Genomic DNA, 288,358 nt, shown 5'->3' on the forward strand with positions numbered 1-288,358 from the left:
TGATTCACATTTTTAAATCAGAAGATTGTTTTACATCCTGCAGTTGGCTGTGAATAACAGAAAACACAAAATCACAGCATCTTCAACAAAATAGAGGTACAGGTGGTTCCTAGTGAGCAGAAACCCAGCTCTTCTTTTCTTTCTGCACTGTTGTTCTCATACTTGGTTTTTAACCTCAAAGGTCCAACAAGCTGCTGGAGCTCCATCAATCACCTCCATCTTCCAGTTAGCTAGAAGTAGGAGGGGCAAGGTAACTTACTGCTGAACCAGCTTTCTTTAAATAATTGACTTATTCATGTTTGCTAGAATTTTGTTAAATGGCCACACATAGCTGTAAGGTGGCTGAAAGTAGTCACTGATTGGGTGCATTCCAACCCCAGTGAAAGTTGATTTCTGTTACTTGGGAGATGAGACCAGCCTTTGGCTGGCAATCAGTTATTCTTTGCTAAAATTAAGAGAGACAAGAGACTAAATAGAAATTCAGGAATTCCTTCTTTAGGTCCTTCAGAAAAACATTTGTCTTCAGAAATCAGTCTGGTATCATTGACCACCTTTTTGCTTCAGACATGAGTATAGTGCCTTTCACTGACTACAGAAGTATATAAACATCTTCCATCTTGAAATTTAGCCTTCTTAACATGCTTTTGTGTTTGTTTTTGTTGATGTTTCTGTGTACCCATTCTGGGTTCTTCGGCTTCCTCCTCCCACTAGCCCTCTTTTGCGGTTTGCAGTTACTCAGAGCAGCATTTTTTTCTGCCTTTCCAACCATGTTGAGTCACATTCATGTCCAGATGCTTAGGTCATGGAGTTATGAGCCTTTTTCCTCTTTAGTTTTGAAGAGGTGTCTTCCGTAAGGTTTCAAAAGAATGCGTCTAACTGGTAAGTGCTGGTCTTTTCCTGCCGGCCTCTTGCCCGATTTCCCACCAATGGGATTTGACTGGGGCTCCCCTTGCCTTCTGTGAGGGCCAGGCCCGCCCTGCCCGCCCAGCCCCCGGTCTGGTCAGCGTGTTCTCTCTTCCTGTTCACAGTGATGGCTTCATGAGTGGGCTGGTGATCCAACGTATGTCTTTTTAGTGAATCTGATGCAGGGAGTCCTGCCTCTCTTTTTGAGGTCATTAAGAGCCACCTTTAACTCCACATGGAGAGAAAGCCTGTCTGGGAATGGAGCCAACACGGAGGAAACCACAGCAGATAGAGGGATGGCGTGAGCTATTTGAGGACAGAGCCTGAATCTACCCTGCCTAATTCCAGTACCACTCCTGACTTTGGTGTTATATAAGTCAGTAAAAATCCTTTCCCTTTTGAGCCAAATTAAGTTAATTTATGCAACTTATGTACCTAAGTGAGTCCTCATCAGGTCAGTTGGTAATCTCTTCTGGGCTGTTGTTCATTCCACTACTACTCCTAAGTCACTTCAGTTGTGTCCGACTCTGTGCGACCCCATAGATGGCAGCCCACCAGGCTCCCCGTTCCTGGGATTCTCCAGGCAAGAACACTGGAGTGGGTTGCCCTTTCCTTCTCCAATGCATGAAAGTGAAAAGTGAAAGTGATGTCGCTAAGTTGTATCCGGCTCTTAGCGACCCCATGGACTGCAGCCTACCAGGCTCCTCGATCCATGGGATTTTCCAGGCAAGAGTACTGTGGGGTGCCATTGCCTTCTCCAGTTCATTCCACTAAGCAGCCACTTTTTTCTTATTTGTTAAAATGGGCCAGTTTTATATCATGCAGATGACCCTGCATGTATTAGTTGTGTTACATAAAGTGGATATGAAATAATTATACATTACAACCTCCAATCTTTCAGTGTCTGTTTAATGATGCTACTGAGAAATGTCAGCTTCCGAGTTTATATGAAATAAAGGGATCGGTTTCAACTTGGACTCAATCTCACCAGGTTCTCTGCTGAACTCTCTTTATCTCAGCACTTAAAAGAACACAGAGGCAACCAACCAGAACATGGGGCTGTGGAGAAAGTAGAAAGAGGCACAAATTAAGTGCATTCCAGAGACCAGTTGGGAGCCGACAGCGTTCAGAGTGTTTTGAAGGAAACTAAAACCTCTTAAGAAATCAGTTAATGACGTCTCAGTTCCCTAGGCTTGAACTTTGAGCAACTACGAATTTTCCAAGGTAAATAAAGACCCGGATATGATTAAGCCACCATTTCAACCTAGAATGGCAAGGGACACGGGGAAAGGGAAGCAAAACTAGCGTTTGTTGAGGATCAGTGATGTGCAAGGCATGGCCCACACTCCTTTTATGCAGAACTTGATACCAAGAAGAAAGAAGGCAGAGGCATTTTCAAAGTCATAACTGTCTAAAGAAATTGGGAAGACAGTGCCTGGTACCTAGGAAATATTGAGTAACTTATAGCAACTGTGGTGATGGTGGCGATATATAGATGTCTGGGTAAGGTAAGCCATCCCACGGCACTGAGGTTGGGTTTTTGGCACTCTGAATGAGATACCAAGTCCACAGTGTCCCTTGGGTTTGTAATTGAGCAAGATAAAATACCTATCATCTTCTGGGTGTAAATATTAAAATGCTGATTCCTAAGGCCACAGAGCTAGTAAATCAAAATCCTTAAAGGTAGAGCCTGGTCAGATGTATTTTTGATAAGCTCACTAGGAGGCTCTTGATGCCCATTAAGATGTGAGAATCTTGGCTTCAGGGGTGACATGGGGGGTAGGGTGGGATAATATTAATTTTGAATAATAACTAGTATTAGGTTAGTTGGTAATTCACTAAGTTTCAAATTGATTTGGAAGATTTTCGAATTTAGCATCACCAGACACTAATTTCAGAATGGTTTCAATAACAGTAACTTAAAAAAAATTTTTCAAGTATGACAAAAATTTTCTGCAAGAGAAATAGTCTCTGTCTACTAAATAGCCATAACTGTGAGGCAAACATACTTTATTTCTAATGTATGCCAAAGCTTCGGTTAAAGACTATATAATGCAACTATATTTAACTTCTTTCCTTCTTTTTGCATTTCCTTTTTTAAAACGTTCCTTTTCCCTTTCTTCCCCTACTCGCCCTCCCCTTTCTTTCCTCCCTTCCCTTCACCTTTTCGTGTTACCGATTTTTCTCATGATGTAATGCTTCAGCAAGACCAGCAGAGGGCGCTGTTCCGCAGCAAGACTGGAATCAAATATCTGAAAGATAATTTGCTGATTTTATTCAAGAAGTCAGGTTAAAGCAGGCTCATAAATGTTGTTACATACATGAATGCTTACTAGATTTTAATTACGGTGGTTTACATGGAACCATCACGATCACATGGCTCATATAACAAAATTTGTTTTAATAGTTGTGTTTAATGATGTACACTTTCTTTTGTGAGAATTTAATTCTCTCCTTTCAACCTTCAAACTCTTGAATACGATACTCTTTTTAATACGACAAATTCAACTCAAACCAATGGCCGGCAGTGTTGTGGCTCCTCCCGGAACCCCTGTTTTATTGGTCTGTTCTGCTGTGTAGTTGTTTAGTTGAATTCAATAAACATGTCAGTTTTCCCAGGATAATTAGGTGGATAAACAGAATGTTCAAAGAGAAATGGAGCCAATTAGACTCTTTATCAGAGCCTTACACACACACCAAAACGTCCATACAGAAGAGCAGACTTTTCCTTAGAGATATGATCCCAAATTAGAGTTCCTGGAATTTACAAGGGACAAAGGAACTTTCCTAAATAGTAATGAAGTCTGTTATCTGGAGAAGAGAGCAGATGAAAGAGACAAACTCCTGCATGCTTCAGAATTCACACTGGTTTGGAAATGCAGAAGGGGATGTCTTCAGTCGGAGCAAAATCCTGTCCCCACCTAACCGCAATCGCTTTGAAACAGGTTGGGCAACAGGAAGAGATGACCCTGTGGCTGCGGGTGATTTTTTTGGATCTAGCGCAGAGGAGACAGTTACCCAACATTTGCTTATGCTGTAGGAATACCTCTGTGTGGTGGTGACTGAGCATCCCACAGTTATTTGTTCTGACAAGAACGGTACAGGTGAGGTGCTCTTTTATGGAACTTAGAGAAATGAGGAGTAAATAATATCATATCATTTTATACTAGCTTTTTGAACAGAAATTTAAAAAGCAGGAAGATATTAACAAATTAAGTAAAAAGCACCCCATATAACAAAACCAAAGAAAACCCCAAAGCCTTTTTAGGATACATTGAAAAGCTTAAAGATATATATATATTTTAAAGTTCTACTGCCTTGAAATAAACCGTCATTAACCCTAGGTGAAACTATTCCGCACATTTCTGTGTGTCTATCTATGTCTGTATACTGATATCTGCACAGTTAGGTGATGGATAGAAATAAATTATAAAAATATGACCATACTATAATGCTCTTTTGAAATAGTTAAGTTTACATTTACTGTTACTACAGTTTAATAGAAGAAAAAAGCATGAAATGAAATTGAAGAAAACTCCTCACTTCAGATGAGAATGTCTTCCGCATCAAAGATACTAGGCTTAAGGAATCTTCAGGATATTTAAAAAAAAAATTCTTTTCAAGAATTCTGTGGAAGAGACTCAAATCAAGATGGTAACTTAGTTTCAATTCTGCAGTCGATTAATTGTTCCTGCATTTTTCTCTTCCCTGGTGCCCTTGGAAAGAATTTCTAATTACAAGTGGATTTTACTACGAACCTCTCCTTTTGCAAGAGAGAGCCCCAGTTGCATCATATGGAGAAAGGAAGACAGACTTTCTCAGTGCTATCAATAAGTGCCTAAGAGAGCATAACATTGCAGACCATATTGGATTGGAGTGATCGGGCTCTGATTTGTTCTTCCCTCTCACAGTTGGCAGTAAGGGCTGGGTTGAATTAAAGCCAGAGAGGAGGAGTATCTGAGTTGTTTTTATTTTTTTCACTCCCTATATGACTTACACTCAGGCTTTATAACATTTTCTGGTCTCTGGCGAAATCCAGGAAGGACCTAAGAAGATACGGTTTCCCACACAGGACAATGGTAATCGGACTACCTGTTGACATTTCATCAGATGCTTGTATATCAACAAAGAGAAATGTGGTTCCCTCCCAAGGCTTGTTCTCAGCTTGTACACACCCTCAGAGAGGGGTAAATAATTACCAGCAGTGAAGGGACGGCAGAGGAGCATCCAGAGTCGTGTGTGATCCAGGCAGCTCCTGAAATCTTGCAGGCACCTGTCTCCCAGACAGCGCCTCAAAATGGAATATACGGAGGGAGAGGTTAGCCGGGGCCCTCTGGCCATCGAGGCTGTGCTCAGAAATCAAAGGACACCCGCCATGCTGCCACAGGACCCTGTATCATGCCATGCTTGTTTGGGATGGCAAGCATTACCAGCTTAGCGTGGTGTCCCAGGGCTTTTCTGAGGAACATAACATTTTTTATCACAACAACTGAGAAACTGTGTGGGAAATCACCACTTCTTCTTCTTTTTTTTTTTTTTTTTACTTTCCAAGTAAGTCTATGGAAGACTCCCTTTCAAAGCAAAGAAATCTTTTTTAAGCAAAATGCTTCTGAGACCAACCTGGGAAGACGGACTGACAATTCCAATAGCAGTATTACTAATTTTTATCAAATTCTCGATTTAATGAACAGCGAAATTGAGCTGGGAGTACATGTCGTGGGGGGCGATCAAGAGCATGGTCTCTGAGAGGTGCACTGCCTGGATGGTATCGTGTGGACTATTGCATAACAACGATGCGGTAATGCTGCAGAACAATAGGTGCATTGTCTGTTCAAAATGAGGAAGTAAACAGTTTCCACTGTTGCCATCCCAGATTCACTAAACAGTTACTGAACTTACGGGGGCATGAGGTTTTATAACTGTATTCAGAGTTGGATTCATCTGCGGCTAAATAGAAAACAGGCAAGGCAGAGGAGAAAGCAGAGATGGAACGAGAGGATTTGTTCCACGTATGGTCTCACCTGCGTCCTCCGTTGCACTTGCGTATTGAGGGAGTCAGATTCTGAGATCTGGACAAAGTCAAAATCTCTGTTCAACCTTTACAGTCATTTAATGAACATTTATTGAAGGGCCAGATGGAAAGAAAACCATCCTCAAAGATGGGAAATATCAATAAATTATTTTAACCAGGTAGATTTTAAATTCTGTTAGGGGAATTAGAATAGCCTTTAGGGTAAGACTAATCTTTCCCCATTATTGAGGTGATACCCTTTTGAATCTTCAATTTGATGTCCCATGAATTACCAAGTTTTTCCGCTTTGACTAGGGGAGTAAAATCCATTTGTGTCCTGTGTGAGCTTGAAAGGTTGTTCCCTGGGTGATTTTTTCCCCCCAAACTCATATAGTTTGTCATCCATGTGCCGGTCATGATCAGCTGATGACTCAGGAGGGACCCTCTGCTGACCTCCTGAGCTCTCTCTCTCTTTGTACAACTTGCTGCTTTTTTCTTTAAGTATTTTTTAATTGAAATGTAGTTGATTTACAGTATTGTATTAATTTCAGGTATACAGCGAAGTATATCAGTTATTTGTATATGTATATCCACTCTTTTATATCTTTTTCCCATGTAGGTCATGGCAAAGTATTCAGTAGAGTTTCCTGTACTACGCAGTAGGTCCTTATTAGTTATCTATTATTATCTTATTAATTATATGTAGTAGTATGTATGTGTCCCACTCTCTTCTTTGGGACTCTGCCTGTGACTTTCTGGCCGCCCCATCCTCCTAGTCCATTTCTCCATTTCAGGGACTCTACAAGGCTGCCCTGAGTTCCAGCTCCCTGAGCTTTGGCCTAGAAACTCTCTCCAGGTAGGAAGCTGGTTAGCTACAAGAACCTTCTTTGAATCCTGTCTCTAAGGCCACTGTCCTATGCTGCCTGATGTCCAATGTCTGAAAAATCATTGTTGCATGTATTTTGTCCATTTTTAGTTGCTTTATTCAGTTCAATTGCTCAGTGGTGTCTGACTCTTTGCGACCTCGTGAACCGCAGCATGCCAGGCCCCCCACCCTTCACCTGGAGTCCACCCACACCCATGTCGATTGAGTCGGCAATGCCATTCAACCATCTCATCCTCTGTCGTCCCCTTCTCCTCCTGCACTCAATCTTTCCCAGCATCAGGGTCTTTTCAAATGAGTCAGCTCTTCACATCAGGTAGCCAAAGTATTGGAGTTTCAGCCTCAGCATCAGTCCCTCCACTGGACACCCAGGACTGATCTCCTTTAGAATGGACTGGTTCAATCTCCTTGCAGTCCGAGGGACTCTCAAGAGTCTTCTCCACTACCACAGTTCAAAAGCATCAATTCTTTGGTGCTCAGCTTTCATTATAGTCCAACTCTCACATCCATACATGACTACTGGAAAAACCATAACCTTGACTAGATGGACCTTTGTTGACAAAGTAATGTCTCTGCTTTTTAATATGTTGTCTAGGTTGGTCATAACTTTCCTTCCAAGGAGTGTCTTTTAATTTCATGGCTGCAATCACCATCTGCAATGATTTTGGAGCCCAGAAAAATAGTCAGCCACTGTTTCCACTGTTTCCCCACCTATTTGCCATGAAGTGATGAGGGAGGGCAAATCCAGTCCTTGTTATTTTATCTTGACTAGAAACATTCAAGATGCTGTTGTTCAGTTGCTCAGTCTTGTCTGATTCTCTTTGACCCCATGGACTGTAGCATGCCTGGCTTCCCTGTCCTTCACCATCTTTGGAAACAGCCACGTAGATCTTTAAATTAGAAACCTTTTTTATGGCCGTCTCCATAAAAATTTCTCCTATCTTTTATACTGAGGAGTTGTTTCACTGTCTTCAGCATTAGGTGAGGTCATTGTCAATATAGGTGTCACATGACAAGTCTCCTTAATGCTTTACAGGTGTCTCTGTAGAATTAACTAGCAAGGTTGATCACTGTGATGAATAACTCTGGTCTTGAATTTGACTTCTCATGAGTGAAATCTAATTTGCAGAAGGGAATTATATGCTCTGTTTATGAGATCTTTTTTCTCTGTTTTAAAGCTGCATCTCTGCATGCATGTAATGGGGTGACCTTTGGGATATATAATCGTTAGCAGATCTGTGAATGTAAATGCAGGTACTTTATTGTAGTCTTGTGTTTTGCCTTATAAGGTTTTTAAAAAATATGAAACAATGATTTTTAGACATTGGACATAAGGCAGCATAGGACAATGGCCTTAGAGTCAGGAGTCAAAGAAGGTTCTTATAGCTAACCAGCTTCCTACCTGGAGAGAGTTTCTAGGCCAAAGCTTAGATACAAGTAGCTTGAATATATATTACAAAAGCTTCCAGTGGAAGTCAAATTTAATTTAAAAGCATAAAGGACATTCAACTTTGTTGTTGACTGCATTGCCTCAATCTCTATTTTTATTGATATTTTTCTAATTTTGTCTAGACCCGTGGTATAGGAACCAGGATTTGTGTGTTTTCTTGTGCATGTGTTTGTTATGATGAAAATGAGAACGTGGGTCAGATAATGTGAATGGCAGCACTGCGCATATGACAAACTCCTAACAGTTGTGGAAGAAAAGGACTTTTCACAAGCCACAAAGCTGTACAAAGTGAGGCTGTGTGTTGGTTTCTAAGAAGGTTATAAGACAATAGGAGAAATGTTGTTGCTACATTTTTCATGTAAAGGTACTTTCAGTGACCTTTGTTGTTGGATGAATTATGAATGTACACATGGTCAAGTTCAGTTTTTATTCCCCTTAACATGGGCTGCCATTTGGTAAACATAAGACAGAAATATGAAGGAACAATAGGTAAAAAACACTTCTGGGTGACATTAGGAGTCTGGGGACCAGATGCAATGACTCAGTGTCCTAAAAGTCATTTATCATGTGGTAATGCTGCTGTAATCTCACTGGGAGTTCAGCAAATTATGTCTTAGTAAGTGTTTTTAATTTAATAAGTCCCTGAATCACTAAGGAGAATCGGATCATACTTTGGCAAACCTTGATGTTCACCATGATAAAGATATTTGGAACTTATTTTAGGTCAGGTGTTTAACCTGAAGTCTCTTCTGTATCAGGAAGAATCTCACTAGTAATGATGTATTCTTTGTCAAATTCTTACAGTATTTATAATGTTAATCAGTTAACATATTTGACTGGATACTGCCTTGCTAATTCTTATGTCTACCTTAAGTACTTATGTTTTATCATGTCATTTGCTTTAGGAATTTCTTGAAAGCAGGGGTCCTGTATTTTTCTTCTTTTATATTTTTCCTCTTAGCCCACTGCTAAGTCGAGAGTAGACGCTTGAGAGTCTTGTTGTCTTGGGATCAACTGGAAGTATTTAAAGCTGTGTGCCTATCTTCTCTCCTCCCCACAGCCATCATCATAGCTCCTTTAATTGTTCAGAAAAATAAGACAGGAAATAATTGCTCGTGAAGGCCCACACAAGACGTTAGGTGTGGAACTCCAACTGGACCTCAGAGTTTCAGACTCATAATCCTAAACTCAAAACAAAAGGCCACCCATCCTTCATCAGTGTAATTAGATTAAGAAAGGCATTCAGAAAAGTGAAGCTGCTCTTGTTCTGAAGGAGTTTGTGATTGTGTATTCTCTATAAAATGTGGAGACTATGGATTGCATTAGAATGTGCCCATCCCCAGCATGCTGGAGACCACAGCAGTAAAAACATCCTTGAAAAGAAGCATATACTTCTGGTCTGGGAGAGAAAGCCCGGTCTATCTTGAGTGTAATGCTGTGGTGGTCGGTTGTTGTGTGTGGACAGCTGAGAGTCATTTCCTCGTCTTTATTCAAAATGAAGCTGGACACTCCCTTTTCATTTGTGAAAAAGCTATCTGTGTGAGAAGGGAGTGAGCATGTTTACCCAGTGGGCTCGGAGCCAGGCCAGTGCCGCCTGCTTCTCTTGGTCCTTGCCCTTCTCATTTCCCATCCTCCTGTGCTCTGAGATGGGCAGATAGGAAAAGTTGCCAGTCCGGATGCCAGAGCTTCAAAGGGCCCCATCGAGAGGGCACACAAAGGCTCGTTTGTTCAGCACTTAGATGGGGGAGATGCCAGCAGCTTCCAGGCAGAGAATTGGGGGTTTGTCTTCACTTGACTTCTCCTCGCCACCAGCGGGCTGATGCTGAAGTCTTTTCAACCTGTGTCTTCACCAAAGTGAGGATGACTGCAGTCAGAAGTGCCTTTTGCCCTTCACTTGCCTCCATTTTTAAAGGGACAAATAAGGTCATTTCTGCTCCTAGAGTTAATTGAATGACAGGGTTAATCAAAAAGATTCTTTTTGTGATCGAAAATCCTAATATGTTGGACTGTAGACTTGAGGGGTAAACGTAGCAAGTAGCTGGCAATAAGGAGTGTCTGAGTTTTACGTCATGAAGGTTTTTTTTATCAGTGCTTCTAGGAAGTAGGAATCCTCCCTCCAATATTTCATATGAAGGGTAAAATTCTAGTTAGAACCCTGGAGACTCTACTGTCAGTCTTCAATCCTGGAGAGTGTTAAGTGTTAAGAGAGTGTTAAGCTGGTACCAGTTACTTGATGTGGTTGTGAATTTATTTCAGATCTGGTTCAGAGTATAGGTTTTGTATGACAATTTTGGTGTAATCAGAAAGAGTAAGGTTCACATGTTGATGAGAAGAAAATGAACCTGAACTCAGAGAACAAAAGTGCTGTATTTGGAGACCTGTAAGTGAGACCCGCTTTCAGGTGAGGCAAGTGAGGCTCAAATTATGTTACATATTTTTCAAATAAAACCGATGTATTTCAACCCCAACTTGATGGGGAAATGCCTGGTACAGGTTCTAGGACTCTAGGATGTTAACTTTGGGGGAAGAAAAGGATTTGGAATCATAAATTGGTATATGTAAACACAAATGGTTTAAATTTTCATTAAAACCACTTCAGATTTCTCTAAATGTGTATTTGGCAGAAAGATGAAGTGTTGGCCAGTACATAATAAATAGATCAATTGTTTGCATTCCCATATATTGAAAATACAAAACAGAAAAGTCAAAAAGAAAATCTGTTCTAAAAGGAGATGTAATTAAATGAGTCTTAGACTTTGGTTCCTGAAAATCAAGATCCTATTTCAGTTACTACTTGGCTTTGGAAGGGGAAAGTCTGAACCATTCATTCCAAACAGAATAATTTTGTTTTCCTTTTTGCATATGTCTGTGCAAGTGATATTTTTTTCTTGAGAGCTGAAAAATTATTAGTTATCATTTGTGATCCAAGTTCTAGCACTGGCCATCCTTTCAGTTCAGTTCAGTTCAGTTGCTCAGTCGTATCCGACTCCTTGTGACCCCATGAATTGCAGCACACCAGGTCTCCCTGTCCATCACCAACTCCCGGAGTTCACTCAGACTCACGTCCATCGAGTTGGTGATGCCATGCAGCCATCTCATCCTGGGTCATCCCTTTCTCCTCCTGCCCCCAATCTCTCCCAGCATCACAGTCTTTTCCAATGAGTCAACTCTTCGCATGAGGTGTCCAAAGTACTGGAGCTTCAGCTTTAGCATCATTCCTTCGAAAGAAATCCCCAGGTTGATCTCCTTTAGAATGGACTGGTTGGATCTCCTTGCAGTCCAAGGGACTCTCAAGAGTCTTCTCCAACACCACCGTTCAAAAGCATCAATTCTTCGGCGCTCAGTCTTCTTCACAGTCCAACTCTCACATCCATGCATGACCACTGGAAAAACCATAGCCTTGACAAGGTGGACCTTAGTCGGCAAAGTAATGTCTCTGCTTTTGAATATACTATCTAGGTTGGTCATAACTTTTCTTCCAAGGAGTAAGCGTTTTTTAATTTCATGGCTGCAGTCACCATCTGCAGTGATTTTGGAGCCCCCCAAAATAAAGTCTGACACTGTTTCTACTGTTTCTCCATCTATTTCCCATGACGTGATGGGATCAGATGCCATGATCTTCGTTTTTTGAATGTTGAGCTTGAAGCCAACTTTTTCACTCTCCTCTTTCACTTTCATCAAGAGGCTTTTTAGTTCCTCTTCACTTTCTGCCATAAGGGTGGTGTTATCTGCATATCTGAGGTTATTGATATTTCTCCCGGCAATCTTGACTCCAGCTTGTGTTTCTTCCAGTCCAGCATTTCTCATGATGTACTCTGCATGTAAGTTAAATAAGCAGGGTGACAATATACAGCCTTGACGTACTCCTTTTCCTATTTGGAACCAGTCTGTTGATCCATGTCCAGTTCTAACTGTTGCTTCCTGACCTGCATACAGATTTCTCAAGAGACAGGTTAGGTGGTCTGGTATTCCCATCTCTTGAAGAATTTTCCACAGTTTATTGTGATCCACACAGCCAAAGGCTTTGGCATAGTCAATAAAGCAGAAATGATGTTTTTCTGGAACTCTCTTGCTTTTTCTATGATCCAGCGGATGTTGGCAATTTGATCTCTGGTTCCTCTGCCTTTTCTAAAACCAGCTTAAACATCAGGGAGTTCCTTTAAATAATATATATGTATATGAAACACTTAACATGATATCAAACCTCTTACATTTTTCTACAGTTTGATGTAGTTAACTGTAGGCTTGGTGTTATACCGCAGGTCTCTAGAACTTACCCACCTGTATAACTGAACCGTTATACCCAGTTCAGTTATAGAAGAGCAATTCTGTATTTCCCTCTCTTCCTGGCCCCTGACAACCACTGTTCTCCTCTCTGCTTCTATGAATGTTTTAGATCTTTGGATAACTGGAAGCCTGGGTATTTGTCCTTCTGTGCCTGGCCTATTTCACCCAGCACCAGGACATGGTACTTAAGGAGGCACTGACTCTCAGGCTCACGCAGAGGCAGGCATGGCCCCTCAGAGTGAGCGCCACCTTAAATTTTCCATCCCTTGTGGCCACACTTGCACTGTCCTAATCCAGACCCTCCTTTGAGGACAAACAGCCATTTTCCACCACTTTCTCCAACACCATTTCTGGTTCTTAAGGAGCAGCAGAAGTGGAATCTTCTTGTGTGATTTGAGGTGACTGATTTACCTTTTTGAGTGTCATTTTCATCATGGAAACAGAACTAATATTTAATGTCTCTTTTCTCTGTCAGGAACTGTGCAAGGTCTGAGAGTTTGCCCTAAATGCAAGCTAACATGTTGGCCGGCCACAGTTCCATGGTTACTGGTAGAAGACAGGTGACTCTTGGGTCAGAGATAGGAAACTTCGTTACTCACAGGAACAGCAGTCATCAAATCATGAGCATTTATATTGGTTCCTTGAACTGCAGTGCCATAGGGCGGGATGAGGAGGGCCAGATGATACAGGCTCCTACAGTGGGTTGCATTCAGTTCAATTCAGTTCAGTTGCTCAGTCGTGTCTGACTTTTTGCGACCCCATGAACTGCAGCACGCCAGGCCTCCCTGTCTATCACCAACTCCCGGAATTCACCCAAATCCATGTCCATTGAGTTGGTGATGCCGTCCAACCATCTCATTCTCTGTCATCTGCTTCTTCTCCCACCCTTAATCTTTCCCAGCATCAGGGTCTTTTCAAATGAGTCAGCTCTTCACATCAGGTGGCCTAAGTATTGGAGTTTCAGCTTCAACGTCAGTCCTTTCAATGAACACCCAGGACTAATCTCCTTTAGGATGGACTGGTTGGATCTCCTTACAGTCCAAGGAACTCTCAAGGGTCTTCTCTAACACCACAGTTCAAAAGCATCAATTCTTTAGTGCTCAACTTTCTTCATAGTCCAACTCTCACATCCATACGTGACTACTGGAAAAACCATAGCCTTGACTAGATGGACCTTTGTTGACAAAGTAATGTCTCTTCTTTTTAATATGCTGTCTAGATTGGTCATAATTTTCCTTCCAAGGAGTAAGCGTCTTTTAATTTCATGGCTGCAGTCACCATCTGCAGTGACTTTGGAGCCCAAAAAAATAAAGTCAGCCACTGTTTCCATCTATTTCCCCATCTATTTCCCATGCAGTGATGGGACTGGATGCCATGATCTTAGTTTTCTGAATGTTGAGCTTTAAGCCAACTTTTTCACTCTCCTCTTTCACTTTCATCAAGAGGCTTTTTAGTTCTTCTTCACTTTCTGCCATAAGGATGGTGTCGCCTGCATATCTGAGGTTATTGATATTTCTCCCGGCAATCTTGATTCCACCTTGTGCTTCTTCCAGCCCCTCATTTCTCATGGTATATTCTGCATATAAGTTAAATAAGCAGGGTTGTATTACAGGGGATGAACCCTGGAGTTAAGGAACCAAGATATTTTATAATGGACAGTAGAGTGCCTGAGCTTTGCCCTGGTCAGAGCTGTCATCTTTCAGCATACTGGACAGTAAGCGTGTGTGCCCTCTGTTCCAGCATAATCTGTATCATATTTGCCTTTGGAATTTTTCTGAGAGAAGAAAAACAAAAAACACTATGGTAAAGAACCCGCTTGCCAATGCTGGAGACATAAGAGACATAGGTTCAACCCCTGGGTTGAAATGATCCCCTGGAGGAGGGCATGGTAACCCACTCCAGTATTCTTGCCTGGAAAATCCTATGGACAGAGGATCCTAGTGGCCTAAGTGCACAGGGTTGCAAAGAGTCAGACATGACTGAGTGACTTAGCATGCATGCGTGCATATTGTTTTAATTTTTGTTGTATAGTTGATTTTCAATGTGCTATTTTCTGCTGTACAGCAAAGTGAACCAGTTATGCATATACATATATCCACTCTGTTTTTAGATTCTTTTCCCATATAGATCATTTGCTGTTCAGTTGCTAAGTTGTATCTGACTCTGTGACCCCATGGACTGTAGCACAAGCTACCATGTCCTTCACTATCTCCTGGAGTTTTCTCAAACTCATGCCCATTGAGTTGATGATGCCATCCAACCATCTCATCATCTTTTGTCCCCTTCTCCTCCTGCCCTCAATCTTTCGTAGCATCAGGGTCTTTTCCAGTGAGTCAGCTCTTTGCATCAGGTGGCCAAACTATTGGAGCTTCCACTTCACCATTAGTCCTTCGAATGAATATTCTGGGTTGATTTCTTTTAGGACTGACTGGGTTTGAACTCCTTGCAGTCCAGTATAGATCATTACAGAGTATTAAGTAGAGTTCCCTGGGCTACACAGTAGGTACTGATTTGTTATATATTTTACAGATAGTATTGTGTTTTAGTTTTTTTTTTTTTAATTCATTCAGACCTAAACTAAATTCTACCTAATACAAAATTTGGCATCTGGAGGTAGGGTGTGATAACAACTTGAAAACAGGACTTGGCTTGGGAATGAGGAAGCATTTAGATAATGGGGACTGTGAGACTCCAGAGAGGACGACTAATGACTCTTACGGTGTGGGAAACTGTTACGTTGTTTTCTGTTGTCCTTTGGAAGAAAAACCACATATGAATGGGAGCTAAGCTAATGCTCTAGCAGGAAGAATTCAGCATATTGGTGTGTGTGTATTGGGAACTTTTTGCCATGTTAGTGGAGTCTTTCTTAAAATTTATTTCCATTGATTTATTTCTTTTGGCTGTGCTAGGTTTTGTTGCTGTGTGTGGGCTCTCTCTCGTTGCAGTGAGCAGGTGCTTCTCTTGTTGCAGAGCACAGGCTCTAGGGTTCATTGGCTTTAGTAGTTGTGGTGCCTGGGTTTAGCTGCTTCCTGACGTGTGGAATCTTCCTGGACAAGGGATTGAACTTTGTGTTTCCTGCATTGACAGGTGGACTCTCAACCACTGGACCATGAGGGAAGTCCAACAAAGTCTTTTAAAGTGAGAATTGAGTTCAGAGTAGGCTAGACTTCATCCTGAGAAGGAAATACCCCTTCTCTTAGAGAGGTTCTGTGAGCAGCTTATAGCACAAATTGCCTATGAATCCTAAGTCATGCCTGATGCTTGCAACCCCATGGACTGTAGTAGCCCACCGGGCTCCTCTGTCCTTGGGATTTCCCAGGCAAGAATACTGAAGTGGGTTGCCAGTTCCTTCTCCAGGGACTTCCCGATTCAGGGATGAAACCTTCATCTTTCGCCTTGGCAGGTGGCTTCTGTACCACTGAGCCACCAGGGTATCCCCTATAATTTAGTGTTTTGAAGTTCTGAGAAAGCCCCTTCTGTAGCTCAAATTAAAGCTGTTGTAAGTGGTGGTTGCAAAGGGCCACTGTTAGTAAGAGATAGCTGTGCTGGCAAACCTTATAGCAAGAGCTCTCTACAGACAGTGGGAACTAGATTAAGGTTTCCATCTTCTCATCCAAGCTTTTATTTTCCAAATGGTGTTTAAGTGGCCACCACTCATTTGAGAGAGTAGGTGAGAGAAGACAATAAATAAAAGAGTTGCCGGGTTGAGAAACAAGTATAATAATAATAAGTATGCTTATTTTCATGACATGTGCTAAGTTGCTTCAGTCGTGTCTGACTATTTGTGATCCCATGGACTGTAGCCCACCAAGCTTCTCTGTCCATGGCATTCTCCAGGTAAGAATACTGGAGTGGGTTGTCATTTCCTCCTCCAGGGGATCTTCCTGACTCGGGGATCAAACCCACATCCCTTACGTCTCCTGCATTGGCAGGCAGGTTCTTTACCACTGGTGCCACCTGGGAAGCCCAATGTGGAACTAACCAGAAACAAACTCACAAGAGGCCTACTAAGATTTAAGGGAATATTATTGCTAAACAGACCCCAAGCTTGGTCTACAGCACCTGTGACAATGAAACCCTCAAGTGAACCTTGGGTCCCAGTTGGAAGTGGGCTGGGAAGGCTGGCCGGGCTATAGGAAAGTTATACTCCCTAAGACCTACTTCAGTATGTCCAGAGGTGTTAGTGGACATGGGTGACTCTCAGGGGAAAAAGCCAAGAGTCTCAGAAGATGGATTGGAGTGTTTGCCCAGAAAGAAGAACCAGAGCCTTCCAGAGAGGCCACATAAGCAACTTACTTTACTGCCGGACAGGGTAACTTTTCAGTTTTGCCCAACTGGATTGTTTAGACCCGCGAGTGTGGGAGTTTTTGTGTTTATTGTTCCATTTCTTCCAGAGTGTTTAGACTCTGTATAGCACAGTAACTGGGGAAGACTTGGGGCTGTTTTCACTGGAAAGAGAGTATATTCTTTTTGTTGGGAAGGAGTTCACATGGATGTCCTTGAATATCCAAAAATGTAGACTGTAACAAAGACCACTGGTTATCTCCCAAACTTCCGTTTTTTCTTTCTTAGTTATCTAACATCAAATTCATTGTGAGGATATATTCACTCAGCTGAAGGATTATATTTCTCAGCCTCCCTTGCAGCCTTGTGCAGTAATGTGACATGGTTCTGGCAGATGAGATGTAAGAGCTAGTACTGTGTTATGCTTCTTTACAAGAGTGTTCCTTTTTTCTTCATTCTACTTCCTAGAACATGGATGTAATGGCTAGCACTCTAGTTGCCAGTTTGTTTGATGAGGATGAGGCTCCTCACTCTACAGATACTGGAATAAAAAATCATAGAAGGTAAGGCACTGATGAATTCATGGAACTAGCAATCATCCTTGAATTGCTGGTCTCCATACTTATTTCCTGGTGGCTTAGATGGTAAGAATCTGCCTGCAATGTGGGAGACTTGGGTTTGATCCCTGGGTTTGGAAGATCCCCTGGACGAGGAAATGGCAGCCCACTCTAGTATTCTTGCCTGGAGAATTCCATGGATAGAGTAGCCTGGTGGCTACAGTCCATGGAGTCTCAAAGAATCGGACATACCTGAGCAACTAACAAGAGATACTTCTTCCGTGTGATGGAATGACACCTTTTTTGCTTAAACCACTGCCAATTTGGGTTATTTTTCATAGGTAGGTAAATCTAATTTTCATAATTGTAAAAATTGTATACAAATATGAGGATATTGTGAACATTATGAGTCAGGAAATCTGTAAGCAAGAGTGGGTATATAAGTTTTCTTTCCTAACTGAAACAAAGTAAAATTATTAATTTTTTAAAATTAATCTTGACAGTGGGGTTAGATGGTATTTTTATTCTGTTGTAAACTGTACCATCATAGCCTTGGCCATCGGTACAATTCTAAAATCTTACGTCCTTGGGGCACGCACGGTAGCTTGCCATATTCACAGGGACCTATAATGGAATTCCTACATTAAAGACCATGCTTAAGGGGCAGTAGGCTGAATTATTTGTACTATATGGTTTCACCTATTACAATACAACTGATTAGACCAAAAGTGGGAAATTAATCAATGCAGCCGATACATAGACTAAGGTTATTGACCTATGATTGACATGTTCTGGTATGAAACAAGGATCTGGGTCAATCAACATTTCTTTGGCAGGAATTTGAATTAGGAACACAAACTAGATATCAGTTAGCAGTGGAAGCTGAAGCTAAAGTCAGCAGAAATGGTCAGAGTCAGTCTATGACAGTCATGTGTAAGCCAAGATACGGTCTGGCAGAAACCATAAGGAGCTGAAGCTTAGGTAGATGAAGGACAGGGTAGAAGATGAGGATGTTACTGAAAATAATATAAGAAAAGGAGACATGTGAAAAGAAGAGATGGAGACAGTAACTGAGAGTCTTGCCATTGGCGGTGATATTTGACCTTCTGTTGCTGGGGTCTCTGCGGCTGTTGAACATCTGGTTCATGTTCCTATATGGCAAGATAGGACTGAGTTCTTGCATTTCCCACCTTCTGTATCTCTCATCCCTCCAAAATAAATGTCTTTCCCCTATCTGAAAGAGCCTAATTAGAAAAACTCGGATATAGAAAAATATGCAGGTGTTTAATTGCCCAAACCATCATGTTTTTCTACTACTTGGAACTAGTGTACCCATTTAAAATTATTTCAATCCTATTTAATTTTAAAAGGGTTAATTTGAGGCCGTTTATCATATTAAAGGCAACATAGCCCAAAACAGTTAAAGTTAGGTGAAGAGAAAGATAATTGTATCAAGAAACTGAAGGGAAATAAGAATTTTAATGATGAGCATAGTAGTCTTTGGTGATCACTTTCATGCTAATGGTAAGCACTTCTTGTGTGTCATCATCACTATCATCTTTATTATTATTTACATACTTACAACTGCCTTGTTAGGTAGATGTTCTTATTATCCCTACTTTACAGATAAGAATGGTGAGGAAAAGAGGGTTAAGTATTTGCCACAGGTATTGAATGGCAGAGCCTGGCTTAATTGCCCGACTCTAAGTCTGTATTCTTAATTACTATGCTATAGTGAGTCTCTGTTTAGCATGGAGTTTTCTAGTTACCATCCCCAACTGATAAGTTGTTCCAAGCTGTTGGCAAAGTGAAAATGGACAGCATGTACATGGCTGCGGTTATGAAGCCAAAAGCCCAAGGCCCATATCACAGGGGACCCCGGAAAATGCGTTGAGGAGGTCCGTTGAGCGGGTTCTTAGAATATTTGGCAGAGAAGAGGCAATGGACCTCTTCAGGGAAATTACGAGAAAGTTCTCATTGAACATTTTCTTAGCACCTAGAAATTTAAGATAGAATTGAAACCATTGTTAACACAAGAGGTGATAGTGTTGTGGTTTTGGTTAGGGATGTGAACTCTCAAACTGGGCTTTGCCACTGAAGATGGCACTGAGTGGGTCCCATGGATATTATTCCTTCAAAAGGCAGGAAAAATTAGAGATGTTTTACAGTGAGAGAATCGAAAAGGACAGGCATTTAGTCAGTTAGTGTGGACCAGACACTACATTATTTGGACAGATGCAGCGTGCCCAAATTGCTATGCAACCTTTCAAGATGCTTCATCTTTTTTATTTTTGAGCTGGCAGTACAGATTGGTGCCACGCCACCAGCATATCACAAAATGAAAAGTTGAATGGAAGTTCATGCATTGAAACACATCACCGAATTTGCATGATAACACTGGTATTTACTGGAAGTATAATGACTGGATTAACATACACCATTGCTTCCTTCCTCCCTGTTGGCTGCTTCATTTGGGTCTTCATTTAACTACTCAACCACAAAAGTGAACTCAGCTTGGGAGAGAAATTCATAGAAGTGAATGTGACTGAAACTGGCAATGCAAATGCGTCAGGCATTTCCACTGTTCACAACTTACTCCAGATGAAGTAGACCAGTCATCATTCTTACATTACACATCTTTCTGAGTTGAAGATTGTGATTACAGTATTCTTTAGATGCTGAACAAGTCATCTCTTACTACAATTATGCTGCATGACTGATGGTCCACAAATTCAGCAGCTTACAATAATAAGCAGTGATGTCGTTCTAGTCTGTGGGGAGTCAATTTGAGTCTAGTTTTGACTGTGCTCACATACATTGCTGGAGATTGACTGGCTGTCAGCTGATCTGGGCTGACTTTTGCTGGGACAACTGGGAAGACTTGGTGCTGCTATTTGCTTCCCTGACACTCTAGCACACCAGTCTGAGCTTATTCTTCAGCTGTGGCAGAGGTGCAAGGGAGAGGGCAAACCCAGACATGCCAGTACATTTCAAGACACTGCTTTTGTAACATTGCATTGGTCAAAGTAAGTCGTATGGCCAGCCTATATTCAAAGGGCTGGGAAATAGATTAGATTCTAGTTCTTGAGAGAGATGCCCTGGACACAGAAAAGGGTGATGAATTAAAATTATAATTGTAATCTGGACAAGTGTTTTTTTTCTTAAGAGAAAACTAAACTCTCAAAAACATTTTAAAATTGAGCTTTGATATTAACTACAAGTATATGTAAGTATGTACATGAAAGGGTCAAATGGTTCTATATGACTTACAAGGCTGCTAATGATATCAGATTTTTTAGCTGGTTCTTTGATTATTGACCCCCTTAGGTTTTAAAAATGCATTGCTCCTTCTTGCCTTCAACTTTGGGCATGGCCTATCAACTTCTTCCTTAGGAAGATAAAAATCTACCTCCTGTTCACTGACCTCCCTTACCATTCACCAGACGCATGCACATTTCCTATGCTCCTAACTTTTCATTGCTGTTTTACAACTTGGTTTATATTATTTCTCAGTATTTAGATTTCTCAATATTAGATTATTTAGTGCTTCCCAGATGGCACTGGTGGTAAAGAATCTGCCAGCCAATGCAAGAGATGCAGGTTCAACCCCTAGGTCAGGGAGATCCCCTAAGAAAGAAATGGCAGCCCACTCCAGTGTGCTTGCCTGGAAAATTCCATGGACAGAGGAGCCTGGCAGCAGTATAGCCCATGGGGTTGCAAAGAGTTGGATATGACCGAGTGACTGAACACACATGTAGATGATTAAGACTATTAACACTCTTCATAGTTGATTCATAAAGTAAACTACAGTTGTTTTTCCATTGCTGCATACTTTATAGTGTCTCTGAAGTTAATTATTGTCCTCTTTTGTTTGTTTCTGTATTATCATTAATGCAGCCGCAGTTTCATTTTTTATTTTCCAGTTGTTTAAATTGTCTCTCGGTATGTTCAAAAGCCCTGGACAGTCCCTCTGGGTTTCATGTAGGTACAGGTCTCTCTCTGGAGCTGTTGACTTTAAGCTGTAGGATTCTATGGCCTGTAAAATTCTAATAGGTTCTTTCACCACCATTCTAGAGATCAGTACTTCCTAGACTTATGTCTTCCTCATGTCTGGATTATTTCCTCAATTGATGGAATGCATCTTCCTATAGATTTCTATAAAACAGTAGTTAGGAAGTACATTTTACACTGAATATGTTATTACATACTACCGTCAGTGTATAAAACAAATTAATCTTGTCATATAAGCACAAATACAGAGAGCTTGGTGTTGAAGATTAACAAAAGTAGAAATTTACAAAATGTTTTTTCGTTTTATAGTTAAGCTTTTGTACATATTCAGAATGAGCTCTCCTTTGACTCTTTAGTGATACATTTTTCTTCTCAGCATTTTATTATAAAATTGTTCGAATACAAAAAAAAATTGGGAACGAAAGCAAAATGAATAGCTGTGTGCATGATCAAGGTTTTATATATATATATATGAAAATGAATATATATAATACCGCTATTAATTTTTTTCTATTATTTGAATGTAAGTGTTTCACACTGTCAAATTCACATGTAAATAAATCAGCACATATATTTGGGCTTCTCTGGTGGCTCAGATGGTAAAGAATCTGCCTGCAGTGTGGGAGACCTGGGTTTGATCCCTGAGTTGAGAAGATCCCCTGGAGAAGGACACGGCTACTCACTTCAGTATTCTGGCCTAGAGAATTCCAATGGGCATTATAGTCCATGGGGTCACAAAGAGACGGACACGACTGAGTGACTTTCATTCACTCACATATCAGCACATGTCTTAAGAAAGAGAACACTTACAACTAAGCCAAAATACCTTTGAGATACCTGGGAAAATCTGTGTCAGTTTCAAATTCAAATTTTCCCAATTATCGTAAGAATGCCTCTTATAGTGACTTCGTTAAAAAAAGACAGCAGCCTGTCAAATCTAGGTTCATACACTGCTTCTGTTGTGTATTTCTAGGTACTTTCAATCTAGGACAATTTCCCTATTAAAAATTATTTTTCATTTACTGTGGCCAAGTTAACTTTTTTGGCGGACAGTTCTGTGAGTTTTAGCATGTTGATTCATGTAATCACTCCTGGACTTAGGATATGGAGCCGTTTCATTATCTCAAAACATTTCCTCAAATTGTCCCTTTGTAATTGATCCCTCCTGCAGCCTATAACCCCTGGTAACCATTGAGCCTAGCAGCTCTGTTACCTAGGTCACCGTCCTGTTGTTTAGTTGCTGAGTCATTTCTGACTCTTTGGCGCCCCCATGGACTGTATGTAGCCTGCCAGGCTCCTCTGTCCATGGACTTTCCCAGGCAAAAATACACCGTGGCTGTCCTACCATTTGCTTTTTTCCAGAATGTCATTAAATAGACAGAATCATACAGCATGTAACCTTTTGAAATTGACTTCTTCCACTTAGCATAGTGCATTTATACTTTATTTCATGTTTTTGTATCATTCATGAATTTGCTATATATTATTCCTTTTTATTATTGAGTTATATTCCATGATATACATGCTCTAAAATTTTCTTAACCCACATACTCATTGAAGAACATTTGAGTTATTTCATTTTTCTGATGATTATGAATAATGCCACTCTGAATGTCACATATGGATTTTTGTGTCTATGTGTGAAAATAAGTTTTCATTTTTCTGGGGTAGATACCTAGATGTAGTTTGTTGGGTCATATGGTAAGGGTATGTTTAATTTTTTTTTTTTAATCCGTGAATATTGTTTCCATTTGATTCAGGGCTTGGGAGAGGACTCCATGGTTGTTAAAATGCTGCCTACTAGCTCATGGAAAGGCTGAGACAGAAGCCCTGACCCACTGTGGGGTGAGAGTAGAGGGGATACAGAGAGGCCCCTCAAAAGCTGGTGGGCTCTGGAGGTCCCTAGTCATGCTTGAGGGTAACCCTTTGGAACAGTTACTCACCCAGTCCCAACCAGCCTGGAGCTGGCCAGCCTATGGAGTTAGTCAGGTGGTCGTCCATCTTTGGATGAGTATTACTTTCTCAGCTAGGACAAGGCTCTGCAGGAAGTGACAGAGATGGAAGTCTGTGTCCAGACTACCATGCAGGTCCCAGAGCATGCAGATCCCAAAGGGCTTGGTTCAGGTTCTTCTCCAGGCAGGGCCTTGGCAGCTTCCCTGGTATCTGGAGTTTACCCTGTTCATTTTGGGATGGCTTCTGCATATCCTGGCAGAGAGCAAGGCTGTAGTGCCAGTTTTTATCTTCCAAAGAGGCTTGGTGCCCTCACAATCAAGGTGGTCATGCCTTCCAGAGTCCCGTGGTTGTGGCTAAACTAGAAGCCCATAGAGAGGTAGGTGCAGGAATGCTACAGATGTAGGTAGAAGGCAGTCTCCACTTCAGGGGAATGATGCTTATGAGTCTGGGAACTCATGGTTGGTTTGCAATACAGAGCTGTCTGCATAAAATGGTGTTAGCTCATCTTGGAGGCACGGAACGGCTAAGAACATGGTCCTGGAGGTTGTGACTGGAAAGGAGGTTGGAAGGTGGCCTGAGGCTGGAAGAAGCAGGTCCCCAGGGCTGTTCCATCTAAACACTGTTGAAGTAAGAGACAGATCTTTAAGACTGTGGGCCCACTGCCTGTGTATGTTTAATACAGAAACTTCCAAACCATTTGCCAACATGGATGTACAATTATGGACTCTCCACTAGAAATATATATATATATTGTCTTTAACTGTAGTTTGTTTAATTGCATATTTTGTCAGCTACAAATGGGGAAATTTTATCATTAGTAAACATCACTTTATTTTTGCCTGAATTTTCACTTGCAATTATAATTAGAGCTTATGCATAGAGAGACTTTAAAAATGGTAAATGATGCCTGAATTTTTTTAATGCTACTTTTGTTTTACAGCTAAGTTTTTTTTAAATTAATTATTTATTTTACTTTACAATATTGTATTGGTTTTGCCATACATTGACATGAATCCACCACAGGTGTACATGTGTTCCCCATCCTGAACCCTCCTCCCACCTCCCTCCCCATCCCATCTCTCTGGTCATCCCAGTGCACCAGCTCCGAGCACCCTGTATCCTGCATCAAACCTGGACTGGCGATTCATTTCACATGTGATATTTTACATGTTTCAATGCCATTCTCCCATATCATCCTGCCCTCGCCCTCTCCCACAGAGTCCAAAAGACTGTTCTATACATCTGTGTGTCTTCTGCTGTCTTGCATACGGGGTTATCATTACCTTCTTTCTAAATTCCATATATATGTGTTAGTATACTGTATTGGTGTTTTCCTTTCTGGCTTGCTTCACTCTGTATAATAGGCTCCAGTTTCATCCACCTCATTAGAACTGATTCAAATGCATTCTTTTTAATGGCTGAGTAATACTCCATTGTGTATATGTTCCACAGCTTTCTTATCCATTCATCTGCTGATGGACATCTAGGTTGCTTCCATGTCCTGGCTATTATAAACAGTGCTGCAATGAACATTGGGGTACACGTGTCTCTTTCTATTCTGGTTTCCTCAGTGTGTATGCCCAGGAGTGGGATTGCTGGGTCATAAGGCAGTTCTATTTCCAGTTTTTAAAGGAATCTCCACACTATTCTCCATAGTGTCTGTGCTAGTTTGCATTCCCACCAACAGTGTAGGAGGGTTCCCTTTTCTCCACACCCTCTCCAGCATTTATTGCTTGTAGACTTGTGGATAGCAGCCATTCTGACTGGCGTGAAATGGTACCTCATTGTGGTTTTGATTTGCATTTCTCTGATAATGAGTGATGTTGAGCATCTTTTCATATGTTTTTTGGCCATCTGTATGTCTTCTTTGGAGAAATGTCTATTTAGTTCTTTGGCCCACTTTTTGATTGGGTCATTTATTTTTCTGGAATTGAGCTGCATGAGCTGCTTGTATATTTTGAGATTAATTCTTTGTCCGTTGCTTCATTTGCTATTATTTTCTCCCATTCAGAAGGCTGTCTTTTCACCTTGCTATAGTTTCCTTTGTTGTGCAGAAGCTTTTAATTTTAATTAGATCCCATTTGTTAATTTTTGCTTTTAGTTCCAATATGCTGGGAGGTGGGTCATAGAGGATCCTGCTGTGGTTTATGTCGGAGAGTGTTTTGCCTATAAGACCAGAAACTTAAACTCCTAGAACTATTTGAAAGTTCCAGTTGTTCAGTACTTGATTTTAATTTTAATTTCCATAATAACTAATGCCATGGGACTTCTTTTCCTATGCTTGTTTGCCATCTGTATTGACTCTTTGGTTAAGTATCTATTCTGGTCTTTTGCCTTTTATTTAAACTGGGTTATTTCTTTTCATATTGTTGAGTGTTGAGAGTTCTCTCTGTACTCCAGTTAAAAGTCATTTTTGAGATATATGATTTATAAATATGTTCTGTCTATTGCTTATCTTTTCAGTGTGTTACTAGGGTCTTCCAGAGGGCTAATGTTTAAATTTTGATGAAATACAATTTATCAGTTATTTATTTTTGAATTGTGATTTTGGTGTCTAAAACCACTTTGTCTAACCCAAGTTCATGAGTGTTTTTCTTTTGTATTTCTTTGTATTTAATGTCTTACTGCCTGGTTTATTAGTTTTAAGTGGCATTCTTTGGCATCCTCTTTCCCCTATACTTGTATAATAACCCATAATTATATTCTGCTTTCCTCTTTCTACTTTTCCTGAATGCTTTTTAGATGCACTCTATCTACTTTGCCATGGCATATACTGTTTATATACTATTCTTCTCCTATATCCCCCCCGCCCCCGCCACTGATCTAGTCATAGATTTCCAACTCAGTATATTAAATGTTCATTTTCAGTATTTTTTTCTTGATGTTTCTTCTGTTATTTGGTTGCATTTAGTTCACTCTCTAGAGTCCTTGATTCCTTTTAAAAGGCTTTTAGGTGCACTCTTTTCTGAGGTCTTGTACATTTGAAACTATTTTACTATAGTTCTGATACTTGAAATGTAGCTAGACTGAATATAAAATCCTCGATTTTCACTTTCTTTGGGTTTCTTATAAATGCTTTTCCACTATTGTCTTTCTTTGTATGTTTTTCTTGAAAATCATGGAAGCCTGTTTCACTCTTGTAACTAATTTGGTTTTTTGCCTTGAGGTGCTCTAGATTTTCTTTTTATTTTAAAAAATCTGACATCTGGCAAGACTGTGTTTCAAATTTGACCATGCTGAATAAACCTTTTCTAGTGCACAGTAGGCCTTTTAAACATATATATTGAGGTTTTCTTGAATTACAGGCTTAAATATTAGCTCTGTTGTTTTATTTTTCTTTTCAGGGACTCCAGTTATACATATATGTTGGCTATTTGTCTATCATGGCTTTCAGTCACTTTCTCTCTGACTCGTTAGTTCTTTCTTTATCTCACTTTCATTTCCTTGACTTCTTTCCTGCACTTATTTAATGTTCTTTATTTATTTATTTTTTTTTTACATTTTAAAATCTTTAATTCTTACATGCATTCCCAAACATGAACCCCCCCTCCCACCTCCCTCCCCATAACATCTTTCTGGGTCATCCCCATGCACCAGCCCCAAGCATGCTGCATCCTGCGTCAGACATAGACTGGCGATTCAATTCACATGATAGTATACATGTTAGAATGTCATTCTCCCAAATCATCCCACCCTCTCCCTCTCCCTCTGAGTCCAAAAGTCCGTTATACACATCTGTGTCTCTTTCCCTGTCTTGCATACAGGGTCGTCATTGCCATCTTCCTAAATTCCATATATATGTGTTAGTATACTGTATTGGTGTTTTTCTTTCTGGCTTACTTCACTCTGTATAATCGGCTCCAGTTTCATCCATCTCATCAGAACTGATTCAAATGAATTCTTTTTAACGGCTGAGTAATACTCCATTGTGTATATGTACCACAGCTTGCTTATCCATTCATCTGCTGATGGACATCTAGGTTGTTTCCATGTCCTGGCTATTATAAACAGTGCTGTGATGAACATTGGGGTACATGTGTCTCTTTCAATTCTGGTTTCCTCGGTGTGTATGCCCAGCAGTGGGATTGCTGGGTCATAAGGGAGTTCTATTTGCAATTTTTTAAGGAATCTCCACACTGTTCTCCATAGTGGCTGTACTAGTTTGCATTCCCACCAACAGTGTAGGAGGGTTCCCTTTTCTCCACACCCTCTCCAGCATTTATTGCTTGCAGATTTTTGGATCGCAGCCATTCTGACTGGTGTGAAGTGGTACCTCATTGTGGTTTTGATTTGCATTTCTCTAATAATGAGTGATGTTGAGCATCTTTTCATGTGTTTGTTAGCCATCCGTATGTCTTCTTTGGAGAAATGTCTATTTAGTTCTTTGGCCCATTTTTTGATAGGGTCGTTTATTTTTCTGGAGTTGAGCTGCATAAGTTGCTTGTATATTTTTGAGATTAGTTGTTTGTCAGTTGCTTCATTAGCTATTATTTTCTCCCATTCAGAAGGCTGTCTTTTCACCTTGCTTATATTTTCCTTTGTTGTGCAGAAGCTTTTAATTTTAATTAGATCCCATTTGTTTATTTTTGCTTTTATTTCCATTACTCTGGGAGGTGGATCATAGAGGATCCTGCTGTGATTTATGTCTGAGAGTGTTTTGCCTATGTTCTCCTCTAGGAGTTTTATAGTTTCTGATCTTACATTTAGATCTTTAATCCATTTTGAGTTTATTTTTGTGTGCGGTGTTAGAAATTATTTAATGTTCTTTAATAGCACTTCATTTGAATCCACTTTCCTTTGGATACCTTATAACTTATTCTTCATTTGGAAATATTTTGTCTAGGTACTTTCTTTCCTGAGTTGTATCAACGAATGAGTTGTTTCCTCTTTTGTATGTATTTATGTATGTAGTTTTTGCATTTTTCCTTATAAATTGTATATTTTCATCTTAATGTTTGTTTGAACATCTGTAGTTTAGCTTTGAGAGTTATGTGACAGTTTCTTCTGCCTTGTTGCTGTTTGTGTATGAGAATTTTCATCATGTGTAGTATTTTGATTTCCATTTTTTTTTTTTTGTTTACAGTAACTTTGAATCAAGTTGGTCCTGTTTTCTCTCTTTTTTTAAATCCATTTTTTGGATGAATTGTTTAGTTCTCTTCAATGACCAAGGTTGCTGCTGCTAAGTCCCTTCAGTCGTGTCTGACTCTGTGTGACCCTATGGACAGTGCCCACCAGGCTCCTCTGTCCATGGGATTCTCCAGGCAAGAATACTGGAGTGGGTTGCCATTTCCTTCTCCAATGACCAAGGTTACATATCTTTTATAGATGATTTCGTGGGTGGGGATTTGTGGTGGTGGATGAAGGAGAGGAAGAGTTTGCTTGTTCTGTAGTGGTTTTTATTTCTGCATGCTCCTTAATTTGTCCCTCTTGCTTCCTGCTTTCCCTTCACTGTGACTTCTCCAAGGGGTGATCTCCTCTTCTCTATTTACGTACTTTTCCACTAGAAGCAATGTGTCTTCAAAGTTACCAGTTTCCAACTCATTCAGTTTTAAAACCCCTTCCCTGTAGCTTTTTATTGCAGATTATCTAGTCCCAGGCCTGTGTTTTGGGCTTCCCTGGTGGCACAGTGGTAAAGAATTTGCCTGCAATGCAGGAGGCCTGGGATCGATCCCTGTGGGAAGGTCTCTTGGAGAAGGGCATGGCAACCCACTCCAGTATTCTTGTGAAGAAAATCCCATGGACAGAGGAGCTTGGTGGGCTGCAGTCCATAGGGTCGTACAAGTTGGACATGACTGAAGTGACTAAGCAGCAGCAGGCCTGTGTGTAGTATTTTAGCTCTAGCGTTGGACTTTTTCCTTTCTCGGGATGATTATTCCCGTGCTTCATTTAAGTTCTCTTATTTCTTTGTTCTTTTCCATGGAGAGTTTAAAGGTTATTTTTCTCTACTTTCTCCTCTAGCAGTGTTGAAACTGAGGTGTGCAATCTGCTGTAATGTTGCATCTTTATATGAAAGGAACTAGGTTCACAGTATTCTCTGTGTCCTCTTAATGCTGAGTATGTGGATCAAGTGGGAGTTGATTTGCGCTCCTCCCCTTCCCTCTCCTCACCCTACCAGTCCTCCTCACCCTCATACTTCTTTTTGGAAGTTGTTTGATGATTCAGATTTAGACAGCCCCCCTTGTGGCCAGCTGGAACTTTTACTTTCACATGTAAGCTGTAGATCTTACCATGAGCCACTTTGAATATGAGCTGCTCAGTATGAGGGTATGCGTTGGTTACGTTTATTAGGGAAACACGTCTTATCGTAATCATCAAGTCTTTTTAATCCTCAGGGTGGTCAGATTCCTCAGAGAAAAAATCTGCAATTCCATGTTGTGCAGCCATAATAAAGTAGACAACTACACTCAACAATATGGGTGAATTTCACAAACAGTACTGACTGAAAGACACCAGACACGATGGAACTCTTACTATGCAGTTCTTTTCTTTTTTTTTTTCTAAGTTCAAACTTGTACAAAGTTAGATGTGCTGGTTAAGGCTGTGTATTAAGTGGAAAAGGTCTTGGGGCAGAAAAGCTGAAAGACACAAGCAAGCACTTTGGGTGCAGCCATGTCAGCATAAATGTGAGGTTACCTAACTGGCCAACAGAACTGAGGTTGCAGTCAAACTCAGCTGAGGAATTGTGACATAAGGCATCAAAAGTGTCTTCCACAAAAGGCAAGATCACAATCAGTGAGAAGGTAGTATAGCAGCTGCCTCTAGAAAGAAGGGAAGAACTGTAAGGGAGGAGATGTCAACTGAGGATGTGGGGAGACTTGGGGTGCTTTAATATCTCATTATTTTATCTTGTGGTTATACTGCTGTTGCTTTGTAACATTCTGAATGGATATATATTTATGACACAGTCTTCTATATTGATACAGACTATAACAAAAAGAGAGAACTAGATTGATAGTAGTAGCTTTGAATGTCAGGCATTTATTCCTATCTCTATAGTCAAATTATGTTTAAGGGGGCTGGGGACCTTGAACAAAAAGTATTAATGATGCAAGAGTACAAACTTGTAGTTATAGTCAAGATGGATTGAAAGAAAGATGCATAGTGTGGCAACCACTTAGATGACATCACTAAGTATAATATCGGGGTGAGTGTGGAGAAAGGAATAATGTAAAACCTATTCAAAGCAGATCAGTCTGACTTGATGGGGAAATCAGCAGATATCCATCTCAGATTTTAAATCTCATCCCTTTTGTCAACCATGCAGCACTGATCACATCATTTTTGGCATGCCACTACCGTCCTTCGTGCCTCACATACTCTCTAATTCGAGTTCTTAAGCTCACTGAATTTTAAACACTAGTGTACAGGTTTGCTTCAGGTTTGTGTTCAGGATGAACACAGAGGAGAGAAATGGTGAGTCCGTATATGTTAGTTGTCTGATGTTTAGTGAGTTAATGAATGAATAAGTGAATTGATGCATTAGAAATACCTGGCCTAATAGAAAGTAAACCCATTCTGGGTATTTGCTTCATCAGTGAGAGCTTTTTGCTAATGCTAATACTTAGCTGTTCAGGGAACAGGAGAACAGAAAGACTGATTGGTAGCAGAGGTGAGATTAATATATGTCTATTGCATATGGTATACATATTATATAAATAGTATATATATGTAAATTATATATATTACAATTGTGTATATATATGTAAATTGCTTCTCCTACGTAATAGCAAAAGTGTGCTCTTCCTTGGCTCATTCTGTGAGGTAGTTGTATAAGTGAGATCATTATTCTTGGTTGCTTTTGTGACTTTGGCTCAGTGGGACAGCAGGAATGGACTCTGTCAGACTTTAACTCTCCATTGTGAAACTGAGCCTGCCTGTGGATTTGTCTCCCCTCACTCCCTGCTTGAAGCCAACCCTCCCCATCGGGGGAGCTAAGGGATTGAGTACAGTAGATGTAATAAGTTCACTGTTAGTTGACCATAGCGTCGTCACTTTCATGTTGCTAACATCACACACCATCAATAAATGTTTGTTGAACAGATTTATGAACGACTGGGGCATTTTGTGGTCACCTCCTTTAAATGACTGAGTGTATTAAGAAGTAGCTGCCAGATAGAATCAGTGAGAATGGGCATTGGGACCACTTCAGAGACAACCAAAATCATTCGGATCAACTGCTACATCTGGGAGCCTGGTCTCACAGAAGTTGCCCAAGACTGAGGTCCGGAAACTAAAAAAAGGGAAAAAATACTTCTCAGAAACGATGCCCAAGAAACTTATTTCATAATCCATTCTTTTTGCAGATGTCAGAGTGAATGGGGTAAGCAAACAAGGATAGAAGCAGCATGTGCTTTGTTCTTGCATTTTCAAAATTAGATCAGAGTCTGGGATAAGATCATTAGCAACAGACATCGGTTTCTCACGTGATAATGATTTTGTGAGCTTAAAAAGGGGACATAAAACTTGCTTTTGTTGTTCATCAACATTGTCTGGACCTTCTTTCTCTTCTCTCCTTAGTGACCCACTTCTCTTAATGACACCCTGACCATTTGAAAAGAGCAGGATAGTTAGAAAAACAAAATGGAATAGAAAGTGGGGGGAAGTAGCTTGGAAAATTATACTTGTAACAGCAGTCTTATTTATACTAAACTCATGACAGTATTTTAGTCAATGCAACAGAAGGGAATTTGAGTCAAATCTATTAAAACCACCTTCACTTTACTAAAGTAAATATTCTACCAAGAGCAAGTTACTAAATTTTTCAATAGCTTCATTTTTTCACAACAGAGATAATGCTGAAACACCTTAGTGGCATCGTGTCATAAAACTACTTGTGATTTACTTCATTTTATTTTAAACTCTTCTCATAAAATTTTCATTCGTTTTCTTTAAAGTTGTTACTTGGCCAGGAGAATAATCAGTAACGTTGAGACCAGAGGCAGAAAATGGATTGCACCTTGCACTGTATTTTCCTTTGCAGGCAACAAAAAGCCAGTTTTTCCTCCTTTGAATAAGGGAAGTGAGTTAGGCCAAGGATGCGAAAGATTTGTAGGTGGGCGGGAGCAGCAGGAAGGGCACGAGGAACAATTTTTATTTTGTTTTTGGCGATGGAGACAGAGCAGCTGCACCAGCATGAACAGGAAAATATACTTTGAGGACTGAGATGATGACTATCTCTGGAGGCCCACACGACGGAGAGCTGTCAGCACAGCATGCTCCCTGGTCTCCTCCTTTACCCTTGTGCCAGGAAGGTCGAAGTAACTGAAGTTTTTCCTCTCTAGTGGCTTGCTGCTTCCACCACAATTTCATCTCCTCTGCCTCTTCATCCGCCTGCTTCAAGGAAAGGGCCACAGATTGCTTTGAAGGCTAAGTAGGGTTTCACCATATGCACACAAATGGAAAGATGAATGATGGGTGGACATGCAAGGGTGAAACACCATGCTTGCACGTGGAGGTCACTGATGGCTCAGGCTTGGTAAAATGAGATTTGCAAGCAAATAAAGGATGAGAGCTTCCCTGGTGGCTCAGTGATCAAGAATCTGCCCGCCAATGCAGGAAACAGGGGTTAGCGCCCTGATCCGGGAAGGTCCCATATGCCGCAGAGCAGCTAAGCCTGTGCACCACAGCTACGGAGCCTGTGCTCTAGAGTGCATGAGCTGCAGCTACTGAGCGAGCCCACGTGCCCCAGAACCCACGCTCCATAGCGAGAGGAGCCACCACAGTGAGAAGCCTGGGCCCCGCAACTCACAGCTAGAGAAAAGCCAGTTGTAGCAATGAAGACCCATCTCAGTCAAAAATTAAGAAATAAAATTATATTTTTTTAAAAAGGAAGAAAACAAAGGATGGATTGTGATTATCAACTGAAATAGTAGTAAAGATTTTGTAAGTTGCAATCATTTTTAGGAAAAGAAAGTGAAAGTGAAGTCACTCAGTCGTGTCCGACTCTTTGTGATCCCATGGGCTGTAGCCTACCAGGCTCCTCTGTCCACGGGATTTTCCAGGCAATAGTCCTGGAGTGGATTGCCATTTCCTTCTTTAGGGGATCTTCCCAGCCCAGGGATCGAACCCGAGTCTCCCACATTGTAGACAGACACTTTACCGTCTGAGCCACCAGGGAAGTCATTTTTTAGGAAATTTTAGTGTCAAAAATCTCTCAGCATTGTTCTAGGGAATCATTTCTACATGCAGTGTATTTTTAGTTGCTTCATCTAGTGTGAAAGCTTTGTACAAAAATTGCTTATTTCTCTCGGTCTGATTTGTACTGTTTATAAACTAAAAAACCAGATTTATTTACTTTTTAAATCCTCTTTTTAGATTTCTAGTTTGTAATCCATTTTAGAATCTATAAAAATATAGCAACTGTGCTTACTGTTCGTTAGTTACTGTTCAAAGTACATGTTAAAATCAGTGGAGTTTTGCCTACTCATCTTTGCTACCCAGCAATTTTTAAAAATCTAACATTTTCTTAAGCTAGTTCTCTTTCTGTCCATATTTTTTTAGGCAGTCGTCTATTTCATGCATCACTGCATTGCACTGAAACCACTACAGTGGTTCTTTGGCTCTTCTAATTTTAGCATTTTGTTTTCAAATCCATGCATCTCAAAACTGCTTGAAAAGTTCAATACTCTTTTAGAGAAAAAAAATTTTAAATTAATTTATTTTAACTGAATGATAATTGCTTTACAATATTGTGATGATTTTGACTTCAGTTCAGTTCAGTCGCTCAGTCGTGTCCGACTCTCTGCAACCCCATGAACCGCAGCACACCAGGCCTCCCTGTCCATCATCAACTCCTAGAGTTCACTCAGACTCACGTCCGTTGAGTCAGTGATGCCATTCAGCCATCTCATCCTCTGTCGTCCCCTTCTCCTCCTGCCCCCAATCTCTCCCAGCATCAGAGTCTTTTCCAAAGAGTCAACTCTTTGCATGATGTGGCCAAAGTACTGGAATTTTAGCTTTAGCATCAGTCCTTCCAAAGAAATCCCAGGGCTGATCTCCTTCAGAATGGACTGGTTGGATCTCCTTGCAGTCCAAGGGACTCTCAAGAGTCTTCTCCAACACCACAGTTCAAAAGTATCAATTCTTTGGTGCTCAGCCTTCTTCAGAGTCCAACTCTCACATCCATACATGACCACAGGAAAAACCATAGCCTTGACTAGATGGACCTTAGTCGGCAAAGTAATGTCTCCGGCTTTGAATATGCTATCTAGGTTGATCATAGCTTTCCTTCCAAGAAGTAAGCGTCTTTTAATTTCATGGCTGTAGTCACCGTCTGCAGTGATTTTGGAGCCCCCCAAAATAAAGTCAGCCACTGTTTCCACTGTTTCCACTGTTTCCCCATCTATTTCCCATGAAGTGATGGGATCAGATGCCATGATCTTCGTTTTCTGAATGTTGAGCTTGAAGCCAACTTTTTCACTCTCCTCTTTCAGTTTCATCAAGAGGCTTTTTAGTTCCTCTTCACTTTCTGCCATAAGGGTGGTGTCATCTGCATATCTGAGGTTATTGATATTTCTCCCGGCAATCTTGACTCCAGCTTGTGTTTCTTCCAGTCCAGCATTTCTCATGATGGACTCTGCATAGAAGTTAAATAAGCAGGATGACAATATACAGCCTTGATGTACTCCTTTTCCTATTTGGAACCAGTCTGTTGTTCCATGTCCAGTTCTAACTGTTGCTTCCTGACCTGCATACAGATTTCTCAAGAGGCAGGTCAGGTGGTCTGGTATTCCCATCTCTCTCAGAATTTTCCACAGTTTATTGTGATCCACACAGTCAAAGGCTTTGACATAGTCAATAAAGCAGAAATAGATGTTTTTCTGGAACTCTCTTGCTTTTTCAATGATCCAACAGATGTTGGCAATTTGATCTCTGGTTTCCTCTGCCTTCTCTAAAACCAGCTTGAACATCAGGAAGTTCATGGTTCACATATTGTTGAAGCCTGGCTTGGAGAATTTTGAGCATTACTTTACTAGCATGTGAGATGAGTGCAATTGTGTGGTAGTTTGAGCATTCTTTGGCATTGCATTTCTTTGGGATTGGAATGAAAACTGACCTTTCCAGTCCTGTGGCCACTGCTGAGTTTTCCAAATTTGCTGGCATATTGAGTAGAGCACTTTCACAGCATCATCTTTCAGGATTTGAAATAGCTCCACTGGAATTCCATCACCTCCACTAGCTTTGTTCGTAGTGATGCTTTCTAAGGCCCACTTGACTTCACATTCCAGGATGTCTGGCTCTAGATGAGTGATCACACCATCGTGATTATCCAGGTCATGAAGCTCTGTTTTGTACAGTTCTTCTGTGTATTCTTGCTACCTCTTCTTAATATCTTCTGCTTCTGTTAGGTCCATACCATTTCTGTCCTTTATCAAGCCCATCATTGCATGAAATGTTCCCTTGTATTTTTTATTTTCTTGAAGAGATCTCTAGTCTTTCCCATTCTGTTCTTTTCCTCTATTTTTTTGCATTGATCACTGAAGAAGGCTTTCTTATCTCTTCTTGCTATTGTTTGGAACTCTGCATTCAGATGCTTATATCTTTCCTTTTCTCCTTTGCTTTTTGCTTTTCTTCTTTTCACAGCTATTTGTAAGGCCTCCCCAGACAGCCATTTTGCTTTTTTGCATTGCTTTTCCATGGGGATGGTCTTGATCCCTGTCTCCTGTACAATGTCACGAACCTCATTCCATAGTTCATCAGGCACTCTATCTATCAGATCTAGGCCCTTAAATCTATTTCTCACTTCCACTGTATAATCATAAGGGATTTGATTTAGGTCATACCTGAATGGTCTAGCGGTTTTCCCTACTTTCTTCAATTTTAGTCTGAATTTGGCAATAAGGAGTTCATAATGTGAGCCGCAGTCACCTCCCGGTCTTGTTTTTTCTGACTGTATAGAGCTTCTCCATCTTTGGCTGCAAAGAATATAATCAATCTGATTTCGGTGTTGACCATCTGGTGATGTCCATGTGTATGAATCAGTCACATGTGTGACTGATTACATGTGTCCCCCCATCCCATATCCCCCTCCCACCTCCCTCTCCCCTCTCTCTGGGTTGTCCCAGAACATGGCTTTGAGTGCTCTGCTTCATGCATCAAACTTGTATTGGTCATCTATTTTACGTATGGTAATATACATGTTTCAGTGCTCAAATCATCCCACCCTTGGCTTCTCCCACTGGGTCCAAAAGTTTGTTCTTTACATCTGTGTCTTTTTTGTTGTCCTGCTTGTAGGATCATTGTTACCATCTTTCTGAACTCCATATATATATATGTTACTATACACTGTTTGTCTTTCTCTTTTTGACTTACTTCACTCTGTATAATAGGCTTCAGCTTCATCCACCCCATTAGAACTGACTCAAATGTGTTCCTTTTCATAGCTGAGTAATATTCCATTGTGTATATCTGCCAAAACTTCCTTCTCTATTCACTTGCTGATGTACGTCTAGGTTGCTTCCATGTCCTAGCTGTTGTAAATAGTGGTATGATGAATATTGAGGTACATATGTCTCTTTCAATTCTGGTTTCCTTGATGTGTATGCCCAGCGGTGGGATTGCTGGGTCATATTGCAATTCTATTCCCGTAGAATTTTTTAAGGAATCTAATCTCCAAACTGTTCTCCATAATGACTGTGCCAGTTTGCATTTCCAACAGTGTAAGAGGGTTCCCTTTCTTCACACCCTCTCCAGCATTTATCATTTGTAGACTTTTTGATAACAATTCTGACTGGTGTGAAATGATACCTCATTGTGGTTTTGATTTGCATTTCTCTAATAATAAGTGATGTTGAGCATCTTTTCACGTATTTATTAGCCATCTATATGTCTTCTTTGGAGAAATGTCTGTTTAGGTCTTTTGCCCACTTTTTGATTGGATTGTTCCTTTTTCTGGTATTGAGCTGCATGAGCTGCTTGTATATTTTGGAGATTAATTCTTTTTTAGTTGTTTTGTTTGCTGTTATTTTCTCCCATTCTGAAGAAGTTAAACTTTTACTGTTTGCAGATGACATGATCCTCTACGCAGAAGACCCTAAAGATGCCACCAGAAAATTACTAGAGCTAATTGATGAATATAGTAAAGATGCAGGATATAAAATTAATACACAGAAATCTCCTGCATTCCTATACTCTAACAATGTAGAATCGGAAAGAGAAATTAAAGAAATAATCCCATTCACCAACCATTGCAACGAAAGAATAAAATACTTAGGAATAAATTTACCTAAAGAAGCAAAAGACCTATATATAGAAAAATTATAAAACACTGATGAAAGAAATCAGAGACAAATAGATGGACAAATACACCATGTTCTTAGATTGGAAGAATCAATATAGAGAAAGTGAGTATATTACCCGAAACAGGGATTCAATGCAATCCCTATCAAACTACCAATGGTGTTTTTCACAGAACTAGAACAAATAATTTCACAGTACTATTTTCATTCTTCAAACCAAATGTAACCCGCTTTGCAGCTGAAGTAATTTCAAAAGAAGGAGGCAACATTATTCTTAAATGGAGATAATATGATTGCATACTACTATAAAATGTAACTGAATTATTAGACTTATTAAGAATTTGTTAAAGTAGTCAAATATAAACAAATATGCCAAAATCCATGATTTCCTTGTCCTATAGGCCCAGAGATTGAATTGTGCTCATGTATCAGAGGAAAATGGTTTCATTCCTTCATAAATTTCACCAGCTCTCCATGGAATCATGACCAAGAGATTGTATATTTTGTTTCCATATGCCTGACAGATGGGGGAAATGTTTTCTCTACCCTGGAGGGAGGTTGATTCTTCCCTTGTTAGTTACCTTATAAGGAACCCTCTAGGTCCTGGTGGGTCTGGTTTAAGTGTGCAGGACCCTTGGGCTGAAAAATCATGAAGGAGCAGAATCAATTCTGAGGCCCAAGAGGCTAATGTAATCTGGTTGCCTGAAACTCATTCAGGATCAATGATTAAAGATGGAAAGAGTGTAAAAGAAAGGCAATTACTATAATAGTCATTTCAAGTGCTTTCTTAATGTCCTTTAAGACAAACCAAGTCTTCTAAGTTGAGTTTATGTTTTTCAAGAGCACATTTAAAAATGTAAAGTTCTGATCATGTCACTTAAGTCTGACCATTGAACAAATGCCTTTAGAAAAGACTTTTTCCAAAGACTATTTTTCTTGCCTCCAAAGACTATTTTTCTTGCCTCCGTATCTTTGGGAAAGATGGGAGCAATCCAGTGTTCTGTCAAACAACCTCCTAGCTGCATCTGGAAGTATTAGCTGAATACTGAGGAGAAGGCAATGGCACCCCACTCCAGTACTCTTGCCTGGAAAATCACATGGACGGAGGAGTCTGGTGGGCTGCAGTCCATGGGGTCGCTGGGAGTTAGACATGGCTGAGCGACTTCACTTTCACTTTTCACTTTCATGCATTGGAGAAGGAAATGGCAGCCCACTCCAGTGTTCTTGCCTAGAGAATCCCAGGGACGGGGGAGCCTGGTGGGCTGCTGTCTATGGGGTCGCACAGAGTCAGAAACGACTGAAGTGACTTAGCGGCAGCAGAGAGAATAATGAACAACTTCAAGATGTAAAAAATTACACCATTAGGATTCACATGTCATATATCTGATTCACATGTCATATATCTACTATTCTTTGAAAGTAATACTGGTTATGTGATGTCCCTTTTTTCAACACTTTCTTTTGGAAAATTATTATACTTTGACACAGAGATAACTATATCAAGTAAATTCTTTATTACATAGTATAGTAAATAAAATTACTAGAGTTAAAAGTTAAAGCAAGAGAATTCTAGGAAAACATCCACATCTTCATTGACTATGCTAAAGCCTTTGACTGTGTGGATCACAACAAACTGTGGAAAACTCTTAAAGAGATGGAAATATAAGATCACTTTACCTACCTCCTGAGAAATCTGTATGTAGGTCAAGAGGCAACAGTTAGAACTGGACATGGAACAACAGACTGGTTCCAAATTGGGAAAGTAGTACCTCAAGGCTGTATATTGTCACCCTGCTTACTTAAATTATATACAGAGTGCATCATGCAAAATGCCAGGCTGGATGAAGCACAAGCTGGAATCAAGATTTCCAGGAGAAATATCAATAACCTCAGATATACAGATGACACCACCCTTATGGCAGAAAGCAAAAAACTAAAAAGTGAAATAGGAGAGTGAAAAAGCTCGCTTAAAACTCAACATTCAAGAAACTAAGATTGTGGCATCTGGTCTTATCATTTCATGACAAATAAATGGGGAAACAATGGAAACAGTGACAGACTTTATTTTCTTGGGCTCCAAAATCCCTGCAGATAGTGACTGCAGCCAAGAAATTAAAAGATGTTTGCTCCTTGGAAGAAAAGCTATGACCAACCTAGACAGCATATTCAAAAGCAGAGACATTACTGACAAAGGTCCGTCTAGTCAAGGCTATGGGTTTTCCAGTAGTCATCTATGGATGTGAGAGTTGAACCATAAAGAAAGCTGAGCACCAAAGGATTGATGCTTTTGAGCTGTGGTGTTGCAAAAGAGTCTTGAGAGTCCCTTGGACTGCAAGGAGATCAAACCAGTCAATTGTAAAGGAAATCAGTCCTGAATATTCATTAGAAGGAGTGATGCTGAAGCTGAAGCTCCAGTACTTTGGCCATCTTATGTGAAGAACTGACTCTTTGGAAAAGACCCTGATGCTGTAAAAGGTTGAAGGCAAGAGGAGAAGGGGACAGCAGAGGATGAGATGGTTGGATGGCATCTCTGACTTGATGGACATGAGTTTTAGCATGCTCTAGTGATATTGTTGATGAACAGGGAAGCCTGGCGAGCTACAGTCCATGGGGTTGCAAAGAGTTGGACATGACTGAGTGACTGTACTGAACACTTCTTCAGACAGCTAATTGGCACCCAATTCGGTATCATCACTAAGAGTAGTAGAGCTATGCATTTGACTAGGGTCACAGGTCAAGATGCATTCGGGAAGAGTGATTCATTGCCAGATTAATGAATTGATTTTCTTGGGGTCAAAATTCTACACATTTTATTTTGCCAGCTCTGCTAAAGACAAGAACTTAATTAACATATTATCAATAGCTCTCATCTTATTGGGCCACTTCTATGTGTGAAGAATAGATTTTTTTCATATGAATAAGATTTTTGGTCTGGGCAAGATCTTAATGTGAGTAAAAGTGTGTCCAACATATGATTTTATCATTTTTAAAAGTTCCACTTACCAAAAATTTGACAGGTTAAACAGAGTGCCAAGGCCTCACTGATAACAAACACATAATGAAAGAAAAGTTTAAAAATTAATAAATTAAAATTAAACAGTCTAATGTGATGACAATATAATGGCAGCTTCTCTCAAAATGCCAGTAAATAGATAACATTTTTAGTTTCCAGTTAAAATTAAAAAAAAAAAAAGAATAAAGACAATACACCAAAGATGGAGGTGTAGAAAAAGGAAAAAAAGAAGTACTGTATTTAGGATATTGGGACAAATCTAAGGATGTAGGGGTGTTTGAGGCAGTTGTTTTGTAGACTGTTTCTAGTTGAAAACACAGTGAATTTTATTCTACTATTTAGAGAAAAGGATTTAGTATGAGCTTGACCTAGATTTTTGGCAGTTGATATTGAGATATGTTCATTTTGTAGCTTTGGTGAATTAATTGAAAACAAAGATGCTAATATTGCCTTGGCTCTTCTGAGAATTGTATTCTTTGTTTATGAATCAGTTACTTAAAAAAATGCAATGTATTAAAAAATCAGCACTAATAAGTGGCAGTGGAGTCATGCTGTCTGGCAAAAATAAAGAAGAGCAACGTTTTGGAAACTGACTTTTTGTGGTTTAGGCTGACTTTTAAGTCTCACCGGAAGTTAATTAAAATGAACATTTTCTTTCTCTTTTTTTTGACTTGTAAAGTTTATTTTATCATCTTTGAGTTTACTCACTTAGTGGCAGATGCCAGAAAATTCCTCAATCCATGGGACTAATTGAAAAATAACTCTTCATTATGGGTGGAGAGCTCAGACATTTCAAATATCTCCTTTTAGTTGGATTAAAGGGCTTGCCATATAAATATCTTGATTTGAAAGAAATGTGAGGAATTTCAAGGTTTCCAGTCCTAAAACCATGAACAAGAGCTTTGGCCATGCCAGGTTTATTTCTCCAAATTCGTTTGGACTTCAAAGAGTGTGGTCTCGACTGAGATGCCCATAGGAGGAATATCCAGGGGTTATATGTACGCCATCTGAGTGTATTCTTATTTCAAAAACATGTATATGAGTTCATATCCTGGTTCCTTTAGGGAACTTCAGTTTCCTTTGATCAGAACGTCTCAGGGAAGGTCTATGATATTTTTCCTGGCTAACCCAGCGAGCATTCAGATCTCTGCCCTTCAAAAGGTAACACTCCTGGTGGTGATGACTATCTCCCGGTGGGGGCGGATTACCAGCAGTAATTTCACATTGTGCACCTTGGTGTTTGTTATGATATGCCTCCAAATAATGTTTGCAGTTCTTATTCTCAGGCTTAGCCTAGATTTTTCCCAAAAAGGATAGCCTCTACGTTGTTGCAGTTTTTTCACTGGCTACGAGAACAGCAAGTTTGAGATTATTCCTTACTCTCCTTTGAAGGCATTTCTTTCTCCTTTGCTTTTAGTATCTAGTAGTTCATGTCACATCATGGAGTGCCTGATGGGATCATAAGACTCTTGGCACCCTGGGGATGCCTCTGAGTAGTGCTTAATTTAGCAAAGCACCAATTTTTTTCCCCCTTTATGGGCAGCTAGGTGGTTCAGAGTGAACCGTGATATTTTACTCCACCCTTAGTGGCTTAACCTGGCAGATAGATTAGAGAAGAGGGCAGAGGCGGGAATCCAGGAGAGGGTGCAGAATTGAAGGAGAGTCTAAAGCGTAATCAAGCCAAAATACATTGCTTAAGAAAGTTAGAAAAATGGTTGTGATGTGGAGACTGATCCCAGGATGAAAATCATTTTGTGAACACTTGATTGGGATTTCTAATTTAATCATTTTCAGCTGCAACAACAAATGTTCAAACCACATAAGAAGCTTTGGGTTCACATATTTAACAGATTTTTTTTTTGGTATGTAGTAGTTTTATTTATTTATCTAGATTTATTTGTTTATATCTCATGGTGCATTGATACCACCTTTCTCTAATCTGCCTTCTGTTCAACTCTTGGTGTAACAGTGAATTACAGTGTGTGAAGGAAAGTTCATCTTAATACCTGAATTTTAAACCCTGCTCTTACAATTACTAGCTGTGTGAGCCTGGACACGTTGCATTAGCTCTGAGTCTTAGTTTCCTCACCTGTAAAGTGAGATGTCTGTAAAGCACCCACTACATGTTTTTTGCAATGTAGGAGACACTAGGAGTGGTAGCTGGTTTTTCACCATGCTTACTATTTTGAAGCAGGGGGAGAGTGCTAAGCTGATATAAAAAAAACATATAGTAAGATTTCCTAATTAGATTAAAGGGTCAATATGGAACAAAGATGAGACTGCTTAAAATAAAATCATTTCAGTACTCTAATTTGATGAATATCATATTATGCCATATATCTTCACTCTTAAACTCATCTGTGTTCCGTTGAGTTCAACAACAGATTTCTTTGGAATGTGAGTGAAGTTTTTCAGGGGTTATTTATCTAAAATTAAATATTACAAAGATAAATAATGTAACCTACTCATTCATCACTAGCTTCAAGATCATCTGAGCTTTGAATGGGCTCTGTTTCCTTTTGGTTTCTGTGGTTTTCTCTTGTGTTGTGTAGGGAGATGGATTGTGTGTGTGTACCTGCCTGGTACCTGGTGGTAAAGGGGAGGAAAATGTGTCCTTTTGCGTTAGTTTAGACTGAGATAGCAATTTAGAAGCGAGTGTAGCTTGAAAATACTACTAAACCTCTATTCTTATGAAAATATATTACCACTTGGAAGTATCATTTTCTTTCCAGTAAATAATATAATAATATACTTACATTTGTGTTAACCAGTTACTTTGTAGTATCATTTACTTTTCATACAAAGTCATCAGATCTACTTATTCTAGTCTGTTTTGAAATAAGCATACACTTGCTGACACATGTTTCTGCCTCATTCTTTGCTTCCACCAGTAGACAAGTTCAGACTTAGGAGGCAAAAGTCCAGTGGAAAGTACCAGAACTGAGGGAAGAATATTTGTCTAACCACCCACGCCACAGAATGCTTTCTTGGAATCTGCTGTGTGTATAAGATGGTATCCTGTCCCCTCAATATGTGACCTTTGCCTTTCTGAAAATCAAATCTGATCCACAAGGAAATCACAAAAACAGAAATATTGTTTGCTCAAGTTATACCAGATTTGTTTTTTTTTTTAAAAATCAGTCTGGTTTTAAAAATTGAAAACTGCCCCACATGGAGCATCTAATCATTTATGGAAGTTTGCTTTGAGACCTCAGTTTTTAGCAAAGGTGGTGGAGGCTTTATTTAAAAGGAAAAACAATTTAAGGATGACCAAGAGCTATAGAAATTAAACTGGTTTTTGTTTTTTTAATGTGTATGGACCATTCTTTCTTTTCACTCCTTAACAGCTTTCCTGATATCTTGAGCCGAAACTTGGTTTGCTGAGATAATCTCTGACCTCCAGCTTGCCCAGCCATGGATTCTTCATAGGGCATTGTGTTTGATCAGTCTATGGGACATTTCACCCAGTCAGTGTTTTCTCTGTGCAAATTGCTGACATTGGCTTCCATGACAGCATTCTTGTGTCCTTCTTCTAGTCTTTCTGACCACTTGTTTTCAGTCCCCTTTACTCTCTTTTTCACTTATTTCATAATTATTGGTTTCTCACTGGGATTCCATTCTTGAACCTTCTGTTTCTACATACATTCTCTGGCAACTTCACTAAGTCATGAATCAGAGGACCACATGGACACTGATGAATCCCAAATCTGATCTACAGAGCTATCCACCTGCCCTGGAAAAATAAGCCAATATTTTGCAGACATCTTCACTTACGGTGCCCAAAACACAACACATTTTCAAATTTTTCTTTTCTTCTACCACTGTCATTAGCTTTGCTTCTCTCTCTGTATCTTCCGTCCTACAGCATCACTATCTCTCATGGAACCTACTACAACCTTCCTTAAGTTAGACTGTCTGGACTCCCTTCCCTCCAGGACTTTGACCATGTTCTTTCTCTACCTGGAACATTCTCAGATGTCCCTTCACTTACTTAACTTTTAAGTATCCTACATATTTCAGGCTAACTCTTGACTGAAGCTCTCTCAAGTTTGCTTTTTTACAAACTGTTCGAAATTGACTTTTCATTCTTAGAACTTATGACAGCCTGAATCAATACATAGACTTGAGTGATTATTAAATGAATGACTGTATTTTTTTTTTTTTACTGTCCCCACTGTTTTCGAAGAGCTCAGGGGCAAGATTTATTTTATTTTTTTAATTTTTATTTTTACTTTATTTTACTTTACAATACTGTATTGGTTTTGCCATACATTGACATGAATCCACCACGGGTATACATTCGATCCCAAACATGAACCCCCCTCCCACCTCCCTCCGCACAACATTTGCCATTTTATTCTTGTCAACTAGCACAGTCCCTGGTCCATGGGATGCTCTCAATAAATCCTCTTGGATATTAAATGCATGACTTCTTTCCACCACCTGATGCCATCCAAAATCAATCAGCCATATCTCTTTCTTCTATCAGGTCATATATCTTTCAAATCTACTCCTTCATCATCATTTCCAGTCTAGTCCTTGGAGGAGGTCCTCAGCATCCTGGCTTACCTTAAGCCTCAACTCCATCCACCAAACTATTAGTACTGTTACTTTTTAGACGCAGATATGACAGAAGTACCCCACTCCAGTATTCTTGCCTGGAGGATTCCATGGACAGAGGATCCTGGCCGACTGCAGTGCATGGGGTTGCAGAGTCAGACATGCCTGAGTCAGTCACACACACGTACATAGACGTGGTAGAGGTACATTCCTGCTCTGGCGTCTTTAATGAGTCTAACATTTCTCTAGGAACAAATCGAAACTCCTCAGAGTCTACAAAGCTGTTGCCAGCCTGAGTCTCTACCTTCCCTTTCCGATTTCATCTTCGCGGCTTAGTCGTCATGTGATTCCATCACTGCTGAAGTCTCCTGTGTCTGGAACACACCATATTCTTTCATTTTCTGTGTTGGTTCCCTCCCCTCTGATATTTTGAACTCCTCTTTCATCTGTGGCTTGAACTCTTCAGATTTATTTTGAATCTGATCATTTGAAACTATGAAATCCTTCTGTGGCAAATTGTTACCCATTTACATACTTCTAGTTTTCTATTTCCTAAAGTGTATAAGCCACTAGGTACAGTTAGATGCATGGTAAGATGTTACAATCATCTTCCCTGACCTTAGATTCTACTGTCTCTGTGGCTAAGGGGACTCTGGTTCCAGTCCCAGCACATTCTCACATCACTCTCGTCATTTTTTTTTTTTTTTTAATATCTCTATCACTTTTTCTGCCAGCTGCGTTTAGGTCATGTTTCTAGTATCATCACTTTGGCAACTAGCAATTCTCTGCTCTGCTCCGACTGCGGTGGTGCAGAGATTGGTGACAACTACCCTCTGTCACATACATTGACTTTATTTGTGACCTTATTTTTATTTTCAAAAAACCATGGTGACCCCATTTGCTTGCTTTCCCACTGTACTTCTACTAATGGACTGCATTTCTTGATTCATTTTAAATATATCTCCCCTCTCTTAAGGAAACTGCCATGGGTCCTTGAGGGGCTGAGATGTAAGACAAGTTAGGTAGCCACTCTCCAGAGTCCGAATCAAGTCTTTATATTCCTCCCAGCCAAAGTAGCTGGTCTAGGTTTGTTACTCGGCACATCTCACTTGAGGACTGAAGTGGTCAGGGCCAGCTGCGAAGTTCTGTCTCCTCCAAACTTCATTTTTCTGTAGGTCTTTACTGGACCTTCAGGCAAAACTGTTCTCTTGCTAGTTGTAGCTAGCTCTCTTAAAATGAGTCATGAACTGAAACTGAGAGATAGGACATCTAAATAAAGATACTTCAAAAATTAATGCATAGTATCCTTCAAAATGCTTAAGTGAAATATCTGCTGGCACTAGAAGTCTCAAAATTAGTTTTCCAACATATCCTCTGATAGTGTTTGATGAAAAAAAATTGCTAATAGTTTTCTAATATCCTGTGATAGATGTTTTCTAAGGAGATGCATGTCAGCTTAATTAATTTGACAGTTTTTCTATGTCATTACTAAAAAAGCAGATTCTAGATCTCTTGAAGAGCCAGGGGGAGAAAATGAGGTTTTCACATATTCAGTGAGGATCATTCTAGTTAGAGACTGGGATTGGGAACGAATCCTCTTTGTAGAGTTTAGCTGGGCGGAATTTGAACTGGCTCTAATATGATAAGGTTGGGTGAAATATTTTGACCATCTGCCATTTACTGAGAGATAATGGTCTATAATCAATTTAGCTTTTCCTCGATTCTTTTTCTAAAAGAAGAGAGGGACATTGATCTGTATTTAGGTTCATTGTGATTATAAAATGAAAGAAAATCTTTTGTTCAGGAGAAGCAGAGCTTTCTATCATGCTGAACCCTGAGAGAAACATTTCCTTTTTATCTTTATAAAAAAGATATGATGTAATATAGAAGATATCTACAGTATATGTATAAAGTATATAAGATACAGCTTTTCCCTAATAGCTACAAATGTAGTGATAGTCATATGGCTATCATTATAATGTGGTGGTGGAATTCAATTCAGTGAAAGAAGTTCTGTACAGGATCATAAATCTAGTCTTTGTGTGAGGCTCTGATTTACCAAAATGCTTGAAATTCAAAATTTCTTCACAGAAAAGATAGAAATTACTGAAAGTGTTAAGGGAATGTTTTTATAGAAAAATTAGGTAGAAAACAGAGGTGCTGTGAAAAATAAAGATAACTGGAGACAAAATATATAAAGATATGATAGAATCACAAAATAAAATTTACACTAATTAAACCACAAGAGAATTTAAATTTATCATTGTTTATTATCTATATTAGTTTTTTTTTTAAATTTTTACTTTATTTTACTTTACAATACTGTATTGGTTTTGCCATACATTGACATGAATCCACCATGAGTGTACATGCGTTCCCAAACTTGAACCTCCCTCCCCATAACATCTCTCTGGGTCATCACCGTGCATCAGCCCCAAGCATGCTGTGTCCTGCGTCGGACATAGACTGGCGATTCGATTCTTACATGATAGTATACCTGTTACAATGCTATTCTCCCAAATCATCCCACCCTCTCCCTCTCCCACAGAGTCCAAAATTATCTATATTAGTTTTTTAAAACTTTCTAATTTTTTTTCCTGTCTTTTACTTGAAGTATAGTTGATTTACAATGTTGTGTTAGTTTCCGGTATACAGCATAGTACTCAGTTATATATACATATAGATATCTATTTTTTTCAGATCCTTTTCCCTTATTGGTTGCTACAGAATACTGAGTATAGTTCTCACAGCAGATTCTCATTGGTTATCCTTTTTATATATTGCTGCTGTTGTTCAGTCTCTCAGTTGTGTCTGATCCTTTGTGACCCATGGACTGCAGCACACCAGGCTTCCCTGTCCTTCACTGTCTCCTCGAGTGTGCTCAAACTCATGTCCATTGAGTTGGTGATGCCATCCAACCATCTCATCCTCTGTCTCCCCCTTCTCCTGCCTTCAGTCTTTCCCAGCATCAGGGTCTTTTCCTATGAGTTGGCTTTTCACATCAAGTGGCCAAAGTATTGGAGTTTCAGCTTCTGCTTCAGTCCTTCTAATGAATATTCAGGACTGATTTCCTTTAGGATGGACTGGTTTGATCTCCTTGCTATCCTTAGGGGTCTCTTAAGAGTTTTCTCTGGCACTGTGGTTTGAAATAACAGTTCTTCGGCACTCAGCCTTTTTTATGGTCCAACTCTCACATTTGTACATGACTATTGGAAAAACCATAGTTTTGACTATATGGACTTTTGTCAGCAAAGAAATGTCTCTGCTTTTTAATATGCTGTATGGGTTTGCCATAGCTTTTCTTCCAAAGAGAAAGTGTCTTTTAATTTCATGGTTGCAGTTACTGTCCACAGTGATTTTTTAGCCCAAGTAAACAGTCTGTCACTGTTTCCATTGTTTACCCATCTGTCTGCCATGAGGTGATGGAACTGGATGCCATGACCTCCATTTTTTGAATGTTGAGTTTTAAACCAGCTTTTTCACTACCATCAAGAGGCTCTTTAGTTCCCCTTCACATCCTGCCATTTTTATATATAATAGTGTGTATAAATTAATCCCAGACTCCTAATTTATCCATCTCCCACTTACCCCTTTGGTAACCATAGTTTGATTTCTATGTTTATCTATTTCTGTTCTATAAATGAGTTCATCTGTATTTTTCTTTTAGATTCCACATCTATGTGATATCATATGATACTTGTCTTTTTCTTGCTTATTTCACTTAGTGTGAGAATCTCTAGGTCCTCCATGTTCCTGCGTATGAAATTATTTCATTCTTTTTTATGGCTGAGTAACATTCTGTTGTATATATTAATCAAGTTAAACAAATTGGCCATTTGTCTGTGCTAAACCTTTTTACATCTTAACTACCCTTCAACATCCAGCTGAAGTCCTACCATCCCCCTGAATCCTCTTTCTCCTCTTTCCATGTATAGTGTCTGTCATAAAATATACCTGGCTATACAGTTTCATGCTTGTATTGTTTGTATCACATACATAGATGCAGGGCAGTTGGAAAGTTGTCCTAATACAATACAATTTAATAACACAAGACTTTCTAACAGCTGCCTTACGTAGTTAAAAACAGAACGTAAGGCTAAGATTCATAGGCTGTACGTGGAAACCTAGTAATCTTTCACTTTTGCATAGCATATGATGAATATCAGGGCACCCCTGGTGGCTCAGTGGTAAAGAATCCACCTGACAGTGCAGAAGGTGCAGGTTCAATCCTTGGGTCCTGGAGAAGGAAATGGCAACCCACTCCAGTATTCTTGCTTGAGAAATCCCGTGGAAAGAGGAGCCTGGTGGGCTAGAGTCTATAGGGTCACAACACAGCCGGACACAGCTTAGCGACTAAACGACAGCAACAGCATAATGGTTATCCTGATGACATCGATTCGTTCAGAACTCAGTGAGCCTTAAAAGGACAAGGCAAAGTGGTGGAATTTTTACCGAAAAGTTGAATGCTTTAGTTTTAGCACTTCTCAAAAAGGGCTTTGCTTGAGTATATGTATCCCTGTGTGAGCTCATCTCCTTTGATAGTTTTTCTCTGGTGTGGGATACAGGTTCTATTGACATTATTCTAGTATTATTTTTTACTACAGTAGATAAATAGAATATCATTTTACTACTAGACTTCTACTAGTCTACAGTTTATATAACTCATTAGTTGTCTGGTATGGCACACTATATTTTAGCTGTGAGTCCCCGTACATAATTTTCATAGCCATAGTCAGTACACAGTTTAGTGGGACATCATTGTCTCAGTCATTTTAGTGATAAGCTCCACCTCTGTCCTGGAATTTAGCTCATCACTGAAATGACAGTTTTGTCTAATGAAGAAGCTAACTGTTCTAGCATGGAAACATAAAACCTCATTTGTGATAATGGAATTTGACTTGTCTTCTTCCTCTCACTTTTAATAACATCATAATGTTAATGCATCTGAATGTAATTAGCATAAGCTGTTTTAAAAAAAATGCTCTGCTGTACCAGAAACATGAATTAGAATTTTAATTATTAGTTTTTTTATTTTTTCCAGACATTGACTTTATGGGTGAGGCCAAATGGAATATTGGTTCTGGGATTGTGCTAACCCATATAACCATGAGTATGTTTTTGCTATTAATTTTACATCCATATTTTCTTGTCTTAATGACAAGAATGTTTTTTCTCTCTGGTGTCTGTTGGAATGAACTAACTTAATTTCAGAGAATGCTAGAGAGGAAAGTCTCAAAGGTGGCAATTAAAAAAGAAAAACATTTTCCCTCGGTTTTTTCATTCTCCTACATGTAGATGGTGGGAAATTGAGTTAAAAAAAACTTTCCCTATTCCACTCATGCATTATTCAAGTGAAGTGAAAAGGGACAACATATAAAATGTGAGACTGATCTCCAAAGAAATATTAATATAAAAGAAGTTTGGCTAAAGTAACAAATAATCAGTAATTGAAATGTATTTTAGTTATATAGACAGAGCATACCAAAGGGCAACATTTTTATATGGAAGTATACTGATAAATCAGTAAAGTAATGCTCAAAATTCAAAATTCTCCAAGCTAGGCTTCAGCAATACATGAACCATGAACTTCCAGATGTTCAAGCTGGTTTTCGAAAAGGCAGAGGAACCAGAGATCAAATTGCCAACATCTGCTGGATCATGGAAAAAGCAAGAGAGTTCCAGAAAAACATCTATTTCTGCTTTATTGACTATGCCAAAGCCTTTGACTGTGTGGATCACAATAAGTTGTGGAAAATTCTGAAAGAAATGGGAATACCAGATCACCTGACCTGCCTCATGAGAAACCTATATGCAGGTCAGGAAGCAACAGAGTGGTTCCAAATAGGAAAAGGAGTATGTCAAGGCTGTATATTGTCACCCTCCTTATTTAAATTCTATGCAGAGTCCATCATGAGAAGTGCTGGACTGGAAGAAGCACAAGCTGGAATCAAGATTGCTAGGAGAAATATCAATAACCTCAGATATGCAGATGACACCACCCTTATGGCAGAAAGTGAAGAGGAACTCAAAAGCCTCTTGATGAAAGTGAAAGAGGAGAGTGAAAAAGTTGACTTAAAGCTCAACATTCAGAAAATGAAGATCATGGCATCTGGTCCCATCACTTCATGGGAAATAGATGGGGAAACAGTGGAAACAGTGTCAGACTTAATTTTTGGGGGCTCCAAAATCACTGCAGATGGTGATTGCAGTCATGAAATTAAAAGACGCTTACTCCTTGGAAGAAAAGTTATGACCAACCTAGATAGCATGTTGAAAAGCAGAGACATTACTTTGCCAACAAAGGTCCGTCTAGTCAAGGCTATGGTTTTTCCAGTGGTCATGTATGGATGTGAGAGTTGGACTGTGAAGAAAGCTGAGCACTGAAGAATTGATGCTTTTGAACTGTAGTGTTGGAGAAGACTCTTGAGAGTCCCTTGGACTGCAAGGAGATCCAACCAGTCCATTCTGAAGGAGATCAGTCCTGGGTGTTCATTGGAAGGACTGATGCTAAAGCTGAAACTCCAGTACTTTGGCCACATCATGCGAAGAGTTGACTCATTGGAAAAGACTTTGATGCTGGGAGGGATTGGGGGCAGGAGCAAAAGGGGATGACAGAGAATGAGATAGCTGGATGGCATCACTGACTCGATGGACTCTGGGGGATGGTGATGGACAGGGAGGCCTGGCGTGCTGCAATTCATGGGGTCACAAAGAGTCGGACATGACTGAGCCACTGAACTGAACAGATACTGATAAATACTTATGACAGAGCTTCATTTGGTGAACTTGGACTTCAAGCATTCATTTCCTCAAGAAACTGCTGAGATAAATAATGTCAGCCTGTGACTTAACTCTGGTTTACTGCTCCATGAACCTGCTCACAGTAGGCAGCCATGCTTCTTCCACTGGAGAAGAGAAGGAGAGATTTCTCTCTACTTGCTACCTTGGCTAAGAGAGTAAATATGATGTCTGTGGGTTGGTAGTGCTGCTGCTGCTGCTGCTAAGTTGCTTCAGTCGTGTCTGACTCTGTGCGACCCCATAGTCGGCAGCCCACCAGGCTCCCCCGTCCCTGGGATTCTCCAGGCAAGAACACTGGAGTGGGTTGCCATTTCCTTCTCCAGTGCATGAAAGTGAAAAGTTAAAGTGAAGTTGCTCAGTTGTGTCTGACTCTCCACGACCCCATGGACTGCAGCCTACCAGGCTCCTCCATCCATGGGATTTTCTAGGCAAGAGTACTGGAGTGGGGTGCCATTGCCTTCTCCCCGGGTTGGTGTTAGTGGGGTCTAAAGTTAAATCTTGAGGTTTACTATGCTACCTAGAGAGTAGAGATCTTTAACTTGAAATTCATGGGAAGTTTCAGTAATTGCTAAATTTGTAGAGATTTTAGAAAATGTTCAACTGGGCTGACAATTTTTCCGAATCTTATCTCAAATACAGCATAAAGCATTTTCTAGAAATTATTGCCATATCCTCTCTTTGTGCAAGTGGGTAATCTCATTTGTTAAAATAAATACTTCTTTGTACACTTATTACGGTATAGGTTCTTTTTTAGGCCTTGGTGACTCTAAAAACAGTGTATGTATGAGTCCTTGTGTGCGTTTTGTCTTTGTGAGTATTTTTCTGTTATCTCAGAATTGTAAGATGACTGCCCCAGCAGGAGGTGTGACTTTGGCCTTTAAGGTAGGAATGAGGGGAGGGTTTGATGTGGACCATATAGGCCAGAGCTGCATCTCAGGGATGACATAGCTCCAAACTGGGTACCACCTTCTGAAGGAAGCAGGCAGTTGAAGGGATCTGAAGATGTACAATAGCTTTATTGTCCTATGTGGTAGGGTTTTTGTTTCCACCTTATGAGTGCTATTTTCCTAGCACAGAAAACCATGTAGGGAGGGTGTTCACAGGACACTGGGCAGCCCCTTGGGAGAGATGTTCATCACCTCCAGCCTTGCCTGATCACCCAGTGTAATTACCTCTCCCGTGTCTTCCTCTCTAACCCCCTGGTGTTGTGTTTGTTTGGCTAGAACTTTGCACAGTTTAAGCTCTTCCAGTACTGCCTCTGTTTTCATCACCACTGTATATCTAGGAACTAGTGCAGTGACCAGCACAGTGTGAGCTTTGAATACATATGTGTGACTAGGTAAGTGAATGAATGAGTGAATAGTAACTTGCAAATGATAAGGTAAACAGTAGCATCCAGTGGCTATTATAGGAAGGAGGATAAATTTTAAAATCCTAGACTGGGAAAATTTTCACAAAAGAGGTAAGTTCTGGGTTAAGTGTTAGCATGTGGTTTTAACAAGAAAAGCTGAGAGAGTAGGAAAACCATGCGTGAAGATACGTATGTGGCAATGCTCTTAGTTCACAAGACGGTGGGGAAAACAATGCTTTATCAAATTTCTTGTGAACACATTTGCACATATATATGGGTTTTTGATGATCTCTAATTATTTTCCTGACTAACAGGTCCACAAAATGCACTGGAGAGGATCAAGCCTTAATTCTATCACATTCAAATCTCTCCTGAGAGACATTTTCTTTCAGTGCCCTGGGAAGCTGAACTTTCTTAATTGGATTAGTGGCATTTTGCTGTTTCAAACTGAAACAGGATCCACTGGCCTATACTAGCTGGTGCTTCATAATCTACACCATCTATTTTGCGGTCATCACCGAAGTATTAGAGCTAACGCAGGGAGACAGGAAGTGGCATTAGAATTCTTTCTGTTCAGCCCTGCTTAGAGATGTAGTCTGAGATAATAAATAGAGTGCTATTTTTCTGTATCAGAATACATCTCTGTAGAACCGAAGTCGGCAAAGAAAAGCCAAAAAGGAACTTTTCAGTATGGCAGAAAAGCTATTTCCTGGGCACTCAATATTTCAAAAGAGCCTTCCATTCAACCCATTTGCCCTCAGCTATTTTCTTGTTCATGAGAGAGCGAATCCTACAAACCTTAATCCCATTTACCAAAATACCAAAGCAATCTGTACCTTCTGTCAAATAATTATGTCTGAGGTAAGCATAGGGAATTTAGTCATTTGTAGAGGGCTGTTTTCCCCTTAACAAAGTCTCTAAATAGAATTATCAAGTATCAAATGTTAATTTGTCAAGAAAAAGCTGAATAGCTAATAAGGAAAATCAGATTTATATTGTAAATAGAGTATTACCCTAAAGACTTCCATGTCTCCAAAAGGAAGTATGACTGAAATATGACTGAAGCAAAGTCTTAATCAACCAAACTGTAGTCCTTTTCTCTTTCACGCACTTCAAAATCTTGCTCTGGGGTAGTGTTGGGGAAAACATCACCACTGCATTTTAGGATTTTTGTAGAATATTCCATTGCCCCTCACCACTGTCCCCTGTGCCCCTTCTGCACCCTTCAGTTAATGAATTTCCACATCCACAGGTAAGGAGGGGCAACTGTATTCATTTTATATCATGGACCTGAGCGTCCCTGGATTGCTGTCCCCAGGGATTCCTGGAATCACCCTCATGAGGGATGGCTGTGTGGAAAGTTATAGGAACAAATCCTGACTTTAGCATTCTTGTCCTCAGCTGTGACTTGCCTCCTGCAAAAAACATCCATATAACAGACTGGGTTGCTGCCTGGCCTTCCTGGCTAAGGGGAGGGATGAGAACTCAGCTCCTGTCCCTGCCTACCAGCTGACAGGATTTTGACGTTTCCAGCGGATGAGGCTTCCTGCAGCTTTCCCCTTTGAGAATGGACCCTGACCACGTATCAGTAGATGTTCTGATGACAGTGTGCTCTCTGAACCTCTGGAAATCTGAGAGTATTTGCTCCACACTCCGTGTTCTGTCCGGCTCTCATTTCTTGTTCTCTTCCACCTCCAAAGTTTCTTCTGTAACATCAGCCAAGTGAATTATAATTTTGAGAAGCTGGCCTGAGGTACAGCTCAAAATCGCTCTTGTGAAAACGAGTATCTGTTATTTACGTTGCTGTAAGTTATTTAAATTGTAGGGCAAATCTTTCCCTGCATCTGCAAGGGGCTGGGAAGAGAGGAGTGTTTGCAAGGAGAAAGAGATTAGAGAGAAAGCTGCTGACACTAAGTCTTTCTCTACGGAAAAATCAGAAAACGTCCCGCATTCCCTTCTCTAGCCCAGCTGACGTGACTATGGCTGGGAAGACGGGCTCTGGCAGCCACTTTCCTCTCCTCTCTGTTTCAATGGAAATGACCAGAAACTAAAGGACCTTGGCAACTGCCCAGTCTCAGTCAAGTCGACTTGAAGATCTGCAAGTTAATTCATTGTAAGCATGGTTATTGGAAAACCAAGTGAGGATTTTGTTTAGGATGTGTTAGCTTAACGGCACTCATTTTCTCTCCATTCTTTTCCACCACCATCTGATGACTGTGCTCTGCTTTATGCTTGCCTCCTTTCTCTTCCATGTTCTGTTTTTTAGCTCTTCTTTTATTTTTAAAAACTGAGGTATAGTTGATGTACAATATTATGTAAGTTTCAGGTATGGAACATAGTGATTCACAATTTTGAGGAATCTCCCTACAGCTTTCCATAGTGGCTGCACCAGTTCACATTCCCACGAACAGTGTACAAGGGTTCCCTTTTCTCCACATCCTCTCTAACATTTGTTTTTTGTAGTTTTTTTGATGATTGTAGCCATTCTAACAAGCATTATGTGGTATCTCATTTTTTTGATTTGCATTTCTCCAGTAACTAGCAGTGTTGAACATCTTTTCATGTGAGTGTTAGCCATCTGTATATCTTCTTTGGAAAAATGTCTGCCCAGGTCTTCTGCCCAATTTTTGATTGGTTGCTTGTTTATTTGTTTTGATTTTTGAGTTGTTTGTATATTTTGGGTATTAACCCCTCGCTGGTTGCATCATTTGCAAATGTTTTCTCCCATTCTGTAGGGGTTGTCTTTTAGTTTTGCTGATGGCTTCCTTTGCTGTACAGAAGCTTTTAAGTTTGATTATGTCTCATTTTTAAATTTTTGGTTTTATTTCTTTTGCCTTAGAGCACTGATCCTTAGAAACAATTTATGTCAAAAGTATTCTGGCTATGTTCTCTTCTGCGAGTTTTAAGATGTCCTTAAATGTAGGAGATGTAAGTCCTTAAGCCATTTAAAATTTATTTTTACATGCTTTTTGCATGTGGTGGAGAGAATGTTCTAATCTCATTGTTTTACACGTAGCTGTCCAGTTTTGCCAGCACCACTTGTTGAAGAGACTGCCTTTTCTGCATTGTATTCTTGCCTCTTTGCATTAATTGACCACAAATGTGTTAGTTTCTATTTCTGGACTGTCTATTGTGTTCCAGTGATCTATGAGTCTGTTTTTGTGCCAATACCATGCTTTTTGAAATATCAATAACCTCAGATATGCAGATGATACCACCTTTATGGCAGAAAGGGAAGAGGAACTAAAGGGCCTCTAGATGAAGGTGACAGAGGAGACTGTTAAGAAGCTGGCTGAAAACTCAACATTCGAAAAATGAACATTATGGCATCTGGTCCAATGACTTCATGGCAAATAGATGGGGAAACAATGGAAACAGTGACAGACTTTATTTTCTTAGGCTCCAAAATCACTGCAGATGGTGACTATAGCCATTTAATTAAAAGATGCTTGCTCCTTGGAAGAAAAGCTTTGACCAACCTAGACAGAATATTAAAAAGCAGAGAGATTACTTTGCCAACAAAGGTCCATATAATTAAAGCTGTGGTTTTTCTAGTAGTCATACACGGATGTGAGAGTTGGACCGTAAAGAAAGTTGAACACCACAGAATTGATGCTTTTGAACTGTGGTGTTGGAAGACACTTGAGAGCCCCTTAGACAGCAGGGAGATCAAATCACTCAATCCTGAAGGAAATCAACCCTGAATATTTGTTGGAAGGACTGATGCTGAAACTGAAGCTCCAGTACTTTGGCCACCTGATGCAAAAAGCTGACTCATTGAAAAAGACCCTGATTCTGGAAAAGATTGAAAGCAGGAGAAGAAGGGGATGACAGAAGATGAGATGGTTGGATGGCATCACCGACCCAATGAACATGAGTCTGAGCAAGCTCCAGGAGATGGTGAAGGACAGAGAAGCCTGGAGTGCTGTAGTCCATGGGATCACAAAGAGCTGGACACGACTGAGAGACCGAACAGCAGCGACAATATAAAGTGAGGGGTTACAAAAAGTAAACTCAAAATTCTTTTTCATTTGATCAAGTTAACCCCTTAGTAGAAATTCAGCCCGTTTCATAAATTAAGCCCAAAACAATTAATCTAAAATTCATTTAAAATATCCTATTCAAGGTACATTAGAATGGTGGTAATATAAAAGGAATGATTTCATAATGGATTGAATGACCAAAGTTTTGGAGAGAAGAGAATGGTAAATACACAATGAAGGAAAATTGCTTACTTCCTTTTTTAAAATGTAGTAACACAAATGTATTTAAAAAGTGCTTTCAAGAAGGAGTTACTTCTGTATGTAGATGTGGTAATTAAATGGTCCTACTCTGACTAATATCAGCCTCATCCCAGCCCTGCTACATAGCAGTAAACAAATGTGTCACTGCTTATAACATTATTTTCTATTTTTAGTATTAGTAGTAGGACATAGTTAAACCATTTCTGGAAGATTATTGATTTGCATAGGAATTTCAGATATTTATCCTCCAGGTTCAGGATTTAAAATTAGCTGAAGTGTGGAATAATTACTTTGAAACTAACCGTGTCACTACATTGTATTGCACATCATTAAGTTATGAAGAATCTTGTCTATGTTACATGTTCTTTTGATGCTTTTGTCTTATTTTTCAGGCAAGAATACTGGAGGAAGTTGCTATTTCCTCTTCCAGGGATCTTCCTGACCCAGGGATTGAACCCATATGTCCTGCATCTCCTGAATTGCAGGTGGATTTTTTTACCTGCTGGGCCCTCGGGGAAGCCCCTAGTAAGTCATTCTTTTTATAAATAAGCTACTTGGCTGTAGTAAGCCATAGAACTGAATAATGGAAATTAAAGCTTAAAATTTGAACTACATTCACATACTATCATTCTGTATTGAATTTGTCTTTTTTTTTTTTTTTGTCTATGATCTCAGGCTATTCCTTTTCTATAAGTTACTTGTATACACAGTATGCTGCTGATTGGTTATTGTATTTGCATGGATGCTGTCAGAGTTATCTGTTAGTGAAAGTCAGGACTGGGACTAATTTGCTATAGTTTTTTTCTTCATTATTTTCTATTATTAGTGATTTCTGTTATTAATAGAATTCTTTCTATTATTAATGACTTCTGTCAAATTAATCATTAATTACCCATCTTTGTTGAGGGACTCAGAATAAATTCAAGATGGAAACATCAGCACAAGTGAGATATTGAAACCACTGAGGGATGAGATAATCGATATTTATTGAGATACTAATATCTCTAGACTATAATATGCATGGTTCCTAGGCAAGAGTGTAATACAGTGGGTGAAAACAGAATTTCATAGCCAATGTATTTGAATTTTAGTTTAGGCCTACGCTGTAGCTAGTTTGGGGCAATGGGTAAGCCACAGTTTTTTAATTACGAAAGAGGAATAAGAATACCTACCATATAGAACTGATTGAGTCGGTGTAATGTATTATTTGTTATCAAAATACTCATGGCTTTGGGACTTTGAACTGGTAATTATTGATGAATTGTGAAAGAGTGTGATTCCTAACTGTATGATCTTCAGTTCAGTTCAGTTCAGTTCAGTTGCTCAGTTGTGTCTGACTCTGTGACCCCATGAATCACAGCACACCGGGTCTCCCTGTCCATCACCAACTCCCAGAGTTTACCCAAACTCATGTTCATCAAGTTGGTGATGCCATCCAGCCATCTCATCCTCTGTCATCCCTTTCTCCTCCTGCCCCCAATCCCTCCCAGCATCAGGGTCTTTTCCAATGAGTCAACTCTTTGCATGAGGTGGCCAAAGTACTGGAGTTTCAGCTTCAGCGTCATTCCTTCCAAAGAAATCCCAGGGCTGATCTCCTTCAGAATGAACTGGTTGGATCTCCTTGCAGTCCAAGGGACTCTCAAGAGTCTTCTCCAACACTACAGTTCAAAAGCATCAATTCTTCGGTGCTCAGCTTTCTTCACAGTCCAACTCTCACATCCATACATAACCACAGGAAAAACCATAGCCTTGACTAGACGGACCTTAGTCGGCCAAGTAATGTCTCTGCTTTTGAATATGCTATCTAGGTTGGTCATAACTTTCTTTCCAAGGAAAGTTAATTTTAATTTCATGGCTGCAATCACCATCTGCAGTGATTTTGGAGCCCCCCAAAATTAAGTCTGACACTGTTTCCACTGTTTCCCCATCTATTTCCCATAAAGTGATGGGACCAGATGCCATGATCTTCATTTCCTGAATGTTGAGCTTTAAGCCAACTTTTTTACTCTCCTCTTTCACTTTCATCAAGAGGCTTTTTAGTTCCACTTCACTTTCTGCCATAAGGGTGGTGTCATCTGCATATCTGAGGTTATTGATATTTCTCCCAGCAATCTTGATTCCAGCTTGTACTTCTTCCAGCCCAGCATTTCTCATGATATACTCTGCATATAAGTTAAATGGATGGTTAGTTGTATAAATACCCGAGTGAGACCTAGAAGGACACGTCGAATGGTATACTACTTATTATTATGGATGACTTTGTTTTTTGCTCGTTTTTTTTGGTCTCCTATTAGGCACATATTAATTTTTTAGGAAACGTTAGTTTGAAAACCTTTCAAACCTTTGAAAAAGAACTGTTGTGGAGGGTTTTAGATAATGCAAGTAACTTCCTAAGCAGAGTGACTGGTATATGGTAGGCTCTCAATACTTTTTCTAACAGACCTTGTTAGAAAGGTCTAACAGACCTTGTTAAAATTCTTGTTTTGTCTTGCTAGTTTTGTGACTTCAGTCAAATTACTTAGTCCCTCCAAGCATGGTGAATTTGCCTGTAACATGGGGAGAAATTGTTGCTCTCCCTTGAATCCCCTTCTCCTACACCTATATTGCAAAACTCCTCCATCAACTCTGTATATTTTTTTTTCTGCTAAAAACTAAAGATATTCATATCTTCTATCTAATTCTTCCAGACTAAGTAGTAAAGAGGTGATTTAATAGAGTTGTTCATTCTCAAATGTAGCCATTCAGTCAAGCCCTTTAAAAGAAAACCCAAAGAGAAGAGGAAGGTGTGCCTGATAGTATTTACATGTCCAAGGATAAAATATTTTGTATCTCTCATTATATGTGGCAGATCTGGTAGAGGAAGCATGAAAGAAAGCAGTGTGATCGCTGGTACTTAAACAAAACTAAATTTATCTTTTTCCTAGATTCCCCCAGTTGCAGTTCCAGATGGGTCATTTTATTTCAGAGCAATTTATTTACAGTTTTCTTTATTCTCCCTTCTAGTAATGACAAGGCTGATGAATATATCCTTTAAGCCTTCATCCAGATTTATGATTTTTGTCAGTCACCTGTCTTATTACTATTTAAAGGGAACTTTAAGATTCATTTATTTAGAAACAAGCAAAGATATGCTGATTAATGGCATTTAGGAAAGGAAATGTACATTGCCCTCCGAATAGAATGTGGCATGAAGGTAAATTTTCAGTGATGTATCACAGTGTGGAAAAGCACTAAATTCCGTTCTTATCGAACTGAACATTTGTCTTCTACTCCTTGAGGTCATGTTTTTCACAAATGAAACTTTGGAGGAAGGGAGCTAATGTTTGCTGAGAGCTGTAATAGGATGCCATGGGGCACACTTTGTCTTGGCTGTCCAGTTTAGAGCCACCACACACCTCGTGACATAGTGAGAGTTCTGCACTTGTTCAATGAGGCAAGGTCATTAGATCTTAGCAACATGCCTGGGGTCAGTTGCTGGGAAGTCACACACTTGGGCTTCAAGTCCTACTGTCTCATCTTTCACTGTATGTTGCTTTTTTATGTGCTAATCTCAGAAATTATATTTTGATAACTTTGAAGTCCTGGTTTTAGGTGACACTAAAGAAATAAAATCACTTCTTCAGTGTCTCTTCTTTAATGCTAGCCTCTCCTACAAATCAGTGAGTATGAAGTTGTTATAGTAAAACCTCAGACAGCTAACTCCAAGGGCATTGTTAGACAGACTGTAGATTACTGACTCAGAAAATGCTCCAGAATTAAAAAACTTCTGCATGTGGAGGTAAAATGTTGGCAAATTGGCTTCTGTAGTGAAAGCCAAAGTAGGAAAACATTCTTCTCATTGATGATCTTGGGTATATCAGAAAGATGGAGTTGGGAATTGCAATGCTCTGTGAGTAAAGAATTGTCATTCTTAAGGCACAGAAAACAAAAAGTATTTTGACAAAAAATGTACTCAAAGAAAAGCAGTCTCTTTAGGGATAGTGTTGAAAAGAGTTTGTGTGTTTTCAGTAAAAATAAATGGAAACAGCCGTCTCTGAAGTTGTTATTAAGAGTTTTGCATCAAAGAAGCAGTCATTCTGATGTCTTACCACTGAAGAACACAAGCAACTTGAAATGTGTGAGGACAGAGTTAAGGAAAAAAAAAAAAAAAAAGAAAGACAGCAGAAAGGACCAGATAGATAGTGAAACCAGTTTCCCTGATTCCTTCAATGAAAGAATTTAGAAGTTAATAGCATGACTGCACCCTGCACTCATTTAAATTTTTGGATAAATACATATTTATGTACAAGTTAGCAATACAGGACACATTACACAGCTTTCATCCTGCATTGTGTCTCCTTCCATTTTGTTATGTTTAAATATAACTCAAAGTTAAAGAACTCTCTTCAGATATATTCAGACATTTTGGTCAGGAGGACCTCTGTTCATTATTATGGGCATACTGTGGTTGTCCCCAGGGACCATGTGAAAACAGGAACTATTTCTTATGCAGTCCTACTGAAGGAAGACTTGGTCTGCTTTGTGAGACATTTCTAGACATCACACTATGGCTAATCAACACTAGAAAATGCCTGCATTATTAACATTTAGGACCCTCTGGCTTAGATGGTAAAGAATCCACCTGCAGTCCCAGAGACCCAGGTTTGATCCCTGGGTCAGGAAGATCCCCTGGAGAAGGGAATGGCTAACCACTCCAGCATTCTTGCCTAGAGAATTCCATGGACAGAGGAGCTTGGGAGGCTTCAGTCCCTGGTCTCACAGAGTCGGACATGACTGAGTGACTAATGCTAACACTGCCTGGGGTCCTGTTAATGACAGGCACATTGTTGTATAGCAGATTTCTAGAACTTATAAGGGGCTTCTGAGATGGCTCGTTGGTAAAGAATCTGCCTGCAATGCTGGAGACGTCAGTCAGAGGAGTTGGCTGGCTATAGTCCATGGGGTTGCAAAGAATTGAACATCACTGAGTGACTAACCCTTATGGCAGAAAGTGAAGAACTAAAAAGCCTCTTGATGAAAGTGAAAGAGGAGAGTGAAAAAGTTGGCTTAAAGCTCAACATTCAGAAAACGAAGATCATGGCATCTGGTCCCATCACTTCATGGGAAATAGATGGGGAAACAGTGGAAACAGTGGCTGACTTTATTTTTTGGGGCTCCAAAATCACTGCAGATGGTGACTGCAGTCGTGAAATTAAAAGACGCTTACTCCTTGGAAGGAAAGTTATGACCAACCTAGATAGCATATTGAAAAGCAGAGACATTACTTGGCCGACTAAGGTCCATCTAGTCAAGGCTATGGTTTTTCCAGTGGTCGTGTATGGATGTGAGAGTTGGACTGTGAAGAAAGCTGAGTGCCGAAGAATTGATGCTTTTGAACTGTAGTGTTGGAGAAGACTCTTGAGAGTCCCTGGGACTGCAAGGAGATCCAACCAGTCCATTCTGAAGGAGATCAACCCTGGGATTTCTTTGGAAGGAATGATGCTGAAGCTGAAACTCCAGTACTTTGGCCACCTGATGCGAAGAGTTGACTCATTGGAAAACACTCTGATGCTGGGAGGGATTAGGGGCAGGAGGAGAAGGGGACCACCCAGGATGAGATGGCTGGATGGCGTCACTGACTCAATGAACGTGAGTCTGAGTGAACTCTGGGAGTTGGTGATGGACAGGGAGGCCTGGTGTGCTGCGATTCATGGGGTCCCAAAGAGGCGGACATGACTGAGCTGAACTGAATTGAGCTGAGTGACTAACACTAAGACCCTCTGAGTCACTCAGCTATTCAGGATGAATGAAGTGTCCCCTGATTCTCTGCCTGAGAGCATTCTCTGACCATGGAATATGGTAGGTCCAAGAGGTACAGGCCAGGGATGTGAGGGAATTAACACCTCAGGAATCACCCTCAACTAATAAGGGCTAGGAGCTGGTGGATAAACACCCCAGTTTTCTTTCTGTTGCTGGGTTGGTTCTCAGGAATGTTCTGCACAAATTCTTAAACTATCTCAGTGGGATGAGCCCAGATTCCCACCAGGTTCGTCTGCTCATTCATATCCCCAGCAGGGTCTTCCTTCCTTTTTCATTTTGCTTTCCCATTCCTTTACTCTTCCTCCAGAGATAACTTCCCAAATAAACCACTTGCACTCAGATCCTTGTCTCTGTCTGCTAAACCCAAACTAAGACAAACTCCTGCTGGTTTTTCTTTCTAGCTTACAGAAAAACACTTCCCAAGTTAGAGTAGATTTTTAAGAGGTTGTTTTTAAAAATATCTTGTTATGTTTTGCCACCAGTGAGATTAGCAGTTTGGGAAATATAATGGCAAAAGATATGGGAAGATGGTAGTGATGGGATCCAATGGCCAGTGACCAGAAGAATCAAATTTCTGATAACATTCTTAGGTGGGCATCTCCTTGCACATGCTGCATACTGGCACTGTACTTAAAACCATGTTCTTCTCTCTGTATGTATAGAGTAGTGTGAGTGTGTGTCTGCGTGTGATATGAAGACGTACCACCTTTATACAAAGCTGTGCTTGTATAAAGCTGTTTTTAGTTCAAAAAGTGAAACAAAACGGGGAAAACAGCCCAGTGACGCTAGAGAAATTCCATCAATCAGTTGGTATGAAAATATCTGCCCCCTCCAATGTTCGTATTGTACATGGTAAGCATTGTGATCACACTTTAAAACTCACATTGAAATTAAGGCCAGGATATTCCTCTTCTGCATGTATATTTATTCTTAAGCTTATTTTATGTGTTATGAAAAGAAACCCCATAATTTAAATAAGTACTGAATTAACCTAAAATTAGACTATACAGTGATTCATGGATTTTTAGAAATAATTGGAAAATTTTTTGGGTAAATCTGTTTTAGAAATGCTTGCTCCAACAACAGCCTCCTTCCTCAGGAGACTGAAAAGACAATTCAGAAAACAGAACCTTTTTCTTAAAGAGAAAAAGAAGGCTTCAGATGATTTAGGTGGCCTGGAGAGCTTCTGAAAATAGTTACTCTTCAGGTCAATATCATATTTCCAAGCAAACTATTGTGAAGTTTTGGCAGTTAGTAGATGAAGCACCCCTGGTTTATTCCATGTCTTCTGTTCTCATTCTGCTTCAGAAAGCAAAATGGTATTTTTAAGCCAGCAATATAAACTGCCACAAGAGCCCTCTTTTTTAAATTTTAAACTAGTCTTCTTATTTCTTCTTTCTTTCTGCATTAAAATAAATTTCACGTGTTCCTTCTGACCTCACTGTTGAACTGTAAAGTTTGTACAATTTTATCACAATGGGTTACAAACTAAATTTAACAGCAATAATGTAAAAGACATTTTTTTTCTTAGCTACATAAACAACTAGATTTATATTCTTACATGCTGTTGATTGCAAGAGATAAGACTTAGAAAACTAAAACCAACTGAAACAAAGGACTTGATGAGAGATGACAGTTGTTTGGAAGTTTATTTTTACAGGACAAAGGCAGGTTTTTCGTTGTTTATTTTAAAGTTGGAAAGTTTACATTATGGAGGTATTCATATCTCTGTTTCTTTCGTTTTGCTGTGACACACTTCCTGGCTATTTCAAATCCCTCTGTTTTGCAACATTACTTTGCATTCTGAAGAGGTTTCCTGCCTAATTTAGTTTCATCAACTGATTGCCATGGAAACTCTTGATATCCTTCCCTCTTCCTGGAATGAGACATTGGCTTTGTTTCAAATAGAATTTTTTTTTTTTTTGACACAGAAAGTAGAGTAAGCTTTATAAAGTAAAATGTCTTGTCAACAAAAAGTTACCTTCTAGGGTGACTCACTGGATGGACAGAAGTCACCAACACATGCCTACCGAACTAAATAGGTAATTTATCAGTAACAATTAGAAACAGGTAGCAACATCATACAAATCAAAGCTAAGTGATGCCTGGCTGATTTTCTAATTTTATTGAGTGGAAAGTTGAAATCAGGCCTTGTTGCATGTTAGTCCAGCAAAGGCAAAACAAAACAACTAATGATATAGTAACCCTACAATTTTATGAGACTGAGTCAATTGAATTTCTCAAGGGCTTCTCAAAGCAGATTCATTTGCTAAAAGTGGACAATTGGCCTGGAAAAATAACTTGTACAATGAGATTTAACAGAAGGGTCTACCCATTTTTACCATGAATTTTACTTTAAAAGTGTATCTTTCTAGGAAGACTGTATAGATTAGCTACATTGTGCCACTCTATGAGACCTATGCTTTGAGACTAGAATCATATTCTGGGTTTATGCATTCATATTTGACAGTTTTAAAATGGAATTCAGGAGGAAGGGCTAGTTATAACCATGAAGAAGAAAAGAAGGATTATGTCTGGTGTTTTTGCTTATTTTTTTTGTGTATATACGTATGTGAGGGAATATTTTAATTGTACAACTGAATATATGTATACAGCTATTATACATCGCTGTCTGTGTGTCTGTCTATTGCATATGGATGTGTGGTTGTCAGAAGGACAGACTGATAGAAAAAATGTAGATCAATATCAGGAGAGAAAACCCTTTCTAATAATTATCTGTAAATTCAAAGATATGATGGTTTCCAGAGTAATTGTATTATACTTTGATTATTTCTTATAATATGCAGATTTTGCATTTCTTTTGTAAAAAAATGAGTGAATCACAATTGGATATCTCTTCTGCAACTGACAGTGACCTCCGTTTTCCGAAGACATTAAAAAAAGTAAGAGAAATCAAATTTTTCATTCCTTGCAAACCTTGGATTTACTGGCAGATATTAATGGTGTTTTGGATGGCGTGAAGTTTGTCTATCATTGGTCATGAATTTTTTTCTCCCTACCCTGGGGTGATAGGCATATTTTATTTTCCCACAATGTACTTACATGTCCAGAAAATGTGTTATTCTAAACAGTTTATTTAAAATGAACTTTGCATGTGTGTGGGGAATACTTCCAAAAAGGAATGCCTATTTAGCAAGGCTAGCCAGAATAATAATAATTTTATAAATCCTAAATATTCCAGGTAAGAGACTTATAGCCTACTTTATTATTTGGGGGCATCCATCTTGATCTAAATTAGGAAAGTATATGATTACTTTCACATTAACTGTGGCCTTAGCTGCTCTGTTGAAACTTACCAGCAACTCTGTTTTAATATCTCATCCTGGCAAAGCAGTAAATAGCTCTGGCTACCCCTGTGTGTTGTTCACTTTCAGTGTAATTTACTGTTAGCTGTAGTGCACATAAATAAAGCATAGTTTCACAATCTCAACTTTTTTCTTTTTTTTAGAACAAACGCCTGTGTGTAAATTATATTCATACCTATTCCTGGAATAATTTCTCCAACCCCACTTCCCTTTATCCTGCACTGAAACAATTTGTTTCAAATTGCTTGATGCCTGATGGAAATATCTGACCTGATTTTGCAGTCATAAGAGGTTTAGAGAGCAGTGATTTAAGATCCTAACATTGGCCTGTTGTTTCAGTGAAGAATTTCAACATTATGAGCCCCTTCACCAAAATTATTTTAATGTATTTTCTTTTGTGTATCTTTGCATACACTCACGTATTTTGTCTGTGTGTGTGTGTGTTTGGTTTTCTCATAACCTGACTCTTCAACCACTATTTGAGTTCTAAAGAAGGGGAGAGCTTCGTTATGATTCATTTTCATGCTTTGAACATAGTGTACCCACTTTGGATATATGATACTCTCTATGTGTAAGGAACGCAAGCCTTATTGCCACTGAAAAACCAGATATGTAATACTTTAAAAAAATGATGTGATCCTTTTTCTAGACAAAAAGTACTTGCCTAAAATGCATCCCGTGGAAATTGTTTCTGGTTCTGGAGAGGGCCAGGTAGAACAAGTGTGAGTGGAAATTATATTCATGTGGATTTTAGCTCCATCTGAAGAAGGCCTTGGCAATAAGTCGCCACTGAATTCCTGCTTCATGATGGCAAAATAATTTCTGGTCTCATGGCTGTTTTTTGGGGGAGTCGTAGAAGAGATTACAGTATTTTTAGAGGCAGTTTTCCCTTTCCTCCCTTCTGTTTTCTCTGCCTCTCTTTCCTTTTTCTTTTTTTCCTTTTCTCCCTGCCCTTCCCACTCATCACACATGTAGTAAACTTCTGTGATGCACCATGTACTTTGTTTTTTAATCTAAAGGTCTGTAATTGAGAGATTGTGTGAGGAAAGAAATGGTCAAGCTTATGCTGAGAAGGACTTGCCTTTAGTTCTTCCACACTCATCGTGAGAATTTAAGATGTACATTAGCTGGAAAAACTGGCAGTGCGGCTCCAAAAATAAACTTTTAAAAGAAAACAAAACCTTTTCCCCCATTAATTATACATCTTAATTTGTTGCTGAAAGTAATGAGGCATACAAAAAAGTAACCAAAGATGGACAACAGAGCTTGAGAAAAGCATTTGCTTTGTAACATGGAAACCTATGCCCTCCACTCACACCATCCCCTTTCAGTTCGGTCTCTCAGTCATGTCCGACTCTTTGCATCCTCATGGACTGCAGCACGCCAGGCCTCCCTGTCTATCACCAGCTCCCTGGAGCTTACTCAAACTCATGTCCATCGAGTTGGTGATGCCACCCAACCATCTCATCCTCTCTTGTCCCCTTTTCCTCCTGCCTTCAATCTTTTCCAGCATCAGGGTCTTTTCCAATGAGTCAGTTCTTTGAATCGGGTGGCCAAAGTATGGGGGTTTCAGCTTCAGCATCAGTCCTTCCAATGAATATTCAGGGTTGATTTCATTTAGGATTGACTGGTTGGATCTTCTTGCAGTCCAAGGGACTCTCAAGAGTCTTCTCCAACACCACAGTTAAAGCATCAATTCTTCGACCTTCAGCTTTCTTTATAGTCCCACTCTCATATCCGTATGTGACTACTGGAAAACCATAGTTTTGACTAGATGGGCCTTTGTTGGCAAAGTAATGTCTCTGCTTTTTAATATACTGTCTAGGTTGATCATCAGAGGAGGCAATGGCACCCCACTGCAGTACTCTTGCCTGGAAAAGCCCATGGATGGAGGACCCTGGTTGGCTGCAGTCCATGGGGTCGCTAACAGTCGGACACGACTGAGTGGCTTCATTTTTACTTTCATGCACTGGAGCAGGAAATGGCAACCCACTCCAGTGTTCTTGCCTGGAGAATCCCAGGGACCGGGGAGCCTGGCGGGCTGCCATCTATGGGGTCTCACAGAGTCGGACATGACTGAAGCAACTTAGCAGCAGCAGCAGCAGCAGCAGGTTGGTCATAGCTTTTCTTCTGAGGAGCTACTGTCTTTTAATTCCAGTGCTGCAGTCACCATCGGCAGTGATTTTGGAGTCTAAGAAAATAAAGCCTTTCACTATTTCCATTGTTTCCCTATCTATTTTCCATGAAGTGATGGGACCAGATGCCATGATCTTTGTTTTCTGAATGTTGAGCTTTAAGCCAACTTTTTCACTCTCCTCTTTCACTTTCATCAAGAGGCTCTTTAGTTCCTCTTCACTTTCTACCATAAGGGTGGTGTCATCTGCATATCTGAGGTTATTGATATTTCCCCCAGCAATCTTGAGTCCAGCTTGTGCTTCATCCAATCTGAAATCTCCTTTCATATCTTCCAAAAGAATGAAAAGAGATAGAAAGGTGGAGAGAAGTTTATCTGTTTGTAATGAGGACCATCAGTAGGGTGAGAATGGGCATATGCGAAGTTACTCCATTACCTCCTTAGGTAGAAAGGTCTCTGAAGTACGAATGACTATTTCCCCCCAACAACTCATCTTCCCTTTCTCCATAGTGACAAATTTTAGCACAGCATGTGCCACTCAGGATACAGACTACATATCCCAGAGTCCTTTGTAACAAAAGATTGTCATATGTCTAAATTCTTGCCAATATAATATAGGCTAACTATCTTATGGCACTTGGGGGAAACCTCTGTTAAGAGGCAGCTAATGAACCCCTTTTTTTCTCCCCATCCCTTTCTCTTCTCCATCGTGCTGCCTGGAAGGCAGACACCCATCCTGAACTCTGTGGACAAGAGCCATAGCCCAGCTATGGCAGAATGGTGACTGCAAGGAGCCCAGGTCCCAAAAGAGATGATGAATCAGAGCTGCCATTAATCATCCTAGAGTGTCTGCCTTTAGACCTTTATATGAGGGAAATAAAGTTCTGCCCTCGTCTAACATTTTTTAAGAATTAGTAGTCGACTGCACTTTGACTTTTCACTTTCATGCACTGGAGAAGGAAATGGCAACCCACTCCAGTGTTCTTGCCTGGAGAGTCCCAGGGATGGGGGAGCCTGGTGGGCTGCCGTTTATGGGGTCGCAGAGAGTCGGATATGACTGAAGCAACTTAGCAGCAGCAGCAGCAGCAGTACTTATAACCTTAACTAATACTGCAGCTTTATAGGAAAGCTAGAGAAAAACTGTCTGTTTCCAGCTCTTACATTTTTCATCTGTCCTTCTGCATTCATAGCAGGCAGAGAACTAGCAGCTTTTCAGAATCTTCTAAAAATTATATGTGTTGTAGATATTTTACATAGGTTTTCTCCTACTTAATCGTCATCAGTGGTACACGGCTCAAAGTATGGATGAGAATACTCAAACTCAGAGAGAAAATATAGAAACTAAATGTCAAGCAAGTCTATAATTTAAGCATAGATATCTCTTAATCCAAACTTAAATGTGTCCTATATTTTACATTGCCTCCCTGACATTCTGATTTAAGATCTTTCCTCAGTTCCATGTTTCTATGATACAGAGATTGACAGGAATCTGCTCTGCCAGTATGCTCTGAGAGAAGATCCTGAGGTAGGTGAAGTTTCCCTTAGTATATGGAAGTGAAAACCGGTTTCCAATCTTAAGAGAAAAGGTTGTGTGACTTCTGATTTATTTATTGGGGTAGGGTTGCTTTACAATGTTGTGCTAGTTTCTGCTGTACAACAAAGTGACTCAGCTATATGTGTACATATATCCCCTCCTTCTTGGATCTGCCTCCCACCCGCCCCTCATCCCACCCGTCTAGGTCACCAGAGAGCACTGAGCTGAGCTCTCTGTGCTACCCTGCCGGTTCCCACTAGCTATATATTTAGCACATGCTAGGCACCCCACTCCAGTACTCTCGCCTGGAAAATCCCATGGACAGAGGAGCCTGGTGGGCTACAGTCCATGGGGTCGCTAAGAGTCGGACACAACTGAATGACTTCCCTTGCACTTTTCACTTTCATGTTGGAGAAGGACATGGCAACCCACTCCAGTGTTCTTGCCTGGAGAATCCCAGGGACAGGGGAGCCTGGTGGGCTGCCGTCTATGGGGTCGCACAGAGTCGGACACGACTGAAGCGCCTTGGCAGCAGCAGCGTATGTGTGTCAATCCTAATCTCCCAGTTCACCCTGCACTGCTTCCCCTCCTGTGTCCATGCATCTGGTCTCTCTGTCTCTATTCCTGCCCTGCAAATAGGTTCATCTGTACCTTTTTTCTAGATTCAGCATATATGTATTAACATATGATACTTGTTTGTTTCTTCCTGACTTATTTCATCCCGTATGACAGACTCTAGGTCCATCCTCTCAAACTATATTACAAATTTCTGTCCTTTTTAAAGACTGAGTAATATTTCATTATATATATATGTAACACATCTTCATCCATTCATCTGTATAGTCACTATGGAGGTTCCTTAAAAAAATAGAAATAAAACTACCATGTGACCCAGAAATCCCACTACTGGGCATGGACCTTGAGAAAACCATAATCAGAAATGTTTGTCGCATCCGTGTTCCTTGCAACACTTTTTACAACAGTCAGGACATAGAAATGACCTAAACGTCCACTAACAGATGAAAAGATCACATGACTTCTGTTTGAGGAAGATTTAAGAGGAAATGTCTTATCTGATTTTATGTGTGTCTGTGGATGAGTGGTCTTACTTTGGCAGCCCCAGGCTGACTTCAGACTCCATAGAAACTTAGCTTGGCTCACAATAGTTCAAAAACACTAATTAGTTGCTAACCTTTAAAAGTCAAAATATTTTACATAAAAACCTGGATTCCTGACTTCTGTGGAAAAGTTGGAAGCTCTAGTAACACTAGGGGGGCATTTGCACGTGACAACACTTAGCTGGAGCTGTGTCTGGCTGCCTCTGCCTTGCCATCTCCAGTTTGCCTCCTCAGCCTCTTCTACTCATTTTCTTTTCTGACCTTTTCCTGTCAGGGGTTTGAGAAGTCTATTACCTTTGTGTGGATACTTTTCTTTGACAGTGATTTAAGATGATTGCACAGAACAGATTGTCATCTGGCTGTATTGTTTGACGTGTGTTCCATATTTCTGAGTATGATTTGGTGAGCTCTGCTGCTGCTGCTGCTAACTCGCTTCAGTCATGTCCAACTCTGTGCGACCCAATAGACGGCAACCCACCAGGCTCCCCGGTCCTTGGGATTCGGCAGGCAAGAACACTGGAGTGGGTTGCTATTTCCTTCTCCAATGCATGAAGGTGAAAAGAGAAAGTGAAGTCACTCAGTCATGTCTGACTCTTAGCGACCCCATGGACTGCAGCCTACCAGGGTCCTCCATCCATGGGATTTTCCAGGCAAGAGTACCGGAGTGGGGTGCCATTGCCTTGGTGAGCTCTAGAGATACTATATTTACCACTGTGTCTCTTAAGAATACCTGTCAACTTCTTTAGAGCAACTCAGAGATGAGCCAGGTTCTGTCCACCCTCTGGTACATAGAGTTGGATTGTTTTAAAGTCTGAGAGGTTTTTGATGTAGTTAAGTCTGCCCAATGGGCTTTGAGCCCAGTTGCAATGTGGTCCAGCAAAGTAACTCTTGCAGTGGTGGTATTTTGCCAAAGCAGTCCTTCTCTCTTGCTTGTGTGCATGCTCAGTCGCTTCAGTCATGTCTGACTCTTTGAGACTCCATGGACTCTAGCCCATCAGGCTCCTCTGTCCATGGGATTCTCCAGGCAAGAATACTGGAGTGGGTAGCCAGACCCTCTTCCAGGGGATCTTCCTGACCCGGGGATCCAGCCGGTGTCTCTTATGTCTCCTCCATCAGCAGGTGGGTTCTTTACCACTAGCTCCACGTATTTTTTCACTGATTATAGTTTTCCTTATATCTTTTCTAAAAGGGACGTAACAGAGGTACTAATGGAGAGATTCTAGATATATAAGATGTGAGGGAAAAAAATAAGTCTTTTCCTCTCTGTGTTCTGAAACATTACATTACTATACTCTGTAAAGTCCAGAGGGAAAGCTTCAATAAATATTGATAATGATGACCACGAGCTAAGCATTCTCTGGAATAGCCAATTAACTCTAATATAGTTAGAACAAAACTCAAAGGCTTATTAAAGGCATCCAGCCAGTCCTTTAAAATGACGTTTGTGGGAAGAGGTTACAGGGTAGGTGAGGTTCAAGGACTTGTTAGATCTTTGTGCTCCAAGAGTATGACAAATAGTTCATCTGCCTTCACCTAATGAACAGGTTAAGTTGTGAATTCCATGTGTATTGCCAATAATAATCACAGTCTACAGTGTTATACATTTTGGTTTTCCTTTATAGCTGCTGAAATTGTGGTAATGCAACAGCTAAAGATGGTCTGTTGTACACATTTTAGGCTCAACTGTCTTTTAGTCATTAAATTCAGTGGCATTTTTCATACCATTTTCACAGCTTAGATACTATCATTCTGTTAAGACAACCACTGTCAAACTGTGCTGTTCACAACTCTCTATGGTCTGGTTTTATGCCGCCAAACAGTCTTATTTTTAATAGAAACCTACTCCCTCTATGACTGACAAAATGCATCATGATGCCTTCATGTCTGTCTCAGAAATTTTGCTTTCTGATGCGTGGAATTCTTCCTTGACTCTCTGTGATATAAATCTAAGAACTTCTTGACCTTCTTCACAGATTGATACTACATGGATGACCCCAACTATGTAATGAAGAAGGGTGGACACTATGTAGTGGTCAAGGGCCTGGGCTCTGAAGCAAACTTCCTAGATTCATGTCTCATTTCCATCAGTTGCCAGGTATGTTTTGCAGGTTAACTAATCAATCTTCAGATTTTCTTTGACAAAGTAAAAATAAGAATACATACTTCATAGATTTCTTGAAAAGATTCAATCTGATAGGGAATGTAAAAGAGAAAAACATTATCTTAAGTCTCCAATTTATTGTTACCAATACCAATATAGTTAACCAATATTACCATTAGAGTCTGTAATTGCATCCCATTATATCAGTCAAATTATTGATTACAAGCAACAGAAACAGATTCTAGTTAATTGATGCAGAACTATATTGGGTAGTTCACATAATCAACAGAATGTATTGACAGCAAGGCTTAAAAATGGTGATTGAAATAAGAAAGGCTGGATAGCAGGAAGCTCAAGCAAAGGTCTGCAGAACAGTCAGGTGAGAAAATCATGGCTGAGCAATGTTGAACCTGAACATTGTAAACTACTGCCATTGGTAAATTCAATCTCTCTCGGACTCTCTCTCTTTTTCTTCAGGTATTCAATGTCAGAGTTCTAGGTAGAAATATTTAGTGAATCTCTGCCATGCTCCCCAGCCATAGCTGTTTATCACGGGCTCAGGAGAGAAAATATCTCATCCCTTTGCCTCCCACCAAAAAGGAGCATATCCACAAACAGAACAGAGTTCAGATGTTGGAAGTTAAACAGTGTTGATACACAGTGATGCCCTTTATTATTCTATGATTATTTTTCACGTGGGCTTCCCTTGTGGCTCAGCTGGTAAAGAATCTGCCTGCAATGTGGGAGACCTGGGTTCGATGCCTGGGTTGGAAAGATCCCCTGGAGAAGGGAAAGGCTACCCACTCCAGTATTCTGGCCTGGAGAATTCCACGGGTTGTATAGTCCATGGGGTCACAAAGAGTTGGACATGACTGAGAAACTTGCACTTTCACATTTTCACATTGGTCTATAAATTCTTCAAAGGAAGAGCCCGAGTATATCTCCCAGATCTCATCATATAATAAATTCTCAATAAATACATTTTAACACATAATTTAAAGTTTGACAGACTTGCTTTCAGAATTTATTGCTTTTTATGCTCTGTTTAATGAATCAATGAATTGTGAGAATTTTATTGAATTATCAGATTTATGTAAAGTTGCCATAAGGTGATACCATAATGGTGAGAGAAAACTAGAATATTCTTTTAAGCTAAATAGATCATCTCATTTGATATGAACCCCTGTAAGGTAGAGAGTCAAAATGAGAGGGTTGTGGCTATGGGGAGCTTTAAATCCTGCATTGTGTGAAGGATTTGCAAGAAAAATCATGATAGAAACTCTGCAGGCAAGTAATACTTATTAATATTGTTTAAAAAATTCATGCCATAAAAGTAACATGACTATTATAATAAACTGTTCAGGTACAGAGAAACAAAAGAAAAATTTTCCTACTGTTATTCAGCACAATTATATATTTTTTTACATTTGTTTATATATGTGTGTGTATGTGTATATTTATATGTTGTCATGTATGAGACAGTGTGTGGTTAGAACTATGACTTTACAACAAATACACCCATTAAAAACATATAGTTGTTGTTAAAAACTGTTACAAAAATGTGCTTTTATATACAGTAGTGTTTATTAATGTGCTGTATAATTGTTTTCTTAAAAATGAAGATTCTTGTTATCAGAGAAATACTTATTAAAATAAGAAATATAATAAAAGGAGTGTAAGACATGCAAAATCTCAGCAACCCAGAAATAAGCATTATTGATATCTTGCTGAATGATTTTTAAAAATCTTTTCTTTATATATATATGCAAAAATATACATTTTTGGAAAGTAGATTATGCATATTTAAAGATTATATATTTCATATGATCTGTAATCTGCTTTTAAAGCGCAACAATTGATTTTCAGAAATATATAACCTTGGACACTTAATTTTTTATTGCCTTTTGTTCATTGAAGTAATACTTCAATGAACAATTTATAGTTTAATCTTCAAGCATATCCTTAATTATTTCCTTAGGACATATTCACAGAGATATAGTTAACTGATACAAAAGTTATATATATTTTTATGATTTTGGATAATGAGTTGCTTTCTAGGATTGTATACCAATTTGAAATTATAAAGCAAGAGATGAGTGTGCATTCTCCTGAAACTGAATATTGCTCTAATTTTAAATGAGAGAAAAATTAATGTTGGTTAATTATTTTGGCTTATCACATATTGTAAAATATCCTCATGTGATTAAACATTCTAATTACATAGGTTAATTAAAAGACTTGAATGTATTATCTTGTGAAACAGCATAGTAACATATTACTTAATGTCTGCCTATGTTTACGAATATTTTCTTAGGAAAATTTTCAAGTAGTCGTGTGTCTGGAAAGAGCGTATGTAACCATCCGGCCTTGCCCTCATTGTTCTACGCCCCCCTCCCCACCTCCCCCCACATACATGAAGATGGTTTGTCCCTGACACTTTCCACTTTGCTGATCTGTTTATGACTGGCTCCTCATTCAGGTCTCTGTTTAAATACTCTTACTTCAGAGAAGGCTTCTGTGATATGGCTGCTCAAAGTGGACTGTGATAATAGTGACTGCCCTTCACCAGGACTTCTGGTTCTCATCCTGCCAGGCATGCAGTAAGATTGCCTTTCCCTGCCTCCTCAAAGTTAGTTGCAGCCGTGTTGAACTGCTTTGGTCAATGAAATGTGACAGCAGATGACCTGACTCTCCTGGTGGAAACCTTTAGAAGCACTTGCTGCATATCCTTTCCCATGTCACTGCAGTGAGTGACATTTTACATTGGAGCCTCCCTCTTGCTGCGTCCCTGAGAGAGGACAGGCAGCTGAGCCCCACCCTGAGCCATGATGATGTGTGTTGTGAGGGGAAAGAAATCCTTTTTTCTTTTTTCTTAACGCACCTCAGACTTTGGGGTTATTTGTGAGTGCAGCAAACCTTGTCTGTCCTGAATAATGCGCACAGTCCTCCTGGCTTTAGGCAATCTCAGTATTTTCTTGTTTTATAATTGTATAAGGTCATCTCCTTTATTCCCTTATGAGTTCTCCTTCTTCACAAAAAATCTAAGATCCCTGAGAATTATCTTTCTCTAATCTTGTTCATTGTAGTATCTAATGCATAGTAGGTCTTTAATAAATATTTGTTGAATAAAATTAAAGAAATGGATGAAAGATTTTAGCATGTGCCCATAGAATCTTGACTAAGACAGTGTCTTCCCTTTACGAAACAATTGTTCCCAGATTCCAAGCTAGCCTTTGGCATACTGAAAGAACATGCTAACTTAGAGTTCTGATGTCCAGAGAAAGGTTAAATATTTTCTCACCAAGATGTAAGAACCCTTAACCACTTTAATCGTTTGGTCTTTTTTCCCCTTTAGCACTATGAATAGTTTCCTTCTGTGTGTATGGAAAACAAGCATGATTCTAATTATTTTTGAATGTTCTATCATTAGAGATTTTTTAAATGAAAAAACACTTCCAGCAAAGCCTGAAGTGTATTAAGTAAATAGACAAGTGTATTTTCCCTGGGCATCCAAAGGATAAAATATGGTATTTTATTTATAATGTCTAGACTCTTAAGAGGTACTCTTCCATTTTGAAACTTGATCATTCTTTTTTTTGACTGTTATGTTCCAGCTACTTTGTGGTCTGCAGATATGTATCAGTTGCAAGGACGCTTTGAGTTAATGATTTCTAAAAAGCCTTCGAACAAATGGAGTAGGTATGTCTGTTTTGGATAGTTGGTCCATAGTGTCTCCCAGCAGGAAGTGATAGACTTCTAAGTTATTCCCTCAGCTGTGAGGGGCTCAACACTTGAGCCAGATGACAACATCTCTTCTTTGGTCTCAACACACACTAATTTAGGGTAACTATTTTCAGCTGTATCTGTTGGTATCTTCTCAATCAGCATGTACATTCTCTTGACCAGAAATAGAAAAACACAGATGACATTGCTATGCATTTGTATCTCCCATTGACTCTAAGCTACTTGCTGTCTTTTCACATGTCAGGCAAATGCAAAGGATGGAGAAAGCTCTACATATGCTGAACTATAAAGTGGCCATTTGTTTGCCTGGTAACTAGAAACATATCAGCATGAATCTGCTCTTAGATGGTCCAAATACTTGGGCTTGCTATCTCATGATCCAGGTTCATGAGAGCACATTTCTTACAGAAAAAGGGCAGTACCTGGTCCTTCTGTGATCTTTTTAAAATAATATTCTGGAATTCCTTCCTCTTAACTGAACTCTTTCTTGTCTTTTCAGATATGTTTCACGTTTCTTTTACCCTGTTGCAATTCTAATTTACTTTGGCACTTTGTGTACATGTGTTATACCATATATCAGGAATTTTCCATATTTGCTTGACTGCTATATGGAAATAGGGTGGCAATTGTGTTAACATGAAATCATTTTCTCATCATTAAGCTACTTTGGAACATAGTTTAAGTACTTTCAACAGAATTATATGTCAGACCAGTCTATATCAATTCATGGTGCTATTTTTCCAGTTCTGATGTGAGGTATAATACAGAGAACTGTATAAGATGTTGAAGTGAGACAGCCCTAGGTTTGACCACTGGCACATTTACTGATTATGGGTTTAAGTATGTTATTTAATCTTTGGGGACTCAATTTCCTCATCTGTTAAACTGGGAAAAAATATTTCCTATCTCAAAGAGTTGAGATGGAGATTAAAACAGATAAAGAATTTTAAATGTAGGGCCAGGCTCATAGTGAGCACTAAGAAAATGTAATTATTATCTTACTGAGATGACCATTATATCTACTTCTGTGGGAACGAATCCCTTAGAAGAAACGGAGTAGCCGTCATGGTCAACAAAAGAGTCTGAAATGCAGTACTTGGATGCAATCTCAAAAACGACAGAATGATCTCTGTTCATTTCCAAGGCAAACCATTCAATATCATGGTAATCCAAGTCTATGCCCCAACCAGTAGTGCTGAAGAAGCTGAAGTTGAACGGTTCTATGAAGACCTACAAGACCTTTTAGAACTAACACCCAAAAAGATGTCCTTTTCATTATAGGGGACTGGAATGCAAAAGTAGGAAGTCAAGAAACACCTGGAGTAACAGGCAAATTTGGCCTTGGAATACGGAATGAAGCATGGCAAAGGCTAATAGAGTTTTGTCAAGAGAATGCACTAGTCATAGCAAACACCCTCTTCCAACAACACAAGAGAAGACTCTACACATGGACATCACCAGATGGTCAATACTGAAATCAGATTGATTATATTCTTTGCAGCCAAAGATGGAGAAGCTCTATACAGTCAGAAAAAACAAGATCAGGAGGTGACTGTGGCTCAGATCAAGAAATCCTTATTGCCAAATTCAGACTTATATTGAAGAAAGTAGGGAAAACCACTAGATCATTCAGGTATGACCTAAATCAAATCCCTTATGATTATACAGTGGAAGTGAGAAATAGATCTAAGGGCCTAGATCTGATAGAGTGCCTGATGAACTATGGAATGAGGTTCGTGACATTGTACAGGAGACAGGGATCAAGACCATCCCCATGGAAAAGAAATGCAAAAAAGCAAAATGGCCGTCTGGGGAGGCCTTACAAATAGCTGTGAAAAGAAGAGAAGTGAAAAGCAAAGGAGAAAAGGAAAGATATAAGCATCTGAATGCAGAGTTCCAAAGAATAGCAAGAAGAGATAAGAAAGCCTTCCTCAGCTATTAATGCAAAGAAATAGAGGGAAAAAACAGAACGGGAAAGACTAGAGATCTCTTCAAGAAAATTAGAGATACCAAAGGAATATTTCATGCAAAGATGGGCTCGATAAAGGACAGAAATGGTATGGACCTAACAGAAGCAGAAGATATTAAGAAGAGGTGGCAAGAATACACAGAAGAACTGTACAAAAAGATCTTCATGACCTAGATAATCATGATGGTGTGATCACTCACCTAGAGCCAGACATCCTGGAATGTGAAGTCAAGTGGGTCTTAGAAAGCATCACTATGAACAAAGGTAGTGGAGGTGATGGAATTCCAGTTGAGCTATTTCAAATCCTGAAAGATGATGCTGTGAAAGTGCTATACTCAATATGCTAGCAAATTTGGAAAACTCAGCAGTGGCCACAGGACTGAAAAAGGTCAGTTTTCATTCCAATCCCAAGGAAATGCGATGCCAAAGAATGCTCAAACTACCGCACAATTGCACTCATCTCACATGCTAGTCAAGTAATGCTCAAAATTCTCCAAGCCAGGCTTCAGCAATATGTGAACCGTGAACTTCCAGATGTTCAAGCTGGTTTTCGAAAAGGCAGAGGAACCAGAGATCAAATTGCCAACATCCGCTGGATCATCGGAAAAGCAACAGAGTTCCAGAAAAATATCTATTTCTGCTTGATTGACTATGCCAAAGCCTTTGACTGTGTGGATCACAATAAACTGTGGAAAATTCTGAAAGAGATGGGAATACCAGACCATCTGACCTTCCTCTTGAGAAACCTATATGCAGGTCAGGAAGCAACAGTTAGAATTGGAAATGGAACAACAGACTGGTTCCAAATAGGAAAAGGAGTACGTCAAGGCTGTATATTGTCACCCTGCTTATTTAACTTCTATGCAGAGTCCATCATGAGAAACGCTGGACTGGAAGAAGCACAAGCTGGAATCAAGATTGCCGGGAGAAATATCAATAACCTCAGATATGCAGATGATACCACCCTTATGGCAGAAAGTGAAGAGGAACTAAAAAGCCTCTTGATGAACATGAAAGAGGAGAGAGAACAAGTTGGCTTAAAGTTCAACATTCAGAAAACTAAGATCGTGGCATCTGGTCCCATCACTTCATGGGAAATAGATGGAGAAACAGTGGAAACAGTGGCTGACTTTGTTTTTCTGGGCTCCAAAATCACTGCAGATGGTGACTGCAGCCATGAAATTCAAAGATGCTTACTCCTTAGAAGGAAAGTTATGACCAACCTAGATAGCATATTGAAAAGCAGAGGCATTACTTTGCCGACTAAGGTCCATCTAGTCAAGGCTATGGTTTTTCCCGTGGTCATGTATGGATGTGAGAGTTGGACTGTGAATAAAGCTGAGCACCAAAGAATTGATGCTTTTGAACTGTGGTGTTGGAGAAGACTCTTGAGTGTCTCTTGGACTGCAAGGAGATCCAACCAGTCCATTCTGAAGGAGATCAGCCCTGGATGTTCTTTGGAAGGACTGATGCTGAGGCTGAAACTCCAGTACTTTGGCCACTTCATGCAAAGAGTTGACTCATTGGAAAAGACTCTGATGCTGGGAGGGATTAGGGACAGGAGGAGAAGGGGACCACAGAGGACAATATCAGGGGAAACATCCTGATGTCTGGATGGCATCACCGACTCAATGGATATGAGTTTGAATGAACTCCGGGAATTGGTGATGGACAGGGAGGCCTGGCGTGCTGCAGTTCATGGGGTTACAAAGAGTCGAACATGGCTGAGTGAGTGAACTGAACTCAGATCATGGCACACACCTAACAGATTAGTGTCTCAGAGATTTTTTTTTTTAACCAGTGCGCCTTATGAGCGCTTTAACTAAAGGTGTTTAGTAAAAGTGGTATTTTAGGTAGATTCCAATGGATAGCTAAATAAAATTCATTCTAAAGAAATAAGGCATAATACCAACAGATATATGTTATTAAATTAATAATAGTAAAGAACCTTCTATAGTACCATGTAGTTGCACGTTATTATAGGACCCTTGTAAATCATAAGTTTATTTGAAAGAGGAGCATGTCAGGCAGGGGTGCAGTCAGTTGCCAAGGTCCTAAGGGAAACCATGCCTGGAATGTTCAGTGAATATCCAGAAGGCCCACGTGGCCAGAGAAGAGTGACTGAAGAGAAGAGAAAAAGGAGGCAATGGTGAGAGAGGAACCCAGAGGCCAGAGGATGTAGGTCATGGTTAGGTCCTTATCTCTGTGTTGGGTGAAATGGGGGAGACATTGCAGGAATGACATGGTGACGTTTCTATTGTGTAGAGAGGCCACCGTCGCTCTGGCTGCTGGCTTTCAGTCTGTAAGGGAGGCCTGGGTAAAAGTTAGCAGATCAGTTAAGTGGCAGAAAAGTAGCTCAGATCTGGTCAAACTGTGGGTCTAGTTTAAAGCTAGAGGCCACAGGATTTTCTGCCAGACTGGATGTGAAGCTCTGATAGAAAGCAAGAGCCAGGACAACTCAGGTTTTTGGCCTGAGTTACTGGGGGATGGAGTTGTCATTTTAAAGGAAAGCTGAAGCCGTTTACAGGGGAAACATCAGAAATTCAAAATATCAGTTAGGTGAAATTTAAAAATTCTGTCAGACATCCAAGAGTGTGGCTATGTCAATATTCAAGATGAATTATTGGAAGCTTATTTGTCTTAGAATTCAAATAAATACAACCCTAAGTAGTAAGTCATTACCTGAAGGAAAGAAACCCGTTCAGCAGCTCACTCACTGTGAGTGATTGTTATTCTGTAAAATCAAATACTGAGTGATTGTTATTCTGTAAAAATTAATAAAGAGAATTCTTCACTTACTTTTCTGATTTACTGTTGATTGTAGGACCAACCGTGCTCTCAGGCGCAGAGGGAAATCTTTCCATCACTCGACCGCAGAGCGAATGCACAAACCTGATAGTGTGCACGTCGGTTCCAAAGGGTTCATGCGTGTGCCTACAGGAAACGTAAAAATTGCTTTTTAGGATAAGCACAGATGGAAGGAATGGTCTATAGTCAGACAGCACATAGATTTCCCAAATCACAGAAGACCTAACTACAGATTTCTGATGCACATGTTTGGGGCTAAATTATTAATTTTGATTGATAATAAAATAATTGACTTTCTGCCATTTTTCTAGGGGAAGGGAAAGCAATGCCAATTCACATGTACAGTACAGGTCTTCGGTCTGAATGGGTCATTATTACCTAAAAGATGTATATTCCCATAGATGAATTGGGACTTGTCTGATAGTAAATTTTCATATGCTATTTATAACTTACTGCTAATAGTTTATAACCATCAAGGTAAAATCAGAATACATAAATGACTAGCACTGTACCTAAACTTGTGTTTCATCGTTATGAGAACAATGAAGAACCTGGGATTACTCATTCAAATACTCCCCAGCACATTCAACCTGAGAGGAAGGCAGTTTGACCAGTTTGGAAGATGGTTAGAAGGCAGTTGTGTCAACAAGGACAAGGTGGGATGGCTATGTCTTGGAAGGTTAGATGTCCTATTTCTTAAAGGATTTGGATTTAGTTCAGTGGGCAATGGAAGTCATAGATACTTTTCAGTTGGGGATTGGAGGGTTCATTATTGAATCTTAAGATGATATATTTACACATGAGGAATATTTTGGGAAATGAGCTTCTTAATATATATGTAATTATAGTGATTTTTATAAGTTATCTAATTACCTTTGTTGAAAAGATAATTTAAATAATATTTAAATATTTAACTACTGTTAAATATATCTTTTATTTATAAATGAAACTCAGTATCTGTCTCTAGAAACCTAGATCCATATTCTTAGATGTTTATACTTACATGTTTTATTTCTCTCAAATATATGAAACTAAGTTTATAATTTTTCCTACAAACGTACTCCTTTTCAGCCTGTTTCTCTCTATATGGTGTCTCCTTCCTATACCAAGAAGACTGATGATAAAATAAAAATAAGCTTTTTATCATCACTGTTTCCTACCCTATTCATTCAGATAGTAATCTTTAAAAAATTATTTTCCCTAAATAGTCAAATATTTGAGTATTGTCTGTCCCCATTCTAGCACTTTACTATAGATTTTACCACATTACATGCAGAGAACTTCCACAGCCTTCCCTGAAATAGTCTTCAACTGCTCTGCCGAACGAATCTTTATGCCCTTGGTTATAACAGAATAGTGTCATGGAAGGAACACAGATCTGGAAAGCCAGGTAAAATCCTAATCTATTTACTGGGTATGTGAGCTTTGCACATTTCTTAACGTGTCTGATTCTTAGCTTCTTTGTGTGTTAAGACATAATGCTTCATTCATAGGATTATTATGAGAATTAAAGAAGAGAATGCGTAAGAGCATCCCTTGCGTCTGATGGACCCTCATGGAATGGTAGCTGCACGTAATTTCATCCTTTTCCCTCCAGGTTCCAGATGACTCCCTTTGTCTCTAATATTAAATATAAATTCTCCCCCAGTCTTCACTGGTAATGCTCCTTCTTGTGTACATCAGCGGATTACACTTTTGGTCCCCTTGTGGTTAGCAAGGCTGTCTCACTTTTGAGACATGGCATTTTGGATAAGACTCCCCCAATAGTCCCTTCGTCTGGCATGTGAGTGGCTAAAGAGCCTTCTTATTGGAATGGTGGAGCCACAAGATCAAAGCAGACCAGGTGGCTGAGTCAGAGGAGAGTTTCCCCGGAGTGTCTCCTGCACCTACAGCGCATTTGATGTGAGCAGGATATAAACTTGTCATGTTAAGCCACTGGTTAACATGTTCAGTGTTAACACTGGTTAACATGGTTCAGGAGTCATTGTTACCACAGTATAGCTTTATCTAGCTTGGTAAAACCCTGGAATCTTTCTGTTTTCTGGCCTCACTGAGCTATCTAATCTTATTCATTAATTCCTCTTGGACTTTGTGCAATTTGTCTCTATTTGCAAGTTATCTCATTGGTTTATACCTTTGTATGTTTGCGCGGTTTTCTCTTTTCTCCCTCATATCCACATAGAATACATATCACCCATATCTCAGAGTCCTGCTTACTAGACATCATACTTATGGACCAGTGTATGCCCTTCAGTGTAAATGCTAAAGGCATGAGGGTTCTAGTTGCTCTGTGTCCTAAACCTTGAGAGTTCCATCTGAGCAGCCTGTGTCTTCCACCTGTTTTGCCAGCCCTAGGAGCTGTTTTCCCTGTCCCAAATGTCTCTTCCTTCTAGTTTAGACTCAAATACCATAGGGCTTATCTCTTGAAAGCATTCCTCTGATCATGGGTCTTCCCAGTTCAGAACTTACTCCTGACAGTCCTTTAGGGAAAGGCTTAAGGAATACGTTTAGATTTTAACTTGACAGTTGAGAACTTGAAGGCCAACCCCAGATTCTCCTTGTACTCTTCTATGTAAGCATAACGTGAACTCTCCTAAGTTTCATGATTTTGTCTATGCCATTGACTAGGCTGGAATGCACTAATTTCGGCCTGTGTTTCCAAAATACACTAACCAGGATGGAAAAGATTGATAAATGAGATTATATTAAAATTAATACTGTCTCTTCACCAAAAGACCCCATTAAGAGAATGTAGAGCCAACTCTTAGACCCTGAAAACCCATCTATAATATAAAAGGGTGTATTTTTACTCTCTGTAAAAACACTCCTACAAATAAATAAGAAAAAGTACAACTCAAAAAAATTTAGGCAAAATACCTGAACAGCCATCTCAGAAAGGAAAGACTCCAAATGACCTATAAATATATCAAGAAAAATGCTCAACTTTACTAGCGATCAGGGAAACACAAACAAAAACCTCAATGAGAAACCACTACATACTCACCAGATTGTTTATAATTTTAAAATCTGACACCACTAAATATCAGTAAGGAGGTATAACCATGGAAGAACTTGCCCAGCAGGTAAAAAATAACATTATTACAGCCTCTTGGTATAAAATTAGCATTATCTTGTAAGGTTAAATATGCATATAATTGATGACCCAGCAATTGAATACTTGAAGGTGATTATGTGGGCCAGGATTCAAACACAAAAATGTTCAAAGTAGTATTGTTCCTAATAGCCAAAAATCTGGAAGCAACTCAAAAACACATCAAAGAAAGAGTGAATTAATAAATGATATATTTATTTAATGAAATACAGGGCTGAAAGTAAATGAAGTTCCATGGATTTCATGGGTGAATAGTAAAACCACAGCATTGAGCAGAAGAGGTCACAAAGAGAAGAATGCATACTGCCAGTTTCCAATTTTAAAAAATCCCAAACCAGGCAAAAATGAAAATATATTGTTTAGTGCAAAAAAAAAATATATATATATATATATATATATATGCTTAGTTGCTCAGTTGTGTTCAAGTCTTTGCAACCCTTTGGACTGTAGCACACCAGACTCCACTGTCCATGGGATTTTTGAGGCAAAAATACTTGAGTGGGTTGTCTCTCTTGTGTCTCCTGCATTGCCAGCAGATTCTTCACCTGCTGAGCCATTGGGAAAGCCCTCATTAATATATATATATATATATATATATATATATATATATATATAAAGCAAAGCAAAAATGCGACTGCCATCATATTTGACAGAGAAGTTATCTCTAAGATAGGCTAAAGAAATGAACATAAAAGTTAATTATGAGGCAGGTAGGAAGGTAGCTACATGATATTAGCTTTAATTTTTTCTTTTATGCACTTTTATGTTTGTGTTATTATTTGGCAGTAAAATTTTAAATTTTATGCATTCTTCAGTACCTTCTTCTCCATAAATCCATTCTGATCACCCTATTCTATGAGTTTTCTTTCTCTTCTGAGCATGGCTGCTGGTAAGTCACTTCAGTCGTGTCTGACTCTGCGACCCCAGAGACGGCAGCCCACCAGGCGTCCCCGTCCCTGGGATTCTCCAGGCAAGAACACTGGAGTGGGTTGCCATTTCCTTCTCCAGTGCATGAAAGTGAAAAGTGAAAGTGAAGTCACTCAATCCTGTCTGACTCTTAGCAACCCCATGGACTGCAGCCTCCATCCATGGGATTTTCTAGGCAAGAATACTGGAGTGGGGTGCCATTGCCTTCTCCTTTCTGAGCATTAAGAGTCATTATCTGTTCGAATCAGTTAGGCATTGACTTATGACCTCATGTCAATGGTTATCTTGAAGTAGGCACCTATTTTTCGGTGGTTCACACAGTGTTCTATTATAGATTATCTCTCCATGCAGCCCATAAACCACATTGCAATGTTTTACACAGACACAGTATTGAGTTTTTTTGTTCACAATGGTAAGAGATCTTTGTGTGTTGTGCTCAGTTACTTTAGTTGTGACTGACTCTTTGCGACCCTCTGGACTGTACCCTGCCAGGCTCCTCTGCCTTTGAGGATTCTCCAGGCAAGAATACTGGAATGGGTTGCCATGCCCTCCTCCAAGGGATCTTCCTGACCTAGGGACTGAACCTGTGTCTTTTATGTCTCCTGCATTAGCAGATGGGTTCTTCACCTCTAGCACCACCTGGGAAGCCCAAGAGATCTATCTATGGTATTTCATACATAATTATAGATTACAAATCTAGAGAATACATTATTCAAATATTTCTGAAAAGTTAAAATGGTATTTTATTACAGATGGCAATATTGTGTACTGGAAAGAATATTAGAATGGTGATGAAGAAGTGTGAGTTCTAGTTCTTCCTTTGCTAGATTTTGTCTTAACTAAGCCATTTACGTTTTCTAAGTATTGAGCTCTTCATGTGGTATTTGGGGTAAATTCTATTTTCTGGTTCTCATAGTCTGAGTCTTTAACTACTATTGTATGAAAGGAGCCCGGGACCAGTGTGCAGAGTCTCTTAAGCAAATAATATCAGACAGTCCAGAGATAGTAAGGGAGAATTTTGGGGGAAAAATAAACCTCTTATTCCTTGAACAGTTTAAAGATTTTTTTTTTAAACTGAAGGAAAGCTCAGTAAGTTTAAAATAAAAAGACAAATAAAACTATAAAAATAGAGGAAACAACTGTGATATCCAACAGCAAACCATTTTTTTTTTTTAAAGAATGAGAAGATGAGTCACCAACTGACTGTGTGACCAAAAGTCATAGAGGAAATTCAGAAACAGAAGCTGAATTGAGAGAACTGAAACAACCATCAAAGAAATAAAGAAACACATGTATGTTTTGCATAGACAAGGATGTTTTTATTCAGTTGTCTCAGTTTTTGCCATTTTATTTTGAAAATCTGTTTGGACAAAAAAATGTATTCAAATTTAGGTGGTAATTATTATAGATGATTGCTAAGTAATTTGAGCAGTTATGAAATCATAATCTCTCAACAGATAGAAAATTTGAAGGTTGTCTATCCCTATGTTTGTTTACTTGCTAAGTCATGTCCGACTCTTCTGCAACCCCCTGGACTGTAGCCCTCCAGGCTCCGCTCTCCATAGGACTTCCCAGGCAAGAAGACTGTAGTGGGTTTGCTATTTCCTTTTCCTTATTATTCCTGATACCCAACCATTAAATATGCCTGAATCAGTTTATAAAATATCTGCTGAGTAGTCATGTAAGCATGTTCTTGACTCTCTCTAGGAGCTACTAATATGTATTAAGATTGATATCTTAGAACTATCTGCTGTTGCAATATTAGTTTCAAAGACTGTCATTGTATTTCCACACATGGGGCTACTTTATATTGAAAGATTGTCTTACAATACCTCATGAATGATAGAATTTTTGTTTCTTTTACATCATAATATATACAACTGATTCTCCTCCATTTGATTTACTGTTATGACACTTCTAAGAAATAATACTTTCTGAGGGTGAGATTACAAGCTTACATTTCAAATAGTAGCTTATATTTCAAGTAGTAGATTTTATGTGGCAAAGCTCTGTCTATATAAGGGCTGAAAGAAACAGGGCCACTCCATCTGATTGTCATCGGACAATCCTATTTCACCTTAAATGATTGAATATAGTTCGACCAGGTCACGTAAACTTATTTGACAGTTGCCTTCTCACACATGAGGACCCTTTTATATTCAAGGCTGAAATGAAGTTTCCTAGAGACGAAAAAAAGTAAAGCATTATAGATCAAAAGTAAATTGCTGTCTAATACCACACGGAACACAGAGCTGCTTTAAATTACTTCCTCTTTCTGTTTTTTCTTCGTTAGAAAGTGCCTCTATAAAGTTGGAATTTGCTATCCCAGAAAACATGTTACAACCTCAGGTGTTTTGCCACAGGAAAAAGAGCAATATTTGCTCACATAAAATCAACTGCCATTCTGTTTATAGATGCGTACTTGAAATGCATACACGTTACATGGTTTCTTATCTAGAATGACTAAAAGCAAGACAGAACTAGACAATTTTACTAGATTTGTAGAAATGTGTAGCAGAAAAGTAAGTGTGAATGCTTTATGTGCCTGCAAATTCTACTGCATCTGACACCCTAGTTCTGGCTCTACCAGTGGGGTCTGTGTCTTAAGCATGAAGGCCATCCCTGCATTCGCTGCACTAAGTGTGTTTCCCTTAGCTGGGAAAGGAAAGGGCAACCCACTCCAGTATTATTGCCTGAAAAATCCCCATGGACAGAGGAGCCTGGAATGCTACAGTCCATGTGGTTGCAAAGATTCGGACACAGCTGAGCAACTAAGCATGCATGCGTACAATGGTGCTGCATCTTCAGCTTTTCTTGGAGCTCACAGTCAAAGGACAAGTGGCTTCTTGGTTAAGCTTCTTACAGTTTGTGCATTCCTTGCTTCAGTTCCTTTCCTTGGTGAGAAATATGGTTTTATGTGTTTGTATTTTTGAATTTTTATTTGGTTGTTTCAGGTCTTAGTTGTGGCATGCGGGATCTTATTTGTGGCATTGTGGTGTGTGAGCTTCTCTCTAGCTGTGGCACTCGGGCTTAGTTATGGTGCACGGATTTAGGTGCCCTGTGGCATGTGGAATCTTGGCTCTCTGACCAGGGATGGAACCCATGTCCCCTGCATTAGAAGGCAGATTCTTAGCCACTGGACCACCTGTGCTGTGCTTAGTTGCTCAGCTGTGTCAGGCTCTGCAACCCCGTGGACTGTAGCCCACCAGGCTTCTCTGTCCATGGGATTCTCCAGGCAAGAATACTGGAGTGCGTTGCCATGCCCTCCTCCAGGGGATCTTCCCAACCCAGGGATCAAACCCAGGTCTCCTGCATTGCAGGAGGATTCTTTACTGTCTGAGCCACCAGGGAAGCCCCAAAATACTGGAGTGGGTAGCCTATCCCTTCTCCAGTGGATCTTCTCAATCCACGAATCCAACCTGGGTCTCCTGAATTGCAGGTGGATTCTTTACCAGCTGAGCTACCTGGGAAGCCCCCCTAGACTACCAGTGGTTAAGAATATTTGTATTTTTGACTTTGTATTTTTTGTCTTTTGGCTGTGACTTCACTTTTGTTTAATAGAGCTGTGTGTTCTATAGCATACTCTTTTCTTTTATCTTTCATTTGTTAATGTTATATTGAACATACATGTAAGTGGAATTAATGCTTGTTATTATGTCCGCACAAGAGGACTGCTCTTTTTGAAGAGGCTGTTTGACAGCTTCCCAGCAAGATCGCTTTTTTTTTTTTAAAGGTAAAATTTTTACCTTTTTTTAAAAAAAATTTTTTATTTCATTTTTTAAAATTCTCAATTGGTCTAATAGGTAACAGTTTGTTCAAAATTGTAACAAGGTATTAGATTGTGTATGTTTGCACATAAAGGTATATCACACATATACTTACATATTATATATCTATATACTATATGTCTATGTGCATACTTATAATATATACATAAATTACATGCATTTATTTATTTTAAATTAATTAATTTTAATTGGAGGATAGTTACTTTACAATAGTTTTATTTTATTTTATTTTTTTACTGTACAATACTGTAGTGGTTTTGCCATACATTGACATGAATCCGCCACGGGTGTGCATGAGTTCCCAATCCTGAACACCCCTCCCACCACCCTCCCCATATCATCTCTCTGGGCCTACTTTACAATATTGTAATGGTTTTGCCAAACATCAGTGTGAATCGGCCATAGGTATAACAAGTGTCCCTACCATCATGAACACCCCTCCCAGCTGCCTCCCCACCCTAACCCTCTGGGTTGTCCCAGAGCACTGACCTTGGATGCCTGCTTCATGCATTGAACTCACACTGGTCATCTGTTTCACATATGGTAATATATATGTTTCAACGAGATCGCTTTTTATTTGACTGTGAGCTGTAGACCTCTATTCTAGCAGGATCATATCCAAAAGCACATCTATGAAACCAGGACTATCACATTCTCATTGCTCCAATAGCTTTTTAAATCTTGACCTTCTGCATACCTTCATCTTTTTGCCTCTGTCCTCTTTATTTCCTCACTGTACAGATCATTGAATAGACACAGCATGTTTCATGCAGAAAATCCTCGGACACACAGTGCGCAGTGTAGAGACATGTTACTACCAGATTTGTCTGCAGGGCCTAACACCCAGATCACAATACAGATAACTTAAAACATAAATGCTACTGATGTTGTGTTACAAAATTTGGCCAATTTAGTGTGTTGGAAACATTTTTTTTTTAATCTCTGGTAATTATTTTGTTTGCTAAATTTGTGTTGTCTTTATGGCTTTCTAGCAAAGATAAATCACTGTTTAATTTCAGCTTTGACTTCTAGTGAATGAATAGAATAAATTGCAAAATTATATAAGTATAAGGTGATAGGTACCATGGAAAAAGTCAAATAGACAAGGGAAGTGTCATTAAGGGACAATGTGGAAGAGATGACCTGGAAACAGCATCATCAGGGAAGGCCTGATTGCAGTTTGGCAAGTAAATGCATCAGAAGTAATTATTTATAATGTTAAGGTATTCCAAATAAACTATTAGGGTACGTGTTCCTATGCAATATCTATTTCTCACAGACTCTAGTCAGGTACATATAGATGCCACACTTTTCTGGGAGAGTGCTAAGTATTTACTTAAAAGATAATTTTGACGTAACTCTCAATTCTCTATGGAAGTTTAAGTGTCCAATTCATAGTCATTCATCAGTTTTATTCTAGCTCATATGGACATTGAATTAGAAATATTAAATTTGATCTAAGTGGCCTAATTTCACTTTTATCATTTTTCTGGCAACCACTTTTCTTCTTTGGTAGATGTCAAGGTTAAATACATAAACGTCAAATAGCAAATGGATGTTAAAAAAAAGTATATAATCATTACTAGATACTAAAAATTTCACAGACTGTATTAATTTAATGGAATCATTTCTTTCATATAAAGGTTAGTCATTAAAAAAACCCAAATTGAATTTCTTTCTTGTATATTTGAATAGATATTGAGTTGTGCTGTTTTATTTCCTAGAAGGCATTTTTACACACTCATTCTTTTCACATCTGCTATTGAACTAAAAAAAAAAGACAGATGATTACCAAACCAAATCTAAACCAATAAAATGTTTCAACACATCACTTCTCACATCCATAAATGTACTCTTCGTTTTTATCTTGGCCACTTGAAGAGCCAGCAGAAATGGGAGCATATGTATTAAACAAAAAGGCAACTAAACTTTGTAACATGAACATCTCAAACACATACTGAAATCCAAGTGACTGTATTAATTCACACATAGGTTTCTTTAGGCCACAGTCTTTCTGAAAGCAAATTAAGCATCTGGGCTGCAGAATGCAAAGAAAAACTGACCTTGGTTGCTTTTAGTTGTTGAATGATGTTTCCCAAATCTGGCACGTGTGAAATAGTGCATTTCACGTGAACTGAATGTGAATCTTCTTTTCTTTTCATTTATTTTAAGGACAGTGTTATTTGTAATTGTTTTAAAAGCTCTTAGTCTTAGCCTAGCCAACCTCAGTAAAGCATAGAAACAGTGATCTAATAATGTGATTGACAGTAATTTGCTCTGTCTACCCATCTAAGCTTCTTTTTTTGCCAATGGACTGTGACATTGTGGCATCAAGCATTAATATTTACCCCTAGAGGAACATGATCCTTTCCCCCATTTTAGGGGGAAATCCTGATTTCTCCAACATTTAAAGAAATTTCCTTTTCTTTAAACACTTAATTAGTTTAAGTGATCAAATTTCTGTTTCAATGAGGTATGGAGGGAGATCTGTTAAGCGACTTCAGTGAATACTTTCTTGCTTTTGTGGGGGCATTTATTACCTCCTTCAATCTAGTCATTAGCCCTTGGAGAGTCTATATTAATATTATTGCTAAGTCATTTCAGTTGTGTCCGAATCTACCATTTTTCATGTTAGAAAACCAAGGGCAGCAACTTTTTTAACCTTAGGATGAAGCCAACACTGCAGATGGCAGAGTGGAAAAACAGAAGGAGGCTGAGTCTTGATATTCTTTAGCTACTGACTTGATCAAAGCTCTATCTGTCCCACTTCTGGACTTGTTTGTTTATTCCTCAAATATTCATGATATGCACTAAAAATTGTTCTAAGTGTTAGGGATACAGTTTTGAAAAAAATTATGAAAAATCCTTATGCAACTAAGCTAGCTTTCAAGCAGGGGAGGCCAAACATTAAAAAGAGTGAATTAATAAATTGTATTATGTACATGAAGGTTGTCTCTATCAGCTTAGGCTTCTGTAACAAAAATGCCATGGACTGAGATGCTTATAAGCAACAGAAATGTATTGCTCAGGGTTCTGGAAGTTCAAGTACAGCCTGCCAGCTTGGTTGGATCTGGTGAGAACCTCTTTTAGTTGGCAGACTGCTGACTTCTCACTGTATCCTTACATGTCTGAGAGCAGAGAGAAGCAAGTTCTCTTTGATTCTTTAAAGGATGCTAATCTCATTCATGAGGGTCTATCCTCAGGACCCCCATCTAATCCGAATTACCTCTCAAAGGTCCCCGTCCTAATACCATAATATCAGGGGGTAGGATTTCAAGATGCACTTTGGGAAGATATTAACATTCAGTCTATTGCGAAGGTGATGCACCCAATTAAAACATTAAAACCACAAGGTGATAACATATGCTAGGAGATGGGAGGGGTATGGTACGTTTGGGAAGACCTAAGTGAGAAGGTGACATTTCATCAAAGATAGCAAAGTATCCAGAGAATAAAATTCCCTAGTGAGTGATTTTTTCCCCCCTGTTATTTGCAGAAGCATGTTTAGAGATAGTGAGCTCATGATAAGGTATTTGTGTCTTTATAGGAACTAGTAGCTCCCAGGGTCTCAATACATTTGCACTTTTTGAAATCTAGTATCATGGCCCATTCAAATGATTTCTGTGAATGTGTTGTCTCAGACTAATTATCTGCTGAGACAAACCCTCTGCTCTCTCTGAGTCTGTTTGCTACTTCTGGCTATTCAGTTTCTAGTAAGGTGGAGAGAGAAAGAATTTACAAGTGGACATTGAAGCTTGTGATTTTAAAGCATCTATATCACTTCTGCCATAATAGCAATAACAATGGCTAATATTAATTAAGCACTTGTTATCCTATGGGTAAATTTCAAGTTCTTTGCATTATTTATCTACTTGAATCTGGTCAATAGCCTTCTTGGTGTCTGTATTACCAATTTTCACAATAGAAAATGAAGGACAAGAAGGTTAACTTTGCAAAAGTCACAGGGTAAATGGTAGAACATTGACTTAAAACATGGGATTGGACTCTGGAGCCCAAGCAATTAAATGCAAGATAAAAACTGTAATTTTTTCAGGTAAATACTGATAATATAGAGTCCTTGAAAGAATGAAGGATCCTGTTCTCTTGACAGATCCAATAGCCAATGAAAATCATGAGAACCAACTGTCCTTTACTACAATGAATATGCAAGCCTTTTAAAAATACTACTTGTGTCAGAACAGTACAAAAATGTATAGTCACAAGTTTGGGAGAAGCATATAATGATAAAATTGCTTGTTCATTTCTATGCTTCCAAATTTAGATCAAAATGAAAGTTAAGGAAAATGAAGAATGTTGATTTAGTTGGCAGCTAAATGACATTAAAATGCTGTATGTATTTTGTTGTAACCTATTATTAAGAGGAATCATTGTTACCACAACAGTGAAATAGAGTCCATTTCATTATCGTGGTACCTTTAATTACCAACCATTTCTAAACCCATTGCTCTAAAGTAAGTCACCTGTAGTGGAAGTTTGCAAAAGAAAGTTAGTGGTTAGGTATTATCTGATAATGACTCCAGAGAAGAGAAGGAGAGAATGGTTTCTGGAGAAGAAGCTTCAAATAGAGGAGAAAACAAGAATTGAGTGTTTATTCTGATGGGGTTGGGTCTGGGAATGATGGCCAGAAAATGTGTTCATGAACTCTAGGATATGTGGAAGAATTTTTCACAGTGCTGCAAAATATTATTCCCCAGGATGTTGATAGGTTTTTGGTTAATAATAAAATAAAGATTTAGGTAATAATTTTTGAAGATCTGAAGTAACAGATTTTTAATTTGCATGGTAATATTCACATATGAGGAAACATTTTATGCTGTGTTTATTAAAATGATCTGTCCAAGGTGAAATTGCCCCTCCCCTGCCTTCTTCAGTAGGGAATCTTACAGGACTAAGATTCCATGATAGACATTTTAAAAGATACTGAAGATGGAATGATATGTCTGAGCACTTTAATGAGTGCCCCAGAGAGTTCTCTGGGAACCATGGTTGCTATGGAAAGCGAAGGGATTGAGCTAAGCTCTTCCCATGCATAGTCCTAGCATTGAGACTGGAATATTTTCACAAGTGTCAGCCCCATCAGAGAGCCCTCCAGTGGACCAGGAGGTCTTGTTGAGAAGCCAGCATCTCAGGAATCATGCTACGTTTCCAGATGTTGGTCAAATACCTGGGAACCTAGTGACTGAAACTCATATGTGGAAATGAAGTTGAGAATATTCCAGATATAAAAATGCCCAGTGTGCTCAAATTAAATGTCATATCATCGTCATAACCTTGAGTCTGTCTGCCCTAGAGCAGCACTTTGCCAGTCAACATGTGGGCTGTGAACCGTGAGCCTCCCTGGCCCATCAGTAGAGTTCTGAACACATCTTCAGTGTTGTGTTAATGCTAGTCCCCTGCCAGGTAATGCACAACTGAGTGTGTGTGGCAGTAGATTCGTGTCAGTATGTTCCTTTTTCCAGATTTCATGTTTTTCGTATATTGCAGTTCTCTTTTATGATAAAAACTATTTGGCCGCATTCTTTAAAAAAATGTATGCTACATAAATGATATAGTATTATTACTTAGAATTTTTAAAAACTGAAAAGTATTTGGCTTCAGTTCCTGAGCTCTGTGCTATTATGGAAATAAGTTTTATTATTGTGGTAAATCAGTGGACCAGTGATTTTTCAGATAAAATGGTGAGCCATTAGGAAGTAAACTTGATTTTTAAAAATAGTGTGTTTCCGTTATTTGGAAGGAAGGTGTGAGATTCTGAACTACGGAAAATTGATAAAGAAACTCATAATTGATGGTATAACATATGCTATAAGGTAGGTAGTTACCAGTACATGTTACTATATGTGTGCATATATGGATTTTATGCAAATATTTTTATCAGGCCTGCTGATTATATTCATAGGTGTCACTGTAGGAACACAAAATTAGTCAGCTCCCTTATCCGTGCATCGGAGACTATTTGTCACAACGGTGGCCCTTTCTTAAGCTCCCTCAGGGCAACCCAAGAGAAGTGAAGAATCAGTGCTTTGGTACTCCAGCCCACAAGGCTGGGCAAGCTGTGGTGTCCTCAGTATGTGCTTCGATTGCCTGCTGCACCTCGGTGGATGACTTGAAAAAAGCTTAGAGGATTCATCCTTAATGTTACTTCAATCATCATGTGCTCTTTTAATTTAAAGTGACGTGACAGTTTATCATGAGTGTGTGTGTGCTTGGTCACGTCTGACTCTTCACGATCCCGTGGACTGCAGCCCGCCAGGCTCCTCTGTGCATGGAATTCTCCAGGCAAAAATGCTGCAGTGGATTGCCATTTTCTTCTCCAGGAGATCTTCTCAGCCCAGGGACTGAACCCACGTCTTCTGTATCTTCTGCATCGGCAGGCAGATTCTGTACCACTCAGCCACCTGGGAAGCCCAAGATCTATCATAGAAGGGCTTAGCCACATCTGCCCTTTGTGCATTATTCCTGGGTTATTTCTACACCTGCATGTGGTGGTGGTGGTGTGTGTGCGCGTGTGCACGCTTGCATAGGCAGTGGTAACGCTCTCAGTAGACCTTTTGGTGGTGTATGACAAACTAGAGTTAGAAGATAAGTCCTTTTAGGACTTCCTCTCAGTTTTAGGAAGCAATGCTCCTGTTCATGTAAGCTTAAGCATTTACAAACTGGAGTTTGTTTTTTCTTAACAAATCAGTTGACAGTTTGAGTTTGTAGTTCTAAGATTGTTTGGGGGACAGGGTATGTCAAAAAGTTTCAGAGAATTTTTAAGACTGCCATCAGTCCCACACTATCACTGGCTCTCCAATTAAGTGTGGCTTTGCTTCCAGTCCTGAAAAGTACCAAAAATATTTAGGTTCTGGCATTTTCGGATACACATGTGCACACATACAACTACAAATAAGATCTTTGGGTGCATCTGTTCTTAAGCATTCTAACTATGGGACAGATTTATTATGGGAATAGAGAGGATGATTCCTGCCTGAATCATAATAGATGGCTAAAATGAGGAACTATGAAATCTCTTTTGTTTGGTCCGCTTCAGGGAGAAAATGATTAGCCTTCAAAATTGTAGGCATTTTGTCATGTGAAAGGGACATCAAGGCAGTGGAAGCTGCTAATTCAGTTTTCTAATGATAAATATTCTCAAACAGGGAGTCGTGTCCTCAGGTAATTGTCTTCCCACGGTTGCCTGGGTAGAGGAGTTACCTGCAAACCTCCAAGTGTCTGTAGTGCATTGGGCTTGCACATTCTCCTCGCTGCTCATCTGGCTTTTTTCATTCAGCGCACCCCTGGACACTTCCAGTGACTCTCACAGTAAACTTTTTGATGGCTCATCACAAAGGGTGAAGTAGCAAATGGAGTAGTGTGCTCTGGAGCTGAGAGGAGTGGATTTCCTTTGGTTTGGCTTAGTCAAAACATCACATGCCCTTCAAAATTTCACCCTCATCATATCAGACTTCTCCCAGCAAAGCACATGGAGGGTTTCTTTAAAAAAAAAACTTTATTGGAGTAAATTTACAATGTGGTGTTAGTTTCAGATGTACAACAAAGTGATTCAGTTATGCATATACATATATTCATTCTTTTTCAGATTCTTTCCCATATAGATCATTACAGAATATTGAATAGAGTTCCCTGTGCGTAGGTCCTTGTTGTTTATCTATTTTAAACGTAGTGGTGTGTGTGTGTCACAAACGTTTATCTACTTTATGTGCAGTGGTCTGTCTAATTTCTCTCTCCCCTTGATGTTTCCCCTTTGGTAACCATAAGGTTATTTTCAAAATCTGTGAGTCAGTTTCTGTTTGTGAAATAAGTTCGTTTGTATTATTTTTTAAAATTAGATTACACATATGAGTGATATCATAATATTTGTCTTTCTCTGACTTACTTTACTCAGTATGACAATCTGTAGGTCCATCCATGTTGCTGCAAATGGCCTGATTTTGTTCTTTTTATGGCTGAGTAGTATTCCTTGGTATATATGTACCTCATCTTTTTTTATCCATTCCTCTCGATAGACATTTAGGTTGCTATTGTAATGTCTTGGTTATTGTGAATAGTGCTGCAATGAATATCTGGGTGCATGTATCTCTACAAATTATGGTTTTCTCCAGATACATGCCCAGAAGGATTTCTTAGGACCATTTTAATATATGGTTTAGTTTGCTTGAACTTAAGTACTCAGGGAACACACTTAAAAGTATACGGGAATAGTAATATAACTCAGGCCATATAGAGACTCACAGATTTTCATCGGACAGTTAGTCAAATCATGCACACACATTGAACTTATGTTTTGCTTTCAAAGCAGTTTAATTATACCAACAAACCTAGACAATGTATTAAAAAGCAGAGGCCTTACTTTGCTGACAAGGTCCATATAGTAAAACCTATGGTTTTTCCAGTAGTCGTGTATGGACGTGAGAGTTGGACCATAAAGAAGGCTGAGCACCAAGGAATTGATGCTTTTGAACTATGGTGTCGGAGAAAACTCTTGAGGGTCCCTTGGACTGCAAGGAGATCAAACCAGTCTATCCTAAAGGATATTAACCCTGAATATTCATAGGAAGGACTGATGTTGAAGCTGAAGCTTTGGCTACCTGATGCGAAGAGCTGACTTATTAGAAAAGACCCTGATGCCTGGAAAGATTGAGGGCAAGAGGAGAAGAGGACAACAGAGGATGAGATGGTTGGATGGCATCACTGACTCAGTGGACATGAGTTTGAGCAAACTCAGGGAGACGGTGAAGGACAGGGGAGCCGTGGGGTGTCTCAGAGAGTTGGACATCATTTAGCGAGTGAACAACAATTACACTGAAACTGCACTGCCAAATCCATAACCCGCTGTGGCATATAGTGAACTCTATCTACTAGAAGTCACCAAAGAGAGTCATCAGGAGTGACCACACTCTAGTAGCACCTAATCGCACTCTGGAAATTGTATCATTACTGTGAATGGGATAGAAAGCATTGAGAATTTGTCTGAAGAAAGAACTCATTATAATAAAAACAATCATTTGCAATGCACTGTGGACAGTGACTTATTCACTCCATGAATCATTTACTGAGTGCCTACTGCCTACTACAGAAGGGGCGAACTGCCCCTCAGCAGCCTTCCATCTCTGTGCCCAGACAGAAGGCAGAGTGGAGAAATGCTGGCAAATACAGAAGACACAAACTTGCCCCCTGGACAAGACGGAGCAGGTGTGTTCATGGAGAGATGAGATCATGGGTCATGGGAAATACAGTTTGAGTCAGGGGAACTCAGGGGAAATTCCTGAATTCCACTTAGGATGCAATCTCTAAATCCCTGCCCGGCACTCACCCACACAGGTCCCACAGTTTGTAAAAGGAGAGTTTGTGTTGGGCCAAGGGAAACAAGCATGTTACTGTCATTTTTCATTTATTATAAATATTTTTTCTGCACCCACTACATTCTAGGTCCTGCTTTGTGTCCTGGAGATATAAAAGCAACCATAAGTTTCTCCTGGAGCTTCCATTCTAGAGCCCATGCTTCTAAGGACTTCACGTGACTTAATCCACTTAATTACCACAAAAAATCTATGTGGAAGGTGCTATCATATCCATTTTACAGATAAGGAAACTGAGGCCCTCAGAATATACATAATTTGAAGAAGTAGAATAGATGCCCATTCAATGACTTCCTGTCCATTTTGCTGTCCTGCCTGTGGATTCTTGAAATAGGAATGTATGTTTGGAAGAAAGGTAGACAGGAAATTGGGAAGGGTGGAAAATAATTAGCATTGCCTGTTGAGTGTGCCAAGCATTGGGAGTACTATACTGTATTCAGTTTATCTAATATTGTCTTACTATTTATGTAATATCTAATGTTTATCTAATATCATCCTGTAACATTTTGTTTTATGAGGTTAAACTGCTAAGGGTCCCCACCAGTTAAAATGGAAGGCTAAGGAATTGTCAGATTCCAAGGGCTCACGAATTTTCCTCTATACCAACACCACCTTAAAAGAGAAAAACAAAACCAGAAAACAAACATGAGAAAACTCAATTTTCAAGTGTCCTTCAAAATTCTTGGATGATTTTTTCTAGGGGTTGTTCATAATATTATTTTGAATTGAAATCATAGTCACTGAGCAACTTAAACCTAGAATCAGATTTAGTGAATGGAATGAACAGGTACTTCTGCTCATAAAAAGAAGTTCTCATGATGTGTCCGGCATGCGTTTTGGCAGGGATTCTCACATCCTTTTTTATTTTTTAAGAAAAAAGAAAAACTGTGTGGCAATATCATTTGAAAAATTTCACATCCTATTTCACAGAAAGTTATTGTCTTTGAGAATACAAAACAGAAGTTCAAAAAAATTTAAATTAACTAATCATGTGGCAGACAATTTGCTTTTATGTTTTGACTTGCTCCCCATGCATGACCAGTACCCAGACACAGAAGCCATCACAGAAGTGGTGTGACCTATTTATCCTTGCCCCTACTTGGTGATATGATACCTCAGCCATCTGGACAGGGTCCCTCTGGTTTTTCTGGGAACTCCCCCACCCCCGGGTTGCCAGACACATGCTGAAGAGCAAGTCTGCTCCCAACCCCCACCCAGCACCTTGCATGAGTGTCTGTCCCCCAGAACCTGCCAACGCCCATGACAGCTAAGCTGCTGGAGCCCTGGAAATTCTGTAGCTCCTCAGGCTTCCGCTTTAAGCTGGAAGAGCTTCTCTGATGGCCGTTACGGTAGTGCTACTCCCTTCCAGGGTCTTCACTAAGATGTGGGTCAGGATGCTATTGATTGTTTTCTTTCCACACACCCACGGTGAGAGCGCAGTGGACCTAGAGCAACAGACCAACCCAGGGAAGAGGCATCTTGTGTGGTCACATTCACCTCTCATCACTGGTGGCCCAAGCTTCTTGTTAAACTCATCCTTCTGGGCTACCTTTTCCATCAGGATGACTACTCTCCTGGGAGTTGCCTAGCCCCCCTGCAAAAAGGCTTCTGGAGGGACCACCTTCCCAGTTTCCTGAATATGCCCAAACCTGTCTAAAGAACTCTCAGACTCAAGTCAGAATGCCCATCGCAGTAGAAGTGAGACATCACAATCGTTCTCATGTTCCATCTTTACAACAACTCCATGAGGAAAGAATATTATTTCTGTGAGTCCAGTTAAGGCTTCAAGTGATGAAGTAACTTGTCCAAGGACATGGACAGTGACCAAGATGGAACATCCATCTTTTAAAAAGGAAAAAATTTGAAGATGTTCCCCTTTTCTTTTTAGGGACCAATTAAAAATAGAGTTGTAAAATAGGGTTATTGAATTACAGAAGCATTTATATCTCAAAGAATTAATGATTCATAGCACATTACTTTTAAAAGACAAAGCAAGGAAAATAGAATGCCTGCCTCCAGTGACACATTGTATATGATACTGAGGATATTGCTATGCTTACATAGGCATGCACCTGACATGGGGTAAATCAGACAGCTGTCCTTTGTGGGTGGCTGAAGACTGCAGAGCATGAACCACTTATTCAAATAAACCTGTCAGTTGATTCTCTGAATCTGTGCCAGGTGATAAGCTCAGAGCTGTCTTGAGAAGTTTTCTTTTCCTAGTGCTTATGTGCCGCCCTCCGCAATAAGCTATTTGAGTACCTGAAATGGTTTGAGTATGGTAGAGACTGTAGTAAAAAACACTCCGCTGAAATGAGGTCAGGATCATAAACTTGATCTCACAAGTGAGAAATAACATGTTATGGGTTAAAGATATGCAATAATTATGTAAATGGAGGTCAACACACATATAATAAGTGTGTGATCTGGATTTGGTAGCAACACTGCAGCTCCACCTTGTCTTGCCCTTACTGCTTCTACCACCTGGGCTACTTTGCCACATGAACAGGATTACTGGGGCTTCTGTGTGAAACATTTTCATCTTCCCTGCTCGGCTCAGTTTCCAGAAATTTTACACATGACAATTCCCCTTCATAGAGCATCTCTGTACTAAAATCATCCTACTAGAAGTCTTCTGTTGGAAGCGAAGAGATTTTGTATGAAGTTCATCAAAATACCATTTACTCACATTCCTAGTGTTAGCATTTGTGTCCACCACCTTAGAGATGGTGGTGTATATTATATTCTGGTGTATATTACACATCCTCAAATGTATGAACTCTGGGATCTTCTTCTATAACAGGTATAATGATGAAAATTAAAACAACATTTATAGGCAACTTTAAAGTTTTAAAATGTTCACATGCATTGTCATATTAATTAATACATATTAATCCATGACATTTAGTATCATGTTAGTTGTTATGAACTTCTTGCTGTATGTTTTATTATCCACATAAATAGTATGGACCTAACAGAAGCAGAAGATATTAAGAAGAGGTGGCAAGAATACACAGAAGTACTGTACAAAAAGAGCTTCACGACTCAGATAATCATGATGGTGTGATCACTCATCTAGAGCCAGACATCCTGGAATGTGAAGTCAAGTGGGCCTTAGAAAGCATCGCTACGAGCAAAGCTAGTGGAGGTGATGGAATTCCAGTTGAGCTATTTCAAATCCTGGAAGATGATGCTGTGAAAGTGCTATACTCAATATGCCAGCAAATTTGGAAAACTCAGCAGTGGCCACAGGACTGGAAAGGTCAGTTTTCATTCCAATCCCAAAGAAATGCAATGCCAAAGAATGCTCAAACTACTGCACAATTGCACTCATCTCACATGCTAGTAAAGTAATGCTCAAAATTCTCCAAGCCAGGCTTTAGCAATACGTGAACCGTGAACTTCCAGATGTTCAAGCTGGATTTAGAAAAGGCAGAGGGACCAGAGATCAAATTGCCGACATCTGCTGTATCATGGAAAAAGCAAGAGAGTTCTAGAAAAACATCTATTTCTATGCCAAAGCCTTTGACTGTGTGGATCATAATAAACTGTGGAAAATTCTGAGAGAGATGGGAATATCAGACCACCTGACCTGCCTCTTGAGAAACCTGTATGCAGGTCAGGAAGCAACAGTTAGAACTGGACATGGAACAACAGACTGGTTCCAAATAGGAAAAGGAGTACATCAAGGCTGTATATTGTCACCCTGCTTATTTAACTTCTATGCAGAGTCCATCATGAGAAACGCTGGGCTGGAAGAAGCACAAGCTGGAATCAAGATTGCCGGGAGAAATATCAATAACCTCAGATATGCAGATGACACCATCCTTATGGCAGAAAGTGAAGAGGAACTAAAAGCCTCTTGATGAAAGTGAAAGAGGAGAGTGAAAAAGTTGGCTTAGAGCTCAACATTCAGAAAACGAAGATCATGGCATCCGGCCCTGTCACTTCATGGGAAATAGATGGGGAAATAGTGGAAACTGTCAGATTTCATTTTTGGGGCTCCAAAATAACTGCAGATGGTGATTGCAGCCATGAAATTCAATGATGCTTACTCCTCGGGAGGAAAGTTATGACCAACCTAGATAGCATATTCAAAAGCAGAGACATTACTTTGCCGACTAAGGTCCGTCTAGTCAAGGCTATGGTTTTTCCATTGGTCATGTATGGATGTGAGAGTTGGACTGTGAAGAAGGCTGAGCACTGAAGAATTGATGCTTTTGAACTGTGGTGTTGGAGAAGACTGTTGAGAGTCTCTTGGACTGCAAGGAGATCCAACCAGTCCATTCTGAAGGAGATCAACCCTGGGATTTCTTTGGAAGGAATGATGCTAAAGCTGAAACTCCAATACTTTGGCCACCTCATGCAAAGAGTTGACTCATTGGAAAAGACCCTGATGCTGTGAGGGATTGGGGGCAGGAGGAGAAGGGGATGACAAAAGATGAGATGACTGGATGGCATCACCGACTCGATGGACATGAGTTTGAGTGAACTCCGGGAGTTGGTGATGGACACGGAGGCCTGGTGTGCTGTGATTCATGGGGTCACAAAGAGTCTGACATGTCTGTGTGACTGAACTGAACTGAATGAAGGAGAACCATTTATTACTGTCTCCAGATGAAAAAAATGAGTGGGTATAATGCTCTTCTCTGCTAGGTAAATAATAATGCAAAGCCATGAGGAAAGTTATATATATATGATATAAAATACTGTGAAATAAACAAACCTAGAATTGTTATTATAAAGTAGTTTGTCATTCTTTTTTTATTTGATTCTTTCAGCCCAGGTCAGGAGTCGTTTGATAAATGTTCAAGTCCATAGTTCCATTTTTTAGAAATGAAATAAATTCTGAGTAAAAAGAAATGATTTTCTTTTTCTTTTTCTTTGCACACTGGATAAACAATGAAATTAAGATTGCATTCACTTACCAAATATAATATATTTTCCTGGACTTCTTGGCTACAGACATACAACATAAAATGAGACAAAAATTTTAATTTTGTGTGATTTTGGACATAGGTGGACAGATTATATGTCTTTTCATGGTTACATGGAGTTGCCAGCCAAGCACCAAAATGTATGACTGCCCTGCCTTCATTTAGAGTTGTGGTTGGGAAGTCATTGCTGAACTGGGCATTGCAGATCCCTTTACATTTACATTAGATGTGGGAGTAGATCTCTTCATTGTAACATGAGCAGAACAGAGTCAAGGGTATGTTTTCTCGAAGCTTTCTTCTCTCTCTGCCAACTTGGGCTCTGAAGATTGAGGCCCCAGGAGATGGAAGAGTTCATGAGATGGAAGTCACCAGAGTCTTAAAATCATCATGTGGAGGCAAGCAACATGCGAGGAATACCCAGGTTAGACTATTGTCCAACTGAGAAATAAACTTTATATGACCATAGTCACTGAAATTTTGAAGTTTATTATAGCAGCTAGTGCTGTCTAACTAATGCAAAATTGAATACGTATTTCAATGCATTAATATCATGTGAAAGGTAAAAACCACACCCTAAATAAATTTTTTAAGTTATGAAAAGTTAATCACTCTTAATAAGACTAGTTTATTTTCTTATTTTAAAAATAAAAAAATTACAGGCACTGCATAAACTGAATACAAACGGTTTTCACAGATGATTATAATCAACTTTTTTACTAGCTGATAGAATATATAAATATTCTCTATAACTAGTTACACAGGTATTATCTCACTTTTCAAAGAAATGTATCTTGGCTATTGTAAATAGTGCTGCTGTGAATGTTGGAGTGTATGCACCTTTTTAAATTATGGTTTTCTCTGAGTATATGTCCAGCAGCGGGATTGCGGGTCATATGATAGTTCTATTTTAGTTTTTAAGGAACCTCCATACTGTTTTCTGCTGTGGCTGTATCTATTTACACTCCCACCAAGGGTGCACAAGGGTTCCCTTTTCTTCATATCCACCCCAGCATTTATTGTTTGTAGATTTTTTGATGATGGTCCTTCTCTGGTGTGAGGTGATATCTCACTGTAGTTTTGATTTGCAGTTCTCTAATGATTAGTGGTATTGAGCATCTTTTCGTATGTTTGTTGGCCATCTTTATGTCTTTGGAAAAATATCTATTTAGTTCTGCCCTTTTTTGATTGGGTTGTAATTTTTTGTATTGAGCTACATCAGCTGCTTGTATATTTTGCAGATTAACCCTCTGTCATCTGCAAATAGTTTCTCTCATTCTGAAGTATGTCATTATATCTTATTTATAGCTTCCTTTTCTGTTCAAAAGTTTTTAAGTTTAATTAGGTCTCATTTTTAAAAAATTTTAAGTACTCTAGTGAAAGTCGCTCAATAGTGTCTGATTCTTTGTGACCCCATGGACCGAAGCCCTCCAGGCTCCTCTGTCCATGGAATTCTCCAGCCCAGAATACTGGAGTGGGTAGCTCCAGGGGTCTTCCCAACCCAGGGATCGAACCCAGGTCTCCCACATTGCAGGAGGATTCTTTACTGTCTGAGCCACCAAGGAAGTACTCTAGGAGGTGGGTCAAAAAGATCTTCCTCCTATTTATGTCAAAGAGTGTTCTGCCTGTGATTTCCTTTAAGAGTTTTATAGTATCTGGCCTTAAATTCAGATCTTAATCCATTTTGAGTTTGTTTTTGTGTCTGGTATTAGGGAGTATTATAATTTCACTCTTTCACATGTAGCTTTCAAGTTTTCCCAGCACCACTTACTGAAGAGGCTGTCTTTTCTCCTTTGTGTATTCTTGCCCACTTTGTCATAGATTAGGTGACCACAGGTGCATGGCTTTATCTCTGGGCTTTGGAAGCAACCTTAATGTTCATCAGGATAGGAATGGAAGAAGAAGCTGTGGTACATATATATAATGGAGTATTACTCAGCTATAAAAGGAAGGAAACTGGGTTATTTGTAGAGACATGGATGGACCTAGAGATGAGAGAGTCATACAGAGTGAAGTAAGTCAGAGAGAGAAAAACAAATACCTCATATTAAGGCATATAGGTCAGAATCTAGAGCTGTTTAATCACTCAGTCCTGTCCAACACTTTGTGACACCGTGGACTGTAGCCCTTCAGGCTCCTCTGTCCATGGGTTTCTCCAGGCAAGAATATTGGAGTGGGTTGCTATTTCCTTCTCCAGGGGATCTTCCCATCCCAGGGGTTAAACCTGGGTCTCCTGCATTACACGAAGATTCTTTACCATCTGAGCCACCAGGGAAGTAATATCGCATTGTAAAAGCAGCTAATTCCAATAAAAGTAAATTTTAAAAAAGCAAGCAGAAACACATAAAAGAATTGATAGATAGCAAGAACACTTTTGTTTGCATATTTTATAGATGAGACTCTAATTAAATAAATAGGTACTATTTTACTTTGTTCTGAAATGTACAAACCCAGCCTTTGGCCAGCATGGTGTTAGCAGCTGGTGAAGTGATTTAAAGCAAACTGAAATTTGGAGAAACCCTGTCACATTTAAAAGGGAGGGGTGTTCAGGATTGGGAACTCATGTATACCCATGGCTGATTCATGTCAATGTATGGCAAAACCAATACAGTATTGTAAAGCAAAATAAAGTAAAAATAAAAATTAAAAGAAAAAAGCGATCTGAGAATGTTTCTGTTTATGTGTGAATTCTTGTCACGTGCATTTACATGCACATTCTCAGTCTTGGTGGCCAAGGGTCAGGAGCCAGAGTTGGAGATCCAGTGAGCCAGTTCCTATCTGTGAGACTGGGACAGTTTGCCTACCAAGCCTCAGTTTCCTCATACGTAAAATGAGAACAATAATATCTAAGCTATAAGCTTTTATGAAAGTGAAAGGAAATAATGCATGTGAAAGTATCCTTTAATTTGTAAAAACAAAATCATACTTGTCATTATTTATTGGACCTTATATTCCATCACAAAAAATATAAATCATAGAAAAGCTTGGCTTAAGTTCAGCAGAAATTCGCTTTTGGCAATATTGCCTGAATATGTGTATTTTTATTTATATTTTTCTTTTTTTATTTGAAAAAAATTTTATTTTTTTTACTTTACAATACTGTATTGGTTTTGCCATACATTGACATGAATCTACCACAGGTGTACATGAGTTCCCAGCCCTGAACCCTCTCCCATCACCTTCCCATATCATCTCTCTGGGTCATCCCAGTGCACCAGCCCCAAGCATCCTGTATCCTGTATCGAACCTAGACTAGCGATTCGTTTCTTACATGATAGTATACATGTTTCAATGCCATTCTCCCAAATCATCCCACCCTCTCCCTCTCCCACAGAGTCCAAAAGTCTGTTCTTTACATCTGTGTCTCTTTTGAATATGTGTATTTTTAAAAGTATGTCTGTGTTTCCCTGTACTTTTTTGCTCCCTTGCACTGGGTTAAAGAAAAGACAAATTAGTCATCTGAGATTATCCATACAATCCACTCCTGTAGGTCAAGATGGAGACATGTTAATGGAGAAAGATATCATTTATTTACAAACACTTCAGTTAATTGAAGTGACTATGCATATTCAGCTGACCTCAGAGCTTCTAGCGGGTCACTGTGTATAGGAAAAAAAATAAAGGAATCATCAACATTCATCATACTGACGCCTGTTTGTCTGATATTTTTTATAATATTGTGGGAAGCTAACAATAAAATTTGGCAAACAATTTGGAATTTGTGTGTGTGTTTTATAAAATGTGGCTTTTAGATTTGTAGTTAATCTTGGCTCAAACCCCATTCTTTAGAGTTTTCGGCAAACCAAGTTTTCAAATACAGGATATGCTGAACACTAATTTGTGAAAGGATGTGGATAAATTTAATATTCATATATTGTGATATTTTGGAGAGTTGCTTTCAATTAGAGAATAACTACTAGATTTTTTTGAAAAATAATGACTATTTTAGACAAGCTTATTTTTTTAATTTATTTTTTAATTTGAGGGAAATTGCTTTATAATTTATATTGTGTTGTGTTGGTTTTATGACATGAATCAGTCATAATGATATATATATTCCCTCCCTCTTAAGCTTCCCTCCCCTTGCAAATTATCACAGAAGGCCAAGCTGGGCTCTGAGTGTTATTTACCAATTCCCCACTATCTGTTTTACACAATATAGTGTATATATGTCAGGGCTACTTTGTAGAAATTTTTAAAAGATGGAATTCAATCCTGGAATTTGGGTAGGAAGACATATTTTTATATGGTGGTTTAGTCTCTAAGTCGTGTCCGAATCTTGTGACTGCTTGGACTGTAGCCTGCCAGGCTTCTCTGTCCATAAGCTTTCCCAGGCAAGAATACTAGAGCAGGTTGCCTTTTCCTTCTCCAGGGGATCTTCCTTATCCAGGGATCAAACCTGGGTCTCCTGCACTGTAGGTAGATTCTTTCCCAATTGAGCCGCCAGGGAAGCATTTTTATATACTGTAAGTAAATATGTATTGTGATTTAATAATTGTGTGTTCATTTAAGTCTTCAGTTGCTGAGTTGTGTCCGACTCTTTGTGACCCCATGGACTATAGCACGCCAGGCCTTCCTGTCCATCACCAACTCCCGGAGCTTGCTTGAACTCATGTCCATCAAGTTGGTGATGCCATCCAACCATCTCATCCTCTGTCGTCCCCTTCTCCTCCTGCCTTCAATCTTTCCTAGCATCACGGTCTTTTCCAATGAGTCAGTTTGTCGCATCAGGTGGCCAAAGTATTGGAGTTTCAGCTTTAGCATTAGTCCCTCCGATGAATATTCAGGACTGATTTCCTTTACTATTGACTGTTTGATCTCCTTGCAGTGCAAGGGACTTTCAAGAGTTCTCTCCACCACCACAGTTCAAAAGCATCAATTCTTCAGTGCTCAGCTTTCTTTATAGTCCAACTCTCACATCCATACATAACTACTGGAAAAGCTATAGCTTTAACTAGACAGACCTTTGTTGACAAAGTAATGTCTCTGCTTTTTAATATGCTCTCTAGGTTGGTCATAGCTTTTCTTTCAAGAAGCAAGCATCTTTTAATTTCATGGCTGCAGCCATCGTCTGCAGTGATTTTGGAGCCCAAGAAAATAGTCTGTCACTGTTTCCATTGTTTCCCCATCCATTTGCCATGAAGTGATGTGACTGGATGCCATAATATTCATTTTTTGAATGTTGAGTTTTAAGCCAGCTTTTTCAGTCTCCTCTTTCACTTGCAAGAGGCTCTTTAGTTCTTCTTCACTTTCTGCCCTAAGGGTGGTGTCATCTGCACATCTGAGGTTATTGATACTTCTCCTGGCAATCTTGATTCCAGCTTGTGCTTCATCCAGTCATGCATTTTGCCTGATGTTCTCTGCATATAAGTTAAATAAGCAGGGTGACAATATATAGATTTGATGTACTCCTTTCCCAATTTGGCATCAGTCTGTTGTTCCATGTCTGGTTCTAACTGTTGCTTCTTGACCTGCATTCAGATATCTCAGGAGGCAGGTAAGGTGATCTGGTATTCTCATCTCTTTAAGAAAGAATACTCAGGTAGGACAATGTCAGGATGTCTTCAGAGATTAGAAACAAATGCCAAGTTTATAAAGCCTAGATATAAACACAATTTCTATTTTTACAAAAGATAAAAAATATAGCTTCTTGGGAATAGGAACAAATCATATTACTCTGATAGTCAGCAATGGAAATCACAAATATTGTGGTACAATGAGCTTTCATTTGGATAGATACTCAAGATACAACAATTTTCTAAATCTGTTTTATATCATTTAAGTAAATAAAAAAGCCTCAAACATTCCATGAATTCTGACAATTAGTTGGCATCTGTTTGGGTGGAGGCTCCAGAGTGAAGTATTAAAGTCCAGTACTCCATGGAGACAACCCCTTAGAAGAAAAAATTTGGATAATGAATGACATGTCTCACAATGACACACACAGACACATGCATATGTATGAATGTATTGCTATTATTTCTAGCTACTCATTGGGGTGATAGAAGAAGACTTGTGTAGAAAGCAATAAAAATAGCTGATCAACTATCTCGGGTAGTTTGCAGTTCATTCAATTTTTACTTGTCTGCCTTTATCTAAATGTGTCTTTTATCATTATTAGATCCCTTTGCCCAATCTTTTAATCATTCTATGGCTCTGCTCTAAACCTGCTTCACATTCTCTTAATTTTCTTGTAACTTGTGCTGCGGCTGCTGCTAAGTTGCTTCAGTCATGTCTGACTCTGTGCGACCCCATAGATGGCAGCCCACCAGGCTCCCCTGTCCCTGGGATTCTCCAGGCAAAAACACTGGAGTGGGGTGCCATTTCCTTCTCCAATGCATGAAAGTGAAGTCGCTCAGCTGTGTCCGACTGTTAGCGACCCCATGGACTGCAGCCTACCAGGCTCCTCCGTCCATGGGATTTTCCAGGCAAGAGTACTGGAGTGGGGTGCCATTGCCTTCTCCGTGTAACTTGTGTAGTCAGAACTAAATGGTAGTTTCTGTTAGTTCTCTTGATTAAAGATTTCATTTTGTTTTGTTAACAGTTATATGGGTATATTTGCATATGAAGTTTTAAAGTTTTCAATTAACACAGGAAGTTATGGCTTTGTGATAGCAACCCAGTGCAAATATGTGGGACTTCAGCATTTTTTACCTTTCTGGATACAGTAATGAATTATCATTTACCTCTATTTATTAAGCAAGTGGCAGCTTAATTTTTGTAGTACCATATTTGAACACACTCAAAAACTATTTACTGGACTTTCTATGTGATAATTTCCCTTTATCAGTAATTAAATAATAATTTACCTTTTCTGAAAATTTTGTTTGAACAGTTTGTTAAGAGGTAAAACTAGGGGCTTCCCTGGCAGTCCAGTGGTTAAGACTGTGCTTCCAATGCAGGACATTCAGGTTCAACCCCTTGTCAAGGAACTAAGATCTCACATGCCTCATGGCATGGCCAAAAAAAATAAAGTAAAAACATGCTTCAGACTTTACTAGCAGAAACAAATAGCATAGTTGTCATCTCTAGTTCATCTTGAATCACTGACTTCTATTAATGATGTTCTTGTGAGCAATGACATACCTTCTGGTGTATAAAAACAGGCAGTTCAGTTCTTTGAGGTGTTTTTTTCTAGCACTCTAAAGCACTCGGTTTTTAAATTACGCTGCATGTCCACCGTATACACACAAACTTATTCCTTGACTCAAGCCTGGCATTTTGTTTTTATTTGAAATGCTATTGCCTTGAGGGAAAAGGAAAACAGAAATGAGCAGAGGTCAGAGTTGAATTTTAGATTTATTCTCAGAATTGTTTGTCAGGACCAGCCTATACACCTTGCTACTGTCTATAAAAGATTACTCATTTCCAAGGACAAAGTTATTTCTAAAAGATCTTTCCATGTCCTTTAATGATGTATACTTAGAATGTACTCTTTTAAACTTTTTAAAGAGATCAACACCATTGACATTCTAAATTAGAATTACTTGAATTCCAAAGATCTACTCTGCTTATTATACCTGAATAGATCTGCTGCTGCTGCTAAGTCACTTCAGTCATGTCCAACTCTGTGCAACCCCATAGACAGCCCACCAGGCTCCCCCATCCCTGGGATTCTCCAGGCAAGAACACTGGAGTAGGTTGCCATTTCCTTCTCCAATGCATGAAAGTAAAAAGTGAAAGTGAAGTTGCTCAGTCATATCCGACTGTTAGCGACCCCATGGACTGCAGCCTACGAGGCTCCTCTGTCCATAGGATTTTCCAGGCAAGAGTACTGGAGTGGGGTGCCATTGCCTTTTCCACCTGAATAGATCTGGAGGGCATAAAATATGTTTTCAAATACAAACCCATTTGATACAAAGAATACCACATGAATAAAACTATCTGAAGTTGTTTGAAAAATACATCAAGCTTTACTTTACTACTTTTAATCACTGCCTAACCAGCCAGCTAATTCTGAAAATACATTTGTTGTATGATTCTTTGTTTTTCTAAGACAAATGCCCAGAAGAACAATTGCTGTCTTACGGTTGTTGAATGTTTATATTTTTTAAGAAACTGTGCAGTTTTTTTAAAGTATCTGTACTATTTTACATTCCCATCAGAAATAAACATGTGATTTAATTTTTCTGCATCCGCACCAGTATTTGTCACTTAAGAAAAATTTATTCTGATAGGTGTAGTGATACCTCGTTGTGGTATTGATTTGCACTTCCCTGATGGTTAATAATATTGATTGTTTTTTAATGTTTGTTTTTGCCATCTGCATAGCCACTTTGGTACAAGGGATACATATTGTACAAAATACATTGTATTTTCTGACCTTGCTAAACATTTTAGTTTCAGAAGATTATTTTGTTTGTTTTTGTTTTTGCATATTCCTTGGGATTTTCTATGTAGATAATCATGACATCCACCCATGGCACAGCGTTAGCCCTTTCTTTCCAGTCTGTATGCTATTATTTCCTTTTCTTGCCTTATTACACTGGCTAGAACTTGCAGCATTACGTTGAATAAGAGTGGGAGAGTAGTTAACCTAGCCTTATTCCAGATCTTATAGATAAAACATTCACTTTTTCAATCCTTAAGTGTAATTTTAGCTGTAGGTTTTTTTTCATAGATTCCTATTCAGCAACTTTAGAAATTTCTCTTCAATTCTTTACTGAAGATTTTTTAAAACAAGTAGGCATTGAATTTTTCATGCTTTTTCTTCATAGATATTGATATCATATAACTTCTCTTTTACAGTTTTTAATATATTGGCTTATATTCATTTATTTTCAAATATTAATCAGTGTTAAAATGCATTTGGTTATAGTGTGCAGTTCATTTTATATGTTGCTGAATTCTATTTGGTAATATTTTGCTAAAGATTTAGCATCTATATTCATGAGGGATATTGGTCTGAAGTTTTTGTTTCATTTTGTTTCGTGCTATCTTTGATTTTGGTATCAGGGTAATACCAGTTTCTTAAATTGAGAAGTGTTCTCTGCTGTTTTCTTTAAGAGATTATATATAATTGGTTTCAATTTTCCTTAAATTATCACTTCATTTTACTTAATTGTTATAGGTCTATTCATATTATCTATTTCTTATTGGATGAATTGTGGTTGTTCTATGTTTCTTGAGAAATTGGTCAGTTTATCCTAAGTTATCAAATTTAGCTATGCAACATTGCTCATAGTATTCACTTGCATTGTTTTGATGTCTGCAAGATGTCTTATTCCTAATTTTGGTCACTTGCATTATCTCTGTTTTGCTCTTTATCTCAGTCTTGCTGGAAGTTTATTATTTTTATTGATCTTTTAAGGAAGCACCTTTTAAATTTTTATTTTCCCTATTTTTTTCTGTTTTTAGTTTCAGTGCTCTCTGCTCATAAATATTATTTCATTCCTGATAATTGATTTGAATAGCTTTGCTCCCACCCCTTTTTCCTAGGTTCTTGATATGGGAGCCTAAATTATTGATTTGAAACATTCCTCTGTTTGTTTGTTTTTTTTTGTTACACCCAAGTACTATAAACTTAGTGCCAAAAATTTCGCTCTCATCCCTGATTTACCTGTGCCCCCGTGTTATGATGGGGCATATGAAAATACTACCATTTTCATTTTGTTAAATATATTAAAATTTTTTCTTAAAATTTCCTCTTTGATGAATGAATTGTAATTGTTTTGTTCTATTTCCAAGTGTTTGGGGGATTTTTCTGTTTTCTTTGTACCATTGATGTAGAGTTTGATTCTGTTGTGGTCAGAGAACGCAATTCCTATGGTTTAAATTCTTTTAAATATGTTGAATTTTTTTAATGACCTAGAATATGATCTATCATTGTATATGTTCCATGGCTTCTTAAAAGAATGTGTCTTTGCTTCTGTTAAGCAAAGTATTCTAAACGTGTTGATTAGATTCATTTTTTTGCCTGATGTAGTTCAATTCTTCTATACCCTTGCTGATTTGCTGGCTAGTTGTTCTATCAGGGATGAGGTAGGGATGTCGTCTCCAACTATGTTAGTGGATTTGAGTATTTCTTTTAGTCCCGTCAGCTTTTGTTTCATTGATTTTGCATCCTGTTTGTTTGGTGTTTATGGTTGCCATGTCTTCTTGGTGAATTAATCCTCTTGTCATCATCATACAGTCTCCTTCTCTGCCTGTAATCCTTTTATTTGCTCTGAAGTCTGTTTTATCTGATAATAACATAGCGAATGCTGCTTTCTTTTGATTAATATTTGCATGTTATATCTTTTCCCAATTTTTCTTTCAATTTTCTTATATCATTTTGTTTGAGGTGAGTTTCTTATATTACAGGAAGCATATTGAATCATGATTTTAAATCTACATTGCCAGGCTTTGTCTTCTAATTATTATATTTAGACTATTTTCATTTAATATAATTTTAATATGTTAAGGTTTAAGTCACTCATTTGTGTTTTCTCTTTATGTTCTTTTTTCCTATGGGTTACTTGTATATTTTATAGAATTACATTTTTATTTATTTGTCATGTTTTATATTTACATCATTGCATCAGTTCAGTTCAGTCGCTCAGTAGTGTCCAACTCTTTGCAACCCCATGGACTGCAAAACACCAGGCTTCCCTGTCCATCACCAGCCCCCAGAGTTTGCTCAAACTCATGTCCTTCAAGTCAGTGATGCCATCCAACCATCTCATCCTCTGCCATCCCCTTCTCTTCCCGCCTTCAGTCTTTCCCAGTATCAGGGTCTTTTCCAGTGAGTCAGTTCTTCGCATCATGTGGCCAAAGTATTGGAGCTTCAGCATCAGTCCTTCCAATGAATATACAGGACTGATTTCCTTTAGGATGGACTGGTTGGATCTCCTTGCAGTCCAAGGGACTCTCAAGAGTCTTCTCCAACTCCACCATTCAGAAGCATCAATTCTTCAGCATTCAGCTTTCTTTATGGCCCAACTCTCACATCCATACATGATTACTGGAAAAACCATAGTTTTGACCAGACAGACCTTTGTTGGCAAAGTAATGACTCTGCTTTTTAATATGCTGTCTATGTTGGCCATAGCTTTTCTTCCAAGGAGCAAGAATCTTTTAATTTCATGGTTGCAGTCACTGTCTGCAGTGATTTTGGAGCCCAGGAAAATAGTCTGTCACCGTTTCCATTGTTTCCCCATCTATTTGCCATGCAGTGATGGGACTGGATGCCATGATGTTCAGTTTTTGAATGTTGAATTTTAAGCCAGCTTTTCACTCTCCTCTTTCACTTTCATCAAGAGGCTTTTTAGTTCTTCTGTGCTTTCTGCCGTAAGGGTGGTGTCATCTGCCTATCTGAGGTTATTGATATTTCTCCCAGGAGTCTTGATTCCAGCTGTGCTTCATCCATCCCGGCATTTTGCATGACGTTCTCTGCATTTAAGTTAAATAAGCGGGGTGACAATATACAGCTTTGACGTACTCCTTTCCCAGTTTGGAACCAGTCCCTTGTTCATGTCTGGTTCTAACTGTTGTTTCTTGACCTGCATTCAGATATCTCAGGAGGCAGGTAAGGTGATCTGGTATTCCCATCTCTTTAAGAATTTTCTGCAGTTTTTTGTTTTTCTTTTTAAATGGTTACTCTAACATGTAATGATTACATTGAAATGTAAAATTTATCACAGTCTAAGGGTGTCATTTTACCACAGGGAAGTTTGAAATCCTGCTTTTCTTTATATATCCCTTTACCCTCCTCTATTTATAATATAAATTATCTTAAATATTTCCTCTGTGTACATATGGAACTGCATAAAACTACTATATTTTGCATTTCAATCATCAAAAGTAATTTAGTATTTTGCCTATATATTTGTATATTATGTTCAATTTTGCTTCCTGATATTCTAGGAATTTTTCTTACTGTATTTATTTTTTTCTTCAATGGACTTCCTTCAGCCATTCTTTTAGATTAGAGATGCTGGGAGCATATTCTCTTAGCCTTCCTTCATTTCAGAATATCTTGATTTCCTCTTGATTTTTGAAATAGATTTTCATTCTAGGTTAAATAGTTCTTTTCTTTCAGCACTTGAAAACTAGTGTAATTCCTCCTGGCCTCCATTGTTTCTGATGAGAAATTTGCTCATTGAGATATTTTTCTTCCATATGTAATGTGCTATTTCTCTCTCACTTCCTTAAAAAACCTTTTGTTTTTTTAGTCTTCCAAAGTTTGACTATGATACATCTTGGCGTGGATGTATTTTTTATCTATTTTCAGCTCACTCAGCTTCAATCTGTAAGTTTATGCCTTTTGCCAAATTTGGGAAATTTTCAGCTTTGATTATTTGATTTGATGTTGTTCAGTTACTTTTTCATTATTTCAGCCTGGCATGGGTGGAGGTCTAGGCAACTCACTCAGCCTTTGTTGGTGGTGTTGAGGTTTGCATGCATGCTCAGTCATATCCAGGATTGCTGATATGAGGATGGCAACCTCATGGACTGTAGCCCGCTAGGCTCCTCTGTCCATGGGATTTCCCTGGCAAGAATACTGGAGTGAGTTGCCATTTCCTTCTCCGGGAGATCTTCCTGACCCAGGGATCAAACCCATGTCTCCTGCATTGGCAGGTGGATTCTTTATCCACCAGCCACCTCAGAAGCCTGGGTGTGGTTTGGGTCATAGTTATTTCTGTGGTGTTTGACTGGAATAGAGTAGTTCTTACCTGAAGGGTATTTGGGGGCTTTTGCTTATTTTGTCTGCGCCTGCTAGTGTTACCAGATTGCTAGCTTCTTTAACTGAAAACCTGGGACACATGAGGCCAGTAGAAAATTCAGAGAGCTCACCAGTGTGCCACTCCTGAGGTCGCTAGCCAGACTGCCTTCTTTACTCCTTTTGGAGTCTTTGGATGTTTATTTTATGTATAAAGTCCAAAGTTTTGCATTGTAACTAATGGAAAAAAGAAAAAGTATGTTTACTTTATCTTCTTGAAAGTGAAACCTAGAGCGTGTGTATTTAACCACTAGGATATCTTTATATCCCACTGGAGAGTTAATTGCTGATTAATCTGAAATGCAGTGTACATCTTCTGAATCTGTAGAACTAAGTGAGTGATTCATTCCAGGCTTAAATGATTTTCTGTACTTAGCAAATTACATTAAAACAGATGCAGTACTGGGACCTATATTATTGTGGGTTATGAAAAGTAGAAATATTTTCCTTTTACATTATACCAAATATCTTAGAATTCTGCCTAAAAATGAATGCTATGGTTCCAAAATGTAGAAAAATGAAAATATTTTAATTTGTTTAAGAAACTTCTGGGGCCTTACTCTTGATACAGTGATGAGGCATTTCAGACAGCTAATCAATTAGAAAGCAAAGCACTGAAAAGTGTGTCCCTCTGAATTTTCCATCCTGCTTCAACAGACACCAGGAGTGTTTATATTGTTTCTTAATCAACACCAAAAAACAGAGTTCACTATTAACTCAATAGCTGTTTTCAAACTTTTTAAAGCAATACAAATAATGAACACATAGAACAAAATAATAGAATAGTCAAGAAATCCATAGGAGTTTTGCCTAGAACTAAATGCTGAAGTATAAACCAAATTTTACTCAAAATCTTAAAGGTTATAAGATTTCTAAGATAGAACAAAGCTACTGTTACATAAACTAATTACTGAAATCATGTGACTTTTATTCATTGAAAGTTCTGCCAAATAAAATGAAGTAAAACTGAGTGTATCTATCATATTTCTGATTTTGTGCTACCGTTTTGTTTTGACAAATGAAACAATCATGAAGCTGACTTAAGCTCAGCAGAACTTTGCCCGTTTTGAAGATCTCCTTGGACTAGTAATTTCAAGGAAAATTACTTTCAAGGAAAACTTCTACTTTTATATTTCCTATAAGATGCAGTTCAGTTCAATTGCTCAGTTGTGTCTGACTCTTTGTGACCCCATGAACCACAGCACGCCAGGCTGTCCATCACCAACTCCCAGAGTTCACCCAAACTCATGTCCATTGAGTTGGTGATGTGATCTAACCGTCTCATCCTCTGTTGTCCCCTTCTCCTCCTGCCCCCAATCTTTCCCAACATCAGGATCTTTTGAAATGAGTCATCTCTTCACATCAGGTGGCCAAAGTATTGGAGTTTCAGCTTCAACATCAGTCCTTCCAATGAACCCCCAGGACTGATCTCCTTTAGGATGGACTGGTTGAATCTCCTTGCAGTCCAAGGGACTCTCAAGGGTCTTCTCCAACACCACAGTTCAAAAGCATCAGTTCTTCTGCACTCAGCTTTCTTTATAGTCCAACTCTCACATCCATACATGACCACTGGAAAAAGCACAGCCTTGGCTAGATGGACCTTTGTTGGCAAAGTAATGACTCTGCTTTTTAATATGCTGTCTAAGTCGGTCATAACTTTCCTTCCAAGGAGTAAGCATCTTTTAATTTCATGGCTGCAATCACCATCTGCAGTGATTTTGGAACCCAGAAAAATAAAGCCAACCACTGTTTCCACTGTTTCCCCATCTATTTGCTATGAAGTGATGGGACCAGATGCCATGATCTTAGTTTTCTGAATGTTGAGCTACTTAAAGTGTGGCCTGTGAATCAATGTCAGATCATGAATGATAAGTTACCTGTATGACGCTGTAATTACAGAAATTTAAAATGTGCATTTAGAAACTTTTGTAGAAAGTTGATATCATAATAGCATCCAACTATATGATCAGTGGATTTGTTCCCTTGAACAGAATCTGGGCCAGTTTAGATGCTGCCAGACTTGTGTGTTGGGTCCAGGTGGTACAGCTTCTGAACCACATATTGGTCTCTAGCAGATTAGAAATAAAAAAAATAACATATGTATCTCACCAAAAATAGTCTTAGCAATACAGTAAAGCATAGATTACATGGTTCATAGTCAAATTTTTTAAAAATATATTTTATGGCTCATTTGGTAAATTTCCAAATCAGTTCATATTAAATATTTTCCTATGTTGAAATATTGACTATAATGAGAAGGCAAAGTTAATGACTTTAATCTTACTATAAAAAAACTTTTCATAGGATCACTGTCAAGTCAGAAATTATAAGATGTTAGTTGTATTAGACTTCACTGTTGCTCAGAATATCAAATACAAGTTAATTAGCTAAGGAAATTTTTCATTTCACTCATGAGACATGTTTATGCACTGAGAGTATAGAAATACTCTGTCCACCTTTCTCACCCTAGACCAGTTGTGGACATAAAGATTTATAGTGGTTTTCAAAGTTTGATCCTCGGACTGTGGGTTTTAGCATCAACTGGCATTTAGTTAGAAATGCACGTTTTTGTGCTCCATTCCACTCACTGAGTTGACATCTCTGGGTATAGGGCCCAGGAATCTGTGTTTTATTAAACCCTTCAGGTGATACTGATGCATATTAAAATTTAAGAACTACTTCCCTCAACAAAACAACATTGCACGTCTTGGTTAAATCAGTTCAGTTCAGTCGCTCAGTCGTGTCTGACTCTTTGCGACCCCATGAATCGCAGCACGCCAGGCCTCCCTGTCCATCACCAACTCCCGGAGTTTACTCAGACTCGCATTTATCGAGTCAGTGATGACACAGTAGCTTTCAAACGTTTGTCCCCTTCTGTTCCTTTCGCTGCTCTACACTCAGATTGGCTTTTACACAGAAACACACACACATACACAAATGCTCTCAGGCTAAAGACCAAAATAAATCTTTTTAAAAAATTAATTTTACTGGAGTATAGTGATTTACAATGTCATGTTAGTTTCAAGGGTACAGCAAAGTGAATCAGTTACACATATACATGTATCTGCTCTTTTCTTAGACTCTTTTTCCATATAGGTCGTTACAGAGCACTGAGTAGTGCTATACACACTAAGCTTTTCTACTGGTTTAGTCCTTTCTACTCTTGGACTGATTACCTCTAATACACCCTTTAAAAGAAATCATTTATCAGGGAAATCTGTAGCTTACTAAAAAGTCTCATATTCTGTTATTCAAAGGACCATGTATTATCAAAGGACCATGTATGATCTCTCCCAACATGTATCACAGCTGAAGTTTTATTTTTATGTGTGATTATTAAATTGTTTGCCCAGCCCTACATCCGAAATTATTTTGTTTGAGTGTCTACACAGAAAAGACCACGTCTGCTTTTGGTTGCGGAGAAGGCAGTGGCACCCCACTCCGGTACTCTTGCCTGGAAAATCCCATGGATGGAGGAGCCTGCTAGGCTGCAGTCCATGGGGTCACTAGGAGTCGGACACAGCTGAGCGACTTCACTTTCACTTTTCACTATCATGCATTGGAGAAGGAAATGGCAACCCACTCCAATATTCTTGCCTGTAGAATCCCAGGGACGGGGGAGCCTGGTGGGCTGCCGTCTATAGGGTCACACAGAGTCAGACACAACCGAAGCGACTTAGCAGCAGCAGCAGCTTTTGGTTGCGATTGAGTCTCCAGAGCCCAGCGCTGTGTTTCCTCTGTGGTTGATATTCAGGGAATTTTGAATGACTTAATCAATGGCTCATTATGCTGTAATGAGCCCCTAACAAAGGAGTGACTCCACTGCAACTCGGCGATCACACTGTATAGCTCTCTTGTGTTGTTTCTTGTAGCTGCAGCTCCTATAGTTCCCATTCATGTTAGGAACAGGTACGGTACTGTCTGTCACCATCCAAGGAGTATCTGTCTCTGAAAAGTGGAGCAATCCTGTTCATTCTTCTGCTGCTAGAAAAAAACCAAATTATCAGTCCACCTTGCTGGAAGAATTGCCGTCAAGTATTAAAGCTCAGGGGGAATTTTCCTGTACCAAGAACTGAACAAATAAGTGATCGGCTTTTACAGTGGTACTGTTTCTATAGTTCTTTAGGCTAAACTGGAAATTTATAGTACTTTACAGGAAATTTTTAGGGAAAAATAAAATCTAGTTTCTGAAAAACTTACAAACCTTACAAACACACCTATTTTTAAATTTTCAAACTTTAAACTTTTTATTTTGTAATGGGATAGAAATGGACTAACAATGTTGTGACAGTTTCAGGTGAACAGTGAAGGGACTCGGTCGTAATACACATACATGTATCCATTCTTCCCCAAGCTCCTGTCCCATCCAGACTGGCACATAACATTGAGCAGAGTTCCATGTGCTATATACAGTAGGTCCTTGTTGGTTATACAACTTAAATGTAGCAGTGTGTACACCTTCCTAAATTCCCTAACTGATCCTCTCCCCACCTCCCCCAGCAACCATAGGTTTTTTCTCTTAAGTTTAAACACATCTATTTTTTAAGGGATTCATTACATAAGCAGCAACTGGTTTGCTTATTTTTTTCCCTGATGCCCCTGAAATGCAAATATTTTTCACTAGCCTGTAACCTTACTTCCTCCTCTAAAATTTAGTACAGAATTTAAACTTAAACCAAAACTTTTGAAGCATACTTCAAAATTTCAAGAGATGGCTTTTTTTATTATCTTTTTTCTTTTTAAAATTTTAATTTAGTTTTAATTGTAGGATAATTTCTTTACATTGTTGTATTGATTTCTGACATATAATAACACGAATCAGCCGTAGATATACGTATGTCCCCTCCCTCTTGAACCTCCTCTCACTTCCCATCCCATTCTACCCCTCTAAGTTGCATGGGATGGCTTTTTTTAACCCAGTCCCATTTATTCTTTTCTCTGGTAATTCCTAAAGATTAAGATTTACTGAATACCATGTTTAATTAGTGATGCTAGGAGAAATTACACATAGCAAACAAAGTAAAAATAAGTGCTTTAAAATTCTAAACCAAACAAACAGAACTTCTGTCCCTTTTTAAGGCCTCTAAGACCTTTTTGTATCTAGTTTGGCTCTAGGGCAAATCAGCATGCTTCAGCCAACTTAAAGTTTTCCTCCCTGGATCATAGGATTCAAATAATAAATTTAAAAGAAGGTAACAGTGGAGCAACTCCCCTGAAGGCCAAATCAGATACAGCAAAGAACACTAAGCATTCTACTCAAAGAATCAAATCAAGGGATATTTTTAAAATGTGGTTAACATAATGAATATTATTCATGCTTTGTTTTTGCAACATCCTCACAAAGATAATCACCGTCTGTACCATCATAATCAAATATGAAGGTATAATTTTTATAAGTGTACAAAATGACTAAATAGACACTATAATTTTCATTTTATAGGTTTTAAGGAGTGTGTGTATTTGTGAATAGAGTATGGGGGTGTGTGTGTGTATATATATCTTTATACATGTATGTATCTTTCTATATGTATATATTTATACATCTGTGTGTATATATACAATATGTGCATGTGTGTACTTGTAAATGTATACACAGTATATGCATGCATATAACATTTACAGTATGCGCACGTGTGTGCATTTAAATGTATACACGTTTATTTCTGTTATACACACCCATATACAACCACATACCTATCAAGAGTAGAACAATTCTATTTGACCTCATTTGCGGAGTAGGTTTTATCCTTTCTTTTCCCAGTGAAAACTGGGCAGTTTTCAAAGCCCTGTTAAGGGTGGAAATCAGACCATTTCTGTGCATGAGATTTCTGCATGTGACCTGTCATTATGTCTTTAGGAAGGAGCTGCTAACAGCACTGAAAACACATTTCATAGGCTCTCCCTCGATTGTGTGACAATGTGTCAGTTTTTCTAATTGAATCACTTGTATCTGAGGCTAATGGCAGCACTACTGCTTCAGAACATAGTTCATTCAGTTCAGTCCAGTTCAGTCGCTCAGTCGTGTCCGACTCTTTGCGACCCCATGAATCGCAGCACGCCAGGCCTCCCTGTCCATCACCAACTCCCGGAGTTCACTCAGACTCACGTCCATCGAGTCAGTGATGCCATCCAGCCATCTCATCCTCTGTCGTCCCCTTCTCCTCCTGCCCCCAATCCCTCCCAGCATCAGAGCCTTTTCCAATGAGTCAAGTCTTCGCATGAGGTGGCTAAAGTACTGGAGTTTCAGCTTCAGCATCATTCCTTCCAAAGAAATCCCAGAGCTGATCTCCTTCAGAATGGACTGGTTGGATCTCCTTGCAGTCTAAGGGACTCTCGAGAGTCTTCTCCAACACCACAGTTCAAAAGCATCAATTCTTTGGCGCTCAGCCTTCTTCACAGTCCAACTCTCACATCCATATATGACCACAGGAAAAACCGTAGCCTTGACTAGCTGGACCTTAGTCGGCAAAGTAATGTCTCTGCTTTTGAATATGCTAACTAGGTTGCTCATCACTTTTCTTCCAAGGAGTAAGCGTCTTTTAATTTCATGGCTGCAGTTACCATCTGCAGTGATTTTTGAGCCCCAAAAAAATAAAGTCTGACACTGTTTCCACTGTTTCCCATCTATTTCCCATGAAGTGATGGGACCAGATGCCATGATCTTCGTTTTCTGAATGTTGAGCTTTAAGCCAACTTTTTCACTCTCCTCTTTTACTTTCACCAAGAGGCTTTTTAGCTCCTCTTCACTTTCTGCCATAACGGTGGTGTCATCTACATATCTGAGGTTATTGATATTTCTCCCGGCAATCTTGACTCCAGCTTGTGTTTCTTCCAGTCCAGCGTTTCTCATGATGTACCCTGCATAGAAGTTAAATAAGCAGGGTGACAATATACAGCCTTGACGTACTCCTTTTCCTATTTAGAACCAGTCTGTTGTATTTCAGAACAGTGTAGTGGCCATTTTAAGGCTCAAAGCCTTTGGAAAGAGAAATATTTCACCCATCTGAATTAAGGAATCATACCTAAATTCTTAATTATGTTCTTTACCAAATAACCTAACATTCAGTACTAAATTAAACAAGTGAAAGTCTCTTAGTCATGTCTGACTCTTTGTGACCCCATGGACTGAAGCCTACCAGGCTCCTCTGTCCATGAGATTTCCTGGGCAAGAATACTCTAGTGTATTGCCATTCTCTTCTCCAGGGGGTCTTCCTGAACCAGAGATTGAACCGAGTCTCCTGCATTGTAGGCATATTCTTTACTGTCTGAGCCACCAGGGAAGCAGGAACATTCAATTGAGGTGGCTTTAATGCTTTGGTAGTATATTTAAGCAAACCAAAACCTAAGCCTGTAAATGCCCAAGGGTTAAAGTCTAATGACAGCCACTCACAAACAGCCAATTAGGCTTTTACAAATAAGGCAACTGCTTAAGTTATAGCCAATCAAACAATTTCCTTGCTTTGCTTCCAACTCTTTTCTTTAAAAGTTTCTCACCAAGCTCTCATCAGTGGCGCACTTCTAACCACTTCTGGTTTGGGGCTGTCCAGTTGGAATCAACTTTTGCTCAAATTCTTCAAAAATTTTAATATGCTTAGTTTACCTTTGATCATAAGAAATTCTACACATTACCAAAAATAAATCTAATGAGTTTCTTGAGTCTTATATTTAAATTTTTGTCATAGACACAGTCATTTTGCACATGGGCATTTCTGGCTAAGTCCCAACATGTTTATGGGAAAAAGATAAAAGATCAATTAAAAATAAAAAGCAGGGCTGCGGAGTGGTAAATCGTTAGGGTAAGTCATTTTACATGTGAAACAGCAGTGTCTGGAGACAGTTCCCAGCCATATAATCATTCATGACTTTTTAAAAATAACTGACTGTGTGACATGACTGAAGCGACTTAGCAGCAGCATGCTAAGTTTCTCAGTTGTGTCCGACTCTTTGTGATCCTATGAACTGTAGCCCGCCAGGCTCCTAGGTTCATGGGGATTCTCCAGGCAAGAATACCGGAGTGGGTTGCCATGCTCTCCTCCAGGGGTTCTTCCCAACCCAGTGATGAAACCTGCGTTTCTTACTTCTCCTGTATTGGCAGGTTCTTTCCCACTCGCACCTCCTGACCACTTCAGGTATTAGGTGGCCCTGAGCTTCAAGCAAGGCTGGACTCCTGGGAAGCAATAAAGCATTAGTCTTGTTTCCTTCTGGTAAAATATGGTAGTTCTATGTACATATGAGGTGATGAGGAGTAGTTTGCTTAGATATCGAGAGAAGATTTTTCTTGCCCCTCCCCCTCAGCATCCAAGGAGAAGACATTTTCCTTTCAGACTTTGGACTGGTTTTGTATGTAGATGTTGTGCTGAGAAGGAAGGCCAACAGATGAAGGCGGAAGAGTAAACTGACGTAAAGCATTTGTTTCCTTGATGATAGGATTTATTTGCTGAATACACCAAATTGTGAGCCCACTCACTTCTGATTTCCTGAGATAAAAAACTGCATTATCACAGGTGTGATTTCAAATTGGATTTTTTCTTACTTGCTGCCTGAATGGCTTAACTGACAGTAGTTTCTGCAAGACTACTTGTGTAAAAAAAATGTAACTTAAGGATGAAGATGCTACTGATAAATGTTTCTCTACCAAAAATTTAGTTAGTTTTCTTTTCTACAAGGAAGCAAATTTAACTATATATGTAATCCATGATTGCTATTTTAAACATCAACCACCTTTGAGAAGGTGATGGAAAAATATTACATCTAAAGAGTGAGTCAGCAGTATGTGGGAGTGAGATGAAGATCAGTGATGCTTAGCTGAGAGTCTTTGGCAGTTCTTTGAAAACATAAGAGCAAATCTTGTATCTTGAAATGCATTGAGTATATATTACTGAAATTGCTGCTGCTGCTGCTAAGTCGCTTCAGTCGTGTCCGACTCTGTGTGACCCCATAGACGGCAGCCCACCAGGCTCCTCTGTCCCTGGGATTCTCCAGGCAAGAATACTGGAGTGGGTTGCCATTTCCTTCTCCAATGCATGAAAGTGAAAAGTGAAAGTAAAGTCGCTCAGTCGTGTCAGACTCTTTGAGATCCCATGGACTGCAGCCTAGTCTAGGTTACTCAAATATATATTATAGGCAAGAAGAAGTTAGTTTTTTTGGTTATGTACTACTGAATGGCTCCCTGAAAGCCCAAATGAAACAAAATACCAAAGCCATGTGAAAAAGGCTTCATTAGGACATCAATATAGGACAGAATCCAGACAGCCCAGAAATGTTCAATGTGTTATTATTATAGGAAGTACAGATGTCAAGCTCAGGGACTATAGGTAGGAGTAGCCAAGTCTTAGAACAGTCAGGAATTCATCTTCCCAGCGCACATCCAGTTCATTTGAACTTAGGCTTGTGTGCCTTACCCTGAAAATACGCTGGAAGAACTATGTCCAAGAAATCATCTGATATTTAGTCTCAGTACTGATCAGACTAGATAGACCCTACAAATAAATGTTCCTTTTCTTCACTAGGTTAGTGTTTCCAAGAGGGGTAGAGTCTTAAAGACACTTTAAAGGTTGTCGAGAGGGATTTGTACTTATTTTTGAAGGAAAAAAGTTGTCTTTGATGCAAAGAATTGACGTTGATGTGATATGGACTTGTTCACCTCTGCCTGCCATTTATCTTACCTCCTGCCAAGATTATGACCCTGTCTGAAAATTCACAGGCAGGAGATAAAGTAAGTGGGTGGCCTAGATGTTCAAAAATCTCTCAGGAGTTAGCAAAGTAGAATTTCTTTTCATTGAGGTCACCAAAGAGTGGGGACATAAGTTCATCTTCAAAAACTATCTCTACACAGGTTTAAAAAAGTAATCTTAACTCAGTGTTTTAAGTTTAATGATTCATGCAATATTGAATATGTTAATATAACATAAGGTGATATTTACTTTATATAAAGCAATAACTTATTTATGGCAAATTTCTTTCTTTTAGATGAAAAAACCCTTCTTCAGCAAATGAATTTTATAGTATTAAAGCAGGTTGGTTTGGTGTTCAGTGCTTCACACTGATGCATCAAATATTATGCAATATAATTTTCCTAAATATGTTTAATCAATTGGATGACAGCCTGGTTTTTTAGTAAGTCTTCACATACCTCCATAGCTGGTAATAATGTTCGCCTCTGCGGCTGTAGTACCAAGTACTAGCAGAATCCGCCTAGAACCCTGACTATTTTCACATATGCCATCTGACTTAATTAGGCTATATTGTTGTGTTGTATAAGTTTATCTCTTGCTCAATAAATAAAATATAAAGAACTTATTCTGTGGCTGTAATACTTATTTTGTATGTATTTTTGTTGTGGATGAGACTTTAGAATTTATAAAAATATTAAAAAAAATCATTTGATGCCAATAGCAACTTTGGTGTCATCTCCCTTTTATGTATGTAAAGCTTTATCTATTCTCATTAAGTAGCATGTGTAGTAATTCTTGAACCTTTGACACATTATTTGAGCAGTTGGCAGCATACTCTATTGGAAGCAGTTCTGGGCAAAAATTCAGATGATTTAGGCTCGAATTCTCGAGCTGGGAACCTTGGCTAAGTGGCTTAACCTCCTTAGTCTCATTTTTTTCATCTGTTAAATGGGTTGTTTGCTATTTAGTCACTAAGACATGTCCAACTCTTTGTGACTCCGTGGACTATAGCCCATCAGGCTCCTCTGTCCATGGGATTTTCCAGGCAAGAATACCGAAATGGGTTGCTTTTTCCTTCTCCAGGGGCTCTTCCCAACCCAGGGATCAAACCCGCATCTCATGCATTGCAGACAGATTCTTTACTGTTAAGCTTCCAAGGAAGCCCCTGTTAAATAGGTAGGCTTAGCTAATTTAAGAGGTATATTTTAAAGATTAAAAGGACAGATGAGGTATGCATGTTGAAAACTTTGTGGGAAAAATATAGGTGTTCCTTGACATCTGTGAGGGATTGGTTTCAGGAACAACTACCACCCTCCCCACCCTGGTTTGCTTACCAAAATCTGAGAATGCTCAAGTACCTTACATAAAATGATATTTTCACATCCTCATGTACGTTTTAAATCCCCTCTAGATTAGTTACAATACCTAATGAAATGTAAATGATATGTAAATAGTTGTTGTGTGTATGTTAAGTTGCTTCAGTTGTGTCCAACTCTTTGTGACCCTGTGGACTATAGCACGCCAGGCTCTTCTGTCAGTGGGATTCTCCAGGCAAGAATACTGGAGTGGGTTGCCATGCCTTCCTCCAGGAGATCTTCCCAACCCAGGGATCAAACTTGCAGCTCTTGAGACTCCTGCATTGCCAGCAGATTCTTTACCACTGAGACACCAGGGAAGCCTAAGCATTTAAGGGCAAGTGTTAGTTCTGACTCTTTGTGACCCAATGGATGGTACACCTTCAGGCTTCTCTGTCCATGGGATTTTCCAGGTAAGAATAGTGGCTGCTGCTGCTAAGTCGCTTCAGTTGTGTCCAACCCTGTGCGACCCCATAGACAGCAGTCCAAAAAGCTCCCCCATCCCTGGGATTCTCCAGGCAAGAACACTGGAGTGGGTTGCCATTTCCTTGTCCAATGCATGAAAGTGAAAAGTGAAAGTGAAGTCGCTCAGTCGTGTCCGACTCTTAGCGACCCCATGGACTGCAGCCTACCAGGCTCCTCCGTCCATGGAATTTTCCAGGCAAGAGTACTGGAGTGGGGTGCCATCGCCTTCACCAAGAATAGAGGAGTGGGTAGCTATTCCCTTCTCCAAGGGATCTTCTCAACCCAGAAATTGGACCCGAGTCTTCCACATCACAGGCAGATTCTTTACTGTCTGCGTGAGCAGGTGCTAGTGCCTGACAAATTAAAATTTTGCCTCATAGAACTTTATGGAATATTTTTTCTAAATATGTCTGATTTTCAGTTGCTTGAATCCATGGATGCAGAACCCATGTGTATGGAGGGTCATTTTAACATGGCAGTTTGGACTTTATGATAATTATTTAGTTTTAACCTTTTTAGAAGATAGTATTGATAAGATAAATTTGGCTGAATAGGATAGAAAAAACAAATAGTGGTGAAAGAAAAATACTATCTCTCCCTCTCAAAAACATTTCAGAGGTAGCAGTCTAGGGCTATACAGTTTGGTGGTCCTGTGACATCATCAGTGGCTCAGATATCCTGTGTTTCTGGTTTCTGTCCTTAACACTTAGTACATGAGTTCTAGCCATTGTATCTGTCTTTTCTGTGGAACAAAGGAGGAAAGTGGGAAGAGTAAAAGTGCTCCTTTCCCAGCTGAGTCAACCTACTACGCAGGCATTCCTGGAAGAAACAAGCAATGACTTCTGCTTGGCAGCTGTTTCAAGGGAGTTTGAAGAATTTCCTCTTTTAGCTGAGGTCATGAGTAGTTTTCTGTGGTCTACAAAAACAAAGTATCTATCTTCTGCTTTTTCGTTACCAAATAGAAAAAACTGTTGTGAAAGACATATTGGTACCCTTCCTTCAAACTTACCCTTATCCCTCCCTGTCTGCATTTCCCATACCATCCCTACTTTTGGATGGGGTAGCCAAAAAAAAAAGGAGCTGCGTTCAGAGATGGAATCAGGGTGGGCAGACAAGTAAAAAATACATCAGTTACTTCAGAATGTAAGTGCCATGGAAATAATAAAATAGATTAAACAAGGAGCAAGAATAAGGTGAGTAGACGAGTAAAATTTAGAAGGGATGACGAGAAAGGAGGGTCTTGGAAGAAGGGAGAATTGGGGCTGGATCAAGAAGGTTTCTAGGAAAGTAAAGAGTAGTATTACTACTATAGGGCTTCCCTGGTGGCGCAGTAAAGAATCCGCTTGCAATGCAGGAGACCTGGGTTTGATCCCTGGGTTGAGGAAGTTCCCCTGGAGAAGGGAATGGCCACCTACTCCAGTATTCTTGCCTGGCAAATCCCATGGACAGAGGAGCCTGGCAGTCCTTATAACTTGGTGGATGAGACTGCATGTGAAATCTGGTCCTTTCTTCTTGTTTCTTTTCTATCCATAAGCCACTTTGCTGTTGTAGTTCAGTTGCTAAATCTTGTCCGACTCTTTTGTAACCCCATGGACTGTAGCCTGACAGGCTCCTCTGTCGATGGGATTTCCCAGGCAAGAATACTGGAGTGGATTGCCATTTTTTTCTCCAGGGGATCTTCTTTGACCCAGGGATCAAACCCGTATCTCCTGTATTTGCAGGATTCTTTATTGCTGAGCCACCGAGGAAGCCCCATAAGTCACCTTATAGAGCCAGAAAAGAATTTTCACTGATGGGTCGTGTAGGGGAAAGGAGTGATGGGAGCCAGGTCCACCTAGACATTTCCTCCTTTAGTCTATTAATTCCTGACTTATTAAACTGATTATTGCTTCATATGATAATCTGATATGATCAAACCTCATTAAAACAGCATTGCTAACATCCCATTAGAAACTCAGTACAATAGGTCTAGGCAGTAAGGGCAAATATCAAGTATAACCTTTTTCCTTGTTTTCACTTGTGGTAAAATGATAACATTTTGATTTTAAAATCATCTTGTTCAACATTACATATGAATGCAGTTGTAGCCATTTTACAGTAAGTATTTGTCTTTTCTAAAGCTGACCATTCTGTTTTCTTGTAGGAGGATTTGGGTTCTATTTAAGTCTTATGAAGTTTTTGATGATGTAAACAATTCATCACGTAGTTCTCCCTTGCTTTATGCCACAAGATATGACAGAAGTAATTAAAGTATCAGGCAAAAGAAGCCAGATTTCTGGTACACAGTTGCCCACCTCACCATGTTATATTTATGGTACCAGGATGAATATTGACTAAACCCACTGAACCCACAGTCAAATTTCCATTTCCACTCAGTCTACCTTGATCTATTAATGGCTCCTTTTACAATGAGAAGAGTCTGGATGCATTCGCTTTAGATAATTATCTATGTTTGTGAAATCAATTTGGACTCATGCTGGTCTGTAGCCATGTCAAGAAGAAAGGAGTTTGTAATTTGCCCTTAGGGCTCTTGATTCATCTCCTTGTGTGAGCAGCCTGCCAGCCAGCGCTGTGTTGGCGAGGAAGCTCTTGGACTGGAGTGTATGTGGTTTGGCACAGCCTGCTGTGAACGTGTAAGTGCCAGTAAGCAGTGCTGGGCTCCAGGGCGGCATACTCGTGATCACAGCCTGATCACTATCAAGTCTCTAGCAGGACCTGCTTCAAAGGAACCTTCCTTATGATTTGAAGGAAAGCAGCCAGTGGAAAGCAATCTAGAAAAATTAGCTGGCATTGCTGTGTGTGATTCAGCCTGGGATAATTCCTATAAAGGGAGAGAGGGTAGAGGCAGTGGTCTCACGTATTACAACAGAATGACTGTTGAAGCTTGCCTCTGCTCCATACTATGTTTTAAATAAACAAGTATGCATTGGTTGCGTTATGACAGTGTTTGAATCACCATGGGGGATTATAAAGACATAAAAGACAAACATCCTGACCTTTGATGAGCTGCAGTTTTATTGGGGAGACAAGATAAATATACATGAAAGGGGGGGAAACACATGAGATATTTGGTGATAAAGAGCTGAATAACTAATGTGGTTTGTACTGTGATTGCTGTGAGAGCTCAGACGAGGTTTTGCGTTTTCTGTTTTTCTTTATGAGTTTATAGTAATTGCTTCATCTTGTGGATCATAGAGGAAGCACCACTGAATGTTTCCATCGGTAAATGAAAGGCAAGGGGGTGTATTCATTCAGCATATACTTGTTGATGAAGAAATGACTTACGTTCACTGAGAGATGGAGTCCACAGAGGCAGAACTTGTAACATGATCTAGTGTGACATACAGCTCATTAGATATGTCAGAGCTTCATTCTGCCAATTCAGATGCTTGTAAGGCCAGATGGGCTGAAGCCAAGTGAAGGTGAGGCCATGCTGCCTGGTGAGGCCAGTGGAATAGGCCTCACTAGAGAGGGCTCACTGAGCAGCTCTGGGATGAATGCAGGCTTAGTGTTGGCGAGTCTTCAGATGTTTTTTCAAGAGGAGCCAGAAATAACAATTTTTAAAATTTTATTTTTAATTGGAGGATAATTGCTTTGCAATATTGTATTGGTTTCTGCAAACATCAACATGAATCAGCCATAAGTATACACATGTCCTGTCCCACGTTAAGCCTCTCTCCCACCCCATCCCACCCCTCTAGGTTGTCACAGAGCACCCAGTTTGAGCCCCCTGCAGCATACAGCAAATTCCCCCTGTCTGTCTTACCTATGGTAATGTATCTGTTTCAGTGGTACTCTTTCAATTTGTCCTTCCCTCTGCTTCCCTCGCTGTGTCCACAAGCCTGTTCTCTATGTCTGCATCTCCATTGCTGCCCTACAAATAGGTTTATCGGTACCATCTTTCTAGATTCCATCTGTTTGTGTTCAGTCAGTTCAGTTCAATTCAGTCGCTTAGTCATGTCCGACTCTTTGTGACCCCATGGACTGCAGCACTCCAGGCCTCCCTATCCATCACCAACTCCTGGAGTTCACCCAAGCTCATGTCCATTGAGTCGGTGATGCCATCTAACCATCTCATCATCTGTCATCCCCTTCTCATCCTGCCTTCAATCTTTCCAAGCATCAGGGTCTTTTCAAGTGAGTCAGCTCTTCGCATCAGGTGGCCAGAATATTGGAGTCTCAGCTTCAACATCAGTCCTTCCGATGAACACTCAGAGCTGATCTCCTTTAGGATGGACTGGTTAGATCTCCTTGCAGTCCAAGGGACTCTCAAGAGTCTTCTCCAACACCACAGTTCAGAAGAATCATATATTTGTTTTTCTCATTCTGATTTGTTGTTGTTCAGTTGCTAAGTTGTGTCTGCTCTTTGTGACCCCATGGACTGCATCCCACCAGGCTTCCCTGACCTTCACTGTTGGATTTACTTCACTCTGTACAAGAGGCTCTGTGTTCTTCCACCTCTTTAGAACTGACTCAAATGCATTCCTTTTTATGGCTGAGTAATACTCCATTGTATGTATCTACCACAACTTCTTTATCCCTCAGAAATAAGAGTTTTGAGTTGAAATTTACTCACACTGAAAGCACTTTGTTGGAGCTGGATAGGAGAGGTGACTGCACTTTGCAGCCCACACTGTGAGCCCGTCCTTGCCAAGAGTTGTCCCAACATGGTGGCCTTGGCAGCACTGATTTTCCATCCAGCACCAGTGATGAGATAACAGATTCTAGAAAGCACTACACTGGAAAAATGCTAATCAATATCTGAAGTGCCCGGTTGCCTCAGACTAGACATAAAATAAGAGACAGTATTTGCAGGAATTTTTGAAGCAAATGTATCCAAATGGAAAATAGTAACAATGATCTTTCCAAACACCCTCTCTAGTATTTCTTTAATTTGAAGAAGTTTGACCTGAGCATCTCTTCTTGGTCTGTGCTGATAATTCACTGCAGGACCAAGCCACGCGGTTTGCATGGAGCTTCTCGATGTCAGGAATACAAGCAAAGCTTCCTGTGCTCTCATGGGCTGTTGAGCAGAGGTAACAGATGCGTAACAAAGCAGTATCACGTTTCCTCTGCCTTTGCTCTAAACTAAAGAACTCAGGAGCCTAAGGAAATCCACTTCCCTTTCGTTTCTGTTTTATACACCAAACAAGATAGAAACGGATGCTCGGGGGTGAAGTCACAAAAACCCTATCCACTCCTCTTGGCAGGAACGATAGTTAAAATCAGTGTCTGCATCCACACAGTGAATATAGCAAACACTGGCTTCTGCTGAAACTCTGAGTATCACTCGCTGACTGATTTCCAAGTTGACTGTCAGTCTTCTCTTGCTACCCTTCTTATCTAGCTATCAAAAAGAAATTATGTGCAAATTTTTAGAAATGCACACTGGATAAATTAATACTATGTTGTTCTCCATTGAGCTTTAAGCTCAAGTTTTGTTTCTGATGACTTTTATTTTACCCCAATAATGTGTATATTTTGAAAGGGAATCGGAGCTCTTGAAAGAACGCTTTTGTAACTACTGTTTTTTTCTTTTTTAACAGATCTCTAAACTTCATACCAAAAGTTATTTTAGACTCAGTGTTTCTCCTTTTCCAGACTCCTAAAATATTCCATCATGTTGTTAACAAAGCATTTGTTTTTATATCTTTCTTGTTGTGCTTTCAGTTATCCAAAGTGTTCTGTTCTTTCTTTCCTGTCATTCCTAAAATGTGATTTGCATAGACTTTGTGCAGTATTATATTTTCTTGAGTAAGGTGATGGCCTTTTGTTAGATTTGGACAGGATGGAGTAGAAGCCCTTTTGCTAACCAGTCTTGACTGCTGTTGATCAGCTAATCTAAGTCCAGCTTTAGCTCACCACCAAAAAGGCTCATAAATGATTTATCAAGAGTCACTGTACCAAGTGATACTCTGTAAGGCTCAGTTGTATTCAGAAGGATTCAGAAATGGAGAGTGGCTATGGGATAAGCCTAATCAAAATATCTTTATCTAAGAGATCAGAAGTTACCTGGAGAAAAATTCATCATATAAGGGATTAGAGGTGTACATGTTTGATCCAATTCAGTGTCCTAACATTAGAGGAAAGGGAAATTTGGGGTACAGTTCCATCTGTGTTATATACTACATGGATACAATATATCTATGTAGTATGTAGTAGTATGTAGTATGTAATGCTACTTTTGTTGTCCTTTCCACTCTCTTTTTGTCCTGAACATGTGTGTCTGTGATCTTCATCAAAGGCCTCCTGGTATATTGTTTATAAGACAAGCTTTAAATACATATAAACAGTGTTATCTGCAATTTGCAATTGAGAGATAATACATCAAAGATAAGTGATGGAATTACTTCAGTCAAATAGAGCTTGTTAATTTAAAAAACAAAGCTTGCCAATATAGTTGGAATAACATTACATTTATTTGGAGAAAATGGTATCTTTAATAATATTAAATTTCCCATTCAGAAACATGTTGTGCCTTCCAATTTATTCTCATCTTTTTGTACATATTTTGGTAAACATTTTTAAACAAGTATTGTTTTATTATGTTATATATATATATTTTGCAATTTTTTTCTTCTGTTTTATTTATTTACTTATTTTACTTTACAATATTGTAGTGGTTTTGCCATACATTGACATGGATCTGCCATGGGTGTACATGTGTTCCCCATCCTGAAGCCCCCTCCCACCTCCCTCCCCATCCCATCCCTCTAGGTCATCCCAGCGCACCAGCCCCGAGCATCCTGTATCATGCATCGAACCTGGGCCGGTGATTCATTTCACATATGATAATTTACATGTTTCAGTGCCATTCTCCCATATCATCCCACCCTCTCCCTCTTCCACAGAGTCCAAAAGACTGTTCTATACATCTGTGTCTCTTTTGCTGTCTCACATACAGGGTTATCGTTACTATCTTTCTAAATTCCATATATATGTGTTAGTATACTGTATTGGTGTTTTTCTTTCTGGCTTCACTCTGTATAATCGGCTCCAGCTTCATCCACCTCATTAGAACTGATTCGAATGTATTCTTTTTAATGGCTGAGTAATACTCCATTGTGTATATGTACCACAGCTTTCTTATCCATTCATCTGCTGATGGACATCTAGGTTGTTTCCATGTCCTGGCTATTATAAATAGTGCTGCAATGAACATTGGGGTACACGTGTCTCTTTCAATTCTGGTTTCCTTGGTGTGTATGCCCAGGAGTGGGATTGCTGGGTCATATGGCAGTTCTATTTCCAGTTTTTAAGGAATCTCCACACTGTTCTCCATAGTGGCTGTACTAGTTTGCATTCCCACCAACTTTTAAATTATTCATTTTATATATTTATTTTATATCCTGGTATCTTATTAAATGCCTTTAATAGTTCTTCTTAAATGGACACATCTAGTAAATAAACAATAAGAAAGACTTTCATGAAATTTAAGCTTGAGAGAGCTATAATCAGTAAGCTTAATAGAGCCTGCGAAATTCAGGGAGAATGTTCAATGGACATTTTCTTATGTCCATTGAATATGTATAAACCTAATCTTGTATTTGCTGCATAGAAAACCTTTAAATAAAAATTTATATATACTAATGATTACTATGTTTATGTGATAATATACTAAAATTAGGGATCATTACTGTCTCTCTTGTTGAGTGTCATAGAGTAAGACCTAATACGTTAGGAGAAGAAAATGAAAAACCTAGCATAAATATGGGTTAAAAAAAAGGTATAAAGTTCTTTCTTTTATGATGATTCATTTTATAGCTAAATCATTCAGGAGACTTAAAATTTTTTTTTATTTTATGTTGAAATACAGTTGATTCACAATGTTGTGTTAATTTCAGGTGTGTAGCAAAGTGATTCAGTTATATAAAGACATATCCATTCTTTTTCAGATTCTTTTCCCATAGGTTTTACAGAATATTGGATAGAGTTCCCTGTGCTAGATAGTAGGTCCTTATTGATGATCTCTTTTATCTATAGTAGTATGTACATGTTAATTTCAAACTCCTAATTTATACCTCCCCCACCTTCATCCTTTGATAGCCATAAATTTGTTTTCAAAGTCTGAGTATGTCTGTTTTGCAAGTAAGTTTATTTTTTTATCATGTTTTAAAGTTTCTGCGTATAAGCAGTATCATGATATTTGTCTCTTGCTTCACGTAGTATGATAGTCTCTATGTCCATCCATGTTGCTGCAAATGGCATCATTTCATTCTTTTCTATGACTGAGTAGTAGTCCATCATGTATATGTACCACAACTTCTATATCCTTTCCTCTGTCAGTGGAAATTCTGGTTGCTTCCATGTCTTGGCTATTGAAAATAGTGCTGCAGTGAGCATGGGTGCATGTGTCTTTTCAAATTATGGTTTTCTCCAGATATATGATTAGGAGTAGGCTTGCTGGATCATCTGGTAGTTCTGTTTTTAGTTTTTTAGGGAACCTCCATACTGTTCTCAATAATGGTTGTGCTAATTGACATTCCCACCAATGATATAGGAGGGCTTCTTTTTCTCCACTTTCTTTCCAGTATTTATAGACTTATAGCAAGTGTAGACTTGCTGGCTGTTGTGACCAGTGTGAGGTACTTCATTTAGTTTTCATTTGCCTTTCATTAATAATCAGTGATGGTGAACATATTTGCATGTACCTTTTGGCTGTCTGTATGTCTTCTTTGGATAAATGTCTATTTAGGTCTCCCACCCATTTTTTGATTTTTTTTTTTTTTATATTGAGCTGCATGAGCTGTTTGTATACTTTGGAGGTAAAATATTTTTTAATGATGATATAATTGTAAATCTAGATCATTTGGGAGACTTTATTTTTTTAATGATCAAAATCAATGATTTGGGCCTGCACTTTAGATTTTCCCATATGCCCTCTTGTGTCCTAAAGGGAAAGAAAAACAAATTTTGTCAAGGAAAGAGCTAAATTAATAGAATAGCTGATGATTTCTAAAATGTTTAATAATGTCATTAGGAGAAATAGAAAGTCTTATACATCCAAAAAGAGAAAAATGAAATAAAATTCAAATTTTAAACACAATGCATTTAATACCACTTAATATTAAAAAGCTTCTTTGTCGAAGATAAGGTGTCCATAGGTGTGTGGATTTATCTCTGGGCTTTCTATTTTGTTCCATTGATCTATATATCTGTCTTTGTTTGGTGGGAATGCAAACTAGTACAGCCACTATGGAAAACAGTGTGGAGATTCCTTAAAAAACTGGAAATAGAACTGCCATATGACCCAGCAATCCCACTCCTGGGCATACACACCAAGGAAACCAGAATTGAAAGAGACACATGTACCCCAATGTTCATCACAGCACTGTTTATAATAGCCAGGACATGGAAACAACCTAGATGTCCATCAGCAGATGAATGGATAAGAAAGCTGTGGTACATATACACAATGGAGTATTACTCAGCCATTAAAAAGAATACATTTGAATTAGTTCTAATGAGGTGGATGAAACTGGAGCCAATTATACAGAGTGAAGTAAGCCAGAAAGAAAAACACCATCCAGTATACTAACACATATATATGGAATTTAGAAAGGTGGTAATGATAATCCTGTATGCAAGACAGCAAAAGGGACACAGATGTATAGAACAGTCTTTTGGACTCTGTGGGAGAGGGTGAGGGTGGGATGATTTGAGAGAATGACATTGAAACATGCATACTATCATGTTAGAAATGAATCGCCAGTCTAGGTTTGATGCAGGTTACGGGATGCTTGGGGCTGGTGCACTGGGATGACCCAGAGAGATGGTATGAGGAGGGAGGTGGGAGGGGGTTCAGGATTGGGAACTCATGTACACCCATGGAGGATTCATGTTGATGTATGGCAAAACCAATACAGTATTGTAAAGTAAAATAAATTAAAAAAATATTAAAAAGCTAACTGCCTAAAAAAGTGGGTCAAATTGCTCTTTTAAATTAATCATTAGATATTAGTTTGGTTTTATTTTTGTTTGTTTGTTTGCTATCAAAGCCTGTGCCTTACACCATAAAAAATACACTAAAGGAAAGCAAAAAAAAAAAAAAAATCAAATTTAGATCAACATTTATCTAAAATTTATTTAGATTCCAAGTGTTTAATCTGTATGAGGCTGGAAAACAATATATGGTTTTTAAAAAATATATCAAATAGATTTATTTTTAATTTCAAGCCATGTTTAGTAGGCATTTCAAAACTTTATTTTTATATATGTATATCCATTAATCATTTAATATTTGCTAACCACTTTTAGTATACTAGGAACTCTGCTGTTGGGGATACAAGCAATTCTTGCTCTTAGTCTTCATTCTACTTAGGGGATGATAAGAAAGAGTAAATTAGCATTTGTTAGGTTGTATTAAATGTCTTGCAGGAAAAAATAAAGCATAGAGAGACTCGTGAGTACCTCACAGGTGGGTAGTATGGCACGTGGTTCGCAACTTTAAAGTGGGTGTTCAAAGCAGAGCTTACTGTATAAAATAATTAAGCTGTAAGGATATGTTGCAAAGCTCAGGGAGGATAGCCAACATTTTATAATAATTTTAAATAGAGTATAATCTACAAAAATTCTGAGTCTGTTGTATACTTCAACCTAATATAATATTGTAAGTCAACTATGTGTTGTTATTTAGTCACTAAGTCATGTCTAGCTCTTGCCATCCCATGGACAGTAGCCCACCAACTATACTTAAAATGAAAACCAAAACAAAGAAGACCTCACTGAAAATGTGAAATTTGAAAGACCTGAAGCAAGTGACAAAATACACAGAAAAATATAAGTTAGATTTCACCTGTTTTTCAAAAAGTTAAACTGAAATGCTTTATAAGTATTTTTAAATGGCAGTGTTAGAATAATTTATCCCATTAGTTATTCCATCAGGGGCATGTGTACAGTCCACTGTGGACCTGTGATCATCTTAAAAGATGGCCTGCAACATCCTGATGATTCCCATTTTATTCAAGGCGATTTTAATATTCAATGTGACTTTCCTTCATCTTTTTGAAAATGAGGGCTATGGTCTTTTTAGGGACCTAGCTTTAACCACTTAATGACTTTAACAAGCAAGAACATTCCATTCTCTGATCAGAATAATAAAACAGGAACCAGGCAAAGAATCCAACCGAACTGAGACCCGAGTTAGTGCTAGTTCTCTTGAGTCTCCTTGTGACCCTAGGCAGCACATTTAATGTTTCTGGGTCTCAGTTTTCTCACCTGCTAAGCAATCAGTTTGTGTCCTGGGATCCTTCAGGTTTCTTGTAAACTGTAACAGTTTATCATTTCCCAAATTGTGTGATTTCATCACACATTTCTGTGCCTCTTGCTAACATAAAGGGTTTCAGGATAATAACTGTTCTATGGGAAGTTCTAGTGAGTGACTCAGCAGACCAGGCTAGGAAACCTGAACACGCCTCTCTACCTGTGCCCGTGTGAATCATTTTCTTGGATTTTCAGCTGTATTCACTTACTGTAGAATTTGTTAGTGCCCTTGGCAAAGTCCTTACCCCATTGCTCAATCAGCATGCCGAACTGCTTCATCTCCTGCTATTGTTTTCCAGAAATTACAGCTGCCCTACATGGCTGCAAGCAGTGCTTTGAAGTGCCCCCCACACCTGGGGTTATGCTGTTTTATCTCACCATGCCCAGATTTCGGGAATCCTAAAATAACCCTTTGTCGCCACCCAGTAGCTCAGTGAAAATATGCTGTGGTGTGTCTTACTTAATTCTATGAGAACTGGCACTGGATGGCATTATTTACTTGTTTTTTATGTTTATCTTGGAGGGAAAGGATATGTATCAGAGCTCAAGAGTCCAAAGTACAACTTTATATTGTTTGAATTCCTCCTGCATCTACAAAGTTTTCTGAATACTTGGACTCACATGAGTTCCCCTGCCTTCTTAGAGAAAGGTATAGCATTGGTGGTAGCCAAATGGAAATGAACAAATTGAATTTGAAATCGAGCTTCACATCTTATTGGCTGGTTATTTGGGAAAGTACCAGTATGATTTCATTTCTTTTAAAATATCAGTTGTCATATTCATATCACACATTTTTTTTGTGCAAAGTAATGGAAGAGGATGTATGTAAAACAGTCAATCACTAAAGTACCCAACGTTTGAAACATACTAATTTCTCCTTTTGAACTTTTGTTTTCAGTATCTAAGCTAAACACAGTGTTTTATAATTATTTCACATACATAAATGTTGTCTTATTAATCTTCTCATAAATTTTGTGAGAAAATGACCAATATTACATAGTTCCTTGGAGTCCCCAATGCAGTGTCTGGTCTACTTGTGACTTTATTAAGTTAGTAATTTTAGACTTAGACTTGGCGCAATACCAGGCATATAGTAACTGCTCAATTAGGATTTTACGAATGAGTGGGTTTCAATGATTTGGTGCATTTTAAAAATTTGTAGGTCTAATTTCCTGTGTCTAAAGTTTTCTTTCAATTGAAATTCTGTTTGATAAGAGGAATGATCCTTGCCTAGACCTACCATGACTTATTTCAAAATACCTCTAAAGTCAGGGGCCTCCCAATCCCACATTTCTGGTATATTAGGTCCTGTTCTAGGACTTCAGGATTGCCTAGAAAGGGATATTCACATACAAGGTTATGTTTTAAATAATATATGAAGTTCCCAATAGGCATATGGGAGATACATCTAGGCTTAACCTAATGCAAACGTCAGCAATGATCAGAATATTAACATAACTGGCAAAGGCTGAAGAAGATAGTGTTCTTTGGATTACTCATTCTAGTTTTAGCAAATAACAACTTTTCAAATAGTTTGAAGGAAAACTTCTACTGGAACTTTGCTTTTGTATCCAAGAATTGCAATGTGAATGATTGTTTAATGGTTTGCCATTTAGAGGGCTTAAAATAATTATTTTCTCTGCATGGAGAAAAAAAAAAAAAAGGAAGATAGGCCAAGGTGCCAATCATCTAACCACATACCTGAGATAAATTTAATGTTTTGAATAAATCTGAAAGAAATTTATTTTGTTTAGTCCAGCAATCTCAACTTTGGGTAAGAATCAGTTGAACAATTTATTAAAATTGCAGTTGGTCTGAGGTGGAAATTGGGAATCTGCATTTTAACAGGCATTCCAGGTGATTCTGATGCTTACCAATCTATTGATGTCAGTAAGGAAACTCAGTCTTAGCCTCTGCACTGCTTAGGAAAGAGCATGTGGGTTTTATAGGCAAATAGAACTCAATTCAAGTTCAAGATCTTCCATTTACTATCTTTGTGTGTGAGTACTAGAACATATATAACCTCTTTGAGCTTCAGTTTCCAACTGTAAAGCTGGATAATTCTTACCATATACGTATGATTTTATCTAGAGCACTTAAAAATTTGTTTTACAGCAGGTCCGTTTTGGTTATCTATTTTAGATATAGCAGTGTGTGCATGTCAATCCCAAACTCCCAATCTATTCCTTGCTGCCACATTTTACCCCTGGTAACCATAAATTCATACTCCAAGTCTGTGAGTCTGTTTCTGTTTTGTGAATGAGTTCATTTGTATCATTTTCTTTAGATTCTGCACATAAGCCTTGTCGTACTGCCTGACTGACTTCACTTAGTATGATAATCTGCAGGTCCATCCACGTTGTGCAAACGACTTTATTTCATTCTCTTAAATAACTTGAGTAATATTCCATTGTGTATATGCACCACATCTTCTTTATCCATTCCTCTGTCAATGGGTATTTAAGTTGCTTCATGTCCTGGCTATTGTGAACAGTGTTGCAATGAGCACTGTGGGACATGTATCTTTTTGAACCATGTTTTTCTCTGGATATATGCCCAGGAGAGGGATTGCTGAGTTACATGGTAGCTCCAATTATAGGGTTTTTGTTTGTTTGTTTTCTAAGGAACTTCTATACTGTTCTCCATAGTGGCTGTAACAATTTACATTCCCACCTACAGTGTAAGAGGGTTACATTTTCTCCACACCCTCTTCAGCATCTATTTTTTGTAGATTTTTTTTTTAAGCGAATGAGGCAATTTATTAACCCAGCATCATTTGTCCTAATGCTTTTTGCTGGCAGCTGCCACCTGTCCAGTGATTCTGTCCCTGAGGCGTCAGTTTGTGGCCCCCATCTTGGTCCTTTTCCACCATTTTCAGCCCCTCCAGGGCTTGGAGGACCCGCTGGGCCACGCTCTTGGAGCCTCTGCTGAAGTGGCTGGGCATGACACTATTCCTCTGACGTCCCCCATAGATCTTGGTCATGGAGCCAACCCCAGCGCCATCCGGGAGATACAGGTGCTGTGCCGTGGAAGCAACTCTTGTGTAGAACCAGTTCTCATCGTAGGGAGCAAGTTCTTTATGCTTGGCCAGCTTGACGGTGTCCACCCATTCAGGGACTTTGAGCTTCCCGGACTTTTTAAGGAAGGCTGCCAGAGCTCTGACGAACTCCTGCTGGTTCACGCCTTTTACAGTAACTCCAGGCATTGTGCAGCCTCTGTGCTGCCAGCCAGGGGAAAGTTGTTTGTAGATTTTTTTGATGATGGACATTCTGACTAGTGTGAGGTGTTATCGCTTTGTAGTTTTGACCTGCATTTATTTAATCATTAGTGATGTTGAGCATCTTTTTCTTGTGCCTCTTGGCCATATGTATGTCATCTTTGGAAGAAATGTCTGTTTAGGTCTTCTGCCCATTTTAAATTGGGTTATATTAATTCTAGTAGGGAAATACATTGTGCATGCATTGATATAATGTCCTAGGCTCGGTTAGTTCCTTAATTCTTCTGCAGTCACTCAGAGGTAGAAACCTTGAATACTGCCAGTAGTGGGAACATGGTCTCTAAATGGGTCATTCACTTTTGAATCAGATCAGAGTCCCTTGAATGTTACCATAGGCAAAAGTTGTTGAAGGAAACGTATAGTTTTATACACTTGATTGCTCTAAATTTTAATATAAGAAAAGACCTCATCTATTTCCAGCTCTATAACTTTACTTAAGTCACAGTGTAATTCCCCATAAGAGAGACTTGAAGTGATTACTCAAGCACTCAGTACCTGTAAGTTGACCTGTTTTGAGGCTTCCTGGTTTGTCTGCTGCTAATGCAGGTAGAAGCTGGAGGGCTTAATGATCAAATTGTTCTAGAGCCCGTCTGGAGGTATAAGAGTACTTCGTTGTACTCTGAAGGTTACCAAGAAGGGTTCTAAGGGGAACCCAAGCCCCAGGTAAGACTCTCTGAATTATCACTAACTTGGAGTTACTCTCCATCCCTCTGTGCAAAGCTTTACTGATGCCCCAGAGGTTGATGTTCTTCACACCCTCCCAAAACCTTGATATTTGCACCTCTGCTGCCTTACATAAATGTACTGGACTTGATCATTTGCACATATGTATCCCACTGAGGACATAGATTTTGGTTCACTCCTTTTTATGTCTGTTAGAAGGACAACTGTCAGACATTGAATAAATGAATTAATAAATGATTATTCTTAATTATATACCCACTTCCTAGACTGAGTGGTTCTCTCCTGTGTTAAGCTTCTGTATGGAATTGTACAAATGTTTTGCCTTAAAAAGGCTACTTTAGTTCCCTTTGTAATATGTAGTTCCTTTGGAGTGAATGAGCTAAGAGTATTTTATACACGAGTGCTTCAGCATTAAGAGAAGAAAATACTTGCCCTGGTGATTTCTTAAATTAGATGAAAAAGATTTTTTGTTTTCTACTTTGCATTGCAATGCTTCAGAAATCATTTTAAGAGATATGTATATCTTTAAGAACAGGTCTTAAATCCCAAAAGGCCAAGGAAATATTTTATCACAGTTTCAGATTTATTTATATAGGTTTTACAGTTAGCTCATTGCCATCATGAAAAGCAGCTCAGACTTCCAGAACCGCCTTCTAAGCAGTTACATCCAAAATATGTAAAAGAGCTGTTTCAGTGTTGAAAAGTTTTCTTTATAAAATGCTGAAACGTTTTTATATTAATAAATGCTATTTTGAAGTTTATCTATTTTGTAAAAATGCTATAAAATGCTGAAGACACCAGTCTGAATTAAACTTGGACCTATGCTGCAAAGATAAAAATGCCATCTCTCTGGAGAACTTGATACTTTCTTGATAGGCTTGAATAGCTGTGCTTAATCATAGTATGCCTGAAATAAGTCAGCTTGCACCTCTACCTAGACTCGAGGGACATCCAAACCATAACTTTCCTGCCTTGATGTCATATTTTTCTCTCCATCAAAAGGTTTTAGCCTATTTTTTAAAAAGAGGAATTTAGTCAATTTAAATATGTTAACTCAGTACTAGGAATGAAGTGAAGTGAAGTCTCTCAGTGGTGTCCGACTCTTTGCAACCCCATGAAATGTAGCCTACCAGGCTCCTCTGTCCATGGGATTTTCCAGGCAATAGGACTGGAGTGGATTGCCATTTCCTTCTCCAGGGGATCTTCCCAAACCAGGGATGGAACGCGGGTCTCCCACATTGTAGACAGACGCTTTACCATCAGAGCCACCAGGAAATACTAGGAATACTAGGAAATACTAGGAATAACTCCCCTTAATTAAGAGAATTTTGTCCCTAAACCTCATTATACTATTTTCATTTAAATTAGATGAAGGAAAAACTAATTGTACCTTTAAACCTCTCGCTTATATCTCCAGATGATAAATGTGCCAGTAACATTAAAGAGAGAGGCATGATAGAGTTGAATCCATTGTTTAGTTGGAAGGTAGTTTATTAGTAAGCACTGAAAAATCATTCAAGGAGGGATCACAGGCAGGGACATGAGACTCTTAGAAGAGCTGTGATGGTAAGTGATGATCTCTCTGTGAGGGAATCTGATCATTGTTACAGTGCTGCGTGTGCAGGCATGAATGAGTACTTAGAAATATCCGTTTAGGAAATGGTAAAGCAGAAGTCAACTTTGAGATTCTTAGATAAGAAACAATACTCTTAAGCTTTACCAGTGCCTCCATTTTCACTCAGGTTACAGCCAATTCACATGTGGGTTGACATTTTATTTTCATTGTTATACTTGGCCCAGAAGAACTCTTAGAGCAGGAATTGTTTCTGTTTCTCATTGAAAGTGGGATATAAAAAAATTAACTGGGAATCATTGTGAATACTAGTATTTAGAATCATTTGAGTATGGATCTTTGGAAAATACTTTGAGGTTAACTTATTTTGGGAGTGTAAAACATAGGTAGGAAAATACACAAATCATATGTACAACTTGATGATTTTTTTCCTCACAAAATGATGACTTCTGTGTGAAACCTACACCCAGATGAGGAAAGAGACCATTATTTGCACCGAGAAGACTCCTTTCTTTTTTTTCCCTCTTTCAACCATTAATCCCCAAAGATAACCACTATCCTGATTTTTCTAACTTCATGTAATTGGAATCATACAGCAAAGATTTTTTTCTCCCTGATTCTCTCACTTCATATATGCATGTGAGATGCATCCACACGGTTGCTATAGTTAATATTCTTTTTCTTATCACTATGTGGTTATCTATTTTATCAGTGTATCATAATTTATTCATAATTCTACTGTTACAGACTCTTGATATCCCTATTTGAAAGCTATTGCAAATAGTGCAGCATAAACATTGTCATTGTCTTTGTAGTAAATATGTGAGTGCCTTTCTCCTGTGTACAAGTCTAATAACAGAATTGAGGGATTATTGGATCTGTGTTTTTAGTAGTTTGAGTAATTTCTGCTAAGCAGTAAGAGTGCCATTTGATTCATATCCACTCCAACATTTGATATTGCCTGTTTTTTAAAAATGGAGTGTTCAGTTCAGTTCAGTCGCTCAGTCGTGTCCGACTCTTTGTGACCCCATGAATCGCAGCACACCAGGCCTCCCTGTCCATCACCAACTCCCAGATTTCACCTAAACTCACGTCCATCGAGTCAGTGATGCCATCCAGCCATCTCATCCTGTGTTGTCCCCTTCTCCTCCTGCCCCCAATCCCTCCCAGCATCAGAGTCTTTTCCAATGAGTCAACTCTTCGCATGAGGTGGCCAAAGTACTGGAGTTTCAGCCTAGCATCATTCCTTCCAAAGAACACCCAGGACTGATCTCCTTTAGGATGGACTAGTTGGATCTCCTTGCAGTCCAAGGGACTCTCAAGAGAGTCTTCTCCAACACCACAGTTCAAAAGCATCAATTCTTCCGCACTCAGCTTTCTTCACAGTCCAACTTTCACATGCATACATGACCACTGGAAAAACCATCACCTTGACTAGACGGACCTTTGTTGGCAAAGTAATGTCTCTGCTTTTGAATAAAAATGGAGTGTACAGTATATCTATTCTCAGTTTTAACTTGTATTTACTTGATGACTCTTAAAGCCTCTTTTTGTGTATTTAGGAGCCATTCTAATAGTTTCTTTGTAAACTGCTTTTTCAAGTCCTTTACCTAGTTTCCTATTTTGTTGTTTGTATTTTTCTTAGTGATTTGTAGGAGTTATTTATATTTTCTTTACACACATTCTTTGGCAGTACATTTTAAAAATGTGGTTTTGTACCTACTATAGAGTTTATCTGTTTGGTTTGCAATGATGTCGTCTTCTTTTGGGGAACAGAAATTATTTAAGCTAAGTCCAATTTATATTTTTTCCTTTCTTCTTTAACGTTTTTAGAATCTTATTTAAGAAACACTTGCCTATCTCAGGTCATGAAAATATTCTCCTGTTTTCTTAATGAAAGCTTTCGTGTTTTGCATTTCATATTTAAATCTACAATCCATCTGAGATTGGTTGTTGTGTCTGATGTGAGACAGGGATCACATTTTATTGATTTTTTTTTTTATACGACTAGCCCATTGATCAGTACCCATACTGAAAAGACCATCCTTTCTGGAAAAGACTATTTTTTACCCATTGTACTGCAGTGTTACTTTGTAAAAAAAATTAAACATGACTGTGTATGTGTGTAAAAATATTAATATATATATTTATGGATTTTCAATTTTACTTCACTGGTCCATTTTTGATTATCCTCATTCCAAAATCACACTGCCTTAATTACTATAAATTTTAAATGTCTAGCAATTTGTTAGTGTAATTTCCCCAGCTTTGTTTTTCTTCTATTTTTATCTTGGCTCTTCCCAACCTTTTTTTCATTTTCAGTAAGTTTTAGAATCAAATTTCAACTGACACCAAGAAAGTACTGAAATTTGTATTGTATATATGAGTCAGTGTGGACTGAATTTACATTTTTACAATGTTGAGTTTGACAGCTCTTGATTATGGTATATTCCTACTTCTGTTTACATCCACTTTGGCTTCTCTCACTAATGCTTTGTCCTTACATATTTTTTGTTGGATTTATTCCATCAAAGTTATTATTTAGGTCTTACTATAATTGGCTTTGTGTTAAACTTTTTTATTTTATATTTTTATTCTGGAAGATAAAACACAGTTGACTTTGTATAGTCATCATGTATCGAGAGATTTTGCTCAGTTCACTTTTAGACAGATAGCTTGAATGTAGATTATTTTGCTTTGTTTTTGCCATTTTCTCTGTACACTTATCAAGTCACCTGAAAATAATGAATTATTTTGCTTTTATTTTTAGTGCCTTGCACTGGCAACTTCTTTTAGTATCGTAAAAAGTAAAAGTGGCAATACCAGGTAAGTAATAAGAAGAGTCTTATTACTGGTCTCAGGAAATTATTGAGCATTCTACACTATTTTGAAAGTTCCATTCTATATGCAGTTGAAGAGTTTTTATTGTAAATTAATGTTGAATTACCTGAAATGTTTGCATGTATTAAGTGGACTATGCGCCTTTTCTTCTTTTCTTTTGCTAATTTGCATCAACAGTAATTTATTTTTTAATGTTAAAATGCCCCTGCATGCCTCGAGTAAGTCCAGTTGTTAATGATGTATTATTTTTTTTATCAAATATTCTTTTACATGGCAATTTACTCATGAGAGATACTAGGTCAAATGTTTTTACCCCTCTTTTAAATTAAGTTGAGCTTTTTTTGCATCCTAACTCTTTTGTTGCTTTTGACATTTTAACTCTTTAAAAACCAAAAATTTAAAATATTCATTTTTGTGCTAATTTTTATAGCAGATATAGTCACATAGGTAATATCTTAGAATGATTATTCCAAGCACCAGTGTACTGCTGCTTCTAAGTCACTTCAGTCATGTCCAACTCTGTGTGACCCCATAGACAGCAGCCCATGAGGCTCCCCCATCCCTGGGATTCTCCAGGCAAGAACACTGGAGTGGGTTGCCATTTCCTTCTCCAATGCATGAAAGTGAAAAGTGAAAGTGAAGTCGCTCAGTCATGTCTGACTCTTAGTGACCCCATGGACTGCAGCCTACCAGGCTCCTCCGTCCATGGGATTTTCCAGGCAAGAGTACTGGAGTGGGGTGCCATTGCCTTCTCCAACCGGAGTGCTGGTACTGTGTAAATAAAACAGACTCTTGTGTTGTTACACTTTGAGTAAACTGGGTTTCCCCAATTTCTCCAGACATCACACCTTTTTCTTAATATGTAAGCAGTAATAGAATCACTATCTCACTGTCTACAAAATGCAGTCTTTGGTGAGATTTTACTCCAAGAATACATTTTAGTTGGAAATTTTTGCCTGAACTGGTTTCTGAACTCATTTTCTTAAAATGTTCCAGAATAAAGTCTGTTCTTTACCTTTGCATAAGCAAAAGTCCCATTTTGTGTTTTTCCTTAATTAGATGTGTTATTTGTATTCAAAGGGGAATCCAAACTTCTACAGAAAATGTTAAAAACTGAACTCTAGTGAATTCTATTATTAACTTGTCTTTTCCATTTAATCGTGATTTCTATCATTTACATATCTATTTTTTACTTACGAGTTTTCTTTATATTAAGCATTTTTACATAAAATATTTGCATTTAAAAATGGGACACAGTTGACAGAAACTTAAGTAAAACTGGGGAAAAGTATATGAGTAATTTAATATGAAAGTTGCTATGTATAATGGTATTGCAACAAAATGATGGATAGAAAATAATCGTAGACTAAAACTTCTATAAAAGTCTGGTAATTATATTTAATGGATGTAAGTGTCTTTCTACTCTGTTTGTTGTTGTTTTTCTCTTTTTTGGTTCTAATATAGTTTTGGATTGTATGGTTGCAAGAAACGTAAATTCACTCCCAGTAGTGGAGAGAATAGAAAACCTACGGTCAAGACAAATAGGCAAATGCAGTTATCCATAAAGGAGAAATAAAGTGCCAGTGGGCCACAGTAGGACTGGAACTAGAAACCCAAAAGTTAGTTTATTCTTCAGTTCAGTTCAGTTCAGTTGCTCAATCATGTCTGACTCTTTGCGACCCCATGAATCGCAGCATGCCAGGCCTCCCTGTTCATCACCATCTCCCAGAGTTCACCCAGACTCATGTCCATCGAATCCGTGATGCCATCCAGCCATCTCATCCTCAGTCATCCGATTTGAAAAGGCTTGTCTCTGTTCAGTTTCATCTCTGTATGATTTCACCTTAGTTTTTTACATGGTATAGCATGGCTACCACTACATCTCGTATTTGTGTGGTTTTGGAATTTGTATGTTTTTGTTATTTCAGTTATTAAGGAGGAAAGCCTCTTATTGTTCCCTTCTTATGCTTCCACATGAGGATCTTCCACCTCTATCTTCTTCTTTTATACTTTCTTGACTCCATCCTGCAACAAGGGGGAATTATTTCTCTTGGTTTGTTTGAGAGGAGTTGTTGAGATTGCTGTGCTAAGCAGCCACTTCACCGCTCTCTCTAGATCTCCCTGCCTGTGGCCAGGGTGCATTATCTGCTCTCACCCACAGGGATCTGCTACATAAATAGGAAGTCAGTAGTATTCTACCTGTGCCAGTTCGTGCATGGATAAATAACTGTTTAAGTCCACTTGTGCTGCCCTAACAAAATACCACAAACCGAATGGCTTATAAACAACAGAAATTTATTTCTCACAGTTCTGGAGTCCAGAAGTCCAAGATCAAGATGCCTACAAGTTTGGTGTCTGGTTAGAACCCACTTCCTGGTTCATAGACTGCTGTGTGCTCTCATAACACAAGGGGGCCAAAAAGTTCTCTGGGATCTCTTCTATATAGGGACTAATTCCATGATTGAAGGCTCCATCTCATACCTAATCAACTTCCAAAAAGCCTTATCTCCTAATACATCACATTAGGGGGTTAGGATAGGAATTTTGGAGAGATGTGCTGTGCTTAGTCGTTCAGTTGTGTCCGACCTTTTGTGACCATATGGACTGTAGCCCACCAGGCTCCTCCGTCCATGGGGATTCTCCAAGCAAGAATACTGGAGTGGGTTGCCATGCCCTCCTCCAGGCGATCTTCCCAACCCAGGGATCAAACCCAGGTCTCCCACATTGCAGGTGGATTCTTTACCATCTGAGCCACCATAATCATGTTCAATTTAGGAATAAATTTTTAGCAAGCCCATTTGGCTTTATATATAAAGTCATAATCCCCAATTAGCTTTCCTAGTAGTAAAGGTGATATTTTGAGTTCTATTTTTCTGACTGTTGATTCTATTTCTCAGCTGGTTCCAAAAGAACAGAGACCTACTACAAATCCTACACAGAAAGAAAATATGGTCCATTTGTCACATGATATAAAAACAATTAAAATGTTAAGACTGAAATAAAAAAATATTGCTTATATATGCAGATGAAAATATAGATCATATTTATGAATTTGAATATGGAAGGATTTTGTAAGGAAGCAAGTTAAAATGTAAAAACTAGCCTCATATATGACCATAATAAAATAAAAATACCTGGGTCTCAAAAAAAACACACAATAAACAAAGTACAAAAAACCCATTAGAGTGAAGTAAAAAAGTGTAGCCTGTAAATATAACACAAATTCCTATAAACGAGAAAGAAAAAACAACCCATTAGAAAAATGGGCATCATATAAAATATATCCTGGCTAGTCAGGAAAGTATGAGTTATTTCTACCACTAGTTCCACAAGGAAGCACTGGTTACAATGAAATACTAGCTCTACAGTGAGATACTAAAAATGCCAAGTGTAGTAACACCAAGTATTGGAAAAAATGAAGAGCAATCATAGTATTTGTACTCTGATGGCAAGGGTATAAATTGGTAAAGTCCCTTTAGATGGCAGTTTGGCAATATTGAGTGAAGCTGTAGATGTACACGCCAAGTGACCCTGCAGTTTCATGTCTATACCCCTCTTCCAGATGTTAACAAAGAAACATGTATAGGTATGTTCATAATGACAGCATTTATAGTGGTAAGTCTGTGGTCCGAGGAGAGGGGATTAGAAAAGTACATTATGTCAACACAAAAGAACACTATATATCAGTGAAAGTGAGTGCATCTGAGCTTCATATATCACCAGGGATCAATTTCACAAATATGATGTTAGTTGAAGAAAGCGAGTTGCAGAAACATTTATATATATTATGTATAATAAAAATATGGGGAAAATAAAGGACAGAATGATATTACACCAAATTCAGGTAGTAATTTTATATCAGAGAGGGAAAATAATGGAAACTGTTGAAATGATTTTATTTCATAAAGTGAGTGGAACATTCATAGACAGTTACCATGTTGTAAGCTATACATTTTTCAATGTCTAAGATATTTTATAGTTTTTGAAGGAAAGGCCTTATCTTGAAATCATAGGTGGTAAGACTTGTGAAATAAGGATTTTTATCATAATACATGCAGCCACAGTCCTGGGATTACTAACACTTGCTGGCTCCTAGTTGCCTACTGGACAGAAGTTAAATATCCTAGCATGACATTGAAGGTCTTTTACATTAGGATCTCTCTTTCTGTCTTCCTTCCTTTTTTCTCTTCCTCACTTCCTCTCTTTCTTCGCTATGCTGGGTCTTAGTCGCGTCACATGGGGTCTTTAGTTGTGGCATATGAATCTTAGTTGTGGCATGTGGGATCTAGTTCCCTGACCGAGGATTGAACCCAGCCTTCCTGCACTGGGAGAGTGGAGTCTAAGCCACTGGACCACCAGGGAATTCCCAGAATCTCACTTTATTTTCCACACTTACTCTTTCTTTCCTCCTTATAGCGTATGTTCTGAGTATCTAATTAATCGTTTTCAATTCCTTGAGTGTACTCCTTTTTAATGCTTTCAATTCCTCCTTAACTTTTGATCATCTTTCAAAACAGTTAAAATATTACCCTTGTAAAAATACCTCCAGTTTTCACACTGTGTTACATACTTCAGGGTGTTGTTATGAGCTTATGTATCTGTGTTCTCCATTAAAGGCAGCTTGTGGAAGGTGCAACCACATCTTACTTGTTTTTGCTGCCCAGTGCTTGGCATAGCAGGTGCTTGATATTAGAAGAATAAATTATTAGAAGAGATGTTGAAATGTCACAAGTTGAAGCATTTGTTGCTAAATTAGTGACACAGCACTGAGCAGGATGAAACTTCAGAGGCTGTCACTGTGTTAGAGTGGTCTGAAAAGATTCCATGAAAGCTCTTGGCCTTACTCTTGGTCTCAGAGGGTGGGTAAACTTTGCAGTCATTGAGAAGAGAGGTAAGCTTCCCAAGCTGAACCAGTAAGGAGAGCAGAAGTTTGGACAAGGGGAAGCCATTCTTCAGTCTGCAGATTTCAATGCATGTGCCGCCTCTTTAAGGAGCTAGTAACTTTATCTTCTGGGTTCTATAGAAACTGCTCACGTTTCCTTACTGTTTAAGGTAAAGGTAGAGACTGTGTTAACATTTCAGCTCCATGGAGAAAAAAAGAGAAAAGGAGATACATAGGAGATGGAGCTAAGCAAGGATTTGTGGTCTCAGAATGTAGTCTCAGCCTGAGCCCATAGAGGGCTCTGGAGTGTGAGTAGCACTCAGAATTAATCTCTCCTCAGGGCAAGCAGGGGATCCTTTTATATACTCAGGTCAGTCCATTATTGATAACAGGCTGTTTTTGAGAGGGGTCCCATCCCTGGAGCAAGAGAACTTCCATTTGGCTGGAGGCACTTCTCTTAGAGAGGGGTCAGCTGTGACTATGAGCTGCTAACACACCCAGCAGCTGGGAGGTGAGTGTTCTTGCCTGCTAAGGGGGATCTAAGCAAGGGACTATTTTTAAAATCTGCTCAGATACCCTCTTGCAAGTATCTATTTTCCCACTCTTCTGCTGCAGCCCCACTTTGTATCATGCGGTTGTATCACTGCCCCCATCTGCTGGGCCACTCATACTGCTTTTGCTGACACTATCACTTTAAAATAGATCCTGGTCCTTTGGGCACTGCTGTGTTTCAAGGTCCTCGGCATCCTAGCCACTTCTGGATATCGCCATTTATTGCATTGCTCTTGATGCTGTAGCTTTCTGGGTGTCAATTTCTATTCAAGGTCAAAGCTTGGGAAGAAATCCCCTTGTATTCTGTTACATTGTATTTGTTAATTGGTACCCAAAGCAGAAAAGATTGTACTCCAGTTTTTAGGAGTAAATAGTAGAGCTACTCTTTTGCTTTCTCTAGCACTTACCCAAACATTACCCAAAGTCTTCACTAATGACCACGGTTCTGTTTTTGAAACACTATGATCTTCCCAGTTTTCTGCTCCTTTAGGATGTGTCCTCTCCCCACTGAGCTCGTAATCCCTCTTGCAAATGGACACTTGGTAGGCCTGTGCCATCAAAGATCCTACCACATATACAGTTTCTAGTAGTGGCAGAATCATGTCTTTAGCTACATATGCAAAATTCAGATTAAGACTAAATTATGTGACTAGTTGAAAGGAGTTAATTAATTCAGTGACTGCTCTGGGGAGAAGCACTGTATTAGTTTCTGTTCAGAATTCCATGATTGGAATGTCTAGTACTTTCTTTTTTTTAATATAAATTTATTTATTTTAATTGGAGGTTAATTACTTTAAAATATTGTATTGGTTTTGCCATACATCAACATGAATCCACCACAGGTATACACATGTTCCCCATCCTGAACCCCCCTCCCTCCTCCCTCCCCGTACCATCCCTCTAGGTCATCCCAGTGCACCAGCCCCAAGCATCCTGTATCCTGCATCAAACTTAGACTGGTGATTCATTTCATGTATGATATTATACATGTTTCAATGCCATTCTCCCAAATCATCCTACCCTCTCCCTCTCCCACAGAGTCCAAAAGACTGTTTTATACATCTGTGTCTCTTTTGCTGTCTCGCATACAGGGTTATCATTCCCATCTTTCTACATTCCATATATATGCGTTAGTATACTGTGTTGGTGTTTTTCTTTCTGGCTTACTTCACTCTGTATAATAGACTCCAGTTTCATCCACCTCATTAGAACTGATTCAAACAATATCTGGATGTCCTATCCTTCTAGGCAAATAGAAAACCAACTAGCTGTGAATGGAATGGCTTCTGCGATAAGGCATTCATTTACCAGTGTCATTTCTAGGCTGAAGCATTTAATTATGCATGTGAGACCCTCTTGTGCTTTCGTGCCCTGCTGCAGCAAGGATGGAGGAGGCTCTGGGGTGCAGCTGGGGGGCCAGTGGTTGAAACAGTCTCCACCGTCATACTCAGAGGACGTTGTGTAAATGAGAAATAAGAGAAATGGTTTTTCTTGAGTTAAGCCATTGAGATTTGAGTATTGTGTGTTAGTACAGAGTAAACTTAGCATATCCTCACTAATAAAAACAACTGCTTTTATTTCCTTCTTATTCCCCATTTAACAACAACCACCAAAAAATGGTCTCTATAATGAAGGAGCTTTTGGTGAAGACTGCAGGTTATAAAACTTCATACTCATAAACTTTCCTTTCAACTCCATTTCTCCTTTGCCTCCCCTCTTCTGTCACCTGGTATGCTTCTTAAGGAATCTGTGTGTTTGAGTAGAATGGTTTCATAAAAAAAAAATACTAAAGTACATTCCAGATGGTTAATCTGCCACAGTTATTCAAATAAGCAGAATATCTGAATTGCAAAATGAGTGATTGGTATAACTTAGGAAGTCAGTAATCAGGTCAATTGTATAGCTCTAGAAAGCCAAACATTTCAAACTCTGCATCTTTGTGTGTGTGTGTGTGTATGGGTGTGTGTGTGTGTGTGTGTGTGTGTGTGAAGTTGGTCAGAAGTATGTCTTTAATCAATGTGTTGATTTTGGAAAGTCTGATAAGTAATACTGAGTTATATAGATAGATAAAATGTTTCTTCACTGGAATCTCTCAAATAAGTCTCAAAAATGTCTATTTGCACTCTGTACCTGTTGAACTGAATTTATAAAAAAGGTAAAATCTGACACAGTCACATCACAATGTAAACTCTGCTTGTGAAATGTTATTGCAGCCAATATTTTAAATATTTTAGTATAAATCATTTTGAATGTATGATATATAATATGATAATTAATATTTATCTTAATACATCTATTATTTATAAAATAATCAGCTGATAGTAAAATTTACTTCTTGCAAATCTAGTAGCTAAAATCAGAATGTAATTTAGGTGTGTGGCTGATGCTCTCTGCTGCTCTACTTTTTAACATTTTAGAAAATAAAGCTGGAGGCCTGCTTTTCAGAATCCCTAATTCCTGTGTTATTTTTAAAAAGTGTTCCCATTAGGGAACTCTCTGCTTTTAGAATCAACAACAGTTCATGGCCTGTGTTGTGTCAGCTTTATTTATTCATAGAAGTTATCTGCGGTAAAGAAACTACTATAAGTAAATGAGTCTATTCTGAATTTTTTAACGTGAAAAATTTTTAAAGGTAAAATATGTCTGATGATATTACATGGTGAAAGAGAGTTAATAAAAGCACCACCAAGAAAGAGGAATGAGACCCCAGAATCCAATGGAGTTACATTGATGGCCTGGGGGTATTGGTCTGTTCTGAATATTTCTTCCCTGCAGGCACTGTGTGCTGTCATACTGCAAGTCTACCTTTGTGTTATAAAGGGTGAAGACACTTCCTACAGTGTTCCCCCATAATGATATTCAACTGCAGTGGTAAACAAGCCTATTTGTTTAGCACTGTTTTTAGACCACTGTTAAATAGTCTTTTTAAAAAACTTAGAAAATGAAACATTTTCATGACGATTGTTTGTAGGATTTTAAAATGCAGTATTTTACTGTATTGGTGTTTTTCTTTCTGGCTTGCTTCACTCTATATAATTGGCTCCAGTTTCATCCACCTCATTAGAACTGATTCAAATGTATTCTTTTTAATCGCTGAGTAATACTCCATTGTGTATATGTTCCACAGCTTTCTTATCCATTCATCTGCTGATGGACATCTAGGTTGTTTCCATGTCCTGCCTGTTATAAACAGTGCTGCGATGAACACTGGGGTACACGTGTCTCTTTCAATTCTGATTTCCTCAGTGTGTATGCCCAGCAGTGGGATTGCTGGGTCATAAGGCAGTTCTGTTTCCAGTTTTTTAAGGAATCTCCACACTGTTCTCCACAGTGGCTGTACTAGCTTGCATTGCCACCAACAGTGTAAGAGGTTTCCCTTTTCTCCACACCCTCTCCAGCATTTATTGCTTGTAGACTTTTGGATAGCAGCCATTCTGACTGGTGTGAAATGGTACCTCATTGTGGTTTTGATTTGTATTTCTCTGATAACGAGTGATGTTCATGTGTTTGTTAGCCATCTGTATGTCTTCTTTGGAGAAATGTCTATTTAGTTCTTTGGCCCATTTTTTGATTGGGTCATTTATTTTTCTGGAATTGAGCTGCAGAAGTTGCTTGTATATTTTTGAGATTAGTTGTTTGTCAGTTGCTTCATTTGCTATTATTTTCTCCCATTCTGAAGGCTGTCTTTTCACCTTGCTTGTATTTTCCTTTGTTGTGCAGAAGCTTTTAATTTTAATTAGGTCCCATTTGTGTATTTTTGCTTTTAGTTCCAATATTCTGGGAGGTGGGTCATAGAGGATCCTGCTGTGATTTATGTCGGAGAGTGTTTTGCCTATGTTCTCCTCTAGGAGTTTTATAGTTTCTGGTCTTACGTTTAGATCTTTAATCCATTTTTAGTTTATTTTTGTGTATGGTGTTAGAAAGTGTTCTAGTTTCATTCTTTTACAAGTGGTTTACCAGTTTTCCCAGCACCACTTGTTAAAGAGATTATCTTTAATCCATTGTATATTCTTGCCTCCTTTGTCAAAGATAAGGTGTCCATAGGTGTGTGGATTTATCTCTGGGCTTTCTATTTTGTTCCATTGACCTATATTTCTGTCTTTGTGCCAGTACCGTACTGTCTTGATGACTGTGGCTTTGTAGTAGAGCCTGAAGTCAGGCAAGTTGATTCCTCCAGTTCCATTCTTCTTTCTCAAGATTGCTTTGGCTATTCAAGGTTTTTTTTTGTATTTCCATACAAATCTTGAAATTATTTGTTCTAGCTCTGTGAAAATACCGTTGGTAGCTTGATAGGGATTGCATTGAATCTATAAATTGCTTTGTGTAGTATACTCATATTCACAATATTGATTCTTCCGATCCATGAACATGGTATATTTCTCCATCTATTAGTGTCCTCTTTGATTTCTTTCACCAGTATTTTATAGTTTTCTATATATAGGTCTTTAGTTTCTTTAGGTAGATATATTCCTAAGTATTTTATTCTTTTCATTGCAGTGGTGAATGAATTGTTTCCTTAATTTCTATTTTCTCATTATTAGTGTATAGGAATGCAAGGGATTTCTGTGTGTTGATTTTATATCCTGCAAATTTACTATATTTATTGATTAGCTCTAGTAATTTTCTGGTGGAATCTTTAGGGTTTTCTACTTAGAGGATCATGTCATCTCCAAACAGTGAGAGTTTTACTTCTTCTTTTCCAATTTGGATTCCTTTTATTTCTTTTTCTGCTCTGATTGCTGTGGCCAAAACTTCCAAAACTATGTTGAATAGTAATGGTGAAAGTGGGCACCCTTGTCTTGTTCCTGACTTTAGGAGAAATGCTTTCAATTTTTCACCATTGAGGATAATGTTTGCTGTGGGTTTGTCATATATAGCTTTTATTATGTTGAGGTATGCTCTTTCTATTCCTGCTTTCTGGAGAGTTTTTTTTTTTTTTATCATAAATGGATGTTGAATTCTGTCAAAGGCTTTCTCTGCATCTATTGAGATAATCATATGGTTTTATTTTTCAATTTGTTAATGTGGTGTATTACATTGATTGATTTGCAGATATTGAAGAATCCTTGCATCCTGGGATAAAGCCCACTTGGTCATGGTGTATGATCTTTTTAATGTGTTGTTGGATTCCGATTGCTAGAATTTTGTTAAGGATTTTTGCATCTATGTTCATTAGTGATATTGGCCTGTAGTTTTCTTTTTTTGTGGCATCTTTGTCAGGTTTTGGTATTAGAGTGATGGTGGCTTCATAGAATGAGTTTGGAAGTTTATCTTCCTCTGCAATTTTCTGGAAGAGTTTGAGTAGGATAGGTGTTAGCTCTTCTCTACATTTTTGGTAGAATTCAGCTGTGAAGCCTGGGCTTTTGTTTGCTGAAAGATTTCTGATTACAGTTTCAATTTCTGTGTTTGTGATGGGTCTGTTAAGATTTTCTATTCTTCCTGGTTCAGTTTTGGAAAGTTGTACTTTCTAAGAATTTGTCCATTTCTTTGAAGTTGTCTGTTTTATTGGCATATAATTGCTGATAGTAGTCTCTTATGATCCTTTGTATTTCTGTGTTGTCTGTTGTGATCTCTCCAGTTTCATTTATAATTTTATTGATTTGATTTTTCTCCCTTTGTTTCTTGATGAGTCTGGCTAATGGTTTGCCAATTTTTTTTATCCTTTCAAAGAACCAGCTTTTGGCTTTGTTGATTTTTGTTATGGTCTCTTTTGTTTCTTTTGCATTTATTTCTGCCCTAATTTTTAAGCTTTCTTTCCTTCTATTAACCCTGGGGTTCTCCATTTCTTCCTTTTCTAGTTGCTTTAGGTGTAGAGTTAGGTTATTTATTTGACTTTTTTCTTGTTCCTTGAGGTATGCCTGTATTGCTATGAACCTTCCCCTTAGCACTGCTTTTACAGTGTCCCACAGGTTTTGGGTCATTGTATTTTCATTTTCATTTGTTTCTATGCGTGTTTTGATTTCTTTTTTGATTTCTTCTATGATTTGTTGGTTATTCAGCAGCATGTTGTTCAGCCTCCATATGTTGGAATTTTTAATGGTTTTTCTCCTATAATTGAGATCTAATCTTACTGTATTGTGGTCAGAAAAGATGCTGGGAATGATTTCAATTTTTTGAATTTACCAAGGCTAGATTTATGGCCCAGGATGTGCTCTATCCTGGAGAAGGTTTTGTGTGGTCTTGAGAAAAAGGTGAAATTCATACCTGCAGCAGATTCATGTTGATGTATGGCACTACCAGTACAATATTTTAAAGTAATTAACCTCCAATTAAAATAAATAAATTTATATTTAAAAATAAAATAAAATGCAGTATTTTTAAAACATTTCCATAAAAACAGTAGCTGTATATTATATTTACTGAACATGATGTTGGGCATTGTATTCTACATGGATTATTTCATTATATTCTCAAGGCAATCCTTTAAGTTATATACTATTATCATTTCTGTCTTACAAAGCAGAAAGCATAGATGGGCTAGGTAACTTATTCAAGGTCATAAATATAGTCACTCATAAAGCACAAATTGAACAAATATTTGCCTGGCACTAGGGTTTCAGAAATGAGTAAGACATGGGCCCAGTCTCTGAGGAACTTTGTGAAAGAGATAGTCCTAAAGATAACTGTTCAGTATGATATGAAAAGAACTATCTACTCTAATCAGGAGCCATGATTTGATGCAGGGAAAATGACATGTGAGCCAGGAGTTAAATTTTATCACGAGAAAGGGGAGTGTCATTCTGGACCCTGTAACCTTCACTTCCAGAGAGAGCGAGAGATGAAAGGGCATTGTGCATGGGGAATGCTGGTGAGTATGTGCAGCTAGAATGGAATGTGTAGGGAGAAGAAGAGCTAAGATAATGCAATTAATCTTTAGTATAAACTTTTACCATTTCCTTCCTTCCCTTTTTTCATAACCTTTCTTCTTTATGCACTATCTGCTTACTGTTTTCCCAAAATCTTTATAATGCTTATATTTTAAACAACATAAAATAGAGTGATTGAGATGAAAATATATAAGTACATTCTGTGTAATAGACTCAAGGACTTGACAAGATGAGCAAAAATAGAGATATCCTTCCATTATGTAGGCCAAAAGTGGTTTCTAAAGTTAAATATCAAATATAGGTCCATGCATCCTAGATGATCTGGGGGAAAAAAAAAAAGAAAAAAAAATAGAGTTACATACCTACCTAATTAAAAATTTTAATTTGAATATTAAACTCCCTCACAAGGTTGGAAAACCCCTATGGTTACCTTGGACATTTGAATAGACCACAACCCATGGGAAACCCCTAAAGAAAAGTTAATTTATTTCAGTAGAACCAGGGCTTTCTGAGTTTATGTTTAAAGATGGTAATGTAAGTTTTTAGGTTGAAAGGCTAGGCATTTATTTCAGAAGGTAGTGTGCTGTTATAGAGAGACTAACTAAACGAGAATGCAAAATAAAATTCTAAGATGGTCCAGATCATTGTCCAGACTATCCAGGAGGTTGTGCATATGTTTCTTCCTGATGAGAAAAGTGGAAAACATAAGTCATGAGATATGTTTTCACTCAAAGAATAGCAAAACAACGATGGAACCAGCACAAATTTTGTCTGTTTCTAACAATAGAAGAACCTACTGTAGAAATAAAGCGGCTGAAGAATGAAAGATACCCATGTATAGCACAAGAGGGGAAGTCCTACAGGACAGTGCATGTAAATGCTTAGAGTTGTTTATCATGTAGGAACAAAGCCAATGTAGGGAAATATGTTTGACATTATAACATGTGATAGCAAACGCTGATACAATTACCATCATGGAAATAATAATAAAAGTATGAATTAGGAAGTTGTAAATGCATGTGTGTATGTTTTGTTGTTCAGTTACTAAGTTGTGTCTGACTATTTGTAACCCCATGGACTGCAGCACACCAGGCTTCCCTGTCTTTCACTGTCTCCTGGAGTTTGCTCAAACTCATGACCATTGAGTCAATGATGTCATCCAACCATTTCATCTCTGTTACTCCCTGCTCCTCCTACCCTTAATCTTTCCCAGAATCATAGTCTTTGCCAATGAGCTGACTCTTTGCGTCAGGTGACCAAAGAATTGTAGCTTCAGCTTCAGCATCCTTCCAGTGAATATTCTGATTTCCTTTAGGATTGACTGGTTTGAACTCCTCTCAGTCCAAGACACGCTAATACAGTCTTTTACAGCACCACAATTTGAAACCATCCATTCTTTGGCACTCAGCCTTTTTAATGGTACAACTCTCACATTTGTACATGACTAATGGAAAAACCATAGCTTTGACTAGATGGGCCTTTGTGGGCAAAGTGATATCTTTGCTTTTTAATATGTTCTCTAGGTTTGTCACAGCTTTCCTTCCAGGGATCAAGCATCTTTTAATTTCATGGCTGCAGTCACCATACACAGTGATTTTGAAGCCCAAGAGCATAAACTCTGTCACTGCTTCTACTTTTTCCCTTTTTGCCATGAAGTGATGGGACCAGATGCCATGGTCTGGGTTTTTAAAATATTGAGTTTTAAGCCAGCTTTTTCACTCTCCTTTTTCACTTTCATCAAGAGGCTGTTTATTTCCTTTTAGCTTTTTGCCATTAGGGTAGTATCATTTGCATAACTGAGGTTGTTGAAATTTTTCCTGATAATTTTGATTCCAGCTTGATTGTTGGTCATCCAGACCAACATTTCACATGATATACTCTGGACAGAAGTTAAATAAGCTGGGTAACAATATACAACCTTGTCTTGTCATATTCCTTTCCCAATTTTGAACCAGTCAGTTGTTCCATGTAAGGTTCTGTGTGTGTGTATATGTATGTGTATATATATGTATATATATATGTGTGTGTGTGTATATATATATATATAAAACACATAGAATTGATACAGAGGCTCTGCATGTATGCTAAGTCACTTCAGTCATGGACAACTCTTTGCAATCCCATGGACTCTAGCCCACCAGGCTCCTCTGTCCATGGGATTCTTTAGGCAAGAATACTGGAGTGGGTTGCCATTTGCTCCTCCAGGGGATCTTCTTGGCCCAGGAATTGAACCAAACCTACGTCTCCTGCTTCTCCTGCACTGGCAGATGAGTTCTTTACTACTAGCTCCACCTGGACAGCCCCTAATGTCTACTAATTTAGGGAACACAGTGGACACAGAAAGAAGAAAAAGAGAGAAAAGAGTCAGGGAGAAGAGATACAGTAGATGTGACTTTTTCCAAAATGGCTTCAACAGTGTTTCCCTTCCTGTATGTTCTTCGATGCTTGTCTCATTGAAAAATGGAGTCTGTATTCTACCTTGGTTGAGGTGGGCCCAGTGACTGTGATGAAAGAAATGCCATGAGACTTCTGAGACTAGGCCCTACAAAACGATGCAGTCTCTACCTGCCTCTCTTGGGACACTCTGCTGTGGGACTCTGAGGTCCACAGAAAATGTCTGAGGCTGCCACATTGTGAGCAAGCACCATGAAGATGCTGCATGAGGATTAGCTAATGCCTCCAGCCAAGGTTTCTGACAGCCACCAGCATCAATTGGTATGTGTGCTCAGTCACTTTAATCATGTCCCACTCTTTGTGACCTCGTGGGCTGTAGCCCACAGGGCTCCTCTATACATGAGATTTTCCAGGCAAGAATACTGGAGTGGGGTGCCATTTCCTCCTCCAGAGGATCTTCATACCCAGGGATCGAACCCACATCTCTTGTGTCTTCTGCATTGGCGGGTGTGTTCTTTATCATTAGTGCTACCTGGGAGGCAGCAGCTATTAGACATGTGAACGAAAGATGCTTCCAGATGATTTTGACTCCCAGCCTTCCAGTCCTTTCAGCTGAGGTCTCAGCTACATAGAGCAGAGATTGCTGTTCCAACTGCTCCCTTTCTAAGTCACTGATCCACAAAATCCATGATTATAATAAAATGCTTATTTTTACCCACTAAGTTTTAGAACAGATTGGTTATGCATCAATAAATGACAAAAACAAGAAAGGATGGAAAATAACTTTTACTGTTAAAAGTATTGAGATTGAACATTCTCGTACTCAGGCCCTTGTTGATTTACGTCTAGAATTGGTATTGCTAGATCATGGACTCTCAATATCTTAAATTTAATTAATTGTTGCCAAGCTCCCGTCAGCTGTGTCTAAGAGTTACCGTCAACATTTAAATAGTAAATTTGATCTCTCTGACAAATATGAGGAAAAAAATCTCAATATTGATGTAATTTGTACAACAGTGTTAAGGGCAACATGTTTTAACACAGTAAAATCTAAGTATCCTAATACGAACAGATAGATAATTTGTTCACTATTCTCACAAGGGAATACTGTGTAGCTATTGGGCTTCCCAGGTAGTGCTAGTGGTAAAGAACATGCCTGCCAATGCAGGCAATGTAAAAGATGCGGGTTTGATCCCTGCATCAGGAAGATCCCTGGGGGAGGGCATGGCAATCCACTCCAGTATTCTTGCCTGGAGAATCCCACGGACAGAGGGATTAAGATGAATGAACTAGATTAATACATATCAATATGATTAATCCCAGAAATACAGTGTTAGGGGGAAAAAGCAAATTGCAATAGAATGTGTAGTATGATGACATTTCTATGCTTTTAAAAATCTGAACATCTCTGCTGTGTAGTCATTCATGACGTCTACAGGGCGTCTGGCAGGTTGTCAGGTTCTGTTCTAGACACAGAGTTCAGTTCAGTTCAGTCACTCAGTTGTGTCTCTTTGCAACCCCATAAATCGCAGCAGGGGATGAGAACATGAAGGTAAACACATAGCTCTTGACCTCCCAGAGTCTCAGTGGTTTGCACACAGCGTGTGTGCATAGTAAGAGAACAGAAATGTGGGCAGCAGTGACACCAGCTTCAAATGGCAGCTCCTTCCGAGGAAGGAGGACTGCAGAAGGAGTAGGGAGAGGGTATGAAGTAAGAGTGTAACTTGATTTATGTCTTATTTCTTTAAAAAATGTGAAGCAAATATGGTAACATGTTAACATCTGTGAAAGTTTGGTAGCAATTTTGTAGTACCTTTTGTACTTTCGAACTATGGTGTTGGGAGAAGACTCTTGAGAGTCCCTGGGACTGCAAGGAGATCCAACAAGTCCATCCTAAAGGAAATCAGTCCTGAGTATTCATTGGAAGGACTGATGCTGAAGTTGAAACTCCAACACTTTGGTCACCTGATACAAAGAATTGACTCTTTGAAAAGACCCAAATGCTGGGAAAGATTGAAGGCTGAAGGAGAAGGGGACAGCAGAGGATGAGATGGTTGGATGGCATCACCGACTCAACAGACATGGGTTTGAGTAAAGTCCAGGAGTTGGTGATGGACAGGGAGGCCTAGTGTGCTGCAGTCCATGGGGTCGCAAAGAGTCAGACAAGACTGAGTCACTGAACTAAACTGAACCCTGTGCTTTTCAGTCTGAGAATTTAAAAATTTGCAATAAAAACAAGTCTATGGGTAGAAGTGAAGTAGCTCAGTCGTGTCCAACTCTTTGCAATCCTGTGGACTGTAGCCTACCAGGCTCCTCCCTCCATGGGATTCTCCAGGCAAAAATACTGGAGTGGGTTGCCATTTCCTTCTCCAATGGATACATTAAAACACAGGGGCTGCTGTTCACCTAGAGGCATGATATCTACCTTACTGATAAGTGGTGTGTATAAATAAAAATTTTAAGTTTAAAATTTATTAGAACAGCCAGGTCTTAAATTAAAAGGAAGCAATGTGATATATTGGGAAGAGTTCATAAAGTCTTTCAACCCAGGTAGACCTGAATGAAAATTCTATTTTCTCCACTTCCTAGTATAAGTAGGTAAAGTACTCAGGCTCCTAGAAGCCCAGTTTCCTAATCTGAAGATGGTTGTATAAACCAAACTGTAAATAATCTAGTGTTTGAATCAGAGATAAAATTGACAAATAGCTAACACTTATTGAATGCTGGTACATGGCAGCCTCTGAGTGCTTTACATGAGTTAGCTCTGTGATTCCCAAACTGTGTACTGGGACAGCATTGTAGTATACTCACCGTTGTTTGGGGGAGTATTTCAAATGTTTAGGAAAATATGGTAGTTGACAGTTTTGGACATTGCTTAAACATCTGGCTTGAGCTATTCCATAGTTTCACCCTTAGATCACATAATATTCCTTGTGATTATATCTTTGCAATATTGTTTTTCTTTTAAATTATGTGCGCTATATTTTCTAGTGGCTGCTACTGTAAGTTTCTAGAACATAAATGCTTATTAAATTGTTTGGATGTAGTCATTTAAGAAATGCTACTATGAAGTATTTTGTGTAGCTTGGGGACACAGTGAAAAGCCTTAGTACTTAGAGCTCTAAGAACAAGGAAAGTTTGGGCCCCTCCCTCAAAAACAGCTCCTTTAATCTTTGTATCAACCAAAGAGGGTGAGTTCTAATCTTACCTCCATTTTACAGAAACTAAGACACAAAGAGTTTTACTGTCTTGCTCAACCAGCCATGGAGTATTATGCGGGATTGAACCTAGTTAGCAGCAGCAGCAGACACTTCAAATCTCATACCCATAACCAGTATGCTCTACTGTTTCTATGTATGTATGTGTGTGCATGTGTCCTCAGTCGTGTCTGTCTCTATGACCCCGTGGACCATAGGACTGACCTTGGGTCAAGGACCTGGGTCCTTCCCAACCTAAGGATTGACCCATCTCTCCTGTGTCTCCTGCACTGGCAGGCAAATTCTTGACTACTGGTGCCACCTGGGAAGCCACTGTAAGTTTCTCTGTAAATAACTTTGTAAATACAGCGTGGCAGTGCCAGATATCCTGCATTGAAGAGGAATGTCCTAAGGAGAAATATAATTTCACTCAGAATCTTAGAAGTATGTAATTTAAATCTGGAGCTGAAAGGGACTTTGTGCATTTTTATACAAGCAGAAAACTCAAGTCCTGATGAGTCTCTGAGACAAGCACATCTAGTCACTGGCAAGGTCAGTAGAAGAACCTCCTCTTTTTCCCAGTTGTGAAATAACTGTGTGAAACTGAAGAAGTTTTATTTGGAAGTGGCCACCAAGTATAGGATATACTTGTCATACCTCAGGAAATTAGCAGAAAAATAAACACCCACATTTGGAGAGCAATTGGCATGGCTGGATCTTTGCAGTTGATAAGAACCAATAGATAAAAAGCCTGTTTTTTTTTGTTTGTTTATTGAAAGTATATAGAAGTACAGTTGCTTTTTTTCTTTTTCTTTTTTAAATTATGAAAATATGATAACACATTTACAGAAAACTTGGAAAATACTGAACACAGTTACTATATATATATAGTATATAGTTCCACTCTATATTACAATTATTTTTAAGCAGATAAATTGAGATTTTTGGTTGTAGTTTCAATATCAAACTCTTAAAAATTAATAGAATGAACAGACAGAAGAGTAGGATATAATAGATCTGAAAAGCACCATGAACCAATTCAACACAATTAAGATTTATACAATTTCACATAAGAGTAGGATACAAATTCTATTCAAGTTCCCATAGACTATAAGTGAGGAGACACTGGAACATATCCTGGAACATAAAACAAGGTAAAAAAATATTTCATGGTGTAAAGGTATTGAAATCATACAGAGTGTGATCTCGTATCACTGTGAAATTATGTTAGAAATCATTATCAGATGATATTTGAAAATAATCCACATATTTTCAAATGCTATGTGGCATTTATCAAGAGAGATCTTTAACTTAGCTATTGAAAGGGGGATGAAAACACATGCTTGTGTGTACTTCCGCTTACAACATTTTTCTTCTTAACCTCCCAAATTGTATAATTGTATAATTACTTTATATTGTTAGATTGATCATGTTTCCATTGTGGCTTGCAGTTGTAATTATCTTTTATTTTTTTGCCTGACTGTTGATTGTGAAGACTGATCAACATCTTTGACTTTTGTGATTATGCAACTATTATATGTTTTAATCATCGGATCATGATTGGTCAACAGAAAATAATAGAAGTCTATATCACTAAAACTACCACTTAATTAAAAAAAAAAAACAAACCTGTAATCACTTTTAAAATCCAGAAGCACTTTAGAATTACCTTGGAATTTATTGAAAAATACAAATGCCCAGGCATTTTTTCCTTCTCCAAAGCTTCAGATGTGATTCTGTTGAGCAGCCATGTTTAGAAACAACTGGACTATATGATGAAATTTTATGTTGAAAAGCCAGGTGTTTTTGAACTGAACTCGGAGTTTATAATGCTTTTTCCAAGCACTTACTAGAGCAACTGCTCCCATTGGGCAGTCAAATATTTCTCATTAAAGGGTTTTGTTCAAGTTCTGTGATTCCGCACTCTAGGAAACTCTTCCTTCCTGTTTTCCTCTCCAGGAGACAATGTCATACTCACTTTTTTTGTTGTCTGGCTTCCTCATCAGCTGAAAGCTCCTCCAAGGGCAAGGACCATATCTTGTCCTCACTCAGTATTTCCAGTGTCAGTCAAACATGGAACCTAACATATAGTAGGTGTTTAAGAAATGTTTGCTAAGTGAGATAATAATGAATGCATGTTGGCAGAAGGCTGTATATGAGCTATGGTGTTATTAGGTTGGTACAAAAGTAATTGCAGTTTTGGGCCGTGAATTTTAAATCATTATAACCAGACTCAAACACATCTTTATTCATCAAAATAGGAATCATTACAATCAACACAGTTTTGCCAATAAGAAATGTTTATTCCTATAGCATAAAAATGCATGCTTCGGGATTCGACAAGCTCTTAGAAAGCATTTTCTGCCTCCTGCTGGTTGTAGAAGCATTTTCCCTGCAAAATGTTGTTGAGATGCTTGAAGAAGTGGTAGTCACTTGGCAAGAGGTCAGGTGAATATGGTGGATGAAGCAAAACTTTGTAGCCCAGTGCATTCAACTTTTGAAGCGTTGGTTGTGGGAAGTGTGGTCAGGCATTGTTGTGGAGAACTGGGCCCTTTCTGTTGACCAATGCTGGCTGCAGGCGTTGCCATTTTTGGTACATCTCATCGATTTGCTGAGCATACTTCTCAGATGTAATGGTTTTGCTGGGATTCAGAAAGCTGTAGTGGATCAGACTACCAGAAGACCACCAGACAGTGACCAAGTCCATGGGGTTGCAAAGAGTCAGACACGACTGAGTGACTTCACTTTCACTTTCACTTTCTTTTGGCCTTGGGAAGTGCTTTGGAGCTGCTTCTCAGTCCTGCCACTGAGCTGGTCATCACTGGTTGTAATATCCAATCCAGTTTTTGTTGCACTTAACAATTTTGATTGGAAAATGTTTCATTGTTGTTACGTTGAATAAGAGAATATGACACTTCAAAATAATAACTTGTTGATTTGCTGTCAGCTCATGAGGCACACACTTAGCTTTTCCACCTTTCCAATTTGTTTCAAATGCCGAATAACCATAGCATAGTTGGTGTTGAGCTCCTGGGCAACTTCTTGTGTAGTTGTAAGAGGATCAGGCTCGATGATGCTCTCAGTTGGTCATTGTCAACTTCTGATGGTCAGCTACGATGCTCCTCATCTTCAGGGATCTTTCCTTTACAAAACTTCTTGAATCACCACTGCACTGTATGTTTGGTAGCAGTTCTTGGGCCATCAAATGAGTGTTGATGTCGTGAGTTGTCACTGCTGCTTTGTGACCCATTTTGAACTGGAATCAAAAAATGCTTGAATTTGCTTTTGCCTAACATCATTTATATAGTCTAAAATACATATAAAATAAATAGCAAGTAGTAAGACATCAGCAAAAAACATAAAGCAAGAAATGCATATTAAAATGATGTATAACATAGCCACATTTATTTAAGGATTCATTCCACTACCAAATGACGAATTTCAACAATGCAAAACCACAGTTACTTTTGTAACTAATATATAGAGAACAGCCTAGTATAGAGAACACGCATGTATTATTACATAAATTATGGAATTGGAATTATATTTTATCTCTACTCCTTTTATTGGTTTGGAATCATAGTTTTGATCTCTGTGTAAGTCTTTCATCTATGAACCTCTTACTAGGTTTCTCAGCTCTTAGCTGAGAAATGCAAACTGCAGTTACTTTTGCACCAACCTAATATTTATTTCATCAGCTCAAATGCACATTTGTCTCCAATAGGGAACAACCTGATTTGGACTTCACCTAAGTAAGCAATGAATGTCTATTATGTTAAGCCACTCAGATTATGGGGTTTATCTATCACACAGGCTTCTGTTCCTCTAATACATCTGTTCATTGACCTAAAATAATCTTCTCCAAACCAAAACTTTATCAAGAGTCAGGCCTCTCCTTGTATACTCAGCTTCACTCAGAGCCATTATGCAGATCCCCTCTGCTCTGGCCACATTGTGAGGTAGACACACTTCTGCTTAGTGCTTTGAGAACTCACCACCATCACTCTCACTTCTTTGCTTTTACTCATAATATTCATGTTGCTTGAGATGTTTGCAAATGTCCATTCTCTCACTTCTTACCTGTCTACTTTCCTCATTATCTTGCTTAGGCTAATCACTGTGCTGTACCTTTTCTGATAGTTTTAGGCCCATGGACAGTCTTCCTCTAGCATGACAATTCTGGGCTGCACAATTCAGCTTATGACTATACTATCTATGATTTATATGACTTATGATTTATACTATCTATAAACCAGCTTTTCTCTGATTTGTTTCTTAGTTTGGACTCACCCACTTGATTCCAAGATCCTTAAGGACAGGCATCAATCTTGAGGGTCTAACATGGTCCTAAACAAATGGTAGTCATTCAGTATTTTGTGATTCACTTGCTCCATTGATAGCAACCTCACATATTATTTAATTTGAATCTCTGTGCCTTCAGGTGTACTTAAACCACAGAATTTTCGACAGGGTTCTGTCAGAGTTTAGACTATTTTCACTTGCTTTGTTCTCAAGCCAGTGCAGCAACCTGTTGACCCGTCTTTGAATAAAACCAAGTCATCTTCATGGTGTAAATCTCAGAGAAATAGGAAAGTATCAGAGATATGAATGAGGATGGTGGCTAGGAAGGGATGAGAGAGTTGTTCCTTTCCTGATGTTTTCTTAGCCAGCAAGGCATCCCTTGGGCTTCCCTAGTGGCTTAGATGGTAAAGAATCAGCCTGCAAAGCAGAAGACCCTGGGTCGGGAAGATCCCTTGAAGAAGGATATGGCAACTCACTCCAGTATTCTTGCCTGGAGAATTCCACGCATAGAGGAGCCTGGCGGGCTACGGTCCATGGGGTCGCAGAGAGTCAGACATAACTGAGTTACTAACACTTGTCCTTGTCGGCATCCCTTAAGAGATATGAAGATCCCTATTAAAAAATAGGGATTTGTGTGAGTAAAGAATATAGAAACTTTAAAGCAGGTTCATTATAGCAATTACATTAAGGGTTTTTGCTAATCGTCAGAGGAATGTAAATCATTAAAAAAAAACTGTTAGAAAAGAACTTTTTAAAAAAGGTTTAATTTAAATAAAAGGGCTTAATTTTTTAAAAAGTTGCATGTTTGAAGAATATTGACATCACAAAATACCTTCAATAAAATTGATACTGATGATTTTTGTTGTCACTCCTCAGCCAATTCTAGATATTCCAGATTTTGTTTTAAACTTTTTAATATTTGCTTTCAAAATTATGATTCTTTCCCAATTAGGTTTACTATATTAAGTTCAAATAAGAAGTCATTAAGCTTCTTGAATAGGCCCTAAACTATGAAAAATTGAGCAATAGTGGGAAGAAATTGAGAGTCCAGTAAACATTTTGCCTTAAATGAAAAGATGGTTCCAAAGTATCCAACTTGAAAAGAGTGATAGTAAAAGTGACAGAAATCAGATACACAGAACACTATTTAATGAGAGAAAAAAATATTATCTCAGTTTCTGGATAAATGGTTGTTACAGAATAGCTCACTGCAGGTAAGTATCAGTTGGGAACACATTAAGAATTAGGAGTGAAGATGCCAGTTTAATAGGCATCTGCATTCTGTTGAAGGCATTGTAAGAGAGCAAAATTTGCCAGCTCAAAATATTTCTCTTTGACATGAGAATTGTTTTAGGCTGATTATTTTTAATGTCGAAAAGACTCAGGAAGAATCTCTGACCTTCCCTATAACTACCTAAAAGAATTTAGGTAGAGACCCTATTCTAGGAGGAGAGCTATCACCACAGATAACACAGTATAATATGAGCTAGGGGTGGTCCACTAGGAGGAACCTAGCAGGGTCAATTTGTTACAGTTCTGCTCTGTGTCCAGTTGTTTCTGTATGGCCCCCAGACATTCTTTACCAAACATTTGCTCATTTCATCTTCCTGTGAATTGCTTTCCTTCCCTTTGAAGTCCCAGACCCCAACTCCTTTCTTTTTAGCTCAGAATAGCAAATACGCTCCAATTGCCTGACTGTTCTTTGAGCTTGTAGTCCATGGAGTTCTCCATACATAATTAATTTTTTTTCTCCTGTTGTGATAAGTCTCTTCGGTCTTGTCCGACTCTGCGACCCAGTGGACTATTACCTGCCAGGCTCTGTTCATGTGATTCTCCAGGCAAAAATACTGGAGAAGTAGTGTTGCCATGCCCTCCCCAGGGGATCTTCCTGCCTCAGGGATCAAACTCATATCTCTTATGTCTCCTGCATTGGCAGGCAGGTTCATTACCACTAACTACCACCTGGCAAGCCCTAGTTTTTCTTGTTGATCTGTCTCAAACATCATTTTAGTTACTTGACTAGCCAAAAGAACCAAGAGGGGAAGAGGAAATTTTCTTCCCAACCAGTTTCATAATTTGAGATTTTATAATTTTTCTTCTATTATGCTTGATTACGCTTTTGTGGCTGTATGGCCCATGAGGGGTTGAGGACAGGGAGAGAAGAAAGAGGAGATTTCTGTTTGTTGCTGCTGCTCTTCTAAGAATCAGAAACAACAGGGAGTGAAAGGGCCCCTGCTGAGGTGCTTGAGAATTACAAGCCCCCTGATGAGTAGTCGTGCAAACAGAAGCCTGTGGTAACATGAACTATGTCTCCTTGTTAAATAGTGTCTGATGTTGACACCCTAGTCTGATTTTATCACAGCTAGCTCAAAATCCAGAATTCTTTTATGAGCTATGTGAAAAGCCACTAAAAGCATTCTCTGATGATACAGTCAGTTCTGCAAAGAACATCTGACCTTTAATCAAGTACTGTATGAGGGGGGAAATTTCTGGTATGTTGTTGAATGGACAAGAGAAACATGTTTCTCTCTTTAAATGTGCTTTGGATGACATTGAGTAGGTTTAGAGAGATTTATAACAAAATGGCATTGGTATGACAGTAGAATTCCTTAACTCATTCTTTTATGTCTCTCAGTGGAATCTTTATGTAATAAAATATCAGATTATGGGCTCAGCACAATCATATTTAAAACATGATCCTATGTACAAGAGCATCTCATCATTTAGAAGGATCCTTTGATTTAATACTGCTTGATACAAATTTAACTTGCTTTGGTGCTCAAGGTTTACAGTAAGTGTAGTTAACACTCTTTTGTGCTTGCCGCACAAACTTTCCAATAGAAACCAGTCAACACAGATTTCATGACTCTTCTAAACATTGGGCAGAGACGTTTAAATGAAGAGTATGAGCATCTTTCCACAAATGCACATCTCCCCTGGGTTTGTTTATCTCTGAGTAGGCACATGTGATGAAAACAGTGTGTCCCTGTGGGGTTTCCCAAGTGAAGGGTTGTAGCTCTTTGCACAGAACAGAGAGTGCACTGTGCTATTGCGAGCTTTTGCCTTGTTGTGTTGTCATTTGTGTAACTCTGATTGTGCATCTTCGTTTTGAGGGTGTCGAGAGTTACTTCTTGCCTAAAAAGAACCGTGATTGGTTTAAAAACAAAGCAGGTCTTCATCCACATGCTTTTTATGTCTTTGATCCTTGCCTTATACTCTTAACCGTCCTCTCAAGAAAAATTTCAAGCACCTCAAGTACACATTTCCTGTGCTTCAATATATAACTGCTTAGTGAGTTCTAAACTTGCCACAGAACAACAAGAACATACATCCCAAACTGAATACAAGCAAGTAAGCCTCAAACTTTTAAAGGCTGATGACAGTCTGTTTTAGGAGATTACGTGGAAGATGGTGGACTATGAGTAAAATTCCTCACGTTTGGTTTTGTATTGGTGATAGCATAATGTAAGTACAAAGATGGTGACCCCCATTAGAGTGCTGGCTCCTGTTCCAATATTCTACATAGGTCTCCATTTGACTTCTAATACGAATATGCATTTAAGCTGATATAAAAGCTAAATGGGGAAAAGACTTACATAGAATATTGGAAGGTACAATTTCTTCCTTTGCATTTAAGATTACATTTGGATCAAACGTAGAGTGATGAAAAATATTTTCAGTATGTCTCCTTTATACTCTTTAAGCTTTTCTTTCTACTCTCGTTTTCACCTGTGTAAGAGGAATATGCTAATAACCAATACCATGGTTAATGTGTAATAGCTAAGAAATGACTCTCAGCTTCCCTGGTAGCTCAGATGGTAAAGTGTCTGCCTGCAATGCGGGAGACCCGGGTTCGATCCCTGGTTTGGGAAGATCTCCTGGAGAAGGAAATGGCAACCCACTCCAGTATTCTTCCCTGGAGAATCCCACGGATGGAGGAGCCTGGCAGGCTACAGTCCATGGGGTCGCAAAGAGTCAGACACGACTGAGCGACTTCACTTTCTACACAATATATATTATTGTAGAAAGAATAACATACCCTTCCCCTCCAAGACATCCACCTCCTTATCCTTATAACCTTGGAATGTGTTACCAAAATAGCTGAAGGGACTTTGCAGAGACAAATACATTCAAGGATCTTGAATGGAGATTAACCTTGGTTGTCTAGGTGGAACCAATCCAATCACTTGGGTCCTTAAACCAGAGAAACTTCCCCAGCCATGGTCAGTGAGATAGGAGGAGAGTCTCAGTCATAAGTTGGGAATTCCATCTCTGTTTCCCTGACTTTAAAGGTAGAAAGAAGCCTGGAACCAGGGAATGTGAACGGACTACAGAAGCTAGAAACAAGATAGAATATTGGTGAGTTGAAACTGAATCAGTTACTTCCCTAATATTAAAATGTATAGCGAACTCTTGGGTTTAAAATGAGTATCTCCAGGCTCAGTCTCATGCATTCTGATTATTTATAGCTGGTCTAGGGCCCTAAAATCTGAAATTCAACTACATTTCGATGGCAATGTAAAAGTCACTCTAACTTGATTTTTTTAGAAGTGAGTTGCCATATTTAACATGTAGTTTAAGTCTCCCCCCACTGCCCCACCCCCGCCCATATTTGCATTCTAGAATCAGGGAAAAGTAACACATATTCAAAATGGTACTTACTCCCGACTCCATTCAAGTTAGCCTGCCTGATGGTTTCTCTCTAAAAAATTAACCTCAATTTTTGAAAACCGAATCAGAGTACATGACCAGAAAGTTCAGGAACGTCCCCTTTCACAACACTTATTAGACGTTTGTTTAATATGTTTTCCATGCTAGACTGTAAATTCCACTGGGGCAGACAGTATGGGTACCTTATGCCCATCAACAGCTCCACCAGTTAGCAAAATGCCATCTTTAGTCCAGAAGTCCTGTAACCAAAAATGGGTTCCAGCCGCTTGCTACTCAAATGTCAATAAAGAGCCCAGGTTAGTGGAAACAGTAGTTTGCTTTATTTTAGATGCCAGCAACCAAGCAGAGAGGGCAGACTCCCGTGCAAAGGCTGATTCCCCCACCCCAGTCTGGGGACAAGAGTTTTTATAGGCAGAGAGGGGGCCTACATATAGAAACAGTACAATCAGCTCTGACAGTCATCATTATGTCTTCATAAAATCATTTGTTCTTGTATATACATTTGTCTATTTGCCATTTATTTATTTAATAACTTATTTATAGCTGTATAGACTCATAAATATTTATACTTTGGTTTATAATCCAATACTACTTTATTTTGTCGCTAAAATTGTTCTAACTTTAGCCCTTGGGAGTTCTTTCAGTTCATGCCCATATCCCCTTCATGTCCCCACACTACTCTGTGCTTTATTTTTGTCTGTTTTTCTTTTGAGTCTTCTTTACTTTCTGGCCCTACAAGATGTTCTAGATTAATCTTGCATATCCAGCTCCCATTCTAGTATTTGTGTGTGTGTGTGTTTTCCCCAAGAAGTTCTGGTTAGTCTTATTGGTGAGTGGTATTATAAACTAGGATATGAGTGTTACATGAATTAATTGCTTCAGCTGACAAAGTAAAGAAATGACTAATTTGAGTATATATGTTTGTTGTTTAGTTGCAGAGTCGTGTCTGACTCTTTCGTGACCCCATGGGCTGTAGCCCTCCAGGCTCTTCTGTCCATGGGATTTCCCAGGCAAGAACATGGGAATGAGTTGCCATATTCTTCTCCAGGGAGTCTTCCTGACCCAGGGTGCCTGCCTATACACTTTTTATATGTAATCATATTTTTAATAATAACCTGAAAATAACCTCACATGACTGTCTCCAAGTCTAATCCATTACGACACAGATCTTGTTCCCCTCCCCTTGCTATATGTTGCCTCCTACTCCAACAGTGAGAGAACCGGCTCCCATCTCCATTAAGATGTTGGTAATTGTTCCGTCATGGTACACATGTAGAGTGGTTTCAGAGTTGTTAACATACTACCCCTGTGGGAAACTACTTTATGAACTAGAGTGCAGTGCTTATGTACAGATCCTTTTGACTTTCAGTTCAGTTCAGTTGCTCAGTCGTGTCCGACTCTTTGTGACCCCATGAATCGCAGCACGCCAGGCCTCCCTGTCCATCACCATCTCCCGGAGTTCACTCAGATTCATGTCCATCGAGTCAGTGATGCCATCCAGCCATCTCATCCTCTGTCGTCCTCTTCTCCTCCTGCCCCCAATCCCTCCCAGCATCAGAGTCTTTTCCAGTGAGTCAACTCTTCGCATGAGGTGGCCAAAGTACTGGAGTTTCAGCTTTAGCATCATTCCTTCCAAAGAAATCCCAGGACTGATCTCCTTCAGAACGGACTGGTTGGATTTCCTTGCAGTCCAAGGGACTTTCAAGAGTCTTCTCCAACACCACAGTTCAAAAGCATCAATTCTTCAGCGCTCAGCCTTCTTCACAGTCCAACTCTCACATCCATACATGACCACAGGAAAAACCATAGCCTTGACTAGACGAACCTTAGTCGGCAAAGTAATGTCTCTGCTTTTGAATATGCTATCTAGGTTGGTCATAACTTTTCTTCCAAAGAGTAAGCATCTTTTAATTTCATGGCTGCAGTCACCATTTGCAGTGATTTTGGAGCCCTCCAAAATAAAGTCTGACACTGTTTCTACTGTTTCCCATCTATTTCCCATGAAATGATGGGACCAGATGCCATGATCTTCATTTTCTGAATGTTGAGCTTTAAGCCAACTTTTTCACTCTCCTCTTTCACTTTCATCAAGATGCTCTTTAGTTCCTCTTCACTTTCTGCCATAAGGGTGGTATCATCTGCATATCTGGGGTTTATGGGATCTTATTTATTTCCCAAGTTACTCGGGTTAGCACCTGTTTCCCCAACTCTGTTCAGTGAAGTGGCTTCATCCATTTGTAATACTGTTGGATATTTTTGGTTAACATTCTCTATTTGACCTTGAGATTCTGTGACTCCTTGAATGATTTTTAGTTTTTTTTAACTCAAGCATGTTTATTTCAGGTGTACAACACAATGAATTGATATTTTTATAGATTACTCATCATACAAAATGGTTAATATTACTATTTTCCCCATACTGTACATTCTATCCCTTTGATTTTACAGTTGGTAGTTTGTACTTCTTAATTCCCTTCACATATATTTCCCGTCCCCTTACACCCCTCCCCGCTCTGGTAACCATGTTTGTTCTCTGTATCTGGCTTTGTTTATCTAGTTTTGTTTATCAGTTTGTTTTGGGTTTTAAATTCTGCATATAAATGACATCATGCAGTAGTTGGCTTTGTGTTGTCACAAGTGAAGATTTATCCTGTTTTATGACTGAGTAATACTGTGTTGTGAATCCATTCACCATATCTTCTTAGTCGTGGACACTTAAGAGGCTTCCATATCTTGGCTCTGTTATAGACCAGAGGGCGTATATCTTTTCTGACTTTGTTCAGGTATATACCCAGGAGTGGAACTGTTGGGTCATATTTTTCATTTTGCAGGTAAACGTCATGCTGTGTTTCATAGTGGCTTTACCCATTTGCATTCCTATTGAAAGTACACCGAGGCTCCCTTTTCACAGCTTTGCCAGGCCTTGTTATCTGTCGTCCTTTTGAGGACAGCCATTCTGGCAGGTGAAGAGATGCCTCTTTGTGGTTTTTGTTTGTGTTTCCCTGATGATTAGTGATGCAGAGCATCTTTTCATGTGCCTGTAGGCTGTCTGCACGTCATCTTCAGAGAAATATGTATTCAGGTCCTCTGCCCATTTTTTTTTAATGGGATCTTTTTTTTTATAGAGTTCTGTGAGTTCTTTAAATACTTTTGATATTAACCCCCTTCAGACATATCTCTTGCAAATATCTTCTCCCATTCAGTAGACTGCCTTTTTGTTTGGTTGATGATTTCCTCTGCTGTGCAAAAGCTTTTTAGTTTGGAGTGTGTTCTCATTTGTTTATATTTGATTTTATTTCCCTTGACTGAGGGGATAAATCCCAAACTATTTTGCTAAGACATGTCAAAGAGTTTACTGCTTAGGTTTACTTCTAGGACTTTATTTCTGGACTCTGTTCTGTTCCATTGATCTCTGTCAGTTTCTAAGCCAGTATCACACTGTTTGGAAGTCAAGAAGCATTTGTTATTGTTTCTCAAGATTGTTTTGGCTATTTGGGATTTTGTTGTGTGTGTGCTTCCATACAAATTTTAATATTATTGTCCTAGTTTTATGAAAAATGTTACTGGTATTTTGGTAAGGATTGCACTGAATCTGTAGATTGCTCTGTGTATTTAACAACATTTTAACAACATTTATTCTGATCCATGTTAATCTTTTCATTTATTTGTGTTGACTTCAGTTTCTTTGTTCAGTGTCTTATAGGTTTCATAGGACATGTCTCGTACCTCCTTGGTTAAATTTATTTCTATGTACTTGATCCTTTTTGATTTCATTGTAAATGAGATTGTTTCCTTAATTTACTTCTAATAGCTCATTATCAGTATATAGAAAGGCAACAGAATTCTGTATGTTAATTTTGCATCTTATAACTTTACTGAACTTGTTTATTGTAACAGATTTTTGGTGGAATCTTATGGTGTTCTACATAAGAGGATTATGTCATCTGCAAATGGAGATGATTTTACTTAGCCCTTTCTGATTTGGATGCTTTGACTTCTTGCCTAACTGTTCTGGCTAGAAATTATAGTACTGAGTAGTAAGAGTGGGCACCTTATTTTGTTCTGATCTTAGAGGAAAGTTTTCAGCTCTTCACTGTTTAGTGTGATGTTATCTGTGAGCTTGTCATATATGGTCTATTTTATGTTGAGGTCATACTTTTTATTACTAGTTGGTTGAGTATTTTATCATGAAGGGGTCAATTTTTTATACCTATTGATAAGATACGTTATTCCTTCACTCTGTGAATGTGATGTATTGCAGTGATTTGTATATAGTGAACTGTCCTTGCATCCTAAGAATAAATCCCATTTTGTCATGATGTGTAATTCCCTTAATGTGATGCTACTGTTGAGACACTTTGCATGTATGTTCCTCAGGAATATTGGCATCTAATTTTCTTCCCTTGTGATGACTTTTTTTGGCTTTTTTCTGGGTAATGCTGGCTTCATAAAATAAGTTTTATGAACTTTTCCTGCTCTTAAATTTTGGGGAAGAATTTGGTAAAGATTGGTAGTAATCCATCAACAAAATGAAAATGGAACCTGTAGAATGGGAGAAAGACTATTTCCAAGCTGTATATCCGGTAAAGAATTAATATCCAAAATATGTAGAAACTCATATAGCTCAATAGCAAAAAAAAAAAAGAGGATGGGGGGAAGGAAGTAATAAAAATAGGCAACGGAATTGAACAGTCATTTACGTAACTTATTGAAAATTTCTGTACACACAATATACACTTGAATCCTATATATGAATAGGAGAAAAAGTATTGAATTCCTTCTCTCACTCCACTTGGAAAAAAAAAAAAAAACAACCCTCCACCTTTTACCAGTGCCAAATTGGGACAGTGTTTCCCAAATTCTCCAGTCTTAACTCTTAATGTAAAGAAATGTTAATAAATCAATATTTTACAAATCTATTTGAAGCTCGATTTTGTCTTCAAGTGTATTTATATAGTAAGTTAAATATTTTGTTTTCCTTATCAACTTCTTATTTTTAAGGGTCTCACCACATACTCTTATAAAACTTCCCTTGAAGCTTTCAGTCTTCAAATTATATCTCATGGTTAACACTGACGTTTATTTAGATTGTAGGAAAAATGCAGAAAATTTAAGAATAGAAAACAGGTATTTTGAGAAATAGACTTAGGACTAATTTCAGATAACAATGCAGAAAAAAAAGCATCTATAAATATTGATTTACATCACTCTGTTCCTTTTAGCAATTTATTTCTAATTGCTTTTCGTTTCTAATACATTTCCTCTTTTTTAAACTTATTTATTTGAATTGGAGGATAATTACTTTACAATATTGTGTAGCCTCTGCCATACATCAACATGAATTGGCCATAGGTATACATCTGTCCCCTCCCTCCTGAACACCCCTGCTACAGCCCTCTCCACCCCGTCCCTCCAGGTTGTCACAGAACACCAGTTCGGGATTCCCTGCATCATCCATCAAACTCCCATTGGCTATTTTACATGTGGTAATGTATATGTTTCAATGACATTCTCTTAAATCATCCCACCCTCTCCTCTCCCACTGAGTGCAAAGGTCTGTTCTTTATGTCTGTGTCTTCTTTGCTGCCCTGCATATAGGATCATCAATCCCATCTTTCCAGACTCTATATATATGTGTTAAAATATGATATTTGTCTTTCTTCCTGATTTACTTCATTCTGTGTCATAGGCTCTAGGTTCATCCATCTTACTAGAACTGACTCAAATACATTCCTTTTTATAGCTCAGTAATATTCCATTGTGTATATGTACCACAATTTCCTTATCCATTCATATACTGATGGACATCTAGGTTGCTTCCGTGTCCTAACTGTTGTAAATAGCGCTGCAATGAACATTGGAGTACGTGTGTCTTTTTCAAGTAGGGTTTCATCAGGCTGTGTGCCCAGTAGTGGGATTGCTGGGTTACATGGCAGTTTTATTTCTAGTTTTTCTTAAAGGAATCTCCATACTGTTTTCCATACTGGTTGTATCAGTTTGCATTCCCACCAACAGTGTAAGAGGGTTCCATTTTCTCTACACCCTCTCCAGCATTTATTGTTGACAGACTTTTGGATGATAGCTATTCTGATTGGTGTGAGATGATACCTCATTGTAGTTTTGATTTGCATTTCTCTAATGAGAGCTGTTGAGCATCTTTTCATGTGTTTATTAGCCATCTGTATGTCTTCTTTGGAGAAATGTCAGTTTAGGTCGTCTGCCCACTTTTTGATTGGGTTGTTTGTTTTTCTGACATTGAGCTGCTTATGTATTTTGGAAATTAATCCTTCCTTTTTCAGTTGTTTCATTTGCTATCATTTTCTGTCATTATGAGGGTTGTCTTTTCACCTCATTTATAGTTTCCTTCATTATGCAAGAGGCTTTAAGTTTAATTAGGTCCCATTTGTTTATTTTTGTTTTTATTTCTATTACTCTAGGAGGTGGGTCATAGACAGCATCTTTCTGTGATTTATGTCAGAGTGTTCTGCCTAGGTTTTCCTCTTAAGAGTTTTATACTTTCTGATCTTAGGTTTAGGTCTTTAATCCATTTTGAGTTTATTTTTGTGTATGGCTTTAGGAAGTGCTTTAATTTCATTCTTTTACATGTAGTTGACTAGTTTTCCCAGCACCTCTTATTGAAGAGACTGTCTTTTCTCCATCGTATATTTTTGCCTCCTTTGTCAGAGATAAGTTGTCCATAGGTGTGTGGATTTATCTCTGAGCTTTCTATCTTGTTTCATTATTCTAAATTTATGTTTTAGGAGGTTGATTCCTCCAGTTCTGTCCTTTCTCAAGATTGCTTTGGCTATGTGAGGTCTTTTGTGTTTCCATGCAAATTGTGAAATTATTAGTTCTAGTTCTGTGAAAATTACTGTTGGTAGTTCAGTAGAGATTGCATTGAATCTAATGCAATCTTGGGGGCGGTATAGTCATTTTCACTATATTAATCCTTCCAATCCAAGAACATCGTATATCTCTCCATCTGTTTGTGTTGCCTTTGATTTCTTTCATCAGCATCTTATAGTTTTCTGCATACAGGTCTTTTGTCTCTTTAGGTAAATTTATTCCTAAGTATTTTATTCTTTTTGTTTCAGTGGTGAATGGGATTGTTTCCTTAATTTTTCTTTATGTTTTTCATTGTTATTATATAGGAATGCAAGGAATTTCTGTGTATTAATTGTATGTCCTGCAACTTTACTATACTAATTAATTAGCTCTAGTAATTTTCTAGTGGCATCTTTAGGGTTTTCTATGTAGAGAAGCATGTTATCTGCAAACAGTGAGTTTTATTTTTCTTTCTCAGTCTGGATTCCTTTATTTCTTTTTCTTCTCTGACTGCTATGCCTAGGACTTTCAAAACTCTGTTGCATAATAGGGGTGAGAGTGGGCACCCTCGTCTCATTCCTCAGTTTAGAGGAGCATTTCCTATTTTATGATTGTAGTTTATTGTTCTTTCCACATTGGGCACCAATTCATTGTCACTGCCTTTATTTTTGCCACATTAAAAACTCATTCCTAAAGTATGTTTACTCAACATTTACACAAAAGAGGTATTTTTTCACTCCAATTCATTAGAAGAAAAGCTAATTAAATGCTTTTTTTAGGAATACAGATTTTCAACCTATCTCAAGAGGGATGCTATTAACAAAGTATATAAGGATATTTTGGTGTGACTTTTTTCTTCTTTCCAACACTCTCCTTTATCATTCCCTTGTTTCATGAATCTTTTATAGCAATATTTCAAAGCATCATATAAAACAATGAGAAATTTGTAATAGAGTGTACCTACCTGGTGGCTCAGAGGTTAAAGCGTCTGCCTGCAATGCAGGAGACCTGGGTTCGATCCCTGGGTTGGGAAGATCCCCTGGAGAAGGAAATGGCAACCCACTCCAGTATTCTCGCCTGGAGAATCCCGTTGATGGAGGAGCCTGGTGGGCTACAGTCCACGGGGTTGCAAAGAGTCAGATATGACTGAGCAACTTCACTTCACTTCACAAATATTTAAGTTTTATCAGAAAAGTAGGAATGCAGATATCCCTTAAATGGCAACATACCTGATGGTGAGACAATTGGTGGAATGAAAAAAGAGTAAATTACTAAGCCCAGTTTATACTCCATATGTACTTATCTGAGATGTAAAAAGAGTTGATAAGCCTTTAGTCCTTGATTTCAGCAGAATAGATATATGATTTCTAAGATCAAGGACTGAAAGATCACGAATTGTTCCACCTTCTAGGTGAACGCATATTGAATATCAACTGTGAAAGATACAGAATTTCACCTTTATTCTCTAGAAGAAGAATGACAGGTACAAACTTAACAGTCTGTATTATTTTAATGTAAATGTTAATATAAGTCAAAATATGATCAACAAGTATAAAGGGCTTGAGGAATTCGAAAGAAGGAGAAAGATAATACCTGATTATGAGCACCACATTGAGTTTTAAAGAGAAGGGGGCATTTGGAATGGACTTGAAGGACTGCAAAGAATTTAACAAGAGGGAACAGAATTAGCAAAAGCTAGAGGTGGACAAGGGTAATGAATATTTCAGAGACCTGACGTAATGCTGCATAGATTTGAGATAGATTATAAGTGAACAGTAAATTAAAATTTTAGCTAGGTTTCTATTTTCAGAAACCTCTAAATATCGGATCAACTCTTTTAATTCACTAGACAATAAGAAGCCATTGTAGATGTTTGGAAGGTTATTTCAGCAGAGATATTTAAAGCCAATTAGATGAAATATTAAAAACACAATTGGAAATTAAGAAGTCACTGTACTTGACTCTCTAGGTCTGGATTTCAAGCCTTAGCATGTGTGAGAATAGCTGTGGAACTATAAACCAGTGATTGAGCACAACCCCTGAGACTATGATTTAGTTCCTAAACTGTGGGGCTCAGGAATCCTTACTCTTAACAAGTGCCCCAGGTAATTCTATACATATTAAAGTCTTGAGTGTCTGAGCCACAGACAGTTGAGAACATGACCTTGAGTGTGGCAGGCCTAATAGGGTATAGGTGAGACCGATGTGGTACCCTAGCTGCAAAAACGTGAATTTTTATAGATGACTCAGTTTCAGTTCTGAGGCTCGCTTAACTGAAGCATCAAAAGCAATGAGCATTTGTTAAGCTGTACAGTGCTAATTCTCAGAACTGCTTCCTGAAGGTGACTAAAACTGAACGCTGCCTTAACACACATGGTTTGTGGTTGGATCTGACAAGTTAGGACTACATTGAGAGACTTAGAATGTCATCTGCTTCTTATCTCCTAGCTTTGTAAAAGCTTGGTGGGGCTGCTGAGAGAGATTGCTGGGAAAACAGGGAGATGAGATTGAGTTCTCCAGGTCAGAGGTAAGATAAATGAGTGAGTGAGTGAATGATGAAGAAAAATGGTTGACTTTTGGAGAAAGTTTATAAGACAGTAGTTCAAATAGCATGAGGAAAAAGATCAACAATGTCTTAGTTACAGATCTTCAAAGATTACAAAATAATTTCAGGAAGTCTTTCTGACTTTCCACCACAACTGGGAACAAAGTAAGCCAAAAGCAAAAACCTCTTTGTCTTGCAAGCCCTTTACTTCCTATTCCCAGAAACCCTTCTCTAGTAATGGTTGTGCATGTGTGTTCAGTTACTTTAGTCGTGTCTGACTCTGCTATCCCGTGGAATGCAGCCTGCCAGGCTCCTCTGTCCATGGAATTCTCCAGGCAGAAATACTGGAGTGGGTCCAGCAGATCTTCCCAACCCAGGGATCAAACCCACATCTCCTGGGTTTCCTGCATTGTAGGCAAATTCTTTACCACTGAGCCACTGGGGAAGCCCATAGCGGTTAGATACTTCAGAGGAGGATGATCCTGATGGAAAATCTATTTGAGCATTTCTTCCAGGCAACATACATTTCTGGTATTAGATTCTCCTCCTCCTTAGCCTTGGAAAATAAGGCACACTTTAACATGAAGTTCAATATAGAACTTCAAGGAAAAGATTAGTGCTACAGAGCAAACATTATTTGCTCCTAAGAAATATAGTTGTGACTCAACTCTAAAGGAAGAGTATTTATAAATACTCTTCTACTAGATAGAAGTCTTGAGCGCTGATAAGATTTATATCTGGATGAAAAGTGGAGAATGACTATTTTTCTAGGTCACTTGAAGGTGAAAGTGTTAGCTGCTCAGTCATGTCCAACTCTTTGTAACCTGGTGGACTGTAGCCTGCCAGGCTCTTCTCTCCATTCTCCAGGCAAGAATACTAGAGTGAGTTGCCATTTCCTTCTCCAGGGGATCTTCCCAACCTAGGGATAGAATCCAGGTCCCCCTGCAAGGGCAAATTCTTTACCATCTGAGACTCTAGCGAAGTCTACATCACTTGCCAAGTTTACAGTACAATATTGTAAAGTATAAATAAATAAATAAAAATAATAATTAAAAAAATAAAATTATTTGAAATGATTAACATAGTTATTAAAAGTATAATTATTAATTATAATAATCATAGAGTATTTTGGGTGACTTCCAGATGGCTCAGCAGGTAAAGAATCCACCTGCAATGCAGGAGACACAGGAGACAGGGGTTTGATCCGTGGATCATGAGGATCCCCTGGAGAAGGGAAATGACAGTCCACTCCAGCATTCTTATTTGGGAAATCCCATGGACAGAGGAGCCTGGTGGGCTACAGTCCATGGTGTTGAAGAGAGTCAGACACGACTGAGTACATGGCACATCTTTATAGTAGTGGAGATACTTCTAGTTTAATAGTTTCTGAAGTAATCCCTTCTGCAGATAGGAAGAGACCAATAATAAAGAACACAGCATTTCTTTAAATTGATATTATGTAGTATTATTTTTTAATTTATTAATTGGAGAATAATTGCTTTACAGTGTTGTATGGGTATCTGCCATACAACAACATGAATCAGCCATAAGCATGTGAGCCCCTCCCTCTTGAACCTCCCTGTGCGCCCCCATCCTACCCCTCTAGATTGTCACAGAGAACCAGGTTGAGCTTCCTGTGTTATCCAGAAGCTTCCCACTAGCTGTCTGTTTTACATATGGTAATGTGTATGTTTCAGTGCTACCCTCTTAGTTCATCCACCTTCTCCTTCCCACACTGTGTCTACAAGTCTGTTCTCTGAATATTGTTTATACATAGTATTATTTATAATGTGGTTGACTCGAGCTCTATCACTGGAAAGATAAATAAATCTCATGAGTTTGACTAGCTGGTGTTTCAACTTCCAAAATATTATGTACAGTGTAGGGTTTTAAATTAAAAAGTTCAGATGAAAATCAAGCAGGTGTTTGATTTTTTGACAAGTCATATAATTCTCTCTTTTGTCATTATAGAATATTGACATTAGTCTTAGATGACTTGAAGTGGATCCCATTTATTTTATTTGACTTTTACTAGTATTATAAAAATGACAGTGTTCTACTACAGAGTAGATTTGCCTACTCTAACGGAGAACAAAGGCATTCTAACCACAGTGTATTATGGTATACCATTTCTCGCAAACTGTAGACAGCTACGTAGCGAAAACAATGAGGCCACAAGCTACTATTGTGTGAGGGTTCCTGCGTCACGCCCATGTCATAGAGTTATTAATTTCAATTATAACCATAACCATTTTAGAAATGCTAGTATCTAAATCCAATATATAGAAATACATAACTTATCACAAGTAAAATTTAAATTCCACATTGACAGGCATTGGAAAATTTACCTTCTCTAGTAATTAGATCACAGACCAGAAATCACATATTATGTGGCCTTCCTTAGGAAATTAGATGGCTTCTAAAATAATTGATTATTATAATGGCAAATGATGAAAAACCATTAATTCCAGTAAAGAGTAATTTTAGATGAAAAAATATTTCATACTGAGCTAAAATTTCCTTCCAGATATTTTAAAATACTGATATTGTATTCTTAGACTCTTACAAGTTATTATTAAAGATATAATATAGAAATCTCTCTAGAAAATAAATAGCACAGATTTTTTGCGAGGTAACCATATTTGCCATATGTTTATTATCCAAGCATATGCTAAACCGTTGGGTATATGCAATAGACATCTAACAATAGAAATAGAATAAAGTGTATTTATTTGAGTATGTAGAAGTGTACTGAGGATCACTGGTATTTTGGAAGACAGACAAAATGAATATAAGGGTAAAACTGATTGAATATATACAGCATGTAATTCTATACTCCAATTCTGTACCTAAATCAAGAACGACCCTTCCCTCCTACCATCAGGAGAAAAAAATAATTCTGTGGAAAGAACAGATAACATTTAAACAAGAAATCTAAAACCATCTTCAAACATTGAATTTATAGTGAGTATAAACTTATATTTGACATTTAAATATTTATTTTGCTAGGAATTTTCTAACTTTAGTTGAGATATTTTTGGTCACTTTCTGGTTTGGAAGTATGCTTGACTTTCTTACACTTAATAGGCAATAGTTAAAGTAAATGCCTTGAAGGACTATGAGAAAGGTTAAATTTATGACCCTTTCCATCTAAAACAGGACAAATTGAAAATTCAAAGAGAAAGATCATTCTTTAAACTTCTAACTGGAATGTTCATTTTAATTTTAAGAGTCTGTACCAAAATACTGTATTTGGATCTAATCAAAATATTCAGTTCAGTTCAGTCACTCAGTCGTGTCCGACTCTTTGCGACCCCATACAAAAGTCACTGGTGGTTTAAAACATGTATGGAGATTTTTAGCTTACGCTGATACTTGCTTATGAAATATCAAAATATAAGTTTTATGGGAAGGAAATTATTTTTAAAGCCTCCTAGCATTTGAGCACACATTCATACAGCTTTATGAGTATATTTTCTGAAATTTATGCATTCATTTCATCATTCATAAGTGAATCTTTGTTCTTTGGCCTAATGGAAATCAGTACAGTGCCTCCTTGTAGTTCAGTGCTTCAAATATTAACATATAACATTCCTTCCATTTTTACTTTCAGCCTCATCTCTTCTAATGTTCAGAAGTGGTTCCAGACTGTGAACAAAGCCAAAAAATACTAGGATGTGCTCACAATTGATACAGTTATTGGGCCAATTTCTGTGCCTGACATACCCTTCCTTTGGGAGGAAATCCCTCTGGGGCACCTGGCTGAAACAATTGAATCGATTCCCAGCAGACTGTCTGACCAGGGTGCACTGCTTGTGTAGACAAGCAGGCAGACAAGCAGGCACTGGGCGTAGTTAGACTCCAGTGGAGATACCCTTTAAAGGTTAAGTGGTTTTGAGTGAGAAAGTATCTCTTCTTTCAAGACAAGGAGTGGCTTGGATTTTTCTTGTAGGGAGTGAGACAATGTCTTTTAGAAAGATAGCAGGATAGATAAGGCTTGGATGGGTGCTTGGGCGAATGAACTGAAAGACTGAAAATTTATTATGGAAATGTAACTTTTATCTGCCAGTCCTGGGAAATTTAAAGTTATCTAAGCGTTGACCTTGACCTTTGAACTAATGGGACTTAGTTCAGAGCTACAATTCACAATTGTTATGTTACTTTTTTTTTTTTAAATAGCAGTGGACATCATTTGGGTGTGTGATAGTGTTGTCTAAGAGTTCCAAAGAAGCCCCCATTCCACATGATGGGTATTGGGGAAAATTTCCCTCTGCATTACCATCCTCCGCGATTTCTTCCAACTTCCTTATGTTGTATTACTATGTTGTAATCATTTTGCAATCGCTCTACTTCTGGACGAATAAAATATGCAGCTTTATTTTGGTATGTTGACTTTTTGAGGAAAAATCTCTGGGTGTTCACGGAGTTGTTGGAATAAAAATCTGGGACCCAGACTTTTATTTTCATTAAAACCTACTTTTCCATATAAACAAGTTTGATCACGTAAGACTAAATATGATAGAGCACATGTAGAAATTGCAGCTGACCACAGGATGTAAATGGGACATAGAATTTTATAGTTAGAATTTACCATAGAGGTGACAACAACTTATTTTTATAAAAACAAAATCCGATTGTTGCTCATTTCTCTTTCTCAGAATTCATTCACAGGCTTTATCTTGATGCTATGAGTCATGTTACCATCTGGCTTTGGGAAGTGGGCCCCCCCCACATCTGTGTCTCTCTCTCCTGCAAACACAACATGAAAAGACCAACAGGGCTTCAGTTAAGAGGCTGAAAAATTGACTTAAAATTATTGCTTTCAAATCAACTATCTTTTCTGCAAAGACAAAATGGTTTGTGACTTCAAGATAATCATAATTTAGATTGAGATATCAAAGACCGTTTTCCTAACAGGTTCCTGCGGTGGTTTTTCTGTCTCAAAATCCCAATTCAAGATTGTCTTGAGATCTGGAAACTGAGATACCAAGACAATCAGATTATCTCGTGAAACCAGACTGAAAATTATTCTGTAACTCACACTGATCTTGGCTACCAAAGGATCTCAGTAGGTGAATATAATGTGGAAGAAAACTTTAACTTGCTCTTGAGACGGGATCTTAATTGTATCAATTGTTACATTTCTTCTGAAATTGTCACTTAATAACTAGTAACCCATTTTCACCCCCATCATATTTCCCTATGAGTTGCTTAGTTAAAGTGTCTTCTTTTTCTTTATCTCTTTATCTCTTTCTATGCTTCACAGTCAAACTAGGTTTCAGCAGAACAATGATGAAGGAAGGGAATAAATATAGCAAAAGCAAAGGAAAATAATTTTTCTGTTAGCCATACTCCTCTAATCCAGCCCTCTACCACATCTTCATCTCCTATCCCCACCAATCAAGGCATTAGGCATTACAGAGACAGCTGTGAACCATGTAATTTTTGATAGGCAGATAGTCCATAGTTTAAGATAGTTATTCTCAAGAGAGTAGTATCACTCCTAATGGTTGTGGGGAGCATTAGCTCTTTGGGAGGCAAAATCTGAGATATTAAAATGGCTTGTAGCTCTCCAAACAATTTGCATGCCATATATCTATACATAGACATGTATACAATGCATCTTAGTTTTTAAAATATCATCAGTTCAGTTCAGTCGCTCAGTCATGTCCGACTCTTTGAGACCCCATGAATCGCAGCATGGCAGGCCTCCCTGTCCATCACCAACTCCCAGAGTTCACTCAGACTCACGTCCATCGAGTCAGTGATGCCATCCAGCCATCTCATCCTCTGTTGTCCCCTTCTCCTACTGCCCCCAATCCCTCCCAGCTTCAGAGTCTTTTCCAGTGAGTCAACTCTTCACATGAGGTGGCCAAAATACTGGAGTTTCAGCTTTAGCATCATTCCTTCCAAAGAAATCCCAGGGCTGATCTCCTTCAGAATGGACTGGTTGGATCTCCTTGCAGTCCAAGGGACTCAAGAGTCTTCTCCAACACCACAGTTCAAAAGCATCAATTCTTCGGCACTCAGCCTTCTTCACAGTCCAACTCTCACATCCATGCATGACCACAGGAAAAACCATAGCCTTGACTATAGGGGGTTGCAATTAGGGAAAAGACTAAAAACTCCACAGGGGAGACAATAATAAGCAAAAGGTTGAGAAGCATTGCTATTCTCTTCTAAAATAATTGATTTCTATAAAAACAGCCCCTTTCCCAGCTCCCATATGCTTTAGCATTGTTACAACTCCAAACCTAAACCAGAAAGATTTTAGCATTCTCTTAGTTTTTCTAATACTGTGTTTATATGTTGTTTTAATATCAGTTGCTGGTATTTGATGCTTTGTACCTACATGAATATTTTTAGTAGCACTTTTCTGTTTGCTAAGTAATTAGGAAAGAATGTATCTTACATTTGTCTGTTAAACATCCTGTGGATTCAGTGGGATTCTTTATCAATAATATGATATCAGTCTTTTGTCCTAAAGTTTTTCTCTTTATTTCTAAAACACTTCTGGCTGTGAAATCAGAATTGCCTTGACGTATGGCTTCACAGATGACAATTTCTTTTTTGTTAGAGTCCCAACTTTTTCATAGTTCCTATGGTATTTTCTACTTATTTTGAGTATGATGCATGAAAATATATTTTGTTCTCGTTATTTACATGTAGCTCTACTAAGCTGAATAGCACAGGCTTCCTCAAATACTCAATTTCAAGAGCCTATTGCAAGCAGACTAAATATTTAACATTGAATTAAATTGAATTGAAGTGAAAGTTTCTCAGCCATGTCTGACTCTTTACGACCCCATGGACTATACAGTCCATGGAATTCTCCAGGCCACAATACTGGGTGGGTAGCCTTTCCCTTCTCCAGGGGATCTTCCCAACCCAGGGATCAAACCCAGCTGTCCTGCATTGCAAGTAGATTCTTTACCAACTGAGCTATCAGGGAAGCCCAATATTTAACATGTTCTATACTAAATAGAAATTTAGTGATCAGCTGTGTTCCTAAGTTTTTATTCAAATTATTCTTTTTATTGAACCAAATGGGCATGTTCACAGTTCCTTGCAGGTTGCTTTTCAAAGAAAAAAATGTATATAGTTTTTAAAGTACAGTTACTATTCAGAATAAGGGGAAAACACAAATATCAAATGCAGAAGTTTTACATCAAATTAGCATAGCTTAGGAAATATTTGCATGCTGTTAACTCTCAACTGTGTTTCTGTAATTCAGACCACTTTTCCAGACTCTAGACCATGAGTTAGCAAACTATGGCCCTTAGGCCAAATTTAACTACAGCCTGTTGGTGTACGTTTTTATTGGAACACAGCCATGCCTGTTCTTCTGCATATTGTTGTTGACTGCCCAATGGCAGAGTGGTTGAGACTTAACACGTGGCCCACAGAGTCTGATAAAACACTTACTCTCTGGTTCGCTGACCCGTCCTTTAGTCTTACGGGCTTCCCAGGTGGTGCCAGTGGTAAAGAATCCACCTGCAAAAGCAGGAGACATAAGAGATGTGGGTTTGATCCCTGGGTCAGGAAGATTCTCTGGAGAGGGCATGGCAATCCCCTCCAGTATTCTTGCCTGCAGAAATCCATGGACAGAGGAGCCTCACGGGCTATAGTCCATGCGGTCACAAAGAGTCAGACATGACTGAAGTGACTTAGCACGCATGCACACATTCTAGTCTTGCATACCCAACTCCCTCCTTATAGTCTCAGTTACTGTCGAAAAAACATGTCAAACTGAAGATGTTCAAAGCCAACTCTCATCTTTCCTCTGTAACCTGCTTCTACCAGCGTCTTACCCATTGTAGGGGATGGCAACTTCATCTTTCCAGTTGTTCAAACTTAAAGCTTTGGAGTCATTTCTTTACTTCCTGGTTTCTTTCTCACCCACTGTGAATGAGTCAGATCAGCCCACAGGCCCTATTTGCAGCATATATTCAGCATCCAGTCTCCTCCCCAGGACCATCACTAACACTGTGACCTGAATCAACACTATGTTTCAACAAAGCTATTGCTCTTGCTGCCTGACCTGCCCTCTTTTGACTGTGGCCTGCACAATCCCTTTGTGTCTTTTCAACACTCATCTAGAGTAATGCTGGTATAGATGGGCTACCCTGGTAGCTCAGATGGTAAAGAATCTGCCTGCAATTCGGGAAACCTGGATTCGATCCGTGAGTCGAGAGGATCCCCTAGAGAAGGGTATGGCAACCCACTCCAGCATTCTTGCTTAGAGAATCCCATGGACAGGGGAACCATGTGGGCTGCAAACCGTGGGGTCGCAAAGAGTTGGACATGACTGAGCGACTAAGCACACACACAGAAATTACCCTATGGCCTTTCTCTAAACTCTACAGTGGTTCCCAGTTTTCCTTAAAGTTAACAGCCATCATGCTCACAGTGACCCACAAAGCTGTCTGGGATCTGGTGCTTTCGTTACTGACTGATCTGTTCCCGCCTCTGTCCCTGCCACTTGCTCTAATCCAGCCAACCTCGCCTCCCTGCTGTTTCTTAAAAACGTTACTCCTACTTCAGGCCTTCACAGGAGCTGTGTTTTCCACCTGTGGTTTTTCTTCTTTTGATATCCACTGCCTCAATACTTCACATTTTGAAATATTTTTTAAATTTACAATTAGAAATTTCCATCCCCTCCATCACCATCTCCCAAGGGTCCTGATTTTCCTCATCTTGTTCTGTTTCCCCCATAGCACTTACTGGCTTTAATGTACAGAATTTAGTTATTTTTGTCTGCTTTCAGCTTCCATGCTTAGCGTATAAGCTCTGTAGGGAAGGTTTGAGGAGATGTTTCATTTATTTATCCTGAGCATATTAAAAGAGTAAATGGCCCATAAAGAACCCAAGTAAATGTTTGATGAATTATGAGCTAATGAAAATTGATTTTAAAATGTTTATTAAAGAGCATAAAAATAATGTTTTTATCTGATGCGTCTTAAGTCATTTGTATGTGTGTGCATATGCATGTTATATTCCTTTAAGTAACTTTCTGTGTTTCATAATACTACAGTTATTGTGTCTTCAAACTGCAATTGCACTTTGTTTAAAACCAGTTCAACTCAATGTCTCTGAAATTATTTTTTCAGCTTTTCTTCTAAACACTCAGTACCATATTTCCCTACCACTTTGAGAGTTGCCATTGCTCTAGTTCTGGCTCTAAGTCATTTTATATCCCCAAGTCCATGTCTTCTGCCTTCAGAATTTGATTAATAGAATTTCTATTTGATTAATAGGATCCTCCTGCACTAGCACTCCATGGTGGCTCAGTTGGTAAAGAATTTGCCTGCCATGTGGGAGACCTGGGTTCAATCCTTGAGTCAGGAAGATCCCTTGGAGAAGGAAATGGCAACCCACTCCAGTATTCTTGCTGGAGAATTCCATGGACAGAGGAACTTGGTGGGCTACAGTCTACAGGGTCACAAAGAGTTGGACATGACTGAGTGACTTTCACTTTCCTGCATTATGATTCTTTCCATGTTTATCATGATAGTTCCCCCACTAGAACTTCATGACACCCTAAGTTCTTTGAAAATCAGAGCCAAAGGCAAGGATCATAAATCTTTATTGAGGAAGTGCAAGTTTAAGGTCAATGATGTGGTGGAAAAATGATAGTAAAACAAGGAGAGATAGAAAGCAATGAAGTATAATGGGTTATGTCCCTAACCACCCTTTTTAGCCAGCTGTAGAAAAATATAATAGAGTACTCAGTAGGTGTGTTCTTCTGGCATGCAGAACTGTTTTGCAATGATTGCAAGGGAAAAACCATAATTGAACATATCAACCAAAGGGACAAAGAAAGGGATAAGTATCTACCTAGCACCTTTTGACTCTCACTTCCCCTTAGAGTTTCCCCATAGAAAGTTAACATTCCTCACTTCTGTGTTGCACTGTCTGGCTGTGCAGAAAGCAGGCAGTGTGACATTGTATTGAAACCCAGAAATGACTTGACACAGATAAGCTCAGCATGTGGGAAATTAGGCAATGGCACCCCACTCTAGTACTCTTGCCTTGAAAATCCCATGGATGGAGGAGCCTGGTAGGCTGCAGTCCAGGGGATCGTGAAGAGTTGGACACGACTGAGCGACTTCACTTTCACTTTTCACTTTCATGCATTGGAGAAGGAAATGCAACCCACTCCAGTGTTCTTGGCTGGAGAATCCCAGGAATGGTGGAGCCTGGTGGGCTGTTGTCTATGGGGTTGCACAGAGTCAGACACAACTGAAGTGACTTAGCAGCAGCAGCAGCAAGCCCCAGATGGGCTTCCCTAGTGGCTTAGAGGGTAAAGAGTGTGCCTGCAATGCAGAAGACTTGGGTTCGATCCCTGGGAGAAGGCAATGGCAACCCACTCCAGTACTCTTACCTGGAAAATCCCATGGACGGAGGAGCCTGGCAGGCTACAGTCTACGGGGTCGCAAAGAGTCGGACACGACTGAGCGACTTCACTTTCACTTTCAAGCCCCAAATATGAAGATCTGACTCAAGCCTCCTCTAAGAATTAGCCAGGGCACCAGCTAAGTCACAGGTGGTGTGCAAGGAGGATGAATTCTTTAGAATTAGGCCACTGAATCTGAAAAGGGGTGCAAAACTACCAATTCCAGTTATCATCAGCTTTTCTCAACTTCTAAGCATCTCCAGGAAAAAAAAAAAACGCCTTTGAATCTTTTCTTGATCCGAATTCTCTTATCATTGGTCCAAATATTTGTGCTCTCACTTTCAGTCAATATGCTCATTATCTGTACTGAGCATACAGATAATGCCTCTGCCCATTATCTGAATTCTGTGGTGCCTCTACGCTCTCTGCATCAGCCTCAGCTCCCTTTTGTTTTTCTTGCTTTCGAATCCACAGCTGGTCAATCCCGGATTGCTTTTGTTTGGAATTCTAGCCAGTCACTCAGGAAAATCTTTAACACTTCTTTGTCTGTCTCCATTTCTGGGTTGCTCTGTAATACCATATGATGTAACAAAAGCATACAAATGAATGTCAAGCAAATTCATATTATTTTTAGCTTAGCCATATCTTCACTGCTGTCCTTGAAGCCTTTTATTAATCTCAAATGCACTATCACATTTTCACCACCAACTTTTGAAACATTTATATTTATCTAACCTCCAAATTTTAGTTTGTCATTTCATTTCTTATGAAAGTGAAGTCGCTCAGTCGTGTCCGACTCTTTGCGACCCCATGGACTGTAGCCTATCAGGCTCCTCTGTCCATGGGATTTTCCAGGCAAGAGTGCTGGAGTGGATTGCCATTTCCTTCTCCATGGGATCTTCCCGACCCAGGAATCGAACCCGGGTCTCCCACATTGCAGGCAGATGCTTTACAGTCTGAGCCACCAGGGAAGCTATAGATTATTAAATTTACTGATTTATTAGTTCAAGAGCATTCAAGATTGGCTCATTCACATTTGAAAACCTTGTTTGAGTTCTAAGGTTAATGTTACTGATGCCAGGATTTTTATCCTGAGTTTCCTCCTCTAGAGTCTTGCTTCAGTAATGTGCCACTGTTACCTTCACGCTGTCCCCTTTTCTTTATCCATCATCTTAAGCTACTAGCAGGGGTCTTCTCTATCCTGAAACTGAGGCACACAAGAGGGAAGTGAAATGAAGCAATTAGTTATTCTTTTATTTTTTTTTCAGCTGTAACCTAATACATTATAGCCAAAGAACTGATGATTTTGAATTGTGGTACTGGAGAAGACTCTTGAGAGTCCCTTGGACAGCAAGGAAATCAACCCAGTCAATCCTAAAGGAAAATCAACCCTGAATAGTCATTGGAAGAACTGATGCTGAAGCTCTAATACTTTGGCCTCCTGATGTGAAGAACCAACTTATTGGAGAAGACCCTGATGCTGGGAAAGATTAAGGGCAGGGAGAGAAGGGGACAACAGAGAATGAGATGGTTGGATGGTATCACTCAATGGACATGAATTTAAGCAAACTCTGGGAGATAGTAAAGGACAGGGGAGCCTGGTAGGCTGCAGTCCATGGGTTTACAATGAATTAGACACAATGTAGCAACTGAATAGTAACAACAGTAACCTAGTAGAGTTTTAGTTGTATGGTAAAAGCAGGATTTCCAGTGATAGCATCTGCTTTTAGAGATACTTAGATAAGACATAGTTTGGGGATAAAAAATGAGGTACAAACTTTAGCTCTTGCTGTGAGAATTCTTTTACCTGACTAAACCCTAAATTGCGTACTCAGGCTTCAGCACTAGAAGTGATTTGAAAAAAATGTCTAGACCTTGGCTGGGAACCCTAGTTCTGGTAAATAAGCTCATATTCCTTTAGACAAAACTGGATTACTGAAGTTGCAACCTTAGTAGTATGCAACTGCAATATCCTTTCCTTATGCTTGATTAATTAGCATTCATCTTGATAATTACACCATACGTCCTGGCTCATTTATTGCTGTAAAGTGATGAAGCTTCAGAAATACTCTTTTGTTGAGCTCTGTGGACCCACTCCCCAGTGAAGAAATTATAATTGGTGAAAATCATGAAAAACAACCATTTGAAGGAAATTTGTGGAAATTTGTGGAAATTTCCATTTGTGGAAATTGTCCTAGAGCAAACATGAAGCTGAAGAAGTACTTAGAGGAAATTTTATCTATAAAAGCTTTTATTTAAAGTAAGATAGCAAAATAACTGTCCATGTTAAGAAACTGGAAAAAAAAGAAGAAACTATAACCGCACAAGGAAAAGGAAATTAAAAATGGCAGCGTGGAAAGAAACAACATGAAAAAGAGAAAATCAACAAAACCAAATTTCAAAATCTTTGAAAACATCAATACATTGATAAATCATTACTTGGCCTACAGAAAAAGAAAGGCGACACAAAAATCAAAATTTTAAAATCAGAAAGAAAAAAGAGAGGACTTCACTACCACTTTACAGAATTTTTTTTTTTACAAGGAATACCCATGAATTACTGTACACTGACAAATGAGACAACATACATGGAACATACAAGTTTCTAGAAAGATATGGATTACTGAAACTAACCCAAGAAGTAGAAAATCCGACTGTACTTCTGAGAAAAGAGATTGCTAATTTTTATGTTGTATCTAATGAAAGCCTAGGCTTCTAAATGGCTTCACAGGTGAATTCTACCAAACTTCTAAAGAATTAATACCAGCTCCCCACAAACTTTTAAAAAGTAGATGAGAAAGTCCTATTCCCCAGTTTTGTCTGTGTGGCTAGTGTTAATACTAAAACCAGACAAGACCTCATGAGAAAAGGAAATAATAGATCATTATTTCCTATGGAGAAGAGGAATCCTCAACAAAGTGTTAACAAACTTAATCCAGCAATATACAAAAAGAATAAAGATTATACAGCAAGGTCAAATGGAACTTATTCCAGGAATTCATGGGTAGTTTAGCACACACACAAAAAAATTAGACCTTTTATAGGACAAAAATCACACAATCAGCTCAATAGACATAGAAAAAACTTTTGATAAACCAAATACCCTTTCATGATACAAGCACACAACAAACTAAGAGAGGGAACTTCTGTAAACTGACAAAAGGCACATAATGAAAAACCCACAATTAACATCACACTTGATGGTGAAAGCCAGGAACTGTCCTCCTAAGATCAGGAATAAGACAAGAATATGTACTCTCTCCACTTTTGTCAAATGCTGAACTGCATGTTCTATCCAAGGCAATTAGGCAAGAAAAGAAATAAAAGGTATCTAGTTAAACAAAAAGGAAAATATAAAACTCTCTTTATGAACAGATGACACGATCTTATATATAAACAATTCTAAGAAATTAGAAAAATACTGGAAGAAATTAGAAAAATACTGGAAGGTTGCAAGATACAAGATAAATATACAAAAATTGGTTTATTTTAAATACACAATAACAATTTGAAAATGATATGAAAATCATTCAGTTTACAACAACATCCCAAAGAACAATATACCTAAGATTTAAATTTAACAAAAGAAATGCAAGTCTTGTAAAGTGAAAACTACTACAAAACACTGACAGAAGTGGAAGATAATAAATAAATGGAAAGACATTCCATATTCATGAATTTGTTGTTGTTCAGTTGCTAAGTCATATTCAACTCTTTGCAACCTCATGGACTGCAGCATGTCAGGCTTCCCTGTCCTCTGTCTCCCGTAGTTTGCTCAAACTCATGTCCATTGAGTCAGTGTTGCCATCCAACCATCTTATTCCCTCCCCCCAACCCCCCTTGCCCCGAATCTTTCCCAGCATCAGTCTTTTCCAATTAATTGGCTCTTCACATCAGGTGGCTAAAGTACTAAAGCTTCAGCATCAGTCCTTCCAATGACTATTCAAGGTTGATTTCCTTTAGGATTGACTGGTTTGATCTCCTTGAAGTCCAAGGGACTCTCAAGTAGTCTTCTCCAGGACAATTCAAAAGCATCGATTCTTTAGCACTCAACCTTCTTTATGGTCCAACTTTCATATCCTTACATATTTACTGGAAAAAAATACTGTTAAGATGACAGTACTGTCTGGGTTAGTTTCCTATGGCTGACATTACAAATTACCACAAAAATGGTGGCTTAAAACTACAGAAATGCGTTCTCTCACAATTTTAGAGTCCAGTAGTTCAAAATTAAGGTGTTGACAGAACAGCATTCCTTCTGAAGTCTATAGAAGACAATCCTCCTTTTTCTCTTCAGCTTTTGGTGGCTCCAGGCAACTCAGGGCTTGTGGCTACATAACTCTAATATCTATCTACATCTTCATATGTCTTTCACTTCTGAATGGCTGTGTCTTTTCTATGTATTATAAAGAGTACTTGTGATTGTATTAAAGGCCCACTTGGATAATCCAGGATGATATTATCTCAAGACCCTTAATTCTATCTGTAAATATCCTTTTTTACCAAGTAAAATCTCATTCACAGATTCTTGGGCTAGAACATGCTAGGTGATGATGTTATTTTCATGGCTCCAGTCACCATCCACAGACCACTTGTTACTCTCCTTAAATGAATCAATAAAACATAATTCCTATACATCTGGCTTTTTTTTTTTTCTTTCAGAAAATTGACAAGATCATCCTAAATTTCATATAAGAAACAAGGGACTTTGTATAGCCAAAACAATTTTAATGTTGCAGAATGAAATTGGCAGATCCGTGCTTCCTAATTTCAAATCTTATGGTAAAACTGTAGTAATCAGGGCAGCGTGGTACTTGCAAAAAGTCAGACATATAGATCAATGGAATAGAATATAGAGTCTAGACATGAACTCATATATTTGCAGTTAAACTTCTTGCAATAAGGGTGCTGCAAGAGTTCGATGAGGAAATGGGAATCTTTCAACAAATAGTGTGAGAACAGCTGGATATTTGCATATAAAGAATGAATTAGAGCGCTACCTCATACAATACACAAAAATGACTCAAAATGGCCCGTAGACTTAAATGTAAGAGCTAAAACTATAAAACTCTTAAACTTAGGAGTAAATTTTCATGATTTAGGATTAGGCAATGGTTTCTTAATTATGACCATAAAAGTACAAATAACAAGAAGATAAATTGGACATCATCAAAGTTAAAAATTTTGTGCCTTAAAGGACACTATCAAGATAACAAGAAGACAACCCACTGAAGAAGAACAATACTTGTCTTCCAAATATCTGAAGAGATACTTATGTTCAGAATATGTAGAATTCTTAGAACTCAATGTAAAAGACTATCCAAGTAAGAATGGACAAAGCATTTTTCATTTTTAATCTAATTAAAAAATATATAGCCAATGAACACATAAAAGATGATCAGCATTATTAACTGTGGGACAATGCAAATTAAAACTACAATGAGATACCACTTGAGCCCACTTCAACTGTCATAATCATAGGGACAGGAGTTAGTGTTGGCAAGACTGAGAAATTAGACCCTTCATATGTTGCTTTCCACTTTCATGCATTGGAGAAGGAAATGGCAGCCCACTCCAGTGTTCTTGCCTGGAGAATCCCAGGCACAGGGGAGCCTGGTGGGCTGCCATCTGTGGGGTCACACAGAGTTGGACACGACTGAAGCGACTTAGCAGTAGCAGCAGCATGTTGCTGTGAAACTGTGAAAATGGTATAACCCGTTTGGAAAACAATTTTTCAGTTCTTCAAAATGTTAGCTATAGTATCTGCATATGACCCAGCAATTAAACTTGTAGGCCTATACATAAAAGAAATAGACATATCCAGATAAAAACTTGTACATGAATGTTCCCCAGAAGCATTATTCATGATAGTAGAAAAGTGGAAACAATCTAAATCTCCATCATGTAATGAATGGATGTTTTATATCCATATGACGAAATATTGTTTTCTTAGTCGCTAAGTCATGTCCGACTCATTGAGACCCCATGGACCGTAGACTGCCAGGCTCCTTGATCCGTGGGGTTCTCTAGGCAAAAATACTGGAGTGGGTTGCCATTCCCTTTTCTAGGGGATCTTCCCGACCCAGGGATCGAATCCAGGAATCGAACCTCTTCTATACTGCAGGCAGTTTCTTTACCATCTGAGCCACCAGGGAAGCCCATGATGAAATATTATTGGGACATAAAAAGGAATGACTATAATATGGATGAACTTTTTCATCATGCTCAGTGAAAACATTAAGTGAAAGAGACTAGTCACAAAGGACTATATATTGCATAATTCTAATTATTTGAAATATCAAGAACCATATCTCTGCCTTTTGACTAAGATCAAATAAAATGTCAACAATAGGAAAATTTTATTTTATTTTTCAGTAGAAGGAAGGATTTATTAGTTGCAAGTAAAGAGAACACAAGGGATCTTTCCCAAGGCAGCTTCTCTAGACAAGAAAATTGGGGGTTTTAAGTTAAGGTATATACATGTTCAAGAAGGCTTGGGCATTGTGTTCACATTCATGAAGGAGCTTGAGCAAGAAAATTCAGCATAGAACGGGGACAGAGGTTGACAGGTCAAGACAGTTGATTGAAGTCCCAGAGTTCAAAAAAGGTCAGCATTTCTTAGGTTCCAGTTGATCTGGTGGTTGAACGTTTCAGGCCGATGTTTACCAACAATAAGAAAATTTTAAAAGGCAGAACATAGACTAGTGATTAACAGGGATTAGGGCTTCTGAGGGATGGGGTGCGACTGACTGGTAAAGGGAACAGATGTCTTATGAGGTGATAGAAATGTGCTAAGTTTAGATTGTTGTGATGGTTGTACAACTCCCTGATACTAAGTCTTTGAATTATATTCCTGAAATGGGTGACTTTTATGGTTTGTGAATTTATCTCAATAAAGCTGATTTTTTTTCTGAGTAGGGTAACCACTAAAACAAATATGAGTATACAACTTGCAAACTAGTAGAGGGGACAAAACCCCCAACAAATGTAACATAAATCAATAGGGAATAAAAATAAAGAGAGGAAAACAGGGAAATGAAATGTATATTAATAGGATACTAGAAATAAATGTGAGCATATTAATAGTAATATTAGAAGTAAACAGAATGAACTCATTAATAAGGCAGTATTGTTTTACTGGATTTAAAAGCTAACTATCTGATATACACTGGAGATACCTAAAGCCTAAAGGTATAGAAAGGTTGAAAGTAAAGGACAGCAAAATATATACCAAGTATATATATTAAGCCCGGAGAAGGCAATGGCAACCCACTCCAGTACTCTTGCCTGGAGAATCCCAGGGACGGGGGAGCCTGGTGGGCTGCCGTCTCATATGGGGTCGCACAGAGTCAGACACAACTGAAGTGACTTAGCAGCAGCAGCAGCATATATATTAAGCAGAGAAATATACTGTTCAGATGACATCAGGAAGAAATAGTCTTAAAAAAGCAAGAACTATTAGAGAGAAACTAGCTCATATATGGAGAAGGCAATGGAAACCCACTCCAGTACTCTTGCCTGGAGGGTCCCATGGACAGGGGAGCCTGGTGGGCTGCAGTCCATGAGGTCGCTAGGAGTCAGACATGACTGAGTGACTTTACTTTCACTTTTCACTTTCATGCATTGGAGAAGGAAATGGCAACCCACTCCAGTGTTCTTGCCTGGAGAATCCCAGGCACAGGGGAGCCTGGTGGGCTGCCGTCTATGGCGTCTTACAGAGTCGAACACGACTGAAGTGACTTAGCAGCAGCAGTTCAGTTCAGTTTAGTCACTCAGTCATGTCCGACTCTTTGCGACCCCATGAATTGCAGCACGCCAGGCCTCCCTGTCCATCACCATCTCCTGGAGACCGCTCAGACTCACGTCCATTGAGTCTGTGATGCCATCCAGCCATCTCACCCTCTGTCGTCTCCTTCTCCTCCTGCCCCCAATCCCTCCCAGCATCAGAGTCTTTTCCAATGAATCAACTCTTTGCATGAGGTGGCCAAAGTACTGGAACTTCAGCTTTAGCATCATTCCTTCCAAAGAAATCCCAGGGCTGATCTTCCTCAGAATGGACTGGTTGGATCTCCTTGAGTCCAAGGGACTCTCAAGAGTCTTCTCCAACACCACAGTTCAAAAGCATCAATTCTTCGGCACTCAGCCTTCTTCACAGTCCAACTCTCACATCCATACATGACCACAGGAAAAACCATAGCCTTGACTAGATGGACCTTAGTCGGCAAAGTAATGTCTCTGCTTTTGAATATACTATCTAGGTTGGTCTTAACTTTTCTTCCAAGGAGTAAGTGTCTTTTAATTTCATGGCTGCAGTCACCATCTGCAGTGATTTTGGAGCCCCCAAAAATAAAGTCTGCCAATGTTTCCACTGTTTCCCCATCTATTTCCCATGAAGTGATGGGACCGGATGCCATGATCTTCGTTTTCTGAATGTTGAGCTTTAAGCTAATGTTTTCGCTCTCCTCAATCACTTTCATCAAGAGGCTTTTAGCTCCTCTTCACTTTCTGCCATAAGGGTGGTGTTATCTGCATATCTGAGGTTATTGATGTTTCTCCTGGCAATCTTGATTCCAGCTTGTATTTCTTCCAGTCCAGCATTTCTCATGATGTACTCTGCATATAAGTTAAATAAGCAGGGTGACAATATACAGCCTTGATGCACTCCTTTTCCTATTTGGAACCAGTCTGTTGTTCCATGTCCAGTTCTAACTGTTGCTTCCTGACCTGCATACAGATTTCTCAAGAGGCAGGTCAGGTGGTCTGGTATTCCCATGTCTTTCAGAATTTTCCACAGTTTATTGTGATCCACACAGTCAAAGGCTTTGGCATAGTCAATCAAGCAGAAATAGATGTTTTTCTGGAACTCTCTTGCTTTTTCGATGATCCAGCGGATGTTGGCAATTTGATCTCTAGTTCCTCTGCCTTTTCTAAAACTAGCTTGAACATCAGGGAGTTCACGGTTCACGTATTGCTGAAGCCTGGCTTGGAGAATTTTGAGCATTACTTTACTAGCATGTGAGATGAGTGCAATTGTGATCAGCTCATATATAATGAAAAGCTTAATTTTACCCAGAAAATGTCCATGGGATTCTCCAAGCAAGAATACTGGAGTGGGTTGCCATTTGCTTTTCCAGGGAAATTCATATAAACACAATAACAAAGCCCTGAAATATATAAAGCAAAAACTCAGAGAATTACTAGCACAAATTGAAAAACCACCATCATAGTAGAGATTTTAACAAAAATTATTTCTAAATCATGCAAAGATAAATAATAGGCCATAAGGCAAGTCTGAATAGAGTTAATTTAACAAAAAAAAAAGCATTGAAGATTGAATGTTTTACCAGTTTTTACAGAGTAGATAATAATCATAAAGAAGTTATGTTTAAGGTATATTTATATCTGGTTGAGGATCTCCATTTGCCTGTTTCTTAGTTTACCATTTATTGTCATAATTGATATAGTGTGGAAAGGGAGCTAGTGTTTATCAAGTGCCTAGTAGATACCAAGTGTTTACTATAATCCTCACAACAATTTCATAAGTATAACTACTATCTTTATTTGTCTATGTGAAAATAGATACTCAGGAAAGCTAAGTGATTTCCTTAAGGTCTGAAAAGTGATGGAGGTCATGTTTGAACTCAGATTTGTCTGATGGAATCCTGTACTTGGGCTTCCCAGGTTGCGCTAGTAGTAAGGGACCTGCCTGCTAATGCAGGAGACATAAAAGATGCTGGTTCGATCCCTGGGTCGGAAAGATGCCCTGGAGAAGGGAATAGCAACCCACTCCAGTACTCTTGCCTGGAGAATCCCATGGACAGAGGAACCTGGCAGGCTATAGTCCATGGGGTTGCCAAGAGTTGGAGATGGCTGAGTAGCTTAGCAGGTTTAGTCCTGTACTAAGTTCATCTAGGTGTCTGACTGCTCACTTGAAACTAGACAATGAATTTTGAGCATGGGTAAGTGTCCATAATCCTCTTCTAAGAGAAATTCATGTCAACTTCATTTCCTCTTTCTTCCTTTTCTTTCTATTTATATAAACCCCTAATTGCTGCCCTCCCCCAAATACTCAGTTCGGTTCAGTCGCTCAGTCATGCCCAATTCTTTGTGACCCCATGAACTGCAGCACACCAGGCCTCGCTGTCCATCACTGACTCCTGGAGTTCACTCAAACTCACGTCCGTCGAGTCGGTGATGCCATTCAGCCATCTCATCCTCTGTTGTCCCCTTCTTCTCCTGCCCCCAATCCCTCCCAGCATCAGAGTCTTTCCCAATGAGTCAACTCTTCGCATGAGGTGGCCAAAGTACTGGAGTTTCAGCTTGAGCATCATTCCTTCCAAAGGGATCGCAGGGCTGATCTCCTTTAGGATGGAGTGGTTGGATCTCCTTGCAGTCCAAGGGACTCTCAAGAGTCTTCTCCAACACCACACTTCAAAAGCATCAATTCTTTGGTGCTTAGCTTTCTTCACAGTCCAATTCTCACATCCATGCATGACTACTGGAAGAACTATAGCCTTGACTAGATGGACCTTTGTTGGCAAAGGAATGTCTCTGCTTTTGAATATGCTATCTAGGTTGGTCATAACTTTCCTTCCAAGAAGTAGGTGCCTTTTAATTTCATGGCTGCAGCTCAACATTGTGTAAATCAATATAAATTATTTGCTGTACTTTAAGTCGAGAAGAAAATACAAAGTTTACCTTAGCAATATTATATGTATAAGATGTTACTGCTTTTTAATGTGGAGAGTTGATCTTATTTTTATTAAGGGATGGTATGTAAATAAGTAGAAAATTTGAAAGGTAGAAAGGAGAGACATTAGTGTTCTTAAAAAAATATGTATATCTTACAGATGAGGTATAATAACCAGCATTTACTTAGCTAGTTGCCGTTTAGTTGCTAAGTACTTTCTGACTCTTGGAGACTCCATGGATTGTAGCCTGCCAGGCTCTTCTGTCCATGGGATTTTTCAAGCAAGAATACTGGAGTGGGTTGCCATTTCCTTCTCCAAAGATTCTTCCTACCCAGGGATTGAACTTGTGTCTACTGTATTGGTAGGTGGGTTATTTTCTGCTGAGCCACCAGGGAAGCCCCAAGGCTTTAAACATGATTTGATTTATATGTCCCATAAATCCTATGAGAAAGCTACAGTTATATTTCACATTTTATAAATGAGAAAACTGAGGCTCAGAGCAGTTCAATAACTTCTCCTAGTGTTTCACTGATAGTAATTGGTGAACACGAGTCTATATCCATAACCATATGTGGAAGTCTGTGAATATCTAATAATGGAAACATTTCTTTGTTGTGATAGCAAACTTTCAGTCCGTTTTGTTGTTCAGTCCCTAAGTCATGTCTGACTCTGGTACCTCATGACTTGCAGCATGCCAGGCTTCCCTGTCCTTCACTATCCCCCTGAGTTTGCTCAAACTCATGTCCATTGAGTGATACCATCCAACCTTCTCATCCTCTGTTGCCCTTTTCTCCTCCTTCCTTCAAACTTTCTCAGAATCAGGTCATCTGCATATCTGAGGTTGTTGATATTTCTCCCAGCAGTCTTGATTCCAGCTTGTGATTTACCCAGCCTTGCATTTGGCACCATGTACTCTGCATTTAAGTTAAATAAGCAGGGTGACAATAAACAGCCTTAACATACTCCTTTCCCAATTTTGAACTAATCTGTTGTTCTATGTCCAGTTCTGATTGTTACTTCTTATCCTGCATACAGGCTTCTCAGGAGACAGGTAAGGTGATTTGGTATTTCTAGCTCTTTAAGATTTTTCCACCGTTTGTTGTGACCCACACAGTCAAAGACTTTATTATAGTCAATGAAGCAGAAATAAGAGGTTTTCTTTTTGAATTCCCTTGCTTTTTTCTATGATCCAGTGAATGCTGACAATTTGATCTCTGGTTCCCCTTTCTTTTCTAAATCCAGCTTGTATATACAGAAGTTCTTGGTTCACATACTGCTACAGTTTAGCTTGAAGGATTTTGAGCATAATCTTGCTAACCTGTGAAATGAGTGAAATGAATGCAACTGTGTGATAGTTTGAACATTGGCCTTGCCTTTCTTTGGGATTGGAATGAAAACTGACCTTTTGTAGCCCTGTGGTTTTTCAAATTTGATGGCATATTGAGTGCAGCACTTTAACAGCATCATGTTTTAGAATTTGAAATAGCTCAGTTGGAATTACATGATAACTTTTATTCACATTTTTAAGATTTGTAAGCGAGATGCCTACCTTTATTTTACTCAACCAATTTATTGGACAACTGTGAACTTTAGCAGGTTTTATTAGAGAGGATGATTATGACAAGATGCATGTAAAAATTGATTATTTTTCTGTTTGCTAGAAAAATTCCAAATTTTTACTTTTAAGTGATCCAGAGATGTAGGAAAGACTTTGTCCAAATGAGAGGATTTGGTGTGAGTTAGGAAAACCAACCCAAAGGCCAAAGTTGAGGGGAACTGATGTTTGAAATGACAAAGGCAAAAGGGTAAAAGGGTGGTTTATAGGAAATAGGATAATTAAAGCTGGGCCAAGAGGTTGAATATTGACTAGCACTGTACTAGAATAAACTGACTTGGTAGGATAAACGGAACCAATTTCATTACATTTGTAGCTGAAAGTTTTCGGCCTGTATCTCTCCAGATTCCAAGAACTAAAGGTACAATCAAATACCTTGAGTTAGGGGGCTTCCCTGGGGCCTCAGCGATAAAGAATCTGGCTGCCAATGAGGAGACATGAGTTTGATTCCTGGGTTGGGAAGATCCCTGGAGAAGGAAATGGCAACTGTACTCCAGTACTCTTGCTTGGGAAATTCCATGAATAGAGGAGCCTTGTGGGCTATAGTCCATGGGGTTGCAAAAGTGTCAGACATGACTTAGCCACTAAATAGCAACCTTGAGCTAGAGATGAAGTGTGAGAGGGATTGGGGCCACCGGAATGTGTATTAAGAACAGGTGTTCTTAAGTCACATCTGTAGAACAAAGAAGATCTCCTATTGAGTGCCTATAGCCGAGCTTGTTTCTTTCTAGGGTCTTTACCCATGGACTACATCCACTATAGGAAAACTAGCTATGAAAAATTCCATGTTTTCCCCCTTTTCCATATTTGAGATAAGAGGTTTCGCTTTAATATATGAGGTAATATGCTCCTCTCATGTCAAATACTTTGACCATCCAGCAGTGTTTTCTCAAGCTGGATGGTCAAAGTATTTGACATGAGAGAATTGCAATGTGGTCTATGGAATTAAAAATCCAAAGGACTCAGACAGATGTTACATAGATGAAAAAGGGTTTCCTGTCATTATTTTATCTTTTCAGTTAAAAAAGCAAATTAAGTCATTGGATTTTCATTTGCATTAATTTTTATTTTGGAGATGTGTTCACTGTTTATGGAAGTCTAGTACTATGTTAAATGCACAATGTGGTAAGTGACATATCACTCATAACCATTGGAATGGCTATTATCAAAAAAAAAAGCAAGACCAGGTGTTGGCAAGGATGGGGAGAAAAGGGAACCGTCCTTTTCTTGGCACCCTTACATGCCGTGGATAGGGGCAGTGCAAGCTGGTGTAGCCACTGTGGAAAACAGTATGGAGATTCCTCAAAAACTTAAGACTAGAACTACCATTTGATTTAGTAATTTCACTTCTGGATATTTATCCTGATGATAGGGAAACATTAATCCAAAAAGACACATGCAGTCCCATGTTCATTGTGAGAATAGCCAACAAATGGAAACAACTTACATTGCCCATCAACAGATAAATTGATAAAGAAGATGTGATACACATACACGCACATACTTATCAGAACAAAATAATTGTGATACTAGTCAGCTATAAAAAGGTGAAGTTTTGCCATTTGCAACAACATGGATGGGCCTTATGCCCACCCTCTATGAACAGAGGGCATTGTGCTAAGTAAAATAAGTCAGACTGAGAAAGACAAATACCATAAGATTTTACTTACATATGGAAAGAAAGAAACAAAAAAATGAACAAACTTGTAGATACAGAAGCAGAGCAGTGGTTATCAGCGGTGAAGGGCCATGAGGAAAAGTAATGGCAAAGGAGATTAACTGTCAAGTGACAGATGGAAATCAAAGGTTTGGCGGTGATCACACTGTAGGGTATATAGACGCAGACACAGAGTGTGCATGTGAAATTTATAAAATGTTAAAACCGTTGTTATCATAATAAAAAAATGAATTTAAAACAATTAAATGAATAATTTCAAAAAATATTCTACCAGAGGGAGTGAAAGACTTTGAAGTTCCCAATATTGTTCAATGTGTGTTTATTTACATTTCTTATAGTGCCCAGAAAAATGTTTTCTGTAGTTTGTGGCCATAAAATATTAGTTCATTTTTCATGGCAGTTTCATTTTTAAGTTCTTGCCCAAACTTCAGTGAACTCAGGTTCAACTTGTCTTTGCAAGGTAGAAACTCCACTTGTAATTGAAAAGTTACTGGTTCTTGTGAGTTGATGCCATAAAGACCTGCACATAATTGTTAATAATGTGGGTGTACCTATTTATAAATGATAGGCATAAAAGAGTCTCAGTTATGTTCACGGTTGACCAAGTACGATATGGGGACAGTTTGTTTTATTCTAAAGAGACTACTTTGTCTCATTTTGTTTCAAAATGACTTTGCCAACAGTGAGAGTGAAAGGTGTTTTATTTTTACTGACTCTCAAGTTTGCTGTAAATCACATGGTTCTTTCTTAGAAGCATAGAGAAACTATGAGCTGGAAAGAACCTTAGAAATGAGCCTTAGACTTGCTATTTTACACACTAAGAAATGGTATGCCAGAGAACTGAAGTGACTTCCCAAGGTCACAGATTTCCTGGCTAAGCCAGAACTGAAATCTGTATTTGCCTTATTTTGCCTCCAGTCTTATTTTCCCACTATATACAGTCCTATTTTGCATATATTATGTCAGTTGCCAAAAAAAAAAGAAGCACTGAAGTCCAGTTGGTTATTTGATATGTTAGCCTGTGGTGAGTGCTGCAAAATTCTCCATTTTGTATATTACATAGGTGATGCTTACTGTGTCCCATGGTAGCTAGTTGATGAAGACAATAAGGATACTGTATCTCTCTAGTCTTTGTATCAGAATACATTGATTTTATACCAAACAACTTGATTCTATTTTAGGGACACCTCCAGCCCAGCGTTTCTTGTGATATACTCTGCATATAAGTTAAATAAGCAGGGTGACAATATACAGCCTTGAAGTACTCCTTTTCCTATTTGGAACCAGCCTGTTGTTCCATGTCCAGTTCTAACTGTTGCTTCCTGACCTCCATATAGGTTTCTCAAGAGAGGTCAGGTGGTCTGGTATTCCCATCTCTTTCAGAATTTTCCACAGTTTATTGTGATCCACACAAAGGCTTTGGCATAGTCAATAAAGCAGAAATAGATGTTTTTCTGGAACTCTCTTGCTTTCTCCATGATCCAGCGGATGTTGGCAATTTGATCTCTGGTTCCTCTGCCTTTTCTAAAATCAGCTTAAACATCTGGAAGTTCATGGTTCACATACTGCCAAAGCCTGGCTTGGAGAATTTTGAGCATTACTTTACTAGTGTGTGAGATGAGTGCAATTGTGCAGTAGTTTGAGCATTCTTTGGCATTGCCTTTCTTTGGGATTGGAATGAAAACTGACCTTTTTCAGTCCTGTGGCCACTGCTGAGTTTTCCAAATTTGCTGGCATATTGAGTGCAACACTTTCACAGCATCATCTTTCAGGATTTGAAATAACTGAACTGGCATGGCACCCCACTCCAGTACTCTTGCCTGGAGAATCCCATGTATGGAGGAGCATGGTAGGCTGCAGTCCATGGAGTCGGTATGAGTTGGACATGACTGAGCGACTTCACTTTCACTTTTCACTTTCATACATTGGAGAGGGAAATGGCAACCCACTCCAGTGTTCTTGCTTGAAGAATCCCAGGGACGAGGGAGCCTGCTGGGCTGCCGTCTATGGGGTTGCATAGAGTCGGACATGACTGAAGCGACTTAGCAGCAGCAGCAGCAGGCATTCCATCACCTCCACTAGCTTTGTCCGTAGTGATACTTCCCAAGGCCCACTTGACTTCACATTCCAGGATGTCTGGCTCTAGGTGAGAGATCACATCATCGTGATTATTTGGGTTGTGATTTAACTTATATGCAGAGTACATTTGAGAAATGCTGGGCTGGAGGAAGCACAAGCTGGAATCAAGATTTCCAAGAGAAATATCAAAAACCTCAGATATTCAGATGACACCACCCTTATGGCAGAAAGTGAAGAAGAACTAAAGAGCCTCTTGATGAAAGTGAAAGAGGAGAGTGCATGGCAAATAGATGCCAAAACAGTGGAAACAGTGGCTGACTTTATTTTGGGGGGCTCCAAAATCATTGCAGAAGGTGATTGCAGCTATGAAATTAAAAGACACTTACTCTTTGGAAGGAAAGTTATGACTAACCTAGACAGCATATTAAAAAGCAGCTTTTCCTGTGGGAGCCGCCGGGGTGAGAGGAGCATGGCCTTCTCCTCTCCCCGCCATGGCGTGTGCTCGTCCACTGATATCAGTGTACTCTGAAAAGGGGGAGTCATCTGGCAAAAATGTCACTTTGCCTGCTGTGTTCAAGGCTCCCATTCGATCCGATATTGTTAACTTCGTTCACACCAACTTGCGCAAAAACAACAGACAGCCCTATGCTGTCAGTGAATTAGCAGGTCATCAAACCAGTGCTGAGTCTTGGGGTACCGGCAGAGCTGTGGCTCGAATTCCCAGGGTTCGAGGTGGCGGGACTCACTGTTCTGGCCAGGGTGCTTTTGGAAATATGTGTCGTGGGGGCCGCATGTTTGCACCAACCAAGACCTGGCGACGTTGGCACCGCAGAGTGAATACAACGCAGAAGCGATACGCCATCTGCTCTGCACTGGCTGCCTCAGCCTTACCGGTGCTGGTCATGTCTAAAGGTCATCGTATAGAGGAAGTTCTTGAACTTCCTTTGGTGGTGAAAGATAAAGTTGAAGGCTACAAGAAGACCAAGGAGGCTGTTTTGCTTCTGAAGAAACTTAAGGCCTGGAATGATATCAAAAAGGTCTACGCCTCTCAGCGAATGAGAGCCGGCAAAGGCAAAATGAGAAACCGGCGCCGCATCCAGCGCAGGGGACCCTGCATCGTCTATAATGAGGACAATGGGATCATCAAGGCCTTCAGAAACATCCCTGGAATTACTCTGCTTAATGTAAGCAAGCTGAACATTTTGAAACTTGCTCCTGGTGGTCATGTGGGACGTTTCTGCATTTGGACTGAAAGTGCTTTCCTAAAGTTAGATGAGCTATATGGCACTTGGCGTAAAGCAGCCTCCCTCAAGAGTAACTAAAACCTCCCCATGCAGAAGATGCTCAATACAGACCTTAGCAGAATCTCGAAAAGCCCAGAAATCCAAAGAGCACTCCGAGCACCACGCAAGAAGATTCATCGCAGAGTCCTGAAGAAGAATCCACTGAAAAACCTGAGAATCATGTTGAAGCTTAACCCGTACGCAAAGACCATGCGCCGGAACACCATTCTTCGGCAGGCCAGGAATCACAAAATCCGCATGGATAAGGCAGCAGCAGCACTAGAAGCCAAATCAGATCAGAAGGGGGTTCAGGGCAAGAAGCCTGTGGTGGGAAACAAAGAAAAGAAGGCTGTTGGTGATAAGAAGCTGAAGAAGCCTGTGGTGGGAAAAAAGGCTGCAGGGACCAAGAAACCAGCAGCTGAAAAGAAGCCCACAGAAAAGAAACCCACCTCAGAGGAAAAGAAGGCTGCTGCATAAACTTAAATTTGTTTATTCCATAAATGCCAAATCATTTTGGACAGCTAATTTTGAATAAAGACCTGAACAAAGAGGCAATGAGGAAAAAAATAAAATAAAATAAAATAAAAAGCAGAGACACTACTTTGCCAACAAAGGTCCACCTAGTCAAGGCTATGGTTTTCCAGCAGTCATGTGTGGATGTGAGAGGTGGACTATAAGGAAAGCTGAGCGCTGAAGAATTGATGCTTTTGAACTGTGTTGTTGGAAAGACTCTTGAGAGTCCCTTGGACTGCAAGGAGATCCAACCAGTCCATCCTAAAGGAGATCAGTCCTGGGTGTTCATTGGAAGGACTGATGCTGAAGCTGAAACTCCAGTACTTTGGCCACCTGATGCAAAGAGCTGACTCATTGGAAAAGACTGTGATGCTGGGAAAGATTGAGGGCAGGAGGAGAAGGGAACGACAGAGGATGAGATGACTGGATGGCATCACCAATTCGATGGACACGGGTTTGGGTGAACTCTAGGAGTTGGTGATGGACTGGGAGGCCTGGTGTGCTGCCGTTCATGGGGTCGCGAAGAGTCAGACACGACTGAGTGACTGAACTGAACTGTGAATTCCATAACCAATCAGTTTTTCCTTTTATAACTTGCTGCTGGAAAGTTAAAAGCTAACGAGTGGCCCCATTCTATTTGTGGAAAGAGTGCTGTGTAACAAGTTGCTCTGTTGCTTTTATCTTTAGATCTGACTCTGTTTTATATCACTATCTTTTAAGGTTTTTTTTTCTCTTTTCTGTTTACACCTATTGCTCTTTTGCCTTACCAGAATTTGGTCCTGTCCAAAATGTTTTAAGATGTCTGATGCATGTGAAAAGGACCTTGATATTTGGTCATGTCCGAAACCATTCAGCATGGACTAAATGTGTTCATGGACGTTTGTGACAGGCCAGATTTCAAGAACCTTTTCAGTGGACTGAATGTCTTACGTAAATTTCAAACAGGACCAAATATCTGCTAACCTTAATGTTATGTTGGGGTTTTACTGGTTATTGAAATGTAAATCCTTTTTTGTTATTAAGACAAATAGAAACATGTAGGGAATTAAATTCACTATGCAACTGTTTGACTGTAGATGAAGTTTCAGTATTGCTCCCATAGTTTGTCTTGAATATATCTAGAAAGACTTTTCTAACTCAATATGATGAGTCTACTTTCTTCAACCTTGTCCTAGTCTCATTTTGATAAGTTTACATCATGGGGATGACATGAGGAAATTAGATTATTTTATGACTTGTTTACATAATTTTATTTGCCTGAACTACATCTGAACCTGAATTTAAACTTGCAGAAGAGAAGTAACTGATTTTCTGTAAAAGTCTTTCATGTAAATGTGAAGAGATGTTAATTATCAGGACCTGAAAAATTCTTTTAACAAGGTAAAGTGTTTGCTTTACTGGGGATTTCCTTGGAGTTGAGAAAGCTGTTTGTGTAGCAAGTCCATTTCTGAGAGAAGATCAATGAGATTGGCTTCAACTTCAAAGAGTGCTCTTTTCCAAATATTTCACATTTATTACCAGGGAGGAATCACTCAAAGGGATAAAAATATGCTATGGTTTACAGAGTAGCTCAGAATCTACTGACAATCCTAGCTTATGTTTGCAATTTTTTTCAGGGCCCAATAATCTGGTTTTGCTTGAGAGATGATTTGCTTTATAAAGGAACATCTACTGTTTCTGATTATCCTATTCACAGGACTACATGACCTCAGGAGTGAAATATTTCATTGGTCCTTCCTGAGCTTCTTCCCTTGGGTGTGTTAGTGTAGCTCCATGAGCTCTTCCTTGGTCTGTCTTACATGGTGATTTTATTTTTTTAAATGTAAATTTATTTATTTTGATTGGAGGTTAAATGAAGAAATAGCACATGCTTTAAGGCCAATAGGGGCAGAGATTTCAGGCTGACCTCTTTGGGGTTCCTTTTACCTCTCAATCTTGGCTCTTCACCTTCTGGCTGCCGTAATTGTTCTGTGATAACTTCACACTACCGGTGTTTGTAGTTTATATAGTTTGTAGTCTATATAGTGATTTTCAGCAGGAAGATTAATCTAATTAATACCAGCAGCCATACCATAGCATATCATAGCGTTTCTGTCTGAAAACCATACTTGTATATTTTCTATTTCAGGAACAGTAAATGCTTCCTCTCCTCCTTCCTAAACTTAGAACTAATGCTAATCCAGGTGCAATAGCAAAATTTGATTTCTCTAAGCTTAGGAAATCAAAGCAATAAAGTTTAAGTCATAAAAGTGGACTCCTTGGCAAACTTTCTCCTGTCTGAATTGTTTTTAATCAACTTATTAGCTGCTACTAGCCTGACCATGCATCTCTTCAGCTTCACCCTTGGCTTAAGATTTGTTGTAAGCTGCCCTTTCTCTCTCACTTCAAAACTGAGGAGTCTCTGTCCCATATTGTCAGCTCAAATTGCTCTTTTCTATCCTCTGAGAGGGCCTTCCCTTGTAGCTCAGTTGGTAAAGGATCTGCCTGTAGTGCAGGAGACCTGGGTTCAATCCCTGGGTTGGGAAGATCCCCTGGAGAAGGAAATGACAACCCACTCCAGTACCCTTGCCTGGAAAATCTCATGACAGAGGAGCCTGGTGGGCTACAGTCCATGGGGTTGCAAAGAGGCGGACATGAAGGAGTGACTAACACACACACACACACACACACACACCCCCCCGAGAGCTTAGAGCACCCGATCCTGTTAAAACAGTGTGCTATTAAGTAGCCTTCTTTCTCTAATGTGCATGCGTGTGTGCATGCTCAGTTACTCAGTCATGTCTGAGGGTGCGACCCCATGGACTATAGCCCACTAGGTTCCTCTGTCCATGGGATTTCCTAGGCAAGAAAACTGGAGTCAGTTGCCATTTCCTCCTCCAGGGGATCTTTCTGACCCAGGGATCGAATGCACATCGTCTGCATTGCAGGTGAGCCAACTATCTCTAAACTCCAGTCTTCTTCTGCTTCTTCATTTTCTGTTTTTTTAAGAACTTTCTGAAATTCAGGCCTTAGATGCCACTTGATACCTCTGAGGCATTTCCCATTCCCCATAAGAAAGAGCTCAAACTCCTTGGACTGGTAAGGATCTTCGTGAGCTGGTCACATCCTACTGCTTTAGCTCCATTTTCAGGCCTACTTTTAACTGTATCAAAGGTTCAGTTTCTCAAGATTTTTTTCATGGAACTTTTTCGCAGAACATGTCATACCTTTCTTGCTTCTCTAGTTTGATCATGTTGTGCTTCCTTCCTTCCTTCTTTCTTTCCCAGAAAAAATTCTACTCACTCATCAAGGTCCACTGAAGCATCATCTCTGCTGTGAGACTTGATTCTCTTCCTTCCCAAGTTTCAGGGGCCGTGGAGAACTGTAATGATCCTGCTGGCGCTGTTTTTACATTTTAAGAGCTTGAAACTACTGCTAATTGTTCTAAAGTTTTTCTTCTGCTGGTCTGTTAGCTTCTGAAAATAGTGCTCAACAGGTAGTAATGGCTTTACAAGTGTTTGTTTTCCATAACTGAACCGCGGTGAAGACCAGGGTTTGGCCTGGGTCTCAGCCAGTTATTTTGACAGAGGACCAAGTGTTTCAGGCCCAGCATGGAAGTCCCTTGGAAGGCACTTTGGGTCAAATGGGTCATTTAGCACTTGTCAGCTCATAGCTTTATGTCTTGTGCAATCCCAGACATTATTAAAAATATCAATTTTTAATTACAAAAAAGTTATTTGCCTGCTGTGCTTAGTCGCTCAGTCATGTCCAACTCTTTGCAACCCCAGGAACTGTAGCCTGCCAGGCTCTTCTGGGAATTTTCCAGGCAAGAAAACTGGAGTGGGTTGCCATGGTCTCCTCCAGGGGATCTTCCCAACCCAGGGATCCAAAAAGTTCTCCTACATTGTAGGTGGATTCTTTACTGTCTGAGCCACCAGGGAAATTCTTTGCCTAATCTCTTCAAAGAAACTAAGTTTTTATACTCTTCCATGTGGGAAAAGAACTGCACAGAAATAATAATACTAATATTTTATCATTCAAGGCATAAGTTGTTTGTATCTCTGTTTAGTTCTGAATTATCATCAGGGTGTAATACCTGGTAGTTCCATGATTCAGTTAGCTGACTCCTACCTGGGGGTGAATATTTTTTAGCAATTGGGTCAGAGGTATTTGGTTTGCTGTTTTAGATTTAGGTGATTTTCTAGCTTATGCTCTGAAGGTCTAGACTGTAATGGAACTTTAATGCAAAAGGACATCTGCTTGTGCTTGAAGAAGTGGAAAATGAGATCTTAGTGTTCTGGATACAAAGCTTCCCAAACGCACACTGTGCTATAAGATTGAAGAAACGCCAAGAAGGAAAAGAAAACCAGTGAAACCCTTTAGGGCACATCTTAGGATACTTTAATCAGGATGGAATGGAAAAAAATAGATTAAATACAGTTATACCAGGAAGAATTATAGAAGGAAAATAGAATATTGGGTGTCTCTTTGAAGAGCTGGAGGGGTTTCTGCTGCTTTCGGCTGCTGGAACCGTGTTCGGGGTTGGGCTGCAGTGATGGATGCAGGGGGATGAAGATCATCCACTAAGTTCTAAGCATGTCGGGGGCAACCCAGTGAGGCCGGCGCTCAGCTCAGCTCCCGATCAGCAGAGAAGCCAGGGGGAGGGGGGGAGTGACGGGGTGGCTCCCTTGCGCGTGGGCGAGCCGGTGGTCTTCATGGGCTCCTGTCAGGCCCCGAAAGTAGGAAGAGCAGCAGACACCCTTCCCCAACTACTGTCTCATTCTCCAGGACAATTCAAAAGGGAAACTTCTCCAGGCTGAGCTACTGCAGACTCCAGCGGAGAACTGCTGGGGCTAGAAATCCCTCCACTTCCCCAGCTCAGCACCACTGCTCTTCAAGGAGCTTGGACGACTGCTTTCTGTATGAAAAGTGGCAAACTGGAGAAACAGAGCAATTCTATGCTCCTAAAACTGAATAGTGTCAGTGAAAGGAAGTATGGGACTGTGTGATAGATGGGAAAGCCTTTAGATGACTCTGGCATGTGTAGATCAGAACACTGACAGTGATCAGCAAATGTATATTCCAATAAGACAAGAGGATGCAGAAAATCTTAACTGGAATCGGGGTGGGATGGTGGAGTCTCTACAGAGATTTTTTTGAACAGTTGGAGTCTAACTTCCCACCTCCACAGCAGGAAATTATGATGACTTTTCTAGGGAAGCTAGACGCAACCTTTCCCACTTCTCACGGAGATTTATTCTTGTTATTTCTAATTGTTTCTACATTCAGCGATTCTTTTTCTTCGATGCATAGATGACTTTCTGTTGAGGCATAGCACATAGAAAAGAAATCATGTGAACTAATTGCATGCACAGGATCATATTATACTATCAGGACGTTTGCATGACTTTGCACAGATCATGCTAAACGTACCCGATGGAACTCTGCACTTTGAAACTGGCACAGCAAGGCCAAGCACTGACTGCTCTCCCCACCCCCAGGCCTCTCTGGCGCTGTTTGAACCTCTACTTTCCCTGAGGTTCATCTACCTTAAATATTTGGTTAAATTGACAACACCGCTCCATTTTTCAGTTTTGGAGAGAGGTACACATTTCAACACTAATGATCAGTGTTTCTCTTAATCTCAGATACCAGCCAGTATGTTAAACTTCTATCCATCAGTTCTGAGCGAGCTAGGACTGTATGATGAATACTTATAGATTTTCTACCCTGCTGGGGACTTGAAGAACTTTAGTAGGAAAAAAAAAAGTTAGCTCCTGGCCTCTGCCTTGAATTGTAAAAATATTCCTCTGAATTAGCATACTTCTCTGAAATGTCCCCATATGTTGATTTTTTAAAAGCGTGCATTAAATGACAAAAACTGTTAGAGCTTGTTCTGAGTCAATATTGATAGCCATCAGATCAGGAACTTTCTCAAGGAAATTAGATTTAACATGAACCATCAGAGAAGAAAAATACTATTCACCAAGCATTAAGCCCTCAACCTCTAACAAATGTTATCCCAACAAGCAATTTATTCTCCAGAGAATGAATATAACTACAATTTATTTCATCATTATTTATTATTATATGGAGAAATATACATTAAAAAAAAAGACCCTCTAAGTTTCTCCAAGGCCTTAGAGAGAGCTGATTTTTTGATACTTAATTTAATGCAAACATTCCACATTCACTGGTTAAATGAAAAGCAACATTAAATGCCACTCTATCTATAGCACAGTTTTTGTTTATTGCATGGAGCTGGCCTGAGGCTTGTTTAAAAAAAAATACCAGATGTGTTTTTGAGAAATGTATTTGTCTTTGTGTGATGACAGATGCTCTTTGAAATGACAAAGTATATAATAGCAGTTGGCTATTTGAAATCAGGAAATTTAATTTTTTCCCCAAGTCACATCTAAAAGACAAAGCTCACTAAGGTTTTTTTAAAAATGTGATCACATTACAAGACTGCCACTTTAAATTATTGTTCCCTGGCTTGGAGGACTAATTAATTCTAAAAGGCAAAGGGTTCACTTAAGAACCATTTTCCTATTTTGATTTAGGAGTTGTGTGGTATTAACATAAATTATTGATCTATGCCGTAGTCTCCAGTCTAAGCCAAGTTCTTTTTCTCTGTTCCTTAAAGCTGAGGATAACACACAGGAGAATGTGACAAATTTTTCACCTTTTAAGTGTGAGAAAAAGTTAGCATTCATAAGAGGGGAAACTCTGCACTGCATAAGTAGTTATTATACACCTGAGAGGGTATCACTGGTTATGGTGCTAACAAGGGTGAAAACATAGAGCCACATAATTATCAAATATATTCCAGTGGTTGCTGAAGAGAGCAAAGCTGATAGTATGGTGTATAGATGAGTGTTTGGAAATTAGCATCCTTATACTTGGTTAGTTGGAGTACAAGTGGTGAGACACAGTAGCGGGGGACAATTTCATAATAAAACATTGAAAAATAATTTTGAGCCAGAAATTTTACATCTAGGAATTTATTATATAATATGTTGGCAAAGGCACACAGATGTCAATGTTCATTGCAATACTTTTGCTATAGGAAAAGTGACCTAGATACCTAACCAATGTGGGTAAAATTAATAATGATTTATTCACTTAACAGTAAACTTTTATATGAATGCTAGGATACCACTTAGGTAAACATAGGAATATATATATACACACACACACTCATATACATGCCTACTTACAAACATACACACATATATGAATTCATGTGAAGTCACTTATATCCTTTTCTCCACGATGTATCCATGCACTATTTCTGAAAGAGTGCATGGGAAACCGCTAAGCTATCTCTTCTGAGAAAAGAAACTAAAGGCTAGAATGGGAAAATAATACACATTTTAAAATTTATTATAGTGCTGTGTTGTCAAGAGTTTTGTCCATAAGTTGCTTTTTATAGTTATATAAGTATTTGAAAATATAATTTTTTCAGAAGAGTTTATTTTAGGATAAACCCTATATTCTTTTTTTTTCTTACATTGTATGTCACTAAGGATAAAATCTCCCAATAGGCTAGCTGGAAAAAATTTGAGTTGTGGTCAGCTCTTGCTGTTTGAGAGGTAATATAGAGAATGCTCAACACTTAGGGCTTCCTTTCTGGAGTGGGTAGAGAGATAATGAAAGCAGTGGGGTTGGTCAGAAGTGGATTTATCTTGTTATATATTGTCTGCCTAGCACCTTTCTTTTTCTCTAGAAATGCCAAGTTCTACACACACACACACACACACACACACACACACACACACACACACACACACACACACACACACACACACACACACACACACACACACACACACACACACACACACCCTTACCTGCTTAACAATTTTCAAATTAGAAAATGAGAAGTTAATATTTTAAAAATTGTTTATGTTGTTATTGTTCAGTTGCGAAGTCATGTCCAGCTCTTTGTGACCCTGTGGACTACAGCACATCAGACTCCTCTGTCCTCCACTGTCTCCTGGAGTTTGCTCAAATTCATGTCCATTGAGTCGGTGATGCTATACAACCATCTTATCCTCTTCCATCCTCTCCTCCCCCATCACCTGCTCCTGCCCTCAATCTTTCTCAACATCAGGGTCTTTTCCAGTGAGTTGGCTCTTCATATCATGTGGCCAAAGATTGGAGCTTCAGTTTTAGTAACAGTATTTCTAATGAATATTCAGGGTAGATTTACTTTAGGATTGACTGGTTTGATCTCCTTGCTGTCCAAGGGACTCTCAAGAGTCTTATCCAGCACCAGTTCAAAAGCATCAGTTTTTAGGTGCTCAGCTTTCTTTATGTTCCAACTGTTACATCTGTACATGAGTATTGGAAAAGCAATAACTTTGACTATATGGACCTTTGTCAACAAAGTGATGTCTCAGCTTTCTAATATGCTATTTAGGTTTGTCCATTGCTTTTCTTCCAAGGAGCAAGCATCTTCTAATTTCATGGCTGCTCTCACCATATGCAGTGATTTTGGAGCCCAGGAAAATAAAATCTCTCACTGCTTCTACTTTTTCCCCTTCTATTTGCCATGAAGTGATGGGACCAGAGGCATGATTTTAGTTTTTTTTAGTGTTGAGTTTTAAGCCAGCTTTTTCATTTTCCTCTTTCACCCTCATCAGGACGTTCTTTAGCTCCTCTTCACTTTCTGCCGTTAGATCATATCATCTGTATATCTGAGGTTGTTATTTTTCCTGGCAGTCTTGATTCCAGCTTTTGATTCATCCAGCCTGGCATTTTACCTGATGTACTCTGAATATGAGTTAAATAAGCAGGTTGACAATATACAGCCTTGTTGTACTCCTTTCCTAATTTTGAACCAGTCTGTTGTTCCATGTCCAGTTCTAACTGTTGCTCCTTGATCTACATAACAAGTTTCTCAGGAGACAAGAAACTCAGGAGACGAGTAAGGTGGTTTGGTACTCCCATCTCTTAAAGAATTTTCCACAAGGAAAAGCAGATATATAATAATTACTCCCATAGCTCTTTTTGTTGTTTGTCATTTTGATATTATTCCAAATGTGGGTTACAGTAATAGCTTTCATTTTGCCATCCTTGATATCTTTAAAGGAGAAATTGTTTTCAAAGAAATCCAGAAAACTAAAACAAAACTTTATTCAGAAATAATAAATCATGTCTCATTCAATACAACTTGCAGAGCATTGACATCTAGAGCTGTTTATGGCATGCATAACAGATGCACATATATGCTAAAGTAATTTCTTGGCATCTTCCCTCCAGCCTTTTAATGCCATGGGCTTACCTGTCAACCGCCTAGTTAGCACCAGTTCTAGGGCTCCTCAGGCCAAGTAGCCAGCCTCATGGGGACCCAGTCCCACCTACCAAGAGGCCCAGGACCTGGTCCTACCCGCTGGAGAGCCAATCCCAGCCCTGGCATCATAACCCCTCCTATCAGAAGGCTGATACCAGTCCCAGGAGCTGCAACCAGCCACCTCAGGGTGTAGTCCTAAACCCTAGTGGCCAGCCTCCACAGAGGGTGGGGCCTGAAAGCCAACTAACTAGGCCAGGGGCCAGCACTGCATACCAGTGTATCCACGGTAGGCAGCCTTGCCAGAGCAGAGTGGACCGCTCAGCTCATAAAGAGGACACCCTCAATCAGCAGTCCACAACCTTTTTGGCACCAGGGGCCAGTTTCATGGAAGACAATTTTCCCATGGACCAGGGTTGAGGGGGGAGTGTTTCGGGATAATTCAAGCACATTACATTAATTGTGCACTTAATTTCTATTGTTATTCCTTCAGCTCCATCTTACATCATCAAGCATTAGATCCCAGAGGTTGGGGAGCCCTGCCTTAGCTCATATAGCTGTGGTGCCCTGAGGAGAAAGTGTCACTGAGCCCACAGAATGTCTGCTGCATAAGACCTCTTCTCCCAGAAAGGGAAGTAACTGACTTACACGGGAGACACAAATTAACACAGAGAATTTGGCAAAATGAGATGATAAAGGAGTATGTTCCAAGCAAGGGACAAGATAAAACTCTAGAAGAAAAGCTAAGCCAAGTAGAGATACCCAAATAAGCCTACCTGACTACCCACAGTGGTCAGGGTGTCAGCAGAAGAACCGCACAGCCGTGTATAGGACACACGTAGAGTATACAGCTCTGAAGATCAGAGGGGAGCGGGCCCCTGGGACTCATAGGTTATCTACAAGAGTCCATTTTTTTCCCCATGGGCAGGAAATGTAACCAATTCACCAAACACTTAGAAATTAAAAAAAGCAAACTAGGCTAACTGAGACAATAGAGAAATACTTTCCAAATGATGGGACAAGATTACAACCCCAGAAGAAGAATTAGGTGAAGTGGAGATAAGCAATTTACCTGTAAAGAGTTCAAAGCAGTAATCATAAAGATGCTCAAAAAACTTGGAAGCAAAAGGGATGAACACACTGAGAAGTTTAACAAAGAGTTATAATTAAAGAAAAGCTAAACAGAGTTGAAGAACACAATAAAAATACACTAGAAGAAATCAGCAGAAGACTTGATGATAGAGGAATGGATCAGTGATCTGGAAGACAGGGTGGTGGAAATCACACTAGCTGAACAGAAAAAAAATTTTTGATAAGGACCATTTAAGCCTCTGGGACAATATCAAGCATTGTAACATTTGCATTATAGGAATCCCAGAAGAAAGAGAGAGACAGAAAACTTTTCTGAAGTGATACTAGCTGAAAACTTTTCTAACCTAGGAAAGAAATAGATGTCCAGGTCCACAAAGCACCGAGAATACCAAACAAGATCAACCCAAAAAGGTCTATGCTAAGTCACGTCAGTCGTGTCTGACTCTGTGCGACCCCATAGACCGCAGCCCACCAGGCTCCTCCGTCCCTGGGATTCTCCAGGCAAGAACACTGGAGTGGGTTGCAATTTCCTTCTCCAAAAAAGGTCTATACCAAGACACATTATAATTAAAATGGCAAAATTTGATGATAAAAAGTTTAAATTAGCAAGGGAAAAGCAACTCATTTTGTACAGGAAACCTGCACAAAACTATCAGCTAACTTTTCAGCAGAGACTTTGCAAGTCACATGTATTAGCACAATACACTTAAAGCAGTGAAAGGAAAAAAGCTACCATCAAAATACCTAGCAAGGCCATCATTCAGATTTGAGGTAAAGAGAAATTATTTCATAGGCAAATACAACCTAAAAGAGTTTGCCTCTAAACCAGCATTATAAGAAGTGTTAAGGGGGACTTCTCTAAGTGGAAAAGACCACAATTAGAAATATGAATTACAAAAGGAAAAATCTCATAGAAGGCAAATATACAGTAAAGGTGGTAGATGAACCATTTGTAAAGCTAGTAGGAAGGTTAAAAGATGAAAGTAGTAAAAATCACCTAATAGATCCATAATAAATAGTTAAGGGATACGCGAAGCAAAAAGATGTAAAATAGCGATGTCAGAGATACTAGTGTTAAAAGGTCACATACTGCATGGGAGAAGATACTTGTAAAGGATAATCTGGTAATGTCCTAAATATACACAGAATTATACAACTCAACATAAAAAAAGAACAATTTGTTTTCAAAAATTGGCAGTTTTGGATCAAACCCAGGTCTCCCGCATTGCAGGTGAATTCTTTACCAGCTGAGCCACAGGGGAAGCCCAAGAATACTGGAGTAGGTAGTCTATCCCTTCACCAGTGGATCTTCTTAACCAGAAATTGAACTAGGGTCTCCTGCATTGCAGGCAGATTCTTTACCAACTGAGCTATCATGGAAGACCTCCCCCCACCAAAAAAAAATAAGCAGAAGATCTGAATAGACATTTTTCTAAAGAAGATATAGAGATGGCCAAAAGACACATGAGAAGATGTTCAACATCGTTCATCAGGGAAATGCAAATCAAAACCCACAATGAGGCACCACTTCACCCCTGTCAGAAAGGCTATTATCAAAAAGACAACAAATGGTAGAGAGGATGTGGCAACAGGGAACCATTGTGCTGTGTTGATGTGAATATAAATTGGTATACCCACCGTGGAAAACAGTCTGAAGCTTCTTCAGAATTTAAGGTCGAACTGCCATCAGTTCAGTTCAGTTCAGTCTCTCAGTCGTGTCCGACTCTATGTGACCCCATGAATTGCAGCACGCCAGGCCTCCCTGTCCATCACCAACTCCCGGAGTTCACTCAGACTCACTCCCATCGAGTCGGTGATGCCATCCAGCCTTCTCATCCTCTGTCATCCCCTTCTCCTCCTGCCCCCAATCCCTCCCAGCATCAGAGTCTTTTCCAGTGAGTCAACTCTTCACATGAGGTGGCCGAAGTACTGGAGTTTCAGCTTTAGCATCATTCCTTCCAAAGAAATCCCAGGGCTGATCTCCTTCAGAATGGACTGGTTGGACTGCCATACGATGTAGCAATTCCACTTCTGGGTAATTTCCTGAAGAAAACAAAAACATAAATTTGAGAAGATATATGCACCATGTATTCATTGTAGATTATTTACAGTAGTCAAGATATGGCAGCAATGAAGGGTTCACTGATAGATAAATGAGTAAAGAAGATATGGTTTGTGTATATGTACACATGCATACATGCATATATACATATATTTATCACACACACACATATATATACACACACACAGTGGAATATGAATCAGCCATAAGAAAGGAAAAAATTTGCCATTTGTGACAACATGGATGGAACTATAGGGTATTATGTGAAGTGAATAAGTCACACAGAGAAAGATAAATATGTGGAATTTTAAAAAAACAATGAACAGACTTAACAAAATAGAAAAAGAGTCACAGATACAGAGGGCAAACAGGTGGCTGCCAGACAGGTAGTAGGTGGGAGGATGAGTGAGACAGATGAGGGAGGCTAAGAGCTACAAACTGCCAGTTACAAAACTAAATGAGTCACAGGATAAAGTGTAATCATTTCATGATGTATGCAAGTCAAATCATTATGCTGTGTACCTTAAACTGATACAGTGCTGTATGTCAATTGTGGCTTAATAAAACTGGAAGGGGAAAAAAGAGAATTTGAATCGTTTCGGGATGGTTCTCCTGAGAAAAGAGCCGTCCTAACAAAGTCAGTAGGATCTAAGTAGGCATGATAAAGGGTAGGTTCAAAAGTGTAACGATCAAAACCTGGGCCCTGATGACTTGTCAGACTCAGAGATGTGTTAGAGTATGAGTGAGCACGTGTACCAGCTACATGGAGCAGCTGTGCCCAGCAGCAAAGTTGTGAGAGACGTTCTTAGAACTGCATGCTTGGGCCAGATTATAAAAAGCCATAAATGACACGATGATGGCAGTGTTTAAGCCAAAGAGAGCTGATGACTCTGAAAAAAATAAACTGAACTAGCGAGAAAGTTGTTTTATATAATTCAGTCTGAGGGACAACAGGGGCATATAAATGGGAACAGGGACATAAATTCAACACCAATCAGTAACTGTGATAGCAACAATGAGTAGTATTCACTCATTCAGTATTTGCTCTGCATGGGTACAATTCTTTTTTTGCTTTCATTTTTTAGATTATGAAAGTATGATAACACATTTACAGGAGACTGGGAAGATACAAAGTTACATATAATTCCATGATATATTACAGTTATTTTTTAAGCAGGTAAATTAAGATGTTTAGTTGGAGTTTCAGTACCAAAAATTGAAACTGAGAAATTAGTAGAATGAACAGACAGAAAAGTAGAAGGCTATAGTAGACCCAAAAAGCACTATGAACCAGTTCAACCTAATTAAGATTTATACAATTTTCACCCACCAGTAGGTGGATGTTTTTGAAGGTGCAAAATTTTCATGCTCTAAGGGTAATGAAATCATACAACATTGGTTTTCTTATCACTGTGGAATTATATTAGAAATAGGTATCAAAAGATATTTGAAAATAACCCACATATTTTCAAGTGCAGTGTGACATTTGCTAAGAGAGATTTTGACTTAGCCATTGAAAGCCTCAATAAAGTTAGAAGACTGAAAAAACACAGAGGGGACTGCAGAGATGGGAGAATTTAAATGAGAAATTAATATCAAAATGATAAATTAATATCAAGGATACTTTTTAAAACCCATATATTGGGAAAATAAATATCCACTTTCTAAATGATGGGTGTATCTATTGTTGTTGAATCCCTAAGTTGTGTTCAGCTCTTTGAGACCGCATGAAATGCAGCATGCAAGGCTTACCTGTCTTTCACTATCTCCTTGAGTTTGCTCAAACTCATGTCCATTGTGTTGTTGATGCCATTCAACCATCTCATCCTCTGTCACCCCCTTCTCCTCCTGCCCTCAGTCTTTCCCATCATCAGGGTTTTTCCCAGTGAGTCAACTTTTCACATCAGGTGGCCAAAGTATTGGAGCTTCAGCTTCAGCATTAGTCCTTTCAGTGAATATTCAGGACTGATTTCTTTTGGGATTGACTGGTATGATCTCCCTGCCGTCCAAGGAGCTCTCAGGAATCTTCTCCAACACCATAGTTCAAAAGTATCACTTCTTCAGCACTCAGCCTTGTTTATGGTCCACCTCTCAAATCTGTACATGACTACTAGAGAGACCATAGCTTTGACTATATGGACCTCTGTCAGTAAAGTAATGGCTCTGCTTTTTAGTAGGCTATTCAGGTTAATCCTTGCTTTTCTTCCAAGGAGCAAGCATCTTCTAATTTCATGGCTGCAGTCACCATCTTCAGTGATTTTGGAACCCAAGAAACTAAAATGTATCACTATTTCCATTTATTCTCCATCTCTTTGACATGAAGTGATGAAACTGGATGCCATGATCTTAGTTTTTTGAATGTTGAGTTTTAAGCCAGCTTTTTTGCTTTCCTATTTACCCTCATCAAGAAGCTCTTTAGTTCCTCTTCATTTTCTGCCATTAGAGTGGTGTCATCTACATATCGGAGTTTCTTGTTACTTTGCCTGGCAATCTTGATTCCAGCTTCTGAGTCATCCAGCCTGGCATTTTGCAGGATGTACTCTTCCTAGAAGTTAAATAAGCAGGGTGACAATATACAGCCTTGACTAACTCTTTTCCCAGTTTTGAACCATTCTGTTGTCCCGTGTGTGGTTCTAACTGTTGCTTCTTGACCTGTGTACAGGTTTCTCAGGAGGCAGGTACGGTGGTCTGTTATTCCTATCTCTCTAAGAATTTTCCACAGTTTGTTGTGATCCACACAATTAGCATGGTTAATAAGGCAGAAGTAAATGTTCTTTTGGAATTCCCTTGCTTTTTCCATGATCCAGTCATGTTGGCAATTTGATCTCTGGTTCCTCTGCCTTTTCTAAATCCAGCTTGTACATCTGGAAGTTCTCAGTTCTCGTACTGCTGAAGCCTAACTTGAAGAATTTTGAGCATTAAATACAATGTGGAGTCTTGAGTAAGGTGTGAAAAAAAAAAAAAGGGCTCTAGCATATAATTTTGTGAAATTTGAACAGAATCTATCCTTTAGTTAATAATACTGTCTCCCACATTGCTTCCTGGGTGGCTCAGTGGTAAAGAATCTACCTACAAGGCAGGAGATGTGAGTTTGATCCCTGGGTGGGGAAGATCCCCTGGAGAAGGAAATGGCGGCCCACTCCAGTATTCTTTCCTGGAAAATCCCATGGACAGAAGAACCTGGTGGGCTATAGTTCATGGACTTGAAAAGAGTTGAGCACAACTTGGGGACTAGCCTGCCACCACGGTGTTTCTTTTTTTAAATAACATATCTTTATATTCTCAGAATTGGATCAGAAGTTTCAAACCTCATTCAATTTTTTTTTTAAGTCACTAAGATAATAAGTTTTGTAGACTTCTAGCAGTAATACTAGATGCCAAAATACATGGAACTATATCAAAGTTTTGAGTGAATATAAATTAGAAATCTAGTGTTCTATTCATACTGAATCAAGCAAGTGGAATAAAAATGTCATAACATTTTGGCTAGGCAAAAATTCATAAATTGTCTAAAATATATGTTATGCATACTATGTATATGTATATGCAAAAACTTTTCTGCTACACTTGATAAAGGTGTGAGAAAGAACAGTAACAATAAAAAAGAGACGGAGAATTTGAAAAAACTAAGCTAAGTGAAATGGGAGCCCTGAACATGAAATAGAAAAAGTGAAACAAACTAGATAAAAATAAAAGATTATCATATCCCATATCTATTCTATAGAAAGGGATGACTGTGGGCTTTGAGGAGCTCAGGAAAGTTTACTTCATAGAGAAAAGAGGTTTTCACTTTTACTGGTAAGAAAATAAAAACAGCCACAGACTAGCTCGGTGATGTGGCAGAAGTATATAGCTCGGGGGCTAGGGCTCAGTGTGTCCAGTTCAGTCACTCAGTCATGTCCGACTCTTTGCAACCCCATGAATTGCAGCACGCCAGGCCTCCCTGTCCATCACCAACTCCCAGAGTTCACTCAGACTCACGTCCATTGAGTCAGTGATGCCATCCAGCCATCTTATCCTCTGTCGTCCCCTTCTCCTCCTGCCCCCAATCCCTCCCAGCATCAGAGTCTTTTCCAATGAATCAACTCTTCGCATGAGGTGGCCAAAGTACTGGAGTTTCAGCTTTAGCATCATTCCTTCCGAAGAAATCCCAGGGCTGATCTCCTTCAGAATGGACTGGTTGGATCTCCTTGCAGTCCAAGGGACTCTCAAGAGTCTTCTCCAACACCACAGTTCAGACACATCAATTCTTTGGCATTCAGCTTTCTTCACAGTCCAACTCTCACATCCATAAATGACTACTGGAAAAACCATAGCCTTGACTAGACGGACCTTTGTCAGCAAAGTAATGTCTCTGCTTTTCAACATGCTGTCTAGGTTGGTCGTAGCTTCCTTCCAAGGAGTAAGAGTATTTTGATTTCATGGCTGCAGTCACCATCTGCAGTGATTTTGGAGCCCAGAAAAATAAAGTCTGACACTGTTTCCACTGTTTCCCCATCTATTTGCCATGAAGGCTTGGGCTAGTGTCCATGCAATAATGTCTAATGAGAGATGACACACTGCCTTTAAGGATATTAAATTGTTACCAAAATGCTCCGGGAGTGACAGACCTGATGCATTCGACAAACTAGATGAACACAAACAGTTCACCAAAGATGAGTGATTTGGTGGGTTAACTTAATTGCTCATTGTCTCACCAGTTGAAATAGTTTTCTGCCTGGAGACAAACCCAGATACCATCTGAAAGTGACCAGAGCAGGAGTTAAAGTGAACACATAATGTTAGAACCAAAGTGTTCTAATGTAGAACCACACATTCCGAGTTCGTTTCTATAAAGTTATTCCACTGTCTCCTGATAGGTTCTGGCCACCGTGTCAAACTCTGGCAGCTTGGGGTTATTATTATTTTATTTGTCTCGAGAGAGAAAGGCTTTCGCCCAGATGCGGACATCTGTTTGCTCTTAGTGCTCTTGTTTCTTTCTGGGCTTGCCAATTTTGTCAGTTTAAATATGTCTTTTAAAATATTCCTTTAGTGTGACAACTGAAGTTGGCTGGTGATAAAATGCAGTACTGTAAGCAGAACTGGGCAAGAAACAAACAAGCAGATCAGAATGGCATGGATATATACACGTGAAACTCAGAAAAAATGGGATCTATGTGTTCTTGCCGTTTTGTTTAATAAATGTCTTTGTGGCAGGATCAATTGTAAGTCAATAAAAATGTGTTAAAAAGGAAATCCCTGATACTAAAAACAGAATTCCCTGCTTGTTGATTTAATGTAATTTGTCTTTAAAGCCATAGTTTCTAGCAATAGACTATCAAGTAAGCACCAATGAATTTTTTTAAGGTGAACTTTGAAGTTAAACAAATTTTCATATGAACCATTAAACTTATTTTGAGAATTTATGCCTTCTAAATTCAATGTAAAAGTTAACTGAAAGTCAATTCAGACTTACAATTGTGTGTATTTTATAAAAGATCGAATGCTGATTTGACAATTCATTTGGGAATAAAAATAAAAACGGCAACAACAGGGCAAAAGGGGACATCTAAGATTTATTTTTCCAAATGATAAAGACTTCTAAAAATATAAAATAATTTGTTTGCATAGACAAAAATAATAAACATTTATACTGGATTGCTGAGGAGGGCTTGGCAACCGACTCCAGTATACTTGCCTGGAGAATCCCATGGGCTAAGGAACCTAGCGGACTACAGTCCATTGGTCATGAAGACTTGGACACGACTGAAGCTACTGAGCACGACACATACTTGATTGCTGCCCTTGTGTGTGCGTGCTGAGTCACTTCAGGTATGACCCCATGAACTGTGGCCAGCCAGGCTCCTCTGTCCATGGGATTCTCCAGGCAAGAATACTGGAGTCGGTTGCCATACCTCCTTCAGGGGATCTTCCAACCAGGGGTCAAACCCGCATCTCTAATGTGTGCTACATTGGCACACGACTTCTTTACAGCTAGCACCACCTGGGAAGTCTGAAAGATAGCTGGAAACTAAATTTTTTGTTAAGGCCCTAGAGCTCATAGCAGGCATATTGTCCTCAGAGGTGTGGAACCAGTCGTTTGGTGAATACTTCTTTGCAGATGTAGACGCTTGTGGTGGGGGCGACATTTGGAAGTCTCATGGTGTTGACTTATTTTTGAATATTCTGAAGAGTAAAAATAAAGCTGCTTTGAAATTTCTTTTTAGTTTAAGAACTTCAAAGCCTTTAGCTACTCAGTCAGAAGTGTGTGTGTGTGTATGTTGTGTGTGAATTTAAAGCAACAAATTAAACCTCTTTCCTTTCTTGAGTAGTACAGCTATCACACACTGAAAACTTGCTTCGCACCACAGTCAAGCATGCGTTAGAGGGGAAAGACAACTGATGAGAATTAAACCTGAATTCACAGGGAGAGCACGGGCCTGCGTAAGTGAAAAGCCTTTATTTAGGAAGGAAACAGGGAAGGACCTAAAATGGATTGTTTGTTTCCATTGTACTTGAGAAAGAATTAAGATTCAGAATTACAAATACCATCGGAAATGACTACCTTTAGGGTACCAGTACATAAGGAAAAGGCCTGAATATCTAAAAATTCAATCGCATTGTCAGATTCATAACAATAAACAATGACAATGTTAAAAATGACTATACTCTTTAAAGAGCTAAATCTCTGCCATGACCGGTAAATAAGATTACTCACTTTTAAACTATAATCGTCTAATGTTGCAGGAACTTAAGAATACAACACTTAAAGCAGCAGTGTCCTCTGGACTATATTGTTCTATGGTGTTTATGCTTCCTTAGCATAGATACATGATCATTTGAGCATTGCCATACCGTTTGAAATTGTTTAGTACTTTGGGGAAAAAATGCGTTCATCTTCCGTAGGTCATGGCTTTTCTCCTCGCCTTCAGTTTTCAGGAGTCGGTTTCAAGCTATCTTTGAGAAAGTGTATCTTTGGACTTTCTCTCATATAACTTCCAAGCTTTCTTAAAGTTCACTTTAAGAGCAGGACTACAGGAATTTTAAACCACCGGTTTACTGCCGCTGCCTCCCGGCTCCCACCCCACCATCTTCAACTACTGACTCACGTGACTCTTCCCACGTCTTCTTCTTAAATGTAAATTTCATACCATGGAGTGATTAGAAAGCGAAGGCCTATTTAAAATAAAGCTGGTCGTTCGAGGTAACACATTGACTAAACATTAGATTATAGTCTGTTATTCACTCAAAAGACTCAAGAGCAGGCTTTCAAACCCTCACCCTGCATTTAGGGGAGAATGGAGCACATTGCAGAAAGGAGAAAGTACTGTGTAAATAGGAAACTAAGACAGAAGGCAAGCTTTCTAGATTTCTCAGCTTCACTCTGAGTTGGCTTTGCTGGCCTTCTAACTAGCAGACATTCTACCTGGGTGGAGAAAAACAGTCAAGATCAGTAATACATTTCTGCCTTGAAACTGTGAAACCTGACAAGATTTATAGTTCTTAAAAAAAAAGATTTATGCTGTTAAAAAAGTAGGATCTGTAAACAGAGGCGGGTATCTAAGATGGGGTATCAGAGGTGATCACGTTGTCCTGCAAGTCTATGCTTTTGGATCCTAATCTTCTAAACCCTGAAGTCATGCCTGCTAAGCCCCATGGGGCTGCCAAGCTGGGATTGATGGGCTTTATCTCAGGTCATTGGGAGATGAAGGGGCGTTGGGGTGTATATCCCGCAGTTCTTCCTGTAGATTCAGCTCAAATTCTCTGGACTCTCAAGTCCCTCTGCCTGGATCCCTGCTTTTTTTAAAAACAATTATCTACTTTTAATTGAAGGATAATTGCTTTACAGAATTGTGTTGGCTTCTATTTTTGAGTCCCAGTTTCTGTCATCATCTGCTTCTTACTCCTGCTGTTGGTCTCTGTCTTCTGCAGCTGTTCCCTGAACACTGTGGTCTCATCTGTCTGGTTTAGACAGCTTTATCTCATGTTCTGGCCATGAGTGACTTGATATTCTGCTTTGAACATCCTCACAAGACTCTTCCTCTCTTGGATCTGCTTTCTGGCCACTTGGTCCAATGGGTCCCTCCACTTAGCTGTTTTTTTCTTTGTCTATCCTCCAACTTCCATCAGATTCAGGTCCCCCTCTGGTGAGGCCCACACTGCCATCACTTGGGAATTTTTGAAACCCTGTTTTATTCAGGGAAACTATAAGCCAGTGGGTTTGTTCATAGTCAGTTGTTGAACCTCTGTTATTTCATACATGTATTATGCATGCGTGCTAAGTCACTTCAGTAGTGTCTGACTCTGTGCAACCCTATGGACTGTAGCCCACCAGGCTCCTCTGTCCATGGGATTCTCCAGGCAAGAATGTTGATGTTTGGCGGAAACCAACACAATTCTGTAAAACAATTATCCTTCAATTTAAAAATAAATAAATTAAAAATTAAAAACAAAAAGAATATTGGGGTGGGCTGCCATGCCCTCCTCCAGGAAATCTTCCTGACCCAAGGATCAAACCCATGTTTCTTGTCTCTTGCGCTGGCAGGCAAGTTCCTTACCCCTAGCGCCACCTGTGAAGCTCTTACATGTATTATAATTGGCTCTAAATCAGTAAATCATAAGTCTTTAACAAAGATGATAGAAAAGTCAAGTCATAATGACACAACAATATGATTTTACAAAGTTTGAGTCTAATGGATTCAAGTACATTTAATATGTTTTCAATTTAGCCTTAGATTATCAGCTTCAGCCATGTTTTCTGATGGAAGAAAAAGAATCTCTCATTCATTACACAAAATACTTACATTGTCACCAAGTAAAAGTTGTCTGATAAGCTCTAGATAAATCATAAGATCTTATTAGGAGCATCTGCCTGCAGTGATATAAGAAGGGAGAGGATATGTGAGTGGAACACTGCACATGTTGGAAACATTTTTCTTAGTGCAAGTCTGGACAAAGAGGAAAAAGGAAATAAATTATGGCTTTAGAGTAGAAATCCACAGTCTACAAAAAAGGCTGCAACTGTGTGTGTATGTGTGTGTGAAAGTGGAATTTTTTAGTAATTATTAGGAAAAGTTAATTTATTGATATTAAAGGAATTTGTCACTGATTATTTTTCAGGAAATAAATTAAGGTCCTAAACGACTCGTCTGTTCCTTTAACAAGTGTGACTGTGGATTGGAGAATCTTCTGCATTCGAGAATTTCAGTTCACGTCAGCATGAAGCAAAGGTGGGGATTTTCACATCTTGACAACAAACTCCCAAAGTTAAGTAAACTCATAGGTTCTTGATTACAATAAGTCCAATTACAATGATTCCAAATCTGGAAGATAGTCACATAAATTTCCTCACATAATTGAATGTCTGATAAACAAAACCCTAAGTTTTGTAACTTGGATAGCATGTTGTCTGTGCTTTGAAAAAATTTAAAACATCCAGATCAACAATTAGGTCCTTCCAGTAAAATAACTTTAGACATGGAATGTGGAAGTACATTGTTTGGGAGTTTCATTTTTATTTAGCTGAGTTACTAGTGATTGGTTATCCCAGAAAACCTACATTTGTTAACCCAGAAAGACTAGAATATATGTTAAAGTGTTAGGTTAGAAATTTCATTGATTTGTGGTCTTACTGATTTCTGTCTGAAGCAGCATTTCAAAATTTGATTATTAAAAGATAATCGCCTTCTTAACACTAGTATTTAACATTTAGGACCAGAAAAAAAATGGGGAAAGTAGAATGGAATATTGAAAATAACTGTATACACTTTTCTTATTTCTTCCTAGTTCCAGATCTGTAATAAGTTTCACTAAGCTTTTCCTTTTAAAAAAAAATCATTTTTTTAAATGGGAGATTATTACTTATTGGGAAAATAAAGTCTATTTTAATGGAAATTTGATTCTTAAAAAACTTCTAGATTTCAAACAATGGTGGGAAACCCTTTCTGTGAAAGTAGCCAGTACGAGGCAGACACTACAGGATAAAGTAGTGTAACAATTGATGTTCATCATCTTCACCAGTACATGAAAAGGGCAGACCCAGGACACTCAGAACATATGCTTTTCTGCAATGAATTCATGTCAAATTCAAAATTAGGTTTATCTTCCTGACTTTAAATCCCCTGGGAACAATATAAGTATTCTAACCTTACAAGTTCTTTTTTTTTTATAATAAAAATCTTTATTATTTGAAATTAGAATGTCGATACATAGTTGAAATTTTCTAATTTCTTAAGACTATAACTCGTTAACCACTATGTGTGACCAGCATTGTCTTTATTTTAAACCTCTAAAAATTTAATAAGTTAGTTTTCTAATCAAGTTGACATGTTTTAAAGCTTATGACTGAATTACAACTGTTCTCTGATTACTAAGGCAATCTGCATGCAAAATTAATCAGCCAGTGATAGTCAGCATCTTGTTCATGTATCTGATTGACCAGGCAATTATCTCCAAGTTAATTTCAACTGAGTCCAATTAGGATTTGATCAACAATGAAAATGATGATAATACATGATACAGAAGACATTATTATTTTCTTATTTTTTTTAGAAGATATTATTTTAAATCTTGAATTGCATTTTCACTTTGGGTACATTAAGAAGGATAAATACATCTTATACCATGCTTTCTTTTTGCTTGTTTAGACATATACAACATCAACAGTCTCTAGATCTGGCTGTAGGTTTTAAAATGGATTATTTGAAATTGCTGAAATTTAAAGATTTGATTCAAACATCTTTTTTTCTATCAGTGTATTTTTAAAAACTAACATCTAAGGAGAACATTGTACCATGTACATTGAATCAAAAAATATACCATCCATTCCTTGCCCTTGAGTATTTAACACTAATATAGAAAACCCACAACTGGACCTTGAACACGTTCTCCAATATCCGTGAGGCAAGAACTGTGTGTTGTGTAATTTCCACAAATATACAGAATTGTGTCTAGAGTAGGTCATTCAATATTTGTTGATCTTATGAATAAATGAAAGGGAGAACTATTTATCAGAGGACATTATAAATAAATAACCAGCATGAATTTGCAGTTGATGTTTTGAGCACCAGAGAGCTGTTTTAGCTGATGAGCTTTAATATAAACAAAGCATTTAAAGAAAATCACTTGCTATTTGAAAGTAGCTTCCTAGGGCAAAAGCTAAAGTAATTTTCTTCTCTAATTTTGACTTATTTAATTTTATTGGTTTCCCTTCAGAATGGCTCTCAATTCTATTCAGTTTTCTCAGTTCTCATTTCTCTGCTCTCCTTGATGCCAATGTCACAGCTAAGCAGGATAATGGAAATTGCGTTAAAGCCAGATGGCTTGTCTTTTAATTCTCAGTCACCTACTGTCTGCATGACCTTGAACAGATCATTGTGCTTCAGTTTTCTCATCTGTGAAAGGGGATTAGTACCTACTTCATAGGGTGGCTGTGAGGTTTGAAGTAAGTAAGTATAAAGCGCTTGACACAGGGCCTGGCTCATAATAAGCCTTTATTAACCACCATTGAGGATTATTATTATTATCATTACCACTGCTGTTACTCTATCCATTAGTCTTCTAACTAGTCTAACATCTGGAGACAGCAATGGCAACCCACTCCAGTACTCTTGCCTAGAAAATCCCACGGGCGGAGGAGCCTGGTGGCTGCAGTCCATGGGGTCGCGAAGAGTCGGACACGACTAAGTGACTTCACTTTCACTTCTCACTTTCATGCACTGGAGAAGGAAATGGCAACCCACTCCAGTGTTCTTGCCCAGAGAATCCCAGGAATGGCGGAGCCTGGTGGGCTGCCGTCTATGGGGTCGCACAGAGTCAGACACGACTGAAGTGACTTAGCAGCAGCAGCAATCTAACATCCCCTAGTTTTGCTCCCTTCTAATTCATTCTCTATGGTGCTGCCAGAGTGATCCTTCTAAAATGCCCTGCCTCAAACCTTGCAGAGGCTCCCCTTTGCCCTCCCCAAAATGTGTCAACTCCTAAACATGGTCACTCTCCCTTTTATCAGTCAGCCCCTGCCTCCACGTGGTAAAACCCCAACCTTCAGCTGCAGCTCCATACTGAAATTCTTTGTTACTCAGAGGTACCAAGCTCCCTGTTGCCCCTGTGCCTTTGAAGAGGCAGTTTTCTCTGACTGCAGAATTCTTTCCCTCCCTCTCTCCTGCAGACTTTAGTTATCTAACTCCTACTTACCCGCATCATACTGAGCATTAATACCCCAGGGAGCCTACCTTGGCACCTTAGCCTAGATTGGGATCCCTGCTCCATTATGCATTATTGGAATTTCTTGTGTAATAGTCTGTCTCCACCTTTAAGATCCTAAACTATCTGGCTCAGCATTTTCTCTGCAGGATCTATCATAATGTCTAACCCCATAGTAAGTGTTTGAGAATGAATTTTTGTATAAATGAATACATGAACAAATGAGTGGATAATTACATGACTTTTCATAAACATCAAAGCTTATTCTTCATATAAGTTGAGCTCCTCCATCTTGCTTTCTCCCTTAAAAATGGGAAACTGCTTCTCTGTTCCTAAATAGGGTACCTTGTTTCATGCCTTTATGAATGAGCCCCTGCATTCCTTTTGCCTCCGAAGTTCTTCTCCACTTGGCGCATGTGCGTCCATCAGTGAAGAGCTGCATGATCATCATCTCGTCCATGTAATTCCTTGCTACGAATACCCCTCCACAGAGTTACCCAGCCATTCATCTGAGCTATGAGTGGGGTTGATGCATGCTTCTGTGATTTCACTCTGCTACATATTTTTATGTATATATCCCAACTAGAGTATATGAATCTTGAAGGAAGGATTCAAGGCTTATTTTTCTTTTCTCCAGAGTTCACAGAGTACCTAGCACCCATGAGTATTTCCACGGGTAGAAGTTGAGTCTGAAGTTAAATCTCACAGAAGCCAACAGAGGTGAGTTTAAGAAGGAAACGCTATTGAGTATTGCCAGATGTGATGGGATAATCCAGAGACACAAGAATTGATGTGATGAGTTATATTATATAAAACACTAACCTCAAATGTAGGGGAATTAATAGAAGAGATTACATGATAAGCAAGTAGAAGACTTAACATAGTCCTTTTTGTTAAGCACAGAACATCTGCCCCATAGTAAAGTGAAAGTGAAGTCACTCAGTCGTGTCCGACTCTGCGACCCCGTGATCCGTAGCCCACCAGGCTTTTCCATCCATGGAATTTTCCAGGCATGAGTACTGGAGTGGGTTGCCATTTCCTTCAGGGGATCTTCCTGACCCAGGGATTGAACCCAGGTCTCCTGCATTGCAGGCAGACACTTTACCATCTGAGCTACCAGGGAATCTCGAGTCCACTATCTGAATATCTAGTAACAAGCTGTATGAGGATATTTTCTTTCTCCAGGCTCCCACTCTTATTCTAAAACTATTAGCTTTGTTGTGAATACTGACATATGAGAATAGTGAGTTCCACTTTTAATTGGCCCTTACCTGATCACCACAAAATATAATCATTTTCTCAAATCTGTGTATCTGATCTTATAGCGTGGCTATTTTAGAAGACAATCCTTAAAAACCAAACTTGTTGAAAAATTATGCTTATCTCATGAAAGAATGACATTAGGCAGATATTTTAAAATGTGATTTACTATTGGTAATTTAAAATTTGAAGGAGGAAGTATTCAGTTCAGTTCAGTCACTCAGTCGTGTCCGACTCTTTGCGACCCCATGAATCACAGCACGCCAGGCCTCCCTGTCCCTCACCAACTCCCGGAGTTCACTCAGATTCATGTCCGTTGAGTCAGTGATGCCATCCAGCCATCTCATCCTCAGTCGTCCCCTTCTCCTCCTGCCCCCAATCCCTCCCAGCATCAAAGTCTCTTCCAATGAGTCAACTCTTCGCATGAGGTGGCCAAAGTACTGGAGTTTCAGCTTTAGCATCATTCCTTCCAAAGAAATCCCAGAGCTGATCTCCTTCAGAAAACACAAATGAAAATAAATGAGAACTATTTAGCCCCAGGTGCCGTCCTCTCACATCCAGTTCACATGTGCTTGGTAAGTGTGCTGGACTGAAAACCTTGAACTCAAGCACTTTGAAAAAATCATTTGTATATGGTTTATTTTTTTTAAGAAGTTACAGATATGTTGGACAGGTCTCAAATTGATTCTGTAAACAGAAAATGTGGAGAAGCAAATGGTTAAGATACATGGTTAAGATCATGGACTCTGGAGTCAAACTTTTGAGTTCAAAACTCATTCCACCCCTTCCTTCTATAGGACTTCTTGGCAAGTGGCTTGATCTGTTTTCTTACCTGTAGAACTCACAGGTAAGGTAAAATAATGTCACCAAACTCACAGAGTAATTATGAGGTTTAAATAAGACTCTGCTTTGAACAATATCTAGCGCATTGTAAAAGCTCATTAAATACTTGCTGTTATTATTATTATTATTAGTTCTACATAAAGGAATATCAATAAAACACAGCTAAGTTAGAATACAGGGAAGATTTGTTAAGACTATTATTAAGGACTGTTATATTTATTTTCTACTTTGTTCTTGATGCTGAGCCAGATGTTCTAGCTGAATGATTTCATTTAGCTTCACAATGGTAGTGATATAAGTATTCTTAACCCTATTTCATAAAAGAGGAGTTTAAGACTTAGAAAAGTTGCAAAACTTGCTCAAGATCACAGTACAGAGCCAGATTTTAGACCCCGATGTGTTGGGTTCCTAAGCCAGCACTCTCTACATGTTCCTATGCTGTTATTCAGAGTCTAATGGAAAGCCAGGTTAAGGAAGTGGAGCCTTGTCAAGTGCCTTTTCATTGTAGGGTTGTATGTTTTCCAGTAATCTGTGATACCTGTCAACTGTTAAACCAATTTCCTAATCTAGGACAGAATCTAGGGAAAAAGTCTAAAAGAGGATTCCCAAAAAAACAAATGACTTTTTAAAAAAACTTTTTATTTTATATTGGAGTATAGCCAATTAACAATGTGATGGTTTCAAGTGGATAGCAAAGGAACTCAGCCATACATATACATGTATCCATTCTCTCCCAAACTCCCCTCCCATCTAGGCTGTCACGTAACATACAGCAGAGTTCCCTGTGCTATACAGTAGGCCCTTGTTGGTAATCCATTTTAAATACAGAAGTGTGTGCGTGTTGAACTCAGACTCCTTAACTGTCTCTTCTCATCATTCCCTCTACCCTGCTTTTGGCAACCATAAGTGCAAGAACAACTGATTTTTGTGCAAAAGTTGAAATGACACCTCTAAGTCATTGTTAGGCAACTTTATGAAATCTAGGGGTCAGGAGCTTTGCACAGCAAACTACTATGCGGCCAAAAAATGTCTCCCTCTGTGCTAGGGGACCATGACTTGGTGAGGAGGCGTGTAAACTAGAATAAAGAGAGAACAGGCAAGGTCTGAGAGATGCAAAGACCAGATGAAAGAAATTTCTTGTTGGCCAGAGGTCAAGGCAGGGCCTGTTAGCTGCTAATCTACACCTCTAGATTGATGTTGTTGTCAAGGAAGCATGGGGCTAAGTTCTCAGGAGAAGTTCCATGGTGAAAGTACCCTATTACTAAAAGTAAGGTGGCACACTGAGCTTCCCCCAGCATCCTGCGTCCCGAGTCTGCACTGATGCCCCAGCAGCATCAGACCTTTTCATGGCTGTGCATCTCGTGGCTACTTACTTTGGATTTAGTGTCTCTGGTTTTGGAAACCCACTGTCTGACCCTCTCCCCTCACTTCCTACCCAAAAAACGCCCGTCCTTCCCACTCTGTTTTTCTTTTTTGTTTCACTAGTCAAATGTGTTTTGACAACTGCCAGTGCTTTTCCAAGACTGACCCCCCCTGTCTGTTCATGTGTGTGTTTGTATTGACTTTTTTTGTGTGTTTTTCCCACAAGTTGCCACACATTGCTTTCCTTGGCCAAGTGGGAAACCTGGAAGGTTGTGGGAAAGTAACTTTTGGTCGTTGGAAAGAGATGGAACCTGCTCCATGCACCAGACAGGCAAGTGATGGGCCATACCCGTGGCGAATTCATGTTAATATATGGCAAAACCAATGCAGTATTGTAAAGTAAAATAAAGTAGAAATAAAAATATTAAAAAAAAATTAGATCTTAAAAAAATTTCCCTAAAAAAAAATAAACAAGTAGGAAAATAATTATCAGTCAAGTTCTAAGAACAGCCACCTAAGAGCTTATTAAATACCCAATCCTGCCTGAGCACGTTCTATTGATTATCTCCTTTAAACCTTACATTTTACTCTTATTTTCCCAATTTTACATATGAAGAACGTGAGATTTAAGAAGGTAAAGCACGAGCTCAAGGAATCTGCAGTGTTTGATGTTGGTTACATTTCAGTGTCCTGAAATGTCAGGGACATTGGAGGGAGTGGCATGTGGAGACCTGCTGAAGGGCTGGCTAGGTCTTCTTTTTTTGATCTGAGTGTTACATAAGGATGTTCACTTTGGGAAATATTGTTACTCTTTCATGCCTCATATTTATGACACTTCAGTAAATGTTTATTAAAACCTCTAATAATAATTTTTAAAATAACTTGCTAATGGTCTCAGCAGAGGAGTTGAAATAGAACACAGATTTTTCTGTCTCTAGAGCCCAAAGATTTTTAACAGAGCACAGGGCCTTCCCTTTGGTAGCCTCAGGGTTTACCAGATAACTAAAGAGTGTGGTACTGAATCTCCTGAATATCTGGGGGTTTGCTATCTGAATAATCTCCTTGGAGAAGCAACTTGTCCCTGAGAGGGTAGAAAAATGTTAGATAAATAATCACTGCAGAGGAAACATTTATTATGGGTTTGGAGACAGAGGATATTGAAGCTGACATGGCCTCTGCAATGCAGCAACCAAGAACTTGGTTTCCAGGGGCCTCAAAGATTGTCCAAGAGTAATGACCTGGCACCCAGAATTAAGTTTAGGTTTTTTCTTCAATTCTCCATCTGTCCAGTGTACCACATTGGGCTGTATAATTCCATGATCCTGAGCTGGACAGCAGAGTGGAAAGTGCAATTCTGAGTTTAGTTGCCCCTCCTCTACAAAAAAGGAACCAAGAGACAATATCAAGGACAAAGATGGAGAAGAAAAAAACAGATAAGAAAGCTTCAAATCAAACTGGACAGTTAGAGGGGTGAAAACCTATAAGGTACAGTGGACCTGAAACCACAGAAAGCAAAGCAGAATGAGCAGGCTCTGGTGCTGTGTTGGAGAGACTTCTTTCCAAACTCTGCTTTCATCTTGAGTGGGAGCAAATTTAGGAGGGTACCAGTTGGTCTGGCCTACTCTCAGGTAGCAACTCAAAGTTCTAAGTGTTTTCCTCAAAGTGTTGAGTGACTCTGTATGTACTTCTTGTCACAGGGAAAAGGTTGATTGTAAAAACTGTTTTCAGTTTCCTAACATTCCTAATAAAATCTTTGCACATTCTTTATGTCCAAGCACAGTGACATAAAGCCATCTTTGATTCCACCAAAGCCTGTTACAGAGTATGTGACACCTGCATACAGCTCTGTTTTTCCTTCAGACAAATACAGGAAAACATGGGCTCTTCACCAATCCCTTTCCCATAGACGCTTTCCAAATTTCATAGACAAATATCCTCCTATTTTGTCTGTTGAAATATTTATTGCAGTGTCACCCAGAATTTGGCAGGTCTTAGCTCAACCAGGTCATTTTGTTCCTTCCCTTCTGCAAAAGTTGCATAAACCTTCAGGTCAGAGAAGGCCACTCTGCTGGTAGCGTCAGCAGCGCTTCCTTCTACTTTTGTGGCCTGAAATGCTCCATGGCGGACTGCACAGACCTTATCTTCTTTCCCTTGCTTTAGACTCGTAGGAGGCGCTGACATCACTTCTTCTTCTTCTTCTTCTTTTTTTTTTTTTTAAAGGGAGAGGCCCCATCTCTTAGGAGATGACATACTGAGACTCAGTCTAGGAAGTCAGCATAAACCACACCATAGTAACTGAAACTTCAGATGCATGCTGATGGAAAAAAAAGGAAAGCAAAATGTTAAAATTACTGTTGATCACCAAATGCAATCAGAACAGGGACAATGAGAAGGGATTAGCAAAAAAAAAAGTTTTACTGAACCTAAAAATGATTGCTGTGAAAGGTATCATGAGAGATTACGAATATGGCAAGATGGTGATAATCATCCATCCCTTGAAATGTTGTTGTCATAAGGATGAGACAAGTTCTGTATAAAGTACCCAGTGAGTAGTAATATGTGCTAGGCAAAGTTCTGAGTATTTCGCTTGTATTATTTACTTCTATGTTTTGTTCCTCACAGCTACTTACTTATAAGGTAGAGACTCAGCCCCATTTTACAGATTAGGAAATTGAAGCAAAGAGAAGCTTAAGTGGCTTGCCCACAGATAAGACAGCTCCTCATTCTGAGTCAGGATTTGAACCCTGGCATTCTAGCTTCAAAGATGCCAGCATTAACCCTTCACTTTCCAGAACTGGCCTCTGTACAGAGGAGTCCTGACTGGTGGGCTCTGACCAGCTGAGGGCAGCAGGCAATGCTCAATACTTCAGCCAGAGAGCTCTCTGCAACATGCAGCTCTACCAACTTTATTCCTGTTCTTAAAATCCAGTAAGTGAAACAGTCAGTCAGTCAGTCATGTCCGACTCTTTGCAACGCTATGGGCTGTCACCTGCCGGGTTCTTCTGTCCACGGGATTCTCCAGTGGAGTGGGTTGCCATTCCCTTCTCCAGGGGATCTTCCTGACCCAGGGTGCAAACCTGAGTCTTCTGCATTGCAGGCAAATCCTTTACCATCTGACCCACCAGGGAAGCCCCTAAAGTCCAGTAAGGATCAAGTCCAAACTTCTTTGTAAATATAACAAAGCCATTCATGACTGATGGCTGCTTATCCTGTTAGCTCATGCTGCTGTTCAGTTTCTCTCGCTATTGTTTTATTCTAGTGGGTTTTTTAAAAAGGTTTTGTTTCTGTAATACCTTATATTTGATTTTGCTATACTCTGTCGCAGTTGTTCATGTCCATGTCTATCTGTTTGAGAGGCTAGAATCCTGTGAGGGAGGTTCCATGTTTGTTTTCTTTCTGTTATACACCCAGAACTCGGGAGTAACATTCAAGATATGAAATCAACAGAAGGCATAGGCACCGATTAGAATAGATGCCGGAAGGAAGCAAGCAGCAGGAGTCTGTCGTTCCATAGCTGCTGTTGCAGACCAATGGAGGGTACTTACTTTTGTGAGTGAATGAATGAGTGAGAGAATGGATGCATTAATGAATGATATTAAGAAATCATGTGTGTGTATGCTCAGTTGCTCAGTCATGTCTGACTCTGCGACCTCATGAGCTGTATCCTGGCTGGCTCCTCTGTCCATGGGATTCTCCAGGCAAGAATACTGGAGTTGCCATTTCCTCCTCCAGGGGATCTTCCCTCCCCAGGGATCAAATGCTCGCTCCTCTCCTGTGTCTCCTGCATTGTCAGGCAGATTCTTATGGCATCATACTGCTGCTGCTGCTAAGTTGCTTCAGTCGTGTCCGACTCTGTGCGACCCCATAGACGGCAGCCCTCAATGAGGCTCCCCCGTCCCTGGGATTCTCCAGGCAAGAACACTGGAGTGGGTTGCCATTTCCTTCTCCAGTGCGTGAAAGTGAGAACTGAAAGTGAAGTCGCTCAGTCGTGTCCGACTCTTAGCGACCCCATGGACTGCGGCCCACCAGGCTCCTCTGTCCATGGGATTTTCCAGGCAAGAGTGCTGGACATCGTAGTACTTGGCAATTTTGCCTTTTGTTTCATTCTCACTCTTGGCTCTGCCTTATGTCCTTTTCCTTCCTCAATTCTAAGTTATATATTTTAGAATAGAGACTGTGTTTCCTTAAAAGTAGACTTAAATCTCTTCTGTGCTAAGGATGGGAATAAATTAGTACCTGAAATTGTTGGTAGATATTAACTAACATTCAGACCCATCATTCTGAGGATCAACAAGATGAGAGCTGACCTGAAAAATAGGCTGTGGATTATAATATTTTTTTCAAATATTAACCCTTCTGGCTGTGTTGGTGTCTCAAATTTGAGAGATTTTTTTCTTAGAATTAAACATTTGCCTTTCACAAATTATCTGCTAAATTGCAAATTATTCTGGAATGGGTAAATATTGAAGAACTTCATTAATATTGGAATTTTAGCTTTGACTAGCTTTATTGAGTTTCTCTCCATTTGATACCTTAAAAATGAAAAAACAAAATTAAAATAACTAAAAAGCCACCCAGTGCAAATTCTACATTTTCACTGGAATAGAGAGGGAGAGATTAATCTCAAATTGTGTTCTGAATGCTGAGTACTAGACTTAACTGCAGAAAGAGCATATGGGCATGCATTTTTCACAGGGAGTCTCCTGCCTAATTATTTGCTTGTTAATAAGCTCACAACTAAATTCAATGGGCAGCAGCTGGATTGAGGGAGCACTGATGGAGCCTAGGCTCATGTGCCAAAGTTATATCTGAAAAGGGGGTACCAGAGCATCATCTATGCATTGAGTTCCCAGGATGAGAAGGCACATTAAATAAGTCAGAAAGAACATGAAAAGGGCATGGCAGGACACAAAAAGTAAAACGTTTCCAGCTTGAGACATGATATTATTTGTCTAGATACAAATAGTCTTCTTTTGAAGGCCAGAAAGTACCCTAGCCTCTGGAAGAAAATCTTTTCAGCATGAAGAATGGAAACAAAAGGTATTTTTGGTCAAACAATTAGCCAAAACATTATAATTTGTGAGCATTCCAGTTGAGAGTTTGTGGCACAAATGAAACAAATAAGACATTTCAAGCCCCAATAGCCAGTTTCTTTTTATTGATCCTCCGCTTTTCACAGTGCTACAAATAATGACTTTATGTTGATGAGCAGCAAAGTAATACATAGTTAAACATTAAAATTTTCTCTTAGACCGAATCATTGCTAACTCATGCCATGACCTTAAGAAGCTGTTTATCTTTTCTAACTTTCACTTTCTTAAGAGGAAAAGGAGAGGAAGAACAGATGTTTTCAAATACCCTTCTTAATATTTCAAGATACTTTGATTCATCAGTGGTAGATAGAAAATCTAGGCAAGATGAATTTGAGGATATGCTTCCATGGAAATAATTCTTTACAGAATTACAGAAAAACGTTTTGTTGACCTTAAGTGAACTTATACCAGGTTGGTAAATTCCATCATAACTCCCATCCTGAACTCACAGCTGCTTATGTCAATGTTGATTTGTGAGGTTGGCCCTTATACAACTATTTTCCCAAACAAGTTTCTCAGTTTTGGGACATATGGTTTAGTTGATATTAATCGGGATGACTGAAGAAGTAATTCTTCACTCTGAGTACTTGAGCTGAGTATGTGTGTATGAATAAGGACAAGGCGTAACTCCCTCTGTGGAGGTGCCCTTGGAATTTCTGCTTCGTTCTGAGTTCCTTTATGGCAGGCATTCTGCCTTGTGGGTGGAAGATTTCCCTAATGTCCTCGCCTAAGAGTGTGAGAGTAGCTATAGGATTTTTCTCAGTCTCCTAAACTGGAAGGGAGCACCACCTTCCAGCCTCTGATTCCCATGTGCTCATGTCAGTGTTCATCAGCCCTCCATGGTGGTGTCTCAACAACTTTTGTCATAACAGTTCAATAGCCATTATAATGGAGGTGACTCATTTCACTGACAGCCCCCAAAAAGGTTCATTCAGGCTTTTATTCTTTCACCTATTTTCAGTTTACTACTAAGAAATATCATCCATATCTGAACCTTCTTAAATGAAATGGTCTTTTTAGTAATTGTTTTCCAAGTATCCAGTGGGTAAGTCTCAGATATTTTATTTTGAGCCTTATCTTTGAAATGAATGTCAAAACTAGTTTTTATCTACCTTCCTAATTTAGCAAGTGTAATAGAACAACCCATGATGAATTAATGTTTGTCAGTGGAACGTTATTGAATCTTTCTTTGGTCACTGAAAATATTTTCTAAGTTTAGAGGAATCATTTTAAATATCAGTCCTAATTTTTCATGACTCTAGAGATATAAGATATTGGAGGAAAGTCCCAGATCACCTCATCAATAACTCCTGGGGCCATTTGTTGGAACATATGATTAGTTGGAACAACTCCATCTCCAAAATCTTTGACAAGGCTTACAATCTGACCACAGCATCCTTTGTCTCCTGCCTACTCCCACGATGCTTCCTCTGATCACACTGTGATCGCCAGTCTCTCTACGCAATCCCCCCTCCCCTCCCACACACCCCACAGGTTCCAAGTGGCTTCACTTTCATCTGCACTCCAGGGACATCATTTCAACCACTCCCCTGAGAATGCCTCAGCCAACTTGGAAGTGCTTATGTCTTCCATACACAGAATATCCCACCAGGGATCACAGTACCCCTTGTCTTCAGAGTTGCTTATCATTTCTGGAAATGACGACACCACTAGGGGTTTTGGTGTTCGTGAAAGCGGATGACCTCCCCGTTCAGGTGTTGGGTAATGTCCCTCAGCAATTCAGATCTTGTTTTGCCCGGTCACTTTAATCTCCTTCTCGCCTGCATAATTCCTTTATACTTCTACTACTTTTTAAAAACTCACTCGCCATCCATTTTGTGTTCTCTTCCTCACTTTTAACACATGAGCTTCCACACAATATTATATAGAAGCTTTAGAAGTGGAGAATTTGCTCCACTTCTCTCTTTCTTACCACACATTATCAAATGCATCCACCCCAGATCCACTCAGAGTATGAAGCACCCCATCTCGTAATCAGAGCCAAGTTTTCATTTATATTTTGGGTCTAAATTACTTCTTTTTTTTTTTTTTTACCGTCTTGAGCCAGCCCTCAGACTTGCATTTCAGTCTCTTCAGCTATTGACTTGCATCACTATATAGCATGCTGGAGTTTCTCTCATCTTAGAACAATACCAGCAAGCAAAAGCCACCACCCCATTTGTTCTGAATGTTCCTCCTATCACTGTTTGTATCTTTCTGATCATAACCGAAGTTCAAGATTAAAAAATTTTCTACTTCCTAATCCTTTTTCAACCTGCTTAATTGACTCCAGTCTACATTATTTCTCTGAGATGGCCACATCACTGAATTTGCCCTCACTAAGGAGAAGGCAATGGTACCCCACTCCAATACTCTTGCCTGGAAAATCCCATGGACGGAGGAGCCTAGAGGGCTGCAGACCATGGGGTTGCTAAGAGTCGGACACAACTGAGTGACTTTACTTTCACTTTTCACTTTCATGCATTGGAGAAGGAAATGGCAACCCACTCCAGTGTTCTTGCCTGGAGAATCCCAAGAATTCTCCAGGGATGGGGAAGCCTGGTGGCCTGAAGTCTATGGGGTTGCACAGGGTCGGACATGACTGAAGCGACTTAGCAGCAGCAGCAGCAGCAGGAAGGGGTTCCTACTTGCCAAGACCAAATGTGTTTTTCAATCCATATCCAGAGTTTCGCTTTGCCATTCATTCCTAGTTTTTATCCCATACTTGTTTGGCTGTGCCATCTCTAGCCTTCTTCACACTGCTTCTCATTCTCTTTAGATGCCAGAGCTGTTCAAACTCTTGGCTTCTTACTCCCAATTCTTGCGGGCTGATCTTTGCTTGGAAAAGTGAAAGTGAAGTCGCTCAGTTGTGTCCGACTCTTTGCGACCCGTGGACTGTAGCCCACCAAGCTCCTCCATCCATGGGATTCTCCAGGCAAGAATACTGGAGTGGTTTGCCATTTCCTTCTCCAGCGGATCTTCCCAACCCAGGGATTGAACCCAGGTATCCCACATTGCAGGCAGACACTTTAACCTCTGCACCACCAGGGAAGCCCAATTAACTACTATAATTTGATGACTTACAAATTTACATTGCCAGTCCAGATATGACTCCTGCAACTCCTCTCCCTGTATTCAGCTTCCTTTTGTGCCTTTCTAACGGAATATTCCATGAGCTTCAGGTATAATAGTTGAAAACTAAGCTCATTGTTCATTTCTCTTCCCATCGACCTATGTAAGCATTCTCCTCTTCTGTTCTCATTCTGGGTGTTAGGCCTCTCATCAGAGCTACCACCAGCTCAAGTGGAACATTGTGGGAATTAAAAGAGCATGCCTCTTCTACTTTAGTTTTATTTTTCAGAAAAAAAAAGTTCGAATGTGCAGATTTTGTTAAAGTTATTTTTTTGCTATCATTTGACAGAAATTTTTCATAATAAATATATGAATCTGTGATGCCTAAGATCTGAATATAGCCCTTTTTAGGGTCATGCAGTGCACCAACACTTCAGCCATAAATGGTAACCTGACCACTTCACCTTCCCTGGTGGCTCAGATGGTGAAGAATCTGCCAGCAATGAGGGAGACCACTTCACTTAGTATAAATATACACTCTGCCGAATACATGGGAGCATTTCTAGATTTCTTCATTCTTTTTGAATGTGGAATTAGATGTCTTGCCAATATTACCATCTTCAATGACAAATGCACACTCTACCCTTTCTTCTCTATAATTAGAACATGGCTTCATTTCAAATTCCTATTCCAGATCAGTTCATCTACCTCTTAACAACAGCCTAGCTCCTTGTAATCCACTCTCAACATTACCTCCAGGGTAGTAGTCTGTGATACATAAATAGGATGGTGACTCTTAAAAAAAAAAAACAACTAGTTTTGTATAACATGCATTCTAAATATAAGCAGATCTGAACATGCAGCTAGCTCATTTTTTACAAAGTAAATACTGGTAACACTTACCCTGATTAAGAAATAGACCATTACCCATTCCCAAATCACCTTAGTGTCCCCTTCCAGTCACACTTTGTCTCCAAAATTATCCCTAACTAGACTCACAATGCCTTGAAACTGTTTTTGCTTGGCTTAGGATTTTGTACAGGTGTGATTATGTGGTGTGGACTCTTCGATATCTTGCATCTTTGTTGCAGTGTTTTTTTGTCCATAAGGTTGCCAGTTTTAGGAAATAATTTCTGATAAATATATTTTTAGTACAGTCAGCCCACAAAATCCACAGGTTCCGCATTCATGGATTCAATCGACCGCAGATTGAAAATATTTTCAAAAATTCCATTAAGTTCCAAAGAGCAGAATTTGAAGTTTCTGCAGGCCAACCACTGTGTCCATAGCATTTGCACTGTATTGTGTACCATAACTAATCCAGAGATAATTCAGAATCCACACGGGTGTGTGCATGTGTCCACGTGTGCTCAGTCACGATGCTGTGTCCGACTCTTGGCAAACCCGCGGACTGCAGCCCGCTGGGCTCCTCTGTCCATGGAACTCTCCAGGCAAGAATGCTGGAATGGGATCCCATTTCCTTCTCCAGGGGGTCTTCCTGACCCAGGAATTGAACTGGTGTCTCCTGCATTGGCAGGTGAATTCTTCATCACTGAGCCACCTGGGAAACCCGAGTGTATATGTATGTTGTATTCAAATACTATGCCATTTTGAATAGGCACTTAAGCATTTTTCAGTTTTGGTTTTGACAGGGGATATCCTGGAACAAATCCCCTACAGATACCAAGGGATGACTACGTAGTTGTATCCCATGCAATATTTAACTATATGTATTTAACTGTATTTATATTTAACTATACATATATATATAGTTAAACAGTATTTATATTTTATCTGGCTATATTTTATTACTCCAATTTTAAGAGTAGTCCATGTTTTTGCATGTAGCAGTAGCTGACTCCTTTATATTGTTGTCTGATATTCCAGTGTGAAATATACACAGCGTATGTTTTTATTGTGCGCTTCACTGACTTTAGTATTGTTGCCAACTTCTAGCTGTTAAGAATAGGGCTCATGAGGACATTCTTGTGCATGCATTTTGGTGACATATGTATGCATTTCTCTTGAGTGTATTTCTAAGTGAATTGCTCATTCAAAAAGTATGCAAATATTCACCTTTAGTAGAAATACAAATCTTCATGTTTACACCGTTTTATACTCCCGTTTTATACTGTTGAAGAATTCCACTTGGTACCCTTCCTCTCCAGCATGCTTTCTTACCATTTATTTGGCTTGGTTGGGTCTTAGTTGCAGCATGCAGGATCTTCGTTGTGGTTTGCAAGCTTTCTGGTGGTGACACTTGGGCTCCGTAGCATACAGGTTGAGTAGTTGTGGCACATGGGCTTGCGGCACGTGGGATCTTAATTTCCCGACCAAAGGTTGAATCATGTCCCCTGCATTGCAAAGCAGAGTCTTAACCACTGGACTGCCAGGGAAGTTCCCCTCTTGCCCAGTATTAGGTGCTGTTTGTCCTTTGGTTATTTTAGATATTCTTCCCCACGTCTAAAGTAGTAGCACATTATTGTCTTCCTTTGTGTTTCCCTGAAGGCATCTTTTCTACTCCCATTATAAAAATGATCGCATCATATTGTATGAGCTAATTTGCCTCCCACTAAACTACTTAAAGAAGTTAATTAATCAAAGAACTGGGGACAGAGTGTGCGTGCTAAGTCACTTCAGTCTTGTCCTACTCTTTGTGACCCCATGGAATGTAGCCTACCTAGTTCCTCTGTCTATGGGATTCTCCAGGCAAGGATACTGCAGAGGGTTGCCATGCCCTCCTCCAAGGGCTCTTCCAGATCCTGGGAACCAACCCTTATCTCTTATGTCTCCTGTATTGGCAGGTGAGTTCTTTATCACTAGCGCCACCTGCTAAGCCCCGAAACAAGGGTGTAGATTCTCACAAAATATGTAGAAAATAAGAATTAATAAAAAAAACCTATGATAAGCATGACATACTGAAAGAGCTAATTTTCCAGTCATTTGGCACTTTCTTTTAATCTAATTAACACATGAACAGATACTTATTGGGTATCTACATTTTCCAGGCATTGTAACTGGTAAAATAAATGACAAAATCGTGTGATGAAATACGATGTAATTATTAAAATAGTGGTTTTGTAGAAGAATATTGAATGTATGGTAATAAGCATGGTGTATTACCAAATCAAAATTAACTAACCTAGAAAGGGCATTAAGATAGTTTTAGAAAAGACATACTTTGGAAGAATACTTGGAAAGAGAAACCTAGAAGGACACAAAACATAATAGATGTTTTGTTCTAAGTGATGTGATTACATGATTCTGATGCTTTTATTTGTGTCTTTCTACTTTCCATCTTTTATGAATAACACAGAAAATTGAATAATGTCTGTTATATTTTAAAGGATTTGGGTAATCTGTTAATAGCAAGAGCCTGCAAGAGATGCAGGCGATCATTAAGATGTTTCTCAGGGCAAACAGTGATGCCCCTTTCTCAGTCTGCCATGGCTCATTGAGTGGGTTTTCTTTTGGCATCAGAATTCTGGTCTAAATCAATCATTGGCCCAATGAAATAGTAAAATAGTCTGTTCTTTGTATCTACTTACTAGAATATAAACATGTAATAATAACAGGTAAGATGAAAGTCCCCTGCTTTAAACTTGATCCCTGTTCTTAAGAGCTTATCCAAATACAGAGCTTACATTGAAGTGGTTGAATTCTTGCATCAATGCTACAAAGTAGCATTGGAAACAAAGGAAAAACCTGATCATTGGAGAAAAATGCAAATTAGCTTCATGTCTAACAAGGGAAAAAAATCCGTAAACTCTTTCTTACCTGTTGACTATGCAATATAAGTCATTTTATAAAGCAGCCTTTCAAAAGCCTTTGCAGGCTTGATCTAATCTAACCCAGTCTGCAGATGTCGGCTTGATTACGTCATTTCCCATGCATCTCTGGTCATCTTATGGCAACCATCGTTCAAACAGTCTGGCAAAAAAAGCTTTATTACAAATTCCTTAGGAAATACTGTTTCAAATAAGTTTCAGCCTTAACTAGAAAACATGCTTTCTGTTCATTGGTGGTAAAACTTGTCAAGGCATCATTAGGAGTGGTGGAAAGGATGTGGGCTTTTGAGGGATACAAATCAGAATTTGAGTCCCAACTCTGTGACCATGGGCAGGTAGTATAATGCCGCTGAACTTTCTCCCTCCTGAACGTCAGCATCATAATACTTGCCTCACAGGATGTTGTGAGGACCGGAGAGGATATGACGACAGTTCTTGTGAGTGCACACCACACGGTGAGGTTCTCCTTCTTGGCTCTACTTCTCCTCCTGTCCCTTCTCCTCTCCATAGAGCTTCAGCTGAATTCAGTTCAGTCGCTCTGTCATGTCTGACTCTTAGTGACCCCGTAGACTACAGCACGCTAGGCTTCTGGTCCTTGACCATCTCCCAGAGTTGGCTCAGACTCATGTCTGCTGAGTCGGTGATGCCATCTGACCATCTCATCCTGTGTCACCCCCTTCTCCTCCTGCCTTCCTTCTTTCTCAGCATCAGGGTCTTGTCCAGTGACGTGGCTCTTCTCATCAGGTGATCAAACTATCAGAGCTTCAGCATCAGTCCTTCCAATGAATATTCAGGGTTGTTTCCTTTAGGACTGACTGGTCTGATCTCCTTGTAGTCCAATAGAGTTTAAGAATCAGAAGCAGTGACCAGCCCTTGGAGTCATAAATTCATGCCTTTTTTCAGCACAAATAAGTTGGACTTATTCTGTATCCAGGTATTGTTTTAGATGTTGGGCATACAGGATAATGAACAAGATACAGTCATGATCTTACAGATGATCTATTCTAGAAGTCTGCACAGATAGGAAAATAAGCAAAATAGAGCAATGAGCAATATGGGAGAAAAGATAAAGGAACACCTAGCTCAGGGACAGCCTTCACAGAGGAGGTGGTGTCTGAGCTGAGCCCGAGAAGAGTGGACAAGTGAAGGCAGGGCGTGATGACAGTGGGGTTTAAGGACATCCCATTTCTCAGCATGACAGGGAGAGAAGCCCCGTGCTGGGGAAACTGTAAACATCACACTCAGAGCTTGGATTTCTTATGGCTGTTTGAGGTGATAACTTTTATGGGAGTTACTAGATTTATTCTTAAGGAATCTGGAAGCAAAGGAGAGTTATTAAAAAGGTGTAATAAAATACATACTTTGGAAAAGGTCACCTTGGCAAGGTAGTAAAGAATGCCCTAGAAGGTGACAAGGCTCCAAATGGGGAAAGAAGAGGATTTTCAAATAGTTTAGGCAAAAAAAAAAAAACCTGATAAGGCTTAGGCACAGGGAGTGATAGTCATGGGATGAAGATGAAAATGCTGATAAATAGCTAGGAATAATCTCTGTACAGGACCCAATGACTGACTGATGTGAGGTAGGTAAAATTTCTGCTCTGTCAGTTACTAGGTACATAACCTAGTACCTACCTAGCAATTCATTTCAGTTTGTCTCAGTTTTCTCTTTTACAAATAGAGGATAATTCAGTACCTACATCAAGGATTCCGAGGACATAGATATTTCAGTACGTACTTCTCAGGCAGCATTGAATAAAATAGAGTAAGTGTTCAAATCCGTCTCTCATGTATAATAATTAATCATTACGGGTATGGTAACACTTCATTGTAAGGACTGTTGCCATATGTAACTACATCAATATTGTTGTTATTGTTGCTACTATTTGTCCATCACGGAAAAAATTAAGAAACAAAGTCTACCCTGCTTATCATGAGCACTTCCCCTGCTGAAAAACTCACTGGATTTCATCATGATGAGGCTAGATCCAGGAGAGAGGCCTGTGAATGTGTATGGACATCGTAATTTCTTTTCTTTTTTTTTTTTGAGTTTTATTTATTTTTATTTTTTTTTAATTTTTTTTTTTTAGTTTTTTATTTTTTAAATTTTAAAATCTTTAATTCTTACATGCGTTCCCAAACATGAACCCCCCTCCCACCTCCCTCCCCATAACATCTCTCTGGGTCATCCCCATGCACCAGCCCCAAGCATGCTGTATCCTGCGTCAGACATAGACTGGCGATTCAATTCTTACATGATAGTATACATGTTAGAATGCCATTCTCCCAAATCATCCCACCCTCTCCCTCTCCCTCTGAGTACAAAAGTCCATTATACCCATCTGTGTCTTTTTTCCTGTCTTGCATACAGGGTCGTCATTGCCATCTTCCTAAATTCCATATATATGTGTTAGTATACTGTATTGGTGTTTTTCTTTCTGGCTTACTTCACTCTGTATAATCGGCTCCAGTTTCATCCATCTCATCAGAACTGATTCAAATGAATTCTTTTTAACGGCTGAGTAATACTCCATTGTGTATATGTACCACAGCTTTCTTATCCATTCATAGCCAGGACATGGACATCGTAATTTCTGAGTGCCTTTGAGTTCCCTTGAGCAGGCTGTGCATGGCACAGTTCTACTAAGCAGCTCTACTCAACTACAAATTTGAGACCAAAAAAAAAAAAAAAAAAAGTGTAATGCTGTTGATATAGGCAAACGTTTAAATGCTGCCTCATCAAAATGTTGCCACAATTGTCAACTGTATTTTGAAAAGCAGTGCTTCTGAATTTTGAGAGAGAAAAATAGGAGAATTGGTGGATTCAGCCCCACTCAGCACCATTCAGCACCACTGTTAGTTGTAGTGTCCAGGAAAGCCTTGAGACTTTTTCCATCAACAGATGAGGTGCCCCTTCTCGTGTAGGGATGTCAGAGGCAGTAGAAGAAGGGGAATTACTAAAAATTTAAAGATGGAGCATTGTCCGTGAAAGTTATGTAAATTGAATAAAATTACCATGACAGTAAGGATTAAATGTTTAGATGGACTTTTTCCTCCCAACTGAGGTCTTCCTTCCTCCCCGCCTATCGCACTCCCATCCTAGTACAGATTTGCTCATGGCTTTTGTACTTTTGCAGTTAACTGGAGCACCCCAACCCCAGCCCTTATCTGCAGGAAGGAAACCGAGGGTAGCAATAGCTGAGCAAGAAGCTAGTTGAACAGAGCTACAGCCAGCTCCAGAGATAAGCCCGGGGCCAAGCCACATAGGCAGGACCTGCTGCCTAACATGTGGGGCCCCTTGTTGAAAACTGGCTAAGAATTTCAAGGCAGGGACCACCAAGCATTAAACCAGGCCCCAGGTGCTTTTCAGTATGGAACCCTGTACTACTGCTCAGGTGGCGGGCTGATGGGACCAGCCCTGCCCATGTCCTTCCTTTTCACCTTAACTCTAGTCTTACCCCTACAGGAACCACCTCTGATGGTTCAGCCTTTAGCATGTCCACGGCAATTTACTGTACTCCAAAACCAAGTAAATATTCAGGCTTTGCTGGCAGATACATGAGCCAGCTAATGGTTTAGGATTAAATGACCCTTCTTCACTAAAGCCTCCAAAGACAAGATCTTTTAATCAGCTGTCATCCCCCCATTGTCTGAAAGCGAGACACATTTATGACATATGTGAATGTATACAGAGGAATAGCCCTCAAGAGTTTCTTTTATCCTCAGCATGCAATGGAAAAATGGAAATACCAGTTTTGGAAATACTGTAAAGAGGCCAAAAGTTCAGCAAAGAAACTATGAGCTTCACATTTAATATTTTAATTTGATCTGATTATTTTATAGACCCTTAACATAGTTAAGCATTTAAGTTCTTTTAAGGGGTATAGTGCAGTGAGTTACAAAGTAACACTGGCAAGCCTGTTGGCATCCATTAGGAATGCCACCTGCCTCTCTGACATCCTGATGAAAGACATAAATTTCATCCAAGAAAAATATTTCCATAAACACCCATGCACGCTTCTCAAACATTTTGACATCTATTCAAGAATTTCAGGTTAAAAAATATTCTTGCTCTGAAGCAAGACTATGGTCATATGTTAAAATAAATTTACTTTTCCTGGAAGACTCAACAGGAGCTATTTTTTAAGTAGTAGTAAAGAAATAGGTGATACTTGTTATTTCACCCTATGGCTAGATGAGATTAGAGAAGTAAACTGGAGTCAGGTAATGAAGTTCAGTTCAATTCAGTTCAGTCGCTCAGTCGTGTCTGACTCTCTGCGACCCCATGAATCGCAGCACGCCAGGCCTCCCTGTCCATCACCAACTCCCGGAGTTCACTCAGACTTGCATCCATCAAGTCAGTGATGCCATCCAGCCATCTCATCCTCGGTTGTCCCCTTCCTCTCCTGCCCCCAATCCCTCCCAGCATCAAAGTCTTTTCCAATGAGTCAGCTCTTCGCATGAGGTGACCATGCTAAATATCTCTGTAAAAAAAAATTATGCATAATTATTTGAAAGGAATATAGACATCACAGTATACCCCTAAGTATTTTCAGGATTCAGCTCTTAAAAGTAAACATACTCTCTTACATAATGAATATAGCCATTTTTACACTGAGAAAATGAGCAATAATTTAAAATTTCATTTTCTATAGAGCCATAATCAGATAGCTCCAGGTTGTCTCCACTTGGTCCAAAACCAGAACCTGATCTGGGACAATGCATTGCATATGGTTGTTAAGCCCTTGAAGCCTCATGTAGTCTATAACAATCTAGAGTTTCATTTCTTTCATGGAAGAAAGCAGATTTGGATTTATCTGGGTTTCTCTCATGGCTTCTTCTCAGCGTATTTTAAATCTAACTCTGAAAGTTTTTAAGAATTGGAAGTTCAATCCAAAATATGATGAGATTTAAATTATCCACTTGGGGCTAGAATGCATTTTGCCTGGTGTGTTGAATTATGTCACAGGAGACAGAGTGTACCTCTTAAGGGTTGGTTTAATATCTAATTCAAATGAGTGCACATGAATTTTTCTGGACTTTCCCTTTTTAGTTTAATTGTTCTTTAGAGGATTTTTATGAAGTTAATTTTAAATCAACTATATAATTATTCTTTTTGATGACATTTAGTATTAAATATCATTGCTAATAGGAGCCCTTTCAAGTTATTGTTTGTTTTTTAAGATAACTCCATTAAATTTTGAAGACTCTCTTAAAGTATTTAGCATTATTTTTGCTAATTTTATTGATATACAGTTGACAAATAGCATTGTGTAAGTTGAAGGTATACAACATAATGATTTGATATACATATGCAATTTGAAATCATTACTACAGTAATGTTACTTACTGGGTATTCCTGATGGCTCCGTGGTAAAGAACCTACATAAGTAGCGCCTTACCTAGTTGTGTGTGTGTGTGTGTGTGTGCGTGTGTGCTTGTGTTGAGAATACTAGAGATTCACTCTCTAAGCAAATATCAAGTAGATACAATACAGTATTGCTAACTGTGGTCACCATGCTGTACATTGCATCTTAAAACTTATTCCTCTTATAACTGAAAGTGCACAGCCTTTCACCAACATCTCATTTCTCCCTACCCCCCAGCCCCGTGTAACAACCAGTCTTTTCTTCATTTCTGTGGGTTCAACTTTTTAAAATTACCCATATAAGTGAGATCATACAGTATTTTCTTTCTGTCTTACTTCTCTTAGCATGATGACCTCAAGGTCCATCCATATTGTTGCAAATAGTAGGATTTCCTTCTTTTCTTATGACTGAATAATATTCCAGTGTGTGTGTGTGTGTGTGTGTGTGTGTGTGTGTGTGTGTATCCACATATTTTTATCCATCCCTTTGTCTATGGACATTTATGTTGTTTCCATGTATGAAAGTGAAAGTGTTAATCGCTCATTATGTCTAACTCTTTGTGACCTCATGGACTGTACCCAACTAGGCTCCTCTGTTCATGGGAATCTCTTGGCAAGAATACTGGAGTGGGTTACCATTTCCCTCTCCAGGGGATCTTCCCAACACAGGTCTTCTGCATTGCAGGCAGATTCTTTAACATCTGAGCCACTAGGGAACCCCTCTCATGTATTGGCCATTATGAATAATTCTATAGTAAACATGTAGGTGCAGGTCACTCTTTGATTACTGATTTTGTTTCCTTCAGATAGACATATGCAGAAGTGTGACTGTTGCATTCTACAGCAGCTCTATTTTTAGTTTTTTGAGGAACTTCCTACCGATTTCCAGAGTGAGCTCTTCCAGTTTCCACTCTCACCATAGTGCACAAGTGTTTCCATTTCTCCATATCTTGCACTCAAAGTGTCTCAGACTCAGTCTGTACCTTTTCTGTCCCAGATCTAGAATCAACATTTCCTCCCAGGAGCCCTGAATCCTTTTAGTAGAGAATGATCCTAGGAACCAAAATGTCAGTCTAAGTGTGATCTGTTTTTTTTTTTTTTTTAATATTAGAGGGAAATTACATCTAGGCCATTTCAATAAATGAAACAAGAAAATAAATGCATCTAGTGTACACTCATTATCGGAGAAATGCAAATCAAAACCACAATGAGGTAACCATTTCACTCCAGTCAGAATGGCTGCTATCCAAAAGTCTACAAGCAATAAATGCTGGAGAGGGTGTGGAGAAAAGGGAACCCTCTTACACTGTTGGTGGGAATGCAAACTAGTACAGCCACTGTGGAGAACAGTGTGGAGATTCCTTAAAAACCTGGAAATAGAACTGCCTTCTGACCCAGCAATCCCACTGCTGGGCATACACACCGAGGAAACCAGAATTGAAAGAGACACATGTACCCCAATGTTCATCGCAGCACTGTTTATAATAGCCAGGACATGGAAACAACCTAGATGTCCATCAGCAGATGAATGGATAAGAAAGCTATGGTACATATACACAATGGAGTATTACTTAGCCATTAAGAAGAATATATTTGAATCACTTCTGATGAGGTGGATGAAACTGGACCCTACTATACAGAGTGAAGTAAGCCAGAAAGAAAAACACCAATACAGTATACTAACACATATATATGGAATTTGGAAAGGTAACGATAACCCTGTATGCGAGACAGGAAAAGAGACATAGAGTTATAGAACAGTCTTTAGGACTCTGTGGGACAGGGCTAGGGTGGGATGATTTGGGAAAATGGCATTGAAACATGTATGTTATCATATGTGAAACGAATCACCAGTTGAGGTTCGATGCACGATTCAGGATGCTCGGGGCTAGTGCACTGGGATGATCCAGAGGGATGGTATGGGGAGGGAGGTGGGAGGGGGGCTTCAGGATGGGGAACACGTGTACACTGTGGTGGATTCATGTTGATGTATGGCAAAACCAATACAATATTGTAAAGTAATTAGCCTCCAATTAAAATAAATAAATTTATATTTTAAAAAATCGTGAGTGTATGTTTAGAGCTTGAATTCAGTATTAACAATATTAGCGATTTTACCTAACTTTGATTTTATAATGTTCTTTTTTTCCCCTAACACTGAAAATCTTCATTTCCGATAAGGTGAATAACATCTGGTTGCTTCTGTGCTCGTCCTGAGCCCATTATCCTCAGATTGGCTCCGTAATCTTCACCCTAGCAGCTTCCATAACCAGCCAATGGTAGTCACCTGTGGGAGACCAGTGGGTGGGGAGAAGCCAGAGTATTTCTACCCGTTTCTCTATATCTTAGGAGATGTCTCTAAATGTAGTTGTCTCCACACTGCAGCTCCAGGTCCTGAGGACAGGTCACATTTAGTTCTAGTTTCTAACGTGTCACCCAGTCGTCTGGGCTCAGGAATATTACCTTTTCTCTTTCGTGTCTCTCGCTTCAAGTTAGAATGGCTTCTGCCTGTCTCAGAAATCGGGGTTGCCTTATCACTTCCTCTCTGCTTCTCACTTCTTCCATTACCTACAAAGTTTATTCTCTAATTTGTATCCCCTGGGAAAAAATTATTGTCTTTGCCTAGCTTGGTCGTTGATGATAAAGCTTTATAATAGTAACTGGCAAATTTGGCCTTGGACTACAGAATGAAGCACAAAGGCTAATAGAGTTCTGCCAAGAGAACACACTGGTCATAGCAAACACCCTCTTCCAACAGCACAAGAGAAGACTCTACGCATGGACATCAACAGATGGTCGACACCAGTATCAGATTGATTATATTCTTTGCAGCCAAAGACAGAGAAGCTCTATACAGTCAGCAAAAACAAGACCCAGGAATGGACTGTGGCTCAGATCATGAACTCCTTACTGCCAGATTCAGACTGAAATTGAAGAAAGTGGAGAAAACCACTAGACCATTCAGGTATGACATAAATCAAATCCCTTATGACTACAGAGTGGAAGTAAGAAATAGATTTAAGAGACTAGATCTGCTAGACAGAGTGCCTGATGAACTATGGACCGAGGTTCATGACATTGTACAGGAGATAGGAATCAAGACCACCCTCAAGAAAAAGAAATGCAAAAAAGCAAAATCTCTGTCTGAGGAGGCCTTACAAATAGCTGTGAAAAGAAGGGAAGTGAAAAGCAAAGGAGAAAAGGAAAGATATACCCACTTGAATGCAGAGTTCCAAAGAATAGCAAGGAGAGATAAGAAAGCCTTCCTCAGCAATCAATGCAAAGAAATAGAGGAAAACAATAGAATGGGAAAGACTAGAGATCTCTTCAAGAAAATTAGAGCTATGAAGGGAACACTTTATGCAAAGATGGGCTCAATAAAGGACAGAAATGGTATGGACCTAACAGAAGCAGAAGATATTAAGAAGAGGTGGCAAGAATACACAAAAGAAATGTACAAAAAAGATCTTCACGACCCAGATAATCATGATGGTGTGATCACTCACCTAGAGCCGGACATCCTGGAATGTGAAGTCAAGTGGGCCTTGGGAAGCATCACTACGAACAAAGGTAGTGGAGGTGATGGAATTCCAGTGGAGCTATTTCAAATCCTGAAAGATGATGCTGTGAAAGTGCTCCATTCCATATGCCAGCAAATTTGGGAAACTCAGCAGTGGCCATAGGACTGGAAAAGGTCAGTTTTCATTCCAATCCCAAAGAAAGGCAATGCCAAAGAATGCTCAAACTACCACACAATTGCACTCATCTCATATGCTAGTAAAGTAATGCTCAAAATTCTCCAAGCCAGGCTTCAGCAATACGTGAACTGTGAACTTCCAGATGTTCAAGCTGGTTTTAGAAAAGGCAGAGGAACCAGAGATCAAATTGCCAACATGCACTGGATCATCAAAAAAGCAAGAGAGTTCCAGAAAAACATCTACTTCTGCTTTATTGACTATGCCAAAGCCTTTGACTGTGTGGATCACAATGAACTGTGGAAAATTCTGAAAGAGATGGGAATACCAGACCACCTGACCTGCCTCTTGAGAAACCTGTGTGCAGGTCAGGAAGCAACAGTTAGAACTGGACATGGAACAACAGACTGGTTCCAAATAGGAAAAGGAGGACGTGAAGGCTGTATATTGTCATCCTGCTTATTTAACTTCTAGTCAGAGTCCATCATGAGAAACACTGGGCTGGAAGAATCACAAGCTGGAATCAAGATTGCCGGGAGAAATATCAATAACCTCAGATGTGCAGATAACACCACCGTTATGGCAGAAAATGAAGAGGAACTAAAGAGCCTCTTGATGAAAGTGAAAGAGGAGAGGGAAAAAGTTGGCTTCAAGCTCAACATTCAGAAAACTAAGATCATGGCATCTGGTCCCATCGCTTCATGGGAAATAGATGGGGAAACAGTAGAAACAGTGTCAGACTTTATTTTTCTGAGCTCCAAAATCACTGCAGATGGTGATTGCAGCCATGAAAATAAAAGACACTTACTCCTTGGAAGGAAAGCTATGACCAACCTAGACAATATATTAAAAAGCAGAGACATTACTTTGCCAACTAAGGTCCAACTAGTCAAGGCTATGGTTTTTCCAGTGTCGTATATCGATGTGAAAGTTGAAATAAAAGGAAAGCTGAGTGCCGAAGATTGATGCTTTTGAACTGTGGTGTTGGAGAAGACTCTTGAGAGTCCCTTGGGCTGCAAGGAGATCCAACCAGTCCATCCTAAAGATCAGTTCTGGCTGTTCATTGGAAGGACTGATGTTGAAGCTGAAACTCCAGTCCTTTGGCCACCTGATGTGAAGAGCTGACTCACTGGAAAACACTCTGATGCTGGGAAGGATTGGGGGCAGGAGGAGAAAGGGATGACAGAGGATGAGATGATTGGATGGCATCACCGACTCAATGGGCATGAGTTTGGGTGAACTCCAGGAGTTGGTGATGGACAGGGAGGCCTGGTGTGCTGCGGTTCATGGAGTCACAAAGAGTCGAACACGACTGAGCTACTGAACTGAACTGAACTGAGGTACTTACAAAATAATTACTAGTGATAAAGCTACTAAAGGAAGTTAAAAGTATCTTTGTGATTCTTTTGTTTTTCCAGTAGAATATGTCCCTAAAGAGACACAAAGACCTATGCTCTAAAGTTATTGAAAAAAACAATCTGTTTTTGTGATTGTTATCAGTTTATGCAGCTACATATTTTTGCTTAAGCTTGTTTCCAGTTTTAAGGAGTCCTTTTTCTTTTTTATCTTCTTTAAAAAGGAAAAAAAAAAAAGGTAAGGCAGTGCATTTAAATGGTACGGAAGTCAAAGCTGTATTAAAAACTGTATACCTAGATGCCACTACTGATGTTTCTACCTCTCTTTCCCCTTCCTGGTCCCTATAATTAACAGTTTTTGTTACAGTTTTGTTCATCCTTTCAATGTTCTTTTTGCAATCTCTACGTTTCCGCATTTCTTATATAAAAGTGTAGTATATATGCTCTTATGTAATACATATGCTCTTGTGTAACTTGCTTTTCTCATTGGAGAGCATATCCTACAGTTCTCTCATATCAGTACATGAACATAGTCCGCTGTCTCCTTTATTACTGCATATTTATTACTCAATTGTGTGAATGTATCATAGTTAATTCAGGCAACCCCATGGGGTTAATATGTGAGTTATTTCTAGTTTTTACTACAAATAATACCAAAATGAAAAACTTTCTTCTTCTGTCATTTTCAACTTGTGTGGGTGAGAATTCCTGGTCCAAAGTATAAATGTAACTGTACTTTGGTTAGATTTGGGAACATCTTCCTCCGTGGGCTTTGCACCATACTCTGATCCTGTCAAGAGTGCATGAGAGCACCTATTTCCCTACAGTCTCACCAGCAGAGTTTGTTGTTGTAGTTTGGGTTTTGCCTGCCTGATACTTGAGGAAGCATATCTCATTGCATTTGAAATTGAACTTCTTCTTTTCCTGTGCCAAAGGACCATTTGTACAATTGCCTATGACTTACCTGCTTATGTGCTTTGGAAATATAAGAGATAAAAACACTGGCTTAGAAGTTGAGCACTGAGGCACAATCATAACTTTCAATTAACTAGTCTGAATTCTTGAGCAAACCACAAAACTGCTCTGAGCCTCAGTTTTTGTCAACTACTAAAAAAGACTTTCTGAGGATGAATTACATATAGCACGTGAACTTCATTCTGGCATCTGTAACGTCTAGTGTGTTCTTCTTCATCACGCAATAATCTATATCTCATATTAGATTCAATATTCTTTTTTCTCCTCTCTCATCATTTAGAGTCTGTGTCCTATAAGTTATAGTCACCATAAAATCTGGAATGAAAACTTCCATTGAATTTCACATGTCTAGCTACTGAGACAACTAGTTTCTGTTGATCACTTAGGTTGAAAGAGTCTTCTGCTTTAAAACACACACACACACACACACACACACACACACACACACACACACCGTATTTTCTTTTCCTTTTTAATGTGAGGCTTTTTAGTTGCCTAGATAAAAACTAAAGTTTGCCTTTCAAAAACTGGAGCTTTTTTACCAGTTTTCTAAAATTCAAAGATTAGCATAGAAATTCTAGAGGAAGATGATAAATAAGAATCTCAATCCTGAGTAGATACTGAAGTTGACAAAGATCAGAAGAAAATATTGAACTTGCTCCTCCTGAAGTTTCCATGGGTTTGGGCAATGATTACAGTGCATTGAAATTGCCAGACACTTACTCAGAGGACAAGTTCCTTTTGATTGTTCTTTTAGGAGTTCTTCCTGGAAAAAAAAAAGAGAAATGGTAAAAGCTCAGTTCTCTCTTAGAAGATTAGCCTTTTTAATACTGGGAAACAGCAAAATTTCTTGTTGAAGAAGAAAGGACAGCTATTTTAATTATTGCCTTTGGCAAGGTACAAAGAGTTTAATCTTTCCTAAACCTCACTGTAATGTCTGCTGTTTAGAAAGTTCAGTTACCCTGGAGAAGATCTTTATCAGCAATTTGCCATGCACTCAGGGCAATTATTACTTGATATAGTTAACCTAGTTGAAAGGGCAATTCAGTTAATAGCCAAGGAAATATGAGATACATGCAAATTCAAGTCTTTTTTATTGGAGTATAATTTATTTACAGTGTTGTGCCAATATCTGCTGTACAGCAAAGTGACTCAGTTTTATAAATATATACTTTGTTTTCTCAATGTTAATCTGCAATGTAGAAGACCGGGGTTCAATTCCTGGTTTGGGAAGATCCCCTGGAGAAGGGAACAACTACCCACTGCAATATTCTTGCTTGGAGAATGTCATGGACAGAGGAGCCTGGCAGGCTACTGTCCATGGGGTCGCAAAGAGTTGGACACGACTAAGTGATTTTCACTTTCTCAAAATTCTTTTCCATTATGGTTTGTCCCAGGAGTTTGGATACAGTTCCCTGTGCTATACAATAGGACCGCGTTGTTTATCTATTCTAAGTGTAATAGTTTGCATCTTTCATATCAATGCCAAGTTCCCAGTCCATCCCTCTCCCTACCCTACTCCCACCTGGCAGCCACATCTGATCTCTGTCTGTGAGTCTGGTTTTGTTTTGTAGATGGGTGCATTTGTGTCCTATTTTACATTCCACATTTAAGTGGTATCATATGGTATTTGTCTTTCTGACTTACTTCACTTGGGACAGTTATCTCTAGTTGCTTCCATGTTGCTGCAGATGGTGTTAACTTATTCTTTTTTATGGCTGAATAGTATTCCATTGTATATATGAACCACATCTTTATCCATTCTCCTGCTAGGAGACATTTAGGATGTTTCCATGTTTTGGCTATTGTGAATAGGGCTGCTATGAACATAGGGGTCCATGTATCTTTTTTAATTATAGTTTTGTCCAGGCATATACCCAGGAGTTGGATTGTTGGCTCATTTGGGAATTGTTTTTAATTTTTTGAGGAACCTCCTTACTTCCATAATGGCTGTACCAACTTATATTCCTACCACCAGTGTAGGAGGGCTCCCTTTTCTCTTCAGAATTTACCATTTGTAGACTTTTAAATAGCAGCCATTCTGACTGGTGTGAGGTGGTACCTCACTGTCATTTCGATTTGCTCTGAACTGAACTGAACTGAATAATTAGCGATCTTGAGCATCTTTTTACACTACTGGTCATCTGTCTGTCTTCTTTTGAGAAATGTCTTAAAGCCTTCTGCCCATTTTTCGATTGGAGTTGTTTGGTTTTTTGGCTCTTGAGTTGTATGAGCTGTTTGTATATATTGGAGATTAAGCCCTTGTTGTTTGTATCATTTACAAATATTTTCCCCCATTCCATAGGTTGTCTTTTCTCTGAGTCTTAAACACAGTTTTCTAACCAATATTTAAACCATTGACCTTATTTTTATTTATATTTCCTGATGTAGGTCACATGTTTCATCATAATTTCCTCATTTGACCACTGCAGATTTAGATTTTTAAAAAGCAAAATGTAACCAACAAAGAGAAATTGACTAGATTAAATAGGTAGACTGACTGGGAGTTTGGGTTTTCCTTCTATATACGTATGTTATTTTCTTGAACTATTTTTTTTTTCACATACAGAATTTGATAGAACTGTTCCTTTGTATACTTCCAGATTTTAAGACATACTGCTCAAAAATTTGCCAATGTTTCAAATTTGACATTCATCTGGTTCAGACAGCAAAAGAGAAGCCTTAATTTCTCAAACCTCTTTCTGAATTTTTTCATAAGAATTTTGTTAAACATTTATCAGAACTTTGTTTTCTTTATTCAGGAACATCTCCTCAGTAAAATTAAATGTTCCGAGAGACACATATGATATTTCTTGCAAGATTAATAAGATGAAGAAAAAGGACAGGAAAAATCCAAGGGCCTATTATATAATTTGCATTTTTAGAGACTTGCTTGCAAACCTTAACTAAAAAATGAGTCTTAGATTAGATTAATTTATTATCCGTTTAATGGAGGAAAACCAGAACTTAAAAAAAAAAATAGGTTTCATGTTTATAGGTCAGGAGGAAACCTGTTTTTTCTTTTCTACTTTTCAAATTCTCTGAATTGACAGCATGACTATAGTATCTAGAAGAGAGAGATGTTTGCAATGAACAAAGAGGCACAGTGTTTTACAATTAGCTCCTTTTAATTTGGACTGTTTTCTGTAGATGGTTTATCTCACTATGTTGAATAACTAGTAAAAACACCCCATTGGATATGTAATTAGTGGACACACAGGAGAGTATAGAATAACAAAAATGTAGTAAGTTGTGTGAAAGTGAAAGTGAAGTCACTCAGTCGTGTCCGACTCTTTGTGACCCCATGGACTGCAGCCCACCAGGCTCCTCTGTCCATGGGATTTTCCAGGCAAGAGTACTGGAGTGGGGTGCCATTGCCTTCTCCAGAGGATCTTCCCGACCGAGGGATTGAACCTGGGTCTCCTGCATTGTAGGCAGACGTTTCTACCGTCTGAGCCACGAGGGAAGTTGTATACACTACCTAAAAGAATAGTTTGAAAGAAGTTGACTCCATGTCTTGAAAAGACCTTGGAGATTACATTCTTTATAAAGGAATTCCCCACAATAGCAAGTTTTACCAACATAGAAATATATCTGAATGTAATGATTTAGAAATGACTCCTAATAGAATATTAATTTAGGTTGTTTTCCAAATATTAGTTAGCTGTTTTGCCATTTTCAAAACTATCAGTTGAGATAGGTCAATGTAAGATGAAATTTATAACTCGTTTCTCTGTAACAACTCCTGGATTATTTCCTTTAACCCTTTGATACCTTTAATCCTATTGTGCAACCAAGAAATCAATAAGTATTTATTAAGTACCTACAACAGACTCAGTGGGCTTCCCTGGTGGCTCAAATGGTAAAGAATCTGCCTGCAATGCAGGAGACCCGGGTTCAATCCCTGGGTCAGGAAGATTCCCTGGAGAAGGGAATGGCAACCCACTCCAGCATTCTTGCCTGGAGAATCCCATGGACAGAGAAGCCTGGGAGGCTGCAGTCCACGGGGTTGCAAAGAGTTAGACATGACTGAGTGACTAACACTAAACAGACTCGGTATTCTGCCAGATATTGAGGGTGGGGCATATAAACTCAGGGAATTTGCAGTTAGATTGTAAGTGTTAAAGAAAGCAAAGTGAAAGAAAAAGAACATGGAAAATTACAGGTGAAAAACAAGGTATAGTACAGGACACCAAAACAATTCAGTGAGGAAAGAGTAGTCTTTTCAAGAGATGGTGTTGGCACAACTTTTCGCAAAGGACAAAGCTTGACTTCTACCTAACATTCTATACAAAAATTAATTCAAAATGGACCAAAGACCTAAATGTAAGATACACAGTTTTAAAACTCTTAAAAGAAGGTAAAGGGGGAAAACTTTATGACCTTGTATTAGGCAATGATTGCTAAGATATGACGAGGGCTTCCCAGGTGGCTGAGTGGTAAAGAATCCGCCTGCCAAGCTGGAGATGTGGGTTCAATCCCTAGGTCAGAAAAATCCCCTGGAGAAGGAAATTGCAGTCCCCTCCAGTATTCTTGCCTGGAGAATTCCACGGATAGAGGAGCCTGGCGTGCTGCAGTCCATGGGGTCACAATGAGTCAGACACGACTTAGCAACTAAACAATAACAGCTAAGATATGACACCAAAAGCATAAAAAACAACAAAAAAAAATAGGTGAACTGGACAGTATCAAGATTAAAAGCTTTTGCTTTCAAAGAACACCAACAAGTTAGTGAAAAGTTAACCCACAGAATGGAGAAAATTTTTCAAACCATATCTGAGGCTTATCTCTGAGGTATATAAAAAGTGCTTCCAATTCAGTAATGAAAAGACAACTCAAAAAAAGTAGGCAAAGAGTTTAAATAGACATTTCTTCAAATATGAAAAGATGCTCAACATTGGTTCTCAGGGAACTGTAAATCAAAACTGCAATGAGATGCCACTTTGTACCCTCTAAGATAGTTATAATCCAAGAAAAAGAAAAATAATAACAGGTGTTTGTAATGATGCGGGAAAATTGGAGCTCTCATGAACTGTTGGTGAGAATGTAAAATGGTGCAGTTGCTTTAGAAAACAGCCTAGCAGGTCCTCAAAATGTTAAGCACAGTCAGCATATGACTGAGCTTTTTTCTTAGATATATACCCAAGAGAAATGAAAGCATATTTTCACATAAAAATATATATGCCAATGTTTTTAACATCAGTATTTATAAAAGCTAAAACGTGTAAACCACCCAAATTCAAATATCCATCAACTAATTAATGGATATACAAAATGTGGTATATCCATACAGTGAAATACTCAGCCACAGAAGAATATTAATATAGGCTACGACATGGGTGATCAGTCCTGGGTGTTCATTGGAAGGATTGATGTTGAAACTGAAGCTCCAATACTTTGGCCACCTGATGCGAAGAGCTGACTCATTTGAAAAGGCCCTGATGCTGAGAAAGATTGAGAGCAGGAGAAGAAGGGGATGACAGAGGATGAGATGGTTATGGACATAAGTTTGGGTAAACTCTGGAAGTTAGCTATGGACAGGGATGCCTGGTGTGCTACGGTTCATGGGGTCACAAGAGTCGGACACGACTGAGCGACTGAACTGAACTGAATATGGGTGAACCTTCAAAATATTATGAACTTGAAAGTATATTAAGAAGGCAGTCACAGAAGGCTATATAGCATATGATTCCATTTACGTGAAGTTTCCAAAGTAGTGCATCCATGGAGACAGATAGTAATTGCCTAGGGCTGAGTTTCAGATAGGGGCTTGAATGGAAATGGGGAGTTATGGCTAATGGGCTCCTTGAAGTGATTAAAATGTTCTACATTGATTATGGTGATGGTTGCACAGCTCTGTGAATATACTAAAAGCCATTAAATTGAATGCTTTGAATGAATTTTACCTCAACAATGCCAGTAAATTTTAAAAGTAGCATCCATGTAACTAGGAGGTTTAGATGACAGCTTCAGCCCTTATTGATTGTGCAATCATAGAAATATGCCTTTTTATTAAAAATAAAGATGGACATTACAGAGAACTTTAGACTTCAAGGGAAATTTGGAAAACATCTAGTCTGATGCCCTAAGTTTTCCCATTTTCCAAATATGCAACTTAGAGTGGCAGTTAAGCCCATAGATTCTGGAGGCAAGCACCAGGTCTACATCACTCAAAGGCTAAGTCAAGCAAGGCAAGGGCTATGGACTCTCATCCTCAGTGTTACAGCTGCAAAAAGAAGGGGATACATGATTTGATATACAGTGGAGTTACTGTAGGATTACACACACATACACACACATACAGCAAAAGGCCTGAAATATAAAGAGTGCTTGATAGAAATAAGCTCTTGTTTTAAAGGTCTCCCCACTCTCCCAAGTCATATTGTATGTAGAGAGGAGCTGGGATATTAAAAAATCAGGTTTTTTGAGTTCTCTTCCTATGCTTTTTCCATTATATAAAGATTGAAAAAATACCGTACTATTCTACCTGGAAAGAATCTGAGTATCTCTGAAGTCACACCACTTGAAAACAGTTGATTTCCTATGATTTTAAAAGTCTCTAGCCAAAATGAATCCCCACTTAAGATTTTAAATAGGTCTTGTGATACATCTGTGATTTTTAGACATACAGCTTTGCCAAACAGTACTTACATCTTGGCCCTGGGCATCACTTTTCTTTTCCTCTGAATCCTTCCTCTTGTCTGATATTCAGTGTGTTGCGTGGGTTAATCTGATACACTGTCTCATTACATCTGCATGTCTTACGTAATCAAACCTGCAAACAGCTTCACAGAGCAACTAGCTTTCGATCTTTATCCAGAGTTTGTCCTCCAAAAGAACTAGAGAATAATGGCTGCAGATCAAGTTTTGGTAGCATTCTGCACAGTTAAAGTGAACTGGCTCCTCTCATACATGAAAGTTACATGAGTAATTTGATTATTGACCTCTGCAGATGTCGGCATAGTAAGCATTTGATCAACACCTGAAGTTCTTCCTACAAAGGTACTATGTGAAATGATCTAGGTGATAATACCAAGCATAGGTGTTTATAAGAAGCACATTCTTAAGTGCACACTTACCTACTGCTGAAGAAGTATTTGTTGCTATAACTATTTTGGAGGAGATTTTAGCAAAATGTATCAAGATGTTTCAGAAACCTTTAACCTCTGACTGAGCATTTCCACTGCCAGGTATTTGACCCATAGAAACTATGAGACATATGCCCAAATATTTGTTAATTAAAAACTGACCAAAAAAGTATATATAACCATAAACTTTTCAAAACAATTTGAATGTCCAGTAACGATGGCCTGGGTAAATAAATCTAAGAATATCCATGATTAAATTCATGATTTAAGAGGATGACTATTCATAATATCTTATGTAAAAGTGATGATTTCTAAAATAGTGTGTGTGATGGGTTACAATAGAATAAAAATGTTTCTTTATCTATATATTGTATACATTAAGCTTTATCAGGCTTCCAAGATGGCACATCGGTAAAGAAACCACTTGTCAATGCAGGAGGGCAAGAGACGTGGGTTCAGTCCCTAGATCAAAGAGATCAGCTGGAGAGGGAAATGGCAACCCACTCCAGTATTCTTGCCAGGAAAATCCCATGGACAGAGGAGCTTGGCTAACTACAGTCTGTAGGGTCACAAAGAGTAGATTATGACTAAGCACTCACACATACCTCTAAGTTTATTATTTGGACTTGATTTGCAAAACATCATTTGTTTATATTTAACCCAAATAATTCCTTCAAACTCATGAACTTTGCAAATCTGTGACCATCTCAGATAAATGGCTTTTTTTTTTTTCCTTTTTCAGAAACCGCTCCTATCTCTGAAGGCAAATGAGAATACTTTAGTGCCATTATTTTATGGTCTATTAGTATTTACTACTGAATTGTATTAATATTAAATTCCCCCTCAGTCTTTGGACTCTGAAAATGTATATCCATGTCAGTGTCTATATAAAAGCTTTTACAAGTATTTTAAATGTGACCTATTATTATGTTCATCATTTTCACTCAGTTCAGTTCAGTTGCGTCTGACTCTGCTTGGACTGCAGCACGCCAGGCCTCCCTGTCCATCACCAACTCCTGGAGCTTGCTCAAACTCATGTCCATTGAGTCATGATGCCATCCAACCAATTTCATCCTCTGTCGCCCCCTTCTCCTCCTGCCTTCAGTCTTTCCCAGCATCAGGGTCTTTTCCAATGAGTCAGTTCTTCTCATCCAGAGAAGGCAATGGCACCCCACTCCAGTACTCTTGCCTGGAAAATCCCATGGATGGAGGAGCCTGGTAGGCTGCAGTCCATGGGGTTGCTGAGAGTCAGACACGACCAAGTGACTTCACTTTCACTTTCTACTTTCATGCATTGGAGAAGGAAATGGCAACCCACTCCAGTGATCTTGCCTGGAGAATCCCAGGGACGGAGGAGCCTGGTGGGCTGCCATTTATGGGGTCGCACAGAGTTGGACACAACTGAAGCGACTTAGCAACAGCAGCAGCAGTTCTTCTCATCAGGTGGCCAAAGTATTAGAGCTTCACCTTCCACATCAGCCCTTCCAATGAGTATTCAGGACTTATTTCCTTTAGGATTGACTGGTTTGATCTCCTTGGAGTCCAAGGAACTCTCAATACCACAGTTCAAAAGCATCAATTCTTCAGCACTCAGCTTTCTCTATGGTCCAACTCTCATATCCCTGCATGACTACTGGAAAAACCATCGCTTTGACTAGATGGACCTTTGTTGGTAATGTCTCCGCTTTTTAATATGCTGTCTAGGTTGGTCATAAATTTTCTTCTAAGGAGCAAATGTCTTTTAATTTCATGGCTGCAATCACCATCTGCAGTGATTTTGGAGCCCCCCAAAATAAAGTTTCTCACTGTTTCCACTGCTTCCCCATCTATTTGCCATGAAATGATGGGACCAGATGCCATGATCTTCGTTTTTTGAGTTTTGAGTCTTTCACTCTCCTCTTTCACTTTCATCAAGAGGCTCTTCAGTTCCTCTTCGCTTTCTGCCATAAGGGTGGTGTCATCTGCATATCTGAGGTTATTGATATTTCTTCCAGCAATCTTGATTTCTGCTTGTGCTTCATCCAGTCAGCATTTTGCATGATGTCCTCTGCATAGAAGTTAAATAAGCAGGGTGGCAATATACAGCCTTGAGGTACTCCTTTCCCACTTTAGAACCAGTCTATTGTTCCATGTCTGTTTCTAACTGTTGCTTCTCTTGACTTACATACAGATTTCTCCGTAGGCAGGTTAGGTTGTCTGGTAATCCCATCTCTTGAAAAATTTTCCAGTTTGTTGTGATCCACACAGTCGAAGGCTTTGGCATAGTCAATAAAGCAGAAGTAGATGTTTTTCTGGAACTCTTTTGGTTTTTTGATGATTCAATGGATTCTGGCAGTTTGATCTCTGGTCCTCTGCCTTTTCTAAACCCAGCTTGTACATTTATAAATTCTCAGTTCACATACTGTTGAAGCCTCATTTGATGATTTTTGAGCATTGCTTTGCTAGCATGTGAGATGAGTGCATTTGTGTGATAGTCTGAACATTCTTTGGCATTGGAATGAAAACTGACCTTTTCCGGTCCTGTGGCCACTTCTGAGTTTTCCCAATTTGGTGGCATATTGAGTGAAGCACTTTGACAGCATCATATTTTAGGACTTGAGATAGCTCACCTGGAATTCCATCACCTCCACTGGCTTTGTTCATAGTGAGGCTTCCTAAGGCCCACTTGACTTTGCAGTCCAGAACGCCTGGCTCTAGGTGAGTGGGCATACCCTCGTGGCTTTCTGGGTCATCAAGACCTTTTTTGCATAGCTCTTCCATGTATTCTGGTCACCTTTTCTTAATATCTTCTGCTTCTGTTCGGTTCACGCTATTTCTGTCCTTTATTGTGCCCATCTTAAAATGTTTTCTTGGTAGCTCTAATTTTCTTGAAGAGATCTCTAGTTTTCCCATGCTATTATTTCCCTCTTTTTCTTTGCATTGATCACTGAGGAGAGGTTTCTTATCTCTCCTGGCTATTCTCTGGAACTCTGCATTCCGATGGGTATAGGTTTCCTTTTCTCTTTTGCCCATTGCATTTATTTTAATCCTTGTAAAATAAAATGACTTTAAGGCAAAGTGGACTGGGTGGAAAGTTGTGTCTGTCTGATGTGTTCCCAGTGTGCTGTAGTGTATTTGCAAGTAGTCCAAATGTCATCGAGGTGCTTTTCCTAGGAACTCTGCTCACTTGTCATCCGCTCTAGGCTTCGCAGCTTTGTGGCTTTGCGGTCCTTTTATTTCACATAGAATTACAGGACACGTATCTGACAGAGTAGGTACTGGACACGACAAAAAATGGTCCTGTTCTAACTCTTGTATCTCTCTGGAATTTCTGTTTGGGGTAAGATCTTTTAGTCTACTGGGAATGCCTATTTTGTGTTGGCAAAGATGAGAACATTTCCCTTTTTGGCTCTAGCCATGTTAGTCAGCTCTATTCTTTCTCAGAAAGGAAGGCTGAACTCATGTGTGAATGGGTAATACAGAAAACGTGTAAAGTGATCATACTGAGAAATAGAGAAGATGAGATGATGAAAAGTCAGTCCATGTTTTTTCCATCCCACTGGTGGACCACTTTAGGATGAAGGTGAAGTTCTTTATGGTACCATGTTCATATACATCCAGACAGTTGGCATGGTCAGAGAGAGACATACTCTGAGTCAGTGACCAGCCTTTCACCATCAAGTAGCTGCTCCTCTGAGAATCACCCTAACCCTGCCTGCTGCTTTTGCCACCCCCAGGGCAGAGTAATCCCTAGTAGGTTGTTCACAGGAAGTGTTTCAACATGTGCTTAAAACATCAGGAGATTATACAGATTATACGCACTTATGGCATAATCACTGTGCCAGCAAATTATCAAACTGAATGTCTCTCAAGTTTCTTGATACCTAAAGGCATTTATTATAAAGAATTGATTCATATGATTATTGAGGAGGAGGAGTCCCATGATGTGCAGTCCGCAAGCTGGAGCCCCAGGAGAGCTGGTGGTGTATTCCAGCCCTAATCTGGAAGTCTGAGAACCAAGAGGGATGATGGTGTAATTTCCAGTCTGAGGCCCAGAGAGGAAGATGTCCAGCTCAGGCAGTCAGGCAGAGCGAGACTGATACTCCCTTCCTCCACCTTTGGAAATTGGGTGAACCCACCCCCTTTTCTACCTGGTGCTTCAGTCAGGAAAGAATCTGCTTGCAGTGCAGGAGACCAGGGTTTGATCGCTGGGTTGAGAAGATCCCCTGGAGAAGGAAATGGCAACCCATTCCAGTATTCCTGCCTGGGAAATTCCATGGACAGAGGAGCTTGGTGGGCTACAGCCCATAAGGTCATAAAAGTTGGACACGACTTAGGGGAATAGCTCTTAATTTTTTAAAAAATCTTCTCCCTCCCCAGGAAAAGAGTTGTATCTAGCAATAGAGTGGGTACTTTCTTTTCCAAGAATTTTGACTATTCAAAGCATCTTTAAAATTCACATCGACTATCCTAAGAGTCAGTAGACATTTTATTTTAATAGAAAGATAAATGATCCTTTCAATGCCAGACATGATGTATAATTCAAAACATTTCACAGCAGTTTTCACATAGGACTCTTCCATGAATTAGCACAGGCTCTTGGAATAAAATTGCCTCATCGTAGATTTTGAGATTTCCCATTCCTGACAAGATAGCAAAACTACAGAGAATGTTGTTCCCCTCCCCAGACTCAACACTGTGGGCGCTGCCTAAGAAAGAGGAGTGGCTCATATGAACTAACATGGAAACTAAGGGTGACTCTGGGCCGATAAAGGGCAGAAGTGGTGTTGTGTGAAGGTGATGGGTGGCCTGGGGTACAAGGGAGTAAGGGACTTCTGTGGGCAATAGGTTGGCAGAGGAGCTTCTGAATTTTCTTTTCTGTGACAAAATAAGTGGCAGCATCCTCCAAAGCTACTTATTATCTAAGGGATAACAACTGTAGAGTGCCCAGAGAGAGTACAGAGCTGACGGAAGCAAGAAGGCAGGTAAACACTGAACCACCCCACTTCTCCTCCTTTCCCTCTGGAGATTTTCTCCAGGAATGAGTAAGTTATATAAAAAGAGGTCACCACCTCCCAACAGTATTTTTTAGTTTTCAAATAATTTAATGCCAGTTCCTGAAAGACACATTTTCTTTATAGCATAAAGAAGCATGAGTGAGCCATTCGTAAAATCTGTGTAATAGGCCACTAAGAAAGCTTTAAAATACATTCCAAAAGTGCAATACTACATTTTCTATATTTTCTGATTATAATGCAATAAAATTGGGAGTGCATATAAAAAAGCAGAAAGAGTAAAAAAAAATTTGGTTGCAAAACTAATCATCTTTCCTCTGACATATTTATTTTAATTCCATATGAATTATTCACATCTTGTCACATATTTCCATGTCTTTGTGGTACTTGGATAATACTGTAAGAAAACATAAAAATATACATGAAAATAAAGTGGTTCAGGAAACCTTCTTTCAAATAGCTCTCACAAGTGGTAACAATAACAGCTACCACTTGTGAACTAGTTATTATATTCAATGTGTTCTTTGTGTATTTTGTGTCTAATTCTTTAGTGGGGAAAATACCCAGATTCAGAGAGGCAAAGTACTTTACTCAGTGTAGCACAGCTTACACTCTTTCCACTAAAGATAGTACTGATCTTCCAAAAGGAAGACAATGTTATCTAGAAGTGGGTTTGTAAAGACTTATGCATGTATGATTAAGAATAATTTTAAGAACTCTAGATCCTATATGTTTAGGATTATACTTGTCATTCATTTATTGTTAAACCATTTTTAATTGAATGTTTACCATTTGCTTCCCTGGTGGCTCAAACAGTAAAGAATCTGCCTGCAACACAGGATACCAGGTTTGATCCCTGGGCTGGGAAGATCCCCTGGAGGAGGGCATGGCAATCCACTGCAGTGTTCTTGCCTGGAGAATTCCATGGGCAGAGGAGTCTGGCGGGCTACACTCCATGGGGTCACAAAGAGCTGGACACAACTGAGCAGCTAAGCGCAGTGCAGCACTGGTATTATTCAGCTAGTAGTAGGCTCCATAGTGGGGGAATGAAGATAATAAAAGCATGAGAGAATAAAGGAAAAGGCTTATAAACAGAACCATCAAAGTAAAGGGTTCTTCTAGCTTTGACTGATGTAATGTGGTGTTCTAGGCAGAGTACAATTTGCACTCTTTAAAAGTCATCTCCAGATGAAAACCTCAGAGACTTTATCTTTCTCAGTAAACACTTATGATCATAGACCAGGATAAGAGACAAAATGTTTATCAAAGACTAGCCCTTTTATGGAGAAAGAACAAATAAGAAGTTTCCTCACATTAAATTTAATCAAACAAAGTAGCTTAAATGTAAAGAGTTTCAACTGAAATAAAAGCGTAAAGAGCTTGATTAGGAACAAGATTTCAAATAGAGTCTCTGGACATTTTAAGCATGTAGTGTTTCACAGGAAAAGAAGTGTCTTACTCAAAAATATTATGTGGAAAATAAAGCAAGTATTTTCTTATTCATTTCAAATATTAAGTCTTTGGGCTAATAATATCATGAGATGATACATTAACTCATCTGTCAATGACATTAGATATTTTTTCAACATTAATATTTTAAAAGACTCAGGTCTTGGAATAATGCAAAACAGTGTTCATAGCTGGAGATTTTGTTTTTCTCATTAGTATGTGAAAAGTAATCATATTTATAACTTTATGCCATATTATCTTTACTAGTTTATAGATTGATTCATTTATCTTTAGATATATGCTGCCATTTCAAAATTATTTAATTATAATATATTTTAGTTTATTTATCCCTGATTATATAATCAACCATATTTCTCCTTGATTAAGGATTATTTATCATTGGTCATATGTCAAAATATTTCTGATAAGCAATGGAAAATGGAAATATAAGATTGTAAAGAAGGGATATTTTATGACTGGACATAGAAATCCATGAATCAAAACAAGTCATTCACTCGAGAACTATTACAATGTTTGAGAATTGTGTATCTCTTTTAATTCAAAGATAAAACTTATACCAGTAAAATAGTCTGATATAAAATAGAAGTTTAGAGCACTTCACACTGAACTCTGTACCAAGAATGTACTCAGAAATGTTGACCAACTGGCTGAGATATAATTACATTTGATGTATTAACCTCTCTAGGAATTTTCATTATGATCTTTCCTTTGGGCAAATTGAGCCAGTCTGACCTGTGGCACATTTGAGTTTGAATCTTATGTCATAACACATCATTTCATAACAAACTGAAAATACAGTAGAAGCATCTCTTCCAATGGCATGAAATGATAAAATAGTTGAAACTGTTTTTCATAGATAGGCATTTCAGCTTCCCATCACTAAAGCTGTGACTCAGAATCTTGTTTTGCACCATTGCTTGTTATGTCATCCTCTCACCTGCATTCTTGCTCTGCCCTTTACTCCATACCACTAATCAGCTTCAGGTAGCAGCCTTGTTGAAGGCCATTGTCTGAGATCCTTTACCCACCCCTCCATCGCGTCTCTAGCTGCCTTGGCCTGACCGCTGGTTGTGCTTTCCTGCCTTGACTTTCCAACATGCACATAGAAGTATTTCCCTATTTTGTCTTGGGCAATCACACCCACATGCTGTAAATTTTTTATCTCAATAATCTTTCTGGGCATCTAAGTTGCCTTTGTCAGTGCTTGAAGATCTTACTAATATTCTTGGGAATCTGCCTGTCAGTTTTGACTGCTGGCTGAGTAACAGAGGTAAATTCTAAATGTTCTAAGACTAACATTCACTTCACCTAATGCCAGCTGAATTAGGAGCTCAGGGCAGATCAACTCAAGGTTGAGTTTCTGAACTGGATAGACAATTTTGATCACCAGCTGTGATTTCACTTTCTATTCAGGGTAGGTAACCTCAGTAAGACCGTGTATCTAGAAACTAGATGTAGAATTGAGTGATAGTTAAACTAGGACGTTTTTACAAAAGAGTGGACTGTTCCTTGAGGCTAGTTTTAACAATGACAAATGAGGTTATCTTGGGTAACCCCAGAACAGGGCATGAACATTATTATTTTTTTCTTGCTTGCTAAACTGCTTCAGTTGTGTCCAGTTCTTTTGTGACCTCATGGACTGCAGCCCACCAGGCTCCTTTGTCCATGGGTTTCTCCAGGCAAGAATACTAGAGTGGGTTGCCATTTCTTTCTCCAGGGGATCTTCCCAACCAAGGGATTGAACCTGAATCTCTTATTTCTCATGCATTCTGATCTCTACTGAAAATTTTAATTTACTCAGGCAAATTGGGAAAATAGAGATCGGTAAATTACTGTTCATAGTTAAGGAACTGTAAGAAACGCTACATATTCTTGTTTGTCCCAGGGATATTCCAATCCACAACTCAACACCTTATATAATCATCATGATGGATTGAAACACAACCAGAGTCACGGCAGTGGACCTAGAAATGGAACTATGCAAGTTTGCTCAGGTCTTTCCATCCCCCCCCCTTTTTTTTTTGACCTTTATATCTTCTGACCATCATCCCATTTCTCCTCCTGTCCCCAAATGTGGTAGCCACAAACCTGATCTCTTTTTCCGTGAGTTGGTTTCTTTCTTTGCTATTTAAAAAAACACTTCTACATATAATTGAGATTGTATGGTATTTATATTTCTCTGCCTGACCTATTTCACTTAGTATAATACCCTCAAAGTCCATCTATGTTGTTGCAAATGGCAGGACTTCTTTATTTTTTATGGCTGAGTGATATTTCATTGTGTATGTATATATCCCACATCACTTTTATGCATTTATCTGTACCTAGACACTTAGGTTATTTCCACATTAGCTGTTGTAAATAATTAGCTGTTGTAAATAATGCTGCTATGACCAGGGGGTGCACTAGTGTTGCACTCAATATGCCAGCAAATTTGGAAAACTCAGCAGTGGCCACAGGACTGGAAAAGGTCAGTGTTCATTCCAATCCCAAAGAAAGGCAATGCCAAAGAATGCTCAAACTACCGCACAATTGCACTCATCTCACATGCTAGCAAAGCAATGCTGAAAATCTCCAAGGAAGGCTTCAACAGTACATGATCTGAGAACTTCCATACATTCAAGCTGGATTTAGAAAAGGCAGAGGAACCAGAGATCAAATTGCCGACATCCATTAGATCATCAAAAAAGCGAGAGAGTTCCAGAAAAGCAGCTATTTCTGCTTTATTGATTATGCCAAAGTCTTTGACAGCAAACTGTGGAAAATTCTTGAGGTGATGGGAATTCCAGACCACCTGACCTGCCTCCTGAGAAATCTGTATGCGGATCAGGAAGCAACAGTTAGAACTGGACACAGAAAAACAGATTGGTTCCAAATCAGGAAAGGAGTACATCAAGGCTGTGTATTGTCACCCTGCTTATTTAACTTCTATGCAGAGTACATCATGAGAAATGCTGGGCTGAAAGAAGCACAAGCTGGAATCGAGATTGCCAGGAGAAATATCAATAACCTCAGATATGCAGATGACACCACCCTTATGGCAGAAGTGAAGAAGAACTAAAAAGCCTCTTGATGAAAGTGAAAGAGAAGAGTGAAAAAGTTGGCTTAAAACTCAACATTCAGAAAACTAAGATCATGGCATCTGGTCTCATCACTTCATGGAAAATAGATAGAGTAACAGTGGCAGACTTTATTTTGGGGGCTCCAAAATCACTGCAGATGGTGACTGCAGCCAAGAAATTAAAAGATGCTTGCTCCATGGAAGAAAAGTTATGACCAACCTAGACAGCATATTAAAAGCAGAGACATTACTTTGCTAACAAAGGTCTGTCTAGTCAAGGCTATGGTTTTTCCAGTGGTCATATATGGATGTGAGAGTTGGACTGTCAAGAAAGCTGAGCACTAAAGAACCGATGCTTTTGAACTGTGGTGTTGGAGAAGACTCTTGAGAGTCCCTTGGACTGCAAGAAGATCCGACCAGTCCATTCTAAAAGAGATCAGTCCTGGGTGTTCATTGGAAGGACTGATGCTAAAGCTGAAATTCCAATACTTTGGCCACCTCATGAGAAGAGTTGACTCATTGGAAAAGACTCTGATGCTGGGAGGGATTGGGGGCGGGAGGACAAGGGGGCGACAGAGGATGAGATGGTTGGATAGCATCACCAACTCAATGAACATGAGTTTGAGTGAACTCCAGGAGTTGGTAATGGACAGGGAGGCCTGGCATGTTGCGATTCATGGGGTCACAAAGAGTCGAACATGATTGAACGACTGAACTGAATTGAACTGATTTTGAGCACCTTTTCATGTACCTGTTGGCCATTCATATATCCTCTTTGGAAAAATGTTCAGGTCCTTTCCCCATTTTTTACTCATATTATTTGAGTTTTTGCTATTGAGTTTTAGGAGTTCTTTATATATTTTGAATACTAATGCTTTTAGGGATATATTATTTGCAAACATCTCCCCATTCACCAAATTGTCATAACTTCTATTTCTTTGCTATAATTTTCTAATTTGCCTTTTGTTTCATGAGGACTTATAATTGATTTTTTAAAGTACTTTATGACAGCTGCTTTAAGATCTTTGTCAGACATTCCAGCATCACATATATCTTGTAACTGGCATCAGCTGATTATCTTTTCCCATTCAGATTATGGCTTTTCCTGGTTCTTGATAGGATGAGTGATTTTCTACTGTATCCTGAATATTTTGGTTATTATGTTAGCAAACCATTGATCCTGTTCATATTTTCTGTGTTAGAGGTCAATTGTCTTGTTTAGGTTGAGCCTGTAGTTGACTTGTTGGTCTGTTCTAATGATAGTTTGGTTTTCTGAGCTCTGCAGTGTAGGTTTGGTTGGCTTCATTCTTCTGATGCTCTTAGGGTTGTTGCTCAGGCTCTTCTAGTTTCATCTGTCAAGGTAGAAAGCACCTCCTTGGGTTCCCTATGGTTTTGGGGTGATCTTCTGGGATAAGATACCACTGAAGCTATCTTGTTTCAGAATTGGAAGCCAGCCCCAGTCTTTAACCATCCTAAGAAGTCTTGAACATCTTGACTGCAAATGCACAAGGATGTCTGGAAAACATCCAGGTAGAGGAACATCTTGATGACAATATCCAAATGAGAAAGGTCCCCTGGTGGAGAGCAGGAGTCCATCTGCCAATGTTTGGAAGACGAGAAGCACTGAACATTTTCATGTACTGAAATTGCCTGATGAATTGCTTAAAATCTCCCTTCCTTTTCTCGCACTCACCTTGGGCTCTCTGTGAGACTCCCGCTTTGTGAAAACCCAGAATCCATGGAGTCAGAGCAGAAGTCCTTCTTGCTGTGGCCGTAATTTCCAATAGTAATTTTCCTGGGGCTTTAGAAACCCTGACACAGATAAATTCTCTGCGCTTCTTTGTGAAGAACACCTTCACCCCTGAGGAGAAGTGGGGAATATTTTCCCTTTATTTACAAAGCACTATCCACCTAGATTGGGGCTTCCCTGGTGGCTCAGTGGTAGAGAATTTGCCTGCCAAGTTGGAGACACGGGTTTGATCTCTGGGTCAGAAAGATCTTCTAGAGAAGGAAATGGCAACCCACTCCAGTATTCTTGCGTGAGAAATCCCATGGACAGAAGAGCCTGGTGGGCTACAGTCCATGAGGTTGCAAAGAGTTGAGCACAACTAAGCAACTGAGCATGAGGTTACCTGTCTACACACTAGGCAAAGGCTTTTGGTGTTCCAGGTGCTTGCTCAAAGAGTCCTCCGCTCCTCATTTCTATCCCAGTCTACTCTCTCTTCATTCCTGACCCTACTCTAGCATTTGGCTCATGTATGCTATTTCTCTCACAGCTTTTTCAGCATGTCTGGGCATCTCTCCTCTTAGTGGATGTGACTCCTGCTTTAGCTCAGGAACCTCAGCTTGGTGCTATAAGAGCTTTTGCCAGGCCAGGTCCAAGTTGCTGCTGAAAAGTCACAAGCTCAGCATAGTTCTGGTCTCCCTCTCAGCAAGCTTTTGACTACTGATACATAGGCTGTTACTGGAGGAGGACAGTATGTCAACTCTTGTTTCAAAATGAGACTCCTTTCCCACATTTGGCCCGGTCACCTCACCTGCACTCCTCATTGCTAAGGTTGGGGACTTCTGAAATACTCGGGCTCAAGGTCTGTGAGTACTCTGACCAAACGACCCAGTGGATTTAATAGAATGAGCTATTCTCGCACTTCTTGGTTGGCAGGTCTGCTGCAAAGCTTCAATAATTTTGATTCAGTTATCAAAGCAGATGTTTATGTGGGTCTCATTCAGAGTTCTTGGGACAAGCAGAAAAATCACGCTTTAATTATTCCACCAGCTAGTCTGAACATCAGAGGTCAGGAAGACCTCGTTGTTGTTCTTCTTTGTTGAGTAAATGCCCCTTTCATTTACACCCATCTGAGTTATGACACATTGACCCTTCCTGTGTTTATCCAGCAAGAAATTTGAACAGAGGTGTCTTCTGTTTGGTATTCTAAGGCAGAAATTTGCAAAGTTTATTTCATGTTTCACATTATCTAGTGGTGCATTCCTTTTAAATACGTTTTCCTCTAATCATCATAAGGTTTGCAAAATGGAAAAGTTTTCAACAAAATGTTACACACGACTTAATGTATATTGAGCAACTGTGCAAAGTACTCAAAATACAAAGATAAAAAATAAAATGGATCTGGCTCCCAAGAATTATCCAGTGTAATAGATGAAAAATTACAGACACACATGAACAATAGTTGGCATATAGTGTGCATGCAATGTTATAAATACTGTCAAAGCCAGAAGACTTATGTAAGAATTGCTTTGGACAGACAGTTGAGTCAGGAAACACTCAGCAGAGCAGGTGATAGTTATGAATTAAGTGTTGAGAATAAATAGAAATCCATCAGGTGAGAAGAGAGCAAAGACATTCCAGGCTTAGTGAGGCCCATGTGCCAAGTCACAGAGGCATGGGACACTCATAGGTGTTGGGAGCCGTAGTAGTTCTGCATTGCTCAGGTACAAAGGGATGTGAGATGAGGCCACAAGGGGTTTTGCATTCCATGACAAGGAGCTGGGATTTTATTCTCAAAGAAATAGGAAACTCATGATAGATTTTAAGGTGGGAAGTTTTGCATTTTAGAACAAATCACTGTTGATTACAAAAGTAATGCTAACATCCATTTAAAATATTGAAATTTGTAGCCTTATATTTTGTCATGTTGCCCCTTCAAAGATCTGGAGTGTTCTAATAGTATATAAATTTAAGCATAAGCACATCTTAGGCATTCTGTACCTCTTAGGTGGGGCTCAAGCAAGAATAGCTGGAGGCTTTTTTCTGGCTTTGTTATTATTTAGTCACTCAGTCATGTCCAACTCTTTGTAACCGCATGGACTGTAGCCCACCAGGCTCCTCTGTCCATGGGATTTCCCAGGCGAGAATACTGGAGTAGCTTTCTCCAGGGGATCTTTCTCAGGGGTCGAAGCTGTGTCTCCTGCATTGGCAGGTTGATTCTTTACCACTGAGCCACCAGGGAAACCCTTTTCTGGGCATAGGGAATAATAAAGAGAAAATATGCCCTCTTAAAAGAGAAAAGTTTGTTCTTTGCAAAATTTCTAGGAAGCATCAAAGTCAAATGAAAAAAAAAAAATTTCTGGAATGCTCTTAATTGTCTTGTGCTTCCAGGCCTTCTTAACAGATGGGTAAATCTGCCCTCTGTAAGCACAGAGTGTGCTGGTCTGTGCTATTGACTTCTGCTGCCTTCCTGACACCTATCCATTGAGGTATGCTTCCTGCCCTATTTCTAAAGGAGAATTTAAGTCAAGGAACATATTAAGGAAAAAATTTAGGTTATATATGCAATGGAAATTATCCATCCAGGACTGGTTTTCTACTATGAATGTTTGACTCTACTGATACTCTTTTGTGGCTTCATAAAGGTGACGGCTAGAGAAAGACCAGCAGATCATGGCAACAAGAGTAAAAGTGCACAGGCCCACTTGTGGTCATCAAACTGCCTTCATCTCCCGGGCTTATGTCCTTCTCTTGCTGTGATGACCCAGACAGACAGGGCAGAGCATGACTCTGGGTTTGAGCCCTGGCTGAGGTCCACACATTGGCCAGGCTTTGGTAATTGATACAAAAGTATATACACTGCCATGTGTGAAATAGATAACTAGTGGGAAGCTGCTGTAAGACACAGGGAGCTCAGCCCAGTGCTCCGCAGTGACCTGGAGGGCGGGATACGGGCAAGAGAGGGAGGCTCATGAGGGAGGGACATATGGTGGCGCTAGCAGTAAAGAATCTGCCTGCCAATGCAGGAGGCTCAAGAAACGCAGGTTCGATCCCTCCTCTCCCTGGAGGAGGTCATGGCAACCCACTCCAGTATTCTTGCCTAGAGAACCCCATGGACAGAGGAACCTGGTGGGCTACAGTCCATGGGGTCGCAGAGTCAGACATGACTGAAGCGACTTAGCACAGCACACAGCACATGTGAGCACACACACACACACACACACACGCACACACAATTATGACAGATTCTCATTGTTGTACAGCAGAAACCAACACAACACTCTAAAGCAACTTTCCTCCAATTAAAAAATAAAGATTAAAAACAACAACAAAAAAAGCATGTTGGTCTGGATTTTATGGAAAAAAGGACAGTTTCCACTGGCATCTTAGGTTCTTTATAGGAGATGCCCTGCTTGAGTAGAGCAGCTGAATGAAAAGAGTTGATAGATAAATAGAATGCTCACATGCCATCTCAGTGTCTCGTGGATATCACCTTCATAGATAAAACTGAAATCTCTCTGTGAAAATGACATGTTGGCCGTTAGCCTTTTTTTTTGATAAAAAGAGTAGAGAAGTTACTCTCCTGTGGCTTTTGCTGGTACTTTTTATAGCCGAAGTGTGGTAGGAAGTAGGCCCCAAGTTCCCTTGGCAACAAGTAGAATAGAAGCGATACACAGAAATCTGAATCATCAGTGAATCATCTGAGGATTTCTGTTTCTAATCCTTGGAAATAATTTACTGTTGTTTTTTTCTTTCATCTGTGCAATGTTTGCTGACTCCAAGGGAACAACGCAGAGAGCACCCAAGTTTACATTGGTCGATCATTTAAGAATCATTCTGAATGCTCTAAGTGACCTTAATACTGGTATCCAAAAACCCACTGTGCTGTCTTTATTAAGACAACACTTGCTGTTTGAAGGCAACATACCTGCACATCAGCACATCAGCAATGGGGAAGTTCCCCTTCTCCAGAGAAACCTGATATCCCCAGGAAGACCTTTTAGGATGTTGCTGCATTAGACCTACAGTTTTCTTAGCATAAAGGAAAGGTGATCTCTGTAGAGCTCATTGTATCACAGAGAACACTTTCAGACACCCAAAAGAAAAACTGATATGGTCACACCTGAAAGATTGTGCTCACACATGTGCATACACACACACACACACACACACACGCCCCCCATCTGAAACTTTGGGACATCAGTTACTCAGCTTTTTCGCACCATTTTCTTCCTTGAATACATCTCTTATATAATCCCCTTTTTTCCACTCTTGTTTTCTTGTTTTCCCTTTATTTCAAGGTTTATCACTTTGTCTTCTTGATGAAGTGTCCTTATCCCATTCTTTGTGCATAGTAAAAAAGAAATTCCCCTCAAAATGCTTTTTCTCATGTCCGCATCCCCCCCAAATTTGTCCATGGTTCAATGGCTTTTTGTGGACCATGACTTAATGATCATTGTTTCCACAGCATCATCATGGTGACTGACCTATAGAATATGTTTAATAAATATTTATTAAATGACATTATAATTGTGGCATTTTTTATTAAATGTTCTTGGAACGGATCTAAATCTACCTATGAGCATAAATCAATTTGTAAGTCTTACCATCCCTAGCTGTTAGCATGATCTCTGGTATATTCTACCCGCCTAACCAACAGTTACTGAAATAGTGAATGAAATTCAAATCCTGGATGCATCCTTTAATCTCTCCCAGCTTGGTGACCTCATTTCCTGACAATTCCCTCTTTCCTGTGAAGTGAGCACTTTTACCAGTCAAGCTCCACGTAATCACTCGTACCATTTTCCTCAGATGAATTATCGCCACTGTCCCCAGCACCTACTGAAGTCCTATCCTTCAAGGCTCAGCCTAAGTCTCATTCTGTTCACAAACGGAGAGATATCTTGATTCCTCCAGTCCTCACAGATCTTCATGTTCTTCTAACTCCTCATGTCTCTGGCCTTTATTCGAATTTTGTATTTAATCCAGTCTTCTATTGTTTGCTTCCTTTTAGGACTCCTAGGTGATGTCACCTATTTCCTAATCCTTGGCATCTCCCACATATTGATGACACTAAGTTTCCTCATCTTTAGCTCTTAGATCATCAAAGCTCAATGTTCTATAAGTTCCTCAGGCTCACTGTTCAGAAGTTAGTTCATAGTATTAAATTTTCTAGGTATGTTGATCGGAGAAGTCAATGGCACCCCACTCCAGTACTCTTGACTGGAAAATCCCATGGATGGAGGAGCCTGGTGGGCTGCAGTCCATGGGGTCACTGAGGGTCGGACATGACTGAGCGACTTCACTTTCACTTTTCACTTTCATGCATTGGAAAAGGAAATGGCAACCCACTCCAGTGTTGTTGCCTGGAGAATCCCAGGGACGGGGGAGCCTGGTGGGCTGCCCTCTGCGGGGTCGCACAGAGTCAGACACTACAGATGCGACTTAGCAGGTATGTTGATTGTAGTGTTTTTATTATAAGTGCTTTTGTCTTTAGGAATACATATTAAAATATTTATGGATGCATGATATGTTGTCTCAAATTTATTTCAAAATAACATGGAAGGGGATAAAAGGAAGGCGTTATGCTATTCTATGCACTACATTTTTCATAATACAAACTGCTTAGAGTTTTCATTCATCATTTTTCTCTCTTACTGCCTTCAGTCACTTCAAACCTGTTCCTCCTTTGCTTGAATGCATCTTTCCTCCACCCCCACCCCCTGACACACACTGCCTGTCCCAGGCTCTGGGACGTGCTTGAGCAGGGAGCAGAGACTGACATGTGAAACAGACTTAACCGTTCATGAGATCAGTGCCCTAACAGAATATTCTGGGGTCAAAGTCAAGTACTGGGAAAAATTTTTTGAAAGTGGAAGGAGAGATCAACTCTGTTCTGAAAAGAATAAAGAATTGAGAGTTACATCTCCATCCTACCATATCCCAAGTTTTGTGATTCTCTGCACATATGACAAGAGAAACAACCAAAATCCATGGTTTTATGTTGTATCTTTGGCTTGAAATATCATTCCCTTCTCCTCTTCACCTATTTAGCAATTATCTACTTAAGCTGCATTTAAGACTCTGGTCAACTGTCTTTTTTC

General features: G+C 39.1%; 2 protein-coding genes, 1 long non-coding RNA gene and 1 pseudogene across 4 annotated transcripts; 3 read left to right on the forward strand and 1 right to left on the reverse strand.

The window, feature by feature from the left end:
* The first annotated feature begins 532 nt into the window (after positions 1-532).
* Positions 533-242,962, forward strand: LOC121819390 (uncharacterized). Of its 2 annotated transcripts, XR_006059606.2 has the most exons (4): positions 533-879; positions 57,935-58,067; positions 234,028-234,137; positions 237,746-242,962. It is a non-coding gene; the product is annotated as an uncharacterized LOC121819390 (long non-coding RNA). The 2 variants fall into 2 exon arrangements; XR_006059605.2 differs by lacking the exons at positions 533-879; positions 57,935-58,067 and adding an exon at positions 184,121-184,227.
* Positions 142,457-142,885, reverse strand: LOC101106000 (small ribosomal subunit protein eS19-like; annotated as a pseudogene).
* On the forward strand, positions 211,135-212,542 carry LOC114114491 (large ribosomal subunit protein uL4-like). The gene has a single exon (XM_042248429.2). It carries the CDS (start codon positions 211,196-211,198, stop codon positions 212,024-212,026), a length of 831 nt encoding a protein of 276 aa, XP_042104363.2. The 5' UTR covers positions 211,135-211,195; the 3' UTR covers positions 212,027-212,542.
* Positions 211,935-212,542, forward strand: LOC132659726 (large ribosomal subunit protein uL4-like). The gene has a single exon (XM_060414952.1). The coding sequence runs from the start codon at positions 212,036-212,038 to the stop codon at positions 212,462-212,464; it is 429 nt and encodes a 142-aa protein (XP_060270935.1). The 5' UTR covers positions 211,935-212,035; the 3' UTR covers positions 212,465-212,542.
* Positions 242,963-288,358: the final 45,396 nt, after the last annotated feature.

This window comes from Ovis aries, chromosome 4 (assembly GCF_016772045.2).
Source record: "Ovis aries strain OAR_USU_Benz2616 breed Rambouillet chromosome 4, ARS-UI_Ramb_v3.0, whole genome shotgun sequence".
NCBI classification, from domain to species: domain Eukaryota; kingdom Metazoa; phylum Chordata; class Mammalia; order Artiodactyla; family Bovidae; genus Ovis; species Ovis aries.

Bases quoted from the DNA above. Each gene is read 5' to 3' on its own strand.
- LOC114114491 (XM_042248429.2), top strand. From the start codon at position 211,196: ATGGCGTGTGCTCGTCCACTGATATCAGTGTACTCTGAAAAGGGGGAG.
- LOC132659726 (XM_060414952.1), top strand. From the start codon at position 212,036: ATGCAGAAGATGCTCAATACAGACCTTAGCAGAATCTCGAAAAGCCCA.